Source organism: Photinus pyralis, unplaced genomic scaffold (assembly GCF_008802855.1).
Source record: "Photinus pyralis isolate 1611_PpyrPB1 unplaced genomic scaffold, Ppyr1.3 Ppyr1.4_LG8, whole genome shotgun sequence".
Classification (NCBI taxonomy): domain Eukaryota; kingdom Metazoa; phylum Arthropoda; class Insecta; order Coleoptera; family Lampyridae; genus Photinus; species Photinus pyralis.
This window is the reverse complement of record NW_022170819.1, coordinates 30,555,189-30,792,406: the sequence shown is the minus strand read 5'-3', so window position 1 is coordinate 30,792,406 and position 237,218 is coordinate 30,555,189. Positions and strand designations below refer to the sequence as shown.

The window sequence follows — 237,218 nt, the reverse complement described above, 5'->3', positions numbered from 1 at the left end:
AACAAGTTAAAAAGTAATCGTAAACGATTTACATAAAGCGCATTTTCACTTGCATTCATTTCCCATTTGTAAGATGCAACTTCTGTTAAAATCGTAAAAATCCGCCCACAAATATGAAAGATAGCGTTGCACATGGGCAATCCATTGTTGACGTGTTACTTCAATTTCAGTTTATGCGAAGAATTTCATTTCAATGCTTTTCTAAATAAGAAAGTTGGAACTGCGCATACACAAACCTAAATTTTAAAACTAATGTTAGATTTTCCTTTGTTCCAAGCGCCTAAGTATCAAATTTCACTTAAATAGTTCCATAGATAAAAAAGTTGGCACTGCGCATTCGCAAAATAAAATTTTGAAACTAGCGCTAGATTTTCCTTTATTCCAAGTGCCTATGTATCAAATTTCGTTTAAATTCTTCCATAAATAAAAAAGTTGGCACTGCGCATGCGCAAAACCAAATTTTGAAATTGGCGTTTGATTTTCCTTTATCCCAAGTGCCTATTTATCAAATTTCGTTTAAATTCTTCCATAAATAAAAAAGTTGGCACTGCGCATGCGCAAAACCAAATTTTGAAATTGGCGTTTGATTTTCCTTTATCCCAAGTGCCTCTGTATCAAATTTCGTTTAAATTCTTCCATAAATAAAAAAGTTGGCACTGCGCATGCGCAAAACCAAATTTTGAAATTGGCGTTTGATTTTCCTTTATCCCAAGTGCCTATGTATCAAATTTCGTTTAAATTCTTCCATAAATAAAAAAGTTGGCACTGCGCATGCGCAAAACCAAATTTTGAAATTGGCGTTTGATTTTCCTTTATTCCAAGTGCCTATGTATCAAATTTCATTCAAATACTTTTATAAGTAAAAAAGTTTGCAATTCGGTTTATAAATGGTCGAGATGCGAAAAGGGCACTGTGAATTTTGAATCGATTCGATTCAACTTTTGGCATTGCGTATTATATGGCTAAATCTATGCCCATATTGAATTTCATGCAATTCAGTTCATAACTAACGGAGATGTAAAAGCGATCGAACATTTCTAAACAAAGTTATCGTTCACACGGACAGATAGATGGACAGACAGACAAAGGAACAGACGGACAGACCAACATGCAGACAACAGATAGCAATGCAAAATTATAAACGATCTCTAGGATCGTTAATAAACGGCAAAAGTGTAAAATTATGGAACATGTAAAAAAAACGGTTTTTTGTTTTTTTTACAATAACTTTTTTTGTAAGCGGTACAGAAAAAATTCCTTCCTTGGTACAAGACTCAACACCATAACGAACCAAATAGCGAAAAAAGTAGAACAATAGCTCTTAAGATAAAAAACTAGTAGCGTCGCAAAGTTAGCGGACGGACGGACGGGCGGACGGACGGACGGACGAACGGACAAAGTGGCCACAATAGCGCATTTTTTTTTATTTTTGTGGAAATGCGCTAAAAAACATCTTTCAAATGAGCCTAATGAAAAGGTGCTCCGCCATTAAAAAAAGTTTTTCGTTACTCATTTGTTTTCTGAAATAAAAACAATTGAATTCTGCCTTATTATGGGAAATAAAATGTTAAACAACTTTCATATAGAAAAATGTTGTATACATTCGATATTTACCGAAATATATACTATATTCCATACATAATGGGCACCCTGTATAATGAAGTTTGATATTTTACTTCTGTTATGGCCGTAAAATCGCAGTCAAACATCTTCACTCACTAAATTTGGTTTTCATGACATTCGCTCGTCTTCGGCGGCCATTTTGTATACTTTTATTAGAGGAACGTACCATCAAAATTTCATAAAAATTGCTCCATAAATAAGAAAATTACGTTTTGCGCATGCGCAGGGCGATTTTTTGCGTATACATTTTGCTTGCTTTTTTTAAAGAGACTTTGCAGAAAAATTTGGTTTAAATTTAAATTTAAATAAGAAAGTTGCGTTTTGCTCACGCTTCATTCAAGCCGCTTGGCACTCCTTCAACGTGACAATCTATTGCACAAAATTTAGAACAATTCCCCTAAAAGTAGCTGAAAACCGTACAAAAACGCAAACTAACACATTTTTTTTTAATTTTTAAAAACGATTGATAATTTATTCCGAAATCCCTTGAAAGAACGAAAAATGTACAACGCTTGTTTAAAAATAGTAATACATAGATACTAAATTACTTACATAGTCCAAATAGTTTGGTTGTACAAATCCTGACAGCTTCAAAACTTCACTTTGCTTTAAAACAGAATGACAAATGTTCGGTAGCTATTCGGACGGTACAAACTTTTACTTTTAATTAGAAGAGGACAGTAAAAAAAGGCTTCGTTGTGCACTACAACTGCCTGCTTTTTCAACTCGACGAAACATTTTCCCAAATCGGACAACATACGTTAAACGTCTTTCACCACGTTAGTTTGCTTCACACGAAATATTTTCTCACATAAACAGGCTGACTGGCAGTAAAAAATCCTCGTAAACAAATTTACACGCTCCTGAACCGTCTCGAAACTAGCAACCTGTTTCTCTCGTTCTCTCCAGTATTTAAGGAAACAACACTTCTGTCATAAAATAAATCTTCTCTAAGAATTTTCAAAAATCACGACGGATCGCCCCAAACGTCCCCACTTCCGCCGAAACACCTGCGTCTTCGTCATTAGGTCCAGAACACGTGCGTTAATTAAATTTCGCCTGACAATAAATAATAAATAATAATAAACTTCTTATCGCAAACGACCAGATGTGTCGTAGTTAAAGCATCCTACCCGAATTGAACAATTTACAAAAGCGATAAAACCAAAACGAAACCTATGCAATTACAAAGAATTTCAAAAGAAAATATAAACACTGTAAATAAACTCCCAGATTTACTTAATAAATTCAAATGTCAAACTTAGGAACATACTGGAAAGTACCGTTAAAGGGTATAGAAATCCGCTTAATACGCATTAAGATACTTATCAAGGCTATGGTTTTGTTTGAGGGAGAGAAGGCGCAAAGTTTTTTTGTTTCGCATATGATTCGCTTTAAATGCGAGAGGTGCGCAATCGAAACGATATCGGAGAAAACTTACCATTGCAGCATCGCTCCACGACAGAGGGAAATTACGTGGGAAACTTTTTACACCACTTTGGTTAACTTGCTTCTGCACACTTGATTATAAAAATGACAAACCGCGTTTTCAACTAAGCAAATAGGGCTGACTGTCCGAGAATTTAGCGTGAACAAAACTTACACGTTCTTCAACCGTCGTAAAACCAACAGCCCCGTTGTCTCCAGTAGTTAAGGAAACCCCACTTTCACCATAAAATAATCTCCTTTAAGAATTTTCAAATAAATTGGGTACGCAGTGCATAATACAAATTGCGAATTCTGTTCCGAGTGTTCGTTCGAGTTAATTGATGTGAATCTTGAGCACTCGTGTTTTACCTACATTTCGCGTAGAAAAGCTAATGGGGTGCTAGTTTGAGATAATTTATTATTATGAAACTGGGAAATTGGGTATGCTTATAATGAAATAGTGAAGTTGAAAAAGTAAGCGCAATTGTGAGCAAATTCCGCGACAAAATTAATAACTGCGGAACCGAATATTTATATTAAACAAAGGAATTTCGCTATTACCTATAATTTACCTTCTTGGCAACTGTTTTCGGACCCGGCAAGGTGCGCCTCCGCATCTTTAAAGGAAGCAGAAAGTCGCGTATTCAAGATCACCTCTTCCTTCCGTAGGTATACCGGGACCAAGAGTGTATTTTTCCACAGAAATTAAGGTATTGTTTTCATTGTTTTCAGATGAGCTATTTGAAGGTAATGTATATCGTGGGTGAAATTTACCACTTTATTTTGCGGATTTATTTTCCGGAATATTACAACGCGTATTGTTAAATCTTGTAGGTATAAATATAAATTTTAACGTGCGCCCAAAAGCTCAAAATACCACAATGGAATTATAGCTGGAAAATTAAAAACAAATTTAAATTACAACCGTGGCAATCCTAAAACAATGGAACAAAAGGTGCAAAGTCATCGGGAGGAAAATCGAACAAAGGAAGGGCACTTCTGCACTCACAGTGGAAGTTAATCAAAGAGATTTACTTCAATTTAAAAAAAATTATATAAGATTTGTCCGCTAACTTCCATCTACTCGCAAGTTATAATCCGTTTATACAGAGAAAAAAACGGGCAAATACGACTTGTCGGAAAGTTTTTATCTCGCACGAAGAGTCTTCAATTCTTTTGTCTTCCGCCGAGAAATCGAAAGAAAGACGTATTACTTTCCAGTTGCGACAATACCCAAGGGAGGGAACGGCACGTCTCTGCCCTAACGCATTTTTGTTTCGGATAGGACGAGGTCGACATTTCTCTTTATACTGTACGGTTTATGCACACATACGTCGATTATCTGCGCTCGTTACGTGCACGTACACAAAAAAAAGCGATGAAAGGAAGATAAATTGGGGATGTGTTGGGGAAAATTATGTTTGCAGATCGTTAGACACAAGTTTGGAGCTCGCGCTTTATTGCGGAAGTGAATCTGTCACATCTTTGTATTACACTAGACTGATTTGTATTGTGTTTTGGAAAGACACGAGGGATAAGAATTGATTTTCGCTTTCAGTATTAAAGGGGTAATTTTTGTTTCCGATTGTTTAGAATGATCAGTTACCCGTCGAAGATGCTCGTCTGTTTTTAGGTGCTGTTTATGTACCGGGTGACCCAATAAGACTGTTCCTGGGCCATATCTCGAGAACAGTTCGTGGTATGACTTAGGGATAAGAAAATTATTGGGGTAAATCGGTTATGAAGAATCGCTGGAAAATATTTTCAAGTTCTAAAAATGACCAACAGAGAGCGTAACTGCCATCTTAAATTTTAAAATTGCATTTTCTTTAAATTTCGTATAATAAACTAAACATTCTTTTTTCACATTTTTAAAGAGGAGCAGATTATCTATCATTTTCGTAAAAACTATGACACAGTTATTTCAAAAACAAAGTTGGCGTAGGGCGTTCAATTGTTTTTGCAATAACCTGCTTTAACTTCTTAACCGTTTGACCGATTTTAACAAATTTGGTATCGTTGAAAAAGGCATACCTTGGGCAATGAGAATCAACCGAAATATAGTTAATTTAGTTGAATCCTTCTCCGCCATGGTGCTAGTTTTGACACAATGATCCAAAACCCCTAAACAAATTAACAAAATCAAATGGAATTATATGACTTTTTCTTTATGAAAAAGTACCCAAATAACACTCAAAGAGGCCAGTGAAAACCGTTTTTCAAAATCTCGTTCCTAACCTCAAATATTGGGAAAATGAGATTAATTAATTAAAATGCTTAAATTGTATCTTATTTGACGTATTTCCGGTATTTGTCGATGGCGCGAAGAGTTTGTTTGGCAAAGCAAAAACAATTGAACGCCCCACGCCATCTTTGTTTTTGAAATAACTGAGTTTTTGTTTTTACGAAAATGATAAACTGGTTCTCTTTAAAAATGTGTAGTTTATTATGCGAAATTTAAAGGAAATGCAATTTTAAAATTTTAGATGACAATTACGCCTCCTGTTGGGTCATTTTTAAAACTTGAAAAGATTTTCCAGCGATTCTTCATAGCCGATTTACCCGATAATTTTTTTACCCCTAAGTCATACGACGAACGGTTCTCGAGATATGGCCGAGGAAATTTAATACGCAACTGCGCTTGGGATGATTTACATTTGGTAGATGCAGTTAATGATGCCGTGGATTTGTTTTACCAGAAGTTTAATTCAATCATTAGCGATTGTGTAGGTACCTAAAACTAAATTATTTCGGCGACAATATCCAGTTTGGTTTACTCATTCCATAATCGTAAATCTAAAACTTAAAGACAAATTGAGGAAAAAACGACATTTATCTGAATACTGGTTAATTAAATATCAGAATTTAAGATCGAACATAAAAAATGAAATTCAAAATGCCTATCTACAATATATCAGATCAATTGAATCGGATATTGCTGATAACTGTAATAGGTTCTGGAATTTCATTGACAATATGAGGCGTCACGGAAGATCAACTGAATTATCCATGTCATACAATAACATTACATATTATAAGTCTCAGGATATTGCCAATTGTTTTGCGGACTATTTTAAATCCATATATTCTGATTGTTCTGCGGGGTATAATTTAAATATTGACAGTTCACAGGAAACCTTTATTGACAGTGCACTACACATTAATGAAATCACGATTTGTGATATAGAATTAGCGATCAAGCGTCTTAAGCCAAAAAAGTCTTGTGGACCCGATGGAATTCCACCATATATTTTTAAGGCTTGTCGAGAATATCTAGTAAAGCCATTGCATACAATATTTAATTTAATTATTAAAACTATTATATTTCCCAACAAATGGAAATTAACTAAAGTTACTCCTATTCACAAATCCGGGAATTCTAAAGTAATCAGTAATTATAGACCGGTTGCTGTACTTTCCACTCCTGCAAAAATTTTTGAAAGTATACTCTATAAGTATATATTTGATCATGTTAAATCCTGTATATCTATCCATCAACATGGTTTCATGCCAAAAAGATCCACGGTAACAAATCTTTGTAATTTTGTACATTACGCTTCTTTTGCGTTGGATAAAAGAAACCAGGTTGATGTTATATACACTGACTTTAAAAATGCATTTGATACCGTAGATCATGATAAGCTTATGGATAAATTAATACAGTACAGCTTGTCAGTGCCCTTATTAAAACTGTTGATATCATATTTGAGAGGTCGTTCACAAATTGTCTCTTATAAGAATCATATTTCTCGAGTTTTTCATACATATTCTGGGGTGCCTCAAGGCTCAAACTTGGGACCATTATTATTTTTACTTTTTGTTAATGACTAACTCGAGAAATACGCTATTCTCAGGTTTTGCTGTTTGCAGATGACTTAAAGTTGTTTAAGTCTGTAAGTTCAACAGCTGATTGCGCTGAATTGCAAACCGACTTAACAGCATTGACTGCTTGGAGTACAACTTTCAAACTAGAATTTAATGTAAGTAAATGTAAAGTGTTGACATTTTCTAAGCGGAAAAATACCATATTTTTCGAATATGATATCAATGGTATCACAGTTGAAAGAGTTTATGAAACAGCTGATTTAGGTGTCACACTTGCGAGTGATTAGTCGTTTAAAAACCATATAAATAAAATAACAGCGGTTGCATATAGAAACCTTGGATTTGTTATAAGGAACTCTTGTCAATTAACTATTAGTACGTTAAGTATTTTATACAATGTCTTTGTTAGATCCAAATTAGAGTACGCATCTATTATCTGGAAACCCTACAATTCTAAAGAGTGTCAACTTATTGAACGTGTACAGTTTAAATTCTTAAAATATGTATATTACAAGCATTATGGCACGTATCCTTTCTTGATATCTTATAAGTCTATAAGAGAGTCATTCCAATTAAAAACGTTGGAGCATAGAAGGAATGTCCATTCTCTTATTTTTCTATTTAAAATTCTGAATAATTTGATTGACGATACAGCTATGAGAGGCACAATCAACTTCTATGTTCCAAATGTTATACCATCAAGAACTCGAAATTTATTTTATATCCCCCGCGTCAACACAGATTATTGTAAAAACTCTGCATTGCTAGCAGCATTACATCTTTATAATAGTGTGCATTTATGGAATAACACCATAGATATTTTTTATATGTCCCTAAGGCAGTTTGCAAGATCGTGTGACAATATTCAAGAACTGTAAAAAAAAAAAAATTTTCACAGCATTTTTCTTTTTTATTCTTTCTTTTGTTTTCCTTTGTCTTTTTTTATTTAAATACTCTTAACATATTTTTTTTATATTCTTTATAATTTCGAATAGTTTCTTTTTAACATTAATACATGAACATTGTTATTGGGGCAACCTGTTATGTTCATAGATAAAATAAATAAATAAATAAACAGTCTTATTGGGTCACCCGGTATATTATTTTGAGAAAATGTTATCACTGGTTCAACAGAAAATTGTCACGTTTCTAGTAACGATGGCGATTTCAATTCGGGAGGCTATGGGTTCGAATCCCGCTCCCGACTGCTCTGTGTGTGTTTTGTCAGGGGGTTTTCCTTATATACCTGGACTTTCTCATAATGCACCGACATAAATTAATTGATAAATTACTGATCTAAAACGACAAGTGCGTTTTGGCCGTTTTCCTGATAAAGTTGGTATTTAAGATCTCCACTGAGGAATGCATATTTTGGTCGGAACGGAATTATTTGCTTCAGGGTTCTTTATTCCACTCTAGTTAAGGGTAATTCTAATTACATTTATATTTCGACTGGGAATTCTTTTCTTGTTTATGGTTGCGCTGATGTTCTTAGTTTTATTTCCTTTATTGGATCACCTTAACAATAATTTATTTACAATATATACAGATTGCAATATGTGAGCGTCGTTTACTCTGCGGTATTGCTGGTGGAGGGCGTATCTTCTGGGGTAGATTGTAGGCATCGTTGTTAAATTAACTGTAACAAAATTATTATATAAAAGTGGTAACTAGAAATTTTATTAGAAACATCTTGTAGTATCTGTTATAAAATTCCTCCGTTAGATGCTGCCGTTGTCGTACCCGTCCTTGAATTTAAACTCCTTACTGGTGTCTTAATCCTTGTAGGGGTTGCGGATTGCGTTCATGCATTCGGTCGGTAGATCGGACTTGAACCCAAGTATCATCATTTCCGTGCTTGCTGTCAGATTCAACTGACTTTGAGAAGAGGTCGCTTGAACTGGATGGAAGTTTCCTTTAAGGTCCGTCGTCAGGGTAAATCCTTGCCGGGAGCTACATCGAGGCTTTTCATTTGACAGCGATAACCAGTGACGGTGTCTCCAGACCAGCACCGGCTCCGTTTCAACAGTTGCATAACATACAAAATTATACAGGGTGCCCATTATGTATGGAATATAGTATATATCTCTGTAAATATGGAATGCATACAAAATATTTCTATATGAAAGTTGTTTAACATTTTATTTCCCATAATAAGGCAGCATTCAGTTGTTTTATTTCAAAAAAAAATAAATGAGTAACGAAAAAACAATTGATTTTGCTTTTGATGCTGATATTCCGATATTTTGAAAAAAATCAACCGTTTCCAAGATAATTGGAAAAAATGAAAATCGCCATTTTTAAAAAGTTCAAATAAAAGTTGCAAGATTCGATGGGATAAATTCAATGGACGTAGAAAACTTTTTTTCAAAATGGCGGTTTTCGAGGTATTGACATCAACTTCCTTATTTTAAATAGACGCCATATAAGATTTTGATGCCACTCGATATAGAAAAAAATTCCAAACCAAACACTTAGTATTTCATTTAGGAATCAACCTTGTATTTTTGCCTCGAAGTTTACAATGTATTTCTTATGGCAATAATTCCATGGCTGATTGTGATTGAAACTTGCATAGTCACCATCGACATGGCCCTGGAATTATTGCCATAAGAAATACATTGTACACTTCTAGGCAAAAATGCAAGCTTGATTTCCAAATGAAATACCAAGTGTTTAGTATCACTGGTTTTGTAATTTTGTTCTCTATCGAGTGACGTAAAAATCCAATATGGTGGCCATTTAAAATAAGGAAGTTGATGTCTATATCCCGAAAACCGCCATTTTGAAAACTTTTTCTACACATATTGATTTTATCCCATCGAATCTTGCAACTTTTATTTGAAAATTCGATAGCTAAAATATTTGAACTTTTTAAAAATGTCGATTTTCACTTTTTTCCAATTACATACCTACGAAACGATTTTTTAAAATGTCGCATCGGAATATCCATTAGCATCAAAAACTAAACAACTTTACTAATTTAACCGAATCTGTAAGTATATTATACTAAGATAGCCATGTTATTCTACTCAATTTAAGTCACCCTGTATATTATAGTTTTTTTTCCTTAATTTTCTTAATTTTTCTTAAATTTCTCCGAATTTCGATCTTTGGCCAGCGTTTGGAGGCGTAAGACAAAGTGCGCTATTGTGTCTTGATTTGCTAGAGAAGCAGGGAGACTGACGCTTTCCGCTTGCGCGTCGCCTTATATCCAATGGAATTGTTTTTACGACAGATGGCGCACGATATTGCGTGAAGTCACAGCGTTTACGACGAATGGCGAGCGGGCGATGTTACGTGACGTCACACGTTCTTGAATCGGGTGGTACTAATCTCCGCCTCAAGAATATAGGAAGGTAAATAAAACAATAATATTTATTTATAAACGAAACGGTTCTTATTCTTTTAAATACCTCGCTGGAAGAAAATACAAGTCAGTAAATGGTGAGGAGGCAGCTCAAATAAATGCAGTTTGATCGGACATGAATACTTAACCATCTCTCATTTAACATCTAGTTCATATTAAAATCGGACACATCTTTGATCGTCTTAAAAGAAAAGTTAAACTTTGTACAAATAATAAATAACAAATAATCTGATTTACAGTATATTTTTTTGTTCCTCTCCTGGTTTACATAATGGGAATACGTTCTCGAATATCACTGGAGACGCTTCACAAAGTGATTGTAAAGCGAAGTTTTCATAAACTGAGACGAGATGTTGTGCTGCAATTGTCGATGACTGTCGTCCCGAGTATATCTCTACTTTCTTCTCCCACCGGATGTACTTTCTATCGTTAATTTGGTACTGACGATGCCAAATTTTCCCTTCGGAAAGCGACTGTAGCGATAAATTCGGTGTGGCTTATTCATTGTACGATAAAGAAGGTTTAATTTCATTTAGAGTATTTTACCTATACGCTTGCAAGTTTCAACGTTCTGTAATAGTCTTTCTTTTTTCTTTTCAGGGTACTTATTATTTAAGGACTTTTGTGAAAACGTATCCGAAGTGCCGGTTCCTGAATTACGGTTTTACGAAGAGGTGAGTGATTGTTAATTACATTTGTGCATGCTTGTACAATTCAGTCTAAGTAGATTTTTTATAGTACGATACCAGAGCGATATTGAAAACTTTTTAAATTATGTGGACGGTATGTCTCTTCATTTGTGGGTGTATTTAACTTGGAAATATTTTTCACGCTTGTGGAAAATTGTCTCGTGTGACATATCATATTCTTTTTCAACGTTCGTTATGAAACACAATTTCAAGTAGGTAAAGGGATCACGCTGAGGATCGCGTAAATGTTTTTGTTCAACGACAGTTTTAATTACTCCGGGGTATAGCACCTTTGATCACTGTGCGATTTGGAATTTCACATCAAACGTACACTTTTACGCATGTTAATTAAAATTTTGTCGCAGTCTTTTTTCACTTGTCTTTTTATACTAAATGAACGTAAAATGCACGACTGCGAGTGAATTCTTTTTTAGTGAGAATTTTTTAATTTCGAATTAATTAAACGCTACGGGTTGTTTTTATCAAAATGCTATCATAAATCAAAAGCTCTCCAAGTAATATTAAATCACAAACATTTCATTAACAAAGCTAAAATGAAGCTGATTCAAATTTTAAAGATTATTGTTACCACACCCTTCGTATAGGTAACTGGCCTCTCGTTCAAGGTATCACAGCCGAAAGTTGGATATCGTAATGTTGTTTTCGTTTCAGAAAAAGTGAGAATCTCAAGGTCATTAAATTAAAGACTTAAGAAAATTTCGGAGGTTCTAAATACTGTTCCAGGTTGTAGTTGACGACTTACCGAGTAATAAAAACTCCTTAAGCGATAGAAAAGCTCTGCAACATTTGGCATTCAAACACATTTACAGACTAATAAGTTTATTAAAAGTTTAAAAGTCCTCTCGGAGAGAGAATTTGTTCAGGAATTTTTCGAGTTCAAACATTAAAATTAATTTTTGATTCGTTACTTTCATGTTGAAAATCTGACATACCACGTTCGTCGAGATTAGAACCCTCGTTTAGGAGTGCGCCATTTTGAGGTAGCTTGCAAATATTTTTACTAAATCAGATACGTCGTCAATGGTCTCGTGCTTTGTAGCACTGACTATTTGCAGATACCAAATTTGTAATTAATTTAAGAAACACGTGCAACACTTGACTTCCCACAAACGGCCAAAGGCGAAAGCCCCATTGTAACTCTTCCTCGTCTATTTAACAACTACTTTCTTTTTTCGCTTCTCATCTTTCGCCAATTTACATTTTCCCTTATAAATTGACTCACAAAATCAAAAATTTCATACACTTCCTTAAACATAACACAAATACAACAAATAACAAAATTATGTCGTACAAAATCAAACTTTCTTCAATAAACGAACCTTACTATCAAAAAGACGAACGCCATCTTAACATCCAACAAGCGGACTGCCCAAAGCAGGGTTTGAAGCGTTTGAAACTAATACTATCGGACCACCACCGAAAACGCCTCCGATATACGACAAAAAGGTACATTTCAAACGTTCACCACAAAAAAAAAACATTTTTCGTGTTCTTCTGGTATGTAAGCCTCTTCCACCTTCATAATCACCAAATTTGAATAACGCCAGCTTTCAAATAAACTCAACGTGCTTATCTTGAAACTAATTCAATTTCACCTTACGCAACGCGAAAACAAATGTTCTTAAAACAATGGCCAGATAAATTTTGAAAAATCTTTGAAACTAAGATATTGCCGAAAAACTGAAAATGTCAAATTTCGTTTTCATTTTCCCCTCGATTTTCCCTATCTCAAACGTTCGGAAATGGACAGTTTGCATTTTTTATGGGCACTTTTTTCGGGAGAATTTGAATCGGTTATCAGAATTTCCATAGCAGGTTACGTGCACTACTTGCTTACTTTTTTACGAACGCCATATTAGATTTTACAGAGGACAAAAAAAGAAATTGATTTGAATGCATCGCCATCATAGACATGTTGATTCAGCCAGATCTAGTTACCCGTTGATGTTTTGCTAAGAAATGAATGTAAAACTTTTGATTTTGAAACTTTATGTAAAAGTATAGAGGCTATAGAGTGTGGTCCTTCATTATTTGTCTTTTTTGGTCTTGTGTCTCATTCCGTAAAAATTCAATATGGCGCCCATAAGAAACAGTTTGGCGTGCTATGGAAATTCCAATAAAAGATTCTCCCAAAAAAAGTGCCTATAGAAAGTGCTAACGAGAACAGTTCATTTTCGACCGTTTTGGAAAATAAAAACAAAATTTGACATTTTCAGTTTTTCGGTGATATTTCTGATATTTTCAAAGATTTTCCAAAAATTTCCAATGCATTCAAATACTATCATAGCGTGTTTTCTGTATCTACGTTTTTAGCGCCGTGACGTCATACAATTTTTTAGCTCTATAAGACGTTTCGGATAAATCATCATCGACATTATATTTTTATACGGTCTGTAAAAAAGTACACACTGTATTGAGTAGCATTTTTTATTACTCTGTAATTGGGCGCAAGCTGTTGTTGAGGGTCCAGAACAAGAGAGGGATAATAAATAAATTACGAATACAACGATCAACTTCACACAAAAAAACAAAGGTTTAAAACTGTTGATTTCAACAGAATGGTGTACCTGCGTATAACGCCCTAATCGTCAGTCTTGGTTTTAGTGCATTTTTTAAGAATTAAAAAAACTGTGCTATTTGCATTTTGTCCGTCCGTCCATCCGCCCGGACCCACTTGTGCCGTTTCGAACTATTTCTAGGGGAATGGTCCTAGAGTCCTGGAATTTTTTGTAGTAGGTAGCCTATACTTTGAAGGTGTGCCATCAAATTTCGCTGCCTAAAAGCCCCCCCCCCAACCAATTGGTCTCAGATTTTGGATACGCATGCCTTTAGTGGTGCCAAGTTAAACTTTAGAGAATGGGGGGGGGGGGGGTTAACATATGTTCCAAAAGGTCTCATCGAAATAAATAAATTGGTTTGTACAAACTATAACTTTCCCGTGCGACTCTTTTTCGAGATCAGTGAGCGACGGGTCCTGAGGGGGGTGGGGGTAAAAATTAATGTTATCTCATTGTATTCTAATTAAAGGTCTCAATGAAAGGAACCGTTTTCTACCAACTACTGCCCTTCTTTCTGTCCTCTTATCTAACCTAACAAGCTTTCTAGGACTTACTTGTGCCGAGATCTCATCCTTTACACTGACGGACGGACGGAAAACGCTCCTAATAGCGTATTTTATTTTTTGAAAAATGCGATAAAAACTCATGGATTTTGCTCATTCACAATACAAAAATCATTCGGTTTTATTATTCTTAATTAATTACCTTCTCTATTCCAAATTTGAGAGACATTATGCTTGTACTATTTAGTCGCATTAATTAATCTTCGGATGTTCTCAAAACAGATCAGATTTTAAGATTTTTTTTAACTTGTTTTTAAAATATTTAAAATCACAGATACTAGCTACAAAATACGTAGTGAAGGGGGGGGGGGATAATGACGCAAAAGTTATTATCGGTGACGCGTAACGGGCGCATTACTTGATAATGATATGACTATTAAATCTCAATGCGGGAGGGGGCAAGTTAACTGGTTTCAACAAGATGGTGCACCCGCGCACAATGCCCTAATAGCGCGAGAATACCTATCGGACAAATTTCCTGGACAGGTGGAGCACCATCTTGTTGAAATCAGGGTCCGTATTCCTTGCCCCCCCCCCCCCCCCGTTATGTTGAAATCAACAGTTTGCAACTTTTGTATGCTACTCAATACAGTATGTACTTATAAAAATAATAAAGTTGATGGTGATTTCTCCGAAACGAAACGTTGTATTAAACATGTCTCATCGCTGTCTTGTAGAAATTAAATAGTGGCCAAGAGATAGCCTTTGTCTTTTCCTGTATCTGCTTAATTAACACCAGAAAAAAGTAAAAACAAAATCAACAAATCTCGATTTTTCGGTCATATCTTCGGAATTAATCGGAATTTTCTGGTTTTGTTTAAAGCGTGATAATAAATGTTTAATTGCCCATCTGTTCTCTAATTTGACCATCTTCGTATCTCCTCTGGTATCCGGGATACCCATGATAGACATCATTGTCTTGGACGTAGTGTATAATTCAGTTTTTATTACGATTAATTACATAATATTAAACAATTAAGTTAAAATAAACATGGTCGGTTACTCATCCAACTGACCGAGGGCAACGTTGTTTGACAATAAACGAATTATTAGTAATAAAATAAGTGTTAGTAATAAACATAAACAAAAGAAAAACAAGTTAAAGAATATCTCTTATTCAATCGGATCGGAACGTCAATTTTCTGAATAATGAGCGTCGTAAGGTGTACTATTAAAGGAGATGTGTAAGAATTTTAGATTGGGATTAAACAAAACAATTGAACACTATTAAGTAAGTACCGCATCGACAGTATCCGCGACTTTTTATTCACCTATCGATCATGACCGAGTATGGTACAACCGTCACTTGATGCGACACCGTTGTCCTTTGTGCTTGAGCGAAACTCGTAACTTAGTACCACTATACCGCATACTTATACAAAACCCGAGACGAAACCATAAACATTTCCAATGTTAAAAGTAGAGCTTTTAAGATAGGAGCGGAAATATGCTAAAACGAGCCGCGCTTTTTGTTTTGAGCTAGGAAGCTGTTCTGTCATTAATTTGTCACCTAGTTTTGGAAAATAAATAAAATAAATGTTATTACGAGTAATTATTATATACCTACCTACCCACTCGTTCAAGTGTTACATTATTGTTGCACCAGTGGCCAATTAAGAATGTTACGCGGTTTTATCAACGAAAGTGATATGGACCTTTGGACTACATTTTTTTATGCAAAACTTGTCTAGAGCAAATGCTGGAAATTATACGGGGAGTTCATATTTTGTCATTGTCCCGAGATGTGCACGTAAATGTCGCCAGTACTTAGTTAATTATTTAATGTCAATTCGAGTTATTTAATGTTGTTTTGTACTCCGTGGAGTAAATGAATGTGTTTTGTTTTCTTAAGGGGCTAAAATGTCACTTTTGCACATTATTTCATAATCATTATATAGGTAGTTTTCCACATTCTTTTGGATTTGGCAGACAGTGATTGCCCCATAGTGTCCTGTTTAGTGTTTTAAATAATTATTTTGGCATAGTTTTTTTGTACAGGATGAGTCAACGATTGCGCGGAGTAACTTAATGCCTTGAAGATAAGATCTTTCGATAGAGTGCTGGAATTATACAGGGTGCGCCCACAAAGTAGGGCGCCCAAATGGTACATTTTTTTTTAATAGAACCCCCTGTATTTGAATGCATTTTTGAATTCTACGTGTAACTGTACGTCTTTTTTATTATATGGTTAATACTCGAAAAGCTAGTAGTTTTAAGATAATTCGATTTTTAAGAAAAATTGGGCATTTGCAAGCGTTAGTATACACGGTGTCTATTTCCGTGCTGAATAAGAATCTGAAAAAAAATTTGAAATATCTTCAATACTTTTGAAGATATGACAAAAAACGAAAATTTCTGATTTTCGTTTTTAATTTTTTTATGATAAACTAGTCGTAGTAGACATTTCTAATTAGCACATTATTCGGACACTTTTTAATGGAGATTTCAAATATGGCATCCTGTTTTTAATTACGTTCAAGATGACGGAGAAACACGTGGCAACATTAGTTTTTCTTATGGGCGCCATATTGAATTTTGACATTTTGGGATTACGTCTTTTTTTCTCTTTACAACGATATATCACACATACTGGTTCAGTATCACATTTTTCCTAAAAATACAATTTGAGAAGAGTGCTTTGGAAAAACAAAACGTTCTTTTGTTGTCAACAAAAGTTTCACAGTTTGATCCATCTGTCTGGTTGCAGCGTTGTCAGAGAAGTAGAAATTCGATTTTCATCTCAACCGCTTGCAAAATTGCCTGCTCATATTCATTGGGTCTATCACCATATTGCTGTCTACATCTTTTAAAAGAACCATATTCGCCCAAGTTTTTATGCACCAAAGAAAAATACCTCAAACTAGGTTGTTGCCCCTCTGGATAACGCTGCAAGTATGTTGCAGCAGTCATGTGAGCATTTCAATGAGAAGAGAAGTGTAGTAAATTTGGATCATATCTCTTTGATCTGCATTTGAAAAAGGCATTTTCGCAATACAACTAGCATAAACCTAAATGACACTACATGAAATAAGTCAACCTTTTGTTCACAACAAAAGAACGTTTTGTTTTTCCAAAGCACTCTTCTCAAAAAATGAAAAATTGTATTTTTAGGAAAAATGTGATACTGAACCACCATGTGTGATATATCGTTGTAAAGAGAAAAAAAGACGTAATCTCAAAATGTGAAAATTCAAGATGGCGCCCATAAGAAAAACTAAAGTTGCCACGTGTTTCTCCGTCATCTGGAGAGTTATTAAAAACAGGATGCCATATTTGAAATCTCCATTAAAAAGTGTCCGAATAATGTGTTAATTAGAAATGTCTACTACGATTAGTTTATCATAAAAAAAAATAAAAACGAAAATCAGAAATTTTTGTTTTTTTGAGATATCTTCAAAACTATTGAAGATATTTGAAATGTCTTTTCAGATTCTTATTCAGCACGAAAATTGGCAACTTTGCCCCCATTTAACCAACTTTCTATCTCTTAAGATAAGTGAGATCCCCATAGTGGCACTCGAAAAATGGACACCGTGTATTGTCAAAATTATTACTTAATTTTTGATTCCAGGTTTTATATCTTATCTTGGGTTAAGTAAAAGTCAAATAAATACATCTACTATGAAACATTAAAAGTATAGCTTACAGGGTGTTTTTTTGGTAGGTCCAAAGTTGCAAAACTTAATATTAAAATATCTCGCTTTTTAAATGGAACACCCTGTATATTTTTCTGTCATCTTTTAGCTCCTCCAAAAACCTTCAACTTTTGATAATAATGTCCTATACCTATCTGATATATTTCAAAATATCTTTATTCGGCGTCGCTTTGCAGCGCGGCATCATGCTGCATCGCCGAGCTGAATGCCACGCAAGTGAGAATCGACCTTTAATAGGTCCAAAAGGCAGCCGGAATGCATCGGATTTTTAAAATTCCAACTGGGAAAAGATCAATACAATTTCGCGTCATATACACGTCGTTCCTCCCAAACAATCTGTCATTCGCTTTCTTTGGGAGCAGTGCCAACAACACGATCGACGACGTTTAAATCACTCACTCTACGAGACAACAATAAATGAGTAACAGAAAGATTCCCGTTACCAATTATGAAACAGTCAGCTTTATATCCTTGCATCACCGATTTGAAACAAAGACGAGGGAAATAGAATTATTCATCGTAAATTGCACAATGTAAAGTTATTCCCGTTTGACATTGACGTAGGTTCGGTGGTTGTAATGGCGCTTTACTACAATAGAAACGAGGGGAGGGTGACAAACTTCTCCATGTAACATTCTCCGAGGTGATTCTCGCATCGCTTTCCAATAATTAATTAATTATGCCCTCTTTTTTAGTCAATTTTTCCATCAATATTTACTGTTAGATCATCATCGAAGAATTTAATCCGTAATTTTCCCGGTAGAATTGACATCTATACTAATTATCAAACTCAGAACAACAACAGTAATTTGTAAGTTATTCTTTGTCAAATTAATAAAATTAGGAATTTTAATTAGGTCATAAATTTCCTTAATTATTTATTTAATTGGCTCGCAAGCTCATTAGTGACACGCTAGAAATGTTTTGTTATAACTTATACTATTATCCAGTGCCATTAACGTACATAATTCAATTAAGTTGAAGAAACGGGTTAATAATCAAGTTACAAGAAACAAGTACAAATTGTCCACAACTCTTGTGCAGGTCAAGCGCATTTTTTTTAACCGAAATAGCTTTTGTTTCGACATCACCAATGGATCTATTTCTTGCAGACGTCTCAATCGCTCCTTGTGAGTCCCTCTTCCGACAATCCGTTCTTGAGGAAATTGAATAAAATCTCATAATTTTGTGCGTAAGAAAAGACGAGAACATATAAAATATAATTCGCGCACAATCAGGCGATGTCGGGGAAACCTTCTTCGGGACAATAACCCTGGCATAGCCCGCACAAATACACGAACTAAATTAACAAAAACCTTTTTCGCCAATGTGTCGGTTATAATGTCGTTTGCAAATTCCCCATATATTTTCGATGGATTGAAAACGCAATGGTAAGACGTGGCAACCTTAGCAACAACGAATATCCCTTCCTGATGCATGGAATTTAAGGAAACAAACCTTGCAACAATCTACAGCAATTCCACTTTTAATGATCATTTAATCAACATTTTTGTGCTGTAGTCGTGCCTGTAGTTGTGTTTTAATCAATGGCAAGTTTTCTAGGAAGCTACGGTGATGATTAAGCATGGTCCATAATCAGAGATGGTTCTTCTAAACATGGTAGCAAACGGTCGCCGAACCACTTAAGAAAACTATCCTTGTTAATTTCCCCATTGGTTTTTGAAACCATTCATGTAAAACCGCATATCTTAAATAGTTATAAGATGACATTGTTCTTCTCATTTCTTAAATTTTTTTAGATTTATAATTGAGATAAGGCAGAATTAATGGGTGTCGGTTTGTAATGATCGGGATCCATTTCGTGACATAGGATAGCCCGAGAACCACTTCCGTTGAGGGTTCTAGCAATCACGGCGTGGTTTCTGACTAATTGCTTCTCTAAACGTGGGATTAGTAAAAGATCATGATTATTTGTTGAACGTCCGGTTGAACGAATTAACATGGAGGCTGCAACCGATTAGTAGTCATTTTGAAGGCGTGGTTGTAACATTGGGAAAAGTCGGGATTAAGAGAGATAGGTTTTCGGGCGGGATTATGCGGATAGCCGCGAACCATTACGAGGCTAAAAGTATAGTGGGGAGTCCACGTTGGAAGGCGTTTTTTCAAATAATGTACTTAGTTTGATAAAAATGTTCAAAAGAAATTACACGTGAAACCTTTGATGTGGGCACAAATGAATACTAGCGAATCACTAAGGATTCCGCTAGATCACGACATTTGTGCTTCATTAATAAAAAAAAGCGGTGGCTAACTTCCTGCCTCTAACTTTGAGGCTTTATATCTCCTGAACCGTAGATGTGACGGGTTTCTGGTGTGAAGCACTAAGGACTTTGCATGGTGACGTCATTTGTGCTTCCTGGACCTGCTAGCGAAGCATCTCGTGATCGAGTCAAATATCCAAGAAGCCAGTTGATATTTTAAAATAAGGAAATTTTTCTTATATTTGTAATTTAATCCATTATCCTGCCTTTACGGATAATTTAAATAATAAAAAAGAGGCTTTTAAAGAAACAGCATTCAAAATGTGTTAAAATCCAACTAGAAGTGGTTTGAATGCCTAATTTTCAATCCATGAAGACCTCATCGTTGGATTCAAGGTTTTTTCTAGTTCTTAAGATTGCGAATTGGTTTAAAAGTCAGGGTAGTAATTGTTATCACGTAACAGGGGTCTAGACTCTAAACGGAACTTAAAAAGTCAATTGACAAAATATGTAGTTGAAAGCAGAGTGGGCAGCATCATAAGAATCTGGTTAATTTTATGTACAGGGTAGAAATTTTGTCTGGAACACTGAAGTGTCCACAATTATCAAAGGTTTATTTAAATTTGTAGTCAGTGGCGTTCTTCTTCATTGTCAAGGAGGCCATATTTTTTTAAATGATTTTAAAAGAGTACCTACACTTTCTTGCATATTGTGGCAAAAAATCTACAAACTTGGAGCAGTGGCGTGCATCTGTATTTCATTCAGCTGCTGAATAAAAATGCATGATTTGATACTAGGTACTATTTTTGTTTTGTTTTTTAACTTTTGTTATGTAATATAATCACTTTTTTACGTTTCTATACCTAACTAGGTCTGTACTTGAAGAATATGTACTAAAAAATAGTGGTTGCTATTAAAAAAACATATATGCCTTCCTTGACTATGCAAACGTCCGCCACTGACCACAATTTTAAAGTATGTAGATTGGCGGCAAACTTTCTATAATTTTGGAATGCCATAAAATGTGCCTTTAAAAAAATGTTGTTTTGAAGATAGTGTTCCAGACAAAATTTCACTAATTATATATGAGATCAGTAGATTTCGAAGACACTGAAAGAATTCGCCGAATCATCATAATTAGAACCCAAAGGAATTTTACAATCTGGGAAATATGAAGAAACTGTCAAGCCTGAAGAATTAGAAGTTGATAGCGTGGAAAATTTGATTTGCGCGTGGGATTGATTTCTTTTTATTCGTAGTTAATAAGCCATTTTCTTAGATAATCTTCTGGGTAATCTTTTTTGAAACTTTGACAATCTGGATATTTGTACATTTGTAGTAATTTGAGCTGGTAGTGACTGGAAACTGCGCCCATTTACAAAAAAGGAAAACCATTTTAATAGAAACCTTTTTCGCACTATCTAATGCGCAAAAAGTCGACGTAATACGTATATGGTGCGGAGGAGGGGGCACAAAGATCACTTTATTTGTTGAATGGATCAGTTCAAAAACGAAAAACTTAAATTGGTCACCCAAATACGGCCCTAAGTGTTCTTTATCCGACGGGAATTTTTGAACGAAAACATAGAGAAGGATAGAATAATCGCCCCAAATACATATTTACCTTAACCGTGTCGAATTGCTGAGTGGGAGTTAAACAGTCGGCAACGTTTTTTATGTGCCTCCACTACAGCACTCTTAACACCCCTCCTCCATTTACCACTAACGACGATATCGTATATTGCTGTGTGCAAGTATACGGTCAATGCGGACAAAGCAACTGTCCAGCTAGCTCAAAAAAAAAACTTTAAAAATTAAGAAATTTGTAATTTCTCTCATACAGATCGAGATCAGGCATCTGCTACAAAGAAAAATCCTGAATCCTGAAATAATGAGAACCTTGTAAAGCGCGTTTTATATGGTACCCCGTCCGCAGGCGGTCGATAATTCAAAAATAAAAAAATCTTAAAATTATTTACATTTCTGTTCAATCGCCGTGTACCAGCCAACTAGCCGCCTCCTTTTTTCGTTGCCTGCAGTATTTACCGAAACACCCCCTCCAACAAACAAGAAACTCCTTCCAGCTTCGGAGGAAGACGGTCCCAAAAATAATGCACACAAACGTTGTCCACCTGGATTTCATGTTATCAGCACCAAAACACGTGCGTTAATTAACTTACGTCCGATAACACTCCTTATCGCAAAACAACCAGGCAAACCCCTTTATAATGTACGCAAACTTGACCAGATATTTCATCACGGAAAAACACAGGCCTAAGTAATCAACGCGCAATTACAGAAATTCTAAAAGGCAAAATAACACGACAGAAATACAAACTCAAACGAAACAAACCAATTCCTTCAATTTACTTTAATAAATTGAAATAATTTCATATACAGGGTGTCCCGTAATTCTTTTCGGCGTTTAGACCTAAATAACGTCGACATTAATACGTCGTTTGCACAACAGTATAGAATACGGAAGTAAGTCATCTCTAGTAACAATTTCTTTGCCCACATTTTTGACTTTGAGCGGCGTGACTTTATTCATTCACGAAAAACGACTTTTTGCTTGAGTTGTATACAAGACACTAAGTTTTGATCAGGGTGTACGATAAAATGCAATTAATTCCTGCGATGTTTAAGCTCGCAAATGACTACAGTAGTAGTTCCGTTGCCTAGCAGCTTCGTTAACGTTTCAAGCCCATCCGTGCGAATAGCCCATAACGAAGCACTTCTCGTCGAAGTAGAGGGAACGCCATATTAAACTACGAGTAAATATTTATATTCATTTCCTTTTCTAATACCCGTAAGATCCGGGCAATATTTGAAATGTCGAATTAATCTCCGTGCCGGCTTCATCCCCGAGTAAATAATCAAGTTGGTCTCGTTACTAAAACACCTACCGGCGCGCGGCTCGGCGCTTCTATTTATGGAAACGGGCAATAAATTACAAATTATAGTTTAGTATAGAAGGAAATGGGAAATTGCTAATTTAAATGTTTGATCGAAATAATTAATTCGCGCGATACGTTTAATTAATTAACGTACCGGGGATGTTCTGCGCGAAACAGGAGTTGCTTTGTACACTTTCGCCCCATAAACATTTCTCGAATTAATTAGGTACTGAAACTGTAACGAGTTTGTCGGGGGCTATGCCTCAAAAAACGATTTCCGTAACCCTTCAGCAGATTCAATAACTGAGTCTCGTCGCGTCGTGGGACACATTGCTTGGTTTCATCAGCTGCGCCGCCTCTCCATTGGGTGTAACGTAAGGGAGAGTCAACATGTATCCTAAACTCATTTTCGCGCGATGATGGTCGTCGAACTCGATACGAAACGTCATCGTCCATTCTAGTATAATGATAAAGAGCCATCTAGTGGCCTAAGACGACTATTGGAGCAATAAGCTGGCGCGAAATGGACGGTGTAGAAAAGACGACAAAGTCATGCGTAGTTTTCGTTTTGGTTTTATTGCTTTTGTAAGTTGTTCAATTCGGGTAGGATGCACTAAGGCACATCTGGTCGTTTGCCATAAGAAGTTTTATTGTCAGGCGACATTTAATTAACGCCCGTGTTCTAATTCTAATAACGTAGATGCGGAGGTGAGGTGTTCCGTCGTAATTGGCGATTTTTATAAGTTCTTAAAGAAAGAGATTATTTTATGGTGGAAGTGGTGCGACGAACTTCGGTAGTTCGCACGCAATCGGCGAGCTTTTAAAATTAAACGATGCAATTAGTTAAATTAAATTGAATTAAGTATGCATAAAGAAACTATACATTTATAATTAAATTAAGTATAAATAACTTCCAACTCAAACGGAAGCTGGCGGAACGGGACCGACGGACGGATTCGAGCGCCACCAAGCGATGCGGACTTGCCCTTGGACAAGGTTTTGGAGCGGCTGCGAAACGGACACCACAGACTACACGTCGGAAAAATGGTCACCAGAGATCTTGCCGGCAGCGGCGATCGGCTTCTGGCGAAGGAACTGAAAGCAAAATTACGGTTGGCCTAACGGGAACGGAAGCAACAAAGGGCAAATTAATTAGCGGTAGCTACTGGAAATGAAATGCAGGAAAGCGAGACAATATTCCCCATTATAAATAATTAATGGAACAGAAAGTAGCAAAAAGCTTACCTTGCAATTATACGAACCGGTAGAAATGTGTGTGCAAGAAAAAGCAAAAGCTGTAAATACGATTAAAATACCAAGTTCCCCTCTATGACAAGCTTTCGGGCGCAACAACGATAATTGAAATATGTTGACGGGAATGGTTACAAACGACGAATTTGTTGCTTTTGTTTACGGTAGCGGCGGCTGAAACACAACTCTAGAAATTAAATCAATTACCTTCAATCTTCAACTCCTGGAACCAACACAAATATTTTCAGCACGACACTTTGTAACGAATCGCCCAACTTAAAACGCTTCTACATACCGCATAAGTGATCTCTAAAATGGAAGAAAACAAGTGATTCGTTATTTTGGTGTTTCCTTAAATACTGGGGACAACGAAAAAACGAGACTGCTAGTTTCGCGACGGTTAAAGAGCGTGTAAATTTGATTACGCGAATTTTTTACGGGCAAAGGGTAATTTACGGCTTAGAAACTATCACGTTAAATACGAACAATAATGGAAATTTTTAACCTACTCAAAGATTAAAACTGCGTGACCTTAAATAAAGTTGAATTGTGAGATGGGGATATTGTTGCGAATACGGAGAACGGCGCAATACTAGAAGTGTGAAATTAAACTCTGTCATTCAAAGTGAATAGACTTTTGTAATTTAGTAGAAGCGGTCGATTTTTGGCATTGACCTTACCGAAAAGCATTCAGAGCTTGTTTTTACACATACCACGAACTCAGGCGTTCGACAGACAAATACATAAAAAATCTTCATTACTTACAGTTATTAGATAATCCAATCAATCTTTAATTCATCATTTCATTAATCTTGATAACACTGAACTTGATGACAAAATTCGGTTTGTTTAATTTGAGGACAAAATCGGGTGGCTTTCCGGACGGTAGAACACTTTTAACTTTTAATAAATGACAAACCTTGTAGAAAGGCTTCACTATGCAACAATTGCTTACTTTGTTCAACTTTTACTAACTAAAACTACTTCCGTTCATAGCTTTAAAAGCTTTTCTCCAACTTATACTACTTCACGTGACGATCTTTTATTAAGTTTGCTTAACTTTATTATAATACTGACGAAATACGTTTTCACATACACAGGCTGACTGCCCGAAAAATTTACCGTAAAGAAAAAATGTACGCTCTTAAACCGTCGCGAAGAAAAACGTCTTCTTGTTATCTCCACTATTTAAGGAAACACCACTTCCACTATAAAATAAACTTCTTTATGAATTTTCAAATAAGTCGCCAATCCCTGACATTAAACGTGCAATTCTCCGTAAGACATCTCTTCTTATCCGCAAAAGAACAAGTGCGTTAATTAAATTTCGCCCAACAGTAAAACTCCTTATCGCAACGACCAGACGCAACCTTTTATAAAGCATAGGGCCTATATTGCTGTGTGTATTGACATGCGGTCACTACGCCACCCACAAAACTCCTGTCTAGCTACCTCAAAACACAAGCAATTAATCCGAAACACATGAAAGAAATAAAACAAAATCCGAGAAAAGCTAACAAAACTTGTTTGGACATACTACCCCGCACTCAGGCGGTCGACAAATCTTAAAATCACTTACAGTTTTTTTAAGGGTTCCGATACTAGGCCCACCAAACTGACACAACTACACTCTCTGACAGCTTCAGGAAACTTCACTTTGTTTTATAACACAGAAATTAGATGACCAAACAAAAGTGGCTTGATGAATAAGATGACAAATTTTCGGTGGCTGTTCAGACGGTGCAGGTCTTGCAGTTGCTGTGCACTACAACTGCTTGTTTTGTGAAGTCGACAAAACTTTTTCCGTAACACGCGTTAAACTTGTTAGTTAACTTTCTCCATACTTTATTTCGATACCGACGAATTACGTTTTCACATAAACAGGCTGTCTGTCCGTAAAAAATTGGCGTAAACAGATTTACATGCGCGTGAACCGTCGCGAAACTAGCAGCCTCGTCTTCTCGTTGTCTTCAGTATTTAAAGAAACCACTTCCGTCATAAAATAATCTCCTTCGTCAAAAATCGCGACGGATCGCGCCAAACGTCCCCACTTCCGCCGCAATTCTTCGAAACACCTGTGTCTTCGGTATCAGAGTGTAACGGTTTTTTTCTCCATTACAAAGCATTATTATTGTTCACGGTATATTTACTTGTTGAAAGATCCTCGTAACTTTTGAATAGATGGCTCCATTTTAACCACGCCATTTTCCGCGCAGATGGATGGCGCCGTGATTTTTGGTTGTTGATTGTCGACCTTCACCTTCCTTTTTTTCTGTCAGGTGATACTTCAGTAAAACCAACAGCTGAGGCGTTAGTTAGAACGCATGGAATTTTAATTGCAATCTTCCATACTTAATTAATCTCTGGCAGTTGGATTTATTAAATTGGGGATTCTGGTATAATTAGTGAACGGATTCACCTTTAACTCTGTAGAGAGGATATAGCATTTTTTTTCTATCTTATTTTCCATAATTAAAGTGTACATTTCTTTAGGTCATCTGTTATACGACAATTTTCCATTGACAATTGTTGCTTACATTGTCAGGAAATAACCCCCCCCCCCTTCTCTTTCCACTTTCCTGGGCGAAGCACGACCCAGCGGTGGAGAGGGGGGGGATTCTTATGTTGACCGAGGGCGTCATTGAAATGAAAACATGGTAGTCTTTTACAAATGTTGTAGTCAATTACAGAGTACCTACCTACGAATTTTGAGTAATTAACGAATTATTTAAAAAAAAACAACAAATATTACGCAGCTTCCAAGGTCTTTCTGGAACGAAAACAAACATTCTTATCTCGAGTTACCGTTAAATAAGTAACGACCGTGTATTTATTCGAAAACCTAACCTATCATAAAAAAAATGCCTGTGACATGACTGCAAATGTCGATGATGTAAATTTTATTATTTCCCGGTTTATGTTCCCTTTCTTTCAGCGTATAGGGAAATAGTATCCGATAAACCTTTTTTAGAGCGGAAGTGTTTTCCATTAATGGAAGTACTGCTTTCTGCATATAAATCGTCAAAATCGTCGAAATTGATTTGTTTTGGTCGTTGAACGTGCGACGCGGCTAAATTTTGATTACAGTTCAATATATAAGTTGCTGCGTGTGGGCAAACCTTAACACGAATTTCCAATTAGGCCGAGCGGGGGTGCATGCAAATTTACGATCGTCGTAATGCAAGATCATTGTTTTCGGTACGCCCTCGACATTTCTTATGGGCAAAAAGATCTCCCCCGATTTTATTAATAAAACAATACGTTCCGATCAATCCCCCTCGAGATTTCTCCCTAACGAAAGTCCTCAAATTTCATTTTATTTAAACGTCGCGAGTCAATCAGATTCGCGACGAATGATACTCTTTTTTTTTCCGGAGAAATGTAAGCCTCGGAAAAATGTCGATCGAATTATCGTCGGGCGTAATTCTATATTTACTTTGCCTTTTGAACTCGAAACGTAATTGCGTACTGGTTGTCGTTCGAATTACGCAAATCGAATTTTTCGTTCTCGAATGGAAATAAAATCCGATCGTAAATTTCTTATGTTGCCATTACTCGAAATTGGAAAATATTTGATAACGATTTAATCTGGGCAAAACATCGATTTTTACTAATTATGTAATTCCAATCTGCAAAAGGGGCAAAAGTGTTTATTTGACACATCTGTCAATTACTAGTAGGAACCAATTAGAACTAATTGATACATCTATATGTCAATATCACACATCAATTATAGATAGTAATTAACCCTGCTATAGTACTACAGATGGATTTGTTAATTAGTTCTAAGTAATTGTGTTAGTTAGTGAATTTGTCTAATTGATAGATATGTGCCATTTTACTTTAAGAGATACCTAGATCTGCTATGGCGACATTTTTCCCGTCATTTTATCTAAACCAATTTTTTTGTATAGCGGTCCCAGCAAGATCAAAATCGATACGTTACTTGAATTATACCTTTAAATCAATAGATAGGTACTGTCAAATGTAGGTAATACATCGTTTGTTTTATTTATGATGCAAACGTTATAGGTTACAATTTATACAATATAATAGTTATTTATGTATTAAGGGCATAATAGTGATGTTTATATTCTCGAGGGCGACAAGTTAAAAAGCTCGAGGGCGTATGGCCCGAGAGCTTTTTAGTCGCCTGAGAGTATAAACATCAGTTTATGCCCGTGGTACATACACAATTTTATGTTTTACAAATAGTTTTCTTCGTCAAAATTCGTTTACAAAATAATTCATTATGTTTGATTAAGTATGCGTGGTTCGAATTTGTTAATGTGATTGAAACCATCCAAACGTCAAACGTAATTTTACATAATTCAATTCATCGTGAACGAGCAAGAAGTTCCAGAAACTATATACGAAATAAGGCCAATCTTGTGATTTAGTAGGTACCTATTGACAATTAATAATTGACGTTTCTATTTTTCAATGACCTGCAAATATTTGTTAGTTATGTCATTAAGTATGAATGAGTTACTATGGTGATACTTAATGCCTAATATCACAGATATAAAATGTGCTATGATGGGTTAGTAAGACATAAAGAATTAAATGTGAGTTTCGTAACTGCAAAACCTGCGCTAATCTAATGTGTACTCCAAAAGTCTTATGCGCAAAACGATATACCTAACGAATTGTTCAGAGCAACGCAAACGCAATTCAGTTTATTAATGCAGTTTATTGATGCACCATACCTTATCTACAGTAAAAATGCAGGTAAACGACTTCGGTTTCCACAATTATTACGGAAAGGTATAATGACAAAAGCCAGGATTATTACAATGAAGGTCTCCCTCTTACATCCTTTTCACAACAATCTTCGATTTGAATGCATATCACATGGGACGGTTTCTTCAAGGAGGAGATACCTTAATTTGTTGGTTCGCATTTCCAAGTTGTACAATATACCGTGTGTCCCAGGTTGAACGCACCATAGGCAAACATAAGGAATATATTTTTTCGCGAAGGATCCACGAGGCCTTTGATGTATTTGAATTTCGCGGTCAACTTGAAGTGATGAAGTTCTTTCTTAGAACCTGAGAGGTTTCTCCCTTTCCCCTCGGTGCTGGTTACATGATCGTTTCTAAGGGGGGCGTAAGGGCAGGGAAGGCTGTAAACGTTTTGGTGGAAAATGTAGTACCGGGGGGTCTGGGGGATACGTAGTACAATGGGGGTAGAGTGCAGGAAAAGAAAATTTAAATTCAATGGTACCACGATGAAGTAATCTCCTTGAATTCCTGGTGGTATTCGATACTCCCCAGACTCCCCGGTACTATATTTTTCACCAAAACGTGTACAGGTCACTTACATGATCACTTCTGAGGGAGACCGTAATGGTAATGAAGTGATGTGATGAGTTTCCTTCAATAATGATGAGTGGACGACACAGTACAAGGGTGGGGAGCAGAATGGAATATCCTCTAGGAAAAGAAGATAAAAATTCAATAGTACTTGATTCACCTGATAACACTCTTTTTTTCTTGCGGACAATCGAGACGATTTAAGGGATGTTTAGGTGGGAATTGTTCAAATATTCAAATTGATAACAAATCTACACGTATCATCCCTTAAAAAAAGCTAACAAAGTTCTAAAAATTATGCTCAGTTCCACTATAAATAATTTTCAAACTTAGTCAGTTTTCTTAGGGAACGTAATGCGGACGATCGAGACGATTTAAGGGATGTTTAGGTGGGAATTGCTCAAATATTCAAATTGATAACAAATCTACACGTATCATCCCTTAAAAAAAGCTAACAAAGTTCGAAAAATTATGCTCAGTTCCACTATAAATAATTTTCAAACTTAGTCAGTTTTCTTAGGGAACGTAATGCGGACAATCGAGACGATTTAAGGGATGTTTAGGTGGGAATTGCTCAAATATTCAAACTGATAGCAAATCTACACGTATCATCCCTTAAAAAAACTAACAAAGTTCGAAAAATTATGCCCAGTTCCACTATAAATAATTTTCAAACTTAGTCGGTTTTCTTAGGGAACGTAATGCGGACGATCGAGAAGATTTAAGGGATGTTTAGGTGGGAATTGTTCAAATATAAATCTACACGTATCATCCCTTAAAAAAAGCTAACAAAGTTCGAAAAACTATGCTCAGTATTCCATACCCCTCAAACCCCTCGGTACTACATTTTTTGCCAAAACGTGTACCGCTCTTGGGGGACGGCGTAGTGCAGGGGTGGGGGCAGAAGGGAATATCCTCCAGTAAAAGAAAATTCAATGGTATCCTATTGGTCCTCCGATGAAGTAACCTCTCTGAACCTGATAAACTCTTTTCTTTTCCTGTGAGGGTACTCCAGACCCCCTCGTACTACATTTTTCACTAAAACATGTACGTACATTTACATGGGAGGGGGGGGGGGGCGTAAGGGTGGTGAAAGCTGTTAACATTTTGGTGGAAGAAGTAGAAGGGGGTGGGGGTGGAGGATGTGGAATGCCCTCCAGGAAATGAAACATGTGATGGTTTTCGTCATGTGATAGGATGGCGTACTACGGGGGAGGGGAGGCAGAATCGAATCTCCTCCAGGGAAAGAAAACTCAAATTCAATGGTACCCCCTTAGCCCCTCGGCGAAGTAACCTCACTGAACCTGAAAAAAACACTGGTTACTGGGGGTATCCCATACCAGCTGAAAGATACAAGCGTAAAACATTGAAGTGAGATTTAAAAAAAGAGCTTATCAAGATTTTGGTCCCTTTTTGAGCCAAATCAAAATTCTTTTTACTTTTTCGAATCATCTTGTTGAAAGGTTGAAGTTGATACACTTTGTAACGGTAGCTCACTTTGCAGTTTTAAATTTTTCTCAAAAAAATTTCACATGCACAGCTTAATGCGAACGGCGGGCGCGAGTTGTGTTCAGCGAGAAAACGAGCGCATTTAGAACGTGTGGGCTGACCTTAATAACCGCCAAACTGTTTGTGTTGGTTTCGTCTAAAGCAGTCGAGATAACGAAAATGCTTACAGGGCCCGCTGTGGTGGTATATGCTTTGGTTCGGTTGCGTTTTTTTTTACTGGGCGACTACCTATAGAAAACTGGAGAGAAACCGGAGAATTTTACGATCGTCCAAATTTCTTTAAGAGATCGGCACAAACAACGAATACTGGAGGATATAAATTGACCGTGTCAATTGTTGTGAATCGCGGAACAATTATAGAGCGTCTGTGGGTCTGAATTGTAATAGGGCGTGTATAAAAATGTGCGAATAGTCGTATCTGGTGATATTAAAATTCCGATAAAAACAATGCTTTAAGGCAGCGCGTACGCATATGCAACTGATATCTTCGCAACTGAGTTAGAACTCTTTTATTACAAGGAGGAATCTATTTTTAAAGCACCTTAGAGATGAACATTACTCGTTTTTTGTTTACGAAAAAAACTCGACTAATAAAGCGGACAAATTACTTCGACTTTTTCTATTTTTTGTGCACTAATTTGAGGCATGTGGTAGACATAAGTCAGAGTCATTATCCATACTACGAGAGGCAGCCCAGAGTGGGTCTCAACGGTCTCACCGCAAAAGCGATCCAGTTTTCAATTTTTCCTGGGAGGAAGTCTTTTCAAGGGTAGCGATTTGGTGAAAAATATAGCACTGGGTCGTGTGCAGTATCTATTACCCCCCAAGAAAGGAAGGATATGGAATATTCTATAGGAAACAGGAGCTATTAGTGAGAAAGAAAATTTAATGGCATCCCACACACACATTGGTGAAGTTCTCCTCCAGATCCTGAGAACTCTGTCCCTTTTCTATTTTAAGTTTTGAGTGTAACGGGCGCAACAAGCAAAATCGAACAGCTTCCTTTGAAGGCCAAGATCCTAAATGTCCACCTGTCCATACGAATATAAAGTCTGTCTTAAATAACAGAACCAATGTAAATGGAAATGGGCGCGGTGCATAAGAAGAGTCGTAAAAAATGAGAGCACTCAATCACCGTGCCCGATGAGTAGAAAATAATGATGATGGATTTTAACTGCGTAAAAGTACTCTCTTCTCTCGCAAAATACATCACTCACTGTTAATGTATAAGACGATATTTCCTCCAAGAACTGCCACCGACACGCTCTACATTTCAGGTGGAGAAACGTTTCCATAACAACGCCGTCGACATTTGAAATCGTCTGCTCTGAACAGATTTGGTGGTGCATCGCGATATGTCTGCCACCACAAAGCACGTTTAATTATTTCTACCTCAAAATCCCGGGAACAGAGGAAAATCCCATTGTTGCCGCATAATTAAATTCTACTTTAAAGTGTCTCGTTTGTCCCTTTTCCTTTCGTCACACGTCGCGCCTCTGCCTAATGAGACGTTATGGAATTCGGTTCGGACAATATCGATCCCGGTCCACTTCCAGACTGTACGAAAACAAAACCTGCCGCAATCCGACCGAATTATTAAAGCACGCGCCGTAAAATTTCAACAATCAATCACCGACGGCAGATATTAAAGCATAATAAACCGAATGAAACGACGACATAAATTTTAATATCCGTTAATTAGAAATAAACTCGTGCCAGCGGAGTATAAAACGATTTACGTCAGGTTTTCCAGTTTTTTTTAAAAATAAACTTTTATTCGGCGAGCGACAGGAAAACCAGAATGGAAAAGTTTGCGTTATTCAAGATCCACGTTTACATTTAAAATGGCTTGGGGAGTCCACACGACGCCGTAAACTGAAATGGAAATTTCGACTTTAATTGCTCTTTAAGAAACACAAACCGCCAACATTCGGAATGATATATTATTATGAATTTATTTCTTGTATTTTATAAAGGGTCGTCAAGAAGATTCAAACTTTCGCCCGCCGAGGACCGTTCGAAATCCCCGTTTAGGTTTTAGATTCGGAAAAGCGGTGCAGAATTATGCGGAAACTTCGGCATACCTCCTGGGGAGGATCCTCAGAATTGCCAATTTCGGGTAAGAAGGATAAGTATTTTATGTGGTGGTCCTGAATAATGAAAAAGTAAAGTGTCAACGCAACTCCTGTTTGATAAATCGGCAATAGTTAAACTTAAATAGTTAATACTTAAACATGCTACACGCTACACTTAGTAGCTGGTTAACAATCCCTCCCCCTAGGCCCTATGTGTGGAACTAAACGAGGGTCTGCAAGAGTCTTATCACGTGGCTTATGGCCGGGCCCACCTTTTCCCGGAAGCACTCACGCGGAAAACGTAACTCCCATGAAGGGGGCCTTATGGGATTACGTAACACATAAATTGCCATGGCTCTCGTCCATATAATCACACTGTACATCTAGGTGCGAGACTTCGTATCCTCCCGTTACCCTTTCCTCAGATAGCTAAAACCAAAACAAAATTGAAACCTCGTATGCTTCCTTACAAAGCTCGCTTGGACATATTACCCCGCACGCAGGGGGTCGACAATGAAAATTAAAAAAAAAAATGAAATCACTTGTCGATGTTCAGGCGCGTTAAAACTGACACAAAAGCACTGGGTAACAGCTGCAGGAAACTTGATAACACTGAACTTGATGAATACGGTGACAAATTTTCGGTGGCTGTTCGGGCGGTAGAAACTTTTAACTTTTAATAAGAAGAGAACAAAAGGTCTCGGTGACCACTACAACTGTTTGCTATTTCAACTCGACGAAACTTTTTCCGAAATCTAAACTTCTTACACTACTTTGGATAACTTGCTTCTGCACAAATCTATATAAATAAAAATGGATCGCCGAAATGTATGTACACGCATAACTTCAAAACGACTGCGTCAGATTAGATAATTCTTTTTTTGTTGTGTTTGTTATTATCAGGACAGGGTTGGTATAAAAGATCATTTCCAAAAAACTGTACGGAAAGACGTAAAAAACAATTTTTTTCTCCAACCACCTGAATAAGGCGCTATTTTTCACACTTTTTGGTACAAAAAATGGTCGATTTTGGGAGTCGTCGGTATCACCATGGTAACTGTTCAAAAAGTAGGTACTTTTCGGACTAGGCCAAAAAGTAATTTGACCTTGGAGACGAATATTAACCAATCAAAAAATTACAAATAGTTGTCATTGACTTGTCATTCAGAACATGACTTGGGATGTCATTTTAACAAAAAGCTTCAACATGACGTCTATTTTTATATTAATCCACACATTTTTAATCAATGTCTTTTAAAATACGCAAGAGGAACTACCACTGTAATACGCTGGCGCGTCGTCCACCCGAAAACGTGCATTTTTCGTACTTATGAAACAAATAACTATTCTCTTTTCTGTCATTTTAAATCGCAATATAACTAATAGATGGCGCCAATGCGAAGTCTACTAATGGAAGAATCCAAATCGTCGACTTCGGGCGAGAGGCGAAGAATAGATGGTCAAATGTATCAGTTACCTATGTCCTTGACGGTTTCTGGCGTAGTAAAACACTCCGAAATTTCCACGGGAACGGCAACAGGAAAAAAACAGGATTTTATGTTTTACAGTCGAAAACGGACTGACATTTAGAACGTAGGTTTCTTTGAAGGCGTTAAGGTGCACTCCAAAAAAGATTTCCTGAGGCTCCCACGGGTAACTGGATTCCCCAAGGACGGTACGATGTTCGCCGGGGCCAGCTTGTTTATTATAAAAATAATGAACTCGGTCTTCAATTAAATAAATAGGGCCAACTGCCCGAGAATTTAGTGTAAGTAATAGTTATTTACATAAAAGTTAAGAAAATGACACATTACTGGCGGGGAAATATTGAAGTGCGAGGCCCCTCTGGGGCTGAGTACTTTTAATTTCCGAGTCAGGTAATGTCATTTTACTGACAAGTTTTGTATTAAATTTTACCCGAAATCGTATTTTAACAATATTTCAATTTTTATATAGAACTTTTGATTAATGTCAATCTGTCAGTGATGACAGGAGTCCTTATAGACATTTGGAAATGTTACAAATGCGGCCGGTAAAGTGGCAAGCGGCAGGAAACGTAGTCTGCTCTGCCTCTGTCATGGAAACTAAAATTTCCTGACTGAAAGTCTTAGGAATGAAAATGAAGGTTTCAGGACAATTTTGGGTAAACCAAAATACACGCTCTCCAACCGTCGCGAAACCAGCATTAGTCTCGTTTTCTCATTGTCTCCAGTGTTTAAAAAACACTACTTACACCATAAAATGAGCTCCTTCATTAAGAACAACTTCCTAAATTGTGGCAAAATTTTTCTCAAATTTTAACAAAAGCTGCTTCTAACAACAAATGATGTACTAAAGAAATATCGTCTGAAATATCACGTTTTCTTACGCTTACCGCTTAAAACCATTTTTCCAATACAAAAAATTGAAATAGCCAATATTTCAATACCTGAAAATAACAGCTCTCCTTAGAAAAATTATGATATGAGCTGCAAACGTCATTTTTGGAATGAAAAAAATATGTGAATATGTAAATTTAGGTATAAGTCAAATAGAATTTCACGTAGAACCTAAAAACGGAATATTACGGCGATATTCCAGAAATCTCGACAGACATCGAGGCTCCATGGAAGTTTAGTCATCGCCCATCGGCGATAAAGAACGAATGCGGATGTGGCGCAATTTTTCCGTGAAATATGACGTGTTTTGTTCTAGAACATTGATTCCATCGCCCCCTCAAAGAGCAAAAAAATAGCTACCGCCCCCTAGTCGTTCAATCATAGTCATAGTTACTTTTGATCGATTCTCCGGTACACCTCCCCTCTCCCCGATATCCCACCCCCTGGAAAACTCATCTATTAGTTGTTTTTTTAGAAACTTTATTAAAATATTGGTCGAGTCCCCAGGGCAGTGTCATGGTCAAGTTTGTTTATGTCCGCCGAACGACGCTGGCGCTACGGCCACAATGCACGATCTTCATACTTACGCCGTGACCGTCCCTCTGTATGTACAGGGTGAGTCATCGATTGCGCGGAGTAACTTAATGCCTTGAAGATAAGATTTTTCGATAGAGTGCCTTTGTATTATGATATGGTTGAATATTCTCCACATTTTAAAATATTTGGAATTATACAGGGTGCGCCCACAAAGTAGGGCGCCAAAATGGTAAATTTAGAACCCCCTGTATTTGAATGCATTTTTGAATTCTACGTGTAATTGTACGTCTTTTTTATTATATGGTTAATACCCGAAAAGCTAGTAGTTTTAATGATAATTCGATTTTTAAGAAAAATTGGGCATTTGCAAGCGTCAGTATATTGTCAAAATTATTACTTCAATTTTGATTCCAGGTTTTATATCTTTTATCCTGGCTTAAGTAAAAGTCAAATAAATACATCTACTATGAAACATTAAAAATATAACTTACAGGGTGTTTTTTTTTGGTAGGTCCAAAGGTGCAAAACTTCATATTAATAAATCTCACTTTTTTAAATGATAATAATGTCCTATACCTATCTCTGATAGTTTTCGAAATATCTTGCTTTTCCTGGGCTTTATATTCTAATCTTAAATAAGTTATATGTAATTTACATAATAGTGAGGTGGACATGCAAAAAAAAGGCAATGAAAAGGTTATCAAAAGTTGAAGGTTTTTGGAGGAGCTAAATGATGACAGAAAAATATACAGGGTGTTCCATTTAAACAAAAGTGAGATTTTTTAATATGAAGTTTTGCAACTACCAAAAAAAACAGCCTGTGGAGAATATTCAACCATATCATAATACAAAGGCACTCTATCGAAAAATCTTATCTTCAAGGCATTAAGTTACTCCGCGCAATCGTTGACTCACTCTGTACATACCAAAGACTCACATTTACTGGTGGGCGCCCCTAACGCATCCCTGTAATGCTCCAGCGTTCTAGAACATTTCAAGACTCGCGACCACCCGGGAACACTCGAGTTTACTATATATGCAAATCGCGTTTCAGGACAGTTCCAATTGCAACGCCGAAGTAATAAATAGTTCGCGCTGTTATAAATTGTGACATTTGGGTCCCCTCGTTTCGGTCTTGGCCATTTTGGTCCCTGTCGCTTTGGCCGTACAATTTAATCTTGCTGAAACGGGCACTGACAAACTATTTTCTCTTTTTAAACTCAGCCCGAACATTTTATTTCTCTGACTAGTCGCGAGACTAACAGGTATTGCCAGTAAATTACAATGTTATACAATATGGCTTCATGTTACCTCCAATTCATGTGGTGTGATTCGTTACTGATTCGAAAGCATCCCTTTAAATCTGGCTTCGGTACTGGCCATGTTTGGAACTTCTGGATGAAGTTTTAGAAAAGAACTCATTTTAAACCTTAATTATCAGTGTCGTATAGTAGTAATTTGTCGGGTACGCGGAGCTCCACATATATTACAAAAGTAATTAATAAAGGTTGCAACTAGATATGAAATAAACACGACTGAAGGAAACAACGAAAACACATGACATTACAGTGACTGTCACAGTAAGTACACACTGAAATGTCAAACACAATTTAATGATTAATGAATTTGGGAGGCAGTCATTCCTTGATAGCTTATTTTGCAGAGTTTTAAACGATTATTTCTGCGCCGTAGTTTTGAACAAGAATTTTTAAATGAAACTAACTTTTATTATTACACGGTCACAATTTGATATGACCAGGAATATTGATCATACAATTAAAAAAATGTTTCTTTCAAATTTGAACTTTAGCCCCAATATGGCGGATTATGATAAGTTGTCGTTACTGTCCTAATACAGTCACTGTAACAGAATCTACATCTGCATGACCTCTATCGGAAGAATAAGGAACTATGAAATAAAAACTACCAACAAAACTTACTACAACGAGAACTTGCACTTGATTATTAATTTTTTTTATTAACTTTATTAACTTGATTATTTGGATAGCATAGATATGTTTAAATTTAATTTCATAAATTTGGATCAACTTTACTCAAAGTGTCAATTGCCAACAACAGCAGACCAGCCAAAATAATGCAAAAAAAATCTGTTCTCTTCACAGTAAGATGGTTTTACTTATTTGAGAAAATGGGTGAAGGGTAATTCATTGTATCGAATATTAGCTTTTCACATTTCAAATTTCGTGCGGATCTAATGTGCACTTTCGCGCTTATTAAGGCGAAACTTGTCGATGACAAAATTAATATTGCTCGCGCTACTTCTGCTTGCTATTAATAGATGTCGCCTATTTATTAAAAAACCACACAACACAAAATTTCCACTTAAAACCATATATTATATGTAGATCAATAAATTGCCAATCTGTCAATCACTTTCATTCCGCCCAAAAATATTGCAGTCGGTATTTTTTTTAAATATGTTTTTGGGGAACTCAAATGTAACACCCTGTACACTAGGTAAATCACAATGATCACTCAAAAGTATATTTTCAGGATAAATTGCTCCTCTTAGTTTAGAAAGAGAGAGAGCATATAGCAGCTTGTTAAACATGTTACTCTTCCTCATTCTGAGATACAGTATAAATCATCTGACGTTATTTGGGGGGTAAATTCGTAACCCGAAAAAAAAATGATCTCGGTCCCCTTCCATCGCCGTTCCGGAGCATTAACAAACAAAGGGTGTCCAATCAGATTACCTGCACACGTAATCCGATTTTGTCCATTTTGATTGATTACATTTTACGTAATTCGCTTTGTGATAAATTACCTGACGGCGATGAGCTTTAACGTTTACCGCGCCGGCAAACTTCCCCTCGCTCTTATTAATTAATCAATAAATAGGGCTAATTGGTTTTTTTCAGTTTCGATTGGTTATAATTCGTAGCGAAATGCAAAGAGAGTTTTGACAAGAATTAATAAAGCATTCGTTTTGTGGCATCTTTCGTAAATTACTGCAGATGCCTTAGAATTTACGAAAATTAATTAGGAACACAAAGAAGCCATCCACGATCGCTTCCAATACCAATCTTTAACTTAATTAAAGCGTAAAAGATCACGTTAAATGAATTCTGATGGTTACTTTATTATTGCCAAGGAATGTAATATCAGACGCGCGCGCCGGCTTATTGTTTTTTTCCCCATTCGTTATTAACTCAATCGTTACACATCATCCCCTTTTAACTGCCCCTCCTTTAGTTATTTTTTGGCTGAAACGCGATCGATAGCTGCGCGTATATTGAGTAGTTGAGACATAATATCCGATAACAATGTCAACAGCGGACCGTAATGAGTCTTTAATGGTTAAACAATATTTGGGGAGATAATGTTTGTACAAACAATTAATTGAGCTTATCAGTCAATTGATTAATCGATTAGGGCTAAATCGACTCGGAAAGACAAACAGACTTTACGTTTTTCGCAATGCTGTACAACTACCCCAATTTGTTTAATTTCCATGTTTAAAATATGCGATATGCTTGCCTTTACTAGACGCATATGTAGTTAAAATGACAAAGAAGTATAAATTGTGCACAACTGCAAATAGAGCGCATTTTTAAAACCGAAATAGCTTAGTAAATGGTTGCTAATTGCTATCGATGTTTTCTTTCCTGTTCGAAGATTAATGGGGAGGCTTCATCATGTCTCGTCCAGACAATTCATTTTGCCTTTGTCAGTACTTTCCACAGATAAAGCGTTTTAGAGATATTCGCTCATAAATGGCCCTCCCTTGGGACACCAAAATTTGATCTTTGCGAAAAATATTGATTTGAATGGGAAAATTCCAAAGTCATCACGCTTAAATTGTTTAAATTACTGTATCCTCTTTAGATAAAGATGAGGTCCGTGAAGTTGGAGTGTCGACTTGAAAGGAATTAAGTCCCATGTATCTCATAATTTTGTGCTCATTTTGTGCTAATTTGTGCTGCTAATTTAAAATTTTGTGCTCATCAGCTTAATGAGTAATTCAACTTTTTCTGATGACACTCCAACTTCACGCTGGAGTGTCAACATTGATATTTTCAAAATTTTCTTGTACTATAATTTTGTGCTCATTTTGTGCTAATTTGTGCTTCTAATTTAAAATTTTGTGCTCATCAGGTTAATGAGTAATTCAACTTTCTATGACGACACTCCAACTTCACGCTTGAGTGTCAACATCGATATTTTCAAAATTTTTTACTATAATTTTGTGCTCATTTTGTGCTAATTTGTACTGCTAATTAGCAGTCCATGTACTGTATTGTCTAAGTTGGAAACCCATAATATTCTAGACACCGAAAGAATTGTAAAGATATTCATAGAAAATGAATATGATGGTGTAAAGATAGAAAGCTAATATTCTCCAAAAGGTTTCGCAAATACTTGCAGTTAGTAATGAACAATTAGGTACATCTCCAGGTGTAAATTTTCGAAGAAGGTTATGTAATGTCGTCTCACGTGACGTTGCCAATGTCAATTTCGCTAAGATGGCGGTTCCAGGTAAATTGTTGTTCTATGGGTAAAATTGCGATGTCATCCACGTTCTGCGTAAGAAATATCCAGGTAGAGAATAACGTAAAAGTAATCCAGAAGAGAAAATGATAAGAAGTTAAGAGAGAAGTTTGAGCGAACCTTGAGGGAAGATAAAACCCTAAAAAACGTATTAAGAAAAATGCTGAAGTATATACCTCACACTAATTACTTGCAAAGCGTATTCAATGGAGCACAGCCACAGCACATCAGAAATAGAGAAAAAACACTCAATAGAAATATGTTCACAGCCAAAACAGATTGACACAAAGTCAAGTAAAAAGTAATGGCGTATCGAGAAAAATTTGCACGCAATTAACCCAGATCCAGATCGTCTCTGAAAGGAAGAAGTATAGGACATGCGTATGTAGAAAAAAAAGAAGATCACGACCTCTAGTGGCGAACCAAAGAACTATGGGTAATAACAATTACCTCCGACCTCCGGAATTATAGTCCAACGCTGTTTCATTGGTTTTCAATCGGTTTGTGTTGTTGGGTGGCCTTTAAGCATCAGAGTCGCACGTCTAACACACTCACACCCCTCTCACTGTGGACTGTGGGCACGGGAAGCTTCGGGAATATGTATCGCAATTTTACATATAGTTGCGCCTCTTTGCTATTTCTCACTCAACAATCAACGAGTAAAATTCGAAGTATATAAGGAATATAAATTTGGAATATCAATTGGTAAGAAAAGAACGCTACATACTCCTTTCCTTGTTTTATTCCTGGTTGCCGTATTTACCGCTCATCAACAATCAGATATTTAAATTTGTGGTCTCTACGCTTCATGCTTCTTGCTAAACAAAACCAAAACTGGTGAATACTCAAAATGTTTCCTCCAAAATTTACCGCCCCTAGAATTTGCCGCTCTAGGCGCGCAACTAGTCCGCCTTGTGGGAAATACACCCCTGGATGTAGCTCAAGGGAGAGTAATAAAAAAAAAAAGATAGCGAAGCCGCAAAAGGCACCTTACTGTGGACATAAAAGTTAAAAGTAAAGAGGTTTGTGCCTAAGGCGAGTAAAGTGCGAGCATTTTTCATGCATTATTCGGGACATCCTTAGTCCATTGTTATGTGACCTATGTTTTTCGTTATTAGAAGCATCTATAATTAAAAATAAGGAAGTTAGTATTGGGCTTCATTCCGTTCTTCAGCCTGATAATTGTCATTACGACTAATTATACACGAAAATTGGGTAACCATTTTATCACAAAATTCCATTATAATTCGGATTAATGTTATAAGTTCATAAACACAAATTCAGCCCTATTTCTTTTGTACGATTTGTTTGTTTCTAATTCTTTTAGTAACTGCGTTGTAACTCAAAGTTGATTTTTTTAAATTGAAGTTACAATTTACCATGGTTTAAAAAAATTTATTGCTTTACGAGCTTTCCTAAAATGTATAATACATCATACTTATTTTCAAGAATAAGCTTTTTACAATAAATTTTGCTTATTAATACATCTTGCCTGAAAGATAATAACAAAAGTTTTTTTGTGGAAAGAGTAGCTAATTAGCTAACACTCCGCCCACTATAAAATAAAGACAATAATAAATAAATAAAAAGTTGGTTATTAAAAGGTCTAGAAAGAAACGACTGACGACATTGGTTATCTACATTAAAAACTGCTTGAATAATGCTAAAGCCATTTCGTTCTAGCTTCAACATTTTTCACTTTTTCTCTCTAGTGAAAAAACAAAAGACGGCAGCTTATTTCCGGCAAAGGTAATGGAATAAGCATAAAAAATAAGGACACGAGTACTAAAACCGTTTTCGTTTATCTGCGCTAATAAGAAAATTACCCATTTAATCCCATCGAAATTGGACCACACTGTACATAGTACGTACGGTACGTACCCACAGGCAGAAAAATTTTATTATTTAGAAGTTGCTTAAAATGATCTAAAATGTCGACATTTGATGAAATTTTTTCCAAAAAAACGGCGATGGCAATATCCAACTAACTGACACTACAGTGAGTATCTTCAGAAAAATTTGAATTACTCATTAACCTGATGAGCACAAAATTTTAAATTAGCAGCACAAATTAGCACAAAATTATAGTAAAAGAAAATTTTGAAAATATCGATGTTGACACTCAAGCGTGAAGTTGCAGTGTCATCAGAGAAAGTTGAATTACTCATTAACCTGATGAGCACAAAATTTTAAATTGGCAGCACAAATTAGCACAAAATGAGTACAAAATTATGAGATACTTGGAACTTAATTCCTTTCAAGTCGACACTCCAACTTCACGGACCCATAAAGATGCTATTATGCATTAATTTAATTACCTATCTTTGTTTTACCTATATCGCAATCCGAAACACATTTATTAATGGGGTATTTTTTTGATATATATTGCCACGTGGTTACTTCTGAAAATGAGTCAAAGTCTCATTCGATCCCCTAAACCTCTTCCTCTCTGCAGATGTTAGGCGGAAAGTAGGGGAAGGCATCCTTCGGTCGTTACACTTGACTGTTTTTTAACCCTGATCTACCTTTATTGATGTCTGTATATATGGTCGTGAATTTGGGAAGTGGACAGAGGTGAAACTCAAAGGTCGCTATTCCCTGTTACCAGCCGCTTGTGATGGCCTAGGGAAGTTGGTGAAGGTGATCACTAGCTCCTGGTGGTAACCTTGCGAATTAAGGTGAACGTTAAGAGTTGTTTCTGCGGTTTTGAACAGTGGTTCAAGCTATCGCTGACCCCGCTGATAGTAGCCATATGTGGCTGATTCTTACTCTATAAGTGAAATTCCATCGAAATAGCGTAAAGTTCAAAGATGGCTCGCCTCTCAAAGTCCAAAGGTGGGTGGCCGTTCAAAGTTCAATCTGCTCACCGTTCCAAGTCTAAGCGGTAGACTCCTTTCACACTATCAGGTTTGACCGGTCAGGTTCAGGATCGGACACAAAACTGATGAGCAGTAGTGCATTGTTGTGAATAGGACTCTTCAAACTGTTGGGTTCCGATCAGGTGCCTGATTGCAGTCGGACAAGTCCACTAGGTGATCAGGTCTCTGACGTAGGATGGAGTGTGGGCATAAATGCGCGTCTTCACACCACGAGGTTTAGCCGGGCAGTCGTGTTGGCAATTTGTTAAGAGGAGGTTGCATTCATACGGGCGTTCTGGACAATTTCGAGCGACAATATTGACATTTAATGAGGTCCGGAACCTGATCGGCCAAACATGATCATCTTAAGTCGTCGTACAAAGTCGAAAGGTTGGTCGCCGTTCAAAATTCGGAGGTAAGCGACAAACGCTCGATAACTAACAGCACAACGACTAATCTTTTTTGTAAACGTGAAAACGCACTTCCGTTTAGATCGACTTAATGTTCACGACTTATAGCTCTATAACTCTCACTTCCTTCCACAAAATTTTATAACCAGCAAGACGAAATACGCTCAAGTATATATAACAAGTGTCTATCTTACAAAAAGCTTCGATACAAGCAAAACTGACCAACGCCCACCAAACCAAAAAGTTACGATTTCTGTTTTCGTCTTCTATTTAAAATAATGTCCCTTTCCAACTTCCGTTCGTCCTTCCTTAACAAAATAATGCACGTCTTGCAAGGATCAAACTGCGACAACACATCTTTATCTTGAAACTTAGTTGGCGTTCGCAGCGATAAGGAAACTTCTTATGAGAGAAAAGCATGAGATAAACTTTTACGCATACTACGCAGATAATTTCTAGACGTTTAATGCCTATTTTTAAGTAAATTGATAAGAGACGTGTTACGCCAAATAAGAATTTCCGGTTAAATTAAATTAAATCGCATTTAAAGTTGCAGTTTTTGATAATTATACACGAACAGTAGATCTCTATGTGCAAAATGGGCAATGATCTGCATATACATACTGCACCTTTTTGGAATGGAAGCTTAATTTAGTTACTTCTTATCTACGACCAGAGAAAAACATGAGATAAACTTTTACGAATACTACGCAGATAATTTCCAGATGTTTAACGTCTATTTTTTAAGTAAATTGATAAAAGACGTGCCAGTCAAATAAGAATTTCCGGTTAAATTAATTAAATCGCGTTTAAAGTTGCAGTTTCTGATAATTACATACGAACAGTGGATCTCTAGGTGCAAAATGGACAGTGATCTGCATTTACATACTGCACCTTTTTAGAATTGAAGCTTAATTTAGTCACTTCTTATCTACGACCAGAGAAAAACATGAGATAAACTTTTACGAATACTACGCAGATAATTTCCAGATGTTTAACGTCTATTTTTTAAGTAAATTGATAAAAGACGTGTCAGTCAAATAAGAATTTCCGGTTAAATTAAATTAAATCGCGTTTAAAGTTGCAGGTTTTGATAATTATACACGAACAGTAGATCTCTATGTGCAAAATGAGCAATGATCTGCATATACATACTGCACCTTTTTGGAATGGAAGCTTAATTTAGTCACTTCTTATCTACGACCAGAGAAAAACATGAGATAAACTTTTACGAATACTACGCAGATAATTTCCAGATGTTTAACGTCTATTTTTTAAGTAAATTGATAAAGGACGTGTCAGTCAAATAAGAATTTCCGGTTAAATTAAATTAAATCGCGTTTAAAGTTGCAGTTTTTGATAATTACATACGAACAGTGGATCTCTAGGTGCAAAATGGACAGTGATCTGCATTTACATACTGCACCTTTTTAGAATTGAAGCTTAATTTAGTCACTTCTTATCTACGACCAGAGAAAAACATGAGATAAACTTTTACGAATACTACGCAGATAATTTCCAGATGTTTAACGTCTATTTTTTAAGTAAATTGATAAAAAACGTGTCAGTCAAATAATAATTTCCGGTTAAATTAAATTAAATCGCGTTTAAAGTTGCAGGTTTTGATAATTATACACGAACAGTAGATCTCTATGTGCAAAATGAGCAATGATCTGCATATACATACTGCACCTTTTTGGAATGGAAGCTTAATTTAGTCACTTCTTATCTACGACCAGAGAAAAACATGAGATAAACTTTTACGAATACTACGCAGATAATTTCCAGATGTTTAACGTCTCTTTGAAACTTGAAACTTGAAACTTTGACATATGCCTGGCGTCGCCGCCTCTCCCAGGATTTAGTCAACTGTCGTGAGGATGCGTTCCTGGTAGACACTATCAGGGACGTTTCTCCACTACTTTGTTGCCATCGCGCTGGGCCGCGATATATGCCAAACAATGTGGTGGATTTTGTGGATTGGGGGGGTTGTGGGGGGGCGGCTAACTGGGTGTTATCCGACCCGAACGGGTAGGAAGCTTAATTTAGTCACTTCTTATCTACGACCAGAGAAAAACATGAGATAAACTTTTACGAATACTACGCAGATAATTTCCAGATGTTTAACGTCTATTTTTTAAGTAAATTGATAAAAAACGTGTCAGTCAAATAAGAATTTCCGGTTAAATTAAATTAAATCGCGTTTAAAGTTGCAGTTTTTCATAATAATACACGAACAGTAGATCTCTATGTGCAAAATGGGCAATGATCTGCATATACATACTGCACCTTTTTGGAATGGAAGCTTAATTTAGTCACTTCTTATCTACGACCAGAGAAAAACATGAGATAAACTTTTACGAATACTACGCAGATAATTTCCAGATGTTTAACGTCTATTTTTTAAGTAAATTGATAAAAAACGTGTCAGTCAAATAATAATTTCCGGTTAAATTAAATTAAATCGCGTTTAAAGTTGCAGGTTTTGATAATTATACACGAACAGTAGATCTCTATGTGCAAAATGAGCAATGATCTGCATATACATACTGCACCTTTTTGGAATGGAAGCTTAATTTAGTCACTTCTTATCTACGACCAGAGAAAAACATGAGATAAACTTTTACGAATACTACGCAGATAATTTCCAGATGTTTAACGTCTATTTTTTAAGTAAATTGATAAAAGACGTGCCAGTCAAATAAGAATTTCCGGTTAAATTGAATTAAATCGCGTTTAAAGTTGCAGTTTCTGATAATTACATACGAACAGTGGATCTCTAGGTGCAAAATGGACAGTGATCTGCATTTACATACTGCACCTTTTTAGAATTGATCAGAGAAAAACATGAGATAAAATTTTACGAATACGCAGATAATTTCCAGATGTTTAATGTCTATTTTTTGAGTAAATTGATAAGAGACCTGTTACGCCAAATAGGAATTTCCGGTTAAATTAAATTAAATCGCATTTAAAGTTGCAGGTTTTGATAATTATACACGAACAGTGGATCTCTATGTGCAAAATAGACAATGATCTGCATTTACATACTGCACCTTTTTGGAATCGAAGCTTAATTTAGTCAAATTAAACATGGCAAGAGCATGAACGCTGCATCAAATCAGGTATTGTATTTTTCACGAGATTTTTCATGTGTTGTTTGTAATTTAAAGACAATGTAATACCCAGTTTTCGACCGGGCCATTTTGACTCATAAGGACTGATACTCCACCAACAATGTAGATTTCCCACTTCGTGTAACAGTTCAAGAAAAAGCAACCTTCTGGCAGAACGCGATCGTGACGTATTTATCGTAAGGTGACTTTCGACCGCACCTGCAATCGGGGAAAAAAAGGAAAGACGAATCATGTTCCTTTTCTACTGTCGGGAAACTCCCCCCAACAAGGAAAGAGTTAAATCGGAACTAATGGAATAAGATGTAGAAACACGGTACGGCCGATTAAGTTAAGTCTTATAATGTAGACGAACTAAGGGGAATTAAAAAGTAATCGACGCTCTTCCCGTTCGCAGCTGGAGCGATTCTCACCCGAAAACGTATAATTTTCACTTTACGACCCTACAAAACTTGTGGAAACTAAATCACCAGATCGCTATAAATACTAAAACAGTTGGAGCGTCACGCGCGTCCACTTTGAGTAACGAGGGGGAAAAAAGTGCATGAATGATGACGATAACGAAATAGGTTCGAAAGATAGGGAGGACAAAGCAGTAATCAACGTAAAAACGGCAATTAAGATAGGCGACGTTTATAAATCGACCCTTTTGACATCAATTTAGAGCGTTTCTTTTTTTTTATAATGTCGCAGGCGTCGTTGCCTTCCAAAACACGTACGCCACCTTTCATGTTTATTTAGCAGTCGAGATTCGTACCCATATCTTCGGTAATTATCGTTAGTAGTCGAAACGGAAATCAAAAACAAACGAAAAGGTCTGCGTATGTAATGCCAATTTCAATGGAGTTGAAGGGGTGAAACACCTCGCTCAGGGCTGTTGTAGAATTGAACGCGCAGTTTCAATAACGTGATTCGTCAAAATAACTTACTCGTAATTAATTACCTAACGTTATTGAAATCGATACATCAAATGATCGGTAATTGAATTAGTTCAATTACGTCTGCAACGTTTCATAAGCCAAGGTCTATTGTCAGATTCATGTACGGTAGACTCCGCCCTTTTCTAAGTGAAAAAAAGGTTTGTTTATCAGATCCTCTTGGAAAGTTTCTGGAATTGACAATTTTTCAAAAACGCAAACGCAAATTGAAATAAACGAGAGCTATTTTACTTCTTGAAGTTTCCATTTACTTTTTAGTAGCGTTTAAGGGCAATTAGCTTTTATTTTCTTTGTTAGTTAGATCTCGTGGTGTTCTTACCCTAATAGAATTGTGAACTCGTTTTAATTATAATTTAATTATCATTTGTCTCAGTTAAGCTGCTACCCTTATTCGTTGTTCACAACGCGGATTAATTTGCTTTATACACACGCCCCCGCTGGGGCTTTCGATGTATGTACCATCACCCCGAGTGTTCGATTACAAATTGCAGGGATCGTGCAACGCGCCACGATACTCTCAGCTTAGGTGAGCATGATCAACAACTGTTGAAGAAGTCTCGCCCACTTTTTTTGTAATCGTTATGTCAGCAACGCGGACTGGAGTTTACCGCCAGCATATTCCGACTAAAAAAGATGAAATACGTCCCGAATCATTTATCTTCATATAACCGGCTTAATTTACACCACCCACCGAGTGTTTCGCGTACAACGCAACATTCTTCATTTAACCGAAGTTTGCGAAATGACTGCTCATTAATTAAACGGGAAGATTGCCGAAATGATTACAAGCCGAAGATAAATACATGTCGGGAGGTAAATCGTGTTTAATTAGATTCGCGAAATGAAAGTTTTGTTTCGCAATTAATAAAACTTTCGTTCCCGCCAGCCCTTTGAAGGTTCCCGTTTTTTCTATACCTATTGACGTTCCCGAATTGAAGTCAATTTTCCACCTCATTTTATTTAGTTTAAGCGCCCTTTCGTTACTTTCATTACGTTTTAAACGACGGCATAGTTTTTCATTAGCGTTCGATCGATGGGCGAAGCGTCTTTAAACGTCCCTCGCATCCCATTAATTTTTGAGAGCGCGTTTCGCAGACCTAAAAACAAATTAGGAATTTAAATTCGCTTTTCTTATCCGTTTTTTTTTCTCGTTCAATATTCTAACTGCTTGGATCTATACCTATTACTTATTTGGAAAAAATGACGCATGACGAGGGAGCACTCTAAGGGCGGGTTTGGACTAGTCTTAAATTGAATTGTATTTCTGGGAAAGGAAAAATTGTGTCAAGTGGGCTAAAAAGTAAAAGTGTTCTTGAAAGGAACACGAATTAAAACGAAATGGTAGCAAACATGGATTGTTGGTAAATATTGAATAATGGCAATTTATTGTCGGAAGTTGGGCCTTGTTAATCGTGACAACAAAAACGTCATTGCTACAGGTGCGGCGCATCTGACGTCCATACACGCTATTGCAGAAATTGCTCTTCTTTTTCGGGAAACGACTCGGGGTAGCCAGTAGGTCGAGAGGTCACTTGTAGGTCTGCCAATACAATAGCCGGTAATCCATCTTTTCTAAATTCAGCACTACTTAATTCTATCATTGCACATGCCTCCATATCTCAAAATTTCAATTATAGGTCACACAATCTTAAGCTTATTAGATTCTGGGACTACTCGTACTTTAGTTGGATGTCCAGGTTTCACAATTTTTAAATAGTTAGGTTTATCTGTATTAATAAATAATCAATACATATCTTTTGTGTCGATTGTAGAAGACGCATATCCCCTCCTTTATATTTCTTCAATACTAGATCAATTTGAGCAGTATAGACATTAAATTCACTTATTCAAATATTCATCTGTCTCAGATCTCGAAAAAATATGCAACTTTCACGATACCTGGCTAGCGATTGTATAAATTCACGAGAATGCCGTTTGGGCTTACAAATTCCCCCCGTTACTTGGCAGCTAGTCATCGGCAAGGTCATCGGGGCCTCTAGACGATTTGATAATTATTTCTTGGGAATTCAAAGAACATTTGAGTGTTTTAAATACAGTGATTGATCGTTTACTTGCTGCTGGATTATACATCAGCATGAAAAAATGTCAATTTTGTTTACTTCAATTAAAATATTTGGGATATGTTGTGGATGGACATGGCTTATGAACCGATCTATTAATGAACTTGCCAAGAAAAATGTCCCTTTCAACTGGACCGTAGAGTGTAAAAAATCGTTTCAAACAATTAAAGAACATCTTATTACTACAGACTTCATTAGAACACTTTGCACCTATGCTCTTGACCCAACGTTTTGATGATGGAGGCCGAGTCATTACATATCTTTCTAGAACCTTAACTCGCCAAGAAAGTAATTGAGTTGAGTCGTTCTGTACCTTGTGATACTATCTTTGATCAGCCCAAAACATACGGTCATACTGGGATTTACTAAACTTTCTGGAAGATTGCTCAACGCTATTGCTGACCTTAAAGACGCAAGTACGGGATTCACAGCCAAGTTTGCTCCATTATTCATTGGTCCTTCCATAAGTAAACGTAAAGCGCGGTTTAGACGCTACGATAAATTGTAACAATTTATCGTTACGATCGAATCGTTACGATTTATCGTTGCGTGTGAACAGAGGATTGTAGCGATTTATTGGAATTGGAATTGGATTGGATGGTTGATGGTGGCCGGCTTCAATTTCTGCGAATCGTAGCGATAAATTGGAACGTGTAAACAATAACAGCGATTTATCGCTACGATTTGTGACTAATGTTGCCGACGTGAACCATTTATGTATCCATTTGGGCTATTTGGACTGTCTCTGGCGCACACATTTTACATTTGGCGAGTGGCGATCAAGTTTGGCCACCCAAAAAAAATATTTAGCGACACATGGCTAGTCAGAAATCATAATCGAGTTTAAGATTCTATTGTGAGCAAGCAATAAGCGAGTATAATTTATATTAGTGGACAGAACCAAAAGACAAGTTGAAAAGTAAAAAAAATAAAAACTGTATTAAACCGTGATTGACAATGAGATTGGAACAAGAAATCGTTACATGTAAACAGTACGCACTCTTTCGATTTATTGAACGATAAATTGGACAATCAGATCGTTACGATTTATCGAAGCCAAGATCGTAGCGTCTAAACCGCGCTTAAAACTGGTTACTGTACATATGAATTGCAGAATGATGATGGTGTAAGAAAAGGTGGTTGGCATGTTCAAGAACTGAAACCTTATACTTACGAGAATGGTTAGACGAATGTGGACTAAATTCTTCAACACCTTCAAACGGTTTAAGATAAACCAAATGGCACAATGTCATGACGGGTGAATTTGTTTTTCAAAAATCTCTACTTTTCAGATTCTCACGTTTTCCAGATTCTCTCAGATCTATAATTTTTTTCGGAATTGGTAAGTTTCCGATTTTTTGAAATTTTTAATTTTTTCCACTTCGAATTTGTCAGGTGTTTTTAATATCTTTGGTTTCTTCTGTGTTAATTGTGATGTCATGCACATTGCACATCACACCAAAGACGTTCTTGTTTATATTTAAGTTTGGTATTGCTATCCATATATAATATCCGGTTGTAACTGCGATTCTATGTAACTGATGCACAAACACAAACACCAAATGATAATACTTCGAACTTCACTTTTTGATTGCACTTTCTCCCTCCCTCCTTAACAAATTACTGCGGCGTCGAATACAGAACACTTGTGTTTTCTTATCGCAACGACCGGATTTAAATAAGATAACATTAACAAAACATTATTTCCAAAATAAAATACTACGCGATTATTTAAACAAAATTAAGCAACAAATAGATCTTAAACAAAATTACTTATGATCAAAGTATTTATTTTCCATGCGCAGAGATCGGAATCAGATTAAATTCTTAATTTCTTCGGATTTTTTTTTGATTCCTTCAATGGTTTCCTTTAGGACCTTCTACGTCTTCGTATTCGTCATATTGTTGAAATTCATCAAATTTGTTTAGGTTCTTTGGGATTTTTAAGTCTTCAGTTTCTGTTCTGAGTTTTCGGATTCTTCAGTTTCTCACAATTCTAACGACCTTTCAGATTCAACGAACTTCTTGGATCCTCTGTAGTGTGACGTGAGTTGATGTGGCACTGCGTTTTCTCAAAACCGCCGCATAAACTGCCAGCTAGCCCGAGGAGGTGAAAGTAAAAAGACACGAGATACTTTACAGCGATTAGTTCCTAGGGCATAAAGATCTTCGTAACTTCCTCGCAACTTGCCATGAAACCTTCACCCCCACTGGGAAGATCCCAAGGAAAGTGTTAAAGAAATTAACCAATGTTGTATCTGTCTGCAATACAAATGAATGTAAGTTTATTAAACTTGCTTAAACTTCCTCCTGTAATACAAAATTTTTCCATATATCAAACCTACCTATTAAGTTGAAATTGAACATAAACCCCAATGAGTCACACGTTAATTTACTAATTGACAACAATGCCCATCAACTCGATCATATATCGATAGGTGCCGACAATGAATGACTAACAAATGACGTTCAATTTTTCAAGAACCCTTGAAGAGGAATGTTCCACTAACTACGAACTTGTTTAATTTGGAACGTTCTTTTTTACTTAACAATTTAAATTACAAATGTAAGTAATATTCTTACGCCATCTAGGCGCAATTCTGTTTAGTTAAGATGCAAGTTATTTCTATGGTAGATTTGCTATTACCTTAGTTCTTTGTTTCGCCGCCAGAGGTCGTGCAGATGTTTTACGTGATACGTCTAATTCTATCCCTTCTTAAATTTAATCTTGCGTACAGTGATTACGTGCAAATAATAAATTTTCGATACGCACTTGTACCTGACATACCTTGTAGTGGCTGGATACTACCATATTCCTTTGGAGAGTATTAGTGTCTACTTCTGATGGGTTGTGGCTGCTTTATTGAATACGCTTAGCGGATTTATATTTACAAGTAATTGGTGGGAGGTATGTACGAATTATGACTTACCATTATTCTTGATACGTTTTTTTAGGGCTCAGTCTTCCTTCATACTTTTCTTAATTTTCTCTTCTGCATTACTTTTTCGTCATATCTACCTGGATACTACTACGTCACCACCCGTTGTAAAATAATTATCGAGGCCGAATTTGATTACCGCACCTTGGAAAATTCCTATTATTTACATTTTGAATTGAATTACCTTGTATAGAAATTTAGTTATTTGTGCACTGTAAAGTTTTTGAAGTTAAAGTCACGTTTATGCTTTTATTTCACTACGGAGAATTCGTTACCAATCAAAATTTTGCTTTTGCTAGTGTAAAGGCATTCGAATTATTGATTGTTGATTATTGAGTGTTAATTACGGTTTTAGTATTCGATATACCCTAGTGTCAGGCGTTGGACATTGCTATCGAAATATCAATGTGCCCCGCTATTCATCCCTCCCGATTATTTGTTTGTGTTCTTTTCTGTTACAGAAAAGGCATCAAGCGCCCTTCTGAGCTCAAAAGGCTGTTACAACCAGAGTTTAAAGATAATTTTTATTTTCGACAACTCCTTTATATAACGTTTGATTACGCGATGGTTTTCGATACAATCGAATTATAATTACTACATTTGTTTGACATTCATTTAACGATTTTAGCTCCATTGTTTTCTGCGGAAGCCTGTTTTGACATTTGACATTCCTGACTAGGAGCATCGACATAAATGGACTGCGCGTACCAATGCTACGCACGGATACTGCAGGTGAGAGAGAAGGGAAAACTAAGAGGGCAAGCTGTCTCTTACGGTTACGCATCTGATTGGTTCTTTTAACAGAACAGTCAAATTAAATTGAAACAACCAATCAGATGCGTAACCGTAAGAGACAGCTTGCCCTCTTAGTTAACCCTTCTGTCTCACCTGCAGTATCCGCGCTTATCATTGGCACGAGCAGCCCATTTATTATATGTCGATGATTAAGAGTTGATGCCTTTTTGCTAAAAAAATTGACATCTTACATCTAGATATGAAACAGTATGTCGTCAGAATATCTGTCAAATGCACTTGGCAGACTTTGGGCATTCTAAACTACTCTTTCGCAGTGAAGTACTTTTTCGGCGATGCAGTGGCGAGCTAATGAAAAATTCTCCTCGTGTAAACAGTTCCAATGAACCGATAGCCCATCAGTCCCCCAAGTAAACTGGTAAGGAACCGGTACCAATGACTGTTGATTAAAACTGGATGAAAATTAAAACTAGAAACTAAAACCCAACTAAGAAGAGAAACCCTGAAGGTAATGGCATGTAGCTCGTCGAACCCAAACCTCCAATTAATACGAGGGTCATTAGAAAAAATAATATTATTACGACCACGATTGCCATACAAAGTGAAAAGAATTCCTAATAAGAATCCACGAGGTATCAATTGATTTAGCAAATGGCGGTCACTTATGTACGTATGTAATAAATCCAATTTAAAGCCTCCAAATTGGGAGAAAAAGTTTAGAAACTCGGTCCAAATCCAATTCGAGAGCTCCAAAAACAATAGGCTAAATCGCCAGAATATGATTACACTTAAAAACACGGAATGTATTAATTACAATCCGCTTAAGTGTTGCCGTCTACTAACGTGTAATGAACATGTTTAATAAGTTTCTAAATTGTTTCAGAAGTGATGGAAATATGTGGAAATGTGTACAAAATTTTGCAAATTGTTTCCAAATTACGCAAAATTTGTGAGAAATTATAGAAATGCATTTGGAAAGGGAGTTATTCTTATTACAAAATTTCGCTTTATATAGTATTACTCCACAAAATGAAGTAAATAACTAGAAAACGTTAATGTTAAATAAAATAACAGCGCTAGGCTTTGTAATTTTCACAAAAACAAAAGCTAACACGGGGTTGACATGCAAAATCCTATGGCTAAAAAAACTCACTGTATTTTTTTTAGTATTATTCGTTACTAAATTTTGTAGTGGGGTCCGCATTGGTTATATGCATACCGGTAATGACGTCACGTTTCTGGAAATGTTCGTTGCAAATTTTATGGACTTTATCTATCTCATATCCAAAATGTATGAAATCTCGTTGAAAAATAAAGTATTTATGGGCATGTTGAGCTCACGCGAAAATTGAATTTTTTTGTAAAAAAAATCGATACCCTTATGGTAAAACATTTGAAATTTATGTACCGGGGACCCAATAAGACTGTTCCTCGGCCATATCTCGAGAACCGTATGACTTAGGGGTAATAAAAATTATTGGGTAAATCGGTCATGAAGAATCACTGGAAAATATTTTCAAGTTCTAAAAATGACCAACAGAGGGCGTAACTGCCAGCTTAAATTTTAAAATTGCATTTTTTTTAAATTTCCCATAATAAACTAAAACATTGTTTCACATTTTTAAAGAGAACCAGTTTATCGATCATTTTCGTAAAAACAAGAACTCGGCTATTTCAAAAACAAAGATGGTGTGAGGCGTTCAATTGTTTTTGCAATAACCTGCTTTAACTTCTTAACCGTTGAACCGATTTTAACAAATTTGGTATGTTTGAAAAGAGCATTCCTTGGGCAACAAGAATCAACCAAAATATAGTTAAAATGTCGATTTCTAACCAAGAAGCATTTAATATGCTGGCGATATATTTTGAGTATTTTCAAAATGCGACCATCGCTGTCCGCATCTTCTATTTGCGTTATCCAAATCAACCACGAACCATCGCCGCCAGCATATTAAATGCTTCTTGGTTAGAAATCGGCATTTTAGAAAAGATTACAAATTCAAAAAACTGCACTTGTACATGTAAACAGCAGAATAATTTACAAATTACGGCTGCTATTATTTTATAATGCATCGTGTTTCATTTGTTTAATGGTTAGGAACGATATTTTGAAAAATAGTTTTGACTGGCCTCTTTGGGTGTTATTTGACTACTTTTTCATAAACTAAAAGTCATATCATTCCATTTGATTTTTTTAGGATTTTGGGACATAGTGTCAAAACTAGCCCCCTGGCGGAGAAGGATTCAACTAAATTAACTATATTCTGGTTGATTCTCATTGCCCAAGGAATGCTCTTTTCAACGATACCAAATTTGTTACAATCGGTCAAACGGTTAAGTTAAAGCAGGTTATTGCAAAAACAATTGAACGCCCCACGCCATCTTAGGTTTTTAAATAGCTGAGTTTTTGTTTTTAGGAAAATGATAGATAAACTGGCTCTCTTAAAAAAAGAATGTTTAGTTTATTATGCGAAATTTAAAGAAAATGCAATTTTAAAATTTAAGATGACAGTTACGCCCTCTGGTGGTCATTTTAAAACTTGAAAATATTTTCCAGCGATTCTTCATAACCGATTTACCCAATAATTTTTTTTACCCCTAAGTCATGCGACGAACGGTTCCCGATATATGGAACAGTCTTATTGGGTCACCCGGTACTGTATCAACAAATTATAGGAGACCCCACCGATTTTGAGATTTTAGCTTTTAAAGCTCCGATAGTTAAAGCGCAGATTTCGGCCTCTAAAACATGTTTTGATTCCGAAGTCTGCCCGTCTATTCGCCGGTACACACGCTGTAGCTCGGATTCTAATGGCCTATTAACTTTCACATTATCACAGCTGTATGCTCAAATGTCAAAAATAATTTGCCTCTATTCGCCGGCAGATGCCAAACTCATTTGCAAAATGACAAGTATTTGCAATTGTCTGTCGGTTCAGCACACGCTATCTCCGTCTTCAGGACGCGTACGGAATTCGTCTATCTTTCTTCAGAAAGAAACGCTCGGAAAATCGATACGAACTTGGAACAAAATAAACGCATAATTCGTGCCTCCTAACAATAATGGACTAGTTTAGTTTATAGAGAGTAGTCAGTTTCAGTCAACTAAACCACCCCCTCGCCCATTTAGCTAAGTTAGTTTATCGTAGTTTGAAATTGAAGTGTACTTTGAAACAAGTTTTATAAAATACGATGGGCTAGCGTTAACAACGCAGGAAAATTGCAAACCATGCCAACTTTGATAACATTCGAAAGGGTGGATTTGCTCGAGGACTTTAATAACAAAGTTTCGTGCTCAAATTTACTTTCGACATGTCCGTCTTGCCTCGTCTCGCAATTTTTGTACACATCGGATCGGAAGAATTGAGGAGCCGCAATAAATACTGCCTCAAAATTGCTTTCGGCATCATTTGACAGAAAACAAAAGGGCTCCCGCTCCCACGCGTAGAGCAAACGTGTCTTCCTTTTTAATTTCGGTCTCTGAATAGAAACTCATTTCAAAATGGCGAGCGTGTAATTAGCACGTCATATTGTATGCACGTTGCAGGGATGAAAAACGGAATTGTCACGAGAGTCTCTCTCATGTTTGCGGAGAGCTTAATGCATAATAATCGGGCTGTTTCATGTTTTCGCGTTCCCGTTTGAATTCATTTACAAATTGATCACCGGCTCTAATTAAATTAACATACTGACCTAATTTCGATGACGCCATAATCGCTAGTTCCGACAATTAGTTTCTGTCATCTTTTTTTTTTCAATTCATTAACGGGATCGATATAGAAGCTAAGTTAATTCCGTGCCCACGTCGCTAAATAATTCAAAAAGGCGTCGTCGGCCGTGAGTGTCGCACTCGAAAAGTAATTGTTCATTGAATATTCACTAATTTCGAAATCGGTTTCGTGATCGACAGAAATCGGCCGATCTTTCGAATTCATAGTTTGATTCTAGCGTGATGTGCGTACGCTTTACGCGGCACCGTCTTGTCTTATTGACAAATTCATATAAACAATCTTGGATTGTCTTTAAAGAATATGTGGACTTTGTACAGGTAATGAATGGCAAAATTCGGCTACGCTAATCCTTATTTAATTTGAGTTATACACAACACCCCTTGCCCTCTCATTCAGCGTTCGATTAAAATTGCAGGGATCGTGCGATGCGCCACTCTATGTCGCGGTTAGATGAGCATGATCATCAACTGTTCAGAAATCTCGTCCACTTTCTTTGTACGTAATGTTTTTGTTCCTTCTTGCAGCTTCACGCTATACGTAAAAAGGCGATTGTTCTTCCGAGTACTAACTCCTAACTTTCTTCTACCACCGGAAATACTTTCCATTGTTGATCTGGTGCTGATGATGCCACATTTTTAGCTTGTAAAGCTGTTATAGGGCTGTTAATCCCGTTTTGGTGAAACTGTTAATCTTGCGCAACCTGACGCAGGTTCGAGGGCAGCAACTTTTCAAACAAGAATGCGCCATTCCGTGTGAGTGCGAAGTTGAATGGTCGGGAACCCATTTCGAGGTGGAGGGATTCGTCTTCTGTCGGATCGTCGTCAGGAAAGAGGATATTTAAAGTTGCGTCCATCGTTTGCTGTTTGCTGTCACCCTTGGAACAAGGGACAAAGTGATGTCTCAATGTGCGCACTACCTTTTTCAGCCTGTCCAGGATGTTAGGCCGGCTCGAGTAGTAAGAATCCTTCGTTTAAAGCTTACTTGGCTCGTATGACGGATCAACTCTGTCAGCCTCCTTGCTTTTCGTCTACCTCTTAAGGGTCGTGACACGTAGCACCACGGAGAAGGTATACAAGAATTTTGCTGAAGCAATACACGTTGAACTGGACCGGATCTAAGCGTTTGAAATCAAGGAATCGTAGGTAAAGGGGTTTCTATTGGAAAATCGACGGTTAAATCGAATCGCATCAGTCGGTGGCCACAACGTCCACCAGGACTTCCCATCTTGCGCGCCAAGGGGAATGATGTGAGGCACACGGCGATGTTAGTTGAACCCATGTGGTTGGAGGTGTGCGGGTTGTTTGGTAGGCGGACAACACATAGGTTACGTCCGGCAACGAGGTTTTTAAGTAAGGCACCTGGTGCGTCCGTCGTCGGGGAGTGCCAAGGCGGCGAGAATGGAGTGTTCCCAACGGTAATCATAGCTATAACTGTGCAGTTATGAGATAACTCAGTGAAACGACGCCTAGCCACTGCTCGAACTCACTTTATATGGCTCCTGCACCAGTAAGATCAGAAACTGATTGTGTAGCTCAGTGGTAGACTACACAGTCGGAAGTCGGGTGTTCAAACCTGGGCTGAGACAAGAATTTTTCATCCGTGGCAGAGATAGGAATTTTCTTAGATCAGCTTCGAGCATTCTGCCGGCTACTCCCTGCAGTTTTCCAAATTCGTAAGGATCTTCTGGGGGGGCACCTCTAAAAAGCATTATGCGGATCACTCTATCATTGGTCGAAAGCCTGTTGACGGCCCAGAACAAGAGGGACAATAAATAAATAAAATAAAAGACGTCAATGCCATTGTCAGAAGTAATCTCAAACCCTCAAATGTCGCAACTCGAGAATTTTGGAGATTCATTTGTGCAAACCTGAGATCTCTGACTGTCCAGATTCGTGTTTGCGATCTTGGAGTTAACGGGCTTCAGATAACAAGGGCAGTTCGAGGTTGAAGTCGTAGGCTTGATAACATCTTATGTCCTAGCCTCGTGCACTTTGCGGGGGCTTCGGGCAGGCTTTGCTATTATGACTACCTACGCAGTGAAGTTCACTACGACAATCGCAAGAGTTATGGCGGAATTTTTGGCACTTAAAAGCACTGCACGATCCGAATATGGTGTATACCTATACGCTAGGAATTCCACTCGGGCGTATGCACGACGGCTAGCCAAGAGATACTCGGGTATGGCACCGTCGCACCAGTGACACGAACTCCTTTCAAGCAGGTCAAACCGGAACCCCACCCAAAGGATTTTTCCACCAAGCAGAGGTAGCAGATCCGAAATTCTGGGAGAGGATGGCTTCTTTGACCCGCTTCGGAGAGAAATCAGAGGAGGCATCCAAAATGAAAAGTCTAGATCTTGCGACTTGTAGGCGAGGCCGGTTTTCTCGAGAAGGTTACAGGGATTTTGGAGAGTTCGCTCTTCTCCGATTCAAGTTTTGCGTTTTGCCGATCTTGAGTACCTCATCAAATCGTAAGCCTAGGGTTCAGGATTTTCATGAGCGTTTCCTTTATGCACTATGCAGGTCAAAGGGCATTCTCACAAAACTAAATCGATTTCTACCTGGAACCGTAAACGCAAAATAGTCTCTTGATTGTTCAGAAACGGGGACTTGCCAATGCCCACTCTTTACATCTAGCGAATATTTTGCATTGCGAAGACGATCAAGAATCAACCACATAAAGGGTAGAGGATATGCGTCTCCCGTCGACATAAAATCTCGCTATCATCCTTCCAACAATTGGCGAAGCCCATACCGAATTAGATCTATCGATCACTCCATCCCCTAGCATTTTATCCACCTCTTCATTTATGTAACCCTAAACAACCGGATGTACTGCGTAATTTCAGAGCTTTACAATCTAGGTACTTGACGACGTCTTATTGGTACTATTAAATAAACAAAAGATTTGTGCAAGACTTTCGTAAGGAGTGATAACGGGCCACCTAAGGTAACGCCACGATTACTTTCAAATTTTCTTGAATGCGATACCAAAGCCTAAACGAAAACGAGGTAAATATTTTGAAAGCTGTAGAAGTAGTTTACGACAGCAAAACGGACAGAAGACAACACAGCAACGCGTTAAAAAGTGTTGTGTCTATTTACGAATAAGCAGAGTTGGTTTACTTAAATTTGTTATCTCAGTTTCTATTTTTCCTTTTGAAATTGTTTCTAATTGCGCATTATTTTGTCGTTTTTTTTAAATTATCCGGCGAAATTTAATTAACGCACGTGTTTTATTGTTGCGCGTTTCATATTGGCGTGTTGTGGAGACGCGTTCTGTTGTAACTGACGTTATCAAGTCTAATTATGGTTGACGGTGTTATTTGGAAATCCTGAAGGAGATTATCTTATGGTGGAAGTTGTGTTTCTTTAAACCGATCTGCGTAGCTCAGATGAGTTTATCTTAGTAGCTGTAACTTTGGCTACAAGGGTCCTGGGTTCGAATCCTGGGTAAGCAATACAATAAAATAAATATTGGAATCAACATAAAAACGAGGCTGCTGAGAGTTTTCGCGATGGTAAAAGCGTTCATTTAACTTTTTTTACTAAACGAGTCATACAGAAAAAATTTCAAAGTGGCGGACAGGGTCGTATATTACGTACCCTCCCCCCCCCCCCCCTCTGAACTAAAAAAGAAGATGTGCATACTCGACCAGGTGTGACCTACTAAAAGCGCATTTTTCTAATTTTCGGAAAATAAGTCAAAGCCTTGTTCCACCAGTCGTTAGCCCCTAACCCTTTCTCTCTCTCTCTAAGAATGTCAAAGTGACAAGTAGATCAAGACCTCGTGCGGTCGCTCACCCGGAAAATGAGCGCGATATTTACCTTTCAAACAATGACCTTGCAAAGTTATGTACTCGCCGATTATGAAGCCCGCGCATTCATATGTATCGAATATATGCTCACTGAACTCCATGTAAAATTCCATAAGGCGAAATATAGGGTATGTGACAAAAATGAGAGTAATTGCAGCTTAAAAAATGAAATATGACACCACAAAATGAGGTCTTGAACGGCGACCAACCTTTGAACTTTGAGAGGCGAGCAAACTTTGAACTATTAATGTCGACCTACCTTTGGACTCCTCGTCAGTAGGAGAGTTAGATTACTTTGACGGCACCCTATGGAATACATTTAGTTGACTGAGAATCGCTATCGCTTGCTTTACTCATGAGTGCGCAGCATACGTTATCCATGACATAATATTATTCGATACACATGTGGGAACTTTATAATCGTTAAAGTACATAACTTGTCAAAGTCATTATTTGAAGGATAAATATCGCACTCATTTTGCGGGGCGACGACCGAACAAGGTCTTAATCTACTTCTTTACTTTGACATTATTGGAGTTTAGGGGCCAGTGACTGCTCGAATAAGGCCTTAACTCGTTTTCCGAAATCACCACGTGGCACCTTAGAGGGCGAAATGATTAACAGCGAATGACCGAACGGACCTTGACCTATTTTCCAAGGTCACCGCAAGGTGGTGAGCGACTTTGAACTGAGCTAGGTTCGCCCTATCTACTAACTTAAAACAACACACGAAGCATCGCATACGATTTTCAGTAGAGGAATTTTTTGGTACTCGGCTCGCATTCGCACACACGACTTTTAATCCGGTTCATATTCAATAGCACTGATCATTCTCGAGTTAGACGAGGAACAAACCGACGGATGGACAAAACCATCACATGTATAGGGAATTTTTTTAAAAAACCCCAAAAAATCGGAAAAATAGAGGGAATGAAGCTGTGCGTTCGACGGTAGTTTATTTTTTATACCCACCTAGGTTGGTAATTTGTACACGTTGGTAATGCCAAGAAGTAGTGTGAGGGAGAAAGACAACAAAATTTAGTTCGTCTGTATCAAAGCGATGTGTTTTAATTCATATTTGAAACAAATCTGAAAATAAAAAAATTTAGCAAACATCACAAATAGTAATAAATAAAGAAGACAAATTTGTGGGAAATTTAAACTTTACACATTAAAACACTCAAAATATCAACACATATAGAATTAGGTGCATAGGAACATTCATAAAGATTTTTAAAATTAAAAAAGTTAAAAAGTCGGAACTTTATGGAGCAAATTAAGATTCAAAAAATTTATATAGGTACATAATTAAAAAATCTAAAAAGACAAATTTGTACAAAAATTTAATTTAACAAATTAAAGAACACTCAAAAAATCAACACCTATAAAATTAGGTGCATCGGAAAATAGAAAAAAAGAAAATAGACAAATTATAAAAATTAAAAATTCAAAAATTTTAAGATCAAAATAATGATTCGAAAAATTCATAAAATACGGCTGTGAATAGAGGGGACAAGTATAAAATTATATTTACATATTACAGCCAGGAAAAACTTTCCAAAATTCACAAAAATTCACAAAAAGTTAAAAAAAAACTAAAAAAACACACGTAAAAATAAGGGCTTAAAGTAAAAAAAAATAATCAACGATTCTTTCCAAAATTCAAATTTACAAAAAGTTAAACATCCAAGAATTTTTGCTAGTGGTATGGGAGCAAAGCAACGTAAATGTAAATATGAAAATTAAATGTGCATTCAAAAACATAGCAAATATTCAAAAAAATTGGAAAATGGGGATAGTGTGACGTTTCGTCTTTCTACGTGTCATGTGTCATTCCATTAGGCACTAGATTTTCTCGGAGATAAATGTAACATTAGCTTCTCGTATATTGTATTTTAACCGAAATAAATCTTCTCGAGTTGCACTTTCGAAAACCTTACACTTTGTTAATATGTTATTTTAAGAAAGTCGGTATGCATCATTTGCAGGATTTATGGCTCAGTGGTAGAGCGTTGGGCTATAAATCCGGAGGTCGGGTGTTCGAACCTGGTTTGAGGTGAATTTTTTATCTGTGGCGGAGATGGAAATTACCTTAGATCAGTTCCGAGCATCCTACCGGCTACTCCGAATTAGGTTTTCCTGCAGTTTTCCTAATTCGTAAGGTAAATACCGGAGTAGTATAGACCAACTTAAGACCTTCTGCAGAGGCACCTCTAAATAGCATTATGCGGGTCACCCTGTAATTGGGCGCAAGCCTGTTGAGGGCCCAGAACAAGAGAGGCATAATAAATAAATAAATAAATAAATTAGACGAAATGTTTAACCTTTCTCTTCTTCTTTTTCAGATAAAGGCGTACGAGAAATTGGAAACGGTAGAGGAGCGACTGAAGTTAACAAGAGAAATCTACGATAATTTTATTATGAAAGAACTTTTATCCCACACTCATGTAAGTTTTTTTTCTCTCTTTGATTCCGTACATATCCTTGAATAAATGACATGGTAGGCATCGTGACTGGAATATAAATGATGATCGGAGAATTTTCCTCCCGTTTCTTTTCTTCTTATGTCACTTTTATTAATATATTTCGTTAGATTTCCATTAGACTAATTGGACGGTACGTTTAAAAGACAGTTAGCTATATTTTTATTGTCTTAACGGCGCGACGTGACTTCCATTTCGCGTAATTTAGTGTCATTTACATTTTTTCCGTTATTTACGTGTCGAAATTACGACATTGTTAAAGTACAAAGTACAAAGACGAAAATCTGAGCTGAGATACCAGCCACTTAACGACAGCCAAATTTTGAATAATAATTAATCAATCGTAACTGTAGAGAAATTTTTCTTCCCTTTTTGGGAAGCAAGGTCAACTGAAAATTTATAATCCAGAAAGGGTGCAATTGAAGGTATTTCAAAAAAATTATATTATTGCGGTGGGGTCATTCATTGAGTCCAAAAACGTACATTGGGCCATACCACCAAACAGAATTTTTAATGAAGAATTGATGTTTTATTTGTAAAAGTAAAAGTCACAAAGGGTTGCGATGTCGCTTAAATAGTACGGCAAAAAATATGGAACCGACAATTTAAGAAGCTGATCCAGGTCCGTACAGTCGATGGAAAATCCACGAATTATTGAAATAAATCGAGATGCCGTAGAGGATTCTCTAACAGTACAAGTCGGAAGTGAGAAGGATCAACACATAGTCGGAGAAAATCGCTTCCGCGGAAAACAACGAAGCTATAAAATAAAAAAAATTACCTTTTGAACTACAAAGGCTTTGTTGAGCTCAAGAAGGGCACGTTCTGCAAATCTGTAACAGATCACAACACAAACAGACAAATAAAAGGGGTAGTGAATCGAGCTGCATATAAAATATTGCGAAGTAACAATGCTAACGTCTGGCACTCGGCAATCGGATAGTAAAACTGCAATGACGGGGGACGGAAGGGGTGGTATTTTAAAGAACAAGGGAAGTAGCTAATTAAATGGGAACTAGTTGTTGGTCAGAACTCATTATTAAGATGCGACAAATCTACTGTAAACTCACCTTTCATTAGAATCGTCCCTCTGTAATCTACGTTAAGGGGTGACATGGCAGCATTCAGTCTGACTGGTCGTCTTTCGCGCTCGAGGGCCATGTAAACAAGCATCGCGACTGTTTAACCGCGATCCTCGCCAGTTAATTAGGCAAATCACCGGGAGGCGTTAGTCCCGAACTGATGCTGAGCTGTGCTAGACCTCCGAACACTCCGATTGGGGTTAAATGCGTCGTTGGAGATAACCCCCTGAAGAGTTAAAATGGAGCTCATACCTATTTGGGAAAGGGTTACGTCGCGAGTACGTGTATTATTTAGGATACACATCCCGACTCGGCCCTCTGACTATCTCAATCTCAAAGAAAGGTGGTAGTTACAATTCTATTGTATCGAAAACCATTGTGTAATCAAACGTTATATCAAAGAGTCGACGAAAATACGTTTTGAAGAGTACAAGTCGCGACGATCTTGTTGAGCTCAAGAAGGACGCTTTCTGCCTAATCTGTAACAGACGAATAACACCAACACACAAATAAATGGGGTAGTGAATAGCGCGGCACATAAAATATTGCGTAAGCAATGCTAACGTCTGACACTGAGACAATCGTATACTAAAACCGTAATTAATACTCAAGAAGAATTGAATGACTATACCAGCAAAAGTAAAATTTTGGCTCCACTACGGATTTCTCGTACATATTCGGGTATAAAGGGCTAAACCTAACGTTAAATTCAAGAAAAAAAACTTCCACATACCTTTTTCGCGTATCTTTTCGACTATTCCTTTCTCCTTCCTCACTTGTCACATCTTCCTTAACGCTTTTTTTACGCCACTTTTTTTAGACCTTTTTTTCCCATCGCACAGAATACATTGTAGGAGTCTGTCAATAAATTTTGTCTCAATTAAAATTGTATCAATATTTTTCCAATGTGACTGTAGCGCAAATTACGCACCCCTTTGTGGCAGTGGAATGGAATTTTGCACCAGAAGATTGACCTCATAAATTCACAGACACAAGCTAAATACACAGTCGATGATACTGAAGGATTAGAAAAATCTGATGATGAATGATCTGAAAGAACTGATGAAACGAAAAAATCCAGAGAAATGGAAGAACTTGAATCCGAAAAATCAGAAGAATTTAAAGAATTAGAAATATCTGAGAAACACGAAGAATCTGAACTCATGACGAATCCGACTAGTTTGAATAGTATGAAAAATTGGGAAGAATACTGTGAAACATTCGAAGAAACCGAGTGGAATCATTTGGGGAAATGGAAAGTCTTCAGCATTCAGTTTAAAAAAACTGAAGAATTGGAAAATTTGAAAGTCTAGAAAAACGGAAGAATCTAAAAAAGTTTCGACACAGAGCTGTCATTATTAGCGCAGATTTGCTGTGTGTTCCAGTTTGTATTACTAAAGAATCAATGCAATCATGGATCGGGATATGGAAATTTAAAGAAAGCGAAGAATTTCATCTGTAGAACCAGAAGAATCCGAAGAGGCGGGGTCTGAGGAATTGGAAGAATTCGAAAAAAACGCAAGAATGTGACGCATTTAAAAAATTTAAGAACATAAAAAATCCGTAAGAATTTCAACATCTGAATTCTCAGAAATGAAAGATTTTGAATAATTACCAAGAATCCAAAATAATTGAAGAATTGGACAAATCTGAAGAACCGAAAAATCTGGAAAACTGAAGGATCATAAAGTAACAATTTCAAGAATCTTAACTAAATCGCAGAATTCGAAGAAACCAAATGGTTTTAAGATACGAAGAACTGGGAAAAAGAGTGAAAGATTTGAAGAATCTGGAGAAGCAGAAAGCTTTCAATATTCCACTGACTCTGCAATTGGAAGATATCGAATAAACTGAAGAACGTGATGAATTTGAAGAAGCGAAACTTTCGACGACCGGAGGAATTCGATGAACCCGAAGACACAGAGGGATGAGCTACTACTACTAAGGGTAGTTCCAGTCGGTTTCTACACTGCGACCTTTTGGTCTATTGTGCTTCCCTCTGTATTGTCTACTTTTCAAGAATGCATGTTTCTTTAACAAAGTCAGGATTTCTTTCGTAAGGTTTTGATTAAATTTCTTTTTTGGCTGTGTTATACGAAATCCCACAGGCCGGTTCGGGTCCTATGAATGGTGGTGCACTTGTCGCTTTCGCTAGTTCGTCTGCGATCGGCGATTCCTGCATGTGCAGGTACCCACACTTAGCACTTTTAGATATTTAAAATGTGCACAGTGTGTTTTTTGCAACAAATCACACTGTGTCTGTGTCTTTGAATCGCTTAATTCACAAAACCTCAAAGGATTTAAAATGTGCACACTGTAATGGCATTATATGGAAATGTTACCATGTACCCATATACAGGGTGTCCCAGGGAAAACATATACGGAAACAGAATTAATGTATTTTTTCGTGAAGCATCCAGGAACCCTTTGATACGTATTTGAAGTTAGTACGTTAGTAGTACGTTCAACGCTCATTTCAGAGGCCTCGTGGATCCTTTGCAAAAAGTACATTGCCGGTTCTACCTAGGACACGTTGTATACGAGGTTCGTCGTGATAGGCGATACGAAGTTCGTCGTTTTACAGTCGAAAGGGAATTGACATTTAGAACGTAGGTTTTTTTGAATGCGTTGTTGAGGTGTACCGTGTACTCCAAAAGAACTCCCCGAAGTTCCCACGGGAACGGGGTAGGTAAAGAAAAAAACAGGATTTCCTAAAGCCGGTGCGAAGTTCGCCGTAAGTGTTAGTTAATAAGGGGGAGGGGGGGGGCATGTACAGGGAAAAAATTAAAAACCATTATTCTTACATTTTATTTACAAAGAAACACGCCTTTTGAAGGGATGGGAGTACTTTTATGAAACTGATTGTAAAGTTAACTGGATGATTACTTGTTTTATCTAATATGATGTTATAGACGTTTTTATTAGGTATTTAAAGAAATTATAATTCATAGGAGGGTACGGCAAAACACCCAAAAAGGGGCCGCAAGTGTCTAAAATGTTGAGAACCACTGCTCTAACTTATCCTTGAATAGTCTCTGAAAAAACTCGGCGAGTCCCAAGAACTACTGAATACCATAATAATCTGCCAAGAATCTAAAGGATCTTTCAAGAATAAAGATTCTTTTGGTCTTTCAAATCTTGAGAGAGCTTTCATTTTTTTCTTTCTGATTGTTCAGACTCGATTCCTAATACCCATCAAATAATTGCGGTTTCTCAGTTTACTATAATGTTTCTAATCCTTAACAATACTACATTTTTTCCGTTTTTTATCTCCAAACTCTTCAAATGTTTTTACTGAAAACACTGGAAACAAAAGAATTTATGGAATTGAAACTGAAACACAGAAAACCACATCAAAATTACATACATACATAACATAACATACAATAAAGTTTTATTGTGGTTCCTTGGTGTTTTTATTTCAGTTTCAGTTCCCTAGATTCTTTTGTTTCTTTGAATGTTTCATACCTTTTAATTTGTTTCGGTCTATGAGCAACTTTGGATTCTTATGGTTCTTTTGATGCTTCCGTTTCTTCGAATTTTTTCGATCTTTCACATTTTTGAGATCCATAAAACTGTTCAGATTTCTGCAAATTCTTCATTATTTCAAAATCTTTCTTCAGATTTATACCGCTCCTTCAGATTTGTAAAATTTTGAACATGCTTCAAATCCATCAATTGTTTTGGATTTTTGCATTTTTTTTTAATTCTGCCGACTCTTGAGATTCTTTAGTTACTTACATTCTTGGGATCATTGGAAGCCTTTTAGATACTTTAGTTCATTCGCATTTTTCTGTTTTTTTTTCTGATCCAAACTTTCTTTACACCTCGTTAACTCCACCTGTTCCTCCTCGCCTCTTTCCTTCACATCTTCTTCGCGTATTTTTTACACGTTTCCAATGCAAACTGCACCTCTTTCTGGAAGTGGAATATGATTTTGGGTCAAAAACTTGACGACGTCATAAATTCTCTAGAGACAGGCTAAATTCACTGAAATCTGTATCGGCTATCGCTTGGTTTAAGAAATTTAGGTGTTGGTTAACCAACACCTAAATTTCTTAAACCAAGCGAAAGAACAAAGAATTATTCCCAACTTTTTACGTATATTAACCAACACCTGTATCGGATAATCTGAAAAATAGAACGATTAAAAAAACTAAGGTTCAGAAGAACTCGAAAGGCAGGAGTAGGAAGAATCCGAATACACGAGTTCGAAGAAATTCAAGTATTTGGCTAACTCGATGAACCAAAAAAATTGGATTAGAATCTGAAAGAGAGAGTTTGAATACTTTGAAAAATTTAAAATATCCAAACGAATATAGACATGACATAAACAATTTGTAGATCTAAAAAATTCGAACATGCACAAGAGTCTTAAGTTACAGAACTGAGAACACGATTTTCTTGCAGTTCAGCGGTTTATTCACATTTCGGTACAAAAATAGAAAACAAATTTCCGGGTGGAGGCTTTATTATACAAAACATTGTAGTACCATTAAAAAAATCACATAAATCTCGTAAAATACTCCACGCAAACTTTATAAGGGATTTTCTAAAATACACTTTTGAAAATGATTAATGGTACAGAGTTTACTCAGACGATTTTTTCCGATACACATAATTTACATTTTTTTTCTCTCCGCGAAAAACTTCTTCCGCCTTCATTCGATTCGGCAGAAAACGAGAAAAAAAAGTCAATTTCTTGTTCTAACCCCTTGTAATTTGATAATGCCAAATTCGATGGCTCAAAAACAAAGTTAGCGAAATAGGATTGTTATCGCCTCGAAAATGGACGCGGTTTATCGGACGATCGTTTTAATAGAATTTTTTTTTCTTTTCCGCAGGACTATTCCAAGGAGTGCTTGCAGCACGTTCAAAAGCATCTACTAAAAAATGATGTTCCCGTTTCATTGTTTGAGGTAAGTTCGTTATGTAGTAGCTACCGTTCGAAAAGGAAATTAACGAGTTTAAAACTTTTACGACCTTTCGCTTTGAAAATCATTAAACTTGAAAGTAATGGGTTACGAGAACGTTTGTACCGTATGCCGTACTCGCCACCGACACTCTTTTAATTATACCCAACGAGCAGACTTTAATTATGTCGCGAGGTAGCACAGTAACCTATGTTTCATTAAGGTATACCATACGATTAAACTCAAATAAATCAAATTCAGGATTACCAACCGCATCATTTTTCATCTGATCAACCATATCAGAAACATACTGCAGTGGGTAGGCATCTTTTTTGGAGCCCGGTTTGCGTCGCGAGTCTGCATGTTGAGTAATTGCAAATAAGTGAAAGTTTAACGTTTGTTTTCGTCTTTCAGCCTTACATAGAAGAAATTTATAATCACTTAAGGGATGAGCCGTTTAAAAAATTTTTAGAAAGGTAAGACGCCCCGTTTTCTCGATCCAGTGCTAACTGTTTTTTCTACTTTCAGTGAAAAATATACTAGATTTTGTCAGTGGAAGAATTTAGAATTAAATATACAGGTAGAGTCGTCGATTAGATGATTATTGCGCGTCTACAGTTGGATTGTTTCAGTTAACAATGAACGATTTTAGTGTGCATAGGATAATAGGACGAGGCGGTTTCGGAGAAGTGTACGGATGCCGGAAGGCGGACACGGGGAAGATGTATGCCATGAAATGTTTAGATAAGAAAAGGATAAAAATGAAGCAGGGGGAGACGTTAGCTTTAAACGAACGAATTATGTTGTCGCTAGTGAGCACCGGTCAAGACTGTCCTTTTATAGTTTGTATGACGTACGCGTTTCATACACCCGATAAGTTATGTTTTATATTGGATTTAATGAACGGCGGCGATTTGCACTATCATCTAAGTCAGCATGGTGTCTTTAATGAATCGGAGATGAAGTTTTACGCCGCTGAAGTAATTTTAGGTGAGTTGATTCACGGCGGGGACGTTTTTCAAATCGAGCCCTCTTTTCAGGTTTGGAACACATGCATAGGAGGTATATTGTATATAGGGATTTAAAACCTGCCAATATTTTATTAGACGAACATGGACATGTTCGAATATCCGATCTTGGATTAGCCTGTGATTTTTCTAAGAAAAAACCTCATGCCAGTGTGTAAGTTCGAAATCGCATTCAGCAAAATAGAATAGAATTATAGCCGTAATTTTGTGCTATTTATTCGGCCAATTTACATTTTAAAGATTATCAAGACAAAAACAAGTGGTTACATCTAACTCTCAGCTAGTATTGTGCTATTTATTGTAAATTTTGTGCTTTTTTACAGATTGCTAATAGCACATGGGTCCAACATATTGCCGCACTTTCAATAAATCAATCAATTTTGTTTTATTAGTGACGCAACATTTTGTGTCATTTACTGTTTTAAATTAACAATTTTGTGTGTAGTGGCCAGTGGGTGGCAAAATAGTATATTAGGTAACAAGTGTATAATAAAGTCTTTAAAGCACGCGCACGCGCAACAAATTTAAACGTTGCAAGCGTCTTAAAGAGCAATTCTTTGTAAATAAAACAGTTGAAGAAGATAATACACCGTTCCATTCAATGGCTTGTTGCAGAAGCAGAAAAAGTTGGTACCTGCAAAAGTCTATTATACAAAAATATGGAGTTGTTATGTGAAAGATGTGCTGGAAGGAAATGAGAGAGAGTGAAAGGGTTATGAGGAAGTTGGATGGGATAGGGGTCGGCTGAAGGATTTTTGAATAGGTGTAAAAGTAAAGGCCCATAGGAACAGGAATGAAGTAAGCTGATAAGGGGGCGCCAAGCAGGCTGACAAAGGCAGAAGGCTATTAACTAGGAGGCGTAAAGGGGTGATGAAGTAGGTGTGAGTGATTCATGGGCAATAGGTGAAGGAGTCGAAAAGAAAGATAACGCAGGTATGAAAAGGGCGTAAATGAATCTTGTTGGGGGTGTGATTTCAAACCATAGAGTATCTATTGATCCAGAAAGAAAGGATCATAACCCGACCTTTACAGACCTATGATTTTGGTTAAATTAGATCTTGAGTTTCTAAATTTAAAAGCAATTCCTAAAAAGAAAGCGCCACTTTCAGTTCAGTGTATATACTAGGGTTTTGCTTTTAAATATAAAACAAAAGAAGTGCTCACTAATTGTCAACCATTTAGGGGTAGTCCCATCTTCCCATGAGACCCATCGGCGACACAGCCGCTGGTCATATCAATTTCTGTTAATTTGCGTTTTATCCCCTTGTTTCTTTTTAACCGGCTGCTGGCGCTTTTGTAAAGAATAAGATCCAAAAGCTTTCAAGGGGGAACAAACATAAATAAGGAAATTTTTCAGCCTACGATCTCCAACTGCCATTACGATCCATGACCACTACGAGCGCTCGCATATGTTTTGTGTGTTTGTGACCTTGGAAAGTACGGCAGGGTGGAAGGGACTTCGTTTTCAAGGTCAGAGACCAATTTGTATTGTCATATTTCACTTTCACGGTTACCAAAGGTTAACGATTCCATTTTTTTTGAGCTGCCACATTTTACTCACAAGGTCATTAAAAGTCAATGACTCAATTTTTGTCATGCCATTTTAATTTCAAGGTCGTCAAGGTTCAATGGATCGCATTTTCAAGGTCAACGGTCCCATATCTGTGGCGTCATTTCGTTTTTTCAAGGTTATCTTAGCTGAATTACCCCCCATTTCTTTGCCGTGTCATATTCTACTTGCAAGGTCATCCGAGGTCAATGACTGTGGTGGCATATTTGATTTTCAAATGAAACAGAGGTCAGTGACCAAATTTGTGTGGTGTCATTTCATTTTCAAACTTCTCAAAGTGCAATGACCTCATTTTTGTCAACTTATTTCATGTTCAAGGTCAGTAGCCTTATTTTTTTGGAAGCGAGAACTCACTTCTAAGTTTCACCTTGACCCACGTTGCAAGGGCACCTCCAGGAGTAACGAATAACCTTGAAACCTCTCCTTCACCAACAAACAATGGGACCATTGACCTCTGATGACCTTGAAAATGAAATATGACACCACCAAATGGGACTATTGACCTTTAAAAACAACAAGGTCAACAAGCATGCGGTTATTGACCGGATTGACTTAAAAATCCAATGACACCACAAAAAAGGAGGCATTGACCTCTGATGACCTTGAAAGTAGAATATGACACAACATAGAAATGGGGGTAATTGATCTGGAGTAACCTTGAACATGAAATGGCACCACAAAAATGGGACCATTGACCTTGAAAATGAAATAAGATGACAAATGAGGCCATTAAACTTTGCCTACCAATAATATGGCACTACAAAAATTGGGTCAATGACCATTAATGACCGTGGGAGTGAAATGGGGTCGTTGGCCTCTTTGGTAGCATTGAAGGTAATATATGAACACAAAAAATGGAGTCATTGACCTCTGACGATCTTAAAAACAAATGCCCGTGCACCTTGAATTACTTTCTAAGGTCATCGCGAAGTGGCGGGCGACCTTGAACTTGGCCAGGTTCACCCCTGCATCGCTACTTTTACTCGTAAATGGACTGAAGCAAATCTTCATATAAAGCGTCCTAGTTCTACTCGTCGGTTATAAGTGTTGCCATCTGTAGGCAATACTGTAAACTCGTTCGAGTGGATAGGAGCGAGATTTGTGAGTAAAACATGCAGCACTTGAAACATGGGAATACGGGTAGATGCGAAAAAGATGTGAAGAAGGTGTGTAATGGTCACTAATAAGGCTACACCTACACAGTCTTAAAAGATTAGAACTAACAGGTTTTTGTAGTCTCTTGGATATGAGCTCATCAATTTTAAAAATTGTTTCCAAAACTCGTCTTTCGCGTTTGATCCTAGACGGAATGGTATTCTAGAGAAACAAAAAAAACGGCCATAGCTTTACATCCGAACGGCACGTGCACCACTTTTAAGGCAATTTCAACAATCTTCACAATCTCCAATTTTCCTTTTCAGCTTCTTACTGAAAAAAACCACAAATCAAATTTTGCAATACTCCAATTTTTTAGAAGTACGCCATTTTAGTTAGGAATTTAGGAAGAAAATGTTTACTAAATGCTAGGGTCACTTAGCACACACACAAAATTTGTAAACCTTGGCAAATACCATAAAATTATATGATAGTAATGACATTTTTTTTCCTGGAATTGCGCTGAATGACTTGGCGATAAAAAGCACGAAATTCATCATCATCATCATCAGTTCTCTGCATCTCTTTTGCCTTCACATCATCTTCATCCTCCTTTTTCCTCTACTCCTCCTCCCATCCACAGTTCCTTCCATGTTTACTTTACTTACTGACTCCTTGACTTGTAGCTCCTTAGGTTATAACTCGCTGTGGAACTTAGCTTTTTTGTTTTGCGTGTTTGATACAGTAAATAATGTGGTGATATATCCAAAACTTAATTTATGCTGAGATAAGGCGCCAAATTTGAATATCCCATCAAAATCTAACTATGAAACAATATTTAGCACTTTTACCACTAAATATTGGCGCCACATACAAAAAGCGAACCTCACGCGTCCTCCCACTCCAGTTCCATCTTAAATTCGGATCACGTGATCACTTAAATAATCAAGGGCGAAGCAGCTCTTTCTTGAATGTAAAATGAAGTATTAATATTCTGTGAATTTTAGAGGAACTCATGGATACATGGCACCAGAAGTATTATCTAAAGGTACTGCCTACGATTCTAGCGCAGACTGGTTTAGTTTTGGTTGTATGTTATATAAATTACTTAAAGGGCATTCGCCCTTTCGTCAGCACAAAACCAAAGACAAGCACGAAATTGATAGAATGACTTTAACAATGGTAGATAAGAATTACGCCCTTTGGTTCTCATACTAAATTTTGCCAATTCCAGAACGTAGAGCTACCCGATTCGTTTAGTAAGGAATTAAAGTCACTCTTAGAGGGCCTGCTTCAAAGGGACGTGGACAAACGGTTAGGATGTAAAGGAAATGGGTATGTAGCGTGTTGACAGTAACTGTCGATTTCTAAACTTTCCCCAATAGTTCGGACGAAGTCAAAGATCACCCGTTTTTCGGCGGGATCGATTGGCAACAAGTGTACCATCAAAAGTACACGCCGCCCTTGATTCCTCCGCGGGGCGAGGTGAACGCGGCGGACGCCTTCGATATCGGCTCCTTCGACGAGGAGGACACCAAGGGCATTAAGGTAATTTCCGGCAGGACTCCTTCTTTTGTGCACGAGAGGAATCTTTTAGCTAACCGACGCCGATCAAGAGTTATATAAGAATTTTCCGCTGGTAATATCGGAACGATGGCAGGCTGAAGTTGCGGAGACCGTTTTTGAGACGATCAATTTTGAGGCCGATAAGGCGGAACACAAAAAGAAGGCCAAACAGAAAAAGCTGTTCGACTTGGATGAGAAAGGTAGGTTTTGTCTTCAGGTGAGAAGGCAGATGCTGCGCGGGCGTCATTGCCTTTAATGATTTTTGGCGGCTCAAGCGCTTTTTTCTGCCCACGAGCGGTTTTCCGCTCGCAACTCTTTGTTCGCTAGCGAGCAGTTTTTCTGCTCCTGAGCGTTTATTTGCGCTCGTGAGTGCTTTTGACCGCCCTCAAGCGCTGAAGGATTAACCGCCGCTCGCGAGCGTTTTTTCCGCTCCCGAGCGGTGTTTTCCGCTCTCGAGCAGTTTTCCCGAGCGCTCGCGATAAACCGCTTTACAAAATAACTCGATGCTCGCGAGCATTTTTGAGAAAATTAGAGCGCTCGTCGCTCGAGCGGTTTTTTAGAACGCTCGACCCAGCTCTTGGTCTCTTGTTTTCACGGCAGATTATGCAACCTATTTTTGGACGAACACTTTTTTTGGCACCTGTCTTTGTAATGCCCCTCTTGGCAACAGTTGAAGAAGCATGCCTTTTACCACCTTTCGTACATCGTTCTTCGGCGTCGTGTAGCGCCCAGTATTTGATCAATAAACACCTTTTCCATCCGCTTTCACACCTCCATAGTTTTGGTGACTACATCCAGGTCCCTCTGATGGTAGGTAGTGATTTCTTGATCTCCTCGTCTCACCTGGTACGTGGCGGCACGCAACTCTTCTTTTGTTGTGAGTAAGGGCGATATCCCCGTTCTGGTTGTCATGATGGCCCTTTGTTTTGTGAATGTTTACCATCATCTCCCTTTAGGAGGTCCACATGCATCTTTCTGTCCCTTTTTGACAACGATGGTGAACAGCCCGTCACAGACGACTGTCCATGATCTACATTATGGCTTTGAGGTTTCAGACACATTCCGCTACTAACTATAGAGAAACTGGTTTTCATCAACTACGTGTATCTTAATGGCCATAAAAATCTACCGCTTTTATGCTCATTCCTAATTGTCTTCAAGGACAATAGGTTTTCGCTGGCAAAGACCTGTATGACCCATAATGTTGAACGTTGAACGTTATTTTTTACTAAATCCACAAGAAAGCAAATTACATTACATTTTCAACCAACACTGTCCCATTCGCCATCTTGATTCCCTTTCGTAATCGTCGTACAACCTTCGTCATTAACCTTGAAAAATTGGTTGGGCTGTTGCTTAATCCAAAAGGCATCCTCTGAAACTCCCCCCCGCCTCGTCAGGAGTAATGAATGTAGTTTTGTGTATAAAGTCCTCAACTAACTATACCACGTGCCAATTTAGTTCCATGTGGCTGAACTGGTTCTCATTGCAGATGAAACGAATGTGAGCCAATGCTCATTTAAATTTTTCCCCTAATTGGATGGTAGCACGTAAAATTTGCCCTGCCTCTCAACTCGACCTCATCCAACATCACGTCCGCTATCACCACCCCTTTTGCGCTGTCACTATGTTGTTTTTCCCGGAACCGCTTAACGTTGTTTTTGTGGTTTCACGCACTGAATTTTCACACATGGTACTCTCACGCCCATATCCAAGATGCACTTTCGACTATTTTCGCCATTGGTAGGTACGGATCGTCCATATAAATTTTTTGCCAGGTCCGTCTTTTTTCAATTAATTGGTTTACGGTTTGGTCCACTTCCTTCCTGCTTGGGCATTTCCAACTGATATGGCCTGCGTTACTGCACGTAAAGCAGTTGCTTATTTTGGCCTCGTACAACCTGTAGCTCATTGTGTTGGATCGCCGCAATTGTCGCATTTCCACATCAATTCCGTCTTTTGTTCTCTCCCTTGATTGACATTGGTCTGTCACCTTTCTCAATGTATGGCTTGCTGATTTCCTCGTCGCCTGTGTTCTCGCTTTATTTAGTTCCACCTGCTTCAGCCCCTTTGTAAATCAGAAAGTTTAGATTGAGATCTTTGTGTCACTTTATGTGACTGCGGCGAGGTGGCGTGAGCGGGCGAGCGCTTGGCGTTTTCGTGCGACTTTGAGCGGAGAATGTGTTTGTCTTTGTACGAGTAAAGTCTGCCATTTTTTATTAAACATTTATAACACAGTGAATCTTATTTTATTTACAACATTGGGAAGAGAAGAAGAGAAACACTTTGCACGATTTCACATTCTCGTGATCACGCTTTCGTTTCTACCTTCTGGAATACGAACTTGGCACTAAAGTTTGTGCTGTACCCAGGCCAGTCCCGAGAGACTGCGCAACTCAAGATTTAAATTTGAAACTTTCCCTCCCAAACTAACTGAACCCCATGGCACGTGATCGTCTAGAAAGGCTACCTAACCTGAATAACAAAATAATAGGACCACTTACTACGTTGTGTTTTTAAGAGTCGCTACAAGATATGTGTTGCCTCTCGGAGTGAGGATCAAGTAAGGAATACAAATAAAACAAGTACATGCTTTAAAAACGGAGATTTAATCCAAATAATTTGCATTGCAAGATTAAATTTAGAAAATGATAGTTCACCGAGTACAAATATAAAAATAGGCTGGGAAAAAAAGAATTGGCCAAGAAAAAACCCAGCCAACAAATTAATATTGAACTTTATAGCAAAATTAGTTGTCTGTAATGGCATAAATGCATGTTGTCAAGTACATCAATACAATGTCGAATCCCAGGTTCCACTGGAATTCCTAAAGAATCAATATTTCACACACATAACAAAAAAACAATCATAAAAACATTACAATAAATTCATATAATAGGTTTGGATTTTGGATGGCCAGTCCAAATCCCACACCGAGTAGTCATTAGTTGCTCTGGTCATGACATGTCAGCATTGTATGAAATGGCTAGGAGTTGGCCTCTCAGAAGAGCCTTTCACATAGGAAGGATATAGTTGTTTAACACAACCATAAGGTCACAACGAGAACACGCCACACGCTTTTAGCGAATCCCTGCGCAAGTGAGGCCGGGCTTAGCCGGTAGCCCCATGTACTACTAGCGGGACCCCAACTCTTTCATTCATACATCTCTAGGGCCCGTCCAACCCACTAGTCTTAAAATGCCTGGTTATAAATTACCGAACTCCAGGCTCTCTACCATGAGTAATGATAATGACAATAACCGATCAAAAGACAAATCATGACATAACGTAAATAACAGAGTAACCAACGGAAAACTCGCACGCATACCAAATTATAAACAAAATGTACACAATTTATGTAGCCGTTGACAGTTGACATATTTGCACTGGCATAACAAAGACTGACACAAAACCAATATTCGGTCACTACATGTCAGGGATCGACTAAACGAATTGATTAGCAATATTGGCAAGATGGCTCCCCTCGAAGACACAAAAAAAACAGTACATAAAATATATATCTCTGCGTATGTCAGTTCTTAACTTTAGCCAGCCTCTGCGACGTCAAATCGAGATATACTATCGGTATCAAATATAGCACAGTACATATTCGAAACAAGTCACCCTGCGAAATATTAATAATCATAATCACCCGGTTCAAAGAAATAGTAGGAACATAACTTTTAGTACTATCACATTACAACAATGCAAAGGAACATGTCGTGGCAAACATTGGTATCAAGTAATTAATTCACAATGCCAAGTGTAATATGTAACAATCAACCACCTAACGTACGTCACTCGCCCCCAGATGAGGCACCCTGTAAATTCACAGTAACATAATCAGGTAAACAAAAGCGAAATGTGCTGCAATAAATTCAATTATAAATTAAAATTTAGTTCTGCATACTTGTATTGGATATCACCTCTAAGGGAACATACAGTATCTAAATATAAATAAAAACACGTAAATCGGTCAGTAATCCCCAGTAGGACCAGTATAATTAAAACTGCAATTTGTATCTGGAATGTGTTAAGTATAAATGGCAATAATCAATGCTGTACGAGAATAAAGTTAAATTGGCAAATAATCGAACACGATCATATCTTTATTAGAGGGATGCAATAGACGTAGAGATAAATAAAACGAGTACATCACCTTTGTAATTGTCGAAGCTGCACTCACTATTCGCAACGTAAAGATTTACTTCTGGTCTCAACAAAAGCACACATACTTCTGCCGCATTCCCCCATTTTTTTTTAAACAAATCCTAGACGAAATTTGAACGTGCTCCGAGACGGGTCGATACGGATCATTAAGTTTCCTCGCATAGCTGGCATAGCGTAATATTTGACACTTTTATTGTAAATTATGGCCCATTTCAATGTAGAGCAGAGAAGAAAAAAAACACGTGTTCCACGAAAACGAAACAAAGCGCAATCTTGACCTTTTTCGTCGCGCCAGGCTCGGATTCGGGAATATTTAAATCGAATTTTAGGTGGCTAATTCGGTTCCATCACAAGTTCAAACGACCTTGCTACGATCAGGCCGCTAAAAAGTATGTTTTTGACCCACAATCTACTGTATAAAATTACAGGTAACTAGCAGTTTGTCATGAACCTGAATTTTAGGAGTTGTCGCCACTTAATGATTTTTACTCGAAGCTAAACTGCTAGTTCTTTACTACTATCTGTATAAAATTCACATCCAGTTTTTGAAATGCACCACGTATCTTCCTACGTGCGCGGAATAAAGGCTCTCGTACCCAAAATGGCACACCCGTTCTCTTATAAATTCGCTAAAAATTCAATTTCAACGCCATTTGAATCTCGCCCAGTAGAAAAAGGACCTTATTTTCTGACCGAAGGAAACAGTTGCGTCTCGCGCGCCCCTTTTAACCAATAAGACCCCGCACTTCGGTCACGTGCCCGGTTTTACACACGGAGCGAACGGTTTAGGTCCGAAGTGGCTTCATTTGGTTCGTTATCGCCAGACATATCTTTGTTCAAGTTCACTATGAAGCGGTACATGTGTACCTAAGCTTACCAAAATATAAATTCAATTCCAAAGCGACCACCTGTTACAAAGTACAACAAAAATGTTTGTTCTTGGCCTAATTAATTTATTTAAAATGTTTACAACCTTTTTCCGGAATGGTGTATGCTTAAACTTTATTTAAATTTCGTTTCGTTATCACCCACTTATGTTAGGTTCACTTTCAGAATCGGACTGCATTCTACACGGGTACATTAAGAAATTAGGCGGTCCCTGGACAACCAGTTGGCAAATGCGGTACGCAAAGCTGTACCCGAACAGGCTGGAGCTTCATCCCGACTCGGCGAAGCCCGAAATGGTCTTCATGGATCAGGTGGAGGAAGTCAGTCCAGAGTTAGTTCAAGTGAAAAACGAACAGTGTATTGTAGTGAGATTGCGAGAGGGTAAAGTGGTGCTGACCAACCCCGTAAGTATTTCGGAGCCACGCCCCGTTTCGAAACGTAACGCATTTTTCTTGTTGCAGGACGAAATAGGCCTAAAGGAATGGTTAACGTCACTCAAGTCGGCGCACAAGATATCTCAGGAGCTTTTAGGGTCGATGGCGAAGAAAGCGGGTAAAATATACGGCACAGACTCAAACAATTTGAATAGAAATGCGATAATAGCTCGTAACGCGAACGGCAACTGAGCTACTCGTAAGAAATTCCCCCGTGCCCCGATCCTTACTACCCTCTGTGTGATTGATGCGCTTGTGTTGCGGTTAGAAGAATTATGTTTAATCCCTCCCCTTATTGCACACATTGGCACTACTCTTAAGGCACTATTTATATAACCGAAATCATGACAATTTCTTTCCATTCGATTTGTTCTACTTTTTTAGACAAAGGGGAGGTATTACGTTATTCGATAAGGTTGGGACCGTGTACATTACTGAACGAACGAAATAATTCGTCTCACTGGTATCAACACCAAGCTTGTAAGTCACTAGAATAGCTTTCTTTGCCGACCGCTAATCATTTCGATACTTACTAAATTGGCATTATCGACGCAATAAGAAATTTTTAGGTTAAGTTTTTACGTACCTGGTCGTTTGGTTCGAATGCGCGTGCGCGCGCTCGTCGGGAGATTGTATCACTTGGTATTATTGACGAGAACTTCTATTTATTATACCTACTCTACGTTTTGTACAATTTTGTAAATAATTTAAGTGTGCAATAAGTAGATAGAGATAGATGGGAAACTGCTACATTTTTAAAAATAGTTAGCGAATAAAGGAATAAATTAAAGCCTACATTTATGAGACGTATTGGCCCAGTGTACTACTTATACTTTATATGTGCATTATTAATAATGTTTTTATAGATATTGTAGATAATATTTTAATAACAACTTAAGTTATTTTCTATTTTTCATGGGATAGCCATGCCAGTGTATTAGTACCGATTGTACGTTCAAAATGATCGCTACCCTCCCTCTTTTGGATGTATATTATAGCAGCCAAAAACGAGCGATTTTTGTATTTCTCCACCAAACAAAACAGTTTCTAAGAAATTATTTTGTGTGGACACATTTTCGATGATTTTTATTTGGTCGAGAACAGCGCCCTCTATACTTTCTTCAATAGCACCAGTAATTGATTGTTTTTTTTGTATGCTTGGGATTCCGGCTCTACCAACCTTTATAACATTCTCAATTTCATTAAAAAGCACTATATTTTCTGGTGAACGTTGAATTAAAAGGTCAAATGGCTCAAAAGCTTAAGAACTCCTTGCAAGTAGGAGAAAAAGGCGTAATTTGGGACAAGGGACGAGGAATATTAAATTTTGTCACACATCATTGGTGTTTCTATGAAAAAGTAAGCACTCACTAACCGGGTTGGAATTAATTGGTGAAGCACAAGCACCAGAAATTTAAGTGAGCTTCTTCATAATTGAAGGTAAATTGTGTGCTGCTTTTACGAAACGCATAATAATCGCTCAACGAAATTCAATACGCATTTAAGACCTTTGAAATTTTGAACGTACAGGTACAACTTTGTGTAAATGAGGTGTAGATTTCTCTCCAAACTCTTAAAGAAAACAAGCAAAAAAAAACGTGTACAGATTCTTCTTCTTCCTGTAGCCTTACTCGTACGTTTAAGTATTAATAAAACAAATTTTGTAATACAATTCAAGGTTTTAAAACGCGATATGTGTTCATGCAAATTTTTGAATCAAAAAACCACACACGATTTACGTGTTATCAGGAAAACGCACACATAGCAAGAAGTGGGAAGAGACGAAGAATCGGTTTTCATTTAAAAAATTTTTCCGCTCTACCAATTACTAACGTAACAATCCGAATTGTGTCAAAACTGTAAAGAGGTTTTTAGTGCCATTTAGCTAGGTACGAACGGGATATTTCTATATAAGTGTTTCTAATGAGCAATTTAAAGAACAGCATTTGTATTACCTACGCGTAAGTATAATTATTGTTAGTGAATATTTCGTACAGTTTTTATGTTTAAAAGAAAAGAGAACAATCACTATTTTGTGGTTAGACAGCAATACATTGATGTCTATTGTGTATTTATTTAAAAAAACGTCTAAATACATTGTTATAATCTGTGCTTTTGTATAATTTGCCAACCGGACACACTTTCTCCGAATACACATTGACAAAGTAATCAGTATTTTCTAATTGGGTGAATGGGTGGGAGTGATACCAAAGAGTCACATGGTCACATTTTGTAAGTTCCAATTTTTGATAGGGGAGAACGTGTCAATTAATAGAAATTGTTAGATAAAACAAGGGAAAACTATGTGACGCTTTATGCCGATATTTCCGAACTTAGCTCTAAGTTTGTATAAACCGATGCATTCATTAAATCTAGACGCACAGATGGTACCTAGGTTTTTGTATTAATTTGTAAAGTTGTTAGTTTTCCATACATGATTTGTTTTATCAGTATTGTAAAATGCAAACCGTTGCAGTGCAGTAAGTTGTATAGAAATTATTTAACGTAGTTAAATATCGCTGTAAGTTGCAAGTTAAGTTAACTAATAGTCAGTGTGTATATAAGGCATTAAAAATCACATTTATAGATTCAATACAATCTTATTTGAATTTTTATTTAATTGAATGAGTCAAAGCCAACTTATGCCGCCTTATCTTTGCTCAATTGCAGGTAAGTGATGTGTAGTTCACCGAGTACAAATATGACTGGGGATAAAAGAGCTCACCAAGAAAAAACCAGCCAACAAATTAATGTTAAAATTGTTGTTGGTTGGTTGTTATGATCTGCATGCATTTTAAAATGGTTGTCGAGTAATTAATGAAATGTCGAATCATAGGCTCTACCGGAATCCCTAAAGAATTAATATTTGACACATAACATAAAAAAAGCACAAGCATTAAATATTATAATAAGTTCACATAGTCTGTATATTGGGTGGCCAGTCCAAATATCCCGTAGATCCTGTCTTTAGTTGCTCCATGCACTTCTAAGAACTCCTAGCGTTTGCCTCTTAGAAGAGCATTTCACACAGAAACGATACCCCCAGTGGATACAAAAAAGGGCACAACGAGAACACGCCGTACGCTTTTAGCAGATCTGTGTGTCACTTGAGGCAGGGGTTAGCCGACCGTCCGTGTTCCAACACGACAGATTCCTAAATCTTTCATTCGCCCATCTCCAGGGCCAGTCCAACCCACTAAATATAAACGCTGGGTTATAAGAAACAGAACTGCAGGCTCTCAATCAACATACCAGCAATCTGTAATGTTCTTAGGGGTCTCTCAATCGACATTGAAAATGTTTATTTATCCTATACTTACAATACAGGACTTTATAAAGGTGGTGACAATAAGAACCCAGCCGCCATGTTGCATTGAAAATCAAGTTGCACAATACACGTGTGACATGTGTTGCGTACACTGGAATACAATACCTTATCATTGTTTATTCATAAATAAATAAAGTTATTATCTATACTTGATGCAACATGGCCGCCAATTTCAACAACCAATCAAAAATTAAACAATACTGTCGCCACCTCAGAGGAAGAAATTTACTAAAGGTCGCCAGCTCGCCACTGTCTATAATATTCTTTTCTTGTCTAAATCTCGTTTGTAACGATCACTTATTTAGTCAAATTGTTTCTTCAATAAAGATAATGCTATCCTAAAAATGTCATAAATGATGAAACTGTATGTAACATTCCATAATATTGTCAATTGTTTAGTACCAGTAAAATGTAAACATTTGTACTTAACCTATGTTATATTAAATCTGGAGACTAAATATTTATCTTCTGTAAACTAAGGTCTCTATCTACTGTCAACGTATTATAGTGAGCTTTAAAAATGAATATAAATTTAATTTTAATTTTACAAATTCCCTATAATCTGTCAAAAGTTACTAAAAAATTGAGGGAAAATAGGACAGGTTCTAAACATTACAAAAATAGGACAACTTTCAGTTCCTAAAATAACTACCAAAAAATTGATCAAAGTTGATGTATGAAATGTTCAATTTTTTTGTTCCTAAAAAAATGATTTAAAAATTGACTAAATAAGTGATCGTTACACACGGGCTCAAGCTATAAAGTCACTGTATGGAACAATAAAGTCCCTAGATTACTAGTAATCTATATATAAAGTCCCTAGATTACTAGTAATCTAGGGACTTTAGGGAACAATTACAAGCAGCGCCATCTAACTATCATTGTCAAAATGTCGGATATTTCGCGGTCCTTTCATATATCGGTAGCATTCCGTTAGGAGTGCGTGGTACAAATGGGACTTCACGTTGCCTGTCTTTGAATTTTTGTGCGTCGGAAGGGAATAAGAAAATGAAATTTGTTACGCACGAGGCTTGGTTGCGGGGAGCAAATCCAAATAGAAAATCCAGGGGAATAAAAGAACCAGCAAGAAAAACATAACACACACAAATACAAGAAATAAATCAACTACAGCAACAAAGTACAGACATAAATAGATACGCAAATCAAGTAATCGAGTCAAATGTGGCTAAACAAATTATTCAAAACGAGATACAAATGACATCATAAAAAAATAACTCATTTGAGTATAAAATACATGAAGCACATCTAAGGTTCAATTGAGACAAAACAAATCTTAAAATGATACCTTGCATGTAGTACCTAAGGACATGATTTTGTTCTGGCTTCTTCCATCATTAATTTAACACGGAAAGGCGCACACGAAAATGCCAGCATAGGCATTCAAGATACAGTGCCCCTCCCACCCTCTCGTTTAGCGTACGCAGCGACATCTAGCAGCGGGCCACGAGATCAAAAGGAAGGCACAGCGAAAAATCCAACTGCATCGTTCCTTTTTAACGAAAACGAATGGGTAATCGAAACACATAGTTTTGACATTTGTACCGTTCCTGTTTTTGATTAGTGTAATCCCACTCCGGCAAGATGGGTAACCCGCCCCTGGTTTCGGGGTTTTGAGCCTACAGTTGAATGTCGAAGACAATCACGGAATTAGGTGCCTGCTTCATTCACGGAGAAAATTGTTAGTTACAAACACCAAGTCAGTACATACATCAAACGAATCGGTAATTTCCACATATTAAAATAAAATGATCAAAACTTATATGAATGTTACTTCAGGGACAAGACCAACTAATCAACATCAATAAACATAAATTAAGCAAGCATTACACCAAAAATGTAAACAATTACAAACAATAGCATAGCGGTATCACATATGTGATTCTGCATTGCGGCTAAACCAAGTAAATTTCAAAAACAAAGATTCAAACACACAAAAAATATAAAATGTGGCATACAAAACACAAATACGATATAATGAAATGCAAAGATTACTACCTGCATTAAAAAACACAAAATAACAACAAACATTTATGGAGCGACGCGTTCACGACCGGCATTTAAGACAAGATGCCAAACGTATCCCACGTTCGTGCTTTTTAGATGGTTCAGGCAGCTTTTTTTCACCTAGAAATTGCATGGTTGCCAACTCTTAAAAATGTATGTATCGTCGTTGTATACCTCTCAAGTGGAAAAAGAAACAGATCTGTTCATTAAAATCCGATCCGTTCCATAGAAACAGCTCAGTTCAGTAGAGGTAAGTCTGTTTAACTGTTTAACAGAATCAGTTTTCCCTTTAACCGACCGGTTTCTGATAAACCAGCCTATTTCCATCGGCAAACAGAACCGAATCGACTGACCTTGAACTTGGCGCATGCGCAGATCTCAAGGTCAAAGCGGTCCCGGTTCGGCCTTGCTTATACCTACTTCCGAAGCTTCGCGTTACCACATCCGTAGCGACATGGCCCACGCATTACCTAAGCAAACCGCCGCCACTCTACAACCTGCAAATCGCTGGATCTGCGACGGTTGATTTCAGAATTGACGGAATTCATCAGCAAGGGAGCCGGATAACTATCATTGGCGAAGCGTATGGATCCCGGACTCCAACAAACTTAAACTACAAGATGTTCTTTAGACGACAGCTCAAACCAAACCGGATGCAACATAATAAGCGTTCATGCTCTCGAGCCGGCGCAGATAGCTTTCCCCTAAAAAGACGTTTTTCTAAATCGTCCACGCCGTTCCATACATTGCGCATGTAACATGTCTGAAGTATTTTTGTATGTTTGCATTTAAAAAAATGTAAGAAGACATATATCCTAATATCCAACTCCTCTGATTTGGAAACGCGATTTTGTGAAATAAAATTTGTTTTGATACATAGAATCGAACTCGAGCCACCCGGATGCAAGCCGAGTATCCTTACTATAGACTGTTGTGACATACATTCCAATTCCAAAATGGCTGAGGGGAAGGGTCAAATATGACGTTTCGCATGCGCAGTGCATGAAACGGCGTTGACTGAATGGAAAGGCGACGCGACGGCCCCAAACAAATGAGCAATAAACGAAGATATCTATATAAACATTTCGCAAGGTTTTAGAGGTACCTAATAAATCAAAATGTCGTGTGCAAACTAACTAAAGCCTTTTATGGTACCGAGATAAGAATGGTAGATTAATGAATTTGCGCAAGCCAAGAAAGAAAAGCAAACTGAACATTGTGTAATGCAAAATATAGGACATTTTAAAAATGTTGTTGGGGTAAATATCTAGGTACTTCGGGGTATGAAAGCGATAGAAAGTATACAACAGGATTTCTTTTCAAAGTATTTGTCAGTAGGTACCGTATGCTGCAATACACGAAAACGAAGTACCGTAGCGATATCTTCTAGAGAAGGTGAATACATACTTTACCTTATTAGAAGCAAATAAAGAAAGAGTTTGGACTACAAATCTAACTTGACCATGTTGGCTTCATCACATCAAGTTTTGTGGTATATGAAAGGCTGTGTGCAATAGTATGCGGTCACGCACGGAACACCTGTATAGCTAGCTTAAAACCAATCAAAATTAAAACTTAGAATGTCATAATCTTTCCTGGTACACGCCCGTGATCTGCTATAAAGAAAAATCCTAATACTCCCTCAATTTGAGAGGGTCGATGATCTCGATCAACTTCAGAACATTCCAAACACATTATTACAAAAGATTTGATTCTAACCTGAAATAAATCTGACATGAAGACTATATCTGAGTCGCACAATGGATTCGAACAAACACACAATTAATTGATTACTTAATTAATAATTAACTGATAGCACTGTGGAGAAACCTTGCTAGAGTACCTACTCCCGCCTTTATAGGTAGCTCTCATGAAGCGCTTCGTCTGGTGAACGTAAGCAATGACTCGAACTGGACAGCTTGATAAATAAGATGACGGTAGAAAGCAGACAACTGTTTTGTTTCCTCACACACGAAGTAACGTTTTCTAAATACGAACAAACCGCTTAACTTTTTCTGCACATTTGATTTCGAAACCGATCACGAACTGCGTCTTGAACAAAACAACTAGGGCAGACTTCCCGAGATTTAGCGTAAACAAATTTACACGCTCTTTACCGTCGGGGAGCTCGCAGCATTAGCAGCGCTCGCGTTTTTACGTTAATTTATGGGAACACCACTTTCACTATAAAATAATCTTTCTTCTGGATTTCAAAAAACACCGCCAATCACATTTAGACTTGATAAGGCCAGCTTCGAATGAACGCGTCCCCACTTACGCCGAAATATCGCGCGTTAATTAAATTTCGTCCGATAAAAACTCCTCATCGCAAACGACCAGACATGCATTTCAAAACGAAGTTGGACGTTTTACAATTAAATACACAAATCTAAATTAACAATTTAGAAAAGCGATCAAATTTAAATAAGAATTACTCAATTCCAAACGAAAATGAGATTCAAATACAAACTTTGTGCTTATTCGTAAATAATCCACCAGATTTACACACATTATATTCAGTGTCCAATCCTCAATATCACTTAGATTATACACCATGTAGTACACCCATGTAGTACTGTTGCGCACTATGTTTAAAGATTAATATTTGAATTTCCCGCTACCCGCGTCTATCTTACTCGACCCACGCCCCTCTACGCTCATTTCACCTTTTAGTGCTCGTTGCGTACACATCGTGTTAGCTCCTCACTTCTTATGTTTTTAAGTGTAAGTTTTAACTTCTAATTCCTTTTGCCCTTAGGTTTTTAGGGTTTTAGTTATGAGTCCCTCAGAGGACATTTCTAGCGACTCGGAGGCTAATATTTCAAAACAAGATTTGGCAAAACGTTTATGTAAGTTGGAACGTAAGCTTCGCAAGGTCAAACGCCGCCATCGTGATCGTCACGTTTTCGAAGTAAACGCCGCGCCGTTCTTGTTCTCGCAGCTCCCTTCGCCGCCGGCGTTATAGAAGACCCAAAACCTTCGGCAACACAACGGTAATGCCGTGCTCGTGATTATCGCAGCCCGACCGGCGCGGAGTCACCGAGACATAGCGCAGATCGTTTCTTGCACGATTCGACAAGCGCTGAACGACTGGTTGATCATTTTCCGCGCAAAATGGCGCCAGCTGCGACTCTAACCTCCAGCGAGGGGGCTCCAGATCCTCCCGATTTTGACGACAGGGAGTCTCCTGTTTACAAATTCATAATGAAGACGATTTGCCGGAGGTTTTTTGCAGGTCTTAGGAGAGGATCCCCGACAAAACACCCCGGCGCCATTCAACCTTCACGAAGCTTTAAACTCCCGTTGGAGTCATGTGATTGCTAATGGCCTGTTTTCTTCGGAGCGCGACTCTTATCAGTTGCCATCGAATTGCGTCGCTTTGACCCCACCAATTCTTAATCCGGAGATTTGTTCTATTTTGTCGGGACCTAACCTAAAACGTGACAATGCATACTTGCAACTGCAGACACAACTAAGTCACGGTAGCTCGGCCTTAGCCTCGGCTGTTCATTTAATTCTTGAGAGTAAAGAAATTATTTCCCAAGATCTGACAGCTCGCTTATTGGCAGGATTGAGTGATGCAAGTCGCATACATTTAGACCTTCTCCATCAAATGTCACTCCGGCGTACTCTCATTTATCCTTCTCTAAGCAAATCAGTGAAGGTTATAGTCGAGAAATCTACTCCGCTTCAGTTTCTCTTTGGAAACGAGTTAGGAGAGCAAATAAAAGCTGCAAAATTAGTGGCTAAAGCTGGGAAGGACTTAAAGGCCCCGCCGGTATCACACTCCTCCACTGTTTCGTCCAGATACAGTAGAGGTACGTACATTGCTGCCCGCTGGTCGCTTAAAATTTTTTACCACACCTGGACCAAAATTACGACTTACTCTCAGCCTCTGTCTTGGATAAAAGGATATTGCTTTCCGTTTTCGTCAAAACCGTCGCAACAGCGACCGGTCTACAAAACCTTATCTAAATTAGAGAGGTTACACACACAGTCCGCAATCAAAGACTTACTAGCTCTAGGGGCTATACAACCCTGCACTCCTTGGAAAAACCAGTTTATCTCTAGTATCTTTTTGCGAACTAAACCAAATGGTACACAAAGATTTATTTTAAATCTAAAAGCACTTAACGAGTTTGTCTCTACTTCTCATTTCAAAATGGAAGACTATCGTACGGCGTCGCGGTTGTTACATAGGAACGCGTTCATGACCTCAATCGACCTGAAAGACGCCTATTTTTTTTTAGTACCGGTAGCCCCTCACCACGGGGTTATTTGCGTTTCGCTTTTGAGGATAATCTGTTTGAGTTCACTTGTCTTCCGTTTGGTCTGTGTTCCGCGCCTTATTGTTTTACCAAGCTTTTGAAACCTGTAGTCTCACATCTACGACAACAGGGCATCTCCTGCGTGAACTATCTAGACGATTTTTTAATCTTTGGTAAGACCAAAGAGGATTGCACACAAAACGTCGCGTATACCCTAAACGTTCTTACCACTTTAGGGTTCCTCATAAACTACGATAAAAGTTCGCTAGTACCTAGCCAGAGGCAACAGTTTCTGGGATTTATATTTAACAGTTCAACAATGCAGCTTGAACTCCCCTATGAGAAAGCTAGCCACTTAAAACTTTTAATTGACAATCGAATAAAGAATTCTAGTTGTTCCATTCGCGCGTTAGCAACTCTCATTGGTTCGCTTGTTGCGGTATGGCCCGCTACAAAGTACGGTTGGCTCTATACAAAATTATTAGCTAGAGAACAATATCTAGCACTTCTTGCCAGTCACGAAAATTACAACGCGCTTGTCACTTTGACATCAACTGCGTTTAAGGACATACGCTGGTGGAGCCAAACTGTTTAGATGCCTCTAACGATCTTCCCCAAGATGCTTTTGATGTGGAGTTATATACAGACGCTTCATTGACTGGGTGGGGCGCCTGTTGTAATACACAAACACTCACGGCTGGTGGTCCCCAAAGGAAAAAACGTACCACATCAACATCCTCGAACTTCTCGCTATTTTTTATGGCCTACAATCTTTTGTATAGGATTCGACAAGGGTTAATGTACTAATTCGGACTGATAACACCACAGCTCTCGGGTACATCAACAAAATTGGGGGCATTCAATATCCTGCTCTTAGCCGCTTATTACGCGACATTTGGCAATGGTGCGAACACCGCCATATTTGGTTGTTCGCGTCACACATGAGCTCCCAAAATAATTGGAGGGCTGATAGAGCCTCTCGCGTCCTCCCAACTGATACCGAATGGTCGCTTGACGAAACCACTTTCGATATAATTAGCCATTCTCTAGGAAAGCCTTCGATAGATCTTTTCGCGTCCCACCACAATTTCAAATGTGAAAAGTAAGTCTCTTGGAGACCAGATCCTGGAGCGTGGGCAGTCGATGCCTTTACCGTAAGGTGGACCAACAAGTTTTTTTACGCGTTTCCGCCGTTTTCTCTTATTTTACGAGATCTACAAAAACTTATCCAGGATCGAGCTGAAGGGTATTTTAGTCGTACCTCTTTGGCCAGGGTAACCTTGGTACCCGTTGTTCCAAGAGTTAACCAAAAAGGCAGAAGTTTTTCCTCCAAAAACTTATACGTTATCTTCTATTTTTAGTCACCAACATCCGCTGTCAAGCACACTTACCCTGGTGGCCGCGCACTTATCTGCGAAGCTTTTCGCAAGAAAGAAGTCCCGGACTGTGCCATCGACACCATGGTAGAATCCATCTCCGCCTCGACCATGCGACAGTATGAAACAACTTATCGACAGTGGTGGAACTTCTGCAGCGAACGATCTCTCTCTCCTTATCAAGCACCCTCCATAATAGAATTTTTACAGCGGGTGTTCGAGGGAAACAATCTCCAGTACGGTAGCATGAATTCCCATCGCTCCGCGTTGGCGCTTATTAATTTGCAACCGCTGTCAAACGATGCGCGTCTTTCGCGCTTTATGAAAGGAATCTCTAGATTAAGATCTTCGAAACCGCGTTATAATAGCACCTGGGACCCTAACGTTGTGCTTGAGTACCTTCAGAAACTCGGACCTAATTTTACTTTAACCCTGAAGGATTTGTCAGCCAACCTAGTTACTTTGTTAGCTCTGGCCACAGGCCATCGCCTTCAGACAATCCAGTTAATCAAATTATCAAACATACATACCTCTGCACAGGGCATACAGATTCCTATCACTGGCCCCGTTAAAACGTCGGGTTCCAATCGATCTCAGCCTTGTCTGCAAATACCAAGATTTGCTGAAAATCCCTTACTCTGTGTAGCTACTACTTTGATTGACTACATAGAGGCCACAAAACCCCTTCAGACTCCGAATCAGGACTACCTGTTTATTACTTTTAAAGAGCCTTATAAAACCGCTACCAAACAATCCATCAGTCGCTGGATTAAAAACACATTGCTTACGGCTGGATTGGATACAAATGGTTTCAAGCCGCATTCGTTCCGTCACGCATCCACTTCTGCGGCTTATAGGCATGGGCTTTCTCTCTCAAATACCCTATCATCACCGGGCAGCTAGTACAAGAAAACTATCATATTTCATTTCGGTGAATAGTTTCGGTTGTATACACAACCAGTTTACACTGTTTAGTTAGGATATTCGGTTATTAAAGGTTACTTTATAAGACAACAGAGTTGTCTCAGCTTGCACGGGCCGAATTAATCCAGATCTCTAAACAACTACATGGTGTATAATCTAAGTGATATTGAGGATTGGACACTGATATATAATTAGTGATCAAGCGAACTTACCTTAAGTGAAGTTCGATCATAATTATATGAAGTGTCCAATCCGAAGATATCACTCCCCTCCCTCCCTCTTTGTCTTTTCCCCTTGCCAATAATTCGGCCCTCTCCTTTTTATCTCTAAAGAATGAGCGTAGAGGGGCGTGGGTCGAGTAAGATAGACGCGGGTAGCGGGAAATTCAAATATTAATCTTTAAACATAGTGCGCAACAGTACTACATGGGTGTACTACATGGTGTATAATCTAAGTGATATCTTCGGATTGGACACTTCATATAATTATGATCGAACTTCACTTAAGGTAAGTTCGCTTGATCACTAATTTTTATATAAAAAACACTCGAAAAAACACAAAAGCAAAAAGGGGTTGGACAAACGTCCTTAGGAAAGTGTGCATCGCCGGAATAATCGATCCCGGGAAAGCAATAGTGGCCAGGATAGGCCATCGCGGGGTATAAATCGCCGGAATGATCGATGTCGGGATAGTAATGGTCGCCGAGATGGGTTTTCGCCGGGAAAACGGTGCCGGGATGTGTCCGGGATGGTACTACATCTCTGGGGTGGGATGCATCGCTTTAACAAACCGATATTTTTTGCACATTATTTTAGCCTTTATTTGAGTGCGACAGTTTTTCCTAAGCCTATGGGGAGCAAAAGGTTAAATCCGCCACTCAAACTGTCCATAATGTTTCTTGAGAGAACCGCACAAAAATGTTCGTCATTTGTGTTCTTAAATAGTTAGTGCACCCTCTAGATTTTTTGAAATTTCATCTTGTCGATCCGGAGTTGGATTTGAAATTTGTTCTGTTGTACTGATAGTAACTAATTTTGGGTTATTTTCGTGAAGCTCTATCCTTCTATTTGTTAGGGTTTCTGAGAAAAATTAAAGGAGAAACAATCACTATTAACTATCATCATAGAGAAGCATATACTTTCACGTGATTTAAGTTAAGAATGGGTTCAGTTTAGAGATCTCTTGGTTACTCATTTTTATTTTTTCATTTTATTTGTCTTTATTTTATATATAGCATAATATATAAACCTTGACAGGTTGTTATAGGTATCGCAATACTGCAAAATTAGTACGGCCATGGCTATTAAACTAGGTAGCTAAAATAGCCATTTTTTGTAAACTGATTGTACCTACTGATTTCGCTGTATCCATACTGTTTGCATTTCATATCTTATCTATAATTGGATAAACCTTTAACATATCACTTTTAAATTCACAGTGTGCGATACGCCACACAAATTTGAAACGTGGAAATATGGGCGTATGCCGGGTCCTGGTGTTACTTTTTCTAACGTTATGTGAGGTTTACTCAAGAGACCCATGTAAGTATACTTTTTCTTTTATTACATTATTAGTACCTATGCTGAATCGTCATTTTACATTATAGGTGTTGCATTTATCTTGTGTAATTAATAAATTAGTAAATTCTGTTATATAATCGGCAAGAGAGATTTTCAAAAACTAATAACCAATTTCAATATAGAAGGTCTCAATGATATGTATTCAAGGTGTGAAGGTACTAGACAGTTAAGTACTTTAAAAATTAGGCTTTGATGTTATCTTGTCTGTTTTATATTAGGTAGGTCACAAAACGCACAGAAATGGATAGAACAAGTCTCTATTTCTTTTGCAACCACCTATAAGGTACTTGGCCGTAGGGTATATTTTTGGAATTATCACAAAATACTACCTACCTATAATAAGTTGATGATTATGGAATATCCGAATTTTACAAATACTTACTCGAAAAATTAAATTCTACAATTTGCTAAATATTTAATATTCTATTGGCCGTAACGCCCCATATTTAATAAAAAAATATTTACCTATTATATTCTTATCGGCATTTGGCTTCGTGAGTCATTATTCCATATCTAAGAAATGCTCAAAATAAATCTTAGTCATCCATCTTGAGGTGTATGGAAGTTTTTTTAGAGAAACGTCTACATTCTTACGCGTAATGCAGTTAGATTGATAATCTTTGTTCTATTTAAGAAGGTTTAAGGTTTAATACACTTTGTAGATTCTATATGCGCATCTCTAAAGGACAAATCAGACTGTGATCAAGTTGAAAGGCAAGACTTCGTTCGTTGCCAATACAGCCTTCATAAGTAAATATTTATTGCATTGTTGTACTTGTTTTAACATAATAATGGTTTCCAGTGTGGACTGCTTATTAAACATAGAGAACAAAAGAGCTGATTTTGGAACAGTCCAACCAGAGGCGGCTCTTGTAGGAGCAAAGTTCCTAAAAAATGTTGTTGTGGTGGGAGAATTTCGCACTGACACAGAACTAGGTTTGTTAGAAGTAGAAAATTGGCACTGTAATGCCGACTGCGTTGTAGATGATTCGGAATTTGCGGTAGTTGTTCTTGTAAGAAAGACTCACACAGGTGGGTTAAAGAACTTGCGTGGTAAAAAATACTGCCATCCTGGATTCAAATTCAATCACATTGTGACCGATTTCGTTTTGAAGGAGTTTGAAAATACAGTTCTGAAAGAAAATAATGCTGAGGGTTGCAAGAATAAAGTCTCGACTGCAACTTTGTTGGAAAAGGAAATAAGGGCGGTCTCTGAATTCTTTGGGCCTTCTTGTAGACCAGGCCCTTGGTTTGGTTTTGAAAAATTTGACAACGAATTTTGTACGTAATTTTGTACAATGTTCAATGTATAATGTTTAACGTTTCAGATAAAAATTACTCAAATCTTTGCGAGTTATGTAAAGAAAACGACTGTAAAGCTGGCAATGTACCGTTTACAGATTCAATCAATTGCCTACTCAATGGTGGAGATGTTGCAGTTACAACTATGCACACAGTTTACCAGTATTTTAACAGCACAGAATATAAAAACAGAATTGACGAGTTCGCATATTTATGCAAGAATGGAGAGGTTAGAGGCCTTGATAATCCCTGTGCGTGGAGTAAACAACCGTGGAATCTAATTGTGGTTAATAAGTATGTCCAATTATTAAATACTGCCATCTATAATGTGTTTCCTTTACAGAGAAAAAGAATCTGTCATCAAATCTGATATACAGAGTTGGTTTGCAAATAATATAATTAATACAAACTCCAACATTGAACCCGTTAACGCTGATACGAAAAATATTCAACCAATTTTGTTTCCCACAGATCAGGAGTATAATAAAATTCAAATTGTTGCAGAAGCTCCAACCTTATTGGAATATATTGCAAGTAAGGCCATTTCGATCTACTTTTCATATACCGGTGTACAATTTGATTTACAGAATATAGAGAGATTCCATCAACTGAAGAAAAATGCGGCGAAAATATAAGGTGGTGTACTGTGTCAAATGCTGAACAACAAAAATGTGAATGGTTAGCTCAAGCTAGTGCAAATGTTGCTATACAACCTACCATAAAGTGTATTCAAAGTCCTACGCCATTTGCTTGCCTAGAAGACATTAAAATAGGTGGAGTTGATGTTGTAGCATCGGATGCACACCTTGGATATATAGCTAGAAAGTTGGTTTTCTTTTACTTTGTAAATAGTATGCTTATTCAAGAATATTTTAGGAAAGATCTAGCACCATTAGCATTCCCTGATACTGCAAGTAAAGACCGCATCAAACCTATTATTGTTCTACGCAATGATAATAACAGTATAAACAGCCTAGCGGATCTGAAAGGGAAAAAAGCATGTATTCCAGACTATGGGGGTATTGGTAAGTTTTTCGTCAACATTTTCAAACTGTATACTCTACAAAAAATTCTAGAATGGTTGTCCTTTATTAATACAGCACGTGCTCAGGGTGTTATATCTCATTCAAGCTGTGATTATGGGAAATTAATTAGTGATTTTGTATCTGAGTCATGCATGCCAGGAGCGCACGACAAGGAACACGAAGTTTCCGGGAATATTGATGTAGAGAAGCTTTGCAAACTTTGCCAACCTGATCCACAAGAAAGCAAAAGTATGTTGAAAATTACTGTTGTTGTCTATTTTCATAATTTTTTATTTTAGCCGGTGTAAACTGTAATAGTAACACTGAAAATAGGTTTTATGGACACGTTGGTGCCTTGAAATGCCTCAAAGAAGCTGGAGAGTTTGCTGTTGTGACACAAGAAGGTAACTTTGCTTTGTCTTATAATTTTTAAGTGCGGACGGGATTTGAGCAAAGTCCACTCTATACTGTTAATTAATTGTTCCATCTATTCTCTTTTTAGATTATAGCGAATTCAACCCGAATGACTTCAGGGTTTTGTGCAAAAATGGAAGCCTTGCTGCTGCTCCAGGTTTCATCGTCGATGAGAATTGTGCCTTGACGAAAATTATTGACAGTGAGGTACTTGCCAAAAAAGATGGCTCTAAGGTGGGCAACATTAATGCGGTTTTGTTAAACTTGGAAACTCGATTCGGATCAGATAGGCATAAGTTCTTTGAAGTGTTTAATTCATTTAACAACACATTGGATTTACTGTTTAAAGACTCAACTCAAGGATTATCCTATTTACAGTCTCAGTCTACACATATTAAGAACTTTGTTCAATTGTTTGAAGATGTACAGAAATGCGTTGCAAATGACAAAGATAATTCAGGAACTCGGTCAGGAGTAACTATTTTATCTTTTGCGATTTGTTTGCTTTTACCGTTATTTTATTAAAAAGTTGGATTGTTTTTAATTATTTCCACATAAACTTGATGTAGCAGGTACATTCCATCCACTTGCTGGTTGATTTGACGAACTTCTGTTATGTGTAAATGAATTTAGATTACCTACCTAGTTTTAAGTCGTACAAGAGTTGCCATATTTATGTTCTTTCTTTTATATATAGTTCATTTTTTGTAAAGAATTTTTTTTATTTTTACGCAATTTGTAATACCTACCTACCTACTATCTTATTTTAATGTATATATAACTGACAAGATATTTGTAAGTTTGTAGCATTAATAAACGGACCAACTGTAAATTATTACCCAACTAAAGTATTACATGGCTTACACAAAAAAACACATGACTACTTGAAGCAGAAAATGAGGGCATAATGCCCTTCCACAAGGCATTTGACTGCATGGTCAATATGATTCAATGACTGAATGTATTGTAGGAAATGATTGAGCGTTTTATCGAAATGTTTCACATTCCAATAGGTAATAACCTATCCGTGTTATAATCAATACGGAACACTTTCATCAAACCGCCTTTAATTATTCATATTGGTTGTAGATTAGATCCCTTCTTTATCTGTAAGAGTAAATTTTCTGGAACTTTAGTTCATTTTCGTGGCGATGCGCCGCATGCACATCCGGCGTCAAACTAAAACGTGCTGCACACTTATTGGTCAAAACGGTTAACCGACTTGAGCGTAGCAGGGGCCGCAAACGTTTAAATCAGAGCTCCAGGGTCTGCAGGACAATTCCTGCTTCGACAGCGCTTCAAGAAATAACCAGCTCTCCGCCGAGTTCTGTGTGTTTAGTGCGACTGGTTCAAAGTTCTAACCCCTTCGCAGCCCTACTTAATCTGTAGAAGGATATGACTACATCGCGAGTGCTCAGTGATAAAGTGACGCATTCAGCTACGCACCACATCACAACAACCGGTCCACCTGTATCGGACCTGCCTCTCCAGACATAGACTTACCGCCGCTCGAGCCGAATTCGCCCGCATGATGGAATAAAGAATCTGCCGACCTTCTCAATCCCTCTGAGCGACCCCGCTCACCTCGTTTCCAAGAAGGACGGTTCTTGGAAACCGTGTTCGCGTACTCCGACGATGTTTTGATCGTGTCACCAAATGAAGCCACGCATAACGTGCATCTCGAAATTTTTACAACAATTTCAACAATATGGAATCACCTTCATCATCCAGTTTTGAGTGCCATCACTCACATTCCTTGAAATGGACATCTCTCGCGAAGATGTTAAGTCATCCCGCACCAGGATAGCAACTCTTAAGGGCTTGCCGTTACCAAACCACCGTCCACGACCTTTGTAGAGAACTAGGAATGTTCAAATATTACAGAAGATTTATCACGAACGCAGCCGCATCGCATCTCAACACGCACTCACAGACTGACTCAAGGGCCAATGCAGACGTAACGACAAACGGCAAATCGAGTGGACAGACCAACTCACTCAAGCATCTGAACGCTGCAAAAACGAGTTAGTAAATGTTTACTTATTTGCTCGCCCCAAACGCGACGATTTACCTATTGCCAGTTTTCTCAATCGACGAGCAAACCACCGGCTCAGCTACACAACCCTTGATCGACCAGGTTCAGTGTAAGTACTTACGTACCTACCAAAGTTCGATTGTCCCATAGCAGCTTATTCATATTCACAGATTTAACATAACAATATTAAACCAGCAATAACTTACCACTTACGTATAGGTACCTACTTGAAATGAAGTCAAAAACCGGGAAATCCTTTGATGTACAAAAAATATGTTGAAATCCCTGCAAAGTGTGCACTGAAATGTGACTTCGCCCTCATATGCTCAAATTTCGCCTATTATTTTAATGCCTGAGTGTCTTTATTACAGTCTCGGGCTCGGATGATACTGCGTCTCTGATTGTAAGTAACGTAGAATCGAGCGTAGAATATTGTTGTATTTCCGCGTTAAATATAGGGATTTTATTATAAAATGTTTTTATTTTCCATTGTACTGCCTATTGATGGAAAAAAAGAAACGACTTACATTAAAAATAAACTTTTCGCATTAATGAAAACAACCTTCACTTCAAGTTTGAATATAAAATTATATTCAAAGACTTCAAGTTGAGTATCATATACAGGGTGAGTTTTTTTCCGAAGTTGAGTAATACCTATGGGGATCTCGTAAACCGTAAGAGATACAAACCTCTACAAATAACGAAGGTATGGTCAAAAAACCGAAAAATGTCACTTTCAAAAATGAGCTGGCGTACGTTTATTTTCAAAGATTTCAAAAAGCAGTTTTAACAAATCCGTAGTAATTTTTTCTCAGCTTTCTAATGGTGTTAAAATAAAACTGCGTAATTAATATTTTATTTGGGAATCAAATTTGCCTCGATGTTTACAATGTATTTCTTCTGGCAATAATTCCATTAGTATGATTGAAACCAAATTCGTTCGTTTATTGTTTCGAACAGTCACCATCGACACGGCCATGGAATTATTGCCATAAAAAATACACCGCCAATTCGAGGCAAAAATGCAAGGTTGATTCCCAAATGAAATACTAAGTGTTTAGTATCGTTGATTTGGTAATTTTTTTCACTATCGAATGACAAAAATCCAATATGACGTCCATAAGAAATAAGAATTTTAACGTGATTTACTAGAAACTCACAAGTGATTTTGTTTGAGCACTATAAGAAAGCCGAGAAAAAATCACTAAGGGTTTGCTGAATCTATTTTTTGATATCTTTGAAAATAAATAAACGCCAGGGCATTTTCGAAAATGAAATTTTCCGGTTTTTTGACCATAACTTTGTTATTTGTACAGTTTGAAGAAACTCTGAAAGGGAAACTTAATCTACATAAAATTCTGCAATTCTTTGCCCATTTAAGCGACTTTGTATCTCTTACGTTACGGTTTGCGAGATCCCCATACTAAAGATCGGAATGAACTCACCCTGTATATAAGATTGCTTTATACACTGTGTTCGAGCAAAAAATGTCATCATGTCATGAGGATCTCGAAAACCCTAGAAGATACGAAGGTGGTCAAATTAGGGAAAATTCGGGGGAAAAGTTGAGCAATTAAAAGGTAATTATTATACTGTAAAGGCATTCAGACGATTCCGATTATGGGATATAAATATAAATTAAAGATGAGAGAGTATTGACAATTTTTCAACGCTGGCTTGCAAAGCTCAAATAGTGGCAATGAGAAAGTACTTTTTAATATTTTGCATCTGTTCAATGTCAGAAAAATTTAGAAACCAAATCGGTATATTTCAGTTTTTCTGGCATATTCGAATGTAATCGGAATGTTCTGGTTTCCTCTACAGCATGACAATAATTCTTTAACTGGGCACATTTTTCCTAATTCCCATCGCTACTTCTGTGGTTTCCGAGATCTCCATGATCACCACATCCATATCTTGGACACAGTGTATATCGGAACCCTAAACTGCAGTGCAAAATCTCTATGCAAGGTCTGCTTCTGATTTGAGTCTCTAAAAGGGCGGGGATGACGGGTACTTCATTACAATTTCACAATATTTGCAATTTATGCAACAAGAGAACCTAAATGACGTAAGGGAAAATTCAGCCCCATCAACTCAAAGTAAAAAAATTAAATAGCTAACCCCTACTTCTGATACATCCTTGAAAAGCGATAGTATAAAACAATAAGTATACAACTTGTGACAATAATTAACAAATGAAACATTTAAAAATTTTACTAGCAAACACACCCCACCTGTGATAGAATGTTAAAAAGTCTACTAAGATTACGCTAAAGACATTTTTGGGAAGATCCTAAATAGATAAAAGGAAATTTTAACGTTCTGATGGTTATTCTAAAAGATTTTAAAAGGAGGTTCTATGAAGATTCCAAAAATATTATTTGATTTGGAGAATACTACAAGAATATTTTGATTTGTTCGTAATTTTGTATTTTGATGTGTTCGTAAGAGGATTTTTTCTTTTACAATATTTTTTAACATATTTACCATGAAAAATACAGACAATTTATGATTACCCCTTGGAGAAAATATGACTCATCCCAAATTTCAATGCGCATTTGCACTAGCATATCCGTTAGTTACGATAAGTTTGCTGTTCCTGTTTTTTCGCGCTTTGGGCTTTACTCTACTCCACTCGGCCTATGCGTCCACCTTCAGTTGTACTTTCCCAAATCAAATTTTGCAGCGGGAAATGTGGTAAGTACGTTAGAACGGTATTCTTAAAATTTTTAACGATTTTTTAAAATTCAATTGATCAAATTTGGCAATTCATGTGAATAGGAAAGGTAAAAACTATCGAATTCGTGAATATTTGCATTGAATTATGACTGAGCTGAGCATGTGGATGTGTAAAACGGCAAGCAATTCGATAATTTTGTACCTGTTTTGACATATTTACACCAACATCCCGGCAACTGTTTGCATTGGAACAATATTGTATTGCATTCAGCACTTCCAAACTTATTCCTCGGTGTTATTTCGAAGTCCCTAATAATTGAGTAAATATTTGATCATTAAGTACCTACTGGTTCACAGTTTTTATATTTATTTTCCTACCTAAACATAATATTGATCCATAATCGAAGGTGTTTTGCAGGCACATTTAAATGAAGATACGCGCTGTTTATGGAAGTGCGTTAGTTTATGGCAGGCAATACGAAATTGTCGTATGTTCTGTTGTACAGCTTAGTTCTGTATTATAATAATGCTGCAGAAAATGCAGCATTTATACCTAATTCACTTCAACTCTTCCAAAAGAAGCTTTTCGACGATTTATTCTACGTTTATAACGGATTTTCTGTAATATTACACATTGAAAATTCGACTAATGACGAGGTTAATCATCTGCTAAAAGCCATCCATGAGCACGTGTACAGTGAAGTTATGGTAATAAACCACGATACGTTTAAATTTGCGAGTTTTCTTGAGAAAAAGCGTGCGTCCTTTTTGAACATCATTCTCTTACGCGATGTTGAAAAATATTTACAGTTTATCACCGTACCTGAACGTTTGAGCCACATGGATGTTGTCTTTTTTATTATACTTGACGAATCAATTATGGATGAATCATTTTGGAAGTCGTTCAAATTGGCCAAAGCGGGAAATACTATTATTTATGACATGATAAAGGAATCATTGTATTACATTTGCTATTATTGTGGGGCAACTACAGGAAAGCTAAATTATGTATTTACCAACAACACCATAACAGAGTTAATGTTGGAATTACGACCACATCGCTTTAATAACTTCAATGGGCACCACTTTCATGTAGGGTACATCCAAAGTTTTCCGAAGATGTTTTGCAGCAATTCGACCGAAACGTTGTTCGACAATGTAACTTTACGTATCTGTCATGAATCAGTTGGTGTTGAATTCGAAATTTTAAAAATTCTTAGTAGAAAATTACATTTCACTTATGATATCAGAGCATATCAAATTTCCATGGGAAATTTACATAGACAACTCAATCTAATGCAATCTCGGATATACGATTTTATCATCGGCGGAATTTCGATCACATACGGAAGAGCTTCGCAAATGTCATTTAGTTATCCTATTAACATTGAACCATACAATTTTCTTTATATACCAAGAAAGCTGCGTGGCTCTGAGTTTTTTGACAGTCTTAAACCGTTCGATGTTACAACTTGGCTCTTTGTATTTACAGCCATAGTCTCCTTCTCGCTTGCACTTTATTACAGTACAATAGGTTCGGATGGTAAGCCTGAATTTACTCGTACTGCCTGCTTTCTGGTAACCACTGGCAATGTGCCATACGTCAATTCTAACTTTTATTTTATTAGGTGTGTTTTAAAGCGACAATTGAGCAAGTGGAAAAGGTGAAGATCAAGTCGACAAAAACCAGGTTCCGATCCTATACGATTTTGGGGATTTGGTGGTTTGCATCTTTGGTAATCGCTACTGCTTATAAAAGTAAACTGTGGGCAATCTCGATACAAAACTACAATATTGAGCCCTCGAACCTTGAGCAACTGTTAGAGAGCGACTATGAGATCGTGGCAAGCATAGCCAATCTGGAAATTAAGGAGGACATATTAAACAAAGGAAACCCCCTAACCGCAGCAGCGCTAAAGTACAGTCAGTATTTAAAAATTGTATTATTACCGTTTTCCTTACAGAAAGTTGGTCTATTGCAATGATACCTGTCAGTCAATACAATATATCGTAGAGAATAAAGCGGCGATTCTAAGCGAATATGGGTACTTGCAATATCACATGCTGTTCACTTGTGGATATATGCTGAAACCTGCCATATATTCAAAGCTGAGGTTAACTTCACAGTCTATCCACCAAACTTCTCATGCCTGGCCACTGCCTAGAGGAGCACCGTTTAAAAACTCTTTTGATGTACTTATTTCAAGGATCGAATCTAGTAGGTATTGCCCAAAAGTAGACATATAATCGTACAGTTTTTATCTTTAAGCTGGACTTAGATCGAAATGGAAATCGGACTGTTTGGCAAATTTAAGAACTAGGTATTCTGCTATTCCATACAGTAAAACGACAACTTCATATCCCGACTTTGAAGATAAATATTTCCTAAAGGGATTCAGATCGGCATTTGCACTCTACGTTTTTGGAAACGTGGCTGCCTCTATTTGTTTTTGCGCGGAAATGTTTGCACATAAACGAAATTAAGTATTCCAGTTTAAACTATATGAGTACGGTGGTGGTTGTTTAAAAATCATGTATTTGCACCTTTTCAATTAATAAAGTATACACCCTGCCCGAAATTGATTGGTAATAATTTAGCTGGTATCCCTTTTTATTAGGGTTAGGCGGCGCAGAGGAGATGCTCACATTAAATCTTTCCATTTACTTCGTAGAAATTTCAGGACATGTTTAACTTGACAAGGTATTGGGGACTCGATGTTTATCAGGATTCGGCAATGTTTGTCAATATACTTACGAAGGAGGAAACGGAAAGAGGAGTATTCCAATTACAATGTGTTCAGAAGAAGGAATTATGTTGTTCTCGAACGAAGGGTAGAAATTTCCATGTTGACAATTAAGACATTTTCGTTTTTTTGTGTTGGTCATTGGATTTGTCCCATTTTCAATAGACTTGTTACATGGGCATTAAGTTTGACACGAATAGGTTCGAGCGTTTGGCAGGGACAGATAAGCGTGACCGCAAGGGGTCATTTGATTTGATTTTTCAGTAGACTTATTACTAGCATATAGGTCAACTGTGCAAAGTTTGCACCAAATCGGTCCAAGCGTTTGACAGTTATCGTGTTCAGGCACGGACGGACAGACGGACACCATCGACCCCCTATAAAGTTTGCTTCGCTTTGCTCTGACGCTTAATAATGTTTTAGAGATAAATGTGAATTTGACTATCTTTTGTGTTTGTAATAACCTCCAGTTATTCGTCCCCAGTCCAAATGAAGGACGGTAACGCTCGCTTCTGGGTGGACTACCACAGCCTGAATGGCTGCACCCGAGACGAAGGCTCCACCCTACCACTTATCCACTAGACACTTAGCACATTGGGGAGCTCTCCTGGCTGGACCGCAAATCTGGATACTGATCTCCTCGCACTTGAGTCTCGTGCACTCACCGCCTTTTCGACTCCCGACGGCGCCTGTTACGGGCGATGCCGTCCGGACTAAAGAACGCGCCATCCACCTTTCAGAGGCTAATGACACTGGAGGTATGCCCCGGGATCCTGAGGAAATTTGTGCTCCAAACAGAAGCCAGCGGATGCAGCATAGCAGCGGTCCTGTATCAGTAAGAGGAAGACCAGCGACAGTGCATAGTCAGCAAAAACCAACTCGAAACTTTTTGGAACTTACCTTAATTTTACTTTCATACTTCCAGCTAGCTCAGGTAAATAAATGGGTAAGTAATAAGGAATAATTAGGCCAATTTGCATCTTCGCAGGTATTTGGTTAATTTCAACAAATAATCAAGATTTGGGCAAGATACAACTACCGAAATTGATACTCTACTATGCCTGGAGGAATTAAGCAATTTTCATAATTCGGTATACGTTTGAATTTTGGAACCTTTTTGTTTCTGTGAGTAAAAATTAGTGATTGTAATAATTACGATTGCAAAAGCGTACATTAATTTTATTAGAATACATTTATTTTAATTAAACATGCAAATAAAGAAAATAATTACAGTTACGATGAACCTAAAAAGAAACCTAAACCTACACTATGTAAACAATTCTAATTTTTGAAAATACTTTAGCACTTCAGTCCGCGGGTTAGATTCGAACAGATAAATTGTCATTTATTCTTACGCAAAAGTACCGCTAGTTTTAAAATGCGTACGCCGTTGGATTTAATTCGTATAAAGGAATATTGTCTTTTACCTTAGGAATGAAGTCTCTTGATTCAACGGAAGTTTGTTGAACTCCATTCCGTCGATGTCGAACCTTGGAATTTTTTCTGAGAATCGCAAATTATTGACGTCGTAGATAGCCACCTCCTGGTTGTTTGGAATTCTGCCACCCTCCTATGCGTTCAGTCTCCTCGAATAAATTGACTCCAGTAACTTGATTTGTATTTAAATCGTACTGCTCCTTGGTTAAAATTTTGAATTTGCAAGCGATGAACAAAATGCGTGCTTTAGCCGTTGGTTCCTTCACAGTGAATTCGTGAACCTTTTTAAAAACTGCGCGTTACTGCGATCTCACTTTTAGGAAAGTTTCCACTTGGATATTATATTTACCTACACGTAAAATGGTGACGTAATTTCTTCCGCGCTGGCAGAGTTAGTATACGCAATGCGCGGAATGAGTTTCTGCGATAGATGTTACTGCTTATTTTTTTACAAGTATTTCTAGTATGCATTTTTAATGTTAACGTAGCGTCGATATGTAATCCGAGAAACTTAATAGATTCGGGGTTATTATAGGTGTGTCTCTTTAATGTGGACATTTGCAGTACACCATGTGGTTGTAAGAGAGAGTAGTACATCTCGTATGGGCAAGACATCATGCAGAGTTTCTCGGTTTACCAAGAGCGTTGAGTCATCTGCGTAGAGAATGCAGTCCGCATACGGTTTTATATAATAAGGAAAATCATTAAAATATATTAGAAACAGCAGGGGACCTAATATTGACCCCTGCGGTACTCCTCTTTTAATGCGTAATTTATCAGAGGTCACTCCGTTAGTAGTCACATGTTGGAATCTATCAGACAGATACGATTCTATTACCTTTAGGCTATTTACGTCAAAATTATATATTTCTTTAAGTTTACGCATTAGTATATGATGTGAGACACTATCAAACGCCTTTGATAGGTCCAGGAAAATCGCTAATGAGTATTTTCCCTCTTCAAAGCAAGTAAGAGTATTATTTATAAACTTTGATAGTGCATGTCTTGTGCTTTTTTGGTTTCTGAAACCCTATCGTTCCATATGCAACAACTTATTAGTTTCAAGGTACTCGGCAATTTGATTGTATAAAATTCTTTCAAATATTTTAGAAATAAAAGAGTATATAACGACTCTTTCTTAAAATTTAACGTGTGTTTATACATGAATATAGAAATAAAGAAATCGAATCCCTTTAAAAGTTGTACCAAATTATAGGGTGAAATCGATTGAAATTCTGGGCCTGAAAAAACATTTTCAATGACGTGATGAAAACCCGCTCCTTTTGAAAGGAAATTACACTAATTAAATGCTAATGTTCGAACTTATGAAGATAGGGCCCTTACTTATATCGACAGTTTCAGAATTTTTTGGGTATATTTCACAATGAGTCCAACGTTGGAAGTTTCTTCGTTGCTGATGCCCCATTGTATACTCATTAGATATTGATTGTCTGGGTTTCGCCCCTCTACACACAATGAAGTGAAAACAAACAGGTCTAAAATGGCTAGTAAACTGCGTCTTTATAAAACAATAATTTTCTGTGAAACATAAATAGTTTGTTCTGCACCATTTCAATAGAATATGCTTATATAATTTCTATAGACTTTACTGTCCATTTTCTCTTGACATACAATAGACCCTTTGTTTGAAGAGGTATATTATAAGTGCCCAGGCGTGATATTCATTAATGTAAATGTTTCTATTGAACTAATAGGTGCTAACAATGTATGTGTTTATCATTATTCTATTTTACGTGGCAGGTAAGTTCGTCTGGCACATTATTTTCACGAATATTTTCACTGTCTACTTTGTAGTTGTAAAATCAAATAACAGCACTGGGTTTGTGTGTGTCGATGGTACGAAGATAGAACTGCATGAGATATGTGATGGGTTACATCAGTGTCCTGATGGATCTGACGAGTCAAGAACGCTGTGCCATCATATCATGTAAGTCCAACAGACCCAGATTTGATGAAATTAACCGAGTAATATTATAGATGTCCAAAGGATATGTTTCGGTGTTACTACGGTGCTTGCATAAAGAGACATGCTCGATGTGATGGGGTACATAATTGTGTAGATAAATCGGACGAAATCAACTGTGAGAGAAGTGAAGGTTGCACGTAAGTACTTTGTCCAAATCATTTTCACGCAAATAACATTACCCACAAATGATCTGCAGAACCTCAGAATTTCAATGCCTATCTCGCGAATGCATTCCTCTAGAAAAGATATGCGACACCATTAACGACTGTTCAGATAATTCCGATGAAAGTTTACACATATGCAGAAATCATGATTTTGTATGCCCAGAAGATACATATCGATGTAAACATGGAGGATGTGTTAAATTCGACACTTTATGCGATGGTTTCAATGATTGCGTTGATGGGTCAGATGAATCAAAAGTGATTTGTGATGGACGAAATTGTCTCGGCGGAAAGTATTGCCGTAAAGGTACTGTGAGTAAAAATTTCTAAGGAATTGACGAATGGTATTTCAGAAATACTGTGTCCGCCACTTATGTCACAAAGAGTCGACATAAAATGCAAATCTAAGGATGGACCAAGGTCTTGTCGAAATCCATTACCCGTAGGTGCAATTGCATATTCAAGGTGTAAGGTTTATTATAGAAAAAAGCATCGTCAGGTGGGAGACCATCGGTCTATATGCCAACCAGATGGTACGTGGAGTCGAGGACAACTTCTGTGTGAACCAGGTGAGTAACGGTAAAATGACCTTAGGTCTAATACGGATTGCTAGAATGCGGAATAACAGCACCACTAGCAACCCCTTTAATTGTACATGGATGGAACTCTGAAAAGCAAAGGTGGCCTTGGCATGCCACGCTTTACAGCTTGCAACATGGAAACTGGACTTTCTGGTGTGGCGGAAGCTTGATAACCGAGCAGGCCATTATCACAGGCTAGTAAGTTACTTTATTCGCACATATTCAAACGAATATTAATTATTACAGCGGCTCACTGTGTTTGGTCGATTAAAGCTTCGGACTTAAAAGTTGCGCTAGGAAAGCACTTTCGAAACTTCGAAAAGATAAAGTATTCTCCTACCACTTTCGACGTATCCACAATTGTGATACAACCCCACTACCAGGATGTAACAGGAAATTATGGATCTGACCTTGCAATTTTGATTTTAAATAGAATGGTAGAATTATCTGAGTATATTAAACCAGTGTGTATCGACTGGAATGATAAGGATTTCACTCGGTTTCTCGATAATGGTACACTAGGAATGGTTAGTATTGATTTTATAAAAGTATTGTACAATAAAAGTGGTTTGAAGATTGTGGGGATGGGAATTACTGAGCATGATACGTACAGCGAGACCTTAAAGGCGACGTATTTACCAGCGGTATCAAACAACCGTTGCATAGATGCACAACATCAGGATTTTAAAAAATATGTCACTTTTACTACATTTTGTGCTGGGTGGCAGAATGGTAAGGTTTCCTTTTGATAGTAACTAGTAATTTTGTGGTACGTAGGTACAGGTGTGTGCAATGGAGATAGTGGGGGAGGGCTAGTGTTTGATAAATATGGGAACAAAACGTGGGTACTGGAAGGTATTGTTAGTGTTAGCCCACGTCGGTTAGGGACGTCATTTTGTGACACAAGCTTTTTTACAATTTTTACAAAAGTGGGAATGTACGTGGACTGGATCAATAGTGTTTTGAATTTATTCAATATAAATTAGCTACTAAAAGTTTAATGCGGATAATGATATAATCAGTGAGCCTGAATGTTCTTTTTTATTATATTATTGTAAAAAAAACTTTGGAAATGAATAAATTTTTCAGTACTGGAGTCAGTTTGATGACAGCGCCATGGGATTTGCCTTTTTGCTGGGATTTTATTTGTTGCAACTATTAACAGCAAAGAGTCCGCTTTCACACAGTGATATGCAATTAGAAATTGGTAATCTGCAACACGGACGACGCGACCGTTGTAGCGGAGACTCCTCCTCCATTAATGAAGAAAACCGTCTTACCATATAAAATGATAACCACCCGCTTGGGTCAACTGCATAATTATTATGGCGAACTTTATCATGGATGGCACCCGATTTCTGACTCGGGCTTTCCACGTACTCGTTGCACACAGTTTATTTATGACCGGGTCTTGTACCAAATTGCAAATCGCACGACAATCGAAGTCCTGCAGTTTCCTGTACCGCAGAACGGTTCGCCATCAGGAACAAATTTGGTCCCAGTCACGCTGGTTGTCGATTCTGTCGATTGACTGAAATAGTCCATGGCTACCAAAACGTATTCATTTCCAGCAGCTATCAATATCAATGGATCTTCTTTCAAATGGACTTCCCATATTGTATTGCCACATTGGTACCTTCTTCTTTCCTACTGGTTCGCTAATTGTGGCACAAGGTGCCCATTTTCTGTACTATTCCATCACATTTTGTTCAAAATTTACCCAGTAGAATTGTTCCTGCACGTTTACCAGGGTGTTCGGCGCTTCTAAATAAACGTCCTCCCGATATACCAACGTGTGTCTGTAGTAGTACCACAGATTTCCTGCTTTTCGGTATCACTTACTGCACGCTTCTTGTAGTGCCATCGTCATTTTCTAGAACCCTTTTAAAAGAACCATCTTACAATTGTAGAGTCTATGATCATAGGTTGATGCCTTTCTGGTCATCACCCTTGGACACAACACGGAACTGGAGCGACTGGGGCACACGTCCCAATCTCAGTGCTTTTCTTTAACTTGGTTGGGAATGAGTTCAAATTCATTTGCCGAACATGCGTTAGGTGTTTTCTCGAGTCGGTAGACTACAGTGATTTTGCAATGAATGTTGGTGGCTTAACCAGAACTTTTGTCGTACCAATATTTCATGTTTCGGCGGCTTCTTTGCGGAACGATTGTGGAACAGCAGGTAGATCTTGTGTTATCACAGATGACACATTACTCTTTTCGCGTTCAGTCGTATCTCGTAAATCTTTTTCGTAGTTCGTCGATTTCAGTTTTCATTTCATTTTCTACCACATGAATTTTATCTTGGATACTCTGTATCTCATTTTGGACACTCTGTATCTCATCTTGAATCATACCTCTTATTTATTGTTTATCAGTGTCGATTTTAGCTTCCATGGACTGCTGATCGGCTTTCGTCTCATCTCGACCATTTTTTCTGACGTAGATCTGGTCACTATTGGCATAAACAATGAATTTCTAACAGTCTTAAAATGGATTAATTTATAAAACTGTAAGTATTACAATTTATAACATAACACAAGCGCATCGAATTTAGAACTGACTGAAACGCAACGATTTGGAATGATCTAGAATAAACACGTCATTTTCCCCGGAATAATTGCGTCACATCCACCTTCGATCGCTGATGAGTAATCTTTCGTGGCACTTCGGTCTCTATCGAGATTTCTGGAATGTTCGCTACAATAAATTGATGGTTTTTGGCCTTTACTTTATTAATTTGTTTTAATTGGGCTTAATAGTAAGGGTAATTTTTAAGTAGGTATTATTATTGCGACTATTATTATACAGTTCAATAATCATTAGTATAATTAGATTAATAGAGATTCACTAAATTAAGAAACATAAACAAAAGTGCTACATAAATTAATTTCAATCTTTCAAGACTGTTCCCTTCATTTGCTATTCGGTCTAAGTGACTATAACCTACAACACTGTTTATCTTTGCTGCAGATTTCGTCATCAAATATATTATCCTTTAGTATTTCCGTAAATTTCGTTAACGGACAAAACTCTTCACATCCAGGTACAATTAAAACCTTAGCTTCATTACTGCTTGATTCTTCCTTGTACAAAATCTAAAGCAAGAAAACCATAGAGAACTCTCTACCATTAAATGGTAAATAATACCCTTATTCTATCTATGTTTTTTATAGTGTGAACTTCCACAATAACACATGCCGTGTATTGAGGACGATGTCGCTTATACACTTCCATTATGCTCAAAAAACTAAAAATTGAAACATCATGTCCAGCATACAAGCTCATTTTTTGTTTTTTGGGTAATTGATCTGTTAATTTCAAATTTGTGTCTTTTAGAATCTTCTGTAGTAAATAGCCTGCAATGAAAATTCACGTTGTATTACAAGAAGCGCAATGAAAACAATGGAATGGTAACATAAACCTCAGCATAGGGAGCATTTTATACTAACAAACCAAGTTGCTGAGAAGCACGATGTAAATCCATGAAGCAAAGCATGCAACTGCGACGAGCTCTGCGTTTACACAACAAACCCTAACTAATTACCTGCCCCCCCCCCCCCTCAACATATAAAATGAGTTGCACAGTGAGCAACAAATCAACGACTGAAAGGTCCGGTTCAGCTTAAGGATCTCGAAAACTAGCAAGGATATAGATCCTAAATATTTTGGAAATCGAAATTGAAAACATGTTTAGGACCAATGTTATACATAGTAGATGGTGTACGGGTTTTATAAATGTTTTGCTTTCAAAAATCAATAGGGTGGTTATTAAAAAATGTTTTTTTGCAATTTTTGATCAACTATTTTGCTATTTGAAAAAATAAAAAATAATTGCAAATACGAGTACAAACGTTTTAGAGAGCTGAAAGAGTTTTGAAAGTTTTTTTTCAATAGTCCTTAAAATAAGGGAGTTATGACGATTATTCGAATAACAAAAGAACGCCAATAACTTCGAATTCGAAGTTCGCTGTTCTAACTGCCGTTTTCGGGTGTAACAACTTAGTATTAACACCTTTTACTTATAGCGAAAAATGCGATAGTATTGTACGATTAGTACAAAATTGCTTATAACATTTGCCATCACACTTCTTGACAGAAAGTAGGCATGAAAATGAAGGTTTCAGGACGATTTGGGTAAAATAAATCATACTAATCATGTATACATTTGAATGTGAGTTCGCGATGTATTCGCATGCGTCTAATGGAACATTGTATAAATTAAGTCCTTTGGGATGCTTAAATTATACAAGAAAATGCCCGAATTATAAATTAGATCTATCCCAGTTTCCCACAAGGATTTTGGAAAAGAGCACACAAGGAATAAGGGAAAGCATTAATATCTACAACATTAGGCATATAAATAATATGTTTTTTTCTTATGACAATATTGAGGAATGGATTGTGTAAAATTTTTTTTTAAAAAGTCAAGCTTACCTCCTGTCATTTGCTTAAGCTTTGAGTTTCCTGATGTACTCTGTAGAAAATCAAGAAAATCGCTTGTAAGCCCATCTGGAAATATCCCGTTAGCCCATTCCGGCAGAGGCAACTTTAACTCTTTCTACAATTTCCCGTTTTCAGGCATGCTGATTAAATACACACGTACCTGAATAACCAGTTTGTCCATAGTGCCGAAAATAACTGACAAAGGATCTTTGTCCCATTTCGTATTTTTTTTTATATAATTATGTGAACCAAAGGTCGATTTTAAAAGCTTCATACCTTCTTCTGACCGTAAAAAATCCTTATAAAGCTCGTGGTAGGTGGTACAGTTGTTGTTGAAAGGCGAATACAATAACTGGAATTTACTCATTGTCTATCATATTTAAAATAAAACTAAACCATTACTATAAAGAGCTCTTAAAACAATTTGCAACATTCACTATACTCTCGAAAGAACAAGCGCGTTTCGAGAGGAAAATTGTTACCTGATACCTGTTGCAGATTGTTCAAAAGGGACACAGGCATTTTCCTACTTTGTCATTACGGCTCAACTCTGTATATACGGTTGGTTGCCAGTTTAAATTCTTATTCCATTCCAACACAGTCCCTTTTGGTGGGAAAAGCCCAGCTAAAACAAGGGCCATAGTCATTTGAGTCCTAACAGTCGGTGTTGTAAAGGCCTCAACCAACTCTGGATAATACAAGTATCCTAAGTAGTGTTTGTAGCGCTTCTGTAACCATTCACCAAGTTCATACGATGCCCTTTTCCCTTCCTGAAGGCAACTGTAGGTAAATAATTCATTTTCTGCAAAACCTTACATTTGTTAGTGTGCCAAAACCATATGGATAAAACGTTTCATCTTTATGTGGATCTGTTGGATAAGTCTTATTGTTTAATGGTGTTCTGTGCCCATGGCGAAATAACTGAAAGCACCTTAAAGTTTATATGTCGTGATTTTTGAAATTCCTTACCAGGTGGACATATTTCAAAGTGGTAACATCATTTATTTCACCTTTCACAGTCACAAAAAATGTTAACATGAACACATACAACGCGGTTTTTCCAAACATATTTAAACTTTAAATAACAGTCAAGCACAAGTAGTATTTTCGAGAGCTATGATTCGAGTCGCAGTCATAAAACCAAAAAATAATTTGCTTATTACATGTTTTAAATCTTAGCAAAATGGACGTGAGATCTTTTCATCATTTAATCATATATACGTCATGATTTTTATCTGTAAGTAATGTAAATGTGACATAATCACAAGGTGTTTCAATTCATGAACTTTCCCATTTCAATGAAAAATGGTAATACCTTTACAGGGAATCAGTAGCACGAAACACTAGACAGTATGATGCAATAATAAAATCTCGAAAATAAACTGTAAACAAGGTCAGTGTCATTTACAATTTTGCAGAATGTCATGTATGAACGTTTTTATAATGTTGTAATATCAAAATTAATGTAAAGTAGTAGCAAGGATTTATTGATTGTTTTGATTCTCCCACGATTTGGAATACCGACTGACAGGCGAGGTAAAAGTTCAAAATACAAAATCAATCTAAATTTTCACATCTGCACTTAGGTGTTTCATCGTGGGTTGGGTCTTGTGAGGTCAGACTAAAGCAGATGATATAATTTATGTTTATTATTTGACAATGCATTTGATTTGATTAAGAGAGAATATTAGGTACTAGATAATTATATACTCGTAGATTTCTTCCCTTGCAACTGGTGCAATAGTTTCCTGCGAGAAACATATTTGATGTTCTTATATTAACAGGCGACGCTATGCGTACTAAAATAATTCTGGCCCTTTTAGGTTCCGTCGGTACGGCGATTTACAATTCTTAATTATACCTAACTTCTGCTGTCAATTTTTGCAATTTATTCAGGTTGGTGTTACAAAGTTCTTTATCGCGTACACTTGAATTGGCGGGTTTACTGTTCGTGTAATGAAAGTTATCTTTGTTTATTTATGGGCGTAAATTTTTATTTACAGGAACTTAAACCTCCCGTTAATTTATTATTTCATCCTTTTTTGTGTCAATGTTTATTCCGGTTAATACCACCCAAATCTAGCACGAATTTTCTTTTTTCGGAAAAACATCGAATTATTATAATTTTCACGGTTAGGCCGTTTTTTATGGGAACAAATTTTTTATGTTATTCGGAACCGCAAGAATTGAGAATTTCTTGGTACCTATTTGGTCGCCTTGAATTTCAAACCGCGAGTGCTTTGGGGACCGTACTAGTCCCTTTGAATCTCAGACCGAGAATGTACCCGAAGCTCTCAAAAAGTCATTCTTACGCAATATTTAGCTAAATAAACACACGTTAAAAATGGCGGCCATTAATTAATTTCCATTGGTTAAGGCTTTTTGTGCTACCAATCCTGATTTGTTCTAGGTTCACTAATTATTTCGAAACAATTTATGCAGTAAGCGTCTTCCACGGTAACGGTTGCGTTGTGCTAACGGATCATAGGAAGACAAGTAACTTTGAGAATTATTGAGCAAAGGAACCACATTGAGCAAAGGAACCACATTCCAGATTTAAAGAAGTGGTAGTGGCAGATTGCGCACAAGAAAGGATGACTGGGGCATTTTTATTGTGTGGTAGAAGGTTTAACTGTTTAGTCCAAATTATATTTCAGCAATCACCGCTCTCAAGAAAGATATCCTTAAATAATCCGATGAATTGGTATAACGGGCAAAATTCCCCGCACTGTCCAATGGATACGGCACGTGGTTTATCAGTTACATAGGGTTGGTAAAATGCCTAAAAACATAGTAGTTAATAACTGTTTCTGAGGAAAAGCGATTACCTTTATTCCATGAACATCATTAATAGTATGAAGTTCCATTATAACAGCAGCAGTGTAAGGTGGGCGTTCGACTAAGGTGGAAGAACCAATTGTATTCAAAAGCAACGCCACGTTGGTGTCGTGTGCCGAATACATAAACAATTTTCTATTCTTATATTTTGGCCCATTCTTTAATTTTAACATGGAATCTTCTGCTATTTTTTGTATTAAACCCCCAATCATAGATCGTTGTAAACTCTTAGTAGACCGAAATATCTCCATTACGTCCACAAAAGCTTGCTCCAGTCTTGGCAGTATGGGTGTGATCCACTTAGGTCGATCTAAGCCTTGTTCTTCCTGCAATAAGTATGTTGATAAAGAGCACTAACATGTCAACCGGAGTCATACTTGGACAATAATATAATCATATAGTATTAGGTACATAAAAGGATCATTATAGCTTAATCCTGTATTGTTTTCCATTATTTCCTTGATATCGTCATATTTTGTCATAATCTTCTTAGCTTCACTTGTGTTCATGTACGATGTAAGGGCGTTGAAGAAGTTTTCACATTTCTCATTGGGCAATACTAATAACTGCAAGATGTTTTTGATGCGATCATTAAGACGTGATTAGTATTTACCGACTGCGTTTTGGGCAGAACTTCATAATTTATTGGATTCCAGTTTAGTTGCAGATCCCATTCCAAGGGAGTTCCCCTGGGGGGATACAAACCAGCTAATACGAGAGACAAAGTGGCTTTACTGCGGCCAGTATCTGTAGTATATGCTGATACTTCCGACATCCAGTAAGTTTTACTAAGAAATTCATCATACCGATTTCTCAAAGATTTCCCCAAATTGTAAGATCTTTGTTTCCCCGTCTAAAAAGGTGAAATAATTACGAGTGCGATTTTGTGTGTCATTACATTGGTCAATTGCGAATAGCCGTAAGGAAAGTATTTCTCCCTTCTGTATGGATCTGTTGCATATTTAATACGTAAGGGTGTACGGTCACCATGTCGAAAGAGCTACAAAATAGCCCACTTATTTAACGTGTCTCGTTAGATGATGTACTTACCACATGCACCAACTTTAAAGAATCTTCGCTTTGTGCATTCGATTTGCAAGGAATACTTAAAAAAAGTAGTGGAAAAAAAACAATTATTACATCCATTTTCATTTTCACGGTGGTGTTCTTAAAACTATAAAAAGATAACTAAAACTGCTCATTTAGTTTTATAGAACTTGACTGCAATGATTGCTTCGTAATTGTGTGTATAATTGTTTCTCAGGTTATTGCATCAATTAATTTATGACAGCGATATGCACTATGTACTGTCTCGCTGATTACAGTAGCAATCATAAAATCATTTCAGACCGTGGTTCAATAAATTCCAAAACATTACCCGTGAAATTTATATGCCGACGTACAATGGAGTAATATTATGCAATGGTATTAAAACGACAAGCTGAGAAAATTATTACATGGCAAAAACATTTTCAGTTTTAAACAACTCCCGATTTGACCGGATGCACGTACCCCTTCATGGCAAAAACATTTTCAGTTTTAAACAACTCCCGATTTGACCGGATGCACGTACCCCTTCACAAAATAAATTATCTATGCCCGTTTCCTTTTGTTCCTTTAGTTTGACCTTTATTTTTAAGTAGGCTGGCTTTCAGCTGCTCTACCAACCCAACCCACTATAAATTTATAAGTTCCATACCAGAACCTTGAGGGTTTATTCCCACAGAAATGGGGTATAAAAGACATACAACGGCATACAAAATTCAGAACGGAACCCGGTGGCGCGGTGGTTACGTTGCCGATTGCTATTCGGAAGGTTGTGGGTTCGATGCCTGCTGCCGACTGCTCTGTGTGATTCTGGGGCAGTACTCTTCCCTCTCAGCACCCCATTCCTTCCGTTCCCATCCTTAACTTTACCTATCCTTACATTCCCGTTTCTGGTTGAAGAGGGTCAGGAAACCCAGAGCAGCCCGCCTCCGGTATCCCTCGGGGTGCCAGAGGAATGAAACACGTTGCCCTTTTACCTTTTTAGTCCAGGCAACGAAACCCAAAAAAAGGCTGAATAGAGGAAAAAAATCATGTAGAAGCCAATTTTGGCACACATGTAGGGGAAGGTATCCTGAACAACATACTGAAAGTACTGAGGGGTGGGGTGTGAGCTAAGGGCGGGGGGGGGAGGGGTTAAAGGTCCCTTTTTTTTAGTTTTTCGTGAATAATTTGAAAGCGGTTGCTCCTAGTTAAAAATTTTGCTCTAGAGAATTAAACAGCATAAAATTATCTACAAAATGATATAGCACAGTATATAATAATAATAATACTTAATGAGATCCAGAGGGAAGAAAAATCAAAATTTTTAAAATTTTAACCGATACGCACACGGGGATCCCGAATACGATTATATTACGTAGGCGGGATGGTGGAGATCCACGGAGAGGTCAGTGCATGCTGGTGGACAGCAAGGACGTCATTAGTTCACTCTAATCAGGCTATGAGGCTCCTATTGTTCATCTATTCAAATGCAACGACGCGAACGAACTCATTCAGTTTCATTGTCTTTAGTGAGTCTTTAAGATAAGTTGAGCATCTTTAAGCTAGTGTGTTTAATTGACTTGTGTTTTACTTTACTTGATGCCACATGATTAACTATGGCTGATAAGTGTTTAATTTGCGAGGATGATGTTGACTGTAATATATGTCAAGTGGGGAAAAAAGGAATCAATGGATTAGTAAGATCTAGTATTCTGAGAAAAGATGAGCAAGTAGACAGTTTTAGGAAAAAAGAGAGCGGTCTGTGATTTTTTACAGATACAAAAACCCCTTACCGCCCACTCAATGGGGTTGTGCCAAAGGAGAAGACGGGGTATTATTCCCAGTAACCACAAATGATCCAGTGGCACCCGAGGCGATACTTAACACAATATTTTGCCGATGTACAACTGGGTACAGGTGTGGCTGCCGCAAAACAGGCATTGCTTGCTCCGTCGCTTGCGGCAATTGCCTTGGCATGTGCACGAATGGAGCCCCGAACGATGCCATCGATGACGACGACGACGATAACGATTTTGACTCCTGCCCACACAATCTCGCCAACGTAACATAATCGGAATCAGACTTGCCGTGTATTACGACCTTTGATTAGTATAGTCTATATTCAAAGATTACGACTATTTTAAAATTTTTGATTTTTCTTCCCTCTGTATTTCATTAAGTATTATTATTATTATATACTGTGCTATATCATTTTGTAGATAATTTTATGCTGTTTAATTCTCTAGAGCAAAATTTGGATTAGGAGCAATCGTTTTCAATTATTCACGAAAAACTAAAAAAAAAGGGACCTTTAACCCCTCCCCCACCCTTAGCTCACACCCCACGACACCTACTTTCCCTATTTACGATTCATTTGGTTCGACTTGTTACGTGGTTTTTTTGAACATTTCTCACAATAATAACCATCAATAATTGGATTCCGGGAAAGAGCGCTTGACGTTTTAGGATGCAATCGTACACGTAAAACGTCCACACCCTAATAAAATAAACCATATAGATTAGTCTATTCTTAGAAACACTTTCAGTTATAAACATCAAACAGCAATTAACGATAGCAATAAATTTCTATTTTATTTCATACAAGGCTATCTAGTAGGATTCTTCGATTTCAATGAAAGTCAGTGTATACTCATTTTATGCAATTTAGTGCAAATGCGGAGTATAAATTGAATATGTGTCAACTAGTTTTTTAAAATTAATCGGTCTATTTAACCTGTAAATATTGAATTAAATTGATGTCAATTGATTTCAAGGTCAAATTCTGAAATGTTTTCTCAGCCCATGAGCAAGGTTTCAGTCAAGACTGCCCAACCAACGTAACCCACTATACATCTTTAGGGGAATTTTTCGAAATAAATTTTCCTTATGTCATGGTTTTGGTTGTTTGTCTTTTTGACTTTTCTTCGTAAAAGTTCTCGAAAATGAAAACAGACAGCGATGTCAAACCTTCGCCAATCGACTTCTACGAGTTGAAGGATCAGTGCTAATGAATAAGAGCCGGATTAAAAGTCTGGTTTCCAAATGCGAGCGGAGTGACAAAAAATTCCCCTACTGAAATTTGTATGTGATTTATCATATCCTGTTTGTATATTCCTTTGAAATAATATTGTTTAAGTTAGTTGTCACCTTTGTTTTCTCACTGCAGTAATGATTTATTATGTTTCCTCTGAAAACTTTTTTTTACAATTATTATAAGCCGCTTCCTCAGCCACGTCCATGTTTATTTACATAAGGATTACCGAAGGAAGATTGTCAGAATAGAAATGTATACACAAATTAGTTTGTTTGTTTCGTGAACTGAAGCAAAGCTGTATTAAAAGATACTGCAAACTACGAAATGGCAAACACGATTTACTGATTAGATCTTACATTCAATTGTAAATTTTGGTTGTCTCCACAGCGGTCTTTGAATGCTCATTTTTGCACAGTGGTCTTGTAGAAGAATCTTATTTTTAAACTGACATTGAATATCATACTGTAAAAATCGTAACACGACTTGGTATCTCGTTTCTACAAAATTGAAATTGACATTAACGTTTAGATTAAGGTCTTTATTAAACACCAAGTTTGTCCTCTTAATATAATATAAATATAGTTATTGACCCATGTAACCAGAAAGAGCAACATGTCCAAGTAAATATAAAAGGTATCTGACTATTTTTGTTGGCTTCCCTAAAGCAACATCTATCACCTCTATTGCTTTTATCGCTGTTTCACATTTCAACTGTACGTTGTCCTTACAGAGGATATTGTTTATTTACACATTCGTTTTCACTTTATTGTCCGTATGATTCCTAACATTGAGCTCTCGGGTGAGTCTGCTTATTTAGAAAGAAAGGTTTATTTATGCCCCATCATGAATTCGCATTATTCAGGGCACAACGTTGCACAAAACAATCAGGATTACAGAGTGAATAATTACCTAAATGAATATCACGGTGCTGTTTTTGTAGAATTTATTAAGAATTGCGCTGTGGAATGAATATTCCTTCGCTTTCATTTTCATTCAAACGTCGGTATGAATTTCAGTAACTAATATTTATCTTGTCAGAGTGGAAGACCAGAGTCAGTAAGATGCGAGCAACACCGTGTCAATATTGAACGAAAAGTCAACGTTTCGCGCACTTACGTAAGGGACTCCTTCACGACAAGAAAAGAAACAAAATAACAATAAAAATAAAATATATACTCGTAAAACCCTTGCCCATGAGCCAACGGCTGAAACACCGAGAGAAGGCTAATCCTGGTTGTTTAAACCTATGCCGTTGTAGAAGCGCACATACCTATCGAAATTAAAAACTATCAACCAAACAAGAACAACAAATAACAAACAACAAAGGCACATATGTATAAATTGACAATTAAGTTGATCTAAACGTCATTGTTTTGTCGTCCTTTTATGAGGATACTTGGTATAATTTTAAATGCTTTCATGGGATAAGAAACGATCAAAACGTGAAATGTGTAACAGTATATTAAGAAACAAGTGTATAATCAAGTCTTTAAAGCACGCGCAACGAGTTTAAGGGCACGACGCGTAGCGGAATTAGTTTTTGATCAAGATACAACTCATCTCTCATATGGAGGCTATAATAGTTATTTATGCATCAAGGGCATTAAGGCGATATTTATGCCGAGGGCGACAGAGAGAGATTGTAAGTCGCCCGAGGGTTAAATATTGAGTAATGCCTGAGGTGCATACAACATTTTATTTTTCATCATTCCAAAGAATGCATTTCCAATATACAAATGTCATGATTATTGTTTGCCCAACATTAAAGTGCTCCATACGAATCAAGTTGCATCTTTTTTATGACATAATATAACTCCGTCAATCAATTTGACAGGCCGTTTGAGGGCATAATGAGATGACAATCCATTATGCCCTCTCATTATGCCCTTGGGCGTAATAGACTGCTTCATATATCACATATGACAGATATAATTGACATATAATAGGCAAATGAAAAATAAATAAATTTCTTATGGCCGTAAGCACCGACAAATTTAAGCGTCGCTTAAAATCCATGGCAACCTTTGTCTCAATAATCGTTGCCATGGATTTTAAGTTACACTTCAGCTAAGCTCCGCTTAAATTTGTCGTCATAAAAGAAAGCCGAAAAGATATTGGGCCATTCGCAGTGGGAATCAATTTATTTGTCAACCGTTGCCTTTTTGACGTTTCATTGTCAATATTATTTTCTAATAACCCTCTTATTAATTTGAGGTATGATAATAATTAATGAAGAAAGGTTTCATCCGCAACTTCTTGACAACAACCAACAAGTGCGGAGGTTCAACAGAGTGAAACTGATCGAACTAGTTTAAGTGAGAAGTGCTAAAATAAAAGCAGAGTAAACACGGGAATAAGTGAATTCATGAAATGCGCACTAGGACTGCATTCATAACACTGTTAAACCTAATTATTAGAGACAAACTGTTAGATAGACTTAGTAGAGTTACAATTATCGCCCAACAAGGGGCGAAATAAAAAAATCCACGTTTAGTGATTAGTTCCAGCTTTAATTGACCTTGACGGCTATCCTTCGACGCCATCGTGAGCGCAAAGATAACATCTTGCCTAGTTAACCTACAGACGACGCTTGGAGCGAAGATAACAAAAACTGAGCAAGGGGTTATTTATTTTCATTGGTCAATTAACCAAGTTGTAATTAGTAAGTAGTTAATTTCCTCTTCAAGGATTAATACCAATGTAACTTACTTAAGTTTTCAATGTTCACTAATTTATCGATGCCTGATTTATTCAGTTTTGCACATGTTATGATTGTGGACAGACCACGGTGTCTTGTCAACGTATTCTACCGTGAACCTGAATACAAGTATTTAATTCAAGGGCTTCATGTCGTTGATTTTTTCATTACACACACACAAAAGCAACTCTTCGTAACATGAAAGACAAAATCTATTTCTCTTTAACATGTACCACTAATCACATACGTCTATTCAAAGAGACATACATATAAGAATAATGGTTACATACAAACATTACATACCATAGAATTTTTGTATGTACAAAATACGAAATCTTAGTCTAATTAAAGGATGATTAATTTACAATTAATTCCGTTCAGTTATTTCTACATTAAATAACTTGTTGCTTGCTTCGCCATTCTCATAATCATTAGAAACATCAAAGGATGTGGATTTTGCCGATAGCTGTTTACATGATGCCGTACTATTAATAATAGTCGACCTTCTTGTGCTGTTGAGTGTTTTCGAAGTGCTGCTTCGATGTAGAAGGCTGCTTTCGGTTTTCTCCATACCTGCAATTATAGAAATAACTGTCTTAATATACCTACGTACACATCTATATTGACCTAAATCTGCGCTACGAGTACTTGAATAATCCTAATTCATGTAATGGCAACCGTGAAATAATTACGGTGTTTTCACAAAAACTGCATAACAATAAAAGCAGAGTAAGAAGTGGTGAAACCGTGGCATTCGTGTGAGTGTCTAATGCGTATTTTTCAGGTTTTAATGTAGGCGATTACTTTAATTCAAAATCTATTACCAATTATCCTCGTTGGTTCGGTTCGCACATGCGCAAACCCCCTACTAAAATACCATATAATTGTATAACATATCTACAGTTAACTACAGTTAATTTGTTTAGCAAGCAAAAACGAAAAACGTAGATATTTTTGTCAAACATCATTCGCCAAGTGTACATGTGTTAAAATATAGTAAAAAAGATAAAATGTAACTTTCTACATGATCCTAGCATTGAGAAATAATACCCTAGGATTAAAAGGATGTACATAGGCGATGGGTAATGAGAATGATATATAACCGTTGAGTGAAGGATTAAATTACTCAATGATATAACAGGTACAAATTATGCACAACTTTTATGCTGACAAAGCCTTAAGCCCTAAGCCTCAATCACTCTGTGAGTAACAGTAAAGTTTTGACTCTATCATTAGATATGCTGTCAAATTTGGCATGAGTACTTATTTAGTCCTCTCATTTCACCATGGGACGCTATTCCCTTCAAAAACGCGTAGAAATTGTTAAAATTGATTATCAAAATCAGTGCTGCGTTCGCCTAACGTTCTGTGCGTTGCGTGCAATTTATGGCTTTCATGGCCGTCCTGCAGATACCACAATCAGTTGTTTAATAAAAAAATTTGAGACAACGGGGTCAGTGGTTGATGAAGCAGTTCCTGTGCGTCAAAGAAATGCAAGATCGTTGGAGAATATTATTGCCGTTCGGGACAGTATGCGAGAAAACCCCAGACAGTTCATTTTGCGTCGTGCGCAAGAACTGGGTCTTTCTGGGACGTCAAATTGGCAGATTTTGCACCTAGACTTGGGTATTCATCCATATAAAGTTAAGTTCCCTAGTCTACGCAGAAAAACCACAGTCAATTACTGCCCTAAATGCCAGCATAACTCGAGTTCTTTCTGAAATTGAGCCCAGTTTAAGCGAAGATGTCCAAAAATTGGTCCACCAGAATACAACATGCACAGCGGAGTCGCGGGGGCCATTTGGCCGAAATTATTTTCCATACATAATGTCATCGAATATCCTTTGAAATATTATAAAAATTGTGGTAATATAACTTAAATAGGTTGTTTTATTTCATTTCAAAGTTCGAGCGTTCTTAACGAAAAACCCTTTATAAGGAATTATATCAGATTACGATAAGGCGCCGAGGAGGAGGATTATTGTTGGTAGAAATTAATTCTAGAATTAATTCCTCTCGTTGAGACCTTTGATTAGAGTACCATACAGGATAAAACCAGCCCCCCCTATCCACCCCCTGTTTTGATAGAGGGTAAGAAAGATGGCAATAGTTGGTAGAAAACATTCCTTCTTGACTGTTTATTCAAACCATTGTTTATTAATCTTGAAATCTTAATTTACATATTTTTTACGACGAAAATTGATTCCTTCTCGCTTGGCCAATAATAAGAATTTGTTTCCATTATTTGTTTGCTTGAGTGGGGATTTTTGTTTATTAAAAACCCTATCTCCAACTGATCGACTTTTTACTTTATATACCTACCAAACAATAACTGCGGTATACTTTCCCGTATTTCTCATAAAAATGAATATGTGAAAGATGCCTAGATGATTACAGTCGCCCTAAACTCTCATGATTGTGTTCCTTGCTTAAATTGGAGCAACCTACTTGCAGCGATAATAATAATTTTTTGTAAACTTAATTCGGCAGATGTAGGTGTTAAAATATGTTAAATAAGATAAAATGTAACTTTCTACGTGATCCCAGCGTTGAGAAATAATACCCTCGGATTGATCGGGTTTACGTAGGCGATGAGTAGAGAGACTAATGTATAAAATACATGATACGCGCTATCATCGACAAACGTAATGATAATCGGAAGCCACTTAGGCAACCAACTATACACCATCTGAAATGCAACCTTGAAGTGTAAGTTTTCCCTCGGGGATCCGTGTGGGATGGGCCGCTCCGCATTGCGCATTGTCGTTCCTTCTTAGTTGTTTATCCAATCTAGTTTCTTCACCACAAAAACAATTTCCCCACAAGATGTAAGAGCATTACGAAAGAAATTTATCAGGAATGTTTTACAAAGTGGATATATTCCTGGGAAAAGTTTGTAAACGAGGAAGTGCAGTACTTTGAAGGTACAAATAGTCAATAAATGAGAAGAACTTCAGTTATTAGAAGAATTATAAATATCACCTATATTTCTTGAAATACACTATAAACTGACTTGACAGACATTTTTAAGCACTTGCGGATTAGATTAAAAATATGAGAAAAACGTTCTAGGAGAACAGATGTTGTCTTGTCTGAAGTGAAGAGAGCCGTGCTACCGTGCTATAAAAAATAACAGCTTCATTATTCCCATACAATTACAGTAATTTGCAAGTACGCGTTCTTTTCCATATTAAATCTTGCCACATTTTCTGATCAAACGCTATTTTATTGTCGATATCAATATTCATATTCATCTCAAGGCAGATTGTTCATTGAGACTACTCATCAACGATTAGCCCTGTGTCTTTCTCTATGAAGTTACCATGGCACTTTGTACGTGCTCATTACGTTTATAATTGAGACGTTCGCCTCGTATTAATAGGTAGGTCATAATTATCTTGATAGAATTGACTGGCATCGTCTAATAAAAAGCTATTTATGGCCGTTTGCACCGATAAACTTAAGTGGAGCTTAGCTTAAGCGTAGCTTAAAATCCATGGCAACCATTGTCTCAATAATCGTTGCCATGGATTTTAAGCTACGCTTAAGCTAAGCATCACTTAAATTTATCGGTGCAAACGGCCATAAGTCTTAAAAACTGTTTCTAATGAAGTTTCGCACTATTAAGTGGATTTTTGGGACCGTTTTTAGCTAGAATTTCTGAGTTCGATTAGAGTTCCCGACAGTACCTCAAGATTCGGAAAAAATCTGTAATAAGGTTTTGGGTGGAACCTAATAATAATAACACTATAAAAAATAAATGAGAGCTAGGAGTGTTTTGGTCGTTGTGAAAAGTCGCTCAATAGTGAAACTTTCCATAATCGAATTTTGTGGCGAACCTTACAGTTAAATTTTGATACAAATCTAAGGTTCTGTACGTCCCCTCAAGAGCATGGAAATCTTATATTGAAGTTTTGCATTAAACCCTCAAGTATAGGTACTCAGTGATGTGGAAATCGTAACACCAAGAAGGAGTCGCGATTTTTTTTTATCAAACTTGGCAGAAACAAATATTCATATACTCGTATATCAAGTGGTAATGGTTTACCTCACAGTGTTTTAGGTAATTTTATAACGTGTATGTTTTGCTTTTGATCGTTTCTAGAGTACACCACCGTGCAAAAACACTTTCTTCTCAAGTTGTACACATAATTTTTTCCTAGATTTTTTCTGAAACTACAATTAAAATTGAAAAGTTATCGTATGCAATAATGCAGTTTAACTTTTAACACATAGCAATCTAGATACGGGTATGTTTCAATATAAAATGTCATTATTAAGATTAACGTAGCAATTGTTTTCTACTTTCCTCACTAGAGAGGAAAATCCCATTTTCTTCGCCCTTTTTACAGACGAAACGAAAGTAGTTGATTCTAAAGTAGTTTCAGAAAAAAATCTTGACAGCGCTCAAAGACCATTTAACGGAACATTTGTTTCAAATTTCAACCAAATCGATCGAGCAGTTTCGGATTAAAAATCATGCTGTACGCATTTTTTTAAAACTATATACTCCTGAGACCTTAAAACGTAAAGATACGTTAAAATCTCAAAATCAGTATTTTGAGTGATTACAATAACCTTTCAATTTTATATTGGCGAGGTGAAAATTATGAAACATTGAGGCAGTGCGAGTGCCTTTTTATATTGACAAAATCACACCTTTCGGATTAAAAATATGTGAAATGTTAATAGATAACCCCGAACTTACACTATCTTCATGGCAGCAAGTTTTCTTGGGTTAGTCTGAACAATTATGTACGTTACTCGCAAACTTATTTGCCCAGCGAGCGTACTTAATTTCAGTTAAATTCTCTGACGTATATCAGGACAATTTGCATCTGTGTTATGACGCAGTACCTATTTCTACATTCCCGAGGCAGTGTCTTTGATAATAAAGTTGTACCTATTCAAAGGTATATTATTTTCGTCATATATCTTCATAATGTTACGAATGATTAGTTATTATGCGAAATCATATAATTAGTTTCTTAATTAACATTTCAGTCACTCTTCTAGCTAGACCTCATGAATTCATTGCTTTCCAAACGTCTAATAAACTTCAACTGAGAGGTTCATTAAGTTTAATCGTGGGTGCTCGATTGCTTAAATAATTAGTTGCGCAATTGTATTAAATTTGCATTCGTGCAATGCTTCAGATATTTAAAAGCCTTTGAATTTCCACAATTTCGCATTCAAATCGCTATACAAATGCTGTATAAATAAGGTTCTAAAGTAGTTAGCTGAAAAATGCGATTGGCATACTATTGATTTCGTTCTGTTTGTGTGTCCATTCTGCCGTCAAATAACTTCACAACGAAAACGAATTTTCGAATTTTGTTCGGCAACAGGTGGCTAAGGGAAACTAATTCAAATGGAGCTGTGTTGGACAGTTTACCACATAGTTCCATTAGGGAAAGTATTACTATTGAGGAGGGGGGAGGGGTACAAAACTCTACTTCCTCTAATTTTGATTTCAGAAAACTCAAAAGTAAAAATCCTTTTTAGCTCTGTATTTAACGGTGTCAGCCATAACTCTAATCAGATCTCCAGTTCCTCGGAAGTTTGTTTGTGCCAGTTTCAAAATTAATTAAAAAATGAATTCCTGTATATTTCCTTGTTATAATGGTCAACCATGCAATAAATTAAAAAAAATTAAAAATAATTTTTGTTTTCTTTTTTTGAGTTCATTAACAAAACAATCAGGGCCATATGGAATCTTTGTAAGCTCAGAACTCAACATTTATACAAAACGAGTATCTGTAATCCTGTACAGTAAACAAAGCGCATTTTCTCTAGTTTATAAAATAAATATCAATATTTAATTCATATCAATCCACTCAAAGGTACATGAACAGATGGAGGGACAGTCAAACGAAAGTGCCATTATTATAAGGAATGTTTGTAATACAATATTAGTTCAGTAAAACGTATAAACAACTAATTTTCCCATTTATGAAAGAGCCCCGAATACTTACAATCTTAGAAATGTGGCAATGTCTCATTTTTTGTTTTTCTATGTCATTAGGTATACAAAGTTTTTAGAGCTAGTGATGTTCTACCTACAGCCATGAATAGAACTTTCGATCTTTGACAAACATACTGTTTCTTCCTGTCTAAATAGGATACAATAAAATACTTCGCACTCCCACAGTGGTGTACACAAATATCCCTTGGCGTAATAAATTTTATTTTTTGTTGTGAAATGACACCCTTTAGCTAACTGGCGAATACAACATAAAAGCTCGATTTACGCTGAGTACTGAATGGAATGACCTTCCCCTTTTTAAACCACCCCAATGGTGACACTTTTGAATTTTTCACGTTCCCATAAGATGCTTTCTACGCACCGTACTTTTGTTCTGGACTGGACTACTCGCAACTAATGCTGATTTTTCAAAAAGCTTTTTAACTGGACTACGAGGTCGCCCTGAATTGACTTAAACTGTGTTTTTAATCTCGGTTAACCGAACGCTAATCTACCTGGGCCTTTTTATCTCAACGCCTTCTAATCTCTGGACCGCTATTAGAATTTTGTTTCAGCTCAACTGCCCTAATTTTGTGAGAAATATTCCCCTCTCTAACTACTTACTGTAATTTTTTAACACCTACTCAATGGTGGCGGTATTTTATAAATTTTCATTGGTTTATCAGACTTTCAGGACTGTATACTAACTTTCGGATTCTGAATTTGTCAGCTTATCAAGCTGTGCTTAATTTACAGAGTTGCATAAGTGACTTAATACGACGTACTTCCAGAGTGTAATTCAAAACCAAAGTCAGAAACACACCGTAGAACAAATAGTTCATAGACAAACGTGGGAAGATTACGGAAGCTCGCTACTATTACAATCGACAAAATAAAAACTTGAACTTAACACGAATAATATTTATTTGGCGGAATGTTCTTGAAACCTTGACTCTTTTCAAACTTCGAAATCTTTCTTCCGCATAATTCTACGGGAACATTTAACGAAAATAAATAGGTAAAGCCCCTGGAATTCTATGCCGGCATCTTTGCAAGCAGCAATGCAATCCCGTCTTAACTAAAACAAATGTTCAAAACTTTTGTTGCTAGACACTGATAGCATCTACATTGTATAATAATTAATAGGGAATGGATTACGTACTTTAACTTACTTGTCAGTGGAAAACTTGTATTTTTAGGATGCAGCATAGAAAATGAGGGTAAACATCGACGGAAGCAAGGTATTATCCTGAACGCTCGAATAAATCCTGCTCTGAATCTTGAATTCATATAACAGTAAATGATGGGATTGTAGCAAGCATGCGACATTGCCAGCCAGTGCAGAGCAAACCATAAATACGGTTTCAATTGGTCACTGATGGATTCCTGCACAACCTGAAAACAAATAAAATGTGTTAGGCACGTACAAAAAAATGAGTTTTGATTTTAAACTTCATGTCACATTTAATAGCGACATGTTTACACTATGTAAATGATCCAATTCGTGCCGGAAATAGTAATAAGCGCTTGACCTCGCAAAGGGCCTGAAAAATCTCTGGAATAATAAAAAGGAGAACAACCGCCCACATCGATGGGAAGTTATTAAAATGGGTGGGGTTTGAAATAATGATTAGACTAAGTTCCTTTGTAGTACAGTGACGGCGGGACTGCGACTATGAGTAATAACTAAATCAGGGGAAATACGGAGGTTTATTAAATAATATTGTAGCTATTAATTAGTAGTGAGTACAGTTTGAGTGGCTATTACAAAGAAGACAGGGTGCTTGTACAAGATTAAATTTTTTGTCTCCGGTTTTTTCAGAGTGACGGAAGAAAGTCATTACTGTTCAAATTTCGCTTGCGAGGTACATTTATATTGTAGAGTTTTGTGTAATAGAAGTAATAGTATAGAAGTTATAGAATATTTTTGGTACTACATATTTAATTCATAATAGAGATTGACAATAATTATGACTGCACGCCAACATTCATATTATTGTTAGTTCTAATTACCTGTATTTGTTTGAACCCTCAGCAGTTCTTAATAAATATCACTGCTTGCAAACCACAGCGTTATACCTTTGCCATTTTCCTTATGCGTCCAGAGTGATAACTGACAATTTGTAGTCGGTAGCGGGACATTGGTTTGCCGTTCGTAGTTGAAGCAATGAGTGCCGGAAATGGGGTACGAATTGACTCACAACACAGAAAATTACTATATGTGAAAAATGCAGATGGAAGCTCTATTAGTTAAGAACGGCACATGGAACCATGTAAATAAAACTGCGAAGCCTGTCGTGGATACGGAAGGCGCCGCATCGGAGGCCGCCGTTTTAGCTTGGGAAAAAGCTGATAGTAATAGTAATAATTTATTGGTGTTATGTTTTATAAATAGGCAAACCTACAAAAATTACTCACTAACACAACACATTCACGCATGTATTGAAGGAGGAGTAAGTATCTTCGAGTCGATAAAGGCATTTCTACAGTCATCACGATATCTTAGTCCCGCTATTACTCGCACTACTCATCTCTCAATACGGAATACGTCAGTTGAACTAGTTACGTGCCCCAACAAAGTATGTTATAGGAAAGTGTGCTTTGGATTTTACCATAGTATGCCACCATTAGCACTTTCCTAGAAACCTCTAATGCAATAAGGTCAAACTGGAAAGCATTTATCAGTCAAGTGGTGCTTAAAAGTGTTTAAATTCCGTTGTCATAGATGTAAAGAAATTGGTCATACGGAAGCAAATTGTAAGAAGGAAATCTGCGAAATGTGCTGACGACACATGTTTGTTGGCCAGTGAATCATTATTTGTAACAAATGGCAATAGAAAAAGAAAATAGTACCTGGATAGTGGTTCTATTTATTTCTCACATCTGTAACAAGGTGAGCGATTTTTCGAAACTCCGTAAAGGAAGTGGACATCTGAATTTTGCGAATTATGCTTCGACTGAAATTAGAGCTCAAGGTTAATACCGTTTTACTACTGAATTTCAATGTGAGTCTAGAAAATTTGATCGATGCTCTGCATGTAGCAAACTGTTGACTGTTATTATTCACACAGTGCTTTCGTTATTTCTGTTACAACTAGACTACCATCTGGAATATCTGGAATAATTAGTGGATATAAGAAGTTTGGTGTGAGAAGTTAGTTCAGTTGTCAGTACTACAGAGAATAGTTTATACTTCGATTAAGCCCATTGTTGTTCACATAGTCAGTTATTGTGAGCGGTATTGTAAAACCGAGTCTTTTTTAAAAGGTTATTCAAGTGATCGTTAAGTTAAAACATCTATCACTAAAGAGCAATATTCAATTTTTATTATAAGATGCCCCCTTTCATTTACGCCAACAAACTATAAATTGAAAAACATAGGGAGAGTCGGAGGCAACACCATTTTGTGAGTACTTTTGTTTGTACATTTGTGAAAGAAAATCGGAGACCGGAACCGGATTTATGGATTATTATATGTATAAGGTAATGAAAACTTTGTTTAACCAATTTGTTTCAGTCGAGTGCGTGGCACTTTGTTTGCTGGCTCTGAGTGCCTTTTTTCTTTTAGCATTATTAATTGTTTTTTGTCGAATAAATTTGTACTGTGTGTAAATGATCAGCTTTGTGTTTAATTGAACCCAGATTACGTCCCAGATAAGAGCTTTCATTATAATTTTTTCTCTTAGTATCCAGGGTTATGCCATGTGTTTAAATAATAAACTTAAATTCAATTATTTAGAATTTTGGGGAGGTGTCCAAGGCTACTGAGAATTCCAAAAGTTGTAATTACATTGAGAATCTCATTATTCGTGGCATTGGAAAAATTATAATTGACCATATAAAAACTTTGTTAGAGTGGAAGTTCTTTAAATTAAATGAGTTTAATTGAGCGATTGCAATTTTACATAGCAATATGTATATAAAGAAGCAAATATTCAACCACTTACGCTAAGAAATTCGCTTTATACCACGCAACTTTCATTGCAGGAACAATATTGGAATAGACTGAATGGGATAAGGGGAATGGCTTGCGCAGTCGTAATAAATATAGTATAGATTAAAGTATCATTTAGGCGAATAATTCAAATTAAGGAGGCATCTTTCCTTCAGCAGATTATCCTCATCGTTTTAGATGCCCTGTATATTAATCTTGAAAATTTTGTTTTAATTAGATTTAACAATAACTGAGCAGCTAGAGATATTATACTGACAGATGAAGGAAACTGTACATTCACTGGCTATCTTCTGAATCAGTCTACCCACCTTTCATTATCTGTAAAAGGTGAAAACCTTCAAGAGATTCATATAAACTGTAAAAAATGTGGCACTAAAGGTAAGTTTAATTTCTGATCTAAATTTATCCAACCAAATTTTCCGACGTTTTCCGTTATCTGAGAGTTTAACAACACATAAAGGACTCTCTCAAATAGCCCATTTTGCCATTGAATAGAACTTTATATGAAGATCACGCCTCAAAGCAATATTTCGGCACAATGCCCTCGAATATAATATGGGAGTGGGTTGAAAACCGTAGCGGACGTGTACGATGTGGTTACAACATAACCTCAGTTTACCTTTTACGGAAGATCGAATTTATCATTTTCGCATTAAAGGAAAACATATTTTTCTCGCGTTTAGTAAAAGCATGGACTGAAGACAAGCTTTGTATAGACGTCAGCCGTTCGTTGATACGTAATGCGTATAGGCAGAAACTCCGTCAATTATTAAGTTGTTATCTTTAGAATTCAATTTAAAAAGGGCAAGCGAATATTCTGTCTTCAACTTTCCAGTAAAGTTCACTTATCTAAAAATCGCCTACAGCAAAAGACTAATCTTGCTCCACAGGGACTTTTCCATTATTGAGCGTTTTGAGTACTCGAAAGGAAGTATTAAAATGGAAGTTGATTTGAGAGTATGCAGTATTTAGTAAACAATAAATAAAGGGGTGTACTTAATTTGAACGCAAATAAATCAATCAATTGAGCTTCTTGAAAGTTGTAACGTTCCGTTTTTGCGTTGAATGCAATGTAACCATAGGGAGTGTCTGACTGAATGTGCATTCAGTGTGAATTGGTACCATGGGGATTGCGGAAAACTTTTACGAAAGATGTGGAAATCTCATGAAATTCCAGAGGCACCAAGTTAAAATTGCCGAAAACTAAACGTATTTACGTGAATGAGTTTTGCTATCCTTAATCTAGGTTAGTTTATACTACATGTTCTTGCAAATTTGAAATTGATTATTGTAGTGTTTAAGTTAATTTACTTGTATATGTACAATGTAACAGGAGATGACGAAAAGGTCGCGCACAAGAACGCGCGCAGTCGGTTGATGGCAATAAAAATGTACAGACGAGTTCGTTCATTTATTTTACTTTAATGGATGATAACTGGATGTAATCGTGATTCCTTCGGGAACATTTCACATCATATCATCTATTCTGTATTGTATTTCTATGGGAATCCTGTTACCGGGTTCCTTTCCCAGGTATGTTATCTGCTATAGTGATCATTATCACTTGAGTATTCGACAAACTAGTATCTTGTTTGTTTACTTCATTGTAAAAGAATCCGTATTTCCTAGAAGTAATAAGGTTAAGAAAATATATATCTTAATTTTTTTCCGCTATCAATTTGTTCATTGCATTTGTTATAGCTTGGATTTCATTTATTGGGTTTCGTTTAATTTAAAAGAGACTAATGTACTTGTTTAGAGGAAATGTAGCTTTTTAATTGTAAAAAAGATAATTCCGTCTAAAGTGTGGTGTACGTAAGAAAACACACGCCATGTGACAAGTTTGATTGGTTCATCGAGTTACCAATTGTTACCATTGGTTATCAAATCTGGCTGCAATGTAAGTAGGGAAGTCCGTTTATATACTATAGAGGACGCGTGTAGAAAGGGATTTTTGCCAGCTTCGAGGGCGATATGCGGACCATTGAAGAAGTTTTTTGCCAGTTTCGAGGCTGCGTTGCGGTTGTTTCAAAAGAATGTTTTATAGCAGTTCATTTACGTAATCTCTATATAACCTGTTTGGGGAATTGGAATTAAGGCCAAGTTTTCTTGTGCCTCCCGTTCGTTTAAGTGTATTGTTTCGGGTAGTAGTTAGTGTTGCCTCCGGATCGTATTGGGATATTGTCACTCGAAAAACTTAAGTAGAGAATTTTTGATCCTGGATGGTGCTCCCTGGAAATCACAAATGAGACCGTCTTGTTTTTATTTTTGCTAAGTCAGGCGAATTTTATGTCACTAAAATCTATTATTTGCCATTGTGTACAGTCGCAATCACCAAGAAAACGTTGCTGGTTACCAAAAATATCGACGTTGGAAAGTATCATAAGCTGGGAAAATTTCTGATGCAGTGATCGAAAGGGTACGAAGCAAAAAAATCCAATGGGTTTAACGGTTCTTTCATGAAGTCCCAAATGTACAATTTCTCAGGCTCAAAGTTGCCTTGGTGTATTTGGTGGATGCCGACAGTAAGAATTGGTAAACATGTGAGTGAACCATGTCAACAACAGAGGTTCCGTCATTGTCGTGAATATTTGAATGCTATAGGACTTTCTAATGCCCTAGGGCATTATTACCATTATAACGTACCTAGTCTCCAACGCGTTAATAAACAATAATGGTCTAGTCTAGTCTAGTAGTAATTTTATTATTGTTACATCATGCAAGTCGTGTGTTAATTCGATCCCTTTGACGACGAAGAGAGATGTCTCATGTTCAATTACGTTTAATTTTGTTTATCCTGGACAGAAGTTCAGTACAAGTGCTTAAAAAAAATTTTCTGTATTGTCTTTTTTGGACGGGCCAATATATACTTAGAAATAATGCTAAATAGTAGACAAAATGAACATGGAATAAGAATAACCCATAAAGACTCATTAGAAATTCTAGGTGCACCTGTTTACGAAGAGGCTACAAAATTATTTTTGGATAAGAAAAGAACGAAATTACAGCTGCTCATTGATAGACTAAAGGATGTTAACTCACATGTTGCATACACGTTGCTGAAAAACTGTCTTTTTATACCTAAACTGACATTTTTATTACGGACATGTCCTTTGTGGAAATTTAACAATTTGATAACCACATTTGACTCGCTACTATTAGAATCTTTACAATCAATTCTTAACATTAGACTAAATCAAACTCAATGGATTCAAGCAACGTTACCTATTCACAAGGGAGGACTAGGTATAAGAAGTTTTGGTGACATATGTCTACCAGCTTTCATTGCTTCTGCTAATGGCGTGCACCCTCTTGTCTCTCAGATTCTCTCATTTATGGACAAAGAGGTATGCACTTTCCAATTTGATGAAGCGATGGAGGTATGGAATACAATCAACAATGATACTTCCACATTACCGAGTGTACAGAAAATTTGGGACAACATCAATACAAATAGAATAATTAATAATCATTTGTCAATGACCGACCCAATAGATAAAGCTAGAATACTGGCGCTAATGGAGAAAGAGTCTGGTGCATGGTTACATTCATTACCATCAACTACCATTGGCACACAAATGAATAATTCAACTTTCCGAACATGTGTTGCATTAAGACTAGGTTGTAAAATATTTGAAATACATCCATGTTCAAATTGTGAAGAAATAGTGAATGAAAAAGGATACCATGGGTTTAGCTGCAGAGTGAACAACAAAGGTCGAATGTCACGACACACAGAGTTAAATCAAATAATTCACCGAGCACTTACTTCCATCAGCGTATCGTCTACTTTGGAACCGGTTGGACTATACCGTTCTGATGGAAAACGACCTGATGGGATAACGCTTACAGCATATGCTAAAGGCCAATCCCTTGCATGGGACTGTACATGCGTGGACACTTTATCCCAAACAAACATTAAAAATACTTCAATAAGGGCCGGAGCTGCAGCAGAAGAGGCATGCTCAAAAAAACACAACAAATATCGAGATTTAAAGAAAGATTATATATTTATGGGACTTGCCTTCGAGACACTTGGACCATGGTGCAAGGAATCAAGAGATTTTCTGAATAAAATAGGCAAAAGCTTAATTGCGGAATCCGGCGACAAACGCGCTAAACAATTTTTATTTCAAAGGATATCCTTGGCTTGGCCATCCAACGTGGAAATAGTGCATGTATCCTGGGCACTCTCCCAACTGAAAAACAGTTCGACGAAATTTTTTTGTTATAGTTAATTATTGTTTTCTTCTTTGTTACACAATTTTAAATATTTCGTTTAAATAAAATTTTATTATTAAAATAGAAAAAAAAAATGAACATGTAGCACAGACGCAGCTATTCAATGATTTCGACAGCAACGAAGACGAATACCAGGTCGATATTGGTGTTGGAGATTCAATAGAAGGTCCTGAATCCTGAAATACAACAAAAGAGACGAGTAAATTTTCCGAAGCTGTTTTAAACGGTGTAGCAAATAGGATATGATTCTCTGGCATAGAGCAAATTCCTACTATAACTGAAGATGGAATTACTTTGCAAGTAAAGACGTTGACGCAAAGTTTATCGTGGTCAACAATTTCAAAAGGGAAAGAGGATAATGAAAAGAAAGCTATTCAATACGCCCAAGCAGGACCATTCTAGAAGAAAACTATTCATTACTTTCTTCATTTGCGGGTTAAGCCCTATAAAATCTAATAGTGGGGTTAAGGTCTTCAAGGAATTTAGAAACTTATGTTTATCCCAAGACACTGAAACGAAAGGGTTCAAAAGGTTACCAAGCTACGTAAAAAGGAAAAGTTAAAGAACAAAAAAGCGGAAAGTAAAATATTAATAACGTTAACCTTAGGCAGCTGAGAAGCGACACAAAATTAAAAATAAAAAGTTCGAAAAATTCTACTGCATCATTTACACAATTAAGCGATGAACTATGACAATTACTGCCATTATGTTGCCAATAAATATAGTTTCTGCCCTTTCTTTACGAATTTAATAATTATGCAGTCAAAACAATTTATTAAAAAAAATTTACCGGTACAAAATCAAGAAATTGTCGTTTGAAAGTTTCCTGCCATCTTTTGATCGAAATCTAGATGTCTAAAAATAAAGTATAAAATTTAATATTGCAATTATAAATATCAATATAACAAGCTCTCTTTAAATACTCCAAAATATATAGAGTTGTTTGTATGAAAAAATGCAGTTTAGGACCGTATACGAAAAACTAAACATCCTGTGCAAAAATGTGTATTGCAATGGATTCTACATAAAAGTGCTCTAAGAAAGATTTTCCCAAAATCAATTATCTTTAATAATAAGAAAGTTATAGGGCAGTAAAGCAATCGACTAAATTCGAGAAACACCCCCTAGCAGCCAAACGATTGGAGATAGCGAAATTCTGTTTGATCCAGTAGTTTTCCCTTTCACATTGAGCTCCAGGCATACAGGTCCATTTTTTTTAAATAAAGAGTGTTTCCATAAGAAAGTGTCCCATTCGGACCACCCTGTACATTTGGTAACAATTAGTACAAGAAGTATATAAAATAACTATATCAAAAGATTGATCATGTCGAAAGTCAACTGAACAATGAAATTTCGTGCAATGAAATTTGGACTACTAGGGCGCTTTATACCCCCGAATGTACTACTTGACGTGTATTTCAGAACTTATTACATCACCGCTGTCCACTTACGTTGTAGTAATTACAGCTATCAATACCAAATTACCAGATGTAAATCTCATGTCCATCATAGATTGTAGCTGAATTTAAGTTAAATGGACCCATTACATATTACGTTTAGGTATATAATTGCTTAGGTCCATAAATTCTATAATGAAGTTGTTTTCGATTGTTCTCTAAATGGGGCTGCATTGATTACTTGGCAGAAACAATTCTCATAACATAACCTATCACATAAATCGTTTAATACGTTAGATTAAAAAAATTTGGAATAAATTTGACTAGATTTACAATAAATGGTGAATGATGAGGAAGTAAAAATATACATTCTACACATTTTGGCAAACGATAATTGCCATCGTCCGGCTAAAAAGCATTAATTATAAAACGAAGCTTAAATTTAGGCTAACTACTTGAAATGGTAACATTAATTGTATCGTGAAATGTTGCGGTACATGAACGTGTGGATTCCAACTAAACTATTCCGCATAAAATAAATACAATGATGACAAACAAAAAAATTGAAATGAAGTATAATCTTTTGGATCAAATCCGATTTAAACGTTCCACGACCGCGCTCGTTTAAAACGGATTAAGTAATTTCGAGTTTTTATATTGCATGCTAATTTTGTAACGCACCGTCTTTTAATGCACGCGCCTCGCGCAAATTTAAAATCAATAACTACTACCACAAGACATAAAGTAGAAAGGTTTAGATATTAATAAAGATAAAAGCTCTCGAAATTGCAATTTTGTCAAAGCCTTTTGAACGCAACATTTCGTTTTTCACACTTAAAGTTGATGTGTTAGTTGTTCGGTGGAAAAGTGTGCTCTAACATAAAAACCTGAGCGACTTTTTTATTTCTTCAACAAACTACCGACTAATATTGTTGGAAGTATGTATAGCCAAAGACTTACCCAAAGTATGTTGAAGGGCAGCCAGCAAGCACTGAACACAAACACGACAGTGACCATCATTTTCACCATCTGAAACAATAAATGAGCTTTAAGATTATCCTACTTTCGGAGTTTGGGATTAAGTAAACACAAAGTCGAAAACAGTGTTTTTAGTTACAATAGTCAGGTTTCAACAAAATTTACTTGGGACAACCGGCTTTCAGCTAAATTACTGCGAGTTTCAAGGAAATGAATTTTCCTTTAAAACTTTACATTCGCCAGTACTATATTGTGTTTAACCTATTACCTTTAGATTAATCCATTGTGGCATCTCTCAAACTGTAGTGGGTGTTAAAGTGCTGAAGGAGTCGCAATATATTGAAATAACACATTTTAAAAACAAGGCATAAGGTTTGACAATGAATTTCAAGATAATAGCGTTAATTTTCAAAAGTGAATAACCCGGAAACGATTGAACTGAATTTTTGTGTTCACCACTCTTCTATTGCCATCATGAAGCTTATCGTTTTACCGTATGGCGGTAATTGTCGTCGATAAAGCTTTGCTCTCGGGCGTATCGCCTCCGGATTGTCGCTATATTCTGGCCTATGCTTTTTAGTTGTCCAAAGACACGAAAGTTTCCAAAATTATAAGAGGAGGTGGTCAAATATGCGTCTGTCGGTCCGGATGCACGAGCAAAGAAATGTTACGAGTCGTCTTCACCAATTACATTCAAATTTCGTACACCAGTACCTTCCACATGGCTACTGTTAAATCTATTTTTTGTCTGGTATCCAGGTCAAAAGTCAGGAGGGGGAGACATCCTGCTCGTCATGATATTTAAATAAGAGGAGAAATTAATCTTGCAAACAAGGTGCTAAAAAACGATACTTACAAAGCGGGTAGTGGCTAGTGGGTAGAGACGCAATGTATCCGCTGGTAGGATTAAAAGTTAAAATGTGAATTGCTCGACGAGAGGGATAGAAGGAGGATACCAACAAAAGGGAATTGGTACGTATTGAGGTTACGTATGTGTCAGCAAAATCGAAAATATCTCGACTGTGGTTACGACCCGGAAATCAAACAACAATCAAGCCACTGGCAGACGCCATATCATGCGCGATTCAAGTGAAGTCAAATGTGAGGACAATGCTCATTTGTTTTTTCAATGCACTCGAATTTCGTTCCAACAGGTCAGGCGTTAACCAGGTTTTCTACTTGAGGTTCTTAAGAGGTTGCGTAACAGTGTGAGACGAAAAGTACTACCCGAAATGTGGCAGTCTGGCGATTGACCACGACAATGCCCCAGCTTATACCGCCATCTCGGTGACCACGTTCATGACAAGACACGGCATGGCTGTGTTGACTCACCCACCCGATATGGCTCCGAGTGACTTTTTTTTCTTCCCACGGTTGAAGAGGAACCTAGGGAGAAAGCGTTTCACTGACGTGGAGGAGGTGAAGAAGAAAACGACGGAGGCGCTTGGAGACATCAAAGTAGATGGTTTAAAAAATGTGTCGAATGGTGTGTTTTACCAGTTTGGGAGAGATTTGAAACACTTGATGCATTCGTGTACCGTCTGCTTAGATTTCTTCCGGAGCTGATCCAAAATTGGTTGCTAAGGGATTACAGAAGAAGCTGTAGGCCTGCGTGTAAATTCTCAAGTGCTCTCTGACAGTGAGTAGTTTGGGCAATCGATGTTTACCCGAGAGAACAATAGTGTGAACCTTATCAAATTGAACATCTTAATTCCCTCTTAACTCCCTTAACATGTACACTACTTACTCCTGCGGTTTACCCCTCGATCGGTTACGAAAACTCGCGGTCCACGTCTTCAAAGGAACCGACAAATTTGGAATTGATCCCCCAACTATTAATATACCTTCTTCACAGTTGATTCATTCATGCCTTAGTATAACAAAACTCGTTTCCAAAGTGTTTTAGTTACTGTATAAATTCTCCACGAGGATATTTTTCGTAGTGTCTTTGTGTGGGAGTCAGTGCCGTTCCGTAGAACGTCCCGGCCTGGTCATGCAATCATAATACCCGGCCCAAAAAATTGAAAATACGCCGTCACGGCCACCGACCCGGGCCCGTAGATCGTAGAAAGAAAACTGAGGTTGAGTTAGCATTAATTAGCGTTTAGAAAGCAGGTAAAGTGGGTAAAGCTAAAGATAGGATGGCTTGCAGCCTTGCACTTGCGTTGTGCAGTGAGAACAATGGTAGATTTGTCGGTGACTCCAAAAAACATTTTACCTCAGTCAGACTGAATAAACAGACTATAAAGTGCCTCGTTTATTATTTTTTCGTATGTGTTTCCCGGCCCTGCATTGTCCCGGCCCGGTCAACCACTGTCCTTTCATGACCTCGACGGGACGGTACTGGTGGGAGTGCAACACCTGCTTACGTAAAATAGCTTTGGGAATTTTTTGTCTTAAGTAGGTCTTATGAATATAACGCTCTACTTATACGTACATTCAGGGGCGTGGCAAGGTAAAATTCCGCCTAGTGCAAAGTTTGTCCGAAGCGCCTTTTTTAATAATAATAACAATAATAATAATAATGTGGTCTTTGCATATTTTTTATTATAAATAATTATTATATTACTTATTTACGATCAATCCTGACTCAAGTGCACTTAAAATTGCAAAATTAAAACTTTGTAAAATACTTTTGTGTAATTTTTATTTTAAAAAATCTTAGGACTTTTTGGCGCCTAGCAAAATTTGGCGCCTAGGGCACTTGCCCGTTTGCCCTACTGGATGCCACGGCCCTGCGTACATTACGTACTGAAAATAGGTAACTTTAGAACATGCTGTTGACATATTTATTTCATCCCTCGGTATTGACCCCACCATTTATCGACTTTCCATTGTCATTGCTTTTTTTCGGATGTAAATTGTAACGTTCCATGCCCGACAGAAAGGAAAGCAGAACCCGTTTTTAAGAACAGGTCCGAAAATGTGAAAATCAGGCGCTAATGCCTGGTAAGATCTTTAAGCAAAATACATTGGAAGATAACTAGCACTGGACTGCAAGCGTCTCATAAAATCTTTTCGTTTCTTAGCTTGTGATTTCGTACACAATGTGGCATAGGCATTTTCTCGGCGAGATGCATTTTGTTGACAGACAAAGCACGAGTTTGCACTACCATAGCATCCGTGTAAGTATTACGTTATATCCCTTTGTTTGTAAATAATTTCGCTTCGTCGTATCAAGAATATATTTGTTTTCGACCTTTAATGTTTATCTGGACGGAAATCAGTTAATACTTGTATTTATTTATGTTTGGCTCACAAGCATGAAGTTGCTCTTCATTTCGGATATAATCCGTTTCAACAGTGAATTAATTGAACCCGAGATTGAACCAATAACAAGGCCGGGGTAAAGGATAAAGGGACCAATTCTATTTAATTTGCATCACTTTATGTGTACAGTACAATGTCACTCGGAATCATAATTAAATTATTGTGCGCCGTAGTTATGATTTATGGTTATTTTGTTTTAAATTGCCTACCTGCCTATTATCTAATTAGCACAGATTTTCTAAATTGCTGGCGCCGCGTCGTTTCACATTCGCTCATTTCTCTTGCGGAATTATGTAAATTTGATACCAGAGGTATATAAAGTCTAAGGGAGTATACCTTCATTTCATCCGTAGAAAGCTATATTATGAAACTCATCCTTATAATAGGTTTCATGAGAGGTTTCAACCAACATTTTCCTTACTCTTCGTCCCTTGTCTGATTTTCTCTCAGCTAGTATTCAATGTTTAATGCAATAGGTAGGTGATTATTATTTGTTGGGTTGTTCCTCTAGAGTCAACGGTCGAATGACTTCTGGACTGGAATACCAAACTTCATAATAAATAATATCTGCATCGTCCTTTCTCGTGAAAATGCAGACTTGGCGAAGGTCAAAACCAGGGTCAAAACTGAAGGAAGGGTTAATTCCTGGTGTGCTCAATTCACCCTCCGCCCTTCAGACAACCTGTTGGGTTGTTCGCTTTCCACTTTTAGTTTTCTGTACTGATGGATGGAATCTGGTAACTCTAACTTGTTGAGTAGCCATTCTCTCAGGGAAGCTCGAAATGGGGTAAATGATAATCCGGAACAAAGATCAAAAACCTTCCCCATAAATTTTATTTATTTATTATTTATAATAAAATAATAAATGAAATTTATTGGGAAGGTTTTGTGATCTTTATTCCGGACTGGTAACTCTAGTCTTAAAAATTTCTTATTTATGATAATATAATGACTAGGGTGGAACTAGTGTAAAATGACATAACGTAGTTGCATTTAAAATCGAACTGAAATTTGGAATGTTGTATAACAGTCCCGCACATATTCTGAAATATTTACTGCAAATCTTAAAGTAAAAGAACAATACAACAGTGTTCGTTGTATATTGTGTGCAAAAACGAGCTCCTGCGTCCCTGGACATTTAATCAGTTTTTCCTTGGGTGATGATAAACAAAATACTGACAACAGAATTGGAAAATTTGAAATCGTTCGGGAGTTTTCTTGTCCACAGACGGACGGATGAACTGCCAGGAAGTTCTAAAATCATGAATTCGCTAGGAGCTCGTTAATAAGTAAAGTAGAATTTTTCAAGCTGTAAAGTTGTTCTGAGCGGTCCTCCCGAGTAAATATTGGTCTTTATTAACGAACTGCTAGCGAGTCCGTCTGTCCGTCCGTCAGTCCGTCCGTTCAAACGCCATTAATTTTGATACAAAACATTGACCTCGAAATCAAATAATATGATAGACATTGTGTTTAATAATAACAATAATTTGAAATTCACATACATGGCGTCCCATCGTTAATGCAGATGCAGAAGTCAAAGAAAACGTCGCAATAGGTAATTTACACAATATTCAAACTTGGCGTTTAATATATTACGAGCAAGGCAGGGAACAGGAGAGATTTAAATAAGTAATTGTGAATTATTAAACTTAGGGGCTAGTCGTTGGCAAATAATACAAATTTATGAAGAAAAAACTTGTCCTAGTTTATTTTCAAATTCAAATTTAATCGATATGAAACACAAATCCAAAAACAAATATTCATTTTATAACTTTCCGTAATTTTTTTTGTTCGAGTATAACTGCAAATCACACTTTATGCACTTTGTACCCTATTATTATTTCCCTAATATACCTATGGACTCATTTCGTAGTTGGACACCGTCTGTGTGTTTTTCACAGATTACTTTCATAAATAAGCAGTGGTAGCAGAAGAATATTACAGGTACCAACGGTAATACAGTAGGTTTTAAACACATCACATACAACGTGAAAGCAATAATGAAAAACCACGACTGGGATGGTGGGCTATATGTAAGATCGTAAAATTTATATTGATCTGAGGGTTACTACCACCGCTTAAATTGAGTTCAGTCCGATAAACTTGTAAAGTCATATGTTTAGTTTTGGTCCATTGGATAGGTTGGGAATGTGCTCTTTTTATGTTCGTGTCGAAGTCATTCACAAAAATATTGCTTACAATTAATTAAACATCTATTTAAACAATCCTACTACCTATATTTTAATTTGTAGCACACAATTTTATAATTTATACATGCTGACACCGGTGATTTTTAATTTGTGCTTATATTTTCAATTTAATTTTTATATGCTCCCCTTGCACACAAAACTTTGTATAGGTTCCACGAAACAACCGCCTGTCTACGCGCTTTTTTTGTTTGGAAATAACAGGGTTTTAGAAATGACTCTGCCTCTATTCTAAATACATGGGGTGGAGATGGTGAACGTTCTCATAAATTTGATACAATAAATATTGATTTAGATTTTTTTTTGCACAAAATATTTCGTTGGTTTCTTTTTTATTGGCAACTACAATGTTTAGCAATTTAGCGAAAAATGAGATAATTTATCGATTTAGTGCTCCATGAGGAATTATAAGATGTATATAAAAAGACAGGTAGGTAAGATTCTTATAATTATAAAAGTTGATGAATGAACTTTTATAATTCTAGGAATCTTACCTATCTGCTCACTTGATATAAACGCTACAGTGGAATGGGCCCATTCCATACGAATACCCGCGAACTTACACTTCAACGTTGCAATTTTAGATAGTGTATGGTTGGTTGCCTAAGTGGAAATAAGCTTCCGATTATCATTACTTTAGTCGGTGATCGTACATTCGTCAAAATTAACAAGAGAATGTTTAATTACATAAATTAACTAGATCATACAAATTCAGACAAACTCTTTATATGAGTAAGCAACCTTTTCATTTTTTTTAATCTCTAGGATTTAGAATTTTGATTGTATCCAGAACATGGTTATAAAATTGTTTGGTCCATTGAATAATTCACCATGGTGCTAGCCGCAGGTCAATTTTACACAGTTTACAAAACAAATTTCAAGTCACATTTCACAATCTCTTTTTTTTCTCTAAAAAGGGGGGTTCTACAAAAGCCTGTTGCATATTTTAAAATAGGTACTATTCTCTTCTCAGGTAAAGAATTTAAAAAAAATTAAGCTTAGCGCGGTAACCTTTGTGTCGGAGAGATATTATGGTGAAGCAGTGAAGCAGAGGGTCATTTGCGACTTACGCGGCAATGTGCATTAGAGTTTCCTAATTTCAAAGGATTCAAATCCTAAAAAGAAGCACAAATTGGAAACATCACGTTTCTAAACTCGCTTTATCCATTTGCTGAAAATGAGTCAACTTTGCTAGTTGTTCCGTTATAATTTTAGGAGTCGGTCATTTTTGCTAAAGTTTGCAGTTAATGTCCATGGAAACAAACTCTTTTTTTGCATAGGGGTTGCTATTTGTCAAATAAGTTTAAGTTTTAAGTCGAATTGTTTCAATTTAAAGTAAAATTTAATACATATTATGGTAATTGTGCTCTACACCTATAGCAATGCGTATACAAATTCTGAGAAAATCCAAACCAGCCAAAAGCAGGCACATTATATTTGGATTTGTGTTGTGAGTGGTGATTTGCGTTGTTACCCACGTCAATGTAGATGAGGTGAATATAAATTTAAAATTCAAACAGGCGTCGGGGTATAAGAATTTGTCAATTGTGTTTGACGTGTGGTTTGGAATATGCCTATTAACTATCCAAATAAGGAAAGATATCCAACTTTTTCGACTACATACGCGTACTAGCATACAAATTTATTTAAAATTCACAATAATCTAATAATCTGGGACCTCACATTATTGAAAGGGAAATACCGCTCTAATCGCCGGTTCTTTTTTCGTGTGTGCTTGTGTTACGACGTACTTTTCGGATTAGTTTACGTTTGTGTTCTGCAGCTTAGAATTTAACGCCCACAAAGGTTTCTGTTGCTGAAAGAAATCTTGAACATAATACTAACAAAAGGCAATAATTAACTCAATTTTCATTGGTATAATGAAGTTTTCATAAGTACTATCAATAATCATAACACAGTTTTGACCAAATATTCATGTTGTTCATCAGTAGGATGTATTCTCATTTATTAATGAGATGTTTTAGGCGTTATTGATTAATCAATAATTATTCACAAATATTATGATAATGTGTTCTCACAACCACTTTATTTATTACAGTTATGTACGGCCCTTTATTAATATTAGGAAACGTGCATCACAGAAAACCGCTTATTCGTACATTAGAGTGATATAAAAGTTTGTTAACTTATGAAACCGCAACATCAGCATATTAATGCTGTTTATTAAAACAATGTACCCCTGTTCTTGAGTTATGAATTGGTTCATAGTATTGATGTCCACCTACATAGATGGAACACACTTTTATGTGTTAATTAATGTGGGCATTGCATCTATAACACAATAGTATAGACAATGAATGAATGAAGCAATTCATCAAGCAAACGCACCAAAACTATCCTGCCTTATACCTACTTTACGTCCAGCGTCTTTATTGCGCCATCAGTATGTGCTATAGTAGTGGTGTTTTAACAATTGTTAACGTGATATAGGTAGGTATTTATATTGCATATTACTGTTACTATACCTACTATTTGATGTATTCTGCGTCTATTTTCTAGAAGTGTATCCTGTGTATCAGTGCATCACTGTGCTTCAAGATTCAAAGATTCTCACCGAGGTGCCTACCCAAGTAGGTACAAGGATCAAAAAGTGTTTCCTTTGGATTTAAGATAAGTACCTATACCTACTTACTATTTAAGTTCTAAAATAAACTATTAAAATATTGCAGATTGACATGGATTTTAATGTTCTCTATATAGAACAGGGGATGGACTTCTAAATAAATGGGAGACTTACCGAGATAAACTGATTTCTTTTCTTGCTTGTGAAGGTCACGTGAAAGATAAATCAATCAAAGCTGTGTTGGAAAAATTAAAAGATAACGACACATTGAACCCAAGTAAGTACATACCTACATGTTCACGATCATCTTTTGGTAGGTAATATTTTTTTGTTTTCAGATGGTCGTGACTCGTGACTTCATGGTTATTTGGTGCCTACGAACAAAATCGTGAGGAAGGACTCAGCTGGAAGAAACAGTACTACCAAGTTCACAATCAAAGACTCTCAAAGAGATTTTGACATGGGACACAACCCTCAAGAGACTGAAGACCACCTAAGGCACTTAAAAACAAGGGAACAAGCTATACAGCCATTTATTTTGGGAATTGGTGAACAAATTTCCAATATTTCTGAATTATAATTATATTTCGATGACATCAAATATGTGTTTACCAATTTTTTGAGAGCGGTGGACATTTGTTTAAAAATCTTTTTTCTGTTCAATTTGAATTTTCCACCGGAATCTGTAATGTTTTGGAATTTTATTGCCACTAAATTTTACGATATAAAATCTGATGTCTCTTATACTAAAGTTCATGTTCTTTCTCAAGCGCTGTCTGAGTAAAATTAAATTTTTTTTATGAAGCTCCTATATTCTTTTAGGAAGTGAGTAGGTACATCCATCATAGGGAAGAGCCCCTCAAAGTAAAAATGGTCTATTGCCAGAATTTTATTTCCATTTAGGTTTAAAGGATTTGTAAAGGTCGGTATCAATGTATTTTTATTTTGACTGCACACTTTTGGAGTATCCCTATATTACGTTCACATCCAAAGACATCGATCTTTATGCGATCTTGTAAGTTTTGTGTGTGCGTGGAAAAATTTGATATGTTAATTTAATAACGAATAACGTTAATCCTATGAACAAAAAATAGATATTGATGACGGGAATCGTTGACGTAACAAAAGTATATAATTGACGTGTGCATAACATTAATAAACGGTGGTTGTGATAATAAATTAGGAAGTTAATTAAATGCCTAATAATTATTATATCAATGAACAAGCTTGCATTAACTCTATGAACAACCAACAAAAAATAGTTATTGACGAAAGCAACCATGGATATAATAAAACTAATAATAGATGTGTACATCATATTAATACATTGAGTTTTTGTGGAAATACATTTCTGCGTGAATATATGAAAAGTATTTATTGTCGTAAGGTAAGCAAGTTCGTTGAATCAATAAAGCAATTCATATATACGATTTATGAAATGGTTGCTGTTGATTTCATTAATGCATTCATGGATACAATTAATAAGAAATCGCCTAATAAATCTGATAATAATTTAATGTAATAGGATGCACTGCGGTAACAATCTTGTTCGTTGGACAAATTTCAATTATTTTTTATTTGGCTCAACGAATACACTTATTATTCCACGTCAGTTTTTCGTTCAGTGATGTTTACATAAAATCTAATTTCGTTTGAGAAACAACAACGTATAAGTTCGCTTCTCACAAAAATAGAAAAAAAGGATAGTAATTATGTACCCAAATCGTCAATAGCTTTAATGGAAATATCAAATATCTATATTTGTTTAACTTTTATCTTAGTGTAAAGACTTTTACTAGCAACCCCTGTCAATGTTACACAAAAAGCTAAATGAACTCCATTTCAATACTTTTAATTAACACATTTTGGGTTTAGGCAACAGATACCACAAAAATCAGTCTTTCTCTATCCATATCACGTAATTCTGAAATTCTTAAACACAACACGAGACTTACATAACGTTGTATGAGATTGAATTTCCTTGGAATTGTCGTAGGAGCTAAGTCAATATATCCAGCAGACAAAATTACGTCTTTATGAGTCTGATCGCTATCTCATGAGAACAAAACGGTAAGATTGAACAAAATCTTTTCCACATACCAATTTAATATCTGCTGGAATCAATTTTCTAATGAGTAGATTAACGACGTTAATAGATATTTACCGCTAAGTAAGGAAGGAATCAGCAGGCAAAGATTCCTTTGGACTGACAGTGACAGCCCTACGTTAGATATTAATTTTTAATCATTCATCCATTACCACATGAAAAATTATGTATCGTACATGCAACATCGTAATTTCCATTTAAGGAATTGCAGCTGCTCCCGTTTTATTCCATTAATTTTAATAAACGTCCTACGTTCTAAAGTTTTAACGTTTGAAATTCCAAAATTGATATATTCAATAATTGAATCCTACAGCTATGTGTAATTGAATTTTTTGATACTTTAACAATCACCGGAAGATTCTGTCAGGTTAGGTTATCCCACTTAAAAGTATTTAAACCGCCAATTGCCCTCTATAATATACGGGGTGGTGACTTGACGAACGCACCATAGGAATTTCAATATTAATTTTTCAATTTCCGATTATTGGCTTCCCTAGTTATTTTAGGAATATAATCTATTTATATTTTTTGTAGAGAAAAAAATTACGAATCCCTTTATACTATTGTTTCCTATTTTATACGTTTAGAAACAGTAAAAATTTAAAAATCAAAAACTGTCGCGTTTATAAAGTCGGAAATGCCATGGAATTATGAAATCAAACAAAAGCGCCTCCATTAACCTTGTTTGATCTCAAACTGCCGTGGAACCAGTTTTTAGTTATCCAATTTCTTGGTTTCAAAAAATTAAAAACTCCGGTAAAACGGGGCTACTTCGACAGCGGGGGTAATTTCGACAAATATATTATGATGCATAAAAATTGGTTTTTTCAGTATTTGTTTTAAGTTATTTATTGATTTTTATTATTATTATTGCAACTATTATTGTTATTATTATTGTTATTATCATTATTTTGAATTAGTTTTTATTACTTTAGAGATATTTAGTTTTTTTTTGTAGAGAAACCCAGGTGTTAAATTCTTGACAGAATAGCTTCCTAGCTGAAACCAAAAATTGCGTTTTGCACATATGCAACACAATTTTTTCTCCGTTTTTTGATAATATAACCCGGCCCAATTTTTTGTAGGTTGTACACAGGAAAATAAGGTCTTCCAAACAATAGAATAAAAATTTTAGGTTGCTATTTGAAAAAAAAAGTTCGATGCCGTTACGGCGCTCCGAAATTTTTTTTCAAAAATCCGGCCTGTTATTTTTCTGTTCGGTATGCCTAAAACATGTATACAAAATTTCAACAAAATCCGTCGAGCCGCTTTCTCAGAAAATTGCCAACAAACGTGTACGTACGTACTGTACATACAGGCGGAAAAAAATTTTATTCTTTAAAAGTTGCTTAAAATGGTCTAAAACGTCGACATTTAATGAAATTTTGAAATGTTCAAAAAACGGCTATCGCAATAGCTACCTAGCACATGCTAGGAAGCTAAAAATTACTATTGAAATTCCTATGGTGCGTTATTTAAGGTATCATCCGATAATTCCGAAATTACAGAATGTAACGGGTGCAAATTGCGACAACTTCTTTTTTACAATTTAATTACCCATTGGCAATCACAAAAATTACGTTCTACGAGCTTTGCGGTTGATTCTTTCACATATGGGTTACAGAGGCGTTTGTGAAGGGTTTGATTCGAGACCAACTATGGGGCATCCACTACCATACGCAACAATTTGGATTTGAATCTCTGTATAATGCTGGATGTTGAGTTACTTGCACAACCTCACATTCAGCAACCATATAGGACAGAATATTGTTTTGTAGATAATCATTTTGTTCTCTACAGTAAGTGTCGGCTCTAAAATAGGCTATTTTTTTTTCATATAGTTAGGACATTTCTTTTCCCATGTTCTTTACTTACCTCCCCTTGTTATTCAACACCCATTTTTTTATGATAGAGTAAATAGATAAGTCCTGGCTAGCATGAAATGAATTTGCTTTAATTATTGCAAGAAAATTAATAAAGAAACGGCTCCTCTCCCCTTTTGCTTGAAAATTTAATTTTTTTGTAGGTTGCACAACTCCAAAGTTCTATTAGCGCAAATATTGCTGTATGGAATGACATGCAGTCACTACGGTGCATCCCATCCCGGCGATGTACATCCCGGCGACTTACACCCCGGCACCGTTTTCCCGGCGCCAACCCATCCCGGCGACCATTACTATCCCGGCATCGGTTATCCCGGCGATTTATACCCGGCGACGACCTATCCCGGCGGCTATTGATTTTCCGGCATCGGTTATACCGGCATTCCAAACGATCTCAGTCCATCCCCATCTTTCTTTTGTTTTTTCTAGACACAAATTTAATATCTTTCAATTGAAAAAATTGAACACTGTTCATTGTCATTTCCTTTCATTTTACCTGTATGAATAATAAATAGGCAAGGTATGTGAAAGTACCTACTAACTGTTAACGCTCCATTTTTTAGGTATATTATGCAGTGTGTCCGTTCGATAGAAAGAAGGATACATCAGCAAAGTGTTGTAGAATTCTGAGCCAATTTGAAATCATTTTAAATTTAAGCAATCTCATTTGTTTTGTTTTCAAGATATTTGAAATTGCCGGTACAACCGGAGCCAGGACATACACTGGTGCCGGGATTGCCCATCGCCGGGGTTGCCCGTCGCCGGGATGGCCGAAGCCGGGAAGTACATGGTCGCCGGGATGGCTTGTTGCCGGGAAGTCGGTGCCGGGATGGTCATCGCCGGGGTGACCGTGGCCGCGGTCACTATGCCACCCACAAAATACCTGCCCAGCAAGCTCACCACAAAACGACCTTAAAATTGTAAGAAATGCAATTATATTCCCCGTAAAGTTCTGGCTCCAGTCACAAAAAAAAATTTCAATGTTAAACTTTGAATTTATAATTTTCGAGACTAAGTAGCCTCGATCAACTTCCGAAGATTCCAAATAATTAACAATACAAACGCTCATTAACACCTGATACGAAAAGAAAAATCTGATCTGACAACCCTATCCGCGTCACACAACGGATTCGAATTCAGACGCAATTAATTGATGCACAATGACAAAAATTTATTCCCAAACACGAAAAAAATTAAAACAAAGTCCCTCACGCCCGGTTGCAAGAAAGCGAATTATAATCGAAATCCAAGATTATTTGCCCAATCCGAGATTAAACAAAAATTTTGGTTGCATGATCAAGTATTGGATTAAACTAATCTTGATTATTCTAATCTAAGTTTATTCCTACTATAATCCCTGATTACGTTGGTTTTGGGTTGCATGAAGCTGTAATCCTACATTTGTCATTGATTAAATCAAAATTATTCTAATTCGTCAAATCGGAGAATTAAACTGGAATTATAACGACAGAACTAGGGAATGCAATTCCGCGGCAAAATTTTGATCCCGGTATTTGCGGGATCGTTTATGTTAATCCCGCGGGATCCCGCAAAATTTTAAATGTATTGGGAAATATGCAATTTTGTGCGGATTAACCGAATATTCTCCAACAAAACATATCGTATTTCCCGGAAAGGATGCGTCACATCCGCTTTCGGCCTCCACGTTTATCTGGATTTCTAGAATATTCACTACAATTAATACAGCCATACTGTACTACTAAAGTTTTTATAAACCATCGACGAGTATACAGGGTGTTTTAAATTGAGTAAGATGATTATCTCTGTTATTGTTAAACTTACGTACAGATTCGGTTAAATTGGCAAAGTTGTGTAGTTTTTGATGCTGGTTGATATTTCGACGCGATATTTTGAAAAAATAATTCGTTTCGTAGATAATTGGAAAAAAAGTGAAAATCGCCATTTTTAAAAAGGTCAATATTTTAGTAACAAAGAGAGCTATCGAAGAAAGTTTCAAATAAAAGTTGCAGGATTCGATCGTATAAATTAAATGAACGTAGAAAAAAAAATTTCAAAATGGCGGTTTTCGAGATATTGATTTACGGACGACCTGTACGTATCTGCACTTCTCCGTTACGCGTTTTATTAATAAATTTTAAACAACGTCGTAAATTTTGCAATCCCGCAAATCCCAAGGGATCCCGCTTAATTTCTGTACGGGATTAATCCCGCAAAAATGCCGCGGGATCCCGGTATTTCGAGATCCCGCGATCCCGGTATTGCGTTCCCTAGGCAGAACGTACAAATGTCAGATAGGTACATCATTATCAAGTCTGGAAAGCGACAATGATGAATTGGTTTTGCCTAGGCCAAGACTTTTTAGAGACAGGGCAAATCCAATGGAAAATTATGATGATCTCGATTTCAAACAGCGCTTCCGATTTTCAAAGACCCGGTACGGAAAATGTTGGACCTTGTTGGGGAGAATTTGAAAATGAGTATTGGGTTTCGATGCAGACTTGAGAGGGCGTTAGCAATTTTTCTCCAAGTATCATTTTTTTTCTCGCACAATGGTCCATTTGTTACCTTACTTTCTACTATTGTTGAAAAACTGAACTGTATAGTGTATAGGTATATTATTTTCTTATCATCAGTTATACATAAAGAAATTATACAATAAAATTACAATATCTATACTAATTATACTTACTAACCTTTTGATCGTTTCTAATAGAAACTCTTTCTCTACCTCTGTGTAATTTTTTCACTTCTCCTTCCTCATTTTTGTTGATGTGATCCGTAACCGTGATCAACAGATTTAACACTACGCTATCACCTCACAAACGTCAAATTAGTGTTGTGTCAAAATAGGGGTGAATTCACAACGACCTGGCGTTGGATTATAATAATTCTAGAATTTCAAAATCTAAGATTCGATTAAGTACGAGAAACCCGATCGTGGACTAATCTCGGCTTATATGTAACTCCGGATTTCCTAATTCATGTATATTCCAACCGTCTTGCAACCGCCTGTTCTGTGAAAGAAAGAAAAGTGGGTGATAAATAAAATAAGAAATCTTAAACTTCTTACAGTACTTTGGTTGCCTTGCTTCTGCATAAATTGATTATAAAAATGACGAACTGCGTCTTCAACAAAACAATATCCGTACGGTCTCACACCTCGTCTAGGTCTGCGGTAGCAGCGGTTCGGGGGCCGCTCTCGGAAGCCTCGGCAACTTCAGGAATCGGACGGGTTCAACAAAGGGTGGCGGCAACGTAGCTGGTGAAGATGCAAAAGTTAAGATAGGGTAAACGCCAAAAGGTAAAGTTGATATTTCATAGTGCGTCAATTTGAGTAGGAACAAACTGGAATTCCCGTCTTGTACGCTTATACCTTCGATACGTTCGAACAAATTAAAATTGTTTTGAATTAGTTGCGCTTTTCCTCGAACATCAGAAAAATATGGGACGGGTGTAAAATTTCAGCTACCGGATGCAATCTTGATATAATCGGAGGTTGTTTACTTGTAACCCCTTAAAGTAGTTAATTATACTTTAGTCTCCAAAATTTCCAAATTCGTTGATATTTTCCTGAAACTGCAAGACCTTGCCGGTGTCGATCTTGCATTTTCGTATACCATTTAAAAACTAAAATCGATTAATCGGTAATTAAAGGAAGTACTTGGGAATACTGTATATTGAGTGCCCTAATGTGGGTAGATCTCTATTAAAATGCATTTATAGGTGCCGATAGTTCACCCAAGCCTGATCTACCAACCCAAAAATTTAGTAAAGTAAAATTAACAGAAGGTACTGAGTTAAATTTGGCGGGTTGGATTAATGACTGGCCAGTAGAAGAGAATTGTAATTGAAGTAAAGTGTACGTAATAAGAATAAACACAGGAAACATTTATCCTTTGACCAAACGCTAAAAAATCTACATGGCATCATAAATTAGGCCCAGATTTCTTAGAAATGCACAATAAACGTAGCTAACGATAGCATCTAACCAAATTCACCAAAATTGGCAGGATAACTGTGATTTAATGCAGCATTGGGTAAAATAGAATCTGCCGAACCTATTTAAGAGAATAGGTATGGCCGCAAATTTAATGAGGGGTTGATAGATCATTAAATATAATCGTAAGTTTCCAATATAATGGTTAGGGTAACTATACTTAATACATTCAGTGTAAAGCAACATAAAACGTTGGTATGTGACAGAGAATTATTGCATATAGCAATTAAGATGTGCTAAATGCAAATAATCTTGTGGCGCACTTTTCCTGCTCAACCATTTGCACAAATGCTTTGCAAATAAGGTAGGTAAATTGCATTCGCCTAACCTAGTATTTAAAAGAAAATCCGTCTTAACGAAGTAACAGTATGCTTCCTTCTAAACGAACTAATTTGTAATCATCTAACGTAATATAACATTTTGTGCTCTTGTTTAAAGGTAGGTAATCATCTCTAACGACTAGGTAATTGCTTTCCTTTGCATTTTCTATCCGTAAATCTATGATGTCAAAGGATACGAAAATAAGGCAAAATGGGGAGGGGTGTGTTTGTAATTGATATAAAAAATATCAAATTCTTATTCAATTAGAGTGCAATTTCATACTCTTAAAATTATATTAATTAAATTCAGGGTATTGTTACAGATAAAAAAAGTTATAATTATTTTAATTGCAATCAAAATCAACCTTGCTCGTGCTTTACCCCTTCCATCAGTCCAAAATGTAACATATGTATGCAAACATAAAAGTAAAATTCTGCAAAATCATGGATTGCGTTCAAAAAATTGTTAATATTCCATGATAACAACCACAGGCGCACTGGAAGTGCCCTGCGTTCTACCGAAAATTTCTTAGATTTGGGATTGTTTTAATATAGAGCTACATTCTAGTCTTATTTAAAATTTCTACAAGTTGAAAGTTCAACTGCCTTTTTCTCCCCCAATAAGTAATAATGCATGTTACTTTCCTGTCTGCAACTATGAATTGTTAAATTGAACGTCTTTAGGCTCACAGTGCAAGCAGGAAATGTGACATATAAAATAAGCATTTTATTTTCCATATTTTCGGTTACCGTTACCGAACGAGTGGTTAAGAATAGATTTATAATTGATTTTGTAACGGTTTGCGTTTAAATAAATGCACCCGACTTGCTTAAACGTTCATTTTCAACCCTTAATTGACAGAAAAGCCCTCCTCCACTGAGGGATTGAACGCTGTCCCACTTAATTTTGGAGGCGCAATCCTCTCCACTTATTTATAAAGCGATAAAAACAATTTCAATTTTAATTCTTATTATATTCATGATTCCAAATTACAAAATTTAAGAAACAAATATGTGTGGAAAATCCTCACACTGCTTCTTTAATACTAGCTAAGCAGGTAATGAAGAACACCTTTACTTTGATTATCTCGAAACTAACCTTTTAATATTATATACAATACAAGATAGTGAACGCGTATATCCACAAAGGCACATGAATCGACAACATTTTATCTAGGCTCTCTAAATTACTCTTTGCTCTTAGTAACAAAAAAATGATAAAACACAGAAAGTGGCAAAATACGCCTTTAGTATACAAAATATTATAAGAGCGTATACGAAAGGAGGTCAAAGTAACGATAAATTCTTAAATACATTAACTAATTGCGATGGGAATTTCCACTCTGAGGCTTGAAAATTTATTTATCAGAATGCCTTCTCCAAAAGGAGATTGACAATCGGGACAATTACTAACACGGTAGTGGAATGTTTGTAAAAGTTTACCAAAATGCTATGATTTTTAATTCAATCATTACTTTCTTTTTAAGGCACAAGGTCTCTATCGTCAATATTCGAAGAGGGCCTGGATGCCCATTAAGTATGAAAAATGCACACGGAATCCGTTAATTGCAGTTCCCATGTATAACTAAACTTTCTCTTTAACGTAACGGTAAATCAGTATCTATCAAAACAAGGAATGTCAATTACAAAAGGCACGGCTGTCTGACCGCAGTATGGATTCAGATTGTTGCCCGAAACGTGGTTGGGGGTAACAAGCACCCGAGGAATTAGGACGGACTTTACTCCTCTGGTATATACGCTATTCTTTGTACTGTATAAATGATGTTCGTAATTTTTGATAGATTACTACTCTTTAATTTTTCTTTTTGTTTTGTCTTTCTGTCATAATTTCTGCCATAATTGCAGTTTTTGGTCTACAATGCCACTTATAGTCATATAATGTAGTATATTTAGTGTCTGTAGTTTAATGTAAGGTTGCCGTTTGTTCCCATGAATTTGCAGGCGGTCGCGGTCGCCTTCAAGAGTGGGTTATGATTTTTAATCGTCTCCAAGTAGTCCGATCTTAAACTGAGTTCCACGTCCATTTCCTATTTCAAAATACCGACGAGACTAATTCAGATAATTAGATCGTCATTTTGGGTTCATTTTACTAATATATAGCAATAGTTCAGATGCCTCCTAAGCTTAACCCCTGACTCAGTAAGCCCTACAACAAATTGTAAATTATTGACAGACTATTGCCATCAGGTGGATGTTAATGGTTGTTTTTTTTCTTACATTACAACAGTCGCGGATAATTTTTCGCGGATACTTTCGATTTAACCAATGGTGGCAGTTTCAGCCTGTAGAATTTAAATCTGATTGGGCGTTTTAAACGCGCGTCAAAATGGGATGTGAGGGAAAGAAAGAGCGTAAGATTTTTATTTGAAAATAAACAGGGGGATTCTAGAAGAGTGGTGAAAGGCGGCGGATCGTGGAGATTTTTGTTTTGGTTTCTGTTTCATGTAAAGCAGATCTTCCGGAAAGTTATTTCACTTTCCACTTTCATGAAATCACTTTTAGAATGTAAACCGGGCTTTACGAACATTTTATAAATCACGTACAGGTGTTTGTGCTTGTGTCGCGCCATTGTTTGCACAGCGTCATGATGAAAATCAGCAGCTCGGAGGAAAACATCATCAATTGCCGCACACCATTGTGCGCGTCACCTGCCGCATGTTGGCCGATGAATTATTATCCGTCTTCAAGTATAAGAACAGCCGCAGGTAGTCGCCCACTGCAAAACTTGTGTCTTTTTCTTCGCATGGGCTAGATAGAAATGAAAATATACTAGCACAATTTGTGTAGTAATCATCGTTGACAAGTTTTGCAGTGGGCGGCTGTCTGCGATGAATGGCGTGAATGTTTTTATACTAGAAGAGTATTCTGATCTGACGTCGACAACTCCACCCTCTGTGCGGGATAAATCTAACGCCCGGTTGCAAGAAAGCGAATTATAATCGAAATCCAAGATTATTTGCCAAATCCGAGATTAAACAAAAATTTTAGTTGCATGATCAAGTATTGGATTAAACTAATCTTGATTATTCTAATCTAAGTTTATTCCTACTATAATCCCTGATTACGTTGGTTTTGGGTTGCATGAAGTTGTAATCCTACATTTGTCATTGATTAAATCAAAATTATTCTAATTCGTCAAATCGGAGAATTAAACTGGAATTATAACGACAGAACTAGGGAATGCAATCCCGCGGCAAAATTTTGATCCCGGTATTTGCGGGATCGTTTATGTTAATCCCGAGGGATCCCGCAAAATTTTAAATGTATTGGGAAATATGCAATTTTGTGCGGATTAACCGAATATTCTCCAACAAAACATATCGTATTTCCCGGAAAGGATGCGTCACATCCGCTTTCGGCCTCCACGTTTATCTGGATTTCTAGAATATTCACTACAATTAATACAGCCATACTGTACTACTAAAGTTTTTATAAACCATCGACGAGTATACAGGGTGTTTTAAATTGAGTAGGATGATTATCTCTGTTATTGTTAAACTTACGTACAGATTCGGTTAAATTGGCAAAGTTGTGTAGTTTTTGATGCTGGTTGATATTTCGACGCGATATTTTGAAAAAATAATTCTTTTTGTAGATAATTGGAAAAAAAGTGAAAATCGCCATTTTTAAAAAGGTCAATATTTTAGTAACAAAGAGAACTATCGAAAAAAGTTTCAAATAAAAGTTGCAGGATTCGATCGTATAAATTAAATGGACGTAGAAAAAAAATTTTCAAAATGGCGGTTTTCGAGATATTGATTTACGGACGACCTGTACGTATCTGCATTTCTCCGTTACGCGTTTTATTAATAAATTTTAAACAACGTCGTAAATTTTGCAATCCCGCAAATCCCGCGGGATCCCGCTTAATTTCTGTACGGGATTAATCCCGCAAAAAATGCTGCGGGATCCCGGTATTTCGAGATCCCGCGATCCAGGTATTGCATTCCCTAGGCAGAACGTACAAATGTCAGATAGGTACATCATTATCAAGTCTGGAAAGCGACAATGATGAATTGGTTTTGCCTAGGCCAAGACTTTTTACAGACAGGGCAAATCCAATGGAAAATTATGATGACCTCGATTTCAAACAGCGCTTCCGATTTTCAAAGACCCCGGTACGGAAAATGTTGGACCTTGTTGGGGAGAATTTGAAAATGAGTATTGGGTTTCGATGCAGACTTGAGAGGGCGTTAGCAATTTTTCTCCAAGTATCATTTTTTTTCTCGCACAATGGTCCATTTGTTACCTTACTTTCTACTATTGTTGAAAAACTGAACTGTATAGTGTATAGGTATATTATTTTCTTATCATCAGTTATACATAAAGAAATTATACAATAAAATTACAATATCTATACTAATTATACTTACTAACCTTTTGATCGTTTCTAATAGAAACTCTTTCTCTACCTCTGTGTAATTTTTGCACTTCTCCTTCCTCATTTTTGTTGATGTGATCCGTAACCGTGATCAACAGATTTAACACTACGCTATCACCTCACAAACGTCAAATTAGTGTTGTGTCAAAATAGGGGTGAATTCACAACGACCTGGCGTTGGATTATAATAATTCTAGAATTTCAAAATCTAAGATTCGATTAAGTACGAGAAACCCGATCGTGGACTAATCTCGGCTTATATGTAACTCCGGATTTCCTAATTCATGTATATTCCAACCGTCTTGCAACCGGCCGTAAATCTGTGTGATTTTTCGCCTGCGTAGTATTTAAGTAGACGTTGCCTAGAAATGAACTGTAAAATTTGTACAATTGGTGGATCCTTGGACGCTTTGGGATTTTTCTTTTCTTTAGCTACCAACATTTAATGGTAAACTTGATTATACACACGATTTAAAAAGCGATGTTCGAATCACACCATGATTTGCCAAACTGAGTCCATGCGTATTAGGTTCTCGAACAAGATAATTTTTTAGCGCATTTTTGAAAAAAATACGCTATTATATTCGTTATGGCTGGCAGGCCGGCTGTCCGCGTGAGATCTCAACAACTACAATAGCTAGAGAATTCAAATTTTCACTGAAAGCTTTCCGCTATAGTGTAGATGTGCAGGCACTAGTCTATTTTAAGTTAGATTACTTGTGAAATCGAATAATTTCGATATGGGTTTCGGAGGTGCTATAATTTTACCGTTAGATAGCGCTACCAGTATAAAAACTTATTATTATACTTTGTGATTTGTTTTACAAAATAAAGACGTACCCTCAATTGAAATTAAATCAAATTAATTATTTAACGCAGCCAAAATTATTCGTGAGATCGATAATTTTAAACTTCGCTACTAAAATACTGATCTGCATTACCAAAAATGCGCTTTAATCATGCATATGCTCATTTACAACTTGTTCCTTTAATTGATTACATCTGGACTTTTTTTTTAAATATATTAGCCTTATTATTAAAATCCGTCGACGTTACTGTATGCAAAACAAATGGGAAAAATGTTGCTTGCTGGTATATTACTGGCCAAATATCAATAAAAGGTCTATGGAATCTCATAACAGTATGAAGCGTCACAAACAGACAGCAAATTATTTCCACGATTGATAAATGTGTAGAAAAATGTTTACGACTTGAAATGGAAAGTGGACAAAAATTTTTATTACACGAATATTACCAGCATCAGACTGATGATGCCCTTAACCTCATTATTGGGAAATTGTTTTCATAGCAACGCCGACTTATTTGCGTTCCTGGATTTCAAAATACATATTTTTAAGTGACATTTATCAATTTCCTATCTCTGTAAACAAATAATTTTGCGCGCAGTTTTTTATACGTTCTTGCTATGTATTAAATAATAATGTCAATTTGATGTGGGTACCGGGAAATTCAGCTGTTAGGGAGAACGAAATGGTCGATAGACAAGCCAAGGAAGGCCGTCAGTTGCCTCTGTAGAACCCCAACCGAGATGTGGAAGCGCACATGTAACGATATAGTCCAGTGCAATCAGACAAAAAATAGGCCCAACCCAGACAAAATTAGAAACAAGCTGAAAATTGGTGAACATTGTCCTGAAAGCCCTCCCCAAATTCCCAAAGCATCGGAGTTGGACGCCATCTTGAAAAAATCGCCGCCATTTTGAATTTGTTCGAGTTTCAGCAGCATCGCTACCTTAGCACGGTCGACGTACGGAAGCTGTATCTCCAGATCGAACTGAACGAGGAAGTCCACCGATATTACACTAACTATACTATGGAGACCCACATCCTTATCCTTATCTGGCAGTAAGACCACTAGAGCAACGTCTGCAACTAGCCCGAGATGAAGAAAGCAACTACCCGCCGTCAGCAGTAACATTAAAGGATTACTACCTGGATGATACGGTAACTGGAACTAAATCTATAGAAGAGGCATATTGAATACACCTATTACCGAGCATTCTTCTCTTGGATAGTAACAAACACATTTTTTTTCCATAGCCACGCGAAACTTATATTGGATGCGAGGTCTACTAACAGAACGGGCGTTACGTATTTGTCAATTGAAATGGAAATTATATACATTTTCGTGAATATCATGCATTATTCATCACTTGAATTTTATTCACTTATAAGGGAAGGATAGAAATCAAATTTACTATAACCTGGAAGATACTAACTTTATGTGGAGAATGCTTGGTGGTAATTTATGAGGGAAAGAGCTTCTCTAATTTATGAAATTCCCGCAATAAAAGTTTTCTTCTCAAAGAGATTGTTGTAGTAGTTGTGACACCAAGTTTATGAGGTGGGTAAAAATGAAAAAAAAAATCAGTAACACCACACTTTAGTAGTAGGTATGGAATAACAAATTTGGCGTGTTTTTTGTAATCGTTGTACTCCGAAAACGGATAGCAATCCATATCCATTATGTGAAAAGTTATACATTGTTGGGAAATTGAGACTTATTTTTGTAATGTAAACAGAAAGTGAGGATATAAATCAATTTCATTCTCGTCTTTCAGTCCATTTCAAACATAAAATATGCTTTGTTGAATGTCAAGTTTTCGATTTCAGTTCATGAACTTATTTATAGGAGACGTACCTACATATATCAAAAGTGTGCGACCGAACGAAGTCAAATTGTCTTAAACTATTATCCATATATTACAAATTTCGAATATTATTCTTTAGGGGAAAAGTTTCACCCAAGCACTACGCCTAGCAGAACCATAGGCAGTAAACAAATACTTTTGACAAGTTTTTTGCTTCGTTTTTTATATTGTCTTAAAGCATTTACGGATGGCACATTCAAGTTAAAATATTGGCGTTTCGTTCGCTTCTGTTTGGGCACATTTAGCAAAACCAAACGACCTTAATTAAACTGTTTGTTTCGACGTCTAAACATTGTAACCGAAAATAACGTTTTTAATTAGAAATTACAGAGGCAGCTTCATTACTTTTGACGTCAACTAAGAGTTGCGATAATTAGTTTGATCACTACGTCGAGAACTACTTAGGTAGAAAATTATTGAGTTATAAACCTCTTTAGTGGCTGCATAAATCTAAATGGAAATAAACTTTAGGAGATGACTATTTAAATATATATATATTTTATATTCAAAGACTATATACAATTTTGTTGTGAATCTCTTACGAATGATAAAATATAATTAGAAATGTTGGAAATAAACCACTTGTTATTATTAAAGAATTAATGAAATATATAGGGAAAGTACTGAGAGAATGAAGTGGTTTAATTAAGCTGAATAAATCTGGAAAGCTGTAAGGGAAGGTAAAGGAAAAGGCAGCTGTTTAGTTGATACAAATATAAGCCAGATTGCCATTCCCGACCCTCGTTTTCTGTGAATATACTCGAAAAATCCTAAAATCACAAAGGGCAACACATTTCTGAAACACCAATCAAATTTGAGGGAAAGTGTATACGACGTTCCAAAAACCACAATGCCGAAGCGTTTCTAATAAAAGCTTCAACTAGCCATCTGTAAAAAAAAAAGTGAGATACATCGTACCTTCGACTTCTATGTGAATGATACCTAATGAACAATTAATTATTTACCACTTCGTGTAATTTCATGTACCATTTTCGTTCACTCTGTTACCTACGTTCTGTATCAGATCTAGGGTTTTCTTTGTAGCGACCTATATGGAGGATTTCTCTTGTACACACTTTGTGAGCCGCCGCTATTTTGGTGGTTTACTTCGGTCTCAATTAAACACCTCGTTTGGATTTTTTTTAAATCAAGGACGAACAATCTTTCGGTGGACGCCTCAGTCTTGCTGCTTAAGTTTGACTTTATGTTTATTTTGCCCTTGAGGGTAATAGAGTTTACAGAAATTTTATTTAGTCAATCCGATCGATCTTACATCCGTTGCTTCTACCTTAATAAAGCCTTAATTATCTTGTAAGTGCCATTTTTTGAAATTATGTTTTCGTCCTCCTTCTAATCTTAGGGCCTTTTTTGTACTATTTGATAACCTCCGTGCAGAAACCCAATATCTACTTCAACATCAAGTTTATTCTCCTATAGGTTTCCTTCCGCTCTACGTTACGTTCTCCTGTATTTCATAATCATCTGTAACGACTTATTTTCTCCGTTAGGTAACGTCTAAAGAGATTTGATAAATAGCCGCACTCACCGATGCAATTTAACCACGCAAACTTTTCCGCGTAGGTCTGATGTGCCTTTATTTTCGGTGTCCATATTTATTTTTTTCTTAATTCGTAAGCAGCTTCCAAGTACACGTCGTTTTAAAAAAAATCTGAAAGCCTAAGGTAGAACACATAGGATTCTAATTGCCATCTTCCGATCTTCCGATCTCTGGAATTCCGAAGTGATTAGTTTAGATGGGATTCGCCTGTGCTCCCCGTGGAGATTATACATATGCCTTTTACACTACCTTATTTACTCTTTGACGTGAGTACCGCCATTTTGGAGTTCGCTTATTTATCGTTAACCGACTGTGTAGCTCCAGTGGTAGAGTGATGGGCTACATAGTCGGAGGTCGGGTGTTCGAACCTGGGTTGAGGTAAGAATTTTTCATCTTTGCCAGAGAAGCGAATTTCCTTAGATTAGTTTCAAGCATTCTCCCGGCTACTCCGAATTAGGTTTTCCTGCAGTTTTGCTAATTCGTAAGGTAAATACCGGAGTAGGTATAGAACCACTTTCGACAGAGACACCTCTAAAAAGCATTATGCCAGTCTCTGTAATTGGGCAAACGTCTGTTGAGGGCCCAGGACAAGAGGGACAATAAATAAATAAAACGTGCATCTTTTCTAGGGTTCGGCTGTAATTTCCATCGACAATCGTTGCTTCATTACAGCATTAAACACTTTGTCATGGTGATTTCTCCGAAACAAAACGTTGTATTGAAAATCACTCAACTCTGTGTTTTAGAGCTCACTTTCATTTCCCTTGTACCTTGCCAGTTTATACAGGGAAAGTAAAGCTGGGTGGCGCTCAACCCCATGGTAAGTGTAACGAGGTACCGAAGACTATATATGTATACCCTAAACGAACCGCCTGCTGTGGCAGATCTCAAACCTTTAATTTTTCCAACCTTAAGCTAGTTGGCCGTAGTTGGAATTTCCATTGATGCGTGATCGGGTAGCACTTTGGAGTGTTTTTTATGGGGTCACCACTTCAATGTCTTTTGTGTTTATTAACGAGTTTATGCACACAACAACAACCTAACACTAATTAATACGAATGAACAATCTAAATCTAACATTAACAAAGGTTGCACTTTAAACATTTTGAACGACGAAACTACTAATTTATTAATCTTTATGTATGGATGCCACTTTTTCGAGGGAAATTTCGCTCGTTCCAAGTCTGTAAACGTACAGAATCTGCAGCAATCACTTTTCGGAAGGATTATGCATTACGTGCTTAGCTATTTCTTTTGACCTAATCTATAAATCCAACCTCTTGTTTTTGTTCGCCTTTGGACCTACTCCTATCATAGGAATCACTCATAATGAGTGAATCCATTCCTGAGGAATGCAATATTGTTGCGAACATTTGCCTGTAATTGGTAGTGCTTATTTATTTTTCAGTAACTAATTAGTCCACATTAAAAACAACACATAAGTGCAATAAGGGACAGCTTAAAATTGCGTAGGTTAGTGTTTCCACAAAATGCGTCTCTAGATTGGGTGACGTGTAGGCATAACAAAAAATCCACACGGTCGCATCGTTTCCAATGTCCCTCATAATAAATTCAGCCTCATCCCTCTTTTTAAAGGTTTTGTTTGCATTCGTTTAATTAAAATCCGAAAAACCCAATTATGTCGGTATAATCACATTTAGGTTGACCCTACTTGACGATCATACGCTTATCTGCGACATGACAACCTCATTCATTTACCCATTTTTTTCACAATGCCAAACATGTACGTATAAATTAGGCAACGGATATCTGTGACAACATATACCCGTTCGGTTTACTTCCATTGTGCCAATTCCAGAACAAAACGAATGAAATTCGTAATTCCGTACTGTTTCATTTATTTCTGTCATACATATTCATGTGATTTATTAATTGTATTTCTCGCGATACATTTCCAATTTTTTATCAAGTGAAATAAACGCATATTCCCGTTACACGCTTCTGAATTAATGTTTCCGACAATGATGGATTTTTTTATTGATTAGAGAATCCTTGTATTAAGTTTAAAATATTGTACTCCAGACGGGAGGCCAGTCTTATCCCATTTCATGCAGGATATCCTGTAGATTTCAAAGAAAATGATCAGCCACTATACATCAATTTCTGTGTTCAATCCCCTTGATCAACGTAGAAGCAATGCACATGTTTCCTGTCAATAATTTTTTTTCTACAATCGATATCCAAAGTAGGCATTTGCGCTTTGCGCTCGTATTTTATTTTTTTTTTTTTGATGTACGTCTCCATTTTTGATAAACGTTATGAATAGAGTAAAATATAATGAAGTTTAGTAACGTTTATATTATAATTTTTTCTCTATGGCTATCGATTTCGGCAACATTGCCATCATCAGGCCTAGCTATAAATATATTCTGTATTATATAAACAACATAATCTTATACTTGTGCTTACCGTCAAGGTTTAAAAGGCAGCGTATTTATACATGTCATGAAGTGCGTTGCGTGTTACTGACGAAAGTGGAAATGGAATGACTCTATTGAATGATAAAACATTAGTAGAATTGAAACATCACAAACAACCAATATTATATAAATAAATAATTAAATTATCCAACTTACATAGAAGATAAACTAGTAGCAACGTTGTGTAAAGTGTGGTTATAAAGTGTTAAAGTGTGGTTATGTTGTTTGCAGTGGCGTGTATGTGTAGGTTATTGAATGGGGGTATTAAATTATATATGTGTGATGTGTTGAATTCTGTGATTTCGTTGGTGGTGATTGTGTGGGTGTTTCTGAGTGCTTTTTGTATTTCGAAGTGTTCTAGTATGGTGAGTTTATGGTAATTGTTGCATTTGTGTAATAATTTAGTGTTGTTAATGTTGATGTCGTGATTTGTATTTTGTATGTGTGTGCCTATAGCGGAGTGAGGTTTATTTTTCTTGTGTTCATTGAATCTGATTTGTATATTACGCGTGGTCATGCCAATGTATATGCGGTTGCATTGTGAACAATTTATTTGATATATGCCTGATTGTTGATGGTGTGGTTCTTGTGTCATTGTGTTTTTGAGTATTTTTTTTTTGTAACGTAGGGTGCGATCTTGTTGTGAGGTTTAAATTGTGTGACTTTAATGCGTTTTTTAGTTTGTAATGTATGTGTTGATGGTATTCTATTGATATATATTTATTGTTGGTTTTGTAATGTGGGTATATTGTATTGGTGATGTGTTTTTGTTTATTTTTATGATATATATTGTGTAGGTATGTATTGTGAAGAGTATTGGTTATTAATGCCTATTTGAAAGATTGTATTTAGTTCTGCATCGTATTGTTCTTTGTTGAGTGGTATAGTAAGCAGTCTATTAAACAGAAAATTAAAGGCTGCAGTTTTTATGTTATGTGAATGATATGAGTGTGCCGGTATTATTATGTCTGTGGTGGTGGGTTTGCGGAAAATGTTGAAAGTAATATTGTCTGTGTTGTTATGTATTGTGAGGTCTAGGAAGTTAATTTGATTGTTGTCTTCTGTTTCTATAGTAAATTTTATTTTTGATAGACTATTGATGTTATTGTAAAAATTGACTAGATTTTGTGGATCTCCGGTCCAGATACAAAGAATGTCGTCTACATAGCGGTTCCATAGGGCGACGTGATTGAATTCTAAAAGTTCGCTGATTTTCTTCTCTAGATTGTCGATGTATATATTGGCTAATAATCCGCTAATGGGGGAACCCATAGGGAGCCCGTCTGTCATTTTGTAATATTCGTTGTTAAATATAAAAAAGTCTAGATTTGTTGTATGTTTGAATAGTGTCAGTAGGTTGTCTATGTCTAATGGGTCGAGTTTGTAATTATGTCTGAAGTCGTCGTTGTTGTATAATATGTCACTCAGTAGGTGTAGTGTTTCTGTTTTAGGTATGTTAGTATAGAGGTTGACTATGTCGAAGGAAACTAAAGTGAACTGTGTGTGATGTAGGTCAAGTTTGTTTATATTGTTGATGAGTTCTAGGGAGTTTTTAATTGAAAACGGGGATTTGTATTTGAGTTTCTGGGTAATTATGTTGTTTAAGAATTTGGCTATGTAGTGTGTTGGTGAGTTTGTCGACGCTGTAATAGGCCGAATTGGTTTGGTGGGTTTGTGTAATTTTATAAGGCTATAGAGTTGTGGTGTTTTGGGATTTTTATTTTTTAATTTGTGGATTAGAAAAGTGGTGTTAGTGAATTTTTGTAGGGTGTCTATTGTATTGTTGAGAATCTTGTTTGTTGTGGTGTTGTATTTGTTGAAGGGGTTTCTTTTTAAGATAGTGATGTTATTTTCTGTAAAAAATTGTGTCGTTTTGTTAATGTAGTCGTTTTTGTTTATCAGTACTAGCCCAGCATTTTTATCTGCAGCGGTGACTATTATGTTCTGGGTATTAATTTTATTTTTTAATTTCTTTAGGGTCTGTTGTATCTTTTTGGATCTATAATTTGTATGGTTGTGTGATTTTTCATTTTTACTAACCTGATTGCGGTTGATGATTTCTCCTATTTCTTTTTTGATATAATGCATTGATGGATTATTATATAGTTGATATTCTATATCGATGGCCGTGAGATAAGGTGAGTATGTACTAGACTGAGGTGCGTATTTATGTCCTAAATTAAGTAGCTGTGTTTCTTCGTTATTAAGTTTTAACGTTGATAAATTCGTGAATCTTGGTGGGAAGCTGTGTGTTGTGGTTGAAGTATAGTTGTTTTCATTTTCTTGAGAGTGATGGCTTGTGGTTTTTGTGTAAGAAGCAGTGTGATGAGGGTGGTGTATAGTTGCTTGACCTACATCACACACAGTTCACTTTAGTTTCCTTCGACATAGTCAACCTCTATACTAACATACCTAAAACAGAAACACTACACCTACTGAGTGACATATTATACAACAACGACGACTTCAGACATAATTACAAACTCGACCCATTAGACATAGACAACCTACTGACACTATTCAAACATACAACAAATCTAGACTTTTTTATATTTAACAACGAATATTACAAAATGACAGACGGGCTCCCTATGGGTTCCCCCATTAGCGGATTATTAGCCAATATATACATCGACAATCTAGAGAAGAAAATCAGCGAACTTTTAGAATTCAATCACGTCGCCCTATGGAACCGCTATGTAGACGACATTCTTTGTATCTGGACCGGAGATCCACAAAATCTAGTCAATTTTTACAATAACATCAATAGTCTATCAAAAATAAAATTTACTATAGAAACAGAAGACAACAATCAAATTAACTTCCTAGACCTCACAATACATAACAACACAGACAATATTACTTTCAACATTTTCCGCAAACCCACCACCACAGACATAATAATACCGGCACACTCATATCATTCACATAACATAAAAACTGCAGCCTTTAATTTTCTGTTTAATAGACTGCTTACTATACCACTCAACAAAGAACAATACGATGCAGAACTAAATACAATCTTTCAAATAGGCATTAATAACCAATACTCTTCACAATACATACCTACACAATATATATCATAAAAATAAACAAAAACACATCACCAATACAATATACCCACATTACAAAACCAACAATAAATATATATCAATAGAATACCATCAACACATACATTACAAACTAAAAAACGCATTAAAGTCACACAATTTAAACCTCACAACAAGATCGCACCCTACGTTACAAAAAATACTCAAAAACACAATGACACAAGAACCACACCATCAACAATCAGGCATATATCAAATAAATTGTTCACAATGCAACCGCATATACATTGGCATGACCACGCGTAATATACAAATCAGATTCAATGAACACAAGAAAAATAAACCTCACTCCGCTATAGGCACACACATACAAAATACAAATCACGACATCAACATTAACAACACTAAATTATTACACAAATGCAACAATTACCATAAACTCACCATACTAGAACACTTCGAAATACAAAAAGCACTCAGAAACACCCACACAATCACCACCAACGAAATCACAGAATTCAACACATCACACATATATAATTTAATACCCCCATTCAATAACCTACACATACACGCCACTGCAAACAACATAACCACACTTTAACACTTTATAACCACACTTTACACAACGTTGCTACTAGTTTATCTTCTATGTAAGTTGGATAATTTAATTATTTATTTATATAATATTGGTTGTTTGTGATGTTTCAATTCTACTAATGTTTTTATCATTCAATAGAGTCATTCCATTTCCACTTTCGTCAGTAACACGCAACGCACTTCATGACATGTATAAATACGCTGCCCTTTAAAACCTTGACGGTAAGCACAAGTATAAGATTATGTTGTTTATATAATACAGAATATATTTATAGCTAGGCCTGATGATGGCAATGTTTGCCGAAATCGATAGCCATAGAGAAAAAATTATAATATAAACGTTACTAAACTTCATTATATTTTACTCTATTTGCGCTCGTATTTGACAACGCAAACGTCATCTTTTTCGAGGAATGTCACTTTGTCGCTTATAAGCGACAAAATAGAAAAAACGCTCGCTCTCCCAATTATTAACTATAAATCAAATATGCATTGCTCAGAGTATCCAATGACAACGAGTAAATGACATCTTTCATTTGGGCGTAAGATTAAAATGATTTGAGTGAAAAATTTAAATTTTTGGAAATATGTGAACTGCTCGATTGTAGAAAAAACCTTGTGTGTAATAATTCGAGCGCAAATTGATTGTCGATTTCAAAAGATTGCCGCGCTCCTTCGTCGCGCGTCAACTGTCTCTTTCAATCGACAATATATCATTTTGCGCTCTTAATACACAAATAGCTATTATGAATCAAGCGTGATATTTCAAAGCGCTGTTTTTCATTTCCAGTGGATTGAAAGTTCACACGCTGTTAATTATTGCATTGATAAAGCGTGTACAATAAAATTACCGTGAGCACAATTTAATTATCCCAAAATAAACTCGTACATAAATCATAAATACGAAGTAGTAGCAAATTAAATCTTTAGTGTAGGGATATAAATTACTCCTGGTTTTTTTTATTGGTTCAAAGCTTTCTACCGTTAAAATATCTATTATACCAAAACAATTAAAGATGTTTTTTGTTGCCGTTTACGTTTGGTGTAGTTTTCTATTAGCGTTTACTTCCATGAGATCGCGATAATTTTAGTGAGTAAAGCTTTAGTGCCTATAACTTCCAGCACTGGTTAAGTGTTTACCTACAGTTGTACGAAGAGAGCGTTATATTTCTTAAACTTTTACAAATTAAAATAAAATTTTAGATGCTAAGCTTGAACTATAAAGGAACAGTTAATTTGTATGAGTGCAACACTGTGCATGGCAGTTTTACGTGGCAGTTATATTATACGACAATTAGTCGCAAAGAACGTGATACTTGTCTTATAATAATAAGCCGTGGGTTGTTCAGACAAAAGCTGTTTAGAATGTAAGAAAATTGTTCTTGCTGTAGGTTTATTTTAGGAAATCACCAACCTCGGTTAGTGGCAAGTTTTAAAATTTCCCAACACAGAGAGGGTTTTCATAATACAACCGTACAGCGTTCCTTGCCGCAAAGTTTAATTTTAAATATTCACTTTATATTAAAATTAATTACTGTGGATTTCATTTCACGCATACCGCACACATAGATAGGTAGCTGAAAAATGTTAATCAGTACCTTCCTTTTCAGAAACCTCTCCGGTTGTTTCTATAATCATTGTGAGCTTTTATCATGGTTGTTGAGACAGGCCACTGTGCAAATTCATTTGTATATGTTTAAAAAATTCATAATATGAGACAGCAGAGAAACTTTAATCATAACTGGAAGCATTTGGCTGTAAAACATAACAAAGAATCTCCATGATATGTACAACGCAAAAAAGAGACAATTTCCAACCATTCACGCCACGAAAATAAAATATGACCACTCTAATAGCTAGGAACTTTATTTGTAATTTATAGTATTGAGTAATAATTCACTCAACGTTTATAGGTTGAACTTCCAACACTTTCTACTTCACACATTTTTTAATCTTTGATTAGAACTTCCTTGCCATGCCAACACCTCAAATTCAATTCTATCAGTGAAAAATCAATATAGAGGATTGTTCCTAGTGCAAGTTGAAAGTAGTATACCGCTGACCATAAACTAGTAACTTTCGATTAACCTAAAAAGGTAAAATAATGGTGGATAGTTATCATTGAGTATTTAAATGTAAATATATTGACGAGCCAAAACATTTCGAGTTATTCTTAGCATCGCTTCCTTTTTAAATTATCGCAACGCAACGTTTTAGTACCCTACAGAAAATTGAAAGGGGGCCAAGTTTGTGAAATGAATAAAACACGCTTGAGAGGTGAATTGGCGAAACAATTAGTGTAATAAATTTGCATTCAATTAAACTGTTTTGCCAAATTACTCACAAGCCAGAACATTTGATGTAATGAATTAATTACCATGTGAACTACATAGCAACGACACGGTATAGGACTATAAACTCGGGCGAGATGTTTATGTCAAAATGACAATAAAGTGAACATTATTGTAAATTTGATTACTTCATTTACTTATATCAATTATCTATGTTCTCACTACAAACGAGAAACTAAATTAAAACGGTCCTTGAATAGATTAATTTATAAGAGTTAAATATTATTTATCACTTACTTGTACGCTAATTTCACTATCTATCACTTCGGTATCGATGTTTAGACTGAGACTGAACACAATTCAATTTGCTTATATAGCAACTAATAAACTTTTTCGAAAAATCTAAAAGGTACGAGAGAGAACGAGTGAGTTACATTCGCTTTCATTGCTTTCGCCGGTGACTAATACTTCATCGACTTGACGGTGTGAATGTTCTAGAAGGACCGCTACATTATGAGAAAATGATTTCAGCATGATTGCATTCCACTTAGGCAGCGATTTTCATACTTTCATGTACAACGCCCATCACATATCAACAATACATTTCCTTTTTAACTGTCTGCGAACCTTACATCGCCTCCGTATGGATACTGAGGACGGTTAGCGGCGCCAATTACCGATACGAAGGCAGGAAGAAGAATACCCATCAGGATTACAAATAGGCAAAGAAGAAAATGGACCCTGAATGTTTATGATGGACTTTGTAATTATTATGCGATTTATATAATTCAGACCTTTGATTTGATTAAAGTATACAATCTACCAAGCACATACAGGGTGACAATTTGAAAACTTACCACTCCCCATATCTTAGTAAATAAACTAGATATTTAAAAAAATCAAAATCCATTTCGGTAATTCGGAGGGGGAATCACAATGACATAGTTGACGACGCACCCCCTCCAACCCCCTGCGCCCCAGCCACCTCAACTTTTAAATCTTAAATAGTGACCCCCCATGTGTGATACGTCGTTGGAAAGCTCTGAAAAAATGCTTTCCAACCATACCAAATAGCATTACATTTAGGTTAGTAATTATCGTACAAATCAAAAAATAAACTAATGTGATACATTTTCTAAAGTTGGCTTTTATTTCAATAAATGTTCAAAATGGTTTCCGTTCTTGGTAAGGCAGTATTACTATGCGATTAAAAATGAGTTGCTGTGGAGTCGCCCTTTGAAATTTTTGTTTACATCTAAAATCGTATTTAACTTGAACTTCCAAAGCCGACTCGACAGCAACTCATTTTTTATTGTCAGTTATAATCTATTCTCTAAACTCTTGTCGAACCTTTTCAAATGTTGGTTTTGCAATATTTCGACATTCTTGAATTATTCTCGAGATTATTCTCTGTCTTAGTTCGTCTATGTTCGCCGTTTGCGTTTGAAATACGACAGATTTCAAATGTATCATATTAGTTTATTTTTTGATTTGCACGATAATTACTAACCTAAATGTAATGCTATTTATTTGTATGGTTGGAAAGCATTTTTTCAGAGCTTTCCAACGACGTATCACACATGGGGGGTCACTATTTAAGATTTAAAAGTTGGGGTGGCTGGGCGCAGGGGGTGTGAGGGGGTGCGTCGCCAACTATGTCATTGTGATTCCCCCTCCCAATTACCGAAACGGATTTTGATTTTAAATATCTCGTTTATTTACTAAGATATGGGGGGGTGGTAAGTTTTCAAATTGTCACCCTGTAGACGAACTAAGACAAGAATAATTAAAGAATGTCAAAATTGCAAAAACCAACATTTGAAAAGGTTCGACAAGAGTTTGAGAATAGATAACTGGCGGATCAAAAATGAGTTGCTGTCGAGTCGGCTTTGGAAGTTCAAGTTAAATACGATTTTCCATGTAAACAAAAATTTCAAAGGGCGACTCGACAGCAACTCATTTTTGATCGCATAGTAATACTGTCTTACCAATAACGGAAAACATTTTGAACATTTATTGAAATAAAAGCCAACTTTAGAAAATGTATCACATTAGTTTATTTTTTGATTTGCACGATAATTACTAACCTAAATGTAATGCTATTTGGTATGGTTGGAAAGCATTTTTTCAGAGCTTTCCAACGACGTATCACACATGGGGGGGTCACTATTTAAGATTTAAAAGTTGGGGTGGCTGGGGCGCAGGGGGTTGGAGGGGGTGCGTCGCCAACTATGTCATTGTGACTCCCCCTCCGAATTACTGAAACGGATTTTGATTTTTTTAAATATCTCGTTTATTTACTAAGATATGGGGGGTGGTAAGTTTTCAAATTGTCACCCTGTATATTGCATTTATTATATACGTTTATTAGCAGTACATTTATCGACGAATTTAATACGAATAATGCGTAGATATTACTACGTATTCCGTATGCGAAATTTAAACGTATTCAGTAAACGCATATAAATCGTATATAAATGCGAATAATAAAAACAATAATATTCTACAAGAATATAGCAATATCCGCCGGACATTTATGCGTACTATATACTAGTATATGATTACGTTTTTTAAACGTAGAGTTTTAGTCTACTATAAACGCGTTATATACGGAACTATGTTGCTTGGGTAGATACAACGTAAAAGGTAATCCAAAATAGAAAACGATGAAAACTTAAGACAAAAGCTTGAGGAAACTGAGGGAAGGTAAAGGAACTATGAAGAAAGATAAAGGGGGACGTAAGGGAAGATGAAGCTAAAAATACATATTAAGAAAAATGCTGAATCGTAACGGTACATACCTCGTACTGATTAAATTCAAATACAAATCCGTAAAACACTGCAATGGAGTACAGCCACGGACATAAAAAAGAGCAAGATAAACCAATTCAAACAATATGGTGAAAGCCAAAATTATTAAGCCTTTATCCAGCTATAAAAAAGTCCGTAGAAAAGTAATGACGTACCGAAGAAAGTTAATTTGCATGTAACCAATATGACGACAGAATCTTCACTGGAAAGGAACGAAATCGTAAGCAGAAAGAAAAAAGGGATCGCGTTATGTGTAGAAAGGTACAAAGCGTGAACTCTAGCGACAAGAGAATGGGGTAAAATTAAAAGAAACCTATAACACTCGGATGGCCTCTAGCAGCAAAACAAAGAACTAAGGTAACAATTCTACTACAGGAATAACTTACATCTTTAAACAAATTTAATTTAAATTGGTAAAAAAAAACCTCATCTTTACCGAGTTAACAATGGTGACCATGACTCAGGAGCAATTCCTCTCCAATGACAAAAAATACAGCACGTCTTATTAGTTTACTTATTGAGAAGCTTGAAGGTGAAGGTGTCTCGGTAAAGCAATCTAATGAGACACACACTACCCGATTGTTGCCACGGCCTTTGAGATATTACAGGAGCACGAGAAAGTGGTGGTAGTTGGCTAGGATTCGGACATCCATATCATACTGAATGCCTTGGCCACACCACCAGCAAATATATATTTTTCCCAGCGTTTATAGGAAACGACGACATCAAAAGTATTTGGTCCCAACAACTTCAAACTGGCAGCAAACATCAGAAGGCCACTCATATTTCTTTCGTCCGCTTTTTTATTAGCGTTTTAAACATTTTTACTTAGATAATATCCATGCGCGTTTTTTTGAACTTGGGGGTTGGGGAGGGGAGGGTGCAGTAGACAACTGTCGTCGGTTTCGAAGGCTTATCTTTGGAGAATTGAACCGAACGAGAAGTACCTGAGCCATAGTACCTCATCCAGTACGTTCATAGGAAAGCACTGTAGGGTAAATTTAATTATGCGATTTGTTTATTTACAATTAACTAACAATAAACAAAAAAAGTCTTAAAATGGATTAAATTATAACAGTATTATTATTTATCACTCACAATTTATAACATATAACATGAGCTTAATATTTCAATTCGCACGATGTTACAACTGACCAAAACACGTCATGTTTCCCGGAAAGACTGCGGGTCGCGGGCTAATCTCGTTTCTTATCGCCGATGAGTAATCTTTTATGGCGCCTCGACGTCTATGAATTCGCTTTAGTACTTACTTTATGACGACCAGGATGACGACGGAGTGGATGCTCCATAGGTAACGTCAGTATCTAATGATTATTGCCCTTTTTACGTGGGTTTTAGAGAGCATATCTAGACTCTATTTCCATGATAAGATTTCGGCGTGCACTGACTCGCGGTCATACTAATTATGTGTGCATTTGTTTTGCAACTAGAAGTCGTAGGCTGAATCGGAGCACGGTAGTTTTTCGTATGTCGGGAATCGGGGCAATTAACAAAAAAGGGTTTATAAGGTTCAGTTTGGTAGAATTCAAGGGATTACATTAGGAGTAGTTTAAAAAAAAGGACTGTAAACTTGAAAATCACGAATAATACCTGTTATTATATCAGTGTTGTCACACTTCATGTAAATTTCTCCTAATCATTTATATTTTAAACCCCAAACAAGTATAAAGCTACTTTTTTTTATTATTGTTTTGCGTGAACAGATACCAAGCTTGGTGGTGTCCAGACGTGAATAAACAAACACTGTAAATGAAAAATGTTGCCGTTTGTTTTACGCATTTATAACAGATAAATGTGTTCCCAAGCGTACCACAACGAGTTTCTTCCAACGATATGTATCATACTTCTACCAAAATGTATATTAGGTTGGTAATCATTATTTGTTCTGCGACAGATCCGTGAATACACTATAATTATGCGCTTTAGATTGCTTGCTTTGTTAATTGTGAATTTTTCATTTTCCATCCAAACACTGTAATTTTAATTAATAAAAAGTTCCGATTACAATGAAGCTTTTTAAAGGTTAACGAGTCTTTTAGGAAATTCATTTGCACTTTTGATCTTTCGCGGCGGATGAACACATTCATTGAGTGAAGACAGACGAACATCGAATATTGAAGAACTCTTAGTTAAACGACACCAGCAGAAACTCAATAAGTTAACCTAATAAAAGTTAAGATTTTCTGGAAGTTTTCGGAAACATCACCCTTTAGGAGAAAAAAAATTTTAAATTACTGTGGCTGAGCGCAAAATTAATATAAATAAATGTTGTGAGTTTTATTATGTTTAAGCTTTTTAGATTAATTTATTTTCTTGACTTTTGTTCATTAACATCACTAATTTTCTTTGTTGAACTTTTGAGCTAAGGAATCCACCCAACTCTTCAACCCACCCAGATCAATACTTAAAGCAAAGAATACTTAATAATACTCTTTGCTTAAAGTATAGTATATGTTAATTAACGAAATGTAATATTGCATTAAGTTCGAAACTGACCTTTCTTTTGGATTTGGCGATTCGTTGATCTCTCGAATTTTCCGCTTCACCTGGTATTCGATGACACCAAATTACGATTGCGATGCTTGTGTACGTAAAGAGCAGCACGGAGAACGGAATGATATATTGTAGAAACATGATGGTAACGGTGTAGATGTTTTCATATTCGGGCCCAACGTGAGACCAATTCTCGTGACACAAGTATCTGAAATAAAAAGAAATGTAATAACGTCGTGCTTTAATACAGCGCCATTAAGGGCAGAATGCGATGTTTTATTTCTTTGTTTTAATCTTATAAATGTGTCTGTACGCGAAAAAACATTCTGTTTAGATTCATTTCTTACAACGTCTGTAAGATTAAGAGTGACCGGTAGTTTCCAAGTCTATTAGTTGAAAGAATTTCCTATAAGAAGAATGAGTTTCTCGATTGTTGGCTCAATTGTGTCTCTCATTCGGATCTCTCCATTTCCAACTTTTATCCATTTAACGCGTTCGTTATATCTTTATATTTTCATTCGAATTTGATTCGAATTGGTTACATTATTAAAACCTCGTAAAACTTTTATACAAGAAACCCAGACTATTTCACTTCTAACCTACTTACTATACACTTCGCGAAATCCTGCCCAGGGATACCCACTACTCAGTCCCTCCAGAACGAGAACAAAATAGTATATAGTATACCAGACGACTACAGGGCAAAGGGTGCACGTTGGTCTTAAAGTCCCGTGCTATTCGTTGTACTCCGGTCGTACAAACAAATACGCTTATACCACAGGACTACGCAGTGCGCCCTACTGCCTCTGAATTAAAATATACACTTTATACCCTATTAGTATTTTGTTCTGCAGCGGCTAAATTTACGTAGAAGCCACACATTAATAAACGACCTTGATGAAATGGGAAGGTATTCAAAGATCTCGATGAAGAGACAACCTCCCACATCAAAACAATCCACAGCTAGCCGTGGTATTCATTATTTCATTGCAAAAATTAATAATTGTTACAGTGACATTTTTACCAGTGCCGTAGAGAACAAAATTTATATTCTACAAGACGGGGTTTCAAACCCCTAACTAAGTCGTTACACAGCAAATTATGTTATAGAGGGAATGTATTTTTTAGAGTTTGTTTCTTAAATGTTATGTAGCTGCATATAAAATTGTTTATTTTTGACCAAGTAGAGACAATCATTTTAAAGCACCAATCCGATATCTGGTAAATTATTGGTACGGCTCGAGTAGAGAATATAATTAGGAAAAGTTTTAGTCAAAAAATTAATGGTAGATCATTTTTAGACCGAAGTAAAAGCCGCCATTCTTTGACTCAATAAAATAAACAATTTTCAAAAGTGTTTTGTAGGACCCACAACTGACACATTTGGGTGCCGATTAGAATTAATCAGCCCATTCTAACGAAATTACGAATTATCTTCAATGCACAGTGCACAAGCTTTCAGGCGTTCCAAAACGTGTTTGCTGATCTGAATTAGTCCTTGGTTAAATTAAAATAATGAAATGTTTATACAAGGTGTCTCAAATGTAATGTCCAACGCTGTATATTACCAATAGCAGTGGTACAAGGTGAGTCGCAACGATTGCGCGGAGTAACTTAATGCCTTGAAGATAAGATTTTTCGATAGAGTGCTTTTGTATTATGATATGGTTGAATATTCTCCCCATTTTAAAAATATTTTGAATTATACGGGGTGCGCCCACAAAGTAGGGCGCCCAAATGGTACATTTTTTAAATTTTTTTATTATATGGTTAATATCCGAAAAGCTAGTAGTTTTAAAGATAATTCGATTTTTAAGAAAAATTGGGCATTTGCAAGCGTCAGTATATTGTCAAAATTATTACTTAAATTTTGATTCCAGGTTTTATATCTTATCATCATTTAGCTCCTCCAAAAACCTTCAACTTTTGATAATAATGTCCTATACCTATCTCTGATAGTTTTCGAAATATCTTGGTTTTCCTGGGTTTTATATTCTAATCTTAAATAAGTTATATGTAATTTACATAATAGTGAAGTGGACATGCAATAAAAGGCAATTTTTATCTATCTCGTCCAAATCGAAAATCATATCGATTAATTTATTTTTCCAACCGTTTATTTTAAGTCCAAAAACTGGAGAATAAGTAAAAACAATTGACTCCAAAGCAAATTTAATTTAACTCCTAATGTCATCCAGTCAGTGATATTAGTTTAATTTTTTTTTCATATTCACCTCGTTATTATGTAAATTAGAACTTATTTGAGATTAAAATATAACTATCAGAGATATGTATAGGACATTATTATCAAAAGTTGACGGTTTTTGGAGGAGCTAAAAGATGACAGAAAAATATACAGGGTGTCCCATTTAAAAAAAAAAGTGAGATTTGTTAATAAGAAGTTTTGTAACTTTGGATCTAGAAAAAAAACACCCTGAAGCCATTTTTTTAAATGTTTTATAGTAGATGTATTTATTTGACTTTTACTTATAGTCTATGGGCCAACTGGCTAAATTTAAGGAAATGGTATAATTTGGGGGTACCAATTTTCCTTTTTACCACGGTTAGACACATATATTAGGAAGTAAAAAAACCATGATTGCCATCTCAATGTGGTAGCTAATAGAAATGGCGGCCAATCCAAGATGGCGGATGTTGAGTTTTATAAAATCAACTATATCTCTAGAGCTATTGGTCCGATTTCATCATTTTCTTAAATGAATAAGCTTTTGTGTGTGCTACAATATTGTCATAACTACCTTTTTCGATAAAATCAACAATTAGTAACTAATGCATGAAGTAAACGAGTTGAATTTTTTTAACTCTTAACATTTAATGAAAACTAAATCAACCCCTTCGTTACTTTCAAAAGTTTCATATACACTAAAACCTGCTACTTCTTCCTCTTCTTCAATGACGTTTTCACAAGTTGGCAGTTTGCATGCGCTTGTGCACTTTAAGTTATTAGCATTACATAATGGTAGTTGCCAAGAGCCAGCTTGGTAATTCTACGTGAGGCGATCTGGAAGCCAAACTTAGGGTTATCTTTCATATTTTTGCTGTTTCCGGAATAGCATCTCTTTGATTTTGACGTACAATTTTCCAATGTATTTTTTGTTTTCACATAATGTATGTCCAATTATCTGGCACAATATACACCTTCCCATCAATATTAACAAACTCTTCGCTGACGTTATGGTTAAAAGCCGTATTTGATCGTATTTATTGCAAGACAGTCAGTCTTGTCAGTTGTAAAGTTCTTGTTTAAAGTTAAGCGGAAACGTGTTTCACGTTTTTGCTGTGTTTATCGAGCAGGCGTTGCTTATCTGAAGCATTTCTTTAAGGTTTTCCCAGTACTCGTTAAAGGGAGTTTTTTCACCATTAAAGAGCCTTCACAGTGTACAACAGGTTATCCGATGTATCTGCTAGTTTAGTAAGACGGTGACAATTCTTGTAATGCAACGTTGTATAACACTGCCTAAGATTGCCTGTATTTTGAAGAGTGCAATTCACTAAAAGGCGAAATCTCTCCACATATGATACATATATTTTTGCATATTTTCACCATCTTCTTGATGTTTGGAAGCACTTATTTTATTTTAATTTTAATTCAATTTGTTGATCAGCTAAAGCTGTGAATACTTATATGCAAAATGAATATCGTTTATTTTTGGTTGTACTTCTTCTGAGATTTTGTGTATTTTCGGTTTGCAACATTTGCGATTAAACAGAATTTATTTTTGCATATTTTAGGATGTATTTAAATTTTTGTTAGAGATAATCGATTTTAATTTGAATTTTTAGTACATTTTTGCGGATTTTTATAACGGACGCGATCATGAAACATACTGCAATAGCTGGAAGGAAGATTTATTGATTTAATTGATGTTTAATCTCATCATTTCCAAACTATTTTATCTTTCTCTTTCTCTACCGTGTTGATGGGTGATATTGTGGAAGGTTTGGAAATTGTTCCCAATAGTTTGTCGTTTTCTAATGCACCTATTATTTGCTGATGTAGAGAGAAGTTTCTCTGCTTAGTGCTTATAAATTAATTCTTAGCGACATAAGGCAATCATTTCGTGCAGAAAACATCTTATTGTTAGTGTTTATCGTAATTCCATTTTTATTAGAAATTATGCAACATATAATAATTTTGCATATGTGTGCATATACATCAAAATTGTTTGCATATTTTTCACTCTCACTCATTCTGCATATATATATACAGGGTGTTTTTTTGGGAGCTTTAGTTAAAAGTTTCTGGGAAAGTAAAATAGGTAGGTTTTTGAAAATGTGTACTTAGGAGTTACTCTGAAGGCCGAATCGATGTAAAATATTTTCAAAATGGCCGCACTTCCGGAAACACCGGAAGTAGATAGTAACTTCGTTATTTTAAATGGCAACCCCTATTTTTTATTGCATTTTTGGATTCTACGTGAAATTTCAGTTCTTTTGATACCCATATGTCATATCTGCCATTTATGGTTTTTAAGTTATTTTGACTAAGAAAAAAAAATGGCGGATGCAGATGGTACCTTGATAATTGATTACTTGAAAAAGGTTATAGTCATGGCAACCCATTTTTATCAGTGCATAGAGAATGAATAGGGCTTTCTTTTACTGTACTTAAAACAAAGTTAAGTTGCGTACAACCGCACCTATGGAGATCCAAATTTAAGAAACTTCAAAGTCTATAAACTCAGTTTTTTTAAATGGAATGACCATGTTCTTAATATTGCATGAGATAGAGAATCGAAATTGGCATATTTTGATATTACATGTTCCTATAGCTATCTTTAACAGTTTCTGATTTATTCCCATTTCATTGAATTGATCTCGGAATTGATGCCATTTTTTTTTCGCATTTTCTTTTTAGTAGTTGGCCATGATTTTATAACAATCGAATTTTAAACAAATCAAGGAATGGATTCTTTAATACCACTGATTCTAGTTATTCTAGTCTAAATAATTCATTAATAAATAACTCATTTAATAAGGATATAGGACAGAAAATTTTTGAAAAATCTAAACAGAGTCGTTCAACTGAATTTCTTAAACAACGTATAAGTCTGGAAATTAAGAGAGGTAATGCGATATCTGTTCTAGCAACAATTCCATACCAAAAATGTTTCAACAAAGTTTTTTATATTTTGCATTGAATTTATTTTGTTAATCTTGCATTTGCAAATCAATTCATTTTCTTAAATATTCTCTTGTAGAGCTTTGTATAACTTGTGCTTCAACGGTTTGTAGTGCATTAGGGGTACAAAATTTCAAAAATTCATACAATTTCGTTCTAGTTTTCGAATGAATGTACGGAAATCACGCGCCGCGATTCTGCCCATTTCACCATAAATAACAATTAAATTCCAAAATAGGTGAAACCACTGCGAGTCATTTTTCGATTTTTGAAAAACTTATGTTAACCTATAACAGTGGGTGATGGATTAGTGTCACTAGAGTTGTTAATTCAATTGTTATAGAATCATGGCCGACTACTAAAAAAGAAAATCCTAAAAAAATAGTGTCAATTCAATAAAATGGGAATAAGTCAGAAACTGTTAAAGATAGCTATAGGAACATGTATTGTCAAAATATGCCCATTTCGATTCTCTATCTCATGGAATAGTAAGAACATGGTCATTCCATTAAAAAAAACTGAGTTTTTAGTCTTTGAAGTTTCATAAATTTGGATATCCATAGGGGCGGTCGTACGCAACTTAACTTTTTTTTAAGTGCACTAAAAGAAAGACCTATTCATTCTCTATGCACTGATAAAAATAGGTTGCCATGACTACAACCGTTTGCAAGTAATCAATTATCAAGGTACCATCTGCATCCGCCATTTTTTTTTCTTAAAGTCAAAATAACTTAAAAACCATAAATGGTAGATATCGACATATGGGTATCAAAAGAAGTGAAATTTCACGTAGAATCCAAAAAAGCAATAAAAAATAGGGGTCGCCATTTAAAATAACGAAGTTACTATCTACTTCCGGTGTTTCCGGAAGTGCGGCCATTTTGAAAATATTTTACATCGATTCGGTCTTCAGAGTAGCTCCTAAGTACAAATTTTCAAAAACCTACCTATTTTACTTTCCCAGAAACTTTTAACTAAAGCTCCCAAAAAAACACCCTGTATATATATATATATATATGCGCATATTTTACCATTTATTGTTGATTAATACAGGATAGGTACAGGTAGTAAAGAAAATTCGGAAACAAATTTTTAAAAAAACATTTTTTTAAATTACTTACAGTTGATTTTATCGAAAAAGTACTTATAACAATATTTATAGCACATATAAAGAGCTTTCATGAAAAAAAAGAATAGTGAAATTGGATCAATAATTCCAGAGATATAGTTGATTTTATAAAACTCAACATCCGCCATCTTTGATTGACCGCCATTTCTATTAGCTACCGCTTTGAGATGGCAATCATGGTTTTTTGGCATCCTAGTAAACACGTATAACCACTGTAAAAAGGAAAATTGGTACCCCCAAATTATACCGTCATGTCGACTGGCCCATGGACTATTACCCCAGGATAAAAGATATAAAACCTGGAATCAAAATTCTAACGTTCATTAAGGCATGCAAAGGTTTTGTGAGGATTGAATCACATTTGGCAAAGTTGTCACTACAGCCAGGAGACGACAACGGGATTAATTTTATCGAAAATCCATCAAGTTGCTCCCAATTCTATCCAATAGCTGAGGTTGACTCACAGCGTGTGCAACGGCTGACGTTAGGAATTCTCAATTTTTCTGAAGCCCGTCGGAATAATTTTCTAATATTTTGTTATGCAAGTGCAATAAAATGTATTCCTTTTGATTACTTTTAACATTTATCTTACGTCATCTGAGATAGAGCTGATTCCTGAGTTACGGATTGTAAGTGCAGGATCAATTTTTACAAAGTATACTACATTTAGAATCCACTATTTTGTTATGAAGCACAAACGATATTTCTTTGTTATTGATATAACAATCAATGCCGTGAAACTTGTTCGAAGAAAATTAAGCCCATACTCGCAGATATCCGCATCGAGGAAACTTGAAATGCATAAGTACCAACAAAAGCGAACAATGAACTGATATTAACACGACTTTCTAGGATGAAAAAATTACTAAACCGTAAAGAGGATTCTGAGGATGTATAAAAACAAATTAATTAAGTCCTAAAAGTATAAAAAATGTAGAACCGTGAAACTTTTATGAGCGTTTAAAGCTCATTTATGAAAAGCAAAGGTCTAATAGAGTGCTTACATAAAGCTTGATTTGCTGGACCAGGCTTTGGAAACTGTTATGGACCGGATAAAAAACGTTCCTTTCACTAGATCCTTTACATTAGATAAACTTCTCAAATTTAAAACATTGCGAAAGCACGTGAAACAGGACGACTAGTCTTTTCCTCATTTCAGTGCCAAATATGAATATAGTCACTATGCTAATTTTGAAATTTGCGCCGAAAAGTTCAGATTAGGAAAGTGTCCACAATTTGTAATTCCACCCAATTTTAGTTTACCTTTCTACCCTATTGGAGATGCGCATTTGAATTAATTTTTGTGGAGCATGTGGTTCAAAAAGCTGAAAAGGGATAGGTAGGTAGGTACTTTCTCATTTCATTTTACGTCTACCCATTATTATCATTTTTTATGTGTGCAGTTTCCGAGATATCTTCATACTAACTCTTCAAATTAGACACATTTACGCGCGCATATCCTACATTCATAAGACTATTCCAATTTGTATTGTATAAATAAAATACTCAAAATTTCTCATTATTTCAGAGTATAACTTAAGGGTTAAATTATACTGTTGAGTGAAGGATTATGATTATATACCTTACAATCCCATTAGTACCTACAGCATTCGTTCCAATTTGTTTCAAAATCTGTCTTTTCAGTGCGAGACAAATGACATTCATGCACAAGGTCCACAAAAAAATCGTCCAGTTACTTTAGAATATTCTATCGGTCACCCTTCGTAAACTATTACGGTACTCAGACCTCTAGAGTTAGCAACGTTAACTTTAAGCATCAAGAACTCAATGTTTTACGTTTTCACGCTAAAATCCAATTTACTTTACGTAATAGCATAACACTACCCCATTTCCCAACTCAAACCTCAATTAAATCTATAATGATCACTGCTGGTGTCGCAGACGTCCTTTAATTAGATTATATCTTAATGATTTATGAATGAATAAGGAAAAATATTTTTTAAGTTATGCATCCATTAATTGCCCAGCAAATGACCAAGCATTTCTTATAGAATAAAGCGTTGGAAATAAATGTGCGGTCATTCCATAACCAACCAAAGAAAAGAAAGATGCTATAAAAATGGTATAAAAATTTCACGTTCTGTTTATTGCCAAAAAAGCGTTAAACCTTCGAATCCAGGCATCATTCAAAAGCCGCAGGGAGATTCTGGCACATCTCATTCACTTTTGAATGACCCTTGGCGCGTTATTAAAATTTACGCCTCCGAATACGTGTGGCGAACAGAGATTATGGTAGCTGGCAATTAAAACGTATAGAATGTATCTGAAGGGATGATAGGAATTTGTTGATTGTTCAACAAAGAGCCTTAAACCCTTGTGGCGCGCGTAAATTTTGAAACATACAATTGTATAAACCTGATGCTTGAATGATTTGTTCACAACAGTGGTTACTAAAACCTTTGAATACCCAGTATAATTAATTTATTGCTATTTGTAGGTTAAACGTAGGTATATAATTGGAAACGTTTTTTCCCTTTCCTACAATCCTATTGAATACGTAGAATGTTACACCTTTCATAACATCTATAATTTTGATAGAGTTCCAATATATGTTATAAGAAATTTAGAGAGGTTTTCCTTATAAAATTAATATTTGATTTGCATATCTATTGTTTTTTTCCCTTGCCATACAATTATGTTTAACAACCGATTTTTAAAAATTGTTAGTGTCAGACCATACCAACTAAAACTCAACGAAGTGATGAAGTACAGTAACTCAGACTGGTTCTTATTCTCAGTCAATTAATATATCTCAAATCAAACCGCATATTAAAATTCTTCAGCACGCAAAAGTAAAATTGGTTAAAACTGACCCAACAAAGAAAAACGACATGCTTTTAGATTCGCGTGAATTTCTTACTTTATGAATATAGGGCGCGATCTACATGTGCAAATCATGATGAAAACGTCATTCATTGTTATATAACTCAGACTTCGTTATAAAGTAATTGCTTCTGTCTACTGTCAATAAATTTCAATCGATAAGTAATTTTGATTATCAGTACTAAGCGCCAGCAGTACACAAACCTGACAGATTTAAATCCTTGCAGGATTTCGAAAGTTAAATATGCAACACAAAATACACCATAGTTTCTTCTGGATTAGGATTCATTTGGTTCCATGATGGATCTCCTTTTCTCCACCTTTTCTAAATCAGTAATTCACCTTTTGGAATATTTTGTATATACGAGCACAGATTTGGCCCCTTTCGGTGGAGTGCCCACCACTCTAAAAAAATCTGTTTGCATATGCGGCCATGTGCTCCTTCGTTGGAAATCTTACTCAATTTTTTACACAAACCTAACCTTACTTTGATTTCATTTCGCTTTGGTTCTATAAAAGTACAACGTTTTCAATTTTCGAGAATTCCGTGTTTTGTAGTTTAGATGAATTGTTTGATTGAATTTTTAGAACTTGAATAACGCAAATGTTAATGAGAATAATTGCAAATGAAGTGTGCACCTCCCACCCTAAGAAAAAATGTTAAGAGAGAAAAGTTGTAGAGAAGAAAATACCCTACCAAATAGGTATGCATTAAATTTTTTAGATGTTCAGTGGCGCAGAATTCCAAACTCTCCTTCTTTTTATCGCATTTTTTGTAAAAATATACCTTTTAATCTCACTTTGACCGGCTGACTGGCAGCAAATGCGGAACCGTACAAGAACACTTGTGGAAAGACAAGGAATGTACATTCACATACCGGGCCGTGTAATTAACAACTTTAATGACGTGGCTGCATGATTCTTTGACTGAAGTTTTAAATAATAAAGTCAATTAAACAGCATAGGAGACAAATGGAAGGTATGTAGGTAGAAAGGCAAAGAAAAGACGCTATTTAAGGGACAGTGTAGTGATAGGTCTGAACGAAACCAAAGACAAGACGTGGCCAGGCGATAACAAGGTCTAGAAAGTGGATTAAAAAGGGCAGTTGCATCTCATCCCGAACATGGTGCTTCTTTAATACGACCACCTCAATGCTTGTAACGTACAAAGAAAAATATGTCCAAAAACTACAATGCTAAAATCAGACTCAAATTCAATTAATTCAAACTTACCTATCTCATTAATAAATGGGTTTCGGATTGTTATATAAGTAAAACAAAGATAGTTAATTAAATTAAAACATATGGCATAACCTAACAAGAAACGTATTAAGAAATTCTATAACTTTACCTAAAGAGGATAGATACAAAGAGGATACATTCCCATTCGCGGAAAGACGTTTAGATAATTAATGTAATCAATTTTATCGTGATGACTCTGGAATTTTCCATTATATCAACATCTTTCGCAAAAATTAAAACTTGTCATTTCAACGGCAAAAGTAAAAGTGATATTTTTCTCAATACAAATGGGCGCGGTAAGCGGCAGTCAGCGAACAATAGCAACAAATCATAAGTAAGCATAACAAATTCCCGCTCAGTAAATTTCGTACAGCCGCTAACGGAACGCTGATTATTAGCGAAGCCGTTCAGCGGGTTTGCTGCGTGAAAAACGTAGTGCTGCTGTCCGATGACTTCCGGGTTAGTAATTTGTCTCAAAATTGCGGTGGAAACGAGATAAAAACCAAACCTAGTAGTTCATTTTGATGGTTTTTGCTAACGTATACGCATATGTTAGTTGTAAGTTATAACAAAGTTCATAGACGTGTTAATTATTCGCCCTCGTTTCGTAAATAAAATACTATTAGGTACCAGCAGGTATTTACCAGTTACCAAGCCAACAACCCTTCAATCTTCGTCTTTGTGTTTGATTAACCACAGGCTTAATTTTGAAACGCGTTGTTTTCAGTTGATATTATGTCGAAACATACTAAAAGCAGGAGCTGCGGTCGCAGCCCTTCTCCAGATTCTTTAGACTTCTTTGGAAGTTTTACAAAGAAAACAGAGAAAAAGACTAGAGAAAAAGGCGGTCGCTTTTTTCGCCGCAAGGTGCACCTGATAGATTAATAGTGTTATTTTGGTTAAAATGTTTAGCTCGGGGTCTTCATAATTGCAATACATTATGCCCTTGTCACGATTAATCATATGGGAAGAAACTGCTCAACTCACTTGAGGTTGGTGTGAAGAAAGAAACATTTACGATGTTATTTTGCTTCCTACATATCATCAAAAAAGTTTTTTTTAATAAAGCATCATGATAGGAACCCCAAGACGCGGGATTCGTCTCTTGAAACTGTTGCCTTTCAGAAAGTTTTGGAGAGATTCGTTGCCTCAGACGCAAGAAGTTCGTGTCAAGAAAAAGAGATCCAGAAGTGTTCAGGGTTACATCTTTTACACTACATCGGAGTGTTTTCTCCTTAAATACTTTCCTCCCCTTTACCTTAATGCTGAGGACTCATCAAAAAATTAATTAAGATTAGGCAGAAGGAGCGGTTGTAGCCCTTTACTGGGTATCTCACCAGAGGTATCATGTATTTTATTTCTACACAAGAACCTTTAATTTTCGAACCCTCTGACAGGTTACTTTCATTTAGCGGAATACCACATCAGATGGCAACATACCAGAATACCACAAACTCTTTCTCTGCCAGGACAAAGTATTCAAACTCTGACCTTAAATTATTGATAACATTGTTATTCTTAATGGCATGGTCGAAAATAGAATCCCTACACGATGAAATATTATGAAATAAAAAAGTAAAATTATTTGATTCTACAAGAAAGTGTGTTCGCCAAATAAAAGGAAAGTACCGCAGTCGAGATTCTACTTCATCTGCGCCGTTTACGAAATCGTTTCCTTTATTATAGTAAACTACAATAAATTTTTTCAAATACGAATCCGATCCACTTAATCAACCAAATGGTACATTGACTGCAATGTACTCAAAAAGTCCCCATTCCAATAGTAGAACATTCAGCGGTTTATCTCGACCTGCATTAACTCAACATCAAAGACTTGGCTTGAAAACTCCTCTTGATGTAAAAATCAGCGACGTTTCCAGCCACAAAGTGGTTTCAGCTGAATTAGTTCCCTAGAGAGACGTAATTTAGCTTTACAACATATTGAACAGTGATATAGTTTTCGGCAAACATTTCTATGCGCCCGTAAGGAATTTTTATATTATTGTTCCCTGAAATGGTATAGCCGTAGGAAAATTGATAAACGTTTAACGTCACCTGTACTCGCTCACATAGAATACAATTTTTGGACAATTAAGTGAACAAACTGAAAAAGAATTTTGTTTAAAAATAACATTAAATACTCGTTAAAGGAAAAACGAAGGTACATTTAAAAAACACGCTTTCAAACTCAATTTGTATCCCTTTGTTGAATTACTTTCTAACATGCAGTTTGCTAGCTTTAACTATTGTAATTGGTAGTGTCGTAAATCTCCATTCATTTTCCAGTTACTGCGAAATTGAAGTTCGTCCACATTGAAAGTACCTAGATTATAAACAAATAGAATTAAAAGTTGTGATGTGATTTTCAAACAGATAATTAAGCGAAGGCTTATACGTTTAACCTAGCGTTTAACTCATTTTAATGAGTTGTCATATAATTTTTAGTCAGCGTAACTAAGATTTAATAAAAACTTTTTGGACTACTTTATCGTTTAAACTGGAACATTTTATATACGAGACGCATTTCTACCCTTTTCATCAAGCGGTATAATTCAAGGAAACAAAAATGGAGCTTATTAAATCGGTTGCTAAATTAAAATCTCCAATAATTTTTTATCCCATTTACTCTTCATTTGAAATGTCACCAAATTTCTGGAGAAACAGTTTAGGCGCACAAATTCTGATATACGTTACCCGAATTTTATTTTTATAGCAGTTTATATAGCTGAATTATTTAAATCAATCTTTCTTAAACTTTTTTCCGCCTGCTGCTCGCTTATAGTAGCTTATACTTCATTATAGTCCCTCGCTTGGGTGTCAGATAGGATCTTTAGAAAACTTGGTATATCCTCAAAAATGTGTTCCTATTTAATTTAAAAGTGGGATTAAGTTTGAAAAAAGCACTAACGACATGGAAATAGCAAGTTGGGGATATAAATATGAAAAATGTTATTGTCTGCAGACGCCCGTACAAGCGTTTAGAGAATGATAAAAGTTGTCAGAGCTTATTTACAATGCCTTTAGAAAAATAATCACAATAGAGGATGCTGCCTTTGTATCAAAAATGGAAGAACAAAGTCAGGTTCATTTACCTATTCGTCTTGTTCTTTGTTATTAATTTAAAATTTAGAAGCATAAGTTCAACACAAATGTAGAGAAGCAGAATGGATAGAAATAAGCTTAGTTATTGTTTTATCCTATATCGATTTTACTAGATATACTTTGGAACTAAGAAAAAACCTTCACCGGAGACGCATCTATTTTGGAAAGACGTTCAATATCAAACAGACAATTTACGAGAGATGTAGGCAAAGTTTCAGTTCAGTTCGGAGAAAAGGATGAAGTCGTTTTGAAACCTTTCATAAGTTTGTATAATACAAATGACCCTCAGACACCACTTCTGAATAAGGCACCATAAAGTGACACGGCACATTCCTGTAATTATGAAAAACGTTAACTCCATAAACAATTTATTTTTCCTGCTATGGAAAATACTGCACAAGACATTTATAGACACCAACCCAGTGTGGTGTGATGAGAAGTAAAATCTGGAAGACAAAACTCATCGATAAGAAACTGGTGGGAGTAAACTCTCCATTAAAATTGTATGTAATGGTGGCGGAAACCAAAAGAATTGAATTAATCTGGGATCTGCCAAAAGAAGGATACCTGCATTTGGCCACACTGATAGAGACAATTAACCTTCCTGAAACTACAAAAAGGGTTTATTTTCCAAAGAATAAAGTAAAAAATTTGAAATTTATGGGGAAGGTTTTGTGAACTTTGTTCCGGATTATCATCTTACCCCATTTCGAGCATCCCGAGATAATGGACACCCAACAAGTTAGTTTTCCAATCTAAATGTTTAATCGATGTTCGCCAGCAAAACCAAAGTAGAGTTTATACAAAACGTGTTGGAAAATGAAGATAGCATTGGGTATGTAACTACCAAATTTCCATGGTTGCAAGTACATAAAAAATTAGAAAAAAAAAGTGAATGTGTAACGAGAAGATTCATAAGATATTACAAGCACAACAGAAGAAATAATTTCAATTTTACTCTCCACTACTTTCTTTTTGGAACGGATGAATGTGTACTTAAATGTTTAAAATGACTACAAATTGCAAATGCCCGGCGCAACCCGTTAATATCAATACTCAGCTTGTCAGAGAAAATCGATGAATTTTCTTCTTCCCGAATCCACGACAAGCGTGCCAGCAGTTAGGATTTGAAAAAGTAAGGGGTTGGTCTTCGACGACGTCATCAGAAGATACATAGAAGACAACATGCAAAGTAAATTCTGATGCCACAAGTTATTGAAGGTCAGCATCCTCTTCAATATTAATTAATAATAATTTAATTAATTTTATGTGTCATTAGAGCATCGCACCTTATTAAATTACTTATAAATTGTTTTTGATTGATGGTCACTGTAATTTTTGGCTAAAAACCCTTGCACCTTTGGTTCGGCGCGTTGAAGCAGAGTGTATTATTTAAATCCATGTTGGTCTCATTGCAAATTCCTAAAATATTGTTTCTGGTAGTTGACCGTTTTGTTGTGCAAATCTCGACATAGTGGAAGCAAGCTTAGGAGCCTGTCTCTTAATTTGGAATATACTTGAATTCATTAATACGTAAGTGCAGACATGTACTTAACCATAATGTTTTAGTTTTAGTCCAAGTTGTGAATTTCTCATTTTGGTCTTCATCAGTTTTAATTTCAAGTAGCGGAAATTACTAATCTAACCTTACATCCACGTCAACATTAGTCTTATTAAGACACCAGATATACCAGCCGGCGGCCATTTCGTTGTGGGCAGGGGGCAGGGTTAACTTTTAATTGGGTCAACCGGAATATGACTCTACAATTAAAATAATTTAGAAATTATTGAGTATTTCCTCTTCAAGGAGCATGATTCATTGCTAGTCACCTCTTCAAGAACATATTTTTCGGATTAATTTAATTGTATTGTATTATGAATCTCACCAGTATTTCGATCCTTGATCGAACTTTGTTTTGCTGTCATTCTAATTGGACATTTTAGTCTCCTTCAGAGTATTAATCTGCATGTATGTTATGTCAGTGGTGTATTGGTAAATTACGGTAAAGGTATACGCAAGCATACGTTTCATGGAGGGGGGGTGTAAAGGGTTTAAAAAATTTTCATTTTAGTAAATTTTTACAAAACAGGTTACTTTCATAACATTTCCCAAAGGAATTCGCGTGTAAACGTAGAAGGAATAATTTTTTTATCTAGTGTCATCTGCTGATCGATGTGGTAAGGACCACAAAGGTGTTATACTGACGACTGGAGTGCTAGAAACTGCCCGAGACCTCTTACAGTTTCGATAGGATTTTCAAAGGTGGATGCCCGCCAGAAGTTACCGACGAAGAATAAAACGCCATATTAGTCCAAGATTTTCAGCATTATACGTATTATACCACCGTATATTTGCGTACTTAGCAAATTGTCATTTCCGTATACGTAAAAGAAAATTGTCTTTTAAACGTATACGACGTATACCCGCGTATACCCTCCAATACAGCACTGTGTTATGTTCCGATTGTGGACTTTATATGTACAATTAGCTGTTCTGTTCTTGGCAAAACATTGGAATCAATTTCGTGAGAATAAAGAGGGTAGATTTCATTGCAAATTGTTGCTCATATTAGCAAATCGAATATTTTATCGATTCAAAGAATTCGCAGGAAAATTTTCTGATAATGGAACATCTTTTAACTCTGCTGAATTTTACAGATTGACTCAGAGGTATGATATTATTCTTCTAATCCCTTCGCCTCACAATGTCCAGAGAAGCAATATTCTGGTAGAACGCCCCATTTAGGCTCGTAAAAGATTGTGGTGGTAGCCCGCGGCAAGCGCGCGAAAAGCGAGAACGAGAGCCGCTCGAGAGTGCGCGAGAACCAGTCCCACCACTTACACGCGCACGCCCACGCTGCCCTTTATAAGGCGCAGCGCGAAGGAAGATTCTCATTCTACCCTGGCTCACCATAGTAAGGGAGAATCACGAAGACCCCGGCTTTCCATAGTAGGGGCAAGAAAGCCCTCGGCTACCCATAGTAGAGGCAACGAAGTCCTCGGCTACCCATAGTAGAGGCAACGAAGTCCTCGGCTACCCATAGTAGAGGCAACGAAGTCCCCGGCTGACTTATAGTAGGGGCACACTAATAGAATTACAGACGACACCCATGCCGCCAACGACGCCTAAACGTTTGAGGAAGGCACGCCGCAACGCCCGAAGAAAAGCACGGCAGCTATCTCCAGTACCACGACTTGTAAGCCCACTACCGCCGTCGCCGGTGAAACCGCACGCAACCAGCACCGCCACCACACCGCCTGCATGGAGATTACTGCTCATCACCGTTTCCATCCCGTACGCTCGAGTCGCCCTAAGTTCGCTGTCAACAAACGACCCACGACGAGCAGTTAAACGCCACCGACACATTTTGTAAATTGTACATTGTATAGATATAGTTTGTATATATGTTATGGTAAAGAACACGCAATAAACAACCCCAAAACCACCAAAAACTGGTGACCACCGACGCAAGTAATCAACAATGGCCAACGCAGAAGCCTTAGACGCCCCGGACCGCCCAGAGGTATACCGGGTACAGATGAAACTCCCACCCTTTTGGCCCACCGACCCAGAGATGTGGTTCGCCCAGGTGGAGAATCATTTCACAATAAGCGGAATCACCCAGGACGAGACAAAATATGGCTACGTCGCAAGTTCCCTGGAAGCGAAGTACGCCTGCGAGATACGCGACATCCTCACCCAACCACCCGCCACCGGAAAATACGAAAAACTGAAGTCCGAACTCATCAAAAGACTCAGCGCCACCCGAGACCAAAAAATGCGTCAGCTGCTAGAACGAGAGGACCTAGGGGACCGAAAACCTTCGCAATTCCTCCGGCATCTGCAAAGCCTCGCAGGAGCATCAGTACCCGACGATCTCCTGAAGTCAATCTGGACCAGTCGCCTCCCGTCGAATATACAGGCAATCCTGGCCTCGCAGCAGAAAGCTACCCTCAGCGAAGCAGCCGAACTCGCAGACGCCATTAACGCAACCAATCCACACGCAGTCCACGCCGTCCACCAAGACGATGCACTCCATGAAGCAGTTAAATCACTCACCGCCGAAATCGCCGAGCTCAAGGCACAAACACGAGGAAGGAGCAACTTTCGGAGAGAGCGGAACGATCGCCCACGCAGCCGCAGCCGAACTCCGAAAACCGAATTCGACACCTGTTGGTACCATTTCCGGTACGGCAAGGACGCAAAGAAGTGCCGACCACCCTGCAAGCAGAGCCCACAGGGAAACGACCAAGCCAGTCGCTAGAGGCGGTACGCGACTCCCACACAGGCCACCGCCGTTTGTACATAACCGACCAAAATTCAAAAACAGACTTTCTGATCGACACCGGCGCAGAAGTATGCATTTTTCCCGTACGCCTAACAAAAGAAAAACGCCAGCCCACCGATTATAGGCTCTACGCTGCGAACGGAACGACCATCAGCACCTACGGTACAACCAACCTCAACCTCAATCTGAAGCTGCGACGGAATTTCCCGTGGAGATTCATCGTAGCCGACACAGCCAAGCCCATCATAGGAGCCGATTTCCTATCACACTATGGACTTCTGGTCGACGTCAAAAATCAGAAGCTCATCGACAGCCAAACGAGTTTGACCCGCGAAGGTCGGAAGGCAGGCAGTGACGAAAACTACAACATCTGCACCACCTCCGGCACGAGCCCGTACCACGATCTGCTGAGAAAATTCCCAAACCTCACGAAACCGGCAGGAATTCTCAGCGGAAACAAGCATAGCACCGAGCATCACATCCGAACGACGGATGGACCCCCAGTCGCACACAAGCCACGCAGGTTAGCAGCCGACAAACTCGAAGCAGCCCGGAAAGAGTTCCAGATAATGCTGCAGCTAGGGATAGCCAGACCCTCATCCAGCCCATGGTCAGCACCGTTACACCTAGTACCGAAGAAATCCACCGAGTGGAGACCGTGTGGAGACTACAGAGCCCTAAACGCTAGGACGATCCCCGACCGATACCCAGTTCCACACATCGAGGATTTTGCGCAGGAGCTGGCCGGAAAACACATTTTTTCCACAATCGATTTAGTAAAGGCCTACCATCAAATTCCGGTCACGAAAGACGATATTCCAAAGACGGCAATTACCACACCCTTTGGATTGTTTGAATTTCCGTACATGACCTTCGGCCTACGAAATGCTGCCCAGACGTTCCAGAGATTCATGGACGACATCCTAAGAGACCTGAACTTCTGTTACGCGTATATAGACGATATCCTCGTAGCATCCGAAAACCAGGAGCAGCACACCGAACACCTAAGGCAACTTTTTCAAAAACTAAGCGACAACGGAATCGTAATAAATCCCGAGAAATGCCACTTCGGAAAACAAGAAATACAGTTTCTCGGATACCAAGTTTCAAGCCAAGGCACGCGACCGCTGGCAGGGAAGGTACAAGCGATCATCGACTTTCCACGACCCGAAACCGCAAAGAAATTGAGGCAGGTGTTAGGAATGATCAATTATTACAGGCGCTTCATCCAAGGAGCCGCAGACACCCAAGCACCGCTTCACGCACTGCTGAAAGGGAAGCTAAAAGGTAACCAACCGTTACATTGGACCCCGGAAGCAATACAAGCCTTCGAAAGCTGCAAGCAACAGATCGCTCAGGCAACAATGGTGCATCATCCCATACCGAACGCACCCTTGGCCGTAACAACCGACGCATCGGATTTCGCCATCGGAGGGGTGATCCAGCAGCTCAACAAAGAACAATGGGAACCGCTCGCCTTTTTCTCTAAGAAATTGTCACCCGCCGAATGTAAATATGGAGCATACGACCGCGAATTGCTCGCCATCTACCAGACAATCAAACACCACAAGCATATGCTAGAAGGACGATTGTTTACGATATACACCGACCACAAGCCGATAACCCACGCGTTCCAGCAAAAACCTGAGAAATGTTCACCGAGACAGTTCCGGTACCTGGACTACATCGGCCAATTTTCAACCGACATCAAACATATCGCAGGGAAGGAAAACGTCATCGCAGACAACCTATCCCGCATCGACCAAATCTCGAAAGGAGTTGATTTCGACGCCCTAGGGACAGACCAAGAAACGGACCTAGAGTTAAGAGCAACGCTTCAATCAAACACGAGCCTACAACTCCAAAAAATTCAGTTACATCACGCCAAGAAGCCAATCTACTGCGACATTTCCCAGGGATTCATCAGACCATTCGTCACGACACCCTTTCGAAAAGAAGCATTCACCAGCCTACACCAGCTGTCACATCCTGGAATCAAAGCAACGACCAAGATCCTGACAGACAAATTTGTATGGCCCGGAATCAAGAAAGATTGCGCTCAATGGACCAAGCAATGCGACCACTGCCAACGGAACAAAGTCACGAGACACACCAGAACAGCAGTAACACCATTCCCAGTCACGAGACACCGATTCGAGCACGTCCACATCGACCTCGTAGGACCTCTGCCAGAAAGCCAAGGATTCAAGTATATCCTCACTTGCATCGACCGATACACGCGATGGACCGAAGCTATTCCCATCTCCAACATCGAATCAGAAACGGTAGCGCAAGAATTCATAAACCACTGGATCGCACGATTTGGAGTACCTCTCCAAGTAACGACCGACCAGGGACGCCAATTCGAAGCCGCCCTTTTCCACAGTTTAGCAAAACTAATTGGTTTCAAGCGGATCCGAACAACAGCATATCATCCACAGGCAAATGGAATGGTAGAACGATTCCATCGACAACTCAAAACTGCCCTCCGTTGCCACGACACAACACGTTGGACGCAAGCCCTACCCATCGTCCTACTTGGGATACGCAACGCCTGGAAGGAGGACATCCAAGCCACCGCAGCCGAAATGGTATATGGGCAAGGACTAAAACTTCCAGGAGAATTTTTCGAAAAACAGACAAACGAACCCAGTCTAGGACAGGAGACATTCGTCACACAGCTACGACAGCACATGCAAGAACTCCAGCCCGCAGACGCATCCAACCACGACACCCAACGACGAATATTCAAATCCCAACGCCAAGAAACAGCCACCCATGTATACATCAGAATCGACGCAACTCAAAAGCCACTAAGCCCGTTGTACGAGGGACCATACCCAGTGAGCCACCGTACAGACAAGCTGACGAGGGTAACGAAAAACGGAAAAACAATTACAGTATCTAACGACAGGATAAAACCCGCCTACATAGAGACGAGTGCACCCCAAGAGAGAAAAACCAGCGAACCTGAAAAGACAGCCGGAAAAGCAGAACTTGCCGACGCCACACCGAAGACGGTAACGACACGATCCGGAAGACGAGTTCGCCCGAGAGTCCATTTCCAGTGCAACTCCGTTTCCAGCAAGAGGGTATGTGGTGGTAGCCCGCGGCAAGCGCGCGAAAAGCGAGAACGAGAGCCGCTCGAGAGTGCGCGAGAACCAGTCCCACCACTTACACGCGCACCCCCACGCCCCGCTGCCCTTTATAAGGCGCAGCGCGAAGGAAGATTCTCATTCTACCCTGGCTCACCATAGTAAGGGAGAATCACGAAGACCCCGGCTTTCCATAGTAGGGGCAAGAAAGCCCTCGGCTACCCATAGTAGAGGCAACGAAGTCCTCGGCTACCCATAGTAGAGGCAACGAAGTCCTCGGCTACCCATAGTAGAGGCAACGAAGTCCTCGGCTACCCATAGTAGAGGCAACGAAGTCCCCGGCTGACTTATAGTAGGGGCACACTAATAGAATTACAGACGACACCCATGCCGCCAACGACGCCTAAACGTTTGAGGAAGGCACGCCGCAACGCCCGAAGAAAAGCACGGCAGCTATCTCCAGTACCACGACTTGTAAGCCCACTACCGCCGTCGCCGGTGAAACCGCACGCAACCAGCACCGCCACCACGCCGCCTGCATGGAGATTACTGCTCATCACCGTTTCCATCCCGTACGCTCGAGTCGCCCTAAGTTCGCTGTCAACAAACGACCCACGACGAGCAGTTAAACGCCACCGACACATTTTGTAAATTGTACATTGTATAGATATAGTTTGTATATATGTTATGGTAAAGAACACGCAATAAACAACCCCAAAACCACCAAAAAATGCAAATAGCACACGAAAAACGGAAAAAAGAAAAACTCACGTTGAAAAAGGACAAAGAATTACACAGTAAAATAAAAATGTTAAAAGAAAAATTTGAAAAACAAGAAAAATTCCCTAAGCGAAATATAATGTAGTAATCAAAGGAATCGAAACCAAAGACAATATACAGGACACGAGAATGGAAGCAGAAAAATTATTTAAAGAAAAAATGAAAATAGAATGTACAAAAACTGAGTGGTCTCTATTTATTATATTTTTGGCGCTCTTAGAGTAAGAGCTTTTGCTTTTAATGAATAATTTTCTTTTTATCTGTGAAGTAGGTACGTACGTATGTACATTTAATCTCAGAATTGCCTTAATAATATTTGTTTATGTTTGCTGACCATATTAATTTGAAAAATTGTTTTATTTGGATTTTGGTAAAAGTATTTACTTACGGTTTATCCTAATCATAGAGTTGCGTGTGCTTATTTTATCGACTCTGAAAGTAAATTCAAATAGTGAATCCTATCGAGTGAATAATTGCACAAGTTTTGGAGAGGAGTTAGGAGTAGCAGCTAGGAAGCCGAGGAGATAAAGATAACACTACCGATAACCGGGTTAGGTAGGAAAATTAATTAATAAGAACCGCAAAAGCGTGAAAGAGAGATAAGATAAGAACGAGGTCGCCACGCACGATTTTCGAATAGGCAACACACCGTACACTAAGGACAGATTGAAGAACGGCCTGAAGAGTCACAAGTGCAGATAGAGCGGAAGAGTCTTCGTAGTACCAGTACCATTGAACCTTATGCCATAGTGTATTCTATTCTTTACACTAAGCGTATGCTTATTCAATGGTAGTACCGTATTAATCGATAAACTACGAAATTATGGCTTTGGAAACAAAAGTGCACAGTTAATCCACTCTTATTTATCAAATAGATAACAGTATGTAATTTACAATAATATTGTGTTTCAAAATTGTCACAATTAAAGCACGGTGTGCCACAGGGATCTGTTTTGGAGCCCATCTTGTTCCTTATATATACATCAATGATCTTCCCCATTGTGAGCTATACACCGACCACATTATGTTTGCTGATGACACTTCTCTTATTAAACAATTTGATAGTGAAGAAGAAATCAATGGGCGCATATAAAGTTGATAAATGGGTAAAATCAAACAGATTATCTTTAAATGCATCAAAGACACAAACCGTGACACTGACGCTAAGGAAACAAAAAATCATCAATCAAGATTCAGATTTTATGATATTGGGAGTAACGTTAGATCCCCATCTGACTTGGAACAGACATGAAGCTATTCAAAGTGCTACATTATCTAAAGCTATATTTGTTATCAGGAATGTTAAGAGAGTTGCTTCAATGGAATCTGTAATTACAGCCTATTATGGCATTTTCCATTCAATTTTATCATAATGCACTTCTTGCATGGGACCATTCGAAACATGCAAATACTTTATTTGCCTTACAACGGAAGTGTATCCGAATAATAAAAAATCTTAAGTACAGAGAGTGCTGTAGGAGTGGTTTTGTTGAGCTAGCTATCTTGACACTCCCTTGGACATATATACTTCAATGCCTATACTCTATAGTAAAGAGAGCATAGTTTCACAAACAGCAAAACACGATTTGCATAGTTATAACACAAGGAACAAAGAACACATTTACATAACTTTTCATAGGCTCAATAAAACAAAGGATGGCGATATAATATTATGGGGTGAAGTTTTATATTGCATTTACCCACGAAAAGTAAAAACTTAGATTCACTATCATTCAAAGCTAGCGTAAAGGAATATTTAAAACGTCGAGTCGTCGAGCATTCTACTCACTAAACGAATTTTTGAACAATAGTTTCAATGACTTAGATTGTTAGCTCTGTTTGTGAAGATGTTGCTATTTGTTGTCTAAATGTATATTTATTTTGTCCTTTGCCATTTTACCTAATTGTCATTTGTCTAAGAAAATAGGTTTTAAATTTATATTGTATTGGTGGATAATAATTTATGTCCATTATCTCTGTGAAAGAATGACGTGTGAAAATACTTGTAGGTATAAATCACCAATAAAGCATACATACATACATACAGAGTGGCCCAACGAGAAGTATACAGAGGGCTTTTAGGGTATTAAATTTAGAAATTTCGAAAAATCCTCGAGCACGTCAATTTTGTATTCGAGGGGGACAACTTTTGGAATACAAATCACGAACCCAAGTCTTCACCCCTCTACGTAGGGAGCTTAACCCCTAAAATTTTAAATGGAATCCGATGGCAAATGGCACATTATTTGAAAGCCAATTTAATCGTGATTACTAATCTGCTTTGTTTTTTAAATTCTATTGTTTCGTTTCGGAGATATTCGCAGTTGAAATGGTTTTTTCTCCCTGATTTAAGTCCTTGTTGTGGGGATATTTAAAGAATAAAGTTTATGCTACTCCACCCGGAACATTACAAGGGTTGCGAGCACGTATAACCATAGTGTAAGAATAGAATACACTATGGTATAACTCAACAATTTCGAGCGATTACCCCTGAAATCTTGCAACATGTGCGGCAGCGTTTTGAAGCAAATCTTTATTATTGCATGGAAGAAGGCGGAAGGCAATTCGAGCATTTATTGAAATAAATGTTGTGTGTTTAAAATTATTTGTTATTTTTTGCACAATTTAAACCTTGTATTAAAAATTGTAATACAAGGTGACTTAGATCGCATTTGTTTTGGTTTTTTAGAAAAAAACCATTTCAAATGCGAATATCTCCGAAACGAATCAATAGAATTTAAAAAGCAAAGCAGATTAGTAATCACGATTAAATTGGCTTTCAAATAATTTTCCATTTGCCATAGGATTCCATTTAAAATTTTAGGGGTTAAGCTCCCTACGTAGAGGGGTGAAGACTTGGGTTCGTGATTTGTATTCCAAAAGTTGTCCCCCTCGAATACAAAATTGACGTGTTCGAAGATTTTTCGAAATTTCTAAATTTAATACCCTAAAAGCCCTCTGTATACTTCTCGTTGGGCCACTCTGTATATACATTGTGACCTCCGAGCCGAGGGCAAATAGGCAACAAACTAGACGCGGTATTAGCAGAATGGAAGCAAATGAAGGAGGAAAATGTTCAACTGAAAGAAACTATAAAAACGCAGGATGTGAGAATAGAGCAGTTGGAGAGAGAAGTGAGAAAGAAGATTATAGTGATTCAGTCAGTGAGAAGGAAAATTCAAGATTCTACTGCAAAAAATAGGGATAGATACCGAATGTGGGGAGCAGATAGATGGAGCAAAACGGATTGGGAAGTTTAATAACTAGTAAAGAATAAAGAACGAGTTAGAACAAGGATTTTCCAGAACACAAATAAATTAAAAGGAACGGATATCTGGATAAACGAAGATTATGCAAGGATGTGCTGCTGGGAAAGTAAGAGGTTAATACCGTAAAGGAGGCAAGAAACGAAGGAGCGAGAGCGGAAATTAAATACAACAGGCTGGATAATAAATAATGAAGTATATAAGGCAGGCGATGTACAGGTAGGAGAAAATAATGGAATTCGCAGTAAACTCGGAAGTAAAAATACTAGCTATAAAAGGACAGAGAATGAAAGATCGCCGGAAGGAGTCAGCCTTGAGGAGGAACGGCGAAAGGCTAGCCGAATCGAAATAAAAAACTAACAAGGGAGGAGAAGACAATGGCAAGTCAGATGGAAGGAAAACTGTTAAGAATAGTGAGAACAGAGGATGGTGAGTGGAGACGAAGAACTAACAGAGAAGTACAAGAAGCTTACGGGGACTTATCGATAGTGACGTTCATAAGAGCTCAGAGCGTTAAATGGCTAGGTCACGTCGTTCGAATGGCAAAAAGCAGACACACAAAAAGAATGCTGGAAGGAGGAACTGGCGGAAGTGTAGGAGTAGAAGATTGGAAAACCAGAGCAAGAGATAGGGTAAAATGGAATAAAGTAGTGGATAAGATTAAACAAATGTGAATATTAGGGTAAAGTCAATAATTTAATAAATAGTGTAGAAAGGACTAAGCCATTACATTATGGGTCTATAAGGCCCGTAGTGTTGAAATAGGTACATATATTTACTTAAACAAATAAACTTTATTATACTCAGCGTGTTTGGTCTTCCATTTTGTGACAGACGTCTCAATTATCCTAACAGAGGGTTTGAGGAGCCGAAAGTACTTATTTTAATGTTACTGAATCTTTATTGCTCCACTTGCCTTCGCCTATACTTATAATTTATGCACGTATCACTCAACCCAAAATCATGCACACTTCCGCTCGTGTTCACAATGCCTTCATGCTTAATATTTTCATGGACATCATTAATTTTTCACCGATACCTAAAATGCTCTTTGCATTAATTACACAGTGCTGCGCCCAAACTGTCTAGAGCTATTGAAACGCCGAGCACATAATGCAAATTAAAGCGCCGTACGCTCTATTTAGGGGCTGTGAATTGCAATAACAGCGAGAATCTATTTAGAGGTTGTGAATTGCAATAACAGCTAGGATGTTATTGTAGTATTTCGAATGTTATGGCGACGCAGATTTCGTTAGCAGGAGCAGGAAGTCGTTTCCGGGATTAGCGAAGGTGTCAATGGGTCTGCTGTAGAACAGGAAACTGCCACTGAGATTGCAATAGAACGAGTCAACTTCAACGAATCGGAGAATTACTTCGGATACACTGGTCAAGATTTTGACCTTAAATAATAGAATAATAGAAATAGAAAGGATGCGTAACTGACTACTACTAGCACTACAACAACATACAACATACCTATTACCTCCACCTCATTTTGAAAAAGCCTTACTGCGAAGGTCGGCTAAAATTGACTTGTCTCAGATTATGTCACTTAAAAATTGTAAAAAAGTTGATAACTTGTCAAGTACCTACGAAGCCGTACACGGGCCATACACACACTTGGTGTTCTTATTCCAAAAATAAGTGGAAATTTCGACAAAAAATGTGGAAACTTCGACAAAAAAGTGAAAATTTCTACAAAAAAGTGGAAATTCCCACAAAAAAGTAGAAATTTCAACAAAAAAGTGGAAATTTCGACAAAAAAGTGAAAATTTCGAAAAAAAGAGCGACAACAAAGCAGAAATTTGACCTTCCCCCGCCGCCCCATCGAGTGACCCATCATTTTAAAGGCCATCAAATATTTTTGTCGAAATTTCCACTTTTTTATGGGAATTTCCACTTTTTTGTAGAAATGTTCACTTTTTTGGCGAAATTTTCACTTTTTTGTAGAAGAAGAACACCAAGTGTATATGTGGCCCGTGTACGGCTTCGTAGAATTGCATTTCATATATTACAAATTCAGAAGCAGATATTTACCTATATTTACTCTGACTTTTAAATGCTATTGCTGTCAAAAACTAAAGCGGCTTTCCGTAATTCTCTTCAGATTTTATTATAAACATCATTTAGAATTAATCACACTCCGAAAACTTTTAACGAATTACTTAGGGGGTTCAGTTATGCGGAATGAAATTATTAACGTGAGTTTTAACAAAATATGTAATGTTGGCAGTACTTTTTAATTGATTACTCCTCTAACCCACGTAGCACCGGCATTCATTATTCATTACAGTTTACTTTCGTTGACAATTAAAATATATTGCTCTCCCGCCAAAGCTAAATCCTTTGTAACCTGGAGTTTCGAAGGAAGTTTCGTTAGGTAGAGAAAATGCCAAAAGCCATTGTTATATGTGGTAGCTGCATGATGAAGCACCTGTCAGTTAGGTGTACTTTTGGACATTTTTCTATCTACGACGAAATAAATTATTGACAGGGAGTTCCTATAAATAATTTATGTGCTTTAAAAAACGTTGAAAAATTTATGTCGACCTTATAGCTTATTGATGTTTGTGCCTTTTCCCCAGTTCTTTACAATTTTCTAATTTGAGAAACCTTGTGATCAGAGTTTCGTTGCCTTAATTTGTCAAGGATCGGTTCAGTTGTATTTTATTACCGGGAAAGCAAGTAACGAATAAAACAGCCATTAATTCCCTATTTCCAGCCTAACTGAGATCGTATTCGGCATTAGAAAGGACGAGAGGAATGTATAGCCATAATTTATTTAAGGTAATTTAGTTTGTTGAGTGATTACTATACCATTCAAAGACAAAAATGAGATTTGATACGCCACCCAAAAGCTTCTGAACCTTCACAGTTCACATTTTGTGTAAAAGCTTGCTTTGACTTGAGACCATCAAGAAACAAGTTGGTTTTATATTATTGGTTGGTTGGTTGGTATTGGTTTAATCCTTTGTGAAAGGTCTCAACGAATGAAATTCATTTCCACGAAACACAGGTCTTCTCTTCGCTCCCTTATCGTGATCGGTTGTAATTCGTCATATCTCTGTTTTGAAGTTGGCCCACCCACATGAAATAATTTGACAAAAATGCTCGTAAACATGGTCCACAGTTAGTGCTATGTTAGTGCTCTTTAGTGCTCGAAGCTTATCGTTAGTGCTGCTACATAACATGAGAAAAATAAAAAAAAACAGGAACGAGGCCAACTTCATACTCAATTTTACTTATCGAAATAATATAATAATAAAATACCAGATAAACAGTATCTCAAATTATTTCGCTGCTCTTAAAAAGAGTCAAGTGTGAAGTTAGCCTCGCGCATACATGTTTAACTAGGTGAAACCACATTAGTGCTACGTTAGTGCTGTTTTGCGCTCGAAGATCACTATTCCAACCTTTTACCGTTCCAAGAAAACCGAAAAAAATAAAATATTTTGTAAAGTTAGCCCCACCCCTTACTCGTTTTTTAAAAAAACGCACATACGATCGTTAGTGCTGTTCTGTGCTCAAATATTACGATTCTAACGTTTTTGGTTTTCGAAAAAAGTAAAAAAATGCTAAAATATTGTGTGAGGTTGAATCCATTTATGACTCATTTTTAAAAAACACACACAGACATGCAATCGTTAGTGCTACGTTAGTTTTTTTTGGTGGTCGAATATAATATACCATTGATCAGTTATGTATTGGTAATATACCTGGTAATATAACACACATTTTTCGAGTTTAAGTTCAGATTCCTGTTCCTTTTCTAAAAAACTGAGAGTACCTTTTTTTTAATGCGTTGTGCCTCCTAAAGGAACGATAAAATCCACTACCCCCTCCCTAAAGATTGTAGAACATCAATCAGAGAGTTCAAAAGGTACCAACAATTTAAAATTGGACTAATTTTTTTAATTCCTTGGAAAAAATGGGCGTTTTTTGATCGCTTGTAAAAATTTTTCTATTGGACCGATTTAAAACAATAAAATCTTTTACACCACCTTTTGCAGGTCAAAATTATCTGCATACTGGACTAATATAAAATTTTATACTAATGACATCTCTCGGTTTTGATAGCATTTCAACACCCAAAATAGTTAATTTCCATTCCAATTAACAAGTGATTTGGAGTGATGCAGCAGGATCGTCCGAAACACGCGTAAGAGGATGGCTGTCAAGAGATTGCCCTATTTCCGCCATTCGGGTCTTCAGTACTTCCTTTCTTGGAGCCAATTTATGAAGAACAGACCCAGTTCCCATTTCCAAGAAGTCGTTCCCAGTTTTCACCCATGTGGGGACTGGCTGGAGAAATAAATGAGCATTCAGTTCCCTCCCTGGTCACAGTACGTAAAATCATGTCCTCATGCCACTCAAAAAGAGCTCCCTTGAGTTCCTCCCGAGCACCCTTGAAGTCGCGTTGTCACTCGCTGATGGATCTCCAGAGAAAACATGTGTGTCTCTCTTCATGGACTCATGGAAGGAAAAAATTTAGTTTCTAAGGGTTGTTTCGTTTACTTAGGTTGAATTAAACTGAAATCTATAGGCCTCCACAAGGACGAGGAGTGAATAATACACATGGCAAATCGCCTAATAAGTAAGAAATTATGGAAATGGCTGGCTTTCATTATTTAACTATATTTAACAATTGAATCATTATTAACCAATTTAAAATCTGCTAGAAAGCCTACTTGGCAGGTGAAAAATGTCTGTGATCGGGTCGTTCTGAGGAGTAGTAAAAGAAAACAATTGTGGAGGATAATGTCCATTTTGGTTACTTCGCCGTCCTGTCGCCGAATCCCTTGTCACGCGCTGACAGTCTTCGTAAATAGATTTACAAGAATTTGCGCTTTGATATTGGAGAAATTATTTATAAGAAGCAACATAAATAAAATTCATGAACACCAAACTAAATGTTCATTTGCTAAGTAGAACGCTCCTTAGTGGTATCTGTTTCAGCACACAATTTAATATCTCATCCAACAAATTTTTAAAAGGGCGTTCGAAGTGTAAAGGCAAGACTTCAGCCAACTTCGTGATATCTATACATTGATAAATTATGTTAGAAATGCTTTTGGGTTTCCATTTGTGCGATACAGCGTTTCAAACTAAAATTCTTGTACGGCTTCTATCTCGCACTTTGATACAGTAGCGCAAAACGAATTGAATTCTTTCTTTTTCAATACTTTAGTGAGTGCATTCTTGTGTGAAACTAAGAGCTTTAACGAAGAAAGCTGTTGGTTACGCGAACCGCGGTAGACATACCTAATTACATGCGATATAAAAAGAATTAAAAACATACCTATTCGGTTTGTTACAATGCGGGGTTGAAAACCGCCATTATTCAATACTAAAAGGTAAACTTTCAACTGCAAAACTGAATTTTTTTTCTTAATTATTAATTGACCGACGGCTAGCTCTAAAATGAATTCAAATGCAATTACTTTACGGAAATATTATCATTTTCTACTTCCTGAAAATAAAAAATCAGACATTTTAGTTTGAGTCGATCGACTGCAGACAATAATGCAAATTTAAAATTAAATATATTGATTAAATAAAAATATCTTTATGGCTAGCAAAACTGAACTCATTTTTAGGAAAATTCTCTCATTTAAAACTGACAAATTCATTTCAAAAGAAAGAACAAACCAAAACCCCTTCTAATTGGATCCTAATGTAGGTATTAGGCTTCCTTCAGCCAATTAACAAAAATCGATCCCTAAAAATTTAATGCAACATCTTAAAAGGAAACGATCAGTATTTTTTATACAAATCAAAAAAGTTACTGTACCTTACTTATTTCTGAAATCAATGATTTTCCTACAGTACTACGGCAGTTCTCCAAGGGATGGTGCCTTAAAGCTAGACAATATACAGTGTGTACCAGGTAGAACGCACCATAGTGAAACGTATGTATGTTGAGCGCTAACTTCAAATACTTATCAAAGGTCTCGTGGATCCTTCGCGACAAAATACATTAATGCTGTTGGATGATGCGTTCAACCTGGGACACGTGGTTTTTTTTTTGTTACTTGATTTTAATCCGTGCGATTAGTTAACCAGGCTAGACCTGAGTTCTCACAAGAAACACTGACCATAATAATAATAAAGTTTATTGAGCCTTACATTTAACAAAATGAAATAAAGAAAGCAAAAACACTAAATAAATAAGGTAAGAACGCTCAAAAGGGTATGAATTCGGCTAAGCCGTTTTTCAATCCGTCCTTTAACATCGGGTAAAAAAAAACACTGTAATCGTCTTTTACAAGTTAGTTTGACTTACAAATACGCCTACTTCTCTGCAAAAATGATTAAAATTGTTATTAAAAAACTCAGTAGGAATTGAATTTAATAGCAATGGTGCCATATAGCTAAACGATACGATACGATTACCACCACTTGTATAATTACACAATAATTTCTCTGAACGGATTCACGAAAAAGTTTGGCTAATTTATTCCCTGTCCGCAAATAATTTTGCGTGCAAGTTTTATCGCAGTTTATTATAAGTATAATTTTTCTGAACCCGTTTTATGACACTTATTTTGATTGTAATTAACTCGTTTTCGCATCTTTACTGATTTTCGACCGCGAAAATAATGCTCTTAATTTATTTCAGACCCCGTACGACTTTCGGGTGCTTCCCAAACCGAATTTCCTACCGCTATCCCTACGGAACGCGTCCCTACTCTTGCAATTTTACTAAGACCACCCAAAAAATTACGCTAATAGATTAAAACGATAGTTTTTTATCATCAGCCAATTGGCGTGCCCATAAGGGGCGTCAATTAAAGCATGTATATCATCATGAGTAATCCTGATTTAGCAGTTTGGGTAACGTAAAGGACATTAAGTTGTATTACCGCCCGTCGGACTGGCGCTGGTCACCTCACCTCTCACCCGGAAATCAATCATTCGTAATATAAATCGCCAACTTCTTTCGGAAAATATTGAAACTATGAAAAACAAAATTGTGGAATAACCAGCTCCTTAAGGCGACCACCCTGTATACTTCCTATTACTTAACACCTAAAAATGAGCTGCTCTAAATAAATTCCTTTTAAATATTCGAAAAACAGAGTGTATGAAGGTGCTCCCGTTACAAAACATGAAGTACGGCCGCGAAATGATTTGTGTCGAAGGTTCGAAGGTAACTAGGATCTTGTATGGGCGCGTACTAAATGAACTACCTTATACCTGAAGGGTGGAATTTTCGTTACCCTTGCTCGCCGCTAAGTAAACACAAATTTTTGGTGCTATAAAAGTTGCGCACCCCACAAGGGCAGATTTTACCCTCTCTCTGGCGGTTTCTAAATGAGTGTCAATTTTTATTAGTCCTAAAATCTTGGGTTTGCGGAAATTAACTGATTTTTTTCATACGGACGATGAATGAATGGCGAAAAATCAGAGTCGCGTATATTTTCGTATGACCGTTATTTAATAATTTGAATTCTCTCGTTTGAATTGTCCGTTACATGGTTTACTAATATAAATTTAATTATCTGGCCAGCAGGGATATTTTTTTGGGGTTAATTAAGAATTATTTTTTTAATTTTTATAGAGTGAATAAGAATTCATTGTTTAATTATAATAAATGTATTCAGTTTGACATACTATTTATAATTTAAAGGATAGTTCTAATTTCTTACAAGGAAAAGTGGAAAAATTTTTTTCTAAGACGCCAATATGGAAATTGCGTAATCCTTAAAAGATGCTCGAGTATTTAAGTTACTAAATACTTTGCTAATAATGCTGTCAAGTCACCTTTGGAACTTCTGTTTACATGAGAAATCATATTTAACTTCCAAGGGCGACTCGACGTTAATCCTTTCTTGATCGCCCGTTATTTATTTATTAATCTCAGAATGGAAAGAGTTTTCTCTATCCAATTACTAATAGCAAACCCATCTGGATCTTCCACTAAAACGACCAACTATCTATATCCCATCTAATCAATAATTAATAGTATAGAATCTACTGTTTTTGTGTTAAACAACACATTAACGAATTTGATAGATCGGTAATTAAATAGTAGCATTGAATAAGTGTTTTTATTCAATGATAGTAGTTAATGGCTAGTAAATATTCTAACAGCATGGGATTACCGTGAGAGAAATTCACGAACACTAAATTTGTTAGTGCGTTTTATTCTTGATGTTATTTTACTATAACAACTTTATCACGAATCACGACACATAGGCATGATCTGAGAAGATAACATTTGTAGTAGCGATTAAGATCGGAACATTTTGAGCTTTTTACTACTGATGGAGTGAAATCACGCACGGGAATTATAGAAAGCAGGTACATTTGTTTAATTTACATACCCAACAGTTACTTTGTGTTTAACTTCACTCCAAAGTAAATTTTCATAACGAAATTTATTTTTCAATGCATTGCGCCTTGCCTTGCGTGGAAAGTTTCAGAAAAATAGCACCTAAAGTTTTGATTTAAGAGGCAAGAATAGCAAATTTGATGTGTACCGTGTTTTTCGTTTAAAAAGCTTTGCTCTACTTCCATCATAAAATGTATATAATGCGTTCGAAATAAAAGGGTCACAAACAAATGCAGAAATCCGTGATTCAATATCTAGAAAACTTATGAAATCTAGCATGCCATGTGCTGTAGCACCTAGAAAAGACCTACCTTGGTACACAACAAATACCGCGCAGCCTGACAGCACACTGCAGGCTAGATTTGGTAAGTTTTATAAATATTGCGAATTTCTGCATTTTTTATGTCATACATATGCATATTTTATGTCGTAGTTCAACAAATTTCGAAAAACAAAAGTTGCATCAATTTTCTTTGAACCGGAAGTGATACCGGAATTTTCAAAATTCGATTGGGTAGATCGTAATGTCACATATAAAATTACCATTGAGAAATTTTTCGTATCACCAAAAAAATGACGTATTGAGGTAACCCTCTTATCTCAAACGCACTGTATAGTGAAAAGCATAAAAAAAAATTAAGTTACGCTGACACGTTCCAAATGATCAAAGCAACGTTGGGCAATTGATTTTTCAGGCAGTTTTATTGAAACAATGTGTTCACTATTCAATGATTTTACCTACACTTTTACCAATATTGTAAGCACGGAGTGAAGGAATAATGCACAATGAAACATAGGCTTAGATTAATTTCAAATTTAAGTCGCGTAGACAGAATTTCATCCCAGCAAACCAAATCAGAAGCAGAGAGTCGGATAAGTGAAGCATTATTAATGTGCCAGGACTGTGGTTGAGAGCAAGGCAAGATGATGTCGGAAGGGTAGTTTTGACTTTCCAGCACTACCGCCCGGAATCTTAAGCTTTGGCGTATCAAATTAGTTTCGGTCCAAAAAATTAAACGCTGCTACGTGCCCCCCGGTGATTTTCGTTGAAACTATGTTGACTTTAACTTTCGCAATTTACATGAAAAAGCATAGATCGAACATATTCTGCATGTTCAACTACCCTAATGGAACTTTTCAGTTCTAACAAATGTAGTGTGCAAATATTCAATGCGCTTAGTGCGAGGGTGGATTCTCCCCCGAAACTGCAGTTGGTCTACCGCTCCGTTGTGTAATATCGTAGACAATAAAATGGTGGCGGTCAGAGTGGACCACATAAAAAGGGATAACTTTTACGACGCTCTGTTTGGAAGACATTTAAGAAGAGGTAAAAAGTAGAAAACGTTTCACGAAAGTGGTGACAGCTTTATATTATTGAATAAAACAAAGAAATTCAATTTATCAATCCCTGCCCTTTCACGTTTTCCCACTTTTTTACTTACTTTGCTTTTACAACTACCATTTTTAGACTCTCTTAAAAGGCTCCATTAAAAGACTTCACCTTAATTGTAGCCGAGCCATTGTTTCCAGCTCGATTCGACTTTAAAATGGAATTTACTTAATTGCTTTCATGTGTTGCTACAATGTAAAAGTCAATCGATACGTAATTACTACTTGATGTTACTTTGTATTAACTACTCATGTTCAGAAAGTAATCAGATAATACTCACTAAATTGATCGTAATGTTCCTTTAATGGACTTTACCTTACTCACAAATAAAAAATCCATTTCCGATAAATAACGTATTAGATTCACAAATGAATAGTAATGGCGTGGTGTCATGTCTTCTCTTGTAATTCGTCGCCATGCAGTGGAAAATCTTGCCACATCGTACAGTAGGGTTTGCAGGATCGTGAATTAATACTTGAACCAAATAGTTACTCTTTGCTTGAACCGCAATTTTGTCTTATTTAATCACTAGCCACACCTCTACACTTCGTGATTTTGAGAATTCGTAACGGTTCATTTTCTTCATTACAATGCATTATAACTGTCCAGGTTTATTATTTGTTGAATGACCGCGTCATCGTAGCGCTCATTTTGCGGAGCTGCGATTGTAGGTTATCGATGGTACACAGTCATTTTCCTTTTCCGTTTGTGAACCGTGACAGGGTGCACTTCATTTTAATAAAACAGCTCCAGGCATTGTTTGAGAACGCATAGAATTTTAATTGCCATCATCCAACTGGATTCATTAAATTGGGAATTTTGGAATAATTATTGAACGGATTCGTCCTTAACTCCAATTTCCATTTTCCGTAATTGAAGTGTACCTTTTCTTTAGATTGCGGATGATATTTGTCATATTACAATTTCCATCGACGATTGATTCATCTAAAATTATCCCTCTTATTTAAGAGGTATGTACATTTTAGTTTATCAAGAAAGAGGATGATTTTCTATTATGGTTTTAATTGTAGGGTTTAATCTAGTTTTAATGGACCAGCTTAAGTTTCGGAGACGTTATTAAATATTTTTGCCCCATATGGATCATTATGCTATCACATCTGAGTAATTTGTTATTATCTTTGCGATCCCATTTAAGTTATGATCGAGTTAGTCACCCGAATGCTATTGGAGTCTGCCACTTCCTTCCGAAGCGGTTAACCGATTACGTACCGTACCTGCGATAGAAGCTCTTACTACGAGTAAAGCGAGTCCCTTCACTCATTGGTCAATTAATTGTGTACCGAGTTCTGCGGTTTGAGAGGTTTTCTTTTGTTTGCAGATTTTGGGATCCGCGAAATGAGCGCACTTCTTAACGTCAGCAATATTTAGGATAGGTAAGAGGTGCCTTATATGTTATACCGGTGCTTGGCCCCATACGTGCGAATTTTTGCTCGGATTTTCAATTTATTTGTGGAAAGATTCAGTAATTAGCTTGGTAATCTATCATTCTTGATTGGAGGTTTGTTAAACTGAAAGAATTTATTTATTTATTGGTCTAATAAACATTATTATTATTATTGAGTGAAATCTGTCCAAATAGTAGCAAAGAATTAATTTTTTTTTTAATATATATTAATTCCCAAGACAAATTTTGAATTGTATAGGATACGTCAGACACAAAAAAATACAATTAAATACAATTTAAAAAATGTTGGTCATACACAATACAATGGACAAAAAAGAAAGAATGCAATATAAATTACACTAGAGATCCGCAATTTTTATCAATACAATTTAGAAATTCATCAATTGTATATGGTGCACTGACTAGAAGAAATTTTTTTTCATGGAAAGTTTGACATTTACGGGCATTATTAGAACCCGCCAAAATTATTACGTAGTCGTCTTTAGTAAAATAACGAGTTAGCAGTTTACCGTCGAGAATTCCTAAAATTCATGATTCACTCATCATCTCAATTGCACCATCGAAGCGCTGTTTCCATATTTCTAAAGGACGGCATTTTCTGGGAAGAAATAAGATCAATTTTTACCCGAAGAGAATATTACCCACGTCAATAACTATAAGTTATTTGAAATTTAATGATTTGTACAAAGCAGTGGTCGGTTATTTTCAGGAATTTGCGTAATAATTTTGTTTGAAGTAGTTTTAATATTCCTAAAGGAATCGACCCATGAGAATTATTTGCAAGAAATTATTTTCCATTGTATTTATTGATGAATCGAATCCAAACAAAGGATTTAGGGTATTTTGGTTCATTGATTAAAATTTTGCATTTAATTTCAGTAATACTAGTCTTTTGATTGGATTAAAAATGCGTTTGGTACCCAGGGGTAAACAGGAGAATGTAGCAGTAACATTATGTGGATCAAATTTAGCATGGACCCGTGATCAAGCAATAGACATTGCTTTCTTTGTTTTTCTTAAACCAAACTAATGTTTTATATCCTGGAATGTGTTGTAGTGTTTATGTCGCAACGCTACACGACTAGGACAAACTGGCTGCCGTTTGCCAGTCGCGGTAAGCCATGCCTGCAGTGCCAACGTGAACATACACACGGTGACCTATACCACTAGAAAATATCATAAGCAAACAAACAAAAAGGGTAGTGAATAGCGCAACACATAAAATATTGTATAAGCAATTCTAACGTCTGACAATCGGCAATCGAATACAAAAACTGTAATTAAATTTTTAATCGATCACAGATTATCCTTACAATTGTGTATAGAGGCATTGATAAACATGACGTTAAATTCAAGAAACATTTTTTACAAATCACTAATAACTATATTTCTATGCACACTAAATCAATATAATTAATTCGGTAACGACAAAAACAAAGTACGTAATATCAGGTATACCGGAGCGATTTACAAGACGATAATCTCAAAAAGCGTTTCGTTAATACTTGGAGTTATGAACTATATCGAAGTGTAGGTAACCCAATTCCACGTGAATAGGTCACCAGGTTATTAGTGTAGATCTCGTGTTTGGTTTCACGGAAATCATCTAGAGCGTACGTTAGCAATTAATGTCAATCTCGTTAAAATGGCGGTGGAACTCCCCAATGAATTGTCTGCGCAATTCTAAGAAAATCCAAAATTCTGCTGTTTCCACTCAGGAATATCGATGTAGAAAGCAAAATCAGGTAGGTGAACAAAAGAATAAGCATTAAAACTATCCGCAAATGCGTCATCGAATTATGAGTGAATAACTAGAGAAAAATCTCGCTAAATTTATACAGCACCAATACATCCCAAAAGGCAGACAATGGTCAAGTAACAGGAATGGCGTGCACGTTCTTACCAGTAATGGTAGAACGTTGAATGTGCAAAGAAGTGCGTGTGCCGAAAAGAATTAAAAACACCTCTGCACGGCCTCCGTCGGCGAAAGAAAGAACTATTGGAATAAAAAATCTATACTAAGATAATAACAAATTTACTGCAGGAATACTGTACATCTAAAGTCGATTACAAAGAAGATATCTAGATGGCGAAAGAATTGAAATAAGATCGCAACTCAAATAGTTACATAAGCGGAATTTAAATGGACTCCTTGTCCTTACAAACTTTTCATGAACCACCCAGATCGTTACGATGATGGAACTGACAGGGTGTGTCAATTAAGAAAAAGCACTTATGGACTACGTCAAGCTCCTAAATACCGAAATAAGGGCCAGTTTCATAATCACGCAAAAGTCTTCTTCAACTCAAGCCCTATTTAAGGAATAATTAATGTTGCTGTAAAAAGAAGGCAAACTTTTCTACAAGCGACCGTATCAATATCACTTTAATGTTTATAATATTTAACTCAATATTATTTTCCAATCGAAATGGAGAGGTTCGTCCATAACCGCCGTCTTAATTTTGACATAATGTTGACTTTAGTCTAAGTAGAACCCAATGAGAGGCTGTTGCGGCAAGTTTAGATTAGGGGATGCTATCTGGATCATAAGGATTCTCGATTTAATGGACTACAAAATGTACATACTCCATGTTGAAAGTGGATAATCAAAACGCCATTAATCTAATGAAGAATTCTGTTTTCCACAGCCACGCAAAGTATATTGACATCAGAAGGAAGTTCATCCTCGAGAATTTGGATTCAAAGATCTTTAGGATTATCTGATTATTAGGTTATTACTGTTTTGCTTTCTTAGTTACAGCACAATATTTAGTTATTTCAATTGGGCTAGATTCGTTCCTTCTTGCACAAGCACAAATTGATCTTTAACATGGCAGTGGGTAACAATTTCCCATTTTTTACAGTTTCAGAGACCGCGATATTTTATATTTCAAGCTTTGTGACGGACAGCGATGCTTGAAGTAAAAGGACTCGTGTATATCCTAATAAGCTCGTTGTGGTATTCAGACGATTGTCACAATTCGGTCTTTGAGTTCCATTACTGCCAGATTCCGTCGTACGGTAATGCACAATTTACACAACTCTGGTGTATTATAATCTTATTGAGTAAGTTCGAATAATTTAGAATTCCGAACTCAATTGTCTCGAACATCCTCACCGTCATAGAGTAACAAATGCCTTAGAGTCACGTTCGACATTTGAATTATATCGCACTCCACCTGTAATATCTCAAGAGCTCCCCGTTTCACTTTGCGTAATTTAATGTAGTTCGTTTCCGTTCACAACTACCTACAAAGTTTAATTAAAAAACGTTGACGTCCTGAATTCCAAACTAACTTTCCATGATTAAAGATCTCTCATTATCGCATTGTTTCTTTAATGCGGTTCCATTTGTCAGTGACAAAGAGACAAGTTATAACAATTGTTTAGAGTAAATGTTCTGTTAAGCGTAAAATTTTACCCCGAAGTTTTTCTTGAGGACCGCGCTTCTTCAAAGTCATACGAGAACTCCCTCTAATTTGCAAATGTGAGCCCGTTTCTTTACGTTTTGCACGTACTTCAAACAAAACTTTCCGTACAAAGGCAAAAAACGAGGTCATGATTTTTTGCTGTAGTACATACTGGGGGCTCCCAGCTTTCACGTCGATTTACATTTGACGCATGTTTTATTCTCGGCGGGACACATCTATATATTCACTATTTTGCGTTAAGATGTTCGAATGCCGAGAGATTTCCTGGTAATAAACTCGGAAAGCTGCCCCCCTTTCGCCCTGCTTAGTTGTGCACTTCCTACAGGGGCTGATATCGTATATACGACGAATTTCATAATCCTTTACAGCTCTTTAATAAACTTTGCGGAAAACCTTTACAGCGATAGTTGAGCTTGTTGAGAGTTGACATTTCAAAATATCGCCTGAAGGTGAAAATATCTCCAAGTTGAAACATAAAAGTTTTGTCGGAAAATGCTTATCAAAGGGAAGGCAGCTTTGAAGATCTGTTTATGTTTTAGTAACCTTAATGTAGTATTAGTGTCTTTCATGTTTCAAACTTCGCGCACGAAATTGGATAGTACGAGATCTTAAACCTTTATTTTCCCTGACGTTGCGCATCTGTGTAGTTATGAAATTTATCCCTAAATGTTATACATGAATACTGAATTAAATATGACACAAAAAACGGCGAATGGATGGAAACCATAAAAAAGGTGGTAGGTACTACTCCATATGAAAATACACGATGTGGACGTTTCGGTATAATTGCGCAAGAGTGTAGTTAATTCCCTAATTAGCTTTTTAATAGCCTTACTTTAACCTGAAACACTACACCCGGCGGAGCCTTCGCACCCAATTATCGTATACTTTCAAAAATCCCTTTTTTATCGCGGCACTTCAGAAATGAGTTTCATGTCATCGGCACCTGCGACCGAATAAAATAATATGCAAAGTGCGAATGACAACTTCGGATTTTCTTATTTCGATAAGTGGAAAACAATTATGATATAATACAGCTTTGAATAAAACATGCGGCATCTAATATTTATAAGGCGTTTCTATTCAAATTCGCTGACGATTAACATAGACATGATTCGGAAAAACAGTTACCGACTGCAGTCAATGCAACCTCCTTCTGAAAACCTTCCCAGATAAAATTAAAATGGGATTCGAGAGTCCGATTTTCAAATCGTTAGGGTGGACTTCAAAGAATACTTTTATGCAGGGAAATGCAGGCGAGCAATTATCAGACAAAAATTCTAAACATAGACGCACGCGGAAAAATACTTCCTGGGGAGGAACAAGACGGACTAATCTTTGTAGCACATAATCGATAAATTAATATGGTAACTTGACTAGCCACAAACGAAGACACTTTAATACCAAAATAATAAGTGATTTTAAAGTATTACAAATTGACACTGGAATATGTGGATTGCAATTTAACACAATTTTAACCATTTTAAGTGGAGATATTAATTAAGAAGATGTTTTAGGTTGAAAGATGGATTTAATAGTTTTCTATTATTAAATAACGCCAGCGCTTCTTCGAAAACGACATTTTTCGATTTTTTGGCCAGAATTTCGCTATTTGTAGAGATACAGGAAACTTTGAAAGGGAAAATTAATCAGCATGAAAGTGTGCATAACTTTGCCCATTTAAGCGACTTTGCATCTCGTGCGGTTTACGAGATCCTCAACGTGACAATGAAAAAAAACTCACCCGGTATTATTATCATTTTATTATCTTTTTTACCACCTACCATACGTAGTACAGACATAAGAGAGATCTACAAACCTCCAACTTTTTAAGTAGATACGATACACACATTTCTTGGGCATCGATCAATCAAGTTTGGTCTATTTCCCAAAAAAATTGGTGCATAAATAAGGATTTAGATCGATATTGGGTAATAAAGTGATGGATACTAAAATTAATTCTTGATAGTTGTCCATCTGGAACCATAAGCTTTCTTATAGCGAAAACTAGAAGTCGATACGAGTTCTTCTTCCCAAGAAAATCGGTACATAAATAACGATTTTGACTTTTTTTTGTGAACAAAAATACACATGGACCAATTGAATTTCCCAAGAAAATCGATGTATCAATAACGATTTTGACATCCTTTGGATAAAAATATTTTGGTCACCAAAAATATACATGTATCATTTCTTGATCATCGAGCAATCGAGTTTGATCTTTTTCCCAACAAAATTGGTGCATAAATAATCATTTTGACCAATTTATAAGAAGCTATGATACGTGATGAATGCGAAAGTTAAGTTTTGATAGTCGATACGAGGTCTAGGGACTGAGCAAACTCGTTGACAGCATTAGGAGTCTTCACTTCTTTTCGCATCCACTGAACCAAATTACTCGAGTTGGTTTTTTGGACACAATTTCTTTGTTATGGCTACTCATATGGGAAACACTTTAAACTTTTGTTGATAAAACAACGTTTTAAAACGGTTCCATTATTATGCACTAAAACAGCTGTTCCAATGTCAAAGTAGCTTTCTTCCGTTACCTGACCAACCGCATTAAATTTTAACTTAAGTGCATCTGCACAGATTATTCCGAGTATGACGAAAATGCGTCTTCAAGCAAACAGAAAGGCCAATTACTTGACAAAATTAGGTTACAGAAACGTATTTTTCCTTTTCGCGAGGTGAAAATCATACGGCGAGACAACTGCCGTACGCCTACAAGCTTTGTTTCTTCCTTATTTTTGCTACTTTGTTAACACCAATAAGGAGCGCTTGAGGTACCCCCTTTTCCATAACAAATTACGCGCAAAAGAAATCGAGTAACTGCTTTATCAGCGCTAAACGCACGTGAGTCTAGAAATCGATTAACTCTCGCAGCAACAGCGTTCTTATCGAATCCGAGCAGATAGCACTTAAATTGAGTCGACCAGATAACGCAATTTTCAGCTTTATAATTCAAACAAACAAATTTTTACGAATGATAAAATCCTAACAAGGAATTAATCAATTCATAACAACTCTTAAAGTTGAAGAATAGACACTAAAATCACAAATGGCGATGAAATAAACCAATTCTGAGCTTGTTTGTAATTTATTTAAATTAAATTATGACATTCGCTCATACAGGATGATCCGTTATTATCTTCGGCATTATTTCAGCTTGAATAACGTCCACTTCACGTCATTTACACAACAATATATAACCGAAATGGGCGTATATTCGATAAATGGAAGACGGAAAAAACCACACTGCGGTATAATACGACCAAATGAATCTCTTGACAAAGGTAGATAAAAATCGAAAAAAAATGGCGTGCAAGCAATCAAACTTCTATCGGTTCAGCTTTTTGCAAGTGTTGCGATTGGCGGTTGTTATGTGGTTATTGTGTGCCATACAATAAATTTTCGATGCAACATGGCGGCTGGGCAAAGCTTTCAGCTGCTATTGCCGCCACTGTCTCTTATATAGTCACTAGAAGAGAAAACTACTTTGGATTACATCTAGCGAGTGAAAAGGGAAATACAAAGTTAAATCGGTAGCAACGATATACTTGGCACGAACTTACAGAGGAAATATGCAAATGGCGTAAGTATGCGACGAGTTTAGATTGGACATTCGACCACTTGGTTTGAATAATCGCCTTATTTATTTTGATTTGTAATTGTAAAGTTGAATTATGTGGTAAAATTATGGACATTCGGAAATAATTGCTGTGTGTATCGTTCTGTTCGCCGTGAGCATTTCGACGGCGCAGTAATTTGTTAAGGAAGTAGGAACAGAAGTGAGACAAGGCTTCAAATAGGCGAAGCAGACTATGAACTAAGCTGTAATAGAGTTCGTTTTTGAAGAACAGTTTGCCTTGGTGATAGAAAAGTTGTTACAGAAAAAAGTTAGAGTGCTCTAAGAGACATTGTGAAAGTGAAAGTTTGGGTTAATTCCAAGCCTTTTGTGGTTAAGCTACACAGAGAAGTAATTTGTGTGTGGTATTTATCAAACAGTTTTCGCTCATGTCCTTTTCTTAAGCTTTTCCAAGTTTATATACTAAAGTTTTCCACCACCAAAAAAGCCACTATTACATTTCAGCTTACATCAAAGCCAGTGCCCTTGAAAGAGTAAATCAAAAGTAAAGAAGTGAAGTTTCTGAAGCAATATCACCTGGTGGTTTATGTTAGTGCATCTGTTTTAAAGAGAATCGCAAATGACCGAACGTTAAGAATTATTAACTTTAAGGTAATTAAAACTAATTAAATTTGACTTGTTTCAATCGATCGCTTGTTGCGTGGTATTTGTCATCTGGCAGCGCGTGCCATTGTTTCTTACAGCTTTATTAATTGGTTTATGTCGAATAAATTTGTAAATAATCAGATGTGTGTTTAATCGACTCCAAATTATGACCAAAGGGGTGATGAATAGAGGGCAGGAGCAGTTCGTCTAAACATTTGACTGCGCAGATATCCTTGCCACTATCCTTACCCCACTGCTGTTGCTTGAGATTTTTTTATTACCTACATACATTGGAATTACCTTTTAGGCGTTCCGAGAAGCGTCTACAGAATCAAATGGTCGCCGTCATTTTCAGCTTTTATTGTCACGTTTACAAGATTTACAAGAGCTTTGCTGAGCGGAAACATAATAGTGCGTTTGAAAGGAAATTACGCCATAATGATTCAAAGAACGTTACCATTTGTGCAATCACGTATAACTCGTAAACGTTGCCGAAGTAGGTATTGAGTTTGAAGCTTCGAGTTTTCCTATTTCTTGAAATGACAGAGGTTACGTTAACAGAATTTTGAACGCATTTCCTTCTTCGCCCTGCGCAACATCACCGCTACATTTGATATCAAACAAACACCATCGCCGTAGCCTGCCCAAATTAAACTAGGTTAAGTTTACATTGTAAGCACAGAAAAAATTTAAATTGGAGTAAAATCCGATATTATGATTTACACACGAACGGTTAAGGGGATTTTCCCTATCGATTTCTTAGATTATTTACCCCATTATAAAATTGCTGGGGCTAAAAGATTTATTCTGTTAGCATTGTGACTGGCAGTTGGTGGCTGAATTGAAATGGGAGCCCATTTCTTAATTAACAATCCGAATTGCAATACAGAGGCTGAGATCACGTCAAATCTGAAAAGACATCCGTTTAATTCCTCGATTTAAAAAAAATGCTTTTTATTAAAAGTCGTGCTTCGTAATGGCCGTCAATCCAGGCCATCCGACTATGACCGTACCAGTTTAAATTTAATTTTAAAAGTGTTGTACGAGGAAAGTTTTAGGTAAAATTGGATAATCGTCAAATTTAATTTCATTTCAAATGCATTACGTCCAGATTAAGTACTACTATTTGATCGCGATGGCAATGAATAAACCCCTCCTATATTTTTTATATTTATTATCCTTGTATTGAACAACTATTAGGTACACATTCTTCGGAGAAGGCCGAATCCTCTGTAGTTAACGGATGTTATTTTTACGATTTAAAACTAAATAAGCATACCAAGAACTGCTAATGCTACGTTACGCCATAAAAATATCTAACTTAATCTAATATAATCTAGGTCTGAGACAATTTGTTTTGCGGGCCTCAAAAAAGGCAGTGTATAACCTTCCTTTTTTACCAAAAATCGACTACACCAAAATTTCCCGGGAAAACACTTTTTCTTATTAATTTTGGTGCGTAGAATCCAAAACAATTCGTACTTTTTCGATCAGACTTCTCAATCAAAAGTTATCGACTAGAAACCAATTTCGAAAGAAAATTCAAAGGGCTGTAACTTTTGAACTAGTAGCCCAATCTTGGAACTGTTTGAAATTATGGATTCTACAGGCCACATTGTATATCTAAATTTTTTTTCCTGGTCGATCTGAGACAATTTTTTTTGCGGGCCTCAAAGAAAGGCAGTGTATAACCTTCCTTTATTACCAAAAATCGACTACACCAAAATTTCTCGGAAAACACTTTTGCTTATTAATTTTGGTGCGTAGAATCCAAAATAATTCGTACTTTTTCGATCAGACTTCTCAAATCAAAAGTTATAGACTAGAAACCAATTTCGAAAGAAAATTCAAAGGGCTGTAACTTTTGAATTAGTAGCCCAATCTTGGAACTGTTTGAAAGTATGGATTCTACAGGCCACATTGTATAACTAAATTTTTTTCCTGGTCGATCTGAGACAATTTTTTTTGGGGGCCTCAAAAAAAGGCAGTGTATAACCTTCCTTTTTTACCAAAAATCGACTGCACCAAAATTTCTCAGGAAAACACTTTTTCTTATTAATTTTGATGCGTAGAATCCCAAACAATTCGTACTTTGCCGATCAGACTTCTCAATCAAAAGTTACAGACTAGGAACTAATTTCGAAAGAAAATTCAAAGGGCTGTAACTTTTGAACTAGTAGCCAAATCTTGGAACTGTTTGAAATTATGGATTCTACAGGCCACATTCTATAAGAAAATATTTTTTCCGAGTCGATCTGAGACAATTTTTTTTGCGGGCCTCAAAAAAAGACAGTGTATAACCTTCCTTTTTTACCAACAATCGACTACACCAAAATTTCTCGGGAAAACACTTTTTCTTATTCATTTTGATGCGTAGAATCCAAAACAATGCGTACTTTGTCGATCAGACTTCTCAATCAAGTAAAACCTTGTAATTAATTGCACTGCTTTATAGCGAACGTGAACTAAAGTGTGTTTGGCGATAACATGAATCGTATTGCGAAAAGTGAGCGCTGTTGCCACGTTCTCTTTGAGCCTAAATGTTTCACTTTGTTTTGCGAAAAGCGAGCACGTGAAGGGTAATGCGGGTTTCCTATTCGTTTAAAAAAGTACGCGAGCCGTGATTGTTTCAGATCTGCGGGCGAGATTTGTATAGCGAGAGAAGTGGGAGAGCGGAGATTCTTGTTCGAATCCGCGAAACGTACTATTTGAATGCGTTAAATTATTCGAAGACGAATTTGCGAGCGATCACGTACACTGTTTGTGCGTGAACTTTTCTATCGTTGGAAATTTATTCTAAGTAGACTTTCGCGAACAGGCGCGTGCCATTTTTAAGTGCACTGAAATTGAGTTTCTAGCGATATAATAAAAACTGGCGAAATTCGTATTGAAAGTTTCAGAACCAAGACGTGCAATTGTTGAGTGAAATTTATCCAAATAGTGGTGAAGAATTTGCAGTTTAACGTCGGGTAAAAATATATTAAGTAGCGAGAACTCCTAAATGTTGAGTAAGTCGTGAAGAAACGTTTAGTTAAAACAGAATCCATGACAAAGTCCCTGTAGTTTCAATTGTGCGTTAAAACGAGAGGTTAGCTTAGTTCGTAGAAAGACCGTATATTTTCGAGCGATACAAATCTACGGGAATAAATCAATCCGTTTCGACACTGAGGACGGTATTTCAATTAATTGACATTAAAACTCGTCGTAACCAACAAAGAAGTTTTTTTCGTATCGTTAACAGTAACGACCGGTTCAAAGCAAGTTTTGCAAAGTTTAGTGACGCATTTTGACAGCGAAAAATAACATTTTGTACACATTGCCATTCGGAACGAAATTTAAAAACAATTAATCGGTACATTTGCCTGCAATAAAACCTAGTTAATAAAATAGGCAAAATTAATATAAACATAATGGAAAATTTGTAATTTTATTTCTGTGCATAGGTAATCACGAGTTTAAGTATTACTTGCTTTAATTTGAAGCCGGTTTGCTATGGGCTGTACCATACAGAAGCGATCTGTTTCCATATTCCTAAACGAAGCGGCATTTTCCAAGGAGAGATAAGATCTTTTGTTGCCTGAAGAAAATAGTATCCACGTCAATAGCTGTAAGTTATTTTAAATTTTTCATTTGCATAATTTAGTGGTCGATTATTTTTCGTCATTTTGGTTTGAGGAAGTTTTGATATTCCTAAAGAAATCGACCTATGAGGCAAAAGCTTGTTGCCATTTTTCCATAGTACATATGCATTGCTTTCAACATGAATTTTTTTGTAGCAATTTATTGTAAAAAAATACAAACAAAAAATTAGCCGAAGATTCTTCCTCTAATAAGCGGGGTGGAGGTGCATTGGAATTTTTTTTATGTTGTATTTTCGTATGTCATTGTTCCACAGAGGCTGATTGTTATGCGAACTCGGCAAATTTGATTTTCTTTTCCTTGGAGCAAGGTTCCGTTCCTGACAGCGACCGCAGAAAGTTAAATTAAATTAAAATTAGCAAATTTAAAGAAGAAATTCCTATACAATTTCTAGTACAAGAAACAAGATACTGCAATGACAGCACCTGCGAAATGTGAAGACAAATATTCCAATATCCGATTAGATTAGCTGAATTCTATTACTTGCTCGTCACTTGGTAATTACAGTGCGTTCCCAGAGGGAGAAGTTTGTACTTGACGAAGGATACCTTGTGCTTGTCTCAAAACCACCAATTCTTAACCAAAAACCTATACACGGATTTAAGTGAAATCTGGGTTTCATCTCGAAATTTGTGCTTTTTTTTTACTACAGATGTAAATGCAGAAAACGTAAAGGTTATTATTCTCTACAACGTTATTTGTATGCAACACTTTTATCTTCATCCCCTCTCGGAGTTATAAGGAATTATAAAGTAAATAACCCTTACACGTTTTCGTATCAAGCTTCTCAGAACCAGAACGACTTGGAAAAATGTTAGATTGAGCTATACGTTCAGACATTTTCAATGAGATTCATAGTTTTTCTTGGAATAGGATGGATCCCAAAATTATTCACTTGCACCCTGTCTATACGGGAACAGAAATTTATTCATTTCTGTCGAAATTAATATTACTAAATCTGGACGTCTTGGATTTAAAATGAAATTAAATCCGCTTGACAATTTTCCAATTTTGCCCATTAGCTCGTACGACTTCAATGAAATTTAAAGTGCCACGTCCATTACGAAGTACGACTTTTAATAAAAAGCATTTTTTCTTCAAAGCGAGTAATTAAACGGGCGTCTTTTCAGATTTGAAGGGTTCTTGGTTGCTGTATTGCAATTCGGATTGTTAATTAAGAAATGGGATCCATTTCAATTCAGCCGCCAACTGCCAACCACAATGCTAACAGAATTAAATCTTTTAGCCGCAGCAATTTTGTAATGGAGTAAATCGATAGGGTATTATAAAATCCGCCTAACATTTCGTGTGTAGGATAATAACGGATTTTACTCCAATTTAATTTTTTTGTGCTTACGGTGTAAACTTAACCTAGTTTCATTCGGCTATAGGGCGATGGTGTTTGTCTGATATGAAATTTAGCGGGGATGTTGCGCAGGGCGGAGAAGGAAATGTGTTCAAAATTCTATTAACGTAACCTCTGTCATTTCTAGAAATAGGGAAACTCGAAGCTTCAAACTCAAAACCTACTTCAACAAAGTTTACGAGTTATACGTGATTGCTGAAGTGGTAACGTTCTTTGAATCATTATGGCGTAATTTCCTTTCAAACGCACTATTATGTTTCCGCTCAGGTAATGCTCTTGCAAATCTCACCATTATTCTGCAGTTAAGAGTGAGTAGCATGCGACAATAAAAGCTGAAAATTACAAGTGCCGATTGGTCTGTTATACTCCAAAGGATATAATCTTTAACTTGAACATCTACAGATTGTGCTGAAAATATCCATTTTCACTTCCAACGTGTTCCTTTTACTTTGAAGCGTTTATTTCTTTTTAAAGTCATCACACAGTCGGTACCTTTGAGACAAGATGTAGAAATCCATCAAACAATCAATGCCAACCAGTATCATTTACTCACTTTTACCTTACTTCATTAAAATTAGGCGAATTTTTGGGACTATAGCCTGAAATAGACCAAACAGATACACATTCATAACAGTATACTCAATATTGCGTTTCAAGTCATGGTGAAAATACGACGGAAAACCTCACGGTGGAAAAATTCGATTGCCAAAATACAATCTCAAGAATGGATACAGGAAAAATGGGAGAAATTGAAAACTAGTATTATAAACAGGGCAGAAACAGAAATAAGTCGACAGAAAGCACTGGAGGGGATAATTATTGAGAAAATAGAGAAAAGAAAAAGGCTGAAACAAGATCATACAGGGGAAGGAAAAAAGTATCAAACCACTTCTAAACTTCATGTAAGCGATTGTACTAAGCGAGACGTGGAATTGCGTACTACAAAATACTTTGAACTGAATGGCTATGATCTTTATTACAAAGCGAGTAAGCTAAACCAAAATGACGGTGTAATAATATATTAAATCAACAATTATACAATCCTCTAATAACATCGTGATTAATGGGTTTTGCTTTACAAGAACACGATTAAAACTGCACAATCATATAAGAATCATCACAAGCATTTATCGCCCACCATCTTATGATATCAACTGCTTCTTAACTTCTGTTAAATTATATGTTCAAAATCATATCGAAAACTGTGTTGAAATTCTAATCGGAGATATAAATATAGATTTATTAGGCACTGGAAATCATGTAACAGAATCGTATTTAAATTTGTTGAGTGAATTTTCATTTGTTCCATGTATCAACAAGCCTACATGGATATCTGGTGATTCACAATCATGCATAGACCACATTTTCCTCAAATGTACAAATAAAAATGTGATTGCTACATCTTTTATTATTATAGATCAAATTACCTACTGATCATTGTCCAATAGCACTAAAGTTACACTTTCAATTAGTCAAAAAAAGATGTCAACACGATAAAATGCTAAAAAGTATTAAAATAACTGTCTACTGTAAACTGAACACACCCTTCCAGCAATTTAATTGGAATGTTCTAAAACTATTGCCCATTGAAGAATCGTTTAATCAACGTCTGCAAAAAATTATTGTTTCTACTACTATTATTAAAAAGGAGAAAGAAGGGGCAACAGATTATTACAAGAAATTCTAATAAAACAAGAATTATTCAAACTATACTTAAAAAATAAGAATAATTTAACATACATACCAAAAACAATGAAATAAAGTAAGTAATTTAATAAAATTTCAAAATAATATTGCACATACTCAACATATATTTGAACTATGGAAATCGACCAAAAAGGGAGCTGATATAGAAAAATCAAAAGACCCTATAAAACGAATCGATGACGAGAATGGGTACGTAGTGAAGGATATAAGTGAAATAGTGGAATTTTTTAATGACTACTTCGTATCCGTTCCCGAAACATTAGCTTCTCGTGTCAGTACCTCGGGAACTTACAAAGATACCATCTCTTTTGTAACAAAAACTTTTTCGCGGTGTCCAATCGTTGATAAAGACGTAGAAAACTCTATAAAAGACTTAAAGGTAAGAGTATCAGGTGGTTATGACAATATTTCTTCGAGTACATTAAAACTTATCGCACATTCCGTCACCTTACCATTATCCACACTATACAATCGTTGCCTTATTGAGGAATATTTTCCTACTGTTTTAAAAAATGGAATTATAATACCTGTACATAAAAGGTAAGTAATTACAGACCAAATGCACTAACCAGTTGTTTGTCAAAAATATTTGAAAAAATTATTCACAAGCAATTACTGTCTTTCTTCCAAAAATTTGATATTCTTTCAGAATCACAATATGGATTTATGAAAAATAAATCGTCCGAAGATGCGCTGACTGTCCTTGTTAAAAAAATTATAACGTCTCTTAATAATTCTGAGTATTGTCTAGCAGGATTCTTAGATCTTGCTAAAGCTTTTGATACAGGGAATCATGACAAATTATGTGATAAATTATTTAAATATGGCTTACGAGGCGTTAGTTTTTCACTTGTTAAATCGTATCTTTACAATAGAACGCAAGCTGTAAGAATTGATGGGACGATGAGTGTTGAGAAGACTGTAACGTTTGGCGTTCCTCAAGGGTCTATTCTGGGACCTTTACTTTTTATAATATACATAAACGACCTATTAAATTTATCACTGCAAAATGATTGTTCTTGTATACAGACGATACAGTACGCTTTGTCTCGGCAGATTTTTAAAAAAAGCCTTATAGATACAACCTCAGGTCATATGAGCATAATTAAACACTGGTTAGATAATAACATCTTAACGTTAAACTACCAAAAGTCCTCTTACATGATTTTTTCGCGTTCTCACTTATCTTCCGCTCTAGATAATGTAGACAGTTTACTCATACACGTAAAGGATTGCACAATGAGACAATGTAATTGTTATACAGCCGCCTAATGTGAGATACTCAAATTCAATACCTAACCAACAAATTAAGAAAACTAATATATCTGTTTAAATCTATAAACAGTGTAATGAGTGTCGCTTCCAAGAAAATTATTTATTACGGCACATGTCATTCTATAATATCGTATGGGATATTAACATGGGGATCAATACCAGATGTTTACATGAGTCGTTTGTTTATTGTCCAAAAACTAATTTTTTTCACTACTAGCGTCTGATGACATGATTATTAATCTTTTTTCCACTTGTAAAGTAGGCTTTCTCGGCAATTGTTCAAAGTGGTTAATAATGTGGACATTATTAAGTAGTAGTCAATAATGAGAACTGTCACGCTGTCACTTTTAGAAAACACAACCCGAAATTTCGTTCAATAAACGTTTATAGACAGGTTCTCTAAAATGAATAATTGCCACCATCCGCCATTTCCAGAGAAATTACATACCCAAAATTATCACATTTTGAAAAAATTCGAACGAAATTACTCTTTGAAAATATCTCAATGACAGAACAAAATACGGTCTGTTTGACTTGTACTTCCACACACTTGATTGACATGTTAAATTAATAAACAAAAATTTCTGTCCAACCGTTCACTTTCTCATCAATATAATATTTAGAGGACTTCAAGTGCTAGTAGTGAAAAAAATAGTATATGTACTACGGTAGAGAAGTCTATTATTGCCTTCGCACCTTACACCCCTCGGCGCAAGCGCCTCGAGATCTAATCTTGGTGCTCAGGCAATAATACTATACTTCTCTACCTTGATATATAATGCACTATTATAGTAGGCAATGTATTAAGGGATAAAACAATAGTATAATTCCCTGAGGGAACAGTAATACTCCGAGCGACGTAGACCTTTCATGTAATCAAGGTCTATAACCATTTTCAATTAAAGTACAATATCTCCTCGTTTTTTATTCTATGGAATAAATCATTTTTGAAAAATGTAAAAAAAATGAGTATACAAGAGGTTTACAAGCAAGGAGTAATAACAGAGAAGGAACTGGAAGAAATAAAATTAGGATGATACAAAATATACGGCCTTTACTGGAAGAGGGAAATGGAAAACTGTTCCTGGCAGTAAACATACTAACCCAAAGAGTGGTTTTAGTGGGTATGCCAACGTGAATCAGAAGGCGAATCCCACAGTACCTTGCGCCGATAAATGAGCGCAATAAAAAAATTGGAAAACACTTTTTGTCAACATAACACAAAATCTGACCAAAGAAAACAAAAAATTTTCGTTGAAAAAATGGAGAAGTGAGGAGGAAATCAGACAATACCATCGAATTTAGAGTGAAAATTTATTGCACGAGGTTACTAAGTAGGCGCTGTTTTATTTCCAGTTTTTTTTTCAAAAAATATGTTCTTTAGAATCATTCAGAAATAAAAGCATCTATTGGTTTTGTTTAAATTTGAAATTATTCATATATTTTGAGTATTTGATTGCGACCGAATTTAATAAGCTGTCTAATGGCGTAGCACATGACCTATGCTGCTACTTCAAAAAATTATGATGGCGGTCGAACTGAAAACATTTTTAGACCTCGCATAAGCGAAATAATTTCAGATGGAAGCGTTCTAACTGTCTATATCTCAAACGGTTTGAGCGTAAGAGCTTGGTTTCAGTTCCATATTTAATAGCGACCCTGTTTAGTGTATATTAAGTCGCCAAATGCAGCCTGTTGCCCCCAAAGCTATTTTTCATGTAACTGAAAGATCTATGTCATGTGTATTTATTCATTTACGAGTTATTTAGTTAAATAAGCAATTAAATGAATGCTGATTATGTATTTGAAGTGAGTGCCTTTGCATATGATTTACTAAAAAACGTTAAATCCATCACAAAATACTCTAATTGGCATGATAATAGTGATTTGTTTCATTAGTACAAAAAATGTCAGTTTTCGGGACGAGGAAGATAGTTGCTGGACGACGCGTTAGCGGAGTCCAGCAACCTTCCGAGTCCGAAAACGCATTTTTTGTACGAATAAAACATAAAATTTTTTCTCCAACCCCCTTTACTTCAAATTATATTCGAATTTAGATTCAGTCACAGTTTCACTACTAGTATAAGAACTTCTGCTTTCTTGTCCTCACGTGTCATGCCACTCTAGTTTTTAGGTTAACTTATAACCTATTCGTTCTGACTTCTTACTTCTCACCTCTCGCGACTTTGTAGGGAGCAAATCTTGAGGTAGCATGTTCTGCCGTTTCTATAATCTCTGGCGGAGTGCAATCCATGTCGCTATCAGTTTCAGTCATTTTATTGTATACACAATTAATATTGTTATATTTTGTATTGAAATAAAAAACTTACCGTACAGTTTTTTAATTAAAATTAATTGCAATTAACTTTTTCAAATTTTGAATTCAAAATGACAGATAATAGTGCAAGGGGTCTGAAGTAGATGGCGTTACGCGCGACGGCGGTTGTATACGTATTAAAATTACGTTCATCGAATATGTAAATTACGTTACACATGGTTTAAATAAAAATAGCGAGCGTAAATCATTTTCAATACATGTACATACGTATAGGTGACATCATTATTTGCATTTATATGCAAAAAGATTTGATTTGTATGTATAGAAATATCTTATAACCTGCAATGTAAAACGATGTCAATGTGACATATCTCCGTGATTGTAATTTTTTAATTGGCCAACTTTCAAGGTCAATTTCTTTTTGGTACTAGGACCAAAAGTATCTACTTTTTGTACAGTTGCCATGGTGAAAACGATTAATCCGCAAAACGTCAATTTTACGTACCGAACACTGTCACAAAATAGCGTCTTATTCAGGTGGTTGGAGAAAAAAGTTATTTGTTTAACAATAACAAAATGAGCCAGTCGTATTTCGCATTGTATAGAAAAGTCTTTAGAAACACGGTTAGAGTTTTCAATCAACTGTTGGATAAAAGTAAAATTTGTTTGGTAAAGTATAAATTAAAAACTTGACAGTTCGCAGCATATCAAGAGGAGCGTGGAACACATGTTCGATCGTCAGTATAGCGGGAGTATGATAAATGGACCTTGTTCCACGTATAACCCGTGACTGGAACGGAGCTGTCCACGTAGCATGTAGTGATACTGCCAAACTCCTTGTTCCTGTGTTTGCTTTTAGTTATATTTTACAATCTGCACCATTCAAATATTAAGATTCAAAAAAATTCGCCCAACCAGTGATAGTTACGCTCATTTAGTATGAATTTATTTTTGACGCACGTTGTACTGCAATATCGAGATTTTCTTACGATTTTGCCACTTCTTAAGCAATAACATTCATGATGCTATTCCTGTACAATATTAAAGCATGCATACGTAAAACCGCAATGCAAACCCATGCACGGAAGTTGATGAATTTGAAGAATCTGAAATTGGATTCACCCAACTTTGAATCTAATGTCTTTTATTGCTGTTGTTATACAGCGAGTGTACAAACTTATATGGAGCAGCGATGATTTCTATTCCAAACTTGGATCTCGATCAAAATTTGTACGTATTCTAAGAGAACTACATATTCTACGATAAAAAGCTGGACACATTCAACTTCACCTTAAATTTCTGCCAATTACGACAATCTTCTTATTCAATGCATGTTGTAATAGATGAAGGTTTTCAAGCACATTATTTGGTTTGCACTCGCGGCGATCAGCTGACGACTGAAAGGGTGCTCGCGACGTCGATTCCATGTCAAGTGGGCACTTGGGTTTTCCCTCGTTGCTCTAGAAAAGTTCATATTGGATCACTACCAGACCAAGGCCGAGATGTCGGGAAGTGCTCACGTCTCTACATTAATTCGTTTAAAACGCTCGCGATAAATAAATAATTTAAAAATCAACATTTTAAAGACGGAAAGGCGAAGTTAGTCGAAATTTGACGGCGAAGGTACAATAAAACTTGAACAACATGCGCACAAGTATCGACGACACCCCACTAAACAGCGCCATTGCAAAATCGATAGCCTTGCATCGTGCATTAGACTGCGTCCTGCACAGTTCGTTGCGATAAAGTCCGACACAGTCTAACAATCACTTGTTAACCAACAAGATAAAACTAGCAGTAACGCACCACGCTTAAATTTATTAGATATATCGACAGGTTGGTGGATTTAAGCTAATTGAGATTTGCGCATTTTGACCACCACAATACAGTATTTTCCATCAATTCATTTTACAAGGGTGTAATTGTTTTCTAGGTGGAGTGGAGCTCTTTGTCGTTGTCTGACCAAATGTTGTTGTTTTAATTACAAGAGGGGTTGCTTGCAAAATATTGACTGCATATGGTGCGCATTTCTTTGGAACTTGTATTCAAAGTTTTGAGAGGAGTAGTGATAAAGTTGTAACGCACCTGCTGCGATAGAGTAAAGGGGCGCGCTGTCAAGACTGAAATATAGCGGTTTTCTGAATCAATTTGTGAATTTCCTGTGCACAGCTGCATGCAATTTCTGTTGTAGGATCATATAAAGGAGACGATGGTGACAAAGTGGCTTTAATTTTACAAGCAGATCTTGCTAGACTTTTGCATTTTAATTATAAAAATGGGAATTGCCTGAAATCTGCCGCACAATATTGTAATTGATTTGGGATAGTTGCATTTGTTTGGACAGTATCTTGTACTGTTGCTGTTTCTGCAATTAATACGAACCAAATTTGCTTATTCTTGAGCTGAAAGGTATTGGATTCTCTCAGGATTTTACTTTATAACGAATCCTCAATGTTACCTCTCAATATTGTACGTAATATACCACTTGCTAAATGTCTACATTATCCACAGGAACAAAGCAGAGATTAATTGCACCAGCTTGACTTAAAACGCCTTTTATCTAAGCTGAGCTTAAAATTAAGCCTGGCTTAAGACGGATTTGTGTTGCACCACATTCGATAAGCTTTAGCTTAACTAAGATTAAAGTTAACATGGCAACGCTAGTTGCACTACGACGTAATTGGTTATTTTAAATTGACCGCCTTCTGCGCATTCAACACATTCGCGGTAAATCATGGATTTCAGTTTCTTACAGTTAAGGCGGGATTGGAAAATGTTTGTGACGACTTTGAACTTAAGCTGCGTCTTCTGTAGGTAGAGCTTCAGTCGGACTGGTGCAACTGGGCTTAAATGTATTCATCGCTACGTTAAGCGATATGGCCAAACCCTGGGGCAAACGGACCTGCTGCTTCAAGTTTCCGTTTGGAAACTTCTTCACCAACGTAAACAACAAAGAGAAATTTCCATTGTCGAAATTACATACTGCACCTGGAATCTCATCTTCGCAACTTGGACACTCTACAACTTGAAAACACCGATCTATCGATTGAACCAAGTCTTCCCGATTCACTACTACGAGCCGATCCAGGAATATGGTTATACCCCCTGGTTGAATCGAGCTTTCCCGACTCACTTCTTTGAGCTTAAATAAGTTGGATTTTTTGAAGGACTTCATGCGAAAAAAGTAAAAAATGAAAAGCGGATTTCCCTCGCACGTGAGGGGTTCCAGTCAGCTACAAGACCACAACAATCAAAATGTAACGATAAGAGGGAATAGCACCAGAATAAAAGCATATTCAAGAAGATGATCTTCCCACAGAATTGTTAACAAATGCGGTAGCAAAGACTTCTGTATTTTTTTGTAATAAAAATCACGACTCTGCAAAATGTTGGAAAGCAAAAAAATGATCTTTCAAGATAACCAGGAAGTAGTGATTGAGAAAAATGCTTGCTTCGGGTTCTTGAAAATTGGTTACCCCTCCACCAACAGTCATCGAAGGAAGAGGATGTCATAGTATGAGAGACAGTACAGCAGGATTGTATCCTGTATCCTAACTGCACTTCCAGTACTTTGAAACTTAATATCCTTGATGAAACCGAGGATGCAGTCGTAGTTCGGTTAATTGGAGACACCGGAAGTCGACTCAGTTAATTGGGTGGTGTTTTTAAGTGGACCATTAGAACTCGGGAACGGTTTGGAATTTTGATTCGGGACTCATTACCTTTTGTGAATAATCGATCAAAAGGAATCATTTAAAAATATTTTCAAGATGGCCGCTTTTCCGGGTGTATCGGAACGATACTGGAACTTTTTTATTTCAATGGCACTATCTTTTCTGATGGTATGTTTGAATTCCTTATAAGAAATCAGTATGATTTTATTAAACGATGTTATGTCTAACTGACATGGTTTCCAAGTTGTTTGACATGTTTTCACAGTTTCAAAGGTTCAGTAAATTAGCCATATCACTGTTGTCTGACAACTTAGCAAAATGTTTTTGCACGAATGGACAGCTAAAAATCTAGTCTATTAAATGTTATTGGTCTGATTTTCAAATGTGATTCGAAAATAATAGTACAAATAATCGATCAGAGTTGACAGACAACAGTGATATGGCTAATTTACTGAACCTCTGAAACTGTGAACAAATGTCAAAAATCTCAAATAACTTCCAAACCATGTCAGTTAGACATAGCATCATATTAACAAAGTCATACTGATTTTTTATGAGGAATTCGAAAATGCCATCAGAAAAGATAGTTCCATTTGAAATAAGGAAGTTCCGGTACCGTTCTGATACAACCTGAAAAGCGGTCAGCTTGAAAATATTTCCCTTTGATCGATTATTCAAAAAAGGTAATGAGTTCCGATTCGAAAATTCAAACCGTTCCTGAAATACTGTTAATAGTCTACTTAAAAACACCACCCTGTATAACTACTGCAACAGTGCAAAAAGGAAATGCTGTAAAAATTAGAGAAAAACATATCGCAAATATAGTCTTTGGACTAGAGTCGCTACTCGAAGGCTACGATAAGTTCGCAGTAGACAAGCGGTGTTTGCAAACTGTTAGCAGAGAAAGACCTCTGTGCAAGTATCAGTTCTGTGCCTGAATGAACTTCAAAAAAAAGGAATAAAATGCTCTCAGACGTCGGAAAATCGGATCGGATCGGATGTTTAGATTTTGCTGCTCATAACTGCGAAGGTGGGCAAAATGTGTGTGCTGATAGCGATAGAGACTATCTTTGGATGGATCCTGGTGAGACGATTGTCGAAGTTAACAGCATCTATAGCTAACACAAGCCTTTCAGTGCTATCCGCCAAATAGGCAAGAACCTTTAGTTTAAAAACGGTTCATAGGGAAGAAAATGGAAGGTACATTGTAGCCTCTCTTGGAATGGAAAAGAGGAGTATCTCCCCACAAATCGCACAGTAAATCAAAAGAGAATGGAATCGCATGGGGAAGTTGAAAGGAAAGGTACTAGGAAAGGTGAATATAAAACAAAGACGTTTAATTTTTGATGGAAGACTTGAATAGAGTTTCTTTGGACGTTAAAACGTAGCCGTATATTTGAGCGTATTTGTTTGAAAAACAGTCAGTTTGGTTGTTATCGAGGATTTTTGAAGAGACGGTCAGTCTTATGTAATTGTGAAGTTTACGAAGAAGCTGGTTTTACCTTTTAGTACCCATTAAAAGTAGGTTTGTCCCATCATCAAAGGGTCTATACTGAAATTCTAATTACATCGAAGTCAATGTCGTCTAAATAGAAATTTAGATGAGGTCAAAGAAGTGAGGTTCCGAAGCATGATCAGACTGGTTTTTGTGCTGTGTTTGTTGAAAAGCGCAATTTTGAGCGGATGATAAACATTATTTAACTTGCGGTAACTAAAACTTTATTTAAATCGATCGCTTGCTGCGCGGCGTGAGTTATCTGGCCCTGAGTGTAATTCTTTCTGTCTGCTGTTTTGATTGATTGATATAAAAAAATTGTTTCATTTGTAAATGGTGGGTCTTGTGTTTAATCGAGGCCAAATTACGACCTAGATAAGAGTGTGCATGAAAATTTTTCAATTTCGTACCCAGGAAAACGTTAGGTGTTTAGTAAATTCATTCTTTGAAACTTTTGGGGGACGGTTAATACTGCTGAATTCCTCAAATCAATGCAACTTGCATTAATATCAGATTTTCGTCGTGGCGGAGGGAGAAATTATAATTACTTGTTTTAAAGGTTTTGTTAGTACCTGAGTTTAATTGAGCTAGCTGTACGGGTGATAATGTGGGTGG

The 237,218-nt window shown here is 36.6% G+C and overlaps 7 protein-coding genes across 7 annotated transcripts; 5 read left to right on the top strand and 2 right to left on the bottom strand.

Moving 5' to 3' along the window:
- Positions 1–10,850: 10,850 nt before the first annotated feature.
- LOC116179800 (G protein-coupled receptor kinase 1) lies at positions 10,851–82,429 on the top strand. The gene is made up of 13 exons (XM_031499650.1): positions 10,851–10,920; positions 63,436–63,537; positions 69,500–69,574; positions 69,983–70,044; positions 70,097–70,148; positions 70,201–70,558; positions 70,609–70,750; positions 74,269–74,443; positions 74,496–74,596; positions 74,647–74,809; positions 74,859–75,027; positions 80,051–80,289; positions 80,347–82,429. The coding sequence occupies exons 2-13, from the start codon at positions 63,511–63,513 to the stop codon at positions 80,509–80,511; spliced, it is 1,728 nt and encodes a 575-aa protein (XP_031355510.1). The 5' UTR covers positions 10,851–10,920; positions 63,436–63,510; the 3' UTR covers positions 80,512–82,429.
- Positions 82,430–88,350: 5,921 nt separating this feature from the next.
- Positions 88,351–92,777, top strand: LOC116178092. Its single transcript, XM_031497405.1, has 2 exons — positions 88,351–88,396; positions 91,302–92,777. The coding sequence occupies exons 1-2, from the start codon at positions 88,385–88,387 to the stop codon at positions 92,217–92,219; spliced, it is 930 nt and encodes a 309-aa protein (XP_031353265.1). The 5' UTR covers positions 88,351–88,384; the 3' UTR covers positions 92,220–92,777.
- Positions 92,778–93,626: 849 nt separating this feature from the next.
- Positions 93,627–97,404, top strand: LOC116178091 (transferrin-like). The gene is made up of 11 exons (XM_031497404.1): positions 93,627–93,781; positions 94,483–94,570; positions 94,623–94,756; positions 94,805–95,101; positions 95,149–95,416; positions 95,466–95,656; positions 95,710–95,947; positions 95,999–96,147; positions 96,199–96,396; positions 96,447–96,551; positions 96,650–97,404. The coding sequence occupies exons 1-11, from the start codon at positions 93,715–93,717 to the stop codon at positions 97,084–97,086; spliced, it is 2,172 nt and encodes a 723-aa protein (XP_031353264.1). The 5' UTR covers positions 93,627–93,714; the 3' UTR covers positions 97,087–97,404.
- Positions 97,405–107,136: 9,732 nt separating this feature from the next.
- On the top strand, positions 107,137–109,287 carry LOC116178569 (modular serine protease-like). The gene is made up of 9 exons (XM_031498114.1): positions 107,137–107,220; positions 107,275–107,407; positions 107,458–107,583; positions 107,643–107,917; positions 107,964–108,179; positions 108,224–108,385; positions 108,438–108,718; positions 108,767–108,923; positions 108,969–109,287. Exons 1-9 carry the CDS (start codon positions 107,184–107,186, stop codon positions 109,175–109,177), a joined length of 1,596 nt encoding a protein of 531 aa, XP_031353974.1. The 5' UTR covers positions 107,137–107,183; the 3' UTR covers positions 109,178–109,287.
- Positions 109,288–111,011: 1,724 nt separating this feature from the next.
- Positions 111,012–116,729, bottom strand: LOC116179535. The gene is made up of 13 exons (XM_031499330.1): positions 116,527–116,729; positions 116,375–116,476; positions 116,090–116,329; positions 115,854–116,042; positions 115,467–115,802; positions 115,368–115,420; positions 113,608–113,713; positions 113,455–113,559; positions 113,169–113,408; positions 112,799–112,990; positions 112,630–112,753; positions 111,343–111,551; positions 111,012–111,290 (listed from the first exon to the last, which is right to left on the bottom strand). Exons 1-13 carry the CDS (start codon positions 116,626–116,628, stop codon positions 111,132–111,134), a joined length of 2,157 nt encoding a protein of 718 aa, XP_031355190.1. The 5' UTR covers positions 116,629–116,729; the 3' UTR covers positions 111,012–111,131.
- A 1,312-nt stretch (positions 116,730–118,041) lies between these two features.
- LOC116179114 lies at positions 118,042–118,646 on the top strand. The gene is made up of 2 exons (XM_031498829.1): positions 118,042–118,202; positions 118,250–118,646. Exons 1-2 carry the CDS (start codon positions 118,122–118,124, stop codon positions 118,574–118,576), a joined length of 408 nt encoding a protein of 135 aa, XP_031354689.1. The 5' UTR covers positions 118,042–118,121; the 3' UTR covers positions 118,577–118,646.
- A 4,025-nt stretch (positions 118,647–122,671) lies between these two features.
- Positions 122,672–192,627, bottom strand: LOC116179534 (RYamide receptor-like). The gene is made up of 5 exons (XM_031499329.1): positions 192,569–192,627; positions 177,466–177,670; positions 138,757–138,825; positions 129,365–129,597; positions 122,672–122,810 (listed from the first exon to the last, which is right to left on the bottom strand). Exons 1-5 carry the CDS (start codon positions 192,625–192,627, stop codon positions 122,726–122,728), a joined length of 651 nt encoding a protein of 216 aa, XP_031355189.1. The 3' UTR covers positions 122,672–122,725.
- Between the last annotated feature and the right edge of the window lie 44,591 nt (positions 192,628–237,218).

Coding starts and splice junctions, on each gene's coding strand:
- LOC116179800 (XM_031499650.1), top strand. CDS start 63,511: ATGAAAGAACTTTTATCCCACACTCAT. Junction 70,751..74,268: donor AAAAAACCTCATGCCAGTGT/GTAAGTTCGAAA, acceptor TGTGAATTTTAG/AGGAACTCATGGATACATGG. Junction 74,597..74,646: donor TTAGGATGTAAAGGAAATGG/GTATGTAGCGTG, acceptor TTTCCCCAATAG/TTCGGACGAAGTCAAAGATC.
- LOC116178569 (XM_031498114.1), top strand. CDS start 107,184: ATGTATGTGTTTATCATTATTCTATTTTACGTGGCAG. Junction 107,918..107,963: donor CGGAAAGTATTGCCGTAAAG/GTACTGTGAGTA, acceptor ATGGTATTTCAG/AAATACTGTGTCCGCCACTT. Junction 108,180..108,223: donor ACAACTTCTGTGTGAACCAG/GTGAGTAACGGT, acceptor ACGGATTGCTAG/AATGCGGAATAACAGCACCA.
- LOC116179534 (XM_031499329.1), bottom strand. CDS start 192,627: ATGGCCGCCGGCTGGTATATCTGGTGTCTTAATAAGACTAATGTTGAC. Junction 177,671..192,568: donor AATGTTGACGTGGATGTAAG/GTTAGATTAGTA, acceptor TTTTTATTTCAG/ATACTTGTGTCACGAGAATT. Junction 129,598..138,756: donor TGCCCTTCAACATACTTTGG/GTAAGTCTTTGG, acceptor ATTTGTTTTCAG/GTTGTGCAGGAATCCATCAG.
- LOC116178091 (XM_031497404.1), top strand. CDS start 93,715: ATGGGCGTATGCCGGGTCCTGGTGTTACTTTTTCTAACGTTATGTGAG. Junction 95,102..95,148: donor AAAATTTGACAACGAATTTT/GTACGTAATTTT, acceptor TTAACGTTTCAG/ATAAAAATTACTCAAATCTT. Junction 95,948..95,998: donor CTTGGATATATAGCTAGAAA/GTTGGTTTTCTT, acceptor AGAATATTTTAG/GAAAGATCTAGCACCATTAG.
- LOC116179114 (XM_031498829.1), top strand. CDS start 118,122: ATGGCTGATAAGTGTTTAATTTGCGAGGATGATGTTGACTGTAATATA. Junction 118,203..118,249: donor AAAAAGGAATCAATGGATTA/GTAAGATCTAGT, acceptor AGACAGTTTTAG/GAAAAAAGAGAGCGGTCTGT.
- LOC116179535 (XM_031499330.1), bottom strand. CDS start 116,628: ATGAAAATGGATGTAATAATTGTTTTTTTTCCACTACTTTTTTTAAGT. Junction 116,477..116,526: donor CTTTAAAGTTGGTGCATGTG/GTAAGTACATCA, acceptor GCTATTTTGTAG/CTCTTTCGACATGGTGACCG. Junction 112,754..112,798: donor TGGACAAACTGGTTATTCAG/GTACGTGTGTAT, acceptor GGGAAATTGTAG/AAAGAGTTAAAGTTGCCTCT.